The sequence below is a fragment of the Anser anser genome, assembly GCF_964211835.1.
Source record: "Anser anser genome assembly, chromosome: 1".
Lineage (NCBI taxonomy): Eukaryota > Metazoa > Chordata > Aves > Anseriformes > Anatidae > Anser > Anser anser.
The window spans coordinates 170,524,339-170,781,409 of NC_139720.1; the positions used below are offsets into that span (position 1 = coordinate 170,524,339).

At 38.0% G+C, this 257,071-nt stretch overlaps 1 long non-coding RNA gene and 1 pseudogene across 2 annotated transcripts; one reads left to right on the forward strand and one right to left on the reverse strand.

Annotated features, from left to right (window-relative positions):
* Positions 1-40,236: 40,236 nt before the first annotated feature.
* On the forward strand, positions 40,237-44,729 carry LOC310893155. Its single transcript, XR_014578765.1, has 4 exons — positions 40,237-40,750; positions 41,096-41,221; positions 41,665-41,744; positions 43,444-44,729. It is a non-coding gene; the product is annotated as an uncharacterized lncRNA (long non-coding RNA).
* A 21,632-nt stretch (positions 44,730-66,361) lies between these two features.
* On the reverse strand, positions 66,362-243,123 carry LOC310904578 (2-hydroxyacyl-CoA lyase 1-like; annotated as a pseudogene). Its single transcript has 3 exons — positions 242,982-243,123; positions 68,074-68,893; positions 66,362-66,766 (listed from the first exon to the last, which is right to left on the reverse strand). The product of its transcript is annotated as a 2-hydroxyacyl-CoA lyase 1-like (transcript).
* Positions 243,124-257,071: the final 13,948 nt, after the last annotated feature.

Sequence of the window (257,071 nt, forward strand, 5' to 3'; positions counted from 1 at the left end):
TTACTGCCTTAAATATATGATATTCAATAATCTATCCTATACATAATTGTTAATGTTCATGTGGACATAACATCAATCCACAGAATCTACCTGATGTGTAGAAAGTTAATTTGGGGTTGAGAAGGAGGAAAATGGAAGTCAATATTCATTTCTTCTGATAGATTAAGCCAGCTGTGCTACTTGAATTGTATTTTGTATCTAAGGAGGCCATTCCATGGTACTCATGAAACTTCTATGGCTCAGCACTTTCAAAAGTCTCTTTAGAGCTGAAAGGAGTCCTTAAGCTTTACAATCCTGTTAAAGCCTTCATTTTCCACTCAGATTAACCTTTATACTCTGAATCATTATAGTATTCATCCTCACTTGAAAGCAGAGTTTGAAAGCTCTGGAAAGTTAGAGACAGGAGTTCATCGTTTTGAGGTTTGGCTGTTTTTTTTTTTTTCTTTTTTTTTTTTTCGCATGAGGGGGACGAATAAACTTCTCTTTTTGAGCCCTACAAATAAAAATGCCTCATTCTAAGGAAGAAACATAAACTATCAAATGTAATGAAATGTTTTTGTTAAATAATAAGCAACGGAAGCATAAAGGAATAAATATTTTCATAGTGGTAAAATATATACAACTATAAACTCATAAATATACTGGAGAATTATAATATGAATTTGTAAATTGTATGCAAATAGCTTGAAACCAGATCTACAAAGACATAAATAAAGCAACAAGACTGAAAGGTTTATATGTTGGCTTGTTTATAGAGTAGCACAAACATTTTTCTTTTTTAATTGGCAATTAATTTTCGGCAGCCATCTAGGTACTTTCATGTCAAATTACTTTCCCTGTACTAAACAAGATTAGGCATCCAAGCAGCAAAGCACTTATGTGAAAAGTGAGAAACTGACTGTCAAGTAGATATTTTCCACATATAACCAATTAAAATGTTTCTTTTGTGATGAATGGATGTTGTAATTCTACATCTCATATTTCTACTTTTGTCTGCATACCTGCATAACTTCCTCGTTCTTAATTCCAAGGAATTAAATAAAGGCAATACAGAGTTCTTTTGCTGCTTCTCTTGCTCTTTAACTGCAAGACAAATGTAGTGTACAAACATCTGTTATTGAGGTTTGAGTTATAAATAATATATCCGACATGTAATGCTGCCCATACATATTTTAGTTCAGATTAATACCCACAATACGATGGATGAATGCAAGCTTTTTAGCAGGTCATTGCTTTGATCACTTTTTTCTTTTGCACCGCTTCAATATTTTTTTCAAGCTGTCTCTACATTTAGAATTAAGGCCACTGACACATAAGGTATAAAGTAATGTATTATTGATACTCTTCAAATGAATAACATAAAAAGAAAAATATTGATTTTTAAGAAGATGTCTCATTTTTCTGATTTCACAGAAGACTGATGCAGGTTCATGTAGCTATCAATATTATTTGAATTAATGCATATTCCTTACTATTGATTGTTTTAACAATGATTGTCATAACTGATTTATGAGCACTTACGCATGTTAAATTTTTAAAAAGGCAAATATCAGATTTGTATATATAGATGGATTGACTTGAACAAACAAGATAGCTAAATGTTAATGATGGAGTGCTTGACAGAATTTACATTATAATACATTATGTTCAATACTTTGTTTTTAAAGTGATAGTGAAAACCTGAAAGATTTCTTGGACAAATTCCATTGAAGGACAGATTCTGCCACTCTTGTTCATGGTATCTTGTTCAATAGTTTATACCTTTGATTTCAGCAGAACTAATCATAAATAAATAAAATAGAGAAGAAAAGTCAGACTGTAAAAGTCAAAGCTATGCTGACTTCAGCAGGCTCTGGATCAGACCCAAGGATTGTAGAATCACAGAATCATCTAGATTGAAAAAGACCTTTAAGATCATCAACCTGACCTACCAAGACCCATCACTAAACCATGACCCTTAGTGCTGCACCCACACGTCTCTTAAATACCTCCAGGGATGGTGACTCTAACACTTCCCTGGAAAGCCCTTTCCAATGCCTGTCCACCCTCTTTGTGAATAAATTCTTCTTAATGCCCAATCTAAACCACCCCTTGTGCAACTTGTAACCATTTCTTCATGTCCCATCACTTGTCACTGGAGAAAAAACCTGACACCCTCCTCTCTACAACCTCATTTCAGGCAGTTGTACAGAGCAATGAGGTCTCCCCTCAGCTTCTGTTTTTTTTTTTTTTTTCCAGACTAAAAAATACCAGTTCCCTCAGCTGTTCTTCATAACTCTTGTTTCTACTCTCTTCAACAGCTTCATTGCTCTTCTCTGCACAATCTTGAGCTCATATTCCATTGACCTTCTTGGCCACCTTGGCACACTGCTGGCTCACATTCAGCCAGTTGTACACCAGCACCCCAGGTCCTTTTCTGCTGTGCAACTTTCCAGCCACTCTTCTGCAAGCTTGTACTACTGTATTGGGTGGTTTTGACTCAGGTGCAGGACTGAGCACTTACTTGAGTATGTCATGTCATGTGATTGGATGCAGCCCATCAATGTAGCCTATTCAGATCGCTCTGCAAAACTTTCCTAACCTCAAGCATATGGACAATCCTGCCTAACTCGGTATCATCTACACTTACTAAGGGTGCACTCAGTCCCCTCATCTAGACCATCGATAAACAAAACCGGCCACAATACTGAGCCCTCAGGAATGTCACTGGTGACTTGCCATCAACTGAATTGAACTCCATTCGCTGTGACACTTTGATCCTGGCCATCCACACAGTTCTTCATCCAGTGAAGTGTATACCTGTCCAAGCCATAAGCAGCCAATTTTTCTAGGAGAATACTGCTGGAAACAGTGCCACAAGCCAGGTAAACAACATCCAAAGCATTTCCCACATCCACTAAGTAGTTCATCTTGTCATAGATGGAGGTCGGGTTAGTAAGGCAGGACCTGCCTATCATAAATGGTGCTGGCTGCTTCTGATCACTTCATTGTTCTCTATGTGCTTTGTGATGGCACGTAAGCTGACCTTCTCTGTGACCTTTCCTGGCACCTAAGTCAGTCCTGTAATTCCACAGATCCTCCTTCCTACTCTTTTTGTAGGTGGGCTTCACATTCACCAATCTCCAGTCAACTGAGACCTCCCTGGTTAGCCAGGACTGCTGATAAATTATTGAAAGTGGCTTGGTAATTACTTCTTCCACCCCCTTCAGTATCCTTGGGTGGATCCTTTCCAGACCTATAGACTTACGGACATTCAAATGGTGTAATAGGTCACCTACAGTTTACCATTGAGTTATAGAAGCTTCACCTCTTTCTCTGTCACCATAATCCAACTTAGGCTGCTGGGCACCCTAAAAACAACTGACCTTTTTAATAAAGACTGAGGCAAAAAAGGCATTAGTATTTCAGCCTTTTCCTCATCTCTTGTCGCTATGTTTCCCCTCATGTCTAATAAAGGATACAGATTCTCCTTAATCCTCCTTCTTCTGTTGATGTATTTATAAAAACATATTTTATTGTCTTTTACTGCACTATCCAAATTGAGTTCCAGTTGGGCATTGTTCCTTCTTATTTTGTTCCTGCACAGCTTGGCAAGAGCGCTATAGTCCTCCAGAGTTGCCTGCCCCTTCCTCCAGAGTCATAAGCTCTCTTTTTCTTTCTGAGTTCCAGAAGAAGCTCTATGTACAGCCAGGATGGTCTTCTGTCCCACCAGCTTGACTTTTGGTGCACTGAGACAGGCTACTCCTGTGCCTTTAATATTTCATTCTTGATGAATGTCCAGCCTCCCTGGACTCAACTCTTTAATCACCATTGGCCAGACCCATGCAGTCAAGCCATTTCCTAAAATAGAGGGCTACTCCACTTACTCTTCTTCCCTTCCTATCTCTCTCCCAAAGCTCCTGTAACCATCTGTTGTGGTTTAACTCGGCTGGCAGCTAAACACCACACAATCTGCCAGGCCTCTCCATATTTATATTTCAGCCATTGTCCTCCATACCAAAGAGGCTTTGACTGTTTGGCTTGCTTGATTGCAGCACATGTTTCACAGTCATGAATAACCTGTGCTATAGTGTCCATGGTCAGGTCCACCCCTCGATCATGAGCCCATCTGTATGTTGCATCTCTACCTTGATGGCCTGAGGTGTCATGGGCCCATCGGGCTATAAATAATTCACCTTTATGTTGCCAGTCCAGGTCCACCTGAGCCACTTCAATCTTAGCAGCCTGATCCACCTGCTGGTTGTTTTGATGTTTTTCAGTAGGCCGATTCTTGGGCACATGAGCATCTACATGGCGTACCTTTACAACCAGGTTCCCTACCCTGGCAGCAATATCTTGCCACAATGCAGCAGCCCAGATGGGTTTGCCCCTGAGCTCCCAGTTGTTCTGCTTCCATTGCTGTAACCACCCCCACAGGACATTTGCTACCATCCATGAATCAGTATAGAGATAGAGAACTGGCCACTTTTCTCGTTCAGCAATATCGAAAGCCAGCTGAATGGCTTTCACTTTTGCAAACTGACTCGATTCACCTTCTCCCTCAGCAGCTTCTGCAACTCGTCGTGTAGGACTCCATACAGCAGCTTTCCATATCCAATGCTTTCCCACAATACGACAGGACCCATCAGTGAACAGGGCATATTTCTTCTCATTTTCTGGTAGCTTGTTGTACAGTGGGGCTTCTTCAGCATGGACTACCTCCTCCTCTGATGATATCCCAAAGTATTTGCATTCTGGCCAGTCCATAATCACTTCCAAAATTCCTGGGCGACTGGGGTTTCCTATTCGAGCCCGCTGAGTAATCAGTGCAACCCACTTGCTCCATGTAGCATCAGTTGCATGATGTGTAGAGGGGACCCTTCCTTTGAACATCCAGCCTAGTACCGGCAGTCGGGGTGCCAGGAGGAGCTGCGCTTCAGTACCGACCACTTCCGAAGCAGATCGAACTCCTTCATATGCTGCCAATATCTCCTTTTTGGTTGGAGTGTAGCGGGCCTCAGATCCTCTGTATCCCCAACTCCAAAACCCCAGGGGTCGACCTCGAGTCTCCCCAGGTTCTTTCTGCCAGAGGCTCCAGGTGGGACCATTCTCCCCGGCTGCGGTGTAGAGCACATTCTTTACATCTGGTCCTGTTTGGACTGGCCCGAGGGCTACTGCATGAACTATTTCCTGCTTAATTTGTTCAAAGTCTTGTCGTTGCTCAGGGCCCCATTCAAAAGCATTCTTCTTACGGGTTACTTGGTAGAGCGGGTTTACAATCAGACTGTAATTTGGAATATGCATTCTCCAAAACCCCACGACACCTAGGAAAGTTTGTGTTTCTTTTTTGCTAGTTGGTGGAGACATAGCTGTTATTTTGTTGATCACATCCTTTGGGATTTGATGACGTCCATCTTGCCATTTTGTTCCTAAAAACTGGATCTCTCGTGCAGGTCCTTTGACTTTGTTTTATGGCAAAACCGGCCTTCAGAAGGATTTGGACTATTTTCTTCCCTTTCTCAAAAACTTCCTCTGCAGTGTCACCCCACACAATGATGTCATCGATGTACTGCAGGTGTTCAGGAGCTTCCCCCTGCTCCAGCGCAGACTGGATCAGTCCATGGCAAATGGTAGGGCTGTGTTTCCAACCCTGGGGCAGCCGATTCCAAGTATATTGGACTCCCCTCCAAGTGAAAGCAAACTGTGGCCTGCACTGTGCTGCTAGAGGGATGGAGAAAAATGCATTAGCGATATCAGTTGTGGCATACCACTTGGCTGCCTTTGATTCCAGTTCATACTGGAGTTCTAGCATGTCCGGCACTGCCGCACTCAGTGGTGGCGTGGCTTCGTTCAGGCCACGATAGTCCACTGTTAGTCTCCTCTCACCATTAGACTTTCGCACTGGCCATATGGGACTATTAAAAGGTGAATGAGTCTTGCTGATCACTCCTTGGCTCTCCAGTTGACGAATTAGCTTATGGATGGGACTCAGGGAGTCTCGGTTGGTGCGATATTGCCGCCGGTGCACAGTTGTGGTAGCGATTGGCACTTGCTGTTCTTCAACCCTCAGCAACCCCACAACAGAAGGGTCCTCTGAGAGACCAGGCAAGGTAGACAACTGTTTAATGTCCTCTGTCTCTAAGGCAGCTATGCCAAAAGCCCACCAGAATCCTTTTGGGTCCTTGAAATATCCTCTTCTAAGATGCTCTTCTAAGTCTATGCCAAGGATGCACGGAGCATCTGGGCCAGTCACAATACGGTGCTTTTGCCACTCATTACCGGTTAGACTCACTTCAGCCTCCAATACAGTTAACTGCTGGGATCCCCCCGTCACACCATAAATACAGATGGGTTCTGGCCCTTTATAGCTTGATGGCATTAGAGTACATTGTGGACCGGTGTCTACCAAAGCCTTATACTTCTGTGCGTCTGACGTGCCAGGCCATCGAATCCACACAGTCCAATAAACTCTATTGTCCCTTTCCTCCCCCTGGCTGGAGGCAGGGCCCCTCTAGTCCTGGTCAGAATCTTCGTTTCTGTGTTTAAAGGACTGCCTGCTGGAAGTTGGAGCAGCAAACTTTTCAGAGAACCCCTTTTTCCCGATTGTTTTCTTTTGCAACTCACGTACCCGTGCCTCTAGGGTTGCGGTAGATTTTCCATCCCATTTTCTCATGTCCTCTCCATGGTCACGTAGGTAAAAACACAGGGTGGCGCGGGGTGTGTACCCACCATATTGTCTTCCTTGCACGGATGAACGCTTACCCCTAATAGCTGAGACACTGGTTTGTACAGGTGGGGAGGAAAATAAACTCTCTTTAAGTTGGTGGAACTCTTCAGAGAGTTTCTCCACAGCCGAGACACAGGCCTGTAGGGAAGAGGAGAGACTTTCTTCATACTGCCAGAGTTGTTTAGCCACTTCATCCACTGTGGGTTCCTCATCCACTTTCCAGGCCATTATTGCCAATGAGCTGGCATATGATGATGGTGCACTCCGTACAAACTTCCACCACATGGGTCGTGTACACTGGACTTCATCTGGATCTGTGGATACTTGTGTGTCATCTAGGTCCTTATAAATTACCTCCTGTATGGCTAATTCCCTCAGGTATTGAATTCTCTTCTCCATGGTGGTCCACTTGCCTGGTAGACATACAAGTTCTTCCTTGAAGGGATACCTTTCCTGCACAGCTGACAGGAGACGCCTCCAGAGGCTGTGAGATCGTGCTCCATCTCCAATTGCTTTGTCAATGCCTGCGCCTCTAGCAAGGGATCCCTGCCTGGCTTCCCTGCCCTCTAATTCCATACAATTGGCTCCGGTGTCCCAGCACCGGAGCAGCCAGGTGACAAGCTGCTTACCTATGCAGCGACCAAAATCTTTTCGCACATCTCGTAGCTCACGCTGGTATAGAGTCCGGGTAGTTACTGTTGATTTTTCGACATCCTCATCCTCATCTTCATCCTGCACATTTGATGGCCCAGCCTCGTCTTCTCTATACGTAGACCTAGCAGAAGACTGTCTGCGTTCTAAACGACCTGAGTCTCTATACCATTTTTTCACCTTGTCTACAGGGGCAACTTGCACTGCTACAGCTCGTTTCTCTGACCCAGCCACAGGGTCTGCCACACGGGTTGGAATACCCTCTGCAGGGGCAACTTGCACTGCTACAGCTCGTTTCTCTGACCCAGCCACAGGGTCTGCCACACGGGTTGGAATACCCTCTGCAGGGGCAACTTGCACTGCTACAGCTCGTTTCTCTGACTGTCCTGGTTCCAGTTAGGACAGAGTTAATTTTTCCTCATAGTAGCTGGTAGGGTGCTATGTTTTGGATTAGGATGAGAAGAGCGCTGATAACATGCTGATGTTTTAATTGTTGCAGAGCAGTGTTTACACCAGGACAAGGACTTTTCGGCTTCTCGCTCTGTCCCGCCAGCGAGCAGGCTGGGGGTGCAGCAGGAGCTGGGAGGGGACAGACCCAGGACAGCTGACCCAAACTGGCCAAAGGGGTATTCCATACCATCTGACGTCATGCTAAACAATATATAGGGGTGGCTGGCTGGGGTGGGGGGGCTGGCTGCTCGGGGATAGGCTGGGCATCGGTCAATGGGTGGTGAGCAATTGCATTGTGCATCACTTGTTTTCTTACACATTATTATTATTAATACTATTATCATTATCACTATTATTATTATTATTATTATTGTTATTATTATATTCCTGTCTTAATAAACTGTCTTTATCTCAACTCACCGGCTTCACTTTCCCGTTTCTCTCCCCCATCCCAGAGAGGGAGGGGGGAGGGTGAGCGAACGGCTGTGTGGTGTTTAGCTGCCAGCCGGGTTAAACCACAACACTGACCCAGCCACAGGAGTGGGAGCGGCTGCAGGAGCTGGAGCGGCTGCAGGAGCTGGAGCGGCTGCAGCGTCTGTCACTAGGTTGATAGTAGCATCAATTGCTGCTCAATAGGCACAAGCCAGACCCCAGCACGCTACAGTGATTTGTGTCACTTTGGAACTGCCAGAGTCATGACACCTTTTTTTCAAGCATTCTACCAGTTTTTTAGGATTTTGCAGTTGTTCAGGGGTGAACGTCCAAAACACTGGAGGTGCCCACTGCTCTAGAAACCTGCCCATATCCTCCCACACTCCCTGCCACTCGCAGCTATCCCGCCTCAAGACAGATCTCCGGATGAGATTCCTAAGTAGTTGTTTAACCTTAAACAAAACCTGAAGCGCATTCAGGAGACATAACAACAAGAACATGCTGGTCTGAGTATCCCAAGGATATTCAACATCTTGGAGAACTACCGTAACTAGCTCGGGGGATAAGAGGATGGTGAATGAGAAAGGGAGAGTGAACAGGTAGGAAAAAATATCTTCCCCTGTCCCCTCCACAGATTGGCTCCCTAACGAAAACAGGCAATAGGTGTAATTGCTAATAGTTTCTGAGATATGGTTTCCAAAGTATAGAGTCGACGACAGTGCTGAGTACAAATACCAGGTTAGAGTCATGACCAGAAATCTCATCATTTCATAAGCCATCGTTACACCGCACAGTACCATAACAATCTTAAACCAGGGCCCGGAAAGGATAAACAGCGCGACAGGGAGCACATACAGAAAGTAATATGCTATAAAACTCAATTCGGAAAACAGGCACAGCAGACTTGAGATTAAGGCAATCAACATTGTGACTAGCAACTATTAAGCAGGTCCAATACTGATACCAATTTTAGTTTAACACACTCTGGTCAAATCTGTCGTTATCTCAACCCTTCGTGCCCCACAATGGGCGCCAAAAGGACTGTTGTGGTTTAACCCGGCCGGCAGCTAAACACCACACAGCCGTTCGCTCACCCTCCCCCCTCCCTCTCTGGGATGGGGGAGAGAAACGGGAAAGTGAAGCCTGTGAGTTGAGATAAAGACAGTTTATTAAGACAGGAAAATAACAATAACAATAATAATAATAATGATAATAGTATTAATAATAATAATGTGTAAGAAACAAGTGATGCACAATGCAATTGCTCACCACCCGTTGACCGATGCCCAGCCTATCCCCGAGCAGCCAGCCCCCCCACCCCGGCTAGCCACCCCTATATATTGTTTAGCATGACGTCAGATGGTATGGAATATCACTTTGGCCAGTTTGGGTCAGCTGTCCTGGGTCTGTCCCCTCCCAGCTCCTGCTGCACCCCTAGCCTGCTCGCTGGCAGGACAGAGCGAGAAGCTGAAAAGTCCTTGGCTTGGTGCAAGCACTGCTCTGCAACAATTAAAACATCAACATGTTATCAGCGCTCTTCTCATCCTAATCCAAAACATAGCACCCTACCAGCTACTATGAGGAAAATTAACTCTGTCCTAACTGAAACCAGCACACCATCTATCACTATAGTCATCCCATGATGTCTCACAGAGGTCAAAGATATCATAGCCCTGAGATTTAAATAAAACTTTCAGTTCTCCTTATTTCACATGCTGCTTGCATTTGGGTAGAGGCATTTAAGATGGGCCCCTATTTAAGCTATTTTGGATTAAGTGGATGGAATTAATTTGCGCTGCTTTTCAGTTGACCTCTGTTCCCTTTTCTGGCTCTGGGCATCTATTGCTGAGACTGGTATTGAACTGATAGAGAGCTGACTGGACTAAGTTTCCCCACTTCTGGCAACTTTAGCTAAAGATCACTTCACCATCCTAACAAGCCTTTAACCGAAGATAGGTCCCCCCTCCTCAGACGGATGGACCCCATCTGACCCCAGTAGACCAGGTTTATCAAAGAGAGTCCAACATGCTAAAAAAACAAATCCCTTGCTATAACAGTCTCAAAACCATGCATTGATCTGCTGAACTTGACTAGTCATTTCAAAGCCCTTTTCTTTAACTGATAGGATTGAAAAGAAGACCACTTGTGTTCCAGAGCCTCTTACAGCTTGTCTAAGGGCTCTGTAGTCCTTTATGAACTGAGCCTTGAATTGCTCTTGGCAGTGTCATTGCTTCCCATGTGAAATAAAAGCAGTGTATAGTAGTCTGCAGGCTGTACAAGTCTCAGTAGTCTCTTGGCAATGTTCCTAATATGATAACCTGGTAGACAACAAAGCTCTCTTGAGAGTAGCTCATGTTGGTAAATGGGTGCTTATATTGCCCACAAAAGAGAGTCCTTTACTGCTATTACCCGTCACTGTTTCTTGGCTTGACTGGCTGTTATACAGGGAACAGGATGAGCTAGCTTAGTCAATATCTACATCTTCCCTGATGTGACAGGTCCTTCCTCTGCTGTCCCCAGAGCAGTGAAGTGGTTCTACAAGGGCACCTCATGCAATGGATTATGGTACCTCCTTGCTGTAACAAGCTTCCATTCTGTGGTTTTGGTATCACTACCTTCTGTGTGGTCTTGAGTTTCTGTACAGACAGCACATGGAACCACCTGTTTAACTCCTCCTCAGCTTTTCTGTAACTGCACTGCCTTCTCACTGCCTCCCATAGCTCCCACCTGCTGCAGGAAGTCCTCTACCTGGGCGCACCCCTTGCAAGCAGGATTGCCACCTGTACCTGCCACGAGGTAAAGGTCTACGCACTTTCTGCTGTCTGAGGTCTGCACTGCAACCTCTCCCATCAGCAGCTGTGTCTGGTTGGAAGTGTTGGACAGTTTTGGGGTCGGTGGAGGAGACACTTCAGCTGAAGCTGCAGCCTTTACTCTAAGACAAGTGCCCACCACCCTATCTAGCAACTATTAGTGGATCTTGCAGGGCCAATGAGCAGGGTGCACGGCCCTTCCCATGTACCCTTCCAGGCAAACTGCTGCACAAACTGCCACGTTCTCTTGATTGCTAGTGGTGTCTAGGGCTGCCTTTTATAGGGCTGGGGTTGGCTGCCATGTTCTCACAAGACCTGCCAACTCCTGGCAGACCTCTCTACTAACCTGGGGTTTCCCTGGCTCAGAAACACCCCATACACTGTGACCAACTGTTCAGTTGCCAGACTGACAAGCTATGGAGCAGTGTGCCTTGACTGCCTTGATGTGATGGTTATTTACAGTTTCACTATGTTTAACTACCATGTGTCTGGTCCTTTGACCTTGCAATGCAACGGTTCCTAGTCAATCTGAAAATAAACAGGAAAAAATGTGTGGGAGGGAGGGAAATCAAAAGTTTTCAAGGGAGGTGACTGTCTTTAACAGGGAAACAAGTCAGAAGAATTGACTGGAACAATGAGCTCAGCACAAGGAATCTAAGATACATAAAAAAGAAATTCTGTATTTCAAAAGAATGTATTTGGATTACAGAGGAGAATCCTGGACAGCACACTTCAGTTGTTTTGAACTAAACAAGTGCTCTGGCATAGTGAAGAAACCAGCTGCCTAAACACCTAGAAGCAAGACATCATGAATTTGTTTTGCTGTGTGTACTTCTAAAAGACCAGCACTGGCTGGAGAAGTTTGGCAGCAGCACCTCAGCTCTAGGGCAAATGTGCTAGAGAGAAAAGTTGGGATTCATTTCACATTATCAGTACCTTCAACATAGCTGCTACCTTTCTAAGTTTAATGTAGTCCCATACGTATGGGAAAAAGCATGCAAAGAACATCTCATCTTTAAATGGGTTTGCAAAGTATGTGAAGTGAAACATACTGCTGAACTGCTTATTTCTTTCCACTGTCTGGAACGGTAACCAAGATGGCTACTTTAGCCTTAGTAGACTATGCATTAGATGTTTCACATTAGGTGAAATGAATCCCACTTATTCAGAAAGTGCTTTTAAACAACCAAGTGAAACTGCCTGGATTCTGTTAGGACTCAGGGAAATTAAGGATGATTGGGGTCTAAGTTAGAAGTCAACACAGAAGCCTGCTGTGTATCGCCATAGGCATTTTCACCATGAAAGTTACCACATTTGTTTGACAGTAATTAACAAATCTCTTTCAGAAGAAATCTTGACCTAAGCAAAATAAGATTTAAAGAATGTTCTGTACCATTCAAACCCTAAGAAAACTGCTTTTGAGTTTATCTGTAAGCATGTTAGTACTCCTTCTGACTTAATTGTATCACTTTGTTGTTAAAGATAAGTATGCGTTTAGTGTTGCTATGTTTTGTTTGTTTGTTTTTAAAAAGCCATGCAGAACACTTTGATCCTGGGCAACAAGCATGTAATTTTTCAACCATGCATTATTAAAATGATAGTCCCTTATCCCTTAAAGCTTGAGGGGCAATTATTCCAAATTAACATGTGATTTAATTATTAAAAAAATAAATAAAAAAATACTATCACATAAGATGTCCAGACTCTGCTAAAAAAAAAAAAAAAAAAAACAAAAATATTTGGACTTCTTTATTGTTGCCGTCTCAATTACAATTACAATAATTTTAATATGTAATGACTTCATATTGAGAGCATATTCAATTGGCTCCAGCTCTTACTATAGTTCAGACAAAGCAGCTGATATCTGATAATCCTTGAGGTGCTTTGAGCTCTGTCATTCTTTCATGTCACAGATGTAGATTGGATAGATTGTGAACAGTTATATAATTATTTTTGGTTGACAACTTATTTATTATGTAATTGCATAGTATATACAAGTACAAATTACATGCTTGTTTATCACATTTTAAAAAAAGATATTCTGCAGCTATTGCAATTAGAATCATATGATAGTTATAGTATAAATGCTAAAATATTTATCATATATTTAAAAGAAAAGTAAGTAATGTAGGTTTGTTTAGTAGCAAAACAGACTCCCAAAGACTGTCAACTTCGCCTTGAAACTTTCACAGAACTTTATGCTATGATTAAGAAAATTATATCTTCCTTTTTATACACATACAGGTACTTCTCACACACAACAGATAAATTAGTCTGTGCAATACATTCAGAGTCGACACCTGTAAGAACATGATAGCTGCTTGCAAAAAATATGTTCAGAAGACAAGCTTGAAAGATGGTGGTGTGATTCAGACAAGTAATTCTTTTCCCTAAGCAACATAGTTTCATTGCTGTCTTTTTTTTTTTTTTTTTTTTTTTTTTTTTGTGGGGGGGGTTGGTGAGGGGGGCTACCTCTATGTTAAGGAACTTGAAAGTGTTTCTTGCATCCCATGACTACATTTAGGCTGCATCCTAAACCTAGGTGTGTTGCACTGTTTCTTTTGTTGTTGCTGTCGTTTGTCTGTTTAGTGTTTTTAACCAGGTTCCACAAAGAATAAATTGATAAGATAGTATCCATGTCCTACACACAAAAAAAAAAAAAAATATCTCCCAACAGTGAGAATGAAACACTAAGTGTAAGAATGAGTCTAGGTATAATCTGTGTGACCTCAGTAACATTATGGATTAACTTTATGTTTGTGAAATAGACAAAGTATCTTTGTCCTTTTCACACAATAAGGACTAGTTGCAAGACTGCTGTATTCCTACTAGCTGTACTTATTCACAGATTAGAAGTATACAGAGCCTGTGCTATTGATATAGCAAGGTCCAAAATGGCTACAATAAAAGAAAACAGGTGAGTCTCAGGGACGCCTTCAGTATATGAATTGAAACAATCTAGTTCTTACACATTAAATACTCTTATTGCTATCATGTATCATATAAAAATTACAAATATATTTGTATATATTTGCCAGCATTTCTCTCATGGTACAGAGTATGCTACAGATTACCAGGCTTATACTTCCTCTCCGGAGCACCTTTTGTCCCGTCAGTGATTTTGAAGAATTTCCATTACAGAAAAAGATCATAAAGTCTCATGGGGAATGTAGTTTTACCATAGAGAATGACTTATGAGGAAGGATGGATATATTAGCTCTTCAAACACAAATGTTAATCACAAAATAGGGAAATGGAATTTAAGATTGCTGTTAACTAGTGCAAACATGAAATAAAAATGACTAGGACCTTTCCCTGAGACTCTCCCACATCTCTTCTAAAATTGGCTATACCAAAATCATCACAAGCATATCAAAAATATTGGCTCCCTCTTCCTAGTGTGACTATATCAGCAAAGCCTTCATACTTTCATGTGTCAGAGTAGCTTCAAGTAGAAACAAGGAAATGAGATTTATTGAGCTATCATTAGTCACTGATAAAGTGATACTGCGTACTACATTCTTAGCTTTGATGGTGATTTAAGCTGTACTTGGCTTCACTCTGAAATAGGTTAAGAGTATCCATTGGATCAGTTCCTATACTTCAGACCAAAGGGTGATGGCTAGATTCTGAGGAATGAAAATTTCTTAGATCACATGAGTTCATTCCTGATAGAAAACTTTTGATTCTCTAATTACCCCATAAGACATCCTGAACATATTTGATATAAACCTGGAAAACTGCAACAGTTTGTCTTACAGAGTGTAAATACATAATCAAAAACTCATTAAAGACATTTTCTGATCAACAGTTCATCAATAGGTTTGACGATAGTAAGGTACGTTAAGCTTGCAGTGTCTGTCTTGAATGATGACATTCATACTGTTCTATTGCTGCTGATGCTTTGCCTCGTACACCCTAGAATCTAACCCATTTGCCTTTTCCCATAGCTACACTATGCTGATGGCTCATAGTTATGCTTACTTTGGTACCATTCTATAGAGGGTTTCATTGTATAAACAAATTCTGGTTGGGGCTGGCATCCATAATTGTTTTCAAGCCTGTAAATGCATTATGCTTTGCCAGTCCAACTGAATCTTTCTCAGCCATCCTCTACCAAATAATGCATGACCTCCTTGTTTCACAACATAAGGATTTAACATATGTTGTTTACTGTTATATGTTACCTTTGCCATTACAGCACTCAGGGGAGTGAGGATTTTCCTAGTATATGTTTTAGAAACACTGAAGTTTTCTGCAATTTCACCTTCCTTAAGTAGCCTCTGACAAGCCCGCTGTGAGATTACAGAAGTAGAGGACCCTGGATCAAGCTTCATTTTATATTATATTGCTTTCAATTACAAAGGAACTCCAATAATAACTTCTAAATTAAACAGCTGTAGAGATGTTAAGGAGATCTCTATGGACTCTGTGCTGTCATCTGCAAGCTGATGATTCTGGAATTCTCAGGTATTGCCCCCATGAGATACTTTTTGCACTGACCTTTACATCTTTTCTCTGTGTGTCCCAGTTTCTTTGCACAGTTTGCCCTTGAACCAACAATAATTGGCATTTTGAGACTTTGTTTCATAATAAAAAATATAGTCTGTAAGTGTTCCCTATGCTGTTCTTCCTGCTTTTCTCATGGTGTCTTTTACTGGTAAAAATATTTTCTGATGCTGTTGTGACTTCTTGGCATCTTCATTAACAATCCACATTAAAACAGTAATATCTAACAAATATTTTGTGGTAAAAACAACAACAGTCAATAGCTGATTTTTGTTGTCTTGATTTTGCTTGCTACACAGTACGTCTCTTTAGAATTAATAATTGTCCCTCAACTCTTCATTGAAATAATTTATTCACTGGCAATACATTTCCTTAATTTAGCCACTTACTCAGGTTAATTTTTTTGTTTTTGGTTTGGTTTGGTTTGGTTTGGTTTGGTTTGGTTTGGTTTGCTTTGCTTTGCTTTGCTTTGCTTTGCTTTGCTTTGCTTTGCTTTGCTTTGCTTTGCTTTTTTTTCTTCAACCAGTGTGTAAACACTCTAGAATCACCAATAACTTTTGAAGTAAGGTTAGTTTCTAGAATTTCTACAATGTCAGCATTTGTTTAATAATGTGGTTTTGTGGAACAGGAGAAGACATGCAGCAATTAACAGGTTTAGTCCCTACTGCACTAAGTAAAACTGACACTTTTTTCTCATTACTAATATCATTAATGACTATATACAGTTCCAGTCTCTCAATATAGGCACTTCAGTCTTCTACTGAGCTGTTAAATGAGAATGCTTTCCCCAGGCAAAGATTTTAAGTTCCCTTTCCTTCTGTATCAACATGTACAGAACCAGTACTGCAGGATGTGACTTTAGCTTTACTTTCTATCTCCAGATAATTTTTTTATTTTGGTGTATATTTGGAGTAGAGTCTTGTGTTTGTCAGTAATTACTGTGTATTGCTGCTTGATTGTAGCACAGAATCTCAAATGATCATATGTATTACCTGTGAACCAGTGTACATTGTGCTTCTCTCTCAGGGTTGCGGTTTCTACGGCAGATATGACAGGCAGATAATTCCATAGCTGGTGCTTTGAAAAGAAGATGTTATGACTATATTGATTTTACAAAACGAACTTGTATTATTGAAAGGAGAACATCAGAGAAGTGTACCAGATGGTAAATGTTAACAAATATCCAACATTCTATTCCATCTAACTTACAGAAGAAAGCATAGACTTCATTTTGTCTTTATTATAGACAACCTATTAGGTATTTCATTTGTAACAAGAGAGACTCTAGCTATTCTGAGGACAAGCTACGAGGATGAAGCTAAACAGCAAAATAAATGCCTAGGTTCTATGGATTGTATTATATAGGAAGAAATAAGAAATTACCTGGTGGTATATTCTGCATTTATTTCTTAATTCTGAGACAATATGTATGAAGCCTCATGTGTCCTGGCTTTTACGCTTTTGTTTCTGAGTGTAAAGGATGTTTGTCTTTAGATAATTGTCTTTGAATTTTCAGTAACAATCTGGTTTTATGGAATTGCTCCATTACAAAGGATGTGTTAGCATGTCAGGATTCTGAAAGAGGGGAGCCTGCAGATAATTCCTCACACATTTAAGCACTGAGTACCTGCTTAAAGAAAAATCTGTTCTTCACTTCTCACAAAGTTGGCTTCTTTAAGACCAGCACTTAGCTGGAAAACTAAGAGGTCTAAATGGACATTGCCATCACCTAACAAGGCTACTGTTCTGTGTACTACTATAAAGCATATTTGGATTTTGGCTTTAAACAAAAAAGGTTAAATGTGAAGAGATTTTTTTTCCATAGTCTCTGTAGAATATATATGAGTCTAATGAACACTAGCTGTACAGTATTTCATAAGCTTGATTCACATAAAATAAAAGAAAGAAGGGGAGAGAAGGAAATATAAAATCTTTCTCTCTCTTTAATTTTTCTAGTATGTTTTTCCAGTCCAAGCCTTCATTTCCAGTTCTCTTGTTCTGATACTGAGTCAGAAGGACATATGATTTTCTCCCTGATAGAATAATAGAACCAAATTTGAAATATTTTATGTTCAGTTAGATAGAAGGAAGACTAGAAACTTTGTATGTCTGATGCTACTTTACTCCGTAATTAACCATCCTTATCTGTAAGATCATACAGAATTTTATCCCAGGATGGGGGAGGAGTACAATATAACCTAGGCCTGGAGAAAGTGCCTATAAAGAATGGGTGAAGAACTCATAGTATGCCCATGTCTTTGTATGTGTAAATGACTTAGCTTAGTACACATGGCAAGGCTGGAATGACAAGTTAAGAAAGAACGAGATAGTCTGAGCATGCGCAAGAACTGGGTTCAAGTAGTGAACATAGTGAGAAAGGCTACTGACGACCACCAGAGACTCCCAAAAGACCACCAGTTGTGCATGCATCAGGGACATTTACATATTTTAATGAGTTATGGGAAATAGTATGAATATGTGGATTATTTCTCAGAAATCTAATGAATATGTATGTTTTGATTGTATATAACCCCTGTAGCTTGGACAATTTGGCATGCACACTAGGTGGAGGGATCCCCTGTGTGTCTGGTGCCGCAATTAAAGAATGCCTGCTTTCTAAAACTCCAAATTGAGTCTTAGTTTCTTTGACTGACTTTTACAGTAACAGTTCGTGTGTTTTTATTTATAAATACAGTTTACACATTACTTGGGCAAACAGTTTAGATATAGATAATTGAAAAGAGGTTAGTGACCTATTTATTCCTTTTTCTACTATCAAGTATATACAGTTTATAACTTAAATATAATTTTGGAGAGGGACTCTTAATCAGAGAGTGTATTGATAGGACAAGGAGTAATGGTTTTAAACTACAAAAGGGTAGATTTAGATTAGATAGGAAGAAATTCTGAACTCTGAGGGTGGTGAGGCACTGGAACAGGTTACCCAAAGAAGTTGTGGATGCCCCATCCCTGGAGGTGTTTAAGGCCAGGTTGGATGGGGCTTTGGATCTACCTGGTCTAGTGGGAATTGTCCCTGCCCATGCCATGGAAGTTGGAACTAGATGATCTTTAAGGTCCTTTCCAACCCAAACCGTTCTATGATTCTATCATTCTGTGAAAAGGGAACTTTTTCAGGCTTGTCAAATACTTTATGTTCATGTTTGAGATTTATCATGTCAATCCAAACCTTCCCCAGCTGGGCACTGAAAAACCAACTACCAAAAAAAAATGAAGAGGAAACATTTAATATTTTCAGTAGTTTCAGAGGAAGAAGCCTAATTTTTAACAATGAATGTAGCACAGAAAATAATTGTTAGATAATATTCTCATATTTTTTTCTAAGAATCTAAGGACAACCTGGGTAAAGTACTTTTTTTTTTTCTTTCTTTTTTTTTTTTTTCCTGTGGGAAGAAGCTACAAATGTCTTTAGCCATTGTGTATCTAAGAACTCATTTCCTAAGAACTCATTTCCTTCTTTAATCCCATTAGGTAGCTAGAGTGGAGTAGAGTGGAGTAGAGTGGAGTAGAGTGGAGTAGAGTGGAGTAGAGTGGAGTAGAGTGGAGTAGAGTGGAGTAGAATAGAATAGAATAGAATAGAATAGAATAGAATAGAATAGAATAGAATAGAATAGAATAGAATAGAATAGAATAGAATAGAATAGAATAGAATAGAATAGAATAGTTCAATTGGAAGATCATCCAAAGATGATCTACAAAGATCATTGAGTCCAATTGCCTAAACAAAAGTTAAAGCATATTATTAAAGGCTTTGTTTAAATGTCTCATGAACCCTGACAGGGATAGGCCATCAACCCATTGGGTTGTTGTAGGAAGCTGGTTCTAGTGTTTGACCATCTTTGTGGCATTTTTTTTTCCCTACAATATCTAGTCATGACCTAGTGTGAACCATGGCACACCTTTGTGCCATTGCCACACATCCTGTCATTGGTTACCAGGGAGAAGAGATTGGCACCTTCTGCTCCATTTCCCCTCCTCCAGAAGTTGTAGAGAGCAACGAGGTTGCCTCTTATCCTCCTTTTCTGTAAACTAGACAACCTAGACAACTAGAGGCCTCAGCCTCTCCTCATAGGCCACACCTTTCAGCCCTTTTACCAGCTTTGTTGCCCTCTGAATGTTTTCAAGAATCTTAATGTCCTTTTTATTTTGTGGAGCCCAGAACTGTACACAATATTTAAGACAACATCCAATGGCAAATGCAGTAGAAGAATCACCTCTTTTGACTGGCTGGGTATGCTGTTTGCCCTCTTGGCTGCCAGGGCACACTGCTAACTCATGTTGAGCCTGCTGTTGACCAGCACTCCCACACTCCTTTCTGCTGAGCTGCTCTCCGGCCACTTGTCTTCCAGGCTGTACCTGTCTACCATCTGAGGTGCAGAACCTGGCATTTTCTTTTGCTGAACTTTAATTACTGAACTGAATCTACGTAGGTCCCTCTGCAAGGCCTCTCATCCCTCCAGAGAGCCAACAACACCTCCCAGTTATGTATCATCAGTACATACCTAGCTATGTATGTATACAGCTTTTATTCCTCTTCTTCAATGCATGTTCCTTGTTACTACAGCACGAGCACACTCTATCCTAGTGTTGTCTCCTAAGAATGACAGATTCCTCTTTCACTTGTAATCCTTTCTACTCTAAACACATCGACCTATGACTTTCTTTACACACTTTTTTATTTTGACCATCTTCATTTTAATAAATCTTCCACTTAAAAATGTTCTCCCTGTAGTTTGATGTGTATGAGAGAATTACAGACTTGAGAGAAAATATTATTTAAATCTGTATACCATAGCACCCTAATATTAGTGATATAAGGACTAGCAGTCTGGGGATCTGGGTTTCTTTTCAGAATATTCCAGAGAAGGATATGGACATTCAGTATAATTTCTATGTTGTTCATTTCCTCTTCCTATAAATTAGTCTTAGTTAATCTTCTGGAATTACTCTATAATCATAGGGAGGAATGCGATCCTCCGCAGCACAAGTTTGCTTTTAAAATAGATAAGAAAAAAGACTCTCCATTGTCTACAGAGGAAGCCAGAAAAACTAGTTCAGGTTTTGCACTTAAATTTCAGATGACATAATTTAGGTGAGATTAATCTCTTCCTCTGAGAAAGATATTTCTTAATGACTCTTTTTATATATGAAAAAATAATTTATTTCTATGCCAGAGATACTAATGGGCCAAATTACAATTATTCAAGTTATTTTCATCTTATCTAGAAGATACTGTCAAAATGCAAACCTCACCTAAAATGTCACCAAGACAATATTATAGTTTGTTAGACAAATATATATTATCAAATAAGTTACTAATACATGCATAAGGTCAAAATTGTGTATTGTAAGGTTTATTCTCTTTCAAGAAATGGCTGGATACCTGGTAGTTAATAGTGAACTAGAAAGCTTAATAGCAACCTATATCTATGTCAACATTTTTATGACTGGATTTATTCCTCTTCTATTGCTTTGAATATATAATAGCCTATATTAATCAGAGCATTTTTTTTTCCATTAAAAATCCATATGTGGCTGGTAGATATGACACAGTACCTGCAGAGGACCCATACCCTTCCAAATGGCAGCTAAAATTCAGTTAGGACACTCTTAGGGAACTGAATCATGAGTTGTGGTTTAACCCAGCAGGCAGATAAGCACCACATAGCCACTTGCTCACTCTGCTCAGGTAGGGTGGGGGAGAAAACCAGAAAGGTAAAAGTGCAAGAAATCATGAGTTGAGATAAAGATATTTTACTAAGTAAAGCAAAAGTAAGGGTGACAGAGCATTGGAACAGGTTGACCAGAGAGGCTGTGGAGTCTCCTTCTCTGGAGATATTCAAAACCCTCCTGGATGTGATCCTCTGTAACATACTCTAGGTATAGCAGGGGAGTTGGACTAGATGATCTCCAGAGGTTCCTTCCAACTTCTACCATTCTATGATTCTGTGAAAAGCCAGGAGTGCAAGCAAACCAAAACAGGGAATTAACTCACTATTTCCCATTGCAGTCAGCTGTTATGCCATTTCCAGGACAGCAAAGCACATCACGGTTTCTTGGTAACTGTTTCTTGGGAAGACAAATTACATCATCCTGAACATCCCCATTTCCTCCTTCTTTACCACAGCTTTTATTGCTGAGCATGATGTCATATGGTATGGAATATCCCTTTGGCCAGTCTGGGTCAGCTGTCCTGGCTGTGTCTCCTCCCAGCTTCTTGTGTACCCCCAGCTTCCTTGTTGGCATGGCAGCAAGAGAAGTAGAAAAGTCCGTGGCTCTGTGTAGGCAACTGCTCTGCAACAATTAAAAATATTGGTGTGCTATCCCCACTGTTTTCCTCAAAAGTCCAAAACAGCATCATACAAGCCTCTACAAAGAAAATTAACTCTGTGTCAGCCAAAACCATAATATCAAGCTATTATATACAGCCACATGACTAATTTTTTGGAGATCATAGATTTTTTTAGGATAAATTTGTTGGTCTATGCCACACTGAGATATTTATGACCGTGGTCACATTCAGACTCAGAGCACTCAGACTCAACAAGGAAAACAAACAAGAGAATCCTATATGTCACTGCAAAGAAAACAACAATGAAATGTATCAATAGTTGCTCCCTTGCCCTCATTCTTCAGTGGAGGTGTGAGAGTGAGAGTGAGAGATCCACAGAGCTGCCAGTGTTGAGAAATATAAAGCGACTTCCTGCAAAATGGTATGGGAGAGAATGAGGCTTACCTGAAGAGACACACAAATGGTGCTGCTGGTTCCAGTCCTGATTGCTTAATGAACGGTTTTTCATTGCAAAATACAGAATAGAATATTTACAGTACATTCTCTTAGGTTTTGTCAAGTCACATTCTACCTTATTTACAATATTGTCCTGAGAAAATGATTTTATATACTGACATCTACAATGAAATATGCAGCAACATGATCTAACCATTAGACAGGAGCTACACTCAGTCTTCTTATAAACTCTTATATGTTGAAACACTGGCACAGCTGACATGTTGCTTAATTGCTGTCTAAGTCCTAATAACCTCAAAGAGAATAAGAGCAGCTACTAGCAATTTAACAGCACTAACATCATAAGATGAATCTAGGTAATGGATATAACATGCGAGGGACCAGTGGGCTAATTTACTTAAAACAAAATGTGATTAAATGATCTGAATACAAAATACCTTCTGCAGGTCAGATACATCCATACCATGTGATGAACTGCTGGATGGATGCCCAAACTAACTCTGGAAAGCTAGTATTTCTATACTGTCAGTTCCGAAATCAAATGTATTATAGCCTGTAGCAAACTTTGCATGTTCTGAGGCAAAGGTGAGTTGGGAGTACTGCATTAAAAATGCTGCTATAAAACACTTAAGGAATGTGATAAAAATAAGTTTTAAATTGAAAGAAATAGGAAATACTGAAGTACAGTTTGTTTGATATATTTAGATGTCTAAACGTGCCCTAGAGTGCCTATTTATGTCCTTGGAGCATAGGTGAGTTCATAGAAAGATTTATCTGGCCTGATTCATTTGCATGCAGGAAAGATTCTTATGCTTTTTGAGATCGTCTAGAGTATGTGAGACAGTAGCACGAAGTCTACAGATGTGACACACAACCAGGAAGAGGCATTTGCCTTCTGCCAGGCTAGACAGAAGATCTAGAAGAGCTCAGCTACTATTATTAGCCTCTGTTGTAAAAGAGAATAGAGTCCCACAGTGTAATTTGGAAAAAAATGAAACCTCAGGATTGTAGACACCCAGTGTAGACACTTCTGAGTATGAATGCCCAACTGAGAACGGTTTTTCTGAGCTCTCATTATAGTCTACTACCCTGTAAAGATGCAATTTTATTGTCTAAGCATAGGCATTTAGTGCCATTTTTATCCTGGATATTTCAGTTGCTCCTGAATTGTACTCATACTCATTTGATAGAGTCAGGAGAGATACTTAACTAGTACTGTTCTTTCCTCCAGGATGAACTCTGCAAACTGCATTGATTGCACTGACTGTATTTCCTTTGACTAGGTCTCCATTGACTGTACTAAGACTGTATTCGACACATAGTCACTACCACTCAGATAGTTATACGTTACTGTTTGCAGTTTGGAAAGAAGTCCTACTCCACAATCTAGAGTTAAATCATGTAAATGAAGTACCTTTTGTTGAGTTCCTGTTGACTCCTACATCCTGCAGACATGTAGTGCCTGGAAATTAACTTCAGCACAGTTTGAGTTTAACACAGAGAGATAGCTCAGGCTTGGAACTATGTGAAAATTAGTATACTTGTGGTACCTGGAAGGCCAAGGAAGAGAAAACTACCCTCTAACTAGCCTTAGTACATACAATTTAGGATTGATTTTATCAATTTTGTGCTAGATTTCGCCTGACATGTTGAATGTCTCTACAGTGTATTTTTGAATACTTTGATGGGATTATATGTTAGATTGGCACAATGTTAGTATTGAGTTATAAGCTTTCTCAACTAAATAAAATGCTCAGAATTTACATGTATGGGAACAGTTGTGTAAACAATGGCTCAGATCAGGTCTGGCATATGCAGAACTAATAAAACATATTAGGTAGGTGTAGAAATCTGTGTTGCCTTTTCATTGAGTTCTTATTTCTAGAAACATGGCACAGATGTTGGAAAGCAGCACAAGGAGATAAGCTGCAAAACACAACTGTATATTTTATCAGTCCTACAATACTGAAGAACTTTCTCCTTACTGAGACTAAATGATTTTCCAAATCATAGACAATCACCAGCAGAGCTAGAAAATTTTTATTTCTAAGTTCTGATTTAATTCCATATGAAAACAGCTATATGCATATATAGTGACAATAAGATGGTCAGGTGTCCTAGCCCTGTGCTAGCAAATTTGTACTTTGTGAGTTGATTTCGCTTCTGTTCTCTGTACAATTTGAACAATAGTCAATTCTCTTCTAAAGGAAAAGAAATTGGAGATGAATATTAAATCTTATTTTTGTGTGTTTGTTTGTGTTTGTTTTTGGTTTTTATTCAGCTAAAACAAACAGAAAATCTTTCTATGTTTAAAGGACTTTCAATTGAATAAAAATGTATGTGCTTTTCCAAATATTAGCAAACAACGAGGAAAACTAAAACAAAAAAAAAAAAAAAAAAAGCATGCCAGTGTTCTTTGAGTCATAGAATCATAGAATCATTTTAGGTTGGAAAAGACCTGTAAGGTAAAGTCCAACCTAGCACTGTCAGGACGTCAGGACTACCACTAAACTGTGTCCCTACACACCACATCACATCTTTTGAATACCTAAAGGGATGGTGACTCAACCACCTCCCTGGGCAACCTGTTCCAATGAATCACAACCCTTTCAGTGAACAAATTTTTACTAATATCCAGCCTAAATCTCCCCTGGCACAACTTGAGGCCATTTCCTCTTGTCCTATTGTTTGCTGCTTAGAATCATAGATTCATGGAATAGCCTGAGTTGGAAGGGACACACAAGGATCATGAAGTCCAACTCCTGGTTCTACATAAGACCACCCAAAAATCAGTCCATATTTCCGAGAGTGTTGTGCAAATGCGTCTTGAACTTCAGCAGGCTTGGTACCACGACCAGTTCCCTTGAGAGCTTGTTCCAGTGCCTGACCACCTGCTTGGTGAAAACCTTTTCCTAATATTCAATCTGAACCTCCCCTGTTGCAGCTTCATGCTGTTTCCTTGGGTGTTATCGCTAATCAACAGAGAGATTAGCACCTGCCCCTCTGCTCCCTCTTGTGAGGAAGCTGTAGGTCACCATGAGGCCTCCCCTCAGTCTCCTTTTCTCCTGACCAAACCAAGTGACTTCAGACACTCTTCATACATCTTGCCCTCTAGACCCTCCATCACCTTTGTAGTCCTCCTTTGGATGGTCTCTAAGAGTTTTATGTCCTTTTAATAGCGTGTGCTCAAAACTGCACACAGTACTCAAGGTGAGTCTGCACTAGCACACAGTAGAGCCAGACAAACCCTTGAATGGCTTGCAATGCTGTGCTTGATGCACCGCAGGATATGGTTGGCCCCCTCGTCTGCCGGGGCATTCTGTTGACCCATAATCAACTTACCATTGTCCAGAACCCCCAGATGTCTTTGTGTGGGGTTTCTCTTCAGCCTCTCATCCCCCAGTCTGTACATATAGCCAGGGATGATCCATCCAAGGTGCAGAATCTGGCACTTGCTCTTGTTGAACTTCATGAGGTTGGTGATCGCCCAGTCCTTATTTGGACACGCTCCATCATGTCAATGACTTTCTTGTAGTGAGGGACCCAAATCTGAACACTGTATTTGAGGTGTGGCCTCACCAGAGCCAAGTAAAGGGGGACAATCACTTCCTTAATCCTGCTGGCAACACGATTTCTGACACAAACCAGGATGCTGTTGGACTTCTTGGCCACCTGAACACACAGCTGGCTCATATTCACCCAGCTATCAACCAGTACCCCCAGGTCCCTTTCCACCAGGCAACTTTCCAGCCGCTCTTCCCCCAGCCTGTAGCATTGCATGGGTTTTTGTGACCCAAGGGCAGGACCTGGTAGGTTTTGTTGAACCTCTTCTATTCAACCTGTCTAGAGCCCTTTGTAGAGTCTTCCTATCTTCAAGCAGATCAATACCCACCTAACTTGGTGTCATCTGCAAACTTTCTGAACGTGTACTTGATCCCCTCGTGTAGATCACTGATAAAGATATTAAAGAGTACTGGCCTGTACTGAACCCTGGGTGACACCACTTTTGACAGGCTGACAACTGGATTTAATTCCATTCCCCACAACTCTTTGGATTTGGCCACCCAGCCAGTTTTTTACCCAACGAAGCATATACCCATCCAAGCCACGATCAGACAGTTTCTCAAAGAGAATGTTGTGGTAAACAGTGTCAAAAACGTTACTAAAGTTTAGGTAGACAACATCCACAGCCTTTCCCTCATTCACTAAGTGGGTCACCTTGTCACAGAAGGAGTTCTGGTTAGTCAAGCAGGACCTGTTTTCATAAATGCATGCTGATCACCTGGTTGTCCTGTACGTACCAGGTGATGGCACTCAAGATTATCTACTCCATAACTTTCCCTGGCACTGAGGTCAGACTAATAGGCCTGTAATTCCTCCTTTGAGCCCTTCTTATACATGGGCATCACATTTGCTAGCCTCCAGTCAACTGGGACCTCCCCTAATAGCCAGGACCTTTGATAAATAATGGAAAGTGGGTTGGTGAGCACTTCCACCAGCTCCCTCAATACCCTTGGGTGGATCTCATCTGGCCTCATAGACTTGTGTGGATCTAAGCAGTGTGGCAGGTTGCTACACATTTCCTCTTGGATTATAGGGGCTTTATTCAGCTCCCCATCCCTATCTTCCAGCTCAGGGGGCTGGGTACCCAATTCATCTTACTGCTAAAGACTGAGGCAAAGAAGGCATTAAGTACCTCAGCCTTTTCCTAATCCTTCATCACTGTTTCCCGGGCATCCAATAAAAGATGGAGATTCTCCTTAGTCCTCCTTTTTGTGTTGATGTATTTATAAGAACATTTTTTTATTGTCTTTAATGGCAGTAGCCAGAATAAGTTCCAGTCAGGCTTTGGCACTTCTAATTTTTCCCTTTCATAGCCTCATGACATCTTTGTAGTCCTCCTGCCCCTTCTTCCAAATGTCCTATAAGCACCCTTTTTCTTCCCGAGTTCTAGATAAAGCTCTCTGTTCTTGAGATAAAGATTCCATCAGCAGTCCTTCCATCTAGGAGTGAAGTGCAATCATCATTTTTTTTACAGTCAATGTTGATTGCATGTTCACAATGGAACATTTCAACTTCCTTGCATTTTAATTGTCATGTGAGAACACTGTTCAGGATTTTATTAGATGTCTTATGCTGCTTGAGATCTACTGTGTGTTGCCAACATTTTCTTAATTTACTAAGTCTTATAAAATAAGACATTGTTAGGTTGGCATGATTTCTCTGCAACTACTGTATGGTGCCTAGTTTTTATCACCTTGCTTTCCTCAAGGTGCTTACACACTGACTGCTTTAATAAATGTTCTAGCAATTTACTAGGTATTGAATTTAAACTTGCTGTTCTGTAATTTCCTAGATTGATTCCTCTGCTATTTTAGTGGAAGCTATCCAAAATTTTAGAAAACCCATTCTTCCCAAAAAGGAAAACATAATACTCTTTGAATGCTTTTCCACAACATCTTTTCTATCTTTCATGATCCTCTAGTGTCAGTTTTACAACAGGATAAATGCCCGTGCCTGGTGTGAACCTTTTCTGTAGCTCTTAGTCCTTAGTCCAGTTAGAGTTAGATTTTAACCCAGTCAAATTCCAGCAAAAATTGTTTAGTCAGCCTGAATTGCCTAAATGCCTAAGAAGAAAAAGAAGACTCAGAAATTCTGGATATTGAATTCTCAGTTCAGCTAAATGAGTGTAATCATGAAACTTTGGCATCTCACAGTATTTATTACTTTTTTTTTTTTTTTCACTACTTGCTTAATTTGCTTCCACACAGCATAGAATAGTGATTTTTCTTTTATCATGTTTCACAAAAGATTAATTTTATTCATGGATGCAGTATTTCTTTAAAAATAATATCCGAGATAAAAAGTTGTGGTTCAGGGAAATGCATTCCAGGTGACCTCCTGTTCTGAATCTCCACTCAAGGGAATACAGGATTATACCAGCTGCTGAGTAAGAGAAGGTGAGAGAAGGCGACCAATAAAATACTTGTGTAATGACATAGCCTTAAAAAAGAAACAAACAAGAAAATCTAGACCTTTTAGCTACCTAATTATTTCAATACTCCATAAGAGGTGTCAGCTACTGTTTAATACTGTTTAATAAGCCTGCTAAGCTTTCTCATGTTTTCACACACAGTAAACACCTACTGGTTCTATGGGTTAATCACAGTAGGCGGCTCAGCACCGCACAGCTATTTGCTCACTCCCCCCACAGTGGGATATGGGAGAGAGTTGCAAGGGTAAAAGTGAAAAAAAACTCATAGGTTGAGATAAAGTCAGTTTAATAAATATGTAATGCAAAGCTACACATGCCAGCAAAGCAAAACAAGGAATTTATTCGCTATTTCCCCTCAGCAGGCAGATGTTCAGACATTTCCAGAAAAGCTAGGCTTATCACACATAACAATTACTTGGGAAGACAAATGCTATCACTAGTCAGTGTGAGAAACAGAAAAAAGCCTTGACATTGTGCAAGCTTAGTACCACCTAAAACAGTGGCATATTATCGACATTGTTTTGAAGACAAATCTGAAACATTGCACCATAACAGCTACTGTGATGAACATATCCCAGCCAAAACCAGTAGAACTATGAACTTCCCTGAAATGTTTCCTTAGAAGCAACTAGTTCTTTGTACCTTAGTCTGGTTTACAGGACTAACATTTCACAGAATCACAGAGTTGTAGGGTTTGGAAGGGACCTCAAGAGATCATTGGGTCCAACCCCCCTGCCAAAGCAGGTTGCCTAGAGCAGGTTGCACAGGTAGGTGTCCAGACAGGTCTTGAATATCTCCAGAGAAGGAGACTCCACAACCTCCCTGGGCAGCCTGTTCCAGTACTCCATCAACCTTACCATGAAGAAGTTCTTTCGCATGTTGGTGCAGAACTTCCTGTGCTCCATTTTGTGGCCATTGCCCCTTTTCTTATCCCCACAAACCACTGGAAAGAGGTTGGCCAAAAAACTGAAAAGAGGTTGGCCATTTGGCTGTGCTTGGAAGGGGCTTCAAATTTCCAACAGATAACAGTAACCAAAACCACTCAGTGTAAGAAGAGCTTCCTTCAGAAAAAAAAAAAATAAAAATAAAATAATAAAATAATAATAATAATATAATAATTGTTTGCATAAAAGCCTTCTTCAAATTGTCAACAAAATTCAAAAAGTTCAATAAGGAACATGAAAGAACCTTCAAAAAATAACAAATCATTTTGATTTTGCGATATTATTCCTTATGCTGTATGTACTTTTCCAACTTTGTTCACTAATATATTGAAACATGTGCATGTGAATACAACAGAAAATCTTATTAAAATGTATTGTTTCTAGGACACATATCATTAGCCTGACCTATCTTACATGATTATTGTATTTTAGGGGTATTTTTACTGCTGTAAAAATGCACAAAGCTAAAGATACATGTGAAGTATTTAGGGACTGAAATTTGTGCAAGTATTAAGGTAATTTATTACCTGTTCGTTCTATTACAATTAGCTTCTCAGAATATGCTTTTGGCCTGCTTACATCTTCAGTGCTTTGATGCATGCTTGTAATGCTTATATCTGTTATGTAAGAAATTGGAGGAGGGAAGGAAAATAAGATTAAGTTTAGAACTGTCTCATAAGTCACTGAAAAGCTTCCTTAAGAGAAACAGATAAAATATTTTTTTCTCTGGATAGCCTCTGCATGAGAAATTTTTGCAGGTGCTCAGACTGGAAACATATGTGAGGTCTGAATAATGATGATACTTAATGATATCTAATTCGAAAATAAGAAAACCCCAGAGCTGATAGCATTAATTTGCTAAGAAATATACACATGGAGGCTTTGTTTTCCAGAGTTATATAGATATACAATTTGCATTCAGAAAAGTTATAATTACAAGAGAAAAATAAGGATGTAATGACTGAAAGATTCTGTACTTTTTTTTTTTTTTTTTAATTCACATGTTCATTTCTGCTTGGTTTTAATGAAGAGTGTTTGTGGTAAGTGAAAAAGGGTGAGATAGAAGGATGGAAGTAACAAATTGTTTTGTCAATGGAATTTGGAAGTACATATTGTATTATAGTTAAAAAAAAAAAAAGTGAAAGAGGAAATTACCTGGCTAAAACATGATCAGAAGAGTGACTAAAAATGCAAAATTCTCTAGTATATTCTTTGTTTTATTTAAAGACATGACATGGATGGACCGGTTCCGGGGCAGACATGTTCTGCAGCGGAGCGGGGGATCTAGGCGGGCAAGGCTTTTTTGCAGCATCAAGGCCACTTGAAGCAGCCAAGGGAGCCGCCAGGACCTGGCAGCCCTTGCAAGGGAGGCTGACGAGGCGTAGGCGGAGCCAGCAGCGCCCCCTCCCCTGACACTTAAAAGCAGCCCCTGGGGAGCACAAGCGACCAGGACGGGAAAACAGGGTGTGGCATAGTAGTAGGGCGAGGTGCGGCAGTTTGCATGGTAGTGTGCGCAGGCAGGACAGAGCATTCCGCCCTGCTCACAAGAACAACTCATCTACCGGCTGCCTACCTGTAGGTAAACCGCCATTGTCAACACTAGGCAGAAAGCTCTTTCTAGAAAATCTGTGGTCACCCAGACTGAGTGCCCGCTCAAACATGCTGCAGGTCAGGTCTCTGGATGCAGGGAGTGCCTGAGCCTGTTGCTGCCCTCTGAGGGCAGCAGAGATACCATGTGTGTGAGGTGTGAGCAGGTGGATGACCTGCTCAGCCTGGTGGCAGAGCTCAAGGAGGAGGTGGAGAGGTTGAGGGCCATCAGAGAGTGTGAGCGGGAGATAGACTGGTGGAGCAACTCACTGCAAGGCCTAAAGAAAAGGCACCGGGGTGACACACCCCAAACAGTGGTGGACCCCCTGTTCTGTCAAGCAGAGGTCCTCAGTATCACAGGCAACCGCCCTCCCTACCGGCTCTGCCTTCCCAGGTGACCTTATGCAACAGGTTTGAGACCCTGGAGCCTGAGAGACTGGTGGGTGAGGTTGAGGTGAAAAGACTACCCAGGAGGATGCCTAGGGCGAGGAAGTCGACTCCACACCTCAGGACTGCCTCCACTAAGAAAGAAAGAAGGGTGATCGTTGTAGGCGACTCCCTTCTCAGGGGAACAGAGGGCCCTATTTGTCAACCTGACCCTACCAGTAGGGAAGTCTGCCGCCTCCCTGGGGCCCGGGTCAGGGACACTGCCAGAAAGCTTCCTAACCTGGTTCACCCCTCTGACTACTATCCTCTTTTGATAATCCAGGCTGGCAGAGATTATATTGAAGAGAAAAGCCTGAAGGCTATCAAACAGAACTTTAGGGGACTGGGACGATTAGTAGATGGAGTGGGAGTACAGACTGTGCTTTTCCTCCATCCCTACAGTGGCAGGGAGGGGTACAGAGAGGACCCAGAAAGCCCACCTGATAAACAGGTGGCTCAGAGGCTGGTGCCAACACAGACTTTTTTTTTTTTTTTTTTTTTTTTTTTGACCACGGGGTGCTTTACTTGGCACCCATCCTGATAACAGCAGATGGGTCCCACCTGTCTCTAAGGGGAAAACAGATCCTAGACCAGGAGCTGGCAGGGCTCATTGAGAGGGCTTTAAACTAGGTAGGAAGGGGGATAAGGATGGAATAAGGCTCATTAGAGGTGTGCCAGGGGGAACAATGTCAAGGTCTAGGGAGCAGGCAATGGCCCAGCTGAAGTGCATCTACACTAATGCATGCAGCATGGGCAACAAGCAGGAGGAGCTGGAAGCCATCATGCAGCAGGCTAGCTATGACTTGGTTGCCATCACTGAAACGTGGTGGGACCACTCCCATGACTGGAGTGCTGCAATGTCTGGCTATAGGCTCTTCAGAAGGGACAGGCAGCACAAAAGGGGTGGTGGTGTGGCTCTCTATATTAGAGAGTGTTTTGATGCTGTGGAACTCGAGGCTGAGACTGGGAATGATAAGGTTGAGTCCCTGTGGGTTAGGATCAACAGGAAGACCAACAAGGCAAGCATCCTGGTGGGGGTCTGTTATAGACCGCCAAACCAGGATGAGAAGATGGATGGGGAATTCTACAAGCAGCTGGCAAAAGTTGCAAAATCGTCAGCTTTTGTCCTCCTGGGGGACATCAGCTTCCCAGACGTATCCTGGAAATGCAATACAGCTCAGAGAAATCAGTCTAGGAGGTTTCTGGAGAGCGTGGAAGATAGCTTCCTGACGCAGCTGGTTAGTGAGCCTATTAGGGAAGGTGCCCTGCTTGACCTTCTGCTCACAAACAGAGAAGGAGTGGTGGGAGATGTGGTAGTTAGGAGCTGTCTTGGGCAGAGTGACCATGAAATGGTAGAATTCTCTCCTCTTGGTGAAGTCAGGAAGGGGATCAGTAAAATTGCTATATTGGACTTACAGAAGGCAGACTTTGAGCTGTTCAGGACATTGGTTGGCAGAGTCCCTTGGGAGGCAGCTCTGAAGGGCAGAGGAGTCCAGGAAGGCTGGACTTCAAGAAGGATTTCCTTCTTGAATGCTTCAGGAAGGAAATCTTAAAGGCTTAGGGGCAGTCTGTCCCCACGTGCCCAAAGACAAGCCAGCGTGGAAGAAGACCAGCCTGGCTGAACAGAGAGCTGTGGTTAGAGCTTAGGGAAAAAAAAAATAAAAAATAAAAAAAAATGGAGGGTTTATGATCTTTGGAAAAGAGGGTGGGCCACTCAGAAGGATTATAAGGATGTTGTAAGGCTGTGCAGGGACAAAATTAGAAAGTCCAAAGCTCATCTGGAGCTCAATCTGGCTACTGCTGTTAAAGATAAGAGAAAATGTTTTTATAAATACATTAACATGAAAAGGAGGACTAAGGAGAATCTCCATCCTTTACTGGATGCAGGGGGAAGCCTAGTGACAAGAGATGAGGAAAAGGCTGAGGTGCTTAATGCCTTCTTTGCCTCACCCTTTAGCGGCAAGACCAGTTTTTCTCTAGACACCCAGTACCCTGAGCTGGTGGAAGGGGATGGGGAGCAGAATTTGGCCCTCGTAATCCACGAGGAAATGGTTGGCAACCTGCTACACCACTTGGATGTACGCAAGTCGATGGGGCCACATGGGATCCACCCGAGGGTACTGAGAGAACTGGCGGAAGAGCTGGCCAAGCCGCTTTCCATCATTTATCAGCAGTCCTGGCTATCGGGGGAGGTCCCAGTTGACTGGCGGCTAGCAAATGTGATGCCCATCTACAAGAAGGGCCGGAGGGTGAAGCCAGGAAACTATAGGCCTGTTAGTTTGACTTCAGTGCCAGGGAAGCTTGTGGAGGAGATTATCTTGAGTGTCATCACGCGGCACTTGCAGGGCAACCAGGCAATCAGGCCCAGTCAGCATGGGTTTGTGAAAGGCAGGTCCTGCTTGACGAACCTGATCTTCTATGACAAAGTGACGGGCTTGGTGGATGAGGGAAAGGCTGTGGATGTGGTCTACCTTGACTTCAGTAAGGCTTTTGACACCGTTTCCCACAGCATTCTCCTCAAGAAACTGGCTGCTCTTGGCTTGGACTGACATACGCTTCGTTGGGTTAGAAACTGGCTGGGTAGCCAGGCCCAAAGAGTCATGGTGAATGGAGTTAAATCCAGTTGGAGGCCGGTCACTAGTGGAGTCCCCCAGGGCTCAGTACCAGGGCCAGTTCTCTTTAATATCTTTATCAATGGTCTGGATGAGAGGATCGAGTGCACCCTCAGTAAGTCTGCAGATGACACCAAGTTAGGTGCGTGTGTCGATCTGCTCGAGGGTAGGAAGGCTCTGCAGGAGGATTTGCATAGGCTGGACCGATGGGCTGAGGCCAACTGTATGAAGTTCAACAGGGCCAAGTGCTGCATCCTGCACCTGGGGCACAACAACCCCAAGCAGAGCTACAGGCTGGGAGATGAGTGGTTAGAAAGATGCCTGGTAGAGAAGGACCTGGGAGTATTGGTTGACAGTCAGCTGAATATGAGCCAGCAGTGTGCTCAGGTGGCCCAGAAGGGCAACAGCATCCTAGTTTGTATAAGAAGCAGTGTGGCCAGCAGGGCTAGGGAAGTGATTGTCCCCCTGTACTCGGCTCTGGTGAGGCCGCACCTTGAGTACTGCGTTCAGTTTTGGGCCCCTCACTACAAGAAGGACATCGAGGTGCTCGAGAGTGTCCAGAGAAGGGCAACGAAGCTGGTGAGGGGTCTAGAGAACAAGTCTTATGAGGAGCGGCTGAGGGAGATGGGATTGTTCAGCCTGGAGAAGAGGAGGCTCAGGAGCAACCTTATCGCTCTCTACAGTTACCTTAAAGAAGGCTGTAGAAAGGTGGGGCTTGGTCTGTTCTCATGTGCCTGGTGAGAGAATGAGGAGGAATGGGCTAAAGATGCACCAGGGGAGGTTTATGTCATATATTAGGAAAAACTTCTTTACTGAAAGGGTTGTTAGGCATTGGAATAGGCTGCCCAGGGAAGTGGTTGAGTCACCAGCCCTGGAGATCTTCAAGAGACATTTAGCTGTAGAGCTTAGTGATATGGTTTAGTGGAGGACTTGTTAGTGTTAGGTCAGAGGTTGGACTAGGTGATCATGGAGGTCTCTTCCAACCTAGATGATTCTGTGATTCTCCTGAAACCAGGCACAAGAGCAGAATGGGCTCTGTTCCTTTTCGGACCATCTTTTTAGGAAGGGATTGAAATATTTTGAGCAGCTCTTCCTTCCTGCCTTGGTCTGCAGCAAACTCAAGCATACTGTTCAAGTGAGAGGGATAAATGACACATTTAGGCTGGGACTGTGGAACTGAAACATTTTCTTTTGCATTTGTAATAACAGGACAAACAGAAAAAACACACACACAAGAAAAAAAAAAGAAAGAAAAAAAAAGGGGGAGGGGAGGGGAGAGGAGAGAGAGATCAAGGAATCAGGGGTTTGTAACTCTTAGCTGTGTGCCATTTCCAAAAGATACAGCAGCATCTCTCTGAACTTGTCTGTTTTTGCTATGCTTGCCAAGTTCACTGGGGTAATGTCCATTATAATAATTGCAAAGAACAGCAGTGCAGGGTTGCTGCTGACTGCCAAAACAAGACAGCAAATCTTTAGAACAGTATGACATGCGTCCAGGTTCTTCCACAACCAACCAGCTGACATTCCTTCTCACACACACACACACAACTACTATCCAGAAAAATAAAGGTGTCCAAACCTTTTTTTGTTTTGTTCTGGTTTGTTGGTTTGCTTGTTTTTTCCTTTCCTTTCCTTTCCTTTCCTTTCCTTTCCTTTCCTTTCCTTTCCTTTCCTTTCCTTTCCTTTCCTCTCCTCTCCTCTCCTCTCCTCTCCTCTCCTCTCCTCTCCTCTCCTCTCCTCTCCTCTCCTCTCCTCTCCTCTCCTCTCCTCTCCTCTCCTCTCCTCTCCTCTCCTCTCCTCTCCTCTCCTCTCCTCTCCTCTCCTCTCCTCTCCTCTCCTCTCCTCTCCTCTCCTCTCCTCTCCTCTCCTCTCCTCTCCTCTCCTCTCCTCTCCTCTCCTCTCCTCTCCTCTCCTCTCCTCTCCTCTCCTCTCCTCTCCTCTCCTCTCCTCTCCTCTCCTCTCCTCTCCTCTCCTCTCCTCTCCTCTCCTCTCCTCTCCTCTCCTCTCCTCTCCTCTCCTTTCCTTTCCTTTCCTTTCCTTTCCTTTCCTCTCCTTTCCTCTCCTTTCCTTTCCTCTCCTTTCCTTTCCTCTCCTTTCCTTTCCTCTCCTTTCCTCTCCTTTCCTTTCCTCTCCTTTCCTCTCCTTTCCTTTCCTTTCCTTTCCTTTCTTCTTTTATAATGTAACAAATGATGGGTACTTTTGGAGTTCCCAACTATATGTGGGCTGAGATTATAAACTAAAGTAGGATTTGTATTTTGTTTTTCATGAAGTGTGCTTCCTTGTTCAGAAGGCATGTTAATGGCAGTTCTTAGGTAATATCATATGTCAAACACAAAACTAAATCTTAGAGCTCAATGATACTTCCACTTCTATTCTGGCATTTGCAAGAACTTTCAAAATTGCTTATGCACTAGAGAAGATTTCAATATATGCTTGTAACATGCAATTCCTAGCATTTGTGCCTATATAAAAGTTTCATTGTTTTGTCTGGGATAGAATTAATTTCCTTTGTAGAGGCCGGTATGATGCTGTGGGATTTTATTATACTTTTTTGATGAAAATAATGGGGAAAACACACCAATGTTTTTAGTTGTTAGAGAGTAATGCTTACACTAAGACAAGGACTTTTCAGCTGCTCACACCGCCCTGCCAGTGAGGAAGCTGTAGGGTACACAAAAAGCTGGGAGGGGACAGAACCAGGACAACTGTCCAAATGGATTTTCCATACCATACTGTGTCATGCTCAACAATAAAACTGGGGTAAAGAACAAGAGGGGAATATTGGGAGTGATGGTGTCTGTCATTCTAAGAAACCATTCCACATGATGAACCATGCTTTCCTGGAAATGGCTGAACACCTGCCTGCTAATGGGATGCTGTTGAGAAGTAGTGAATGAATTGTTTGTTTAGCTTTGCTTCTGTGCACAGCTTTTGCTTTACCTAGTAAAATGTTTTTATCTCAACCCATGAGTTCTTGCACTTTCTGATTCTCCTCCTTCCCACTTGAGGAGAGTGAGCGAGCAGCTGTGTGGTGCTTAGCTGCCTGCCAGGTTAAACCAGAACTGAAATATTTAACAAAAAGTATAACTCATGTAATGCAAATACAGGAGATAAACATACAGGTCATTTTACTCAAAAAAAAAAAAAAAAGTCAGCATTTTAACATACTCCTAGTGGAATTTAATACAATGTAGATTTAAAAGCTGCACTTAATTTGCTAATTACACCCAGTAATTAAATAAAAAAATTAACTGGCCATCACTGATACCAAAGGACCCTTCACCCTATAGTGAGTTCATGCTTATTCTAAGAAAATGGCATATACCACATATCACAAGCAATATGATTCCATGTAATGTTTTGGACCATGAGACAATAAAGGCCTGGGCTACTAATACATTTCTTCAAATTGCTTTTGGCATACTTCAAAAACAGAAGATCTGAAAGTGGAATTAAGCCTCTAATGAGCAGAAGACATGAGTACAGTGTGATAATGAGGTGGGATTCAGATATAAATTGTAAAGTATAGGGAAGGATTCAGTCACCTGAACAAACATATCTAGTGCCACACACTGCATATTCTACCAAATTCTAATATATCCCATTTCGACTCCACCTAATAGCCTAAAAGGTCTCAGATTTCATTCAGATTCTCTTTTATTTGTGTACTCCATATGTATATCTCAGGTAACACAAATGGAAGTGGATACCTAAATGTAATTCCTAAATAAAAGCAACTTTTTTTTCTGTCACTGCTCTTTTTGAAGTGGAGGAAAGCAAACAAACAAAGTAAAAACCTACTGGTGGTTTTTAAAAGGATTTGTTAAAGAGATGAGCTATAGTTAACGCGATTATATTTCCATCTTCTTCATTATTAAGTCCTACCATACTGAATGCTAGAAGAGTCAAATGATAGTAGATAATGCTCCGTTCACAGCTCCAAATGTCTTTAAATCATCTTTTTACCAAAACCTTCCTGATACTCATTCTTCTAGGGTCATACTGTCCATTCTGCCATGTTAATCATTTCATCCTATATTTTTGTCAGACTCCTGGAGTCTTTCCATGGTTTCATAGTCTGAGAATAAGACAAAGAGTCAGTCAGTCACTAACCTGTAAGGAGGCATGCTTTCATCTTTATCTTTTTTTTTTTTTTCTCCCCCCTCATGATACATTTTGCATTAAATGGTAATTCAATAAAAACTAGAACTAGTGAGTTCTGGATCTCAGATCAGTTATCTTCAGGCTGAATCCAGGACTGACACTCCTGAGTTCACAGAGATGCAGTGTTGGATAAAGCATTTAATTTCAGGGGTATTGTAAATAGTAAGTCATAGATGGTTACCTAGGGATAATAGATCTCATAATGACTTAGAGCCTGGGAAATGTTTTAGATTTAAGTCTTTGCTGTCTAAGCTCTCAGAATACTATATTTTATTAAATCTACTGTAGGTTTCATTTTTAAATCTATTTGTCATATTGTGCTTAGAATTTTATTAGGAAATCTTGGATCTTTGATATGCAACTAAATAAATGAATGGGTTTTATGAATGGTTTTGAGACTACAGACTCCAGATTATATTATATTACATAGGTTCAGCTGCTGGTTAAGACATTGTTCATTATTTAATGGAACTTGAAGAAAACGTGTTTGTTGATAACTAGAATTCAACTATCATTCCAGTTAAAGGTAAAGCCAAAGAAGTCATCACTTCTAATATGGTCAACATTTAGACTTCCTATTATTAAATAGATTTATTTCTCTTAATCATGTGATGTTTTTTGCATTTACAGATATAATTTAAATCCGCATGTGAAAATCAAACATAGATGCAAGGTTAAAAACATGTAACAAATTACCTTGTTGTTCAAACCAAAAAACGTAATTTTTCCTTTTCCTCAGCATGAGTTTCTCACTGTTGTGGATTTAGGTTTATAAAAGTGTAATGTAACAGCAATTCAGGATTTATTATTTTACTCTATATCAAATAACAAAGATATGATTTTAACAGCACTTGATCACTCTCAACATATTAGTCAATTGACATAGCAATCTAAAGAACTTGTTAGAAACTGCAACTTAGTTAAATATTTGAGAATGGCAAGGTTCACTGGAAATTTATTGTAGTGTCTTAGAGGTTTCTAAATCCAGTAGGGTGCTTCAAAAATGCCCCTAGAGTGAATTACTCACTGTACTTCCTTGTCAGCATTTGTCTGTGAACAAACTTGCTCCTAAAGGAGTACAGCCCTGAGATGAGTCTCAATAGGCCCTCACTCAGGGAGAAATCAAGGGTGTAGCCCACTACAATCCCTGGAGAGCTCAAAGAGTTCTTGCTTAGGATTGCTATTTATAGGGTTGCAAAGCCATTGTCTTTTGGTCAGTAACCTTCCAAGATTCAGGTCTTTTGCCAATTCACAATCCACATTGAGCAATCACAATTCCCTTCGCACCCCACCCCACCCCCAGCACATAATTGTGTCCTTGTGCGGCTTGATATAATCAGAGGGAAGGCCTGATCATCTGGGAGCTTGCATCACATAAACAACAGGTGTCAAGGGGAGCAAAGCAGCATCAGGATTCACTGCACTCTGTAGATAACAGAGGAATAGTGTCAAGATGGCTTTTCATTTGATTATTAAGAAGAAAGAGATGAGGCACCATTTTTATTCGGTAGATTGATTTGTAGTCAAGCTCAGATTCCTTTTCAGATTGTTTTCTTTGGACCCTGATGTGCTTTGTTATTTCCCATGAGAGATTTCACAGTAACGAGCTCTGCCTGGGGCCCCATTGTTAACAAGCTGTCCAGTTCAAGGAGCAATCACATTGAGGCCTACTGTGGCTCAGAAGCCTGAGCAAGACTTACGCCAAGTACAGGAGCAGGGTGTACCTGCCACGCTCACATCTGTTAAAAACAAGTAAAAGAAGTTATCAAATCACATAGGTATTATCTGAAGTCATCTTGTCTTTACTTCGCATACATGAAAATATACATCATCAGGTGAAAAAACAAATGAACAAACAAACAAAACCCAACAACTATAAATTAAAAAAGAGCATGCACACATAAAATAAGCACCCTGCTGTAACTGTTGATGGGTATTTTTTTATTTCCATCTTTAATTTGAAAGCATCTTAAAATACAGCTTACAAAGCTAGAATTCCTACATATTATAGATATAATAATATCTTTATAATTACTGAATTCATTGTTATACTGCATAATCAGCTTGTTGAAGACAGGCATTATTGTAAAAAAAAAAAAAGAAAGACTACTCAAGAGTAACATAGCTCTCCCATTAAAGTCTTGATTAACTTTATAACAATAATGCAATATCACTATGTTTCCATAAATTAGAAGACAAATTGGATATATATCAAGTAATACCCTTGTATTTTTACAAAAGAAATGCATGTTTAATTTAAAGAAAAATAATTCCAACTACATAAATTTCTTAAGGACAGGGGTGATCTATAAACTCAATTCAAAAATGTAAAACAAATATTTAATCATCTCAACAGTATTATCTTAAAGGTTTTAGAGACAGCTGTGCAGCTCCTAGCCACTAAATGAAGTACAGTAACATCAAATGCAACTGATGTGTGCAGTGACGATTGAGATTATCTATTACAGATGGGCTGACCCATTTAGGTTCAGTCCCACTGCTCCTGTTTGGTCAGCAGGCACCTTTTACCATCTGCTTCATTTGCATTTGCTCTATCTTTTCTGTTATTATATAATAGAGACATAGCTAGATGGCAAGTTAGATCAGAAGCACAGTCTGAGAACTACAGAATTTTCAATTTGCTGGTTTTTTTTTTTTTTTCAGCTTTTGAAAAAAGCTTCATTCGTAAAAACAAAAGGTAAACGTAAGTCTATCATAGTCTAAAAGAATACAGTACGGATGTCTAAACCTGTATTTTGTGTGCATATTTATAAACAAGAAAGCAAGAAATGATTTCCATAAGCCAGGATTTTGTATATAATGTCAAAATAACTGAATGAAATATTCAAGGAGTAAATGGGACCTAGGGGAAAGGTTCCTAAAGATTTTTGCTATTTCAAGATATATCAGAGATGTACATGGAGATTTTGGGGGTATTCTGTGTTCCTAGCTGTTTCCATGATATGCTTAGATAACTGGGTTAATAATGACAATGGGATTCTAGCGAATAAGATATCACATCAATATCCTGATCATTTCACAGTCAAAAGACAACAGTGAAGCCAAGAAGACAGCAAATAGACACTGCCAATGACCCAAATGCTACAGTCAGAAAATAAATTTCTATGGCTTAACGTCTGGGCACCGAGAATATTTTTCAGAAATGAAGGCAAGAACTGTGCCATACTTAGTTACAGAGAGCACTTATTAAGATACATATTGCTAACAGATACATGTTACTTTTCTTTTTAAAATGCTATTAGAAGATATTTACATGTAGCCGAATGTGTTTAAAATGAGGAAAAATATATTCTAGATGATACTTTTTATTTTCTAAAACCGTTCTTATGATGATTTAGCATTATCAGGAAATCTTGGAGTCTTAAAATCAACATAGCAGTTAACATGTGGAGATCACTTTGAGTCTATGTGATTTAAAAAAAAAGGTTTTTTTTGCAAGGATGGTTATATTTGCGATGTTACGCAGTTTCTACAGCTCATCTGGTGTTCATTGTTTCCTAGCAGTCCTGTTGGATATAAGCTTTATCTGTGCAAAGGTGTTGAATAAAACAGTGTTCAAATGGATGCTGCATATGCTAATTTTGATTTCAGCTTTCTCCAAGGGCTATAACTTAAAGGTTTTCCCCTGTGAAGGTGTGGGAAGAGGAAAAAATGAGATTGTATGAATAAAGGTGGATGGTCCATTGCATTACTTATCTTCTTCAGCACAAAGAACAAGATGAAATAAATGTGAATAAACTAGGATGATACTAAATATGGCTTAATGTCTTATGTTGTCATTTCAGAATCATAATTTTCATATTGAATAGGGAAGAAGTAGCAGGAGTGGTCATAGTTTGTGCAAATAATGATGGGGAAGGCCTGTGCAATAATATATCACCTAATTTCTGAAATGTGCCCATTAATAGAATAGAAAAGATATCTGTCCAGGAATACTATCAGTAAAATATCCTGTCAAGTCTAGACAAGTGAGAATTTGGTGTAGGGTGTAGATTAGCTCTGCTATGCTCAAAAACTAACCATTAAGTTTGACTGGAACAATGTAAGTCAGAAAAATGGAGGCATTAAGATTATAGACAATTTAGTCAAGGGAAATAGTTAAGCATACCTTTTTTTATCAATCCTTTTTATATTTTATTTTATTATTTCTTTGCTGTAGGAAAATATTTTTTGAAAATATAAACTTTTCAATGTGACTCTTCATGAGAAGGAAATTTGCTGAATTCATATTAAAACCCCTTTTCTTGGAAAATTTCCAATTCTACTTTTATGAGCAAGTATTCTATTTTTTCTTCCACTGAAGTTATCATTGTGTGCAATGTTACCTATCCACCCTCAAGTAGGATGAGAAACATTATCTAAAGTATTGATAATGTTAATGATGAAAAATAATAAAATGTTAATGACAAAAAATGATAATCATATTGTGTATACTCGTTACAGTTCCTCTTACTAAAATAGTAAAATATAGTGACACAGAAAAAACAAAAAACAACAACAAAAACAAACAAGAAAGCCAATTCATTAGGTAAAAAATCTTAAGAAGATGGTTTTTTGTTTGTTTGTTTTGGAGTTTTCTTTGTTAGTTTTTCCCTCCAGTGGGATGCCTGAATACTTGATATTTCTTTTTTATTATTACTATTTATTTATTTATTTATTTATCTATTTATTTTTGCTAAGCATTTTCAAAAGACAGCTCAGGTGAATTGAGATGGGTTTTCCGTTACCATAACATATACTTTGAATGAAACTTCCACTAAAAAAAAATAAAAGAAAAAAAAAAGCTACAATAAAACAAAAACGTAAAATCAAAATGAACCACAAATTTGCCCTGATAAAGACAGAGTTCTAACATAAATTCCATAAGCTAAAGTTCATAGGTAAGTGTCATACTCTCATTGTTTTATGACGTCAACAACATTACCACGATGTCTTAGGATTCACACACTTTGAATCATATTGTTTTATCTCTAGATGATTAGTACTCATGTTCTATATCATTATTTAAAAAAACATTGTCCTTAAAATTATGTTTGTATGTTTTCACATAAAGAGGGTGCCTGATAAAGCAGACACTGTAGCTCTTTTCAAATGAATAGAAATGTATCAAGAGTAAATAATATCTAGTTTCCAAGTAAGAGTTTCATAAAATATTGCTCAGGGAAAAGAAATTTTACCACAGTTCAGGAATAATCCCCCTAGCCTTTATTTTCACATCATAATCACAGTTTCAGATCTCAGTTTCTATTTCTAGTTTTTCTCCTTTGGGTAATGTTTTACAGCTATTGACCTTAAAACCAGTCACTATTTATTTTTCTGCTTTTTTTTTTTTTTTTCCTAGTGTAACACACAATTTCATGTTTCTTGTAGGGTACCTGATAAGCCTAAAAAGAAGTAGAAGAATAAGAAAGTGGTTTCTAAAAGCTGAAAGCTGGATAAGTTTTAAAGCCTGAAACCTTACATTGGATGCAGCAGCTGATGTTCTCAGGAATTTCTCTTTTAGGTCACAGAGTCAAGTAAAACTCTTGTAAGACTATCACTAGATACTCAATAATGGAGAAAAAATGTTGAATAGATTGCAATGCAATGCTACAAAATGATCTTTATTATAAAAATACTTTAGGTCATATGGCCCTGTGAGCTCATTGAATTGTGCTTGGTTGTTGAGATGACAGAATTCAGTCCCATATTTTCTGGTCATGTGAATTTCACTAGGTGAGGAATATAACCCTCTGATATGAGGCAATTGTCTACCAGTCAAATTTTTGATTTAGGCTATGCTTTTAATTCTTTTAATTCAATTACAGATCTTCATTAAAGCCTCTGAGAAGTACTCCATGCTACTTGTGTATATGTGAAAGAAAATGCAATTACTAAGATTTTATAATTTCTATAAGATGTGTTATTGCATGAAACGATTTAATGTACACTGCTTATTACATTTTATTTTCATAATTGATTGCATTCATTTTTAATTGAATTAAATTTTTGTTCATTTACTTCTAAATGCTGCTTCCATTTTCTAGGCTCTGTCATTTGCAACGGCAAAGTAAATATACTTATATGACTTTGAAACTACCCCATTTCTGACTGCAGTTTTGTTACTACTGTGAATGACTTTCACAACAGGAACGCAGGCCAATTTAAAGTCCAGGCACCAAGCAATTTGAGATCCACCAGCTTTATGCAGTAATATAATTATTCCCTCCGAGGCTCTTAATTGTATTCATCACACCATGATTTCTGCACAAATTAAGCATGCATTTACTGCTATATATAACTTGCTTTGCAGTTAACATCCTGGAAACAAATTTCAAGGAGATAGAATCTTGAACTTAGTCATCCCATGAAATCACTATTTCCACTGCTCAGAAAAGTCACTTAGACTGTAAGGTCATTATATTTTTACATCATCAATTCCTATGCAGAGCAGCAGTAAAAAGAGTGGTGAAAAGATCAGCAAACTTTTACACAAACTTTTTTTTTTTTTTCCAGACTGTAATTATTAAATCCCCTAGTAAAGAAAACTTTAGATTTTTGCTTGAAGGACAAAGGAAAATGAATTTTATCAAAAATAAATAGATAAAATAAAATGCAGTTTACAGAAGACAAAATGTCTGAAATTCAAAGATACATTTTTCAGCTATATATAATCACATATATATCATATATACACATAAAAAAAGTCTGATGCTATGCATTATGACAATAACCCCTGGGGCCTAGGCATTCATTTTGTATTTCACCAGAAACTATTTTCTTTCTGTAGAAATTTTTGTATACACTCAGTTGTGGAAAAGTCACATTAGAAAAAGACAAAGAAGAAAGAAGGATATGGAGACTGTGATCCATCTTCACATTTCTGTAGTCATTCTTCTGAGATTTTAAAGTAGAGTGCCATTTGACATGCCTGTAACTTGGTGCATAAATTGTCCAGTATCCCACAGAGTTAAGAATCAATATTTTAGTAAGTTTCAGAGGTGATATGGACAGTACAATCCAGACTTAACAGCTAGAAACAATAAGCAAAAACTGGAAACAAAACAACAACAACAAAAACAAACAAAACAACAACAAAAAACACCTCCATGATTTGAAATGGCATCTACATATTGAAGGTATAACCAGAAAACATCTCAGAAATGTCAGAGACTTGTGAGGGTCAGTGAATGGATACTGGTCTATTCTGATCAAGATGGCAACATTTATATGCATGCAATATTATTTCCTACTCTTTCCATCCTTTACTTTTTTTTTTTCCTTTTTTTTTCCTCTAATTTTCCTTTATCATGTGAAATGTTTACTGAGTCCATAAGCTTTTCCGGTCCATAAGAGTCCATGTTTGCCTCCTATCAGAATTGTTTGTGGTGCTAGTTAAATAATTAAAATATCAGGTGTATTCATAATCAACATACATTTCAGCAAACATTTGGCTTGAGTTATGTGTGTGATTAGATTCAATATAAAAGGTCATAAGAACAATTTCTACTTTGAAGAATAAACCCAAATCTCTGGATGTGAATGAAAAATATCTATTGACTAATAAAATTAGGCTGGATATTACCACATCTATTGTAAGCAGAATTGCACACATATACTGAGATGAGATACTGAGATCTCATCTCACAATGCACATATTGTAATATAAAAATATGTCAGCATTTATTGCATATATGAGGCAGAACCTTTGTAAGAAAACTACTTGGGATAAATCCCTTGGAGATCTATAGGACATTTGCCTTACTAAGGTCCTAAATTTGAAGTTTCAATAGTCCACAGGGAGTACCTCCCTCACAATTAATTTACCTAAGAATTATAACATGAGAACAGCATGGAAGTGACTAAGAATGTTATATCAGATCCAAGGGAGCCTTTAATTTAATGAGCTCTTTTAGTCGCACTTCACATGTGTGAATCCTCTACCCTTCAGTCTGATACAAGCACTTGCTTAGAGCATTGCATAGTGTGAATAAGGAGGCATTATTTACATATAGAAATAATGCCTGCTGGTCTTTCAAAATCCACATAAGATACCTGACATTCTGCCACCAACTAATAAAAAAAATATAATCCCTAATATTAGAGCAAAAATAGCTCTAAATTTTAGTCAGAATATAACAACCAAACATATATTCTTAATTCTCCAAACATCTATTGCCAATGAAAACTGCCAGTCCTTCCAAGTCCCTAAAAGAAGTCTGTTCCTCAACAAGCCTCAACTCTGCATACAACTGTTCAATATGACTAGCATTGCAAAATTCAGAAGGGCAAGACATTTGGATTATTGTTGACCAAGAAAGGAAGGAACTACAGAAACATTATGGAAAATAAAGTTTTAGCCTTCTCTTTTTTCCCTGCTGTGACTACCTAAGCTATTTGTAGCCTTAGATTTCAGGAGCAGTACCCATGAGTTATCCTGGAAAGTGGAGAGAGCCACTTGTAAAAACTAAACCAGTTTCCTTATACTCCCTTAAAAATAATAAATTATTTTTGAACTCTCTCTCTTTCTCTCTCTTCTTCTTTCTTCTTAGAACAATATATTCAAGATTGATTTGGAGCTGATAGTAAAGTACACTACATTAATCCAGTGTAGAAAATCAGAACATGGGCTATCAGATTCTTCAGTGAAGAACAACATTCCCAATTATGACTTTTGTTAGTTTCAAAGAGCTGGGACTATTCCCTGACTCCACAGCAGTAAGATTTGGCAAATGATCATATGTCAAGGGTGTTGCAGGAGTCTGTCTTTTTATGCAGTAAAGGTAAAAAGGTAGTCACACTCAGGTTTTATTCTTAACATGCTGACTTACAACAGTAACACATAGATGCTTCCTATATTACAGACAGAAATAGTAGATTTTCCAATACAAGTATGCCTTACTGACTTGCACCATAAGAGTTTTTAACTGTTCATTTTAATCCAGTTTTTCCAGTTCCAAATGCCATCTTTAATTTCTACATTCCCTGCTGAAAGAGATATTGTCCACAGGTTATTATTAACACAGAAAAAAATGACATTCTAGCACTCATACATATATAAACCTTGGTTTATGACATATATAATTGTTACTTGATTAGTTGGATTCTGAGCTCAGACTCTTCATGGACCATTATTGGTTTGCTTAGGATGCTGCCATAACTCTGGCAAGATCCCCTGATTTGGATAAAGCCTTATGTTTCATTTAGAATAGTTCAAACCTTATTAGAGTCTTTTCACATCACCATGTAATGTATGTCATGTAGGAAAATGAAGACAGGGTTGTAACATGGTCAGTAAATCTGTTTTCTCATTCTAATAACATTTCAGGCATTCTGCCCTAGTCTCAGAATCTACTACTGGCCAAAATACAGGCTCCCTCTTCTATGTATGCTATTATTCAACTTGTTACTATGTGCTAAACCTGTCTGCTAATGCCTCTCTGCATTTCTTTTGTTGCCCTTTTTAATTAGGCAATGCCAGAACACCTTTGTTTTGCTATTTTGACAACTTAACTATATGAGGAAAATCAGAATTCTCTTAGTTTTACACACACTAAGACCCAAAAGCACTCCCAGACTGAAAGGACACTTTGTATTGGATAAAAATACAGTTTAGTTTTAGAATTAGTTTTAGAAGATATATTAAAATCACTTTGGATGACATCTGACAAGCCCAATCTACCAATCACTGAAGCTAGCAGATTTCAGTAGCCACTGAATTATAAAACTGTTGGCTTTTTCATATGTGTTTGTAAGGATAGCTGCACATTTGTTACCTAATTAGCATAGATATTATCTCTGTACACATTTAACACATCTAAAGCCAGTTACCTTTTTACAGAAAGTATGTATTTAAGGTAAAAGTTCTGAGCAATCAGACAAAGCAACACAATTAATGTAATAAAAGTCTTCAACAGGAAGTCTGTTGTGTCTGTTTCCCTCTTAATCAACTGTAAAATTATAAAGGAATTAGAGGCACTACAAAGTCACACTAGAAATAAGTCATAGACATTCTCTTTTTTATTGAATGAAATTATCTATGTATACAGGAAAAATAACCTGAGAAGCTAAGTAATTTTTGCAGGTGCTTCTGAATTTTTCCCTTTCAATTATTTGGGAAGGAAAATCTAACTTTCATTCTGCTGCTTTTCTCATACATGCATTTTGACATTAAAATAATAAAGCCAATGAAGTGCACATAGTTCTAGATTTATGTCACACATATCACTCTGTCAGTTAGTAATTGACATAATGACAAAGTAGCCAGGGAAAATGTAGGTGGAGAAAGGGGATTTGAACAGAAAAAAGATGTGCATAGGAAGCAGTCTGGAGAGTTTGAATATACCTAGCAACATGACTAGATGCATTCCCATTCTATTGCTTAAAAAAAAAAAAATCAAAAAAAAAATAATCTAGGTCTTGTGGGTATGAGGTAAGTCTGATAAACACAAACCTTCTAATTTTCTGCTTCCAAAGAACGGTCTGTCAAGGTTAAAGCTGAAGGTTCCTGAATAATTTTGATTGGCACTGAGCAATAGTTTGAGAAGTATAACTGAAGAAAATGAAACAATAGGCTACTGAAATATCAAGGGAACTGAGATTGTTAGCAGTGTTCATACAGCACAGTACTACCATGGCATCCTGGACATGAATATTCATGTAGCTACAGTTACAGATGCACAAAAGCTTCAAAAAGTTCCCTGAGATATTATCACTCTGTAACTATTAATCCCAGTTCATATGTCCTGAAAAGAATAAGGTCTGGGACAACACAAAAGGAAACTTTTGCTAGCAATACTTGGTTTATATAGGAATCTTCTTTATTTGTACATACTGAGTTTTGAACCTGGCATAAGGACATGAAAGGTATTTGGGCTTATGTCTTAGAGTAGCTAAGGTACAGAAACAGATAGACATATCAAGGATGTAAGCCAGACTTTGACACTCAACCTGTAGGCCAGTGATTGACTACTGCCCCCTTCTATCTCACAGTATAGGTACAGATAGCAAAGGCTGGAGGGTTATACACATGTATGTCATGGTTTTGACTGGGAGAGAGTTAATTTTCTTTGTAGTGTCTCACCCTATACTGCATTTTGGATTTTTGATGAAAATAGTGGGGATAGCACACCGATGTTTTTAGTTACTGCACTGCAGTGCTTACACAGAGACAAGGACTTTTCTACTTCTTGTGCTGCCCTGACAGTGAGGAGTCTGGGGGTGCCTGAGGAGATGGGAGGGGAGAGAACCAGGACAGCTGACCCACACTGTCCAAATGGATTTTCCATACCATACTGTGTCATGTTCAACAATAAAACTGGGGTAAAGAACAAGAAGGGAATATTGGGAGTGATGGTGTCTGTCATTCTAAGAAACCATTCCACATGATGAACCATGCTTTCCTGGAAATGGCTGAACACCTGCCTGCTAATGGGATGCTGATGAGAAGTAGTGAATGAATTGTTTGTTTAGCTTTGCTTGTGTGCACAGCTTTTGCTTTACCTAGTAAAATATTTTTATCTCAACCCATGAGTTCTTGCACTTTTAGCTTTCTGATTCACTCCTATGCATCCCACCTGGGGAGAGTGAGCGAGCAGCTCTGTGGTGCTTAGCTGTCTGACAGGGCTAAACTACAACAGTTCTTCCTGACACCAAATTTGGGGCCTAAAGAGTTTGAAAAGATGACAGTTTTGATTTCAATGTAGAGTGTGCTAGATGAAATTTATAGAAGTTATAGCTGTTTAGCTGCTAATTGGCATGGTCTTGTGCTTGCCATGGGACTTACTTTGCCTTACTGTATGCTAGAATCTGTTGCTTATTAGTGGCTGCTTTTGTTTCTGCTACTTACTCTACTCTTTTTCATCTTGCTTTTCTCTGCCTGGGAACATTTTTGTAGCAACTATGGCCACAAGCCTGGGCTGGCAGACAGCTAGGGCATCACTGCTGTTCCTGTGCTGCTGGACTGGACTGGCTGGAACTTCAAACTTAAATTGAGTCAGAGGGACTTTGAGCGGTGGATGAGTCCATGTGGGAGCATGTACACACCGAAATCTCTCTGGTCACAGATAGATCCACTTTGGAGCAAAGTACACCTCAAATCATCTGTGGTCACAGAGAAGTCCATGCTGCAGCAGATACACCTTGCAGTGTCTGTGTCCATGGATAAGGCCATGCCTTCAAGAATACCTTGAAACATCTGTGTCTGTGGATAAGAACATGACAAAACAGGTGTCTGAAGGGATCTCTGCAGGGACTGTGGCCAAAGAAGAAGGTCCACACCAGAACAGGTAGACCTCGAAGCATCTGTGGTCATGGATTGGTCCATGACACAGTAGGCAGAACTCTGCAGGGACTGTGGCTCATAGATAAGGCCATGTCAGAGCAGGTATAGCTCTAAGAGATTGTGGCCAGAGGACTGGACTGAGTCCAGCCTGGAGCAGGGGTGAGGAGAGTTCATTGCATTGTTAAACTCTATGGCCTGGTCCAAAAGGACAAGGGGTGGAGATAATAATGTATATGACTTTAAAATGTTTTAGGCCATTATTCAAGTTGTGTGTTATAGCAAATACTATAGCAGGAATTCCATGCCACTAGCCAGGCCAGGGGCAAGGGGAGGAGTGCATTGCAATGTTAAAACCTGTAGTCTGGTCTGAAGGTACCAGGGGTGGAAACTGTGATGGATATACCTTTAAATTGTTGTAACCTATGATCTGAGTTACATGTTATAGGAATTCCTATAGCAGGAACCACTCAAACTAATGGAGGACGAACCTGACAAGACACAGTGCAAGTACAGCAGTGACCTGACCTGAGCTGGCTTTGGCATCAAATAACTCCATGCAACACTCTGGCTTTCTTATCCTGGGTGATCACCATAATAGACAAAGACTAAGTAATGGAGAAAAAGAACTTAGTGGATATTTTCTGAACATTTTATGGATATTTCATAGAGATGGTCCTTAGACTGAGGGAAAGATATCTGTGTATTGAAGGGTGGTGATTATTGAGGGACCTGGGCATGATGTAAGTGCAATGAGCTAAGGGGTGAAAATTGTCATGGTTTTGACTGAGAGAGAGTTAATTTTCTTTGTAGACGCTCATGCAATACTGCATTTTGGATTTTTGATGAAAATAGTGGGGATAGCACACCAATATTTTTAGTTACTGCAGAGAAGTGCTTACACAGAGCCAAGGACTTTTCAGCTTCTAGCACTGCCCCACCAGCCAGGAGGCTGAGGGTGCACAGGGAGCTGGGAGGTGACAGAACCCGGGCAGACCAGACTGACCAGAGATATTCCATACCATATGACGTCATAGTTAGCAATAAATCTGGGGTAGAGAAGGAGGAAGGGGCGGACATCCAGAGTGATGGTATTTGTCTTCCCAAGAAATCATTCCACGCGATGAGCTCTGCTTTTCTTTCTCTCCCCACCCCACCTGCGGAGTGTGTGTGTCATGCCTGACAAGCAGATATGTGTCACTTAGTGCTGGGGATAAACCACAGACACGTTTAAGGAAAACATGGTCTCCAGTGGGAAAAGTAGTACAATCTCCAGAAAGTGGAGAACGCTCAGAAACATCCCTGCATTTAGATATGTTATTGGCTATTATTTAGGTGACAACCCACTCAATAATGTGCTTTCTGTTTTTTTTTTTTTTTAAAGACATCTTAATCTCATTGTTGACTATATGAAGTACTTCATTGCTTAATTAATATAATCTAATACTTTTGTTCACAAATGTGTGCCAAAATCACAGTTTGTAATTTATAATTATAAAATATATTACATATATAATTCACTTTACACGTGACAGCCCCATTACAGATCGTTTCCAAATGCCTTGTAAAGATACATGGTATGAAATATAAATCCATATGAACCTATTTTAGCCAGTGCTAAAATAGATCTCATGTAGGTATTTAGGACACTGAAATAAGTCATAAGCAATTACTTAGAAGACAGAAAAGTCTCTAGTTTCATTTTATTTTCTATAGAATACATGGACAAAGAAAAAAAAAAAACAACAAAAAAAAACACCCAAACCCACAAAAAAATGGTGACCCATCTGAATTGATATTCATACAGCATATGTAGCAACCTCAAAAGCTGTGTGTGTGTGGAAATTGACATAATTTATATTTATTTATAGTTAAAGAAACTCAGCAATTATTCATTATGAAATAATGTTCATAATTTTGTTTGCAATAGAATATTGACACAATTTAAAAGACTTTTCTGTAGAAAATAAGATTTAGTTCCAAAGAATAATCCAAGCCCAACAATAAACAGATGCAAAACCCATTATAGTTTTTTCCTACTTGCCTCATTAGGCTCAATGCTTAAAAGAGATCAATGACTCTGAGGTGAATTGAAAAAATATGTATTTTATTCTTACTTGTGCCCTGACTTAGACAGAGAAAAGTTTATATTTATTTTCTGAAGCATTTCTACTTTCATTTCTGTAAGTATTACCACATTCATCTGCTTTCACACTTTTTCTGTTTCACTAGCAATCTGTTAGTGATCTCTTCCTTTCATCTCTCTACATATATATCCTAATGAAATCATTATGGCTGAACGGTAGGTTTTCATCCTCCTCTATTCCTACACTATATAGTGGTAATGATCTCATTTTATTTTGATACACTGACATTACAGCTGTCCTTTTCATCTTCCCAAATCTATTTTATGTTCATTTAAATAAATATATTTAATTATTCAAATCACACAGCTGTATAATCTTACTTGATGTGAAAACATTTGATTATCTGATATGGGATACTGACATGGCTGCTAACATTTGTTTTGTTGTGTAAATTGCAAGTTGTTAAACAATAATACCCTGAACTGCTGTATGATAATAAAGAAAAAAAAAAAAAAAGGTTTGCTGGTGGTTTGAAAAGTTTTTCCACTATTAAACATGAAATGCAGTAATATATATCTCATTTTGTTTGTTAGATTTTAATCCATTGTCATGTCCCACTATCTTTTTTTTTTTTTAAATTAGAGAACAGTAATAATTCTTCCACTATGATTTATTATTATTTTTTTTTAATCTTTAGTCTTAGGACCTAAGTGTAATATGGAAGTCTTACCAGAGTAACGATTGTAAGAACGGGAAAATATTATTTAATACATCACTGTATAAATAGTAGAGCTTCGCTAATTTGTACCTGTTTCTGAGGAGTAGCTTGTGCAATTTCTGGAGCTTGGAAACATGTGGAAACTTTAATCATCTTTTTGACTTTCTGCTGTTCATGAAAATGTCTCCTTATCCGCACAAGTTCTATGTCTGACAGTGTTCATAATGTTGGCCAGCTTTTTCATACTGAACAAGATATTATCAAGACCAAGGAAGAGTTTATTTATTTATTTATTTATTTATTACTGTATTTCCAATATTCTATAAGAGAGCCTACTCTGTAATGGGAAAATGGTGTGGGTTGAAAAGAACTAACCCTTCATTTGTCATTAGCTGGAGACTATTGCTAAGTGATGTGAAGTAGAGTAGCTTAGAGTTTTGATATGAAATGTCTCAGCTCTGAGTCAAATAAAAATCCAGCCAAACAATGTCTCTCTCCAAGAACAGCAATAAAGAAAAGAAATAGGATAAACACTCTTGCTTCTTAATTTATCTTTTCTTACTGTTCTTAGCCATTAAATAGAGAAGAGCTTGCCTCTACTAGGTGCTTCTGTGGCTCAGGGAAAGTTAATGTAACTTCCTGTATTTCCTCTACTAGGTGCTTCTGTGGCTCAGGGAAAGTTAATGTAACTTCCTGTATTTCCTTCCTCCCATCAAAGAGAAAGCAGGGAGTCAGTGATACCTTTCAGCAGACAAGCAATGCTAAACGTCTGCAACACGGAAAGGCCAGGAGCTGCTCACATCATTTCTGGTCATTACCAGAAATGATAGAGCCGTAATGGAGTCTGCTTAGCTGTCCCCAGCAAATCTCCACTCTTAATGTCTCCTGTGAGCAATAAGCATGATTCAAATACTTTAGTCTAAAAGCTCCAGTATGATTGTTGAACAATGGTACTACAAACGCCAAAGCAGTTCCCTTGGAAACTGACATATTAAAACAAACAAATAAACAAATAACAACAACAACAAAGCAATTGGAAATACTTTTCTAAAACATTTTGAAATAGACTATGTTTTCAGGCTTAAGAGGAAAAAAAAAAGAAACTAAATATTAATAAATTTGTCATAAAATAGTAACATTTAGTTGAACTTAGGAAGCCAAAAAATCAGATACATAATGCGAAGTTTATGTTTATGTCCCTGTGTTTGCTAAATAACTCCATTAAGGTCTACCATCTGCATTTGGATACAACTTAAATAGTAAGTTTAAAAAGCTGAATATGGATTTTCATTTTTTATTTAGATGTGAACACAATTCCCATGGAAATGTCTTTTAACAATAATGGATATGCACAGGATCTTCATAGGCGCCATGCTAGAGGCTCACATCCTGTGCATAAGTAAGTAGAGGAATGATAACTGCAAAACAGATATTAAAAAAGATGTTTCAGAGTTCAGGAGGTTTCATGAATTACTATGCCATAAAGCCAAGGTACAGGTTAAGATAAAGAAGTATGTGAGCAGGGACAGGTTCCTAGGGCAGCTGCTCTCATTTCAAACTCAGGTTCCTCCAGATGTTGAGTACTATGGTACATAGCAGAAAGAATTAAATCAGTGTTTGTGGTTCAAAAGTCTGCTTTCTCAGATTCACACTTATGTGGGAAATATCCATTTCAGATCAGGAAAAGGTTCTTGTAAGAATTGTGTCTATGTCTTATTCCGAAAGTGAGAGATTTCATCCATACCTGTGTCTATGCAAGACTTTTACAAAGGAATAAAACTTGTTCACTGACTAGTACACTGTTATCAATGAGATTACTGCCTGAAGAGATTACTATTCCATATAAATAACTGGAATATATCCAGGACTGTTCTTTTACTATCAATCAGAGAAAGAACCCATAAGCTTTGTAGCTTTGAAGTATTGTCATATTTTAATATGAGAAATCTGGAGAAAAGATTACAAAAGAATGAGTTAAAAAAGAAATACAATATGCACTGGAAGGAAGATATGTTTCTGGGTTTGATCTTTACAAACTATTTTATGTGTATGTCAAAAACAAACAAACAAACAAACAAAAACACGCACAGCAACACACCATCCAAAGCATTATTTTTCTCATTTATGCTGTAGGATATACTGGTATATCCAGTACCTAAATTGAGTTCTTTTCCTTTGAGATCAGAGATTTAAACCCAATAAACATATGAATTATCCATCTACATTATAAATATTATTCAAATATATATATAGGCTAACATAGATATATAGATGATAGTTGTAGTGCAGCATATACTATTATTTTACTTCTGGTTTAGCTATTGTTCTGTGCCAACACCAAAACAGGAAGTACTGTATTATCTGAGCTCTGGGAATGACATGATAAGAGCAGTGTTGGTCAGCACAAAACAATCTGTATTCTCACTAAAGTGTGTGAATCTCTCAGCAGTTTAATTTATACAGAGTTTCCTTCAGATATGTTCCTCCTAGATAAATATTCCCTCTCAATATTTCTTGGTTTTATGCTTTCCAATTCAATTTTTAATTTGTCATTTTACTGATATCTATAGAACCTGTGGAGTAGATCCCTTTTCCACAGCAAAAATTAACTAAATCACAGAATCACAGAATCATCTAGGTTGGAAGAGACCTCCATGATCACCTAGTCCAACCTCTGACCTAACACTAACAAGTCCTTCACTAAACCATATCACTAAGCTCTACATCTAAACGTCTCTTAAAGACCTCCAGGGGTGGTGACTCAACCGCTACCCTTGGCATCCTATTCCAATGCCTAACAACCCTTTCAGTAAAGAAGTTCTTCCTAATATCCAACCTAAACCTCCCCTGGCACAACTTTAGCCCATTCCTCCTCATTCTCTCACCAGGCACATGGGAGAATAGACCAACCCCCACCCCTCTACAGCCACCTATAAGGTACCTGTAGAGTGCATGAGAAGAGGTTACTGTTTGAATAAATGCCTGCTTAAATGAGTGGATTAGAAATGATTTTTAAAAGTGACTTAAAATAAATAATTTTCTTGATCTCCTTTCTACCATTATTATTTCATATTACATATTATTTTTGATTCACATTTGCATTTTCTGCACATTTATAATGTGCAAAAATTTGGGAATTTCTTATGCTCAGTGACAATGAGTTCATACTATTAAAGTCCTCTTACTTTGAAAATTACACACCCACATATTTCATTGTTTTTCAATTCCAAAAGTAAATATTTTAAAAAAGAGATGAGTCTTTCTCAGGACTGGACCAGCTGATGGGATTTCTTGCACTTTCACAGGAATGATGAATTTAAGAATCAAGACATGCTATCTATAGCTGTGCAAACATTTTTATTTCTGGAAACTGCTAAAGATTTTAGAAGTTCTACCCGAGTCCTGCTTAATGTGCTTTGACTCTCAAAACTAATGAATAGCATTTTGTTGTTGTTGTTGTTTTTTTGTTTCCTTTATATGAAACTCTCTTCTCTCATGATCATTAATTTGTTCTTTCCTGATTCAGACATACTGTTTGCATTAAGTTCAATTTTATTTTCTGGGTGAGTCTTTTAATCTGGCAGATGTTCAAACTTCTGTTACTAACAAGGCTCATAATTCTTTAAACCAGCAAGTTCTAAATTACTTGCAATCAATAGTATAAAGTGATGAGCCCGGTGCTCTTTGCTCAATGGATTTCCTGATACTTTTGCAAGGGTACGGAACTCGTAAATGCAGTGATTATGGTACCTTCACCTTGGATTTGAAGTATGCAACCTTCAGATCTTATCTGTTTTACAACAGTGTTACTGCTGTAATTTGATTGGTTTCAGATGAGGTAATCCAAAGGAAATTCTAGAAATGCTTGGGGAAAAAAAATGCAAGCAAACAAACAACAACACAACAAAAAAAAACGCATGCTTCCACTGATGAGCAATTCTTGATGAACTCCAGCAAACTCCAGCTGCTAATGACCTGACTTAAGTCCCTCTCAACCTATTTAATCTGGAATAACTTCAAAGTACCAGCTTTCTTACATGTCAGTTTTGACATAACCTTTTTCTCTTTCTCTTTCTCCTTTTTTCTTTCCCATTCAATTGGAATTATACTAATTCATTTAGCCTGACTTAAAGTCTCTCACTGAGTCAAGAAACAGGTTTTAATTTCTTTTCATTTAACTAAGTTTTTGTATTTCCTCTTTTAATGTGTATTCCAGACATATTTTTTGTCAGACACCAAAGAAAAGTAAGCTGATTTTCATTCCTGCATCATCCTGTTGTATTTTAAAACTAGAACAACATTAATATCTCCCTAATACATGGAAATGATTTAGGATACACAAAAGTTAATCAATTAAACTAAATTAGTAATAATTTCATTTATTTAAATTGGCTTAATCCTGTTTTATATCTGATAGATTCTATTTCTAAAACAAAGTATTAAATGAAATTTATATCTTTGTTATCAGTTTGATGGCTTTATATTTCTTCAGATTTTTTTTATATTATAACCACTGCCCACAATGAATATTTCAATGTTCAAGTATAGAACGTTTTGACACGCCAATCGCTTTCTGTACTGAGCTTTTAACACCTGAAATATATTCACAGAAAGTGCATATATATGTAACATTATTGTAAAGGAAAACATACAGAGAAAAATGGTTCAGCCCTCTTCTACTCCAATTCCTGCCTTTTGCTTCAGTAATTTGCTACACAACTGGTTTCCTACAGAACTTTGACTTTCAAAGCTCTTTTATTTTTCTTTTCTTGCCCCCACAAATGTCTATTTTATATTGAAAACAAACAAAAAAACAAACAAAAACACTTGCCTATGACTGGTTGGTACAGTTTTGAAATAGACTTCATAGATTTGAATTCCTTCTCCTTTGATGTCAGGGCATTGATAAGCTTCTTCACATTTTGTAACCCTTTACTAAAGTGTACTGTATAAACTAAATCCACTTCAAAGATGACAATAGCTATATGTTACTTAATATTAAATCAAAATAGTTTTGTGTTTGTGTGTGTAAAATTCACTGTTTAGAAAATTAATTATTTACATAAGCTGCAAAATTTATCTTCTTTTAAGTCTTGTTCCATTTGGCTATTAGACCAACTACTATGCAGATATGTGATGCAAACCATACCTTTGTTTTCTGTTGAGTGTACCATAATGGTCTTCATAGAAAAAGTAGTCTAAACTTGGAAACTGATTTCCTTTTCCAGTTAATGCCACCCTCACTGGCAGAATTTTGGTAAGATCCTTAGAGGACAAGTCAAAGGGTAGGATCTGGAGTTGATTTTCATTCTGGGTCATGCTCATAGAAATTACAGAAATTGCTACTTGGTAATAATATGAAATGATTTCCTACACTTTCATTGGGAAATTTCATAAGGAATGGCAGTCTTAGAACTGTTAGCTGAACCATATGGGAAAGCAAGGAGAACAAGAGAGGTGTGGTGTTTTGTTTTGCTATACTTTTTCCTCTTATTTAATGATTGTTAAAAGTTGGTTTTGGCCTTTAATCTGAATGTCAGAAAAAGAAAAGTCTTTGCAAACTAGACTCTTATGGGAACTGAGTCTTATTAAATTTTCTCTCAAAGTATAATGGATTTGGGTCTTCTTTTTTCTATGTTAGTGACCTGAGCCAAAAGTACAATTTCCATTTTCTCTCAGTAATAAAAGTCCATGCCATAAGAAGATTATGTACATGGTCTTTCCTTAAAAGTTATTATGAAGATCAAAGCTAATAGAAAAGATCCAATGGGAAAGCTTCATGTTTGTGGCAGGACCTGTGGCTTACTCTATGTTCAGTGCATTTCTAGTCTGGTGGTCTTTTCAAGGCAAACATGCAAGAGATCAAAATCTTATGTGCAAATTTTAAATAAGTAAGTCCAGACAGAAATATTTGAAAACAACAAAAACCAAAAATAAACAATCAAACAAAAACCGTCACACTCTGTTACCCTTGATATGATATCATAGTTTTCTTTCCAATATGGCAATCACATTACAACCAAATTTTTGTGTCTCCTGTGATTTTTGCTCAGTTCTGATTCATAAAATTAATTTCTGTCCTTAATATACTCTAGGCAAAGTGTATTACCCACCTAAGCTGTAGGCCCTTTATGTTATTTGTGAAATTATTCATATGTCTTCAAAGCTTTAGTAATCAGTTATTGCTATGTAAGCTATGGTCTCTAGAGATGGGGTAAATATCTTATCTGTGAGTCTTCTCTCTACCCTTTTAATTTCTCTGTGTCCCTAGCAGAAGGTCTAGTTCTGGACTCACAACTTCCCTTGTTTTAAACCCTGATCATACAATTCTTTTAGTCGTTAAGTTCAATCCCCTCCCTCCCCACCCATCCCCCACTCTCCCCCTAAAGGAGGAAGATATAGTATTGCATTAATTATTTTTACTTGAATTAGGAAAAATTTAATTAAATGAGCTATTGATTACCTGATTACTTTGCATTGTTAAAACTACTAAGTTCTTTTTAAGGTCTTTAACTTTTGCTGAGTGCATTGCTGAGATGATAGGTCTCCTGATGTTTGCTTTAAGATATAGGCTAAAAGACCACAATAAGAATATAATACTGGTAAAAGCCAAATGCAGTTTATTGAAAACAAAATACAAAATCCTCCCCCGCCCCCCCCCCCCAAAAAAAAAAAAGCACTTCTAATATAATATATGAATACACAGCTCTTAAGGGAATAGCAAAACATAAAAACATAACAAAAGCCTTCTTTCATAGAAACATACATCATTTCTCTATAGAAGACTTTTTCATAAACAGTTTCAGAAGAGGATCATAGAACAACTAGCTTTTAAACTAATACTATTTAATGTCATTGGTACAAAGAATCTTTCATCTTATAATTAGTTTAAAGTAGGACAGATTAATTTTATTTGATTTCAATTCAGTGATTTAAATGAACAATTTTAATCATTATTTAAATCAGTGAGACGGAAAACTTGATTTAAAAATGACTTTTTTTTTCACTATTTAGCAATTTTTTTCTGAAGAAAGACTGAGTCATTGATTTCTATAATTTGCTGTTTTTAAATTGCTTTTTAGGATACGCAATATCTACATACATTTAAAAATAACTAAGGTATCAAGCAAAGAGACAGTTATCTTAGTCACACTGCTAAGAGATTGCTTCAGGTCATTGTGTCCTGGAAGAACTTAAAACTAATGTACCTTAGTTTCTCACATATTGTTTTATGTTAATACAGTGGAAAAATCTGCTGGCTTTCTCAATCTGAACACATATATTTATGTTTAAATAAACTAGTTACTGAATAAAACTTGTCAAAAAAATCAAACAAAATGTTCTGTGCTGTTATGTTGCACCAAAGATGATAGTTGTCAAAAGTTGTCTTGAGATATAATGAAACTATGCTACTGGTGATGAAGTCACATTTATATACTTACTGTCTATTCTTCATTATAAAAAAGATTTGGAAATTATATTTTTGCATGTTCATGTAGGCAAACATGTTTATTATTATGCCTGCAATTTATTTATTTACCTGTGGACTTTGAGAAATTAATTCTGTGACTGAGTAATGAGCCTTGGATTCTGCTACCTGGCACACGCCATGAGTACTAAACTAATTGAAAAGGAAAATTCTTAGAGCATCTATAGAGGCATAAAAGCTGGTGTTACAGGGTGTTGAATCAAGCAGTAGACTTTATGAATAGATACTGTAGTGTTTTACAATAATGATCAAAACCACTATAGCTTATAACACTATTACAGGACTTTTTATGCATAAGAAGAATTACTCTACTAAGATTTTTCATAGTTCTCTATCAACCAGGTTTTGTTGTAAGTGATCCTCAGAAAAAGATTTTAAGTTAATATCAGTATTTTATCTGCACTACCTTTGTTGTGAGACTAATTTCTCCATTCACTTCTGTTTATTATATTTCTGCAGATGGAACTGTAGGGCCAGATCCAAGAAAAAGGAGTTCAGTGGGCTTAAGTTATTATGCTGGAAATCATGATCTGGAAAAGCGCCTTTGAGATTTTCTTTAAAGAATTTGTTGTCCAAATTTGTTAGGTGTCATTTCAGTAAGTTCCCTTGCAGTTCACTAAAGTTTTTTAGCTATGGACTTAAACCAGTTACTTGTTAAAAAAAACAAAACGTATTTATAGATGCTTCATGAGTGATCAGTATTTGTTCTATAGATATTCCTGGCAAAAGTTGGAAGGGACCAACAAGAACCATTGAGTCCAACACCTGGCTCTACTCAAGACCACATAAAAATCAAACCATATGTCTGAAAGTGTTGTCCGAATGCTTCTTGAACTCCAGCAGGCCTGGTACCATAATCATTTCTCTGGAGAATCTGTTTCGGTGCCCGACCACCCTTTCAGTGTAGAACCTTTTCCTAATATTCAGTCTGAACCCCCCCCGTCACAGTTTCATGCCATACCCTTGGGTCTTATCGCTGGTCACCAGACAGAAGAGATTAACATCTGCCCCTCTGCTTCCCCTTGTGAGGAGGCTGTAGGCTACCATGAGGCTTCCCCTCAATGTCCTCTTCACTAGTCTGAACAAACCAAGTGTCTTCAGCCACTCTTCATACGTCTTGCCCTCTAGACCCTCCATCACCTTTGTAGTCCTCCTTTGGATGGTCTCTAAGAATTTTATGTCCTTTTAATAATGTGGTGCTCAAAACTGCACACAGTACTCAAGGTGAGTCTGCACTAGCACACAGTAGAGCCAGACAATCCCTTGACTGGCTTGCAATGTTGTGCTTGATGCACCGCAGGATATGGTTGGCCCCCTCATCTGCCAGGGCATTCTGTTGACTCATAATCAACTTACCATTGTCCAGAACCCCTAGTTGCCTTTGTGTGGGGTTTCTCTTCAGCCTCTGATCCCCTAGTCAGTACATATAGCCATGGTTGCTCCATCCAACATGCTGAATCTGAACTTGAACTTCATGTGGTTGGTGATTGCACAGCCCTCCAGCCTGTCAAAATCTCTCTGAGACACCTCTCTACCATCAAGGGAGTCAACAGCTCCTCCCAGTTTAGTGCCATCTGCAGACTAAGTGTCATCCACAGACTTACTTAGTATACTTTCAAGTCCTGCATCCAGATCAATTTTAAAAATGCTTAAGAGAACTAGCCATAAAATGGATGTCTGCAGAACCCTTGTAGTGACTGGCCACCAGCCTGATATAACACCTTTTACTATAACACCCTGAGCCCAACCCACCAGCCAGTTATTGACCCACCCTTTCATACAGCCAGTTATCTATCTCTATGCTGGATGTTCTGTCCAGAAATATACTGTGATAAACAATATTGAAATCTTTGCTGAAATATAAAAATTTACACTGGTTTCCCTTGGTCAGCTATGTTGGTAACCTTATCATAAAATTGCCTCCAGGAGGATACGTTCCATGATCTTCCCAGGCACAGAGGTGAGGCTTACCAGTCTGTAGTTCACTGCATCCTCCTTTTGACTCTTTTTAAAAATGGGAGTGATGTTTCCCTTTTTCCAGTCACCAGGGACTTCACTTGGCAACTCAATCAGCCAATTACTTCGGGACCCTGGGATGCGTGTCACCAGGCCTCATAGACTTGTTAAGTTTCATCAGGTGGTCTCCAACATGCTCATCAATTACAGTGGGTGGGACTTTGCTCCCCCAGCCTCCATCTATAGGTTCAGGGAAATGCAAGACTTGGGATGCCTGACTGGCAGTGAAGACTGAGGCAAAGAAGTTGTTAAGTACCTTGGCCTTCTCCACATCTGTCATTACCAGTTCTCCATCTTCATTTGTCAGAAGTGGTACATTCTCCTTAGTCTTTATTTTGCAGCCAATTTACCTGTAGAACCCCTTCTCATTATTCTTTGCATCCCTTACCAAGCTCAGTTCCATCTGTGCCTTGGCATTCCTGATCCTACCCCTGCACATCTGGACAGCATACTCTTGCCTAGGCACATGGACATGTTTCCACTCTCCATGCATTTTCTTCTTTTGCCTAACTTTGACCACCCAGTCCTTGTACAGCCACACTGGTTGCTTACCTTCTCTGTTTGATTTATTACATATGAGAATAGAGAGCTCTTGCTCTCTAAGAAAAATATCTTTAAAGGGTTGACTTGCCGAGGTGATCAGCTGCGGGGTGGATGTGTTCTGCATTGGAGTGGGAGATCATGGTGTGCAGGGTTTCCCTTCACTGAGGCCCCTTCAAGGCAGTCGAGGGAGCAACCAGGACCTGGCAGCCCTTGTGAGGGCAGCTGATGAGGCTCAGGCAGAGCCAGAAGCTCCCACCCCCCTCCCCCAGTCGTACAAAGGCAGCCCCTGGAGAGAGCGAGTGATGAGCACAGAGAACAGAGTGGGCAAACAGGATGTGGCACAGCAGTTTGTGCAGCAGTGTGTGCAGGCAGGGTGAGTAGGGAGGGTCATTTTGTGTTCTGGGATCAGCAGAGGAAGGGCCTTCCACTGCAGCAGAAATGGTGTCCACCCGTCAAGCCTCCCGATCTGAGGTTGAAACCCAGACAAGGCGGGCACAATCTCCCTGGGCAGATGCCTCCACCCAAACACCTCCCGAGGATCGAAAGAGCGGTCCAGACCCTCAGTTCCAGGTAACTCGAGTCTCTGGAGGTCCCCCTAGGGCCTGAAGGCAGAGGTGGGTGTCATGAATGCAAGAGTGCCCAGCTGGATAAGTTTTTCAAACAGGTGCCTCTATTGCAAGAGGAGCTCACCAGACAGCATAGTAGTATTCAGGAATCTGAGCAAGAGATTGACAAATGGTATTATACATTGACATGGTCCGAGCAGTAGCCCTGCCTTAAGTCCAGGCAAGGGGTAGGTAAAGAAGCCCACAGCCCAGAACAAGCACATTTGGAAGACTCACAGGACAAGGGAGAGTGGACCCTTGTCTCTGCTCGGAGCCAAAGGAGGAATCTCTCCCTTACCCCTGAAGTGTCCCTGTGCAAGAGATATGATGTTCTAGGGCAGGAGAGAGGAGACACCGGGAGAATAAGTAAAGATCAGAAAGGCCAGCCACAGGGAACTCACAAAGGCCAACCACATAAAGTGGTTTCAGTCTCCCACCTACATCAGAACCAGTGCCACAAAGAAGGCAGGAAGGGTGTTAGTCATTGGAGACTGCTCTGAGAGGCAGCGAGTCTCCCATTTGCCATCCAATCTCTCCAGAGAGGTTTGCTTTCTGCCTGGGGCCCATATTCATGATATTACAAAGAGCCTACTGAGTATGATGGGTTCCAAAGACTACCACCCCTTCCTACTCTTTCAAGTAGGATCAAACAGTGCTGTGACAAGGAAACTCCAAAATATCAAAAAGGATTGCATATCCCTTGGAAAGATGTTGAAGGGATCGGGAGCACAAGTAATGTTCTCCTCTGTCCTCCCAGTTGGTGACTGGGACCCAGGAAAAAGGAGAAGAACAGACCATGCGAATAATTGGCTGCAAGGCTGCTGGCAGGCCCAAGGGTTTTGGGTTCTATGACCTTGGACGCACTTTTGAGAGACTGGGCATGCTGATGCTGCATGGGGCACAGCTGACCAGGTGGTGCAAGAGTGTTCTGGGCAGTAAACTGGTTGGGCTTATCAGGAGGTCTTTAAACTTGATGCAGTGGGGGAAGGGGATGTACCTCTGAGTGAAGGAAGCGTACCTGAAAACATTATCACTCTAAGTAACAGCAGAGACATATTTCTGAACTGTCCCAATGCAAACAGGAAGGGTTCTGGAAACGTGATGTGACTAATAGCCCAGCTGTAGTCCCTCTACACCAATGCACACAGCATGGGAAACAAGCAGGAGGAGTTGGAAACCATGGCAGTTAGACAAATATGATCTGGTTGCTAACAGAGAAATGTGGTGGCATGGATCACATAACTGGAACACTGGAATAGAGGGCTACAAACTCTTCAAAAGGGGGTGTTGCCCTCTACATTAGGGAAGGGATTGATTGTGAAGAGATGCCTTTGAGAAACAGCCACGGACAGGTTGAGAACTTGTGCGTGAGAGTTAAAGACCACATCAATAAATGACAACTCGTGGTTGGAGTTTATTGCAGGGAGTTTATTAAGGGGAGCCTGTGGTGAGGCATTCTTACTCCAACTACAAGAAGCATCGTGCTCACACGCTCTCATTTTGATGGGGGACTTCAGCCACCCAGATGTCTGCTAGGAAAACTACACAGCAGGTTGTAAGCAATCCAGAAGATTCCTAGAGTACGTTGAGGATAACTTCCTGGTCCAGGTATTAGACAAACCAACCAGACAAGAGTTACTTGACCTGGTGCTCACCAACACGGAAGAGCTCATTAAAGAGGTCAGGATTGGAGGCAGTCTGGGCTGCAGTGACCATGCCCTGGATGAGTTTTTGATTTCAAGGAATACTGGCCTAGAAACGAGCAAAGTCAGGACCCTGAAATTCCTAAGAGAGAATTTCAAGTTATTTAAAGGTGTAGTAGTAGCTGAGGTCCCCTGGAACACTGTCCTTAGGTACAAAGGAGCTGAGCAGAGCTGGCAATTCTTTAAGGATGTTTTCCTTAGAGCACAAGAACTCTTCATCCCCCTGCATAAAAAAGTGGGAAGAGAGGGCACACAGCTGGGATGGCTGAGCAAGGACCTGCTGGTCAGTCTGAGGCTCAAGAAGGAAATGCACAGGCAGTGGAAGCAGGGACACATGGCCCGGGAAGAGTACAGGGATGCAGTCTGGATGTTCAGGGACGGGATCATGAAAGCCAAGACACAGATGGAATTGAGCTTGGCAAGAAGAATAACAGAAAGGGATTCTTTAGGTGCATTGCTCAAAAAGGAAAGGCCAAGGAGAGCATACCCCCTATGATGGATGAGAAGGGTGAACTGGTAACAACAGACAGTGAGAAGGCTGAGGTACTTAACAACTTCTTTGCCTCAATCAGTCAGGCATCCCAAGTCTTTCATTTCCCTGAACCTATAGATGGAGGCTGGGTGAGCAAAGTCTCACCCACTGTAATTGATGAGCGTGTTGGAGACCACCTGATGAAACTTAACAAGTCTATGAGGCCTGGTGACACGCATCCCAGGGTCCTGAAGGAATTGGCTGATTGAGTTGCCAAGCCTCTTTCCATCATATTTGAAAAGTCCTGGCACTCAGTTAAGTTCCTGGTGACTGGAAAAAGGGAAACATCACTCCCATTTTTAAAAAGAGTCAAAAGGAGGACGCAGGGAACTACAGACTGGTGAGCCTCACCTTTGTGCCTGGAAAGATCATGGAAAAGATCCCCCTGGAAGAAATATCGAGGCACATGCAAGACAAAGAGGTGATATGAGACAGCCAGCATGGCTTCACCAAGGGCAAATCATGCCTGACCAATCTGGCAGCTTTCTATAATGGAGTGACTGCATCAGATGACAAGGGAAGACCAACCAATGTCTTTCTTCAATGTTCTTTATTTTCTCTCTTAGTTTCTTCCACCACTCTAAATTGGAAGGATATTTCAATAGTCTTTTGCTGAATTCTTGTGAAAGCTGCTTAGTCACGGCATTTATGTCACCTAATAAAATTGCAACTGGTCTCACATTATTCCCCAACTCTTCTGCACAAATATCAGTCTGAATAACCTTTACATCTTGATGGAACAACTTACCCTTGGCATCGTCTTTAGTCATATCAGGGATAAGAGAGTCATTAGGGGCAGTCAACATGGCTTCACCAAGGGGAAGTCGTGCTTGACCAACCTGATAGCCTTTTATGAAGACATAACCAGGTGGATAGATGATGGAAAGGCAATGGACATGGTGTATCTTGATTTCAGTAAAGTCTTTGACACCGTCTCCAACAGCATCCTCACAGCTGAACTGAGGAAGTGTGGTCTGGACAACTGGGTGGTGAGGTGGACTGTGAACTGGCTGAGGGGAAGAAGCCAGAGGTTTGTGGTTAATGTGACTGAGTCGAGTTGGAGTCCTGTATGTAGTGGAGTCCCTCAAGGATCAGTACTGGGACCAGTGTTGTTCAATATATTCATCAGTGACTTGGATGAGGGAATGGAGTGTGCCATCAGCAAGTTTGCTGATGACACTAAACTGGGAGGAGTGGCTGACACGCTGGAAGGCTGTGCTGCCATCCAGTGGGACCTCGACAGGTTGGAGAATTGGGGGGGGAGAAATGTAATGAAATATAATGAGGGCAAGTGTAGAGTCCTGCATCTGGGCAAGAACAACCCCAGATACCAGTATAGGTTGGGGACTGCCCTGCTGGAGAGACCCACCTGGGGGTCCTGGTGGACAGTGGGATTGCCATGAGCCATCACTGTGCCCTTGTGGCCAAGAAGGCCAATGGCATCCTGGGGTGTATTAGCAGGGGTGTGGTTAGTAGGCCGAGAGAGGTTCTCCTTCCCCTCTACTCTGCCCTGGTGAGACCACATCTAGAATATTGCATACAGTTCTGGGCCTCTCAGTTCAAGAAGGACAGGGAACTGCTTGAGAGAGTCCGGCGCAGAGCCATGAGGATGATTATGGGAGTGGAGCATCTCCCTCATGAGGAAAGGCTGAGGGAGCTGGGTCTCTGTAGCCTGGAGAAGAGGAGAGTGAGGGGTGACCTTATTAATGTTTATAAATATGTAAAGGGTGAGTCTCAGGAGGATGGAGCCAGGCTCTTCTCAGTGACATCCAATGATAGGACAAGGGACAATGAGTGCAAGCTGGAACATCGGTGGTTCCGCTTAAATATGAGACAAAACTCTTTATGGTGAAGTTGACAGAACACTGGAACAGGCTGCCCAGGGGGGTTGTGGAGTCTCCTTCTCTGGAGACATTCAAAACCCTCCTGGACATGTTCCTGTGTGATGTGATCTAGGTGTTCCTGCTCCAGCAGGGGGATTGGACTAGATGAACTTTCAAGGTCCCTTCCACTCCCTAACATTCTGTGATTCTGTGATTCTGTGAAACCTTGGTGGAAGACCAAAATGCAAAATCCAGTTCAACCTTGCACCAAGCAAGATGACTACATCAGCATGCTGTAATGCTGTGGATCTTGCTGCAGCTACACAAGTTGGATGGTTATCAGGAACTACTCCTTTTGCCATTGGTGCAGGCAAAAAAGACAGTCCACAAAGGTCCACCAACTTTCTGATGTTGTTTCCATCATTTGAATAAGCAGCACCTTTGCCAATGATTAACAGAGGCTGCTTGGCATGAGCAATGATAGATGCTGCCTTGGATACAGCAAAGTGTTCAGCCATGCTGATTGGAGGTGGTGGGCAGCATTCTACATAGTTGACAGAGCTCTTGTTCACCTCAAGACACCTCATCACAAAATCCCCAGGTATGTCAATATAGTAGGAAACTGGACAACCATACATGCTGGTTCTTACAGCCTTTTCAATAACAGAAGGAATAACTTCTAGACTGTGTGGGCGGACAGAGAGTTTGTTGCACAGCCTACCAGATTCAACCTGTGGAAATTCTTGGAAAGCTCCCATGGTTTCCTTATTTCTGTCAAAAGACCTTCTAATAACAATCAAAGTCCAACAGTTCATCCCAGCAAGTGAGTGTAAAAAACCTGAACCAGACACTACCAGACATATTCCTGGCCTGCCAGTCAAATATCCAACAGCAGATGCAGCATTACAGGCAGCTCGTTAATTTCTCATTCCTATGTATTTAATTCCAACTGCTTGGGCTGCAACTGTGATTTCAGTGATTGGAATACCAACAATGCCAAATTGGAATACCAACAATGCCAAACATGTATTCAACGTTGTGAGCTCTGAGGGCCTTGGCCACTAGCTGGGTCCTGCTCAATGCCTCCCCTGCTGCCATGACAGTGCCTCCACGCAGTCATCTACCTGGACTTCTGTAAGACTTTTGACATGATCTCACATGATATCCTAATATCAAAACTGGAAAACTATAGATTTGAAGGGTGGACCATACGGTGGATAAGGAATTGGCTCGATGGCCACACCCAGAGAGTAGTGGTCAATGGTTCTACATCCAGGTGGAAGCTGGTGACGAGTGGTGTCCCTCAAGGGTCTTGGGACTGGTGCTTTTAAATAGTTTCAGCAATGACATAGACAGTGGAATTGAGTGCACCCTCAGCAAGTTTTCATATGACATCAAGCTGAGTGGTGCAGATGATACAATAGGGGGAAGGGATGCCATACAAAGGGACCTGGAAATGCTTGAGAATTGGGCCCACGTGAACCTAATGAGGTTCAACAAGTCAAAGTGCAAGGTGCTGCACCTGGGCCAGGGCAATCCCAGACATGAGTACAGACTTGGAGAAGAACCCATTGAGAGCAGCCCTGCAGAGAGAGACTTGGGGGTTCTGGTGGATGAAAGGCTCAGTATGAGCCAGCAGTGTATGCTTGCAGCCCAGAAGGCCAACTGCATCCTGGGCTGCATCAAAAGAGGAGTAGCCAGAAGGATGAGGGAGGTGATTGTTGCCCTTTACTCTGTCCCTGTGTGGTGGTTTTACCGTGCTAGGCAGCTGAACACCACAACCGCTCTCTCACTCCCCCTCCTTAGATGAGGAGGGGAAGAAGTAAAGGAAAGAACAACTCATGGGTTGAGATAAGGATGATTTAATTACAGGGAAGAAAAAAAATAATTATTAAGGAAAGATTATTATTAATTAAACAATTTAACTAAACAATTTAACTAAACAATTAACAACTTAACTAAACGGGAAAAAAGGAAAGGGGAAAAGGGAGGGGGAAAGGGAAAACTAAACAAAACAAGTAAAGGCTGTGTGGAAGTGCAGAGGAAAGAAATTACTCTCTACTTGCCACAAATGAGCGATGCTTGACCACGTCCTTGAAGCAGGGCCTCAACGCACGTAGCCGGTGTTCGGGAGGAGGACAGACGTTTTCACAACGAGAGCCCACCCCTCCCCTCTTCCTCCTTTTTCCACCTTTTATTGCTGAGTGTGACATCATATGGTATGGAATATCCCTTTGGTTGGTTGAAGTCAGCTGCCCTGGTGATGTTTCTTTTCTCACATCTTTGCCCACCCCTAGGGGGGTTAGAGAGAGTCCTGATGCTGTGCCAGCACTGCTCAGCAGCAGACACAACACTGGTGTGATACCATTGCTGTTTTAGCTACGAGTGCAGAGCACAGCACTGTATGGGCTGCTGCAGGGAAAGTTAACACCCCAGCTTGACCCAGTACACCTTGTGAGGCCCCATTTGGAGTAACTTGTCCAGGTCTGGAGCCCCCAGTCCAAGAAGGATTTTCATGTTAGAATGGGTCCAGAGGAGGGCCACAAAGCTTACTCAGAAGGCTGGAGCACCTCTTCTATGAAGACAGGCTGAGAAAGCTTGGGATGTTCTGCCTGAAGAAGAGAAGGCTCTGGGGAGACATCACTGTGGCCTTTCAGTACTTAAAGGGGGCTTATAAAGAGGATGGAGAGGGACTCTATACTCGGGTAGATAATGATAGGACAAGGGAGAGTGGTTTTAAACTAAAAAATGATAGAATTAGATTATATATTGGGAAGAAATTCTTCACTGTGAGTGTAGTGAGATGCTGGAACACGTTACCAAGAGAAGTTGTGGATGCCCCATCCCTGGAGGTGTTCAAGGCCAGGTTAGATGAGACCCTGAGCAACCTGATCTAGTGGATGGTGTCCTTGCCTATGGAACTAGATGATCTTTAAGGTCCCTTCCAACCCAAGCCATTCTATAATTCTATGATTCTTACTCCCTGCTACTGAAAAAAATAGAGGAAAATATTGCTGATCTTTTAACCAATTGCACCAAGGCACTGAATTCTCCTTTGATTACCTTTGGACTTCTTTTTGCTACTTCATCACTGCCAACATGAAAAATCAATGGATAATAATCAGAGTGCTGTACCAGGATAGAAAGTTTTCTAGTACTGTCTTTTACCCAAGCCCCTGTGAGGCAGCAGAATTCGCTAGGGGTTGGGACAAGCTGGTCTATTGTGCCCTCTGTTCCCCTCAGAAGAGAGTCACCTATGACAGCAACCCTTCTTTTTTTCTTGGTGGAGGTGGTCACAATACTTGGGATAGGCTGGCTTGCCCTAGGCAAACCCTCCAACCTGGATGGACCTTCATCCACATCATTGTTTGTCCATCAAATTCCAGAGCCTGTTGTATAATTGCACCTAGGTAGTGAGGTAGGTAGGAAGGATATTTGCCTGCTTCCCCAAGGAAAAATCTGCTTTCAATTCCCCCTGTCTCTTAGGTCCCCTGCTTTTGCCTGTTGGCAAGAAGGTAGGGAATTCTTCATTTCTTGTGTTGTGGCTGGCTGATGCACGCGTCTAAGGGAAGGTTTCAAGAAAGAAGTCTATTTATGGGTTCACATTCACGTCATAGTGCTTTCTTTAACTGATGCTTCCGTGTCGGTTGTATTACCACTAGGAAGTTCTGCTGAATCATGTACAGACTCATTTATGGTAACAGGATTAACAAAATTATATGTAATTTGGAGCCAATGAATAGATGGGTGATAATGTCTCATCTCCCTCATCATTTACCATTTTTTCAATTAACAACCTTGCTGCTTATTTATATTCTAAAAACAAACAAACAAACAAACCAAACAAAAACAAACAAAAAATAAAATATAAAGTATAACACAATAAAGACTTTGTGAGCTCACTTTATAAATTCCTTACAGTCATTGTGTTCATACTGTAATGTAATATGCATTTTCTATGCTTTCTGTGCCATGAAATATGAATGGTATACCAGCTTAAAACATTTTAACATTGTTTTGAAAACACCTTTTTTTTGGTCTTCTTAGATGTAAGTCAGTCTGTTTCATGTGTGTGGACTCTTAAAAATATTATAAAAATGTATTAAGTGAAATAGTACAAATTAATTTCACTAAATATACTGATTTTCACTGATGTTAACACACTTTTTAAATTTGTATTTTCATTTTGTTAAGAAATGCTGCAAAATTTGTCTAAAATCATGCCTTCCTAAGTGACTTCAATACTGGGGAATACTCATGATAATGCAGTTTTCTACATCCATTAAGACACTGCAGTAACTTTCAGTTGGCAAGCCCATAAGGTATAAATCACACTGTTCTCTGACATTAGAGGACTGATAGCAGACAGAATGAGATACGAAATGCCAGATCTCTTTATCCAGTTCACGCTAGTTTGAAGTGCAAAAAGCTTGGGATACTGATTTCAGTATTGCTTGTAAATCTTGATAGTTGATGTTAGTAATACAGAAAATGTATCTGGGATTTCCAGAGTAATCGACACAAAGTTTCTATCAGTTAGCTTTTTCTGTTTGTAAAATACTCCTTTTCAGATACATTAGATAGATAGATTAGATAGATAGATAGATTAGATTCATTTTGCCAAGAACCCTGAAAATAAAATGGAATGGTGACAGTGATTCTGTTGCACAAAACTGAACTTAGTAAAACTCAGTGTGTCTTAAAATTACAGCTTTATACAGATGTTTCATATTTCCATCCTGTAGAAGCATCCTAGAACCTCATGTACTGCCCACAGATGAGGCTCATTTGAACAACTGATCTGGAAAATGTTTCTCTCAACCTGTTTTTGAGTCATGAATCTTCATGAAAATGTCTGTGACAATATTTTTATCTTGGAAAGACATTACAGCAGCATCTTAGCATGATCAAACTAAGAAAGGTTCTTCACTAATTTCTTCTTATGGTCAGACCAGATGATCTTGAAGGTCTTTTCCAACCTTAATGATTCTATGATTCTTTTGCTGTAGATAAGCACTTCCACTACCTCTATTTAAACAGAATTATCTCATGATATCTTGTGGCATACATTTTATACTGTTGTGACAGAAAAGGTAGATATTAAAAAAAAGCAAACTTAGCAACAACTAAACATCAAAAAAAACCAACAACCATACTGTTATATCAAAGTTAATTTAGTCAGCTGGTGAAAATAATATACAGATATGAGACATAACTTGCTTAACAAATCCTTCTTTTTCCTTTTATTTTTAATTCAATTTCATCTCTAAAACTTCAGGAGTCATACTCACTCCATTTCTTAAATGATCAAGTTTTACAGAATCACAGAATAATCTAGGTTGGAAGAGACCGCCAAGATCACCTAGTCCAACCTCTGACCTAACACTAACAAGTCCTCCACTAAACCATATCACTAAGCTCTACATCTAAACGTCTCTTAAAGACCTCCAGGGGTGGTGACTCAACCACTACCCTTGGCATCCTATTCCAATGCCTAACAACCCTTTCAGTAAAGAAGTTCTTCCTAATATCCAACCTAAACCTCCCCTGGCGCAACTTTAGCCCATTCCCCCTCGTCCTGTCACCAGGCACGTGACAAGACAGAAATATACCACAATATAAAAACAATATAAAATTATATCTCTAAGGAAGAAACATACTGTAAAATACAGCATATTCTAAAAGTTTTCATTTTCAAGAATACTGCCTCTCTTTTGTTGATGCTTTTCAGTCTCAGACATGTCTCTTCTATAGCACCTTCTATTCACAGCAGAGGAAAAAAAAAGTTGAATGTTCGTTTTACAGTTACAAAATGAAAAAAAAAGACTAATGCCACAAAAATAAATATATTTACAAAAGACTTCTTTATAGTTGAGCCTTTCTAGTCATGTAGTCTTTTTTTTTTCTTTTTTTTTTTTTTCTTTACTACATCTAGTAAAGTGATCTACATTACTACTAAGTAAAGTGCAGCTTTTGCAAAAGACATCTTTACTCACAGTAATGCCAGTGGCAGTTATGGCAGTTAGGCAAGGAAAACTATGACATTAAAAACACAACCAACCAATAAAAACACATTTAAATATTTTCTTATGCACATAACACCGTAGGATTTGCAAAGTTGCTTTGTACACCATTTAACATTAGATTTTTAACTTTGTAGGCTATGTTATAGGACTCAATTTCCTACATGAACAATGAAACTTGAAAGGAAAATTCATAGTACTTAGACTAGGAGCTGACTTGTCCCATTGACTGGAATCTAATGCTTTAACCTGGTGCTTGTATACAGGGAGTATATAACCCCTGTATGAGGCAGCTTCCATTTTGCTTCTACAGGAAAGACCTGCAGTAAAAACATTTTCTGGAACTGTCAGAAAAGAAACAAGATCTGGCTGTAACAAATGACAAGTCATTAATGGGAATCTTTTTGCTAGACTACATGAGAACACCTAGTACAATGGTTAGTGTAAAGTAATAGAATAAAAGGTATTAGGACATTTGACTTCTGACTGGCTATGGAAGCTTGAAAAGGGATTGCACAGTACTATGATGGAAAAGAAGTATATTGGCAAGACAAATTAGAGTGTTAATATAAAATATGTTCAAAAGCAGGAAGTGTGTTGGGGTTGAAACAGAACAACAACAACTGGAGCTGCAAGAGACAAACAAGATTCTAAGCATCTATGGTGTAATATAAGCTCTTTGTCTTATATCCAAGGAGACCCAACCATACATCTGCAGAGGTTTCAGTGGTTGATTATACACAGGTGGGACAGCTTGAGAAATAAATTGTTATACCCTTCACCCTGTTCTGAAGTCCTTCACTAACTTGTTAATGTTAGCTAAGATAACAGGTCTTATATAGCAGCAACTGGAACTTCTGAATTTGCTCTTGATTTGTATTAGAGAAATAGCTGTTTCCACCATCAGCTTCTCACCCCACCTGCTATAATTTCCAAGGCAACCAGCCACAGCTGGTTGGGCCAAAGTGGGAAAATTATAATTAATTGGCCCTTAGTGGCTTAACCATGATGTGCGAAGTAAATATGCAATGACATACATACATGCAGCTTAAACTGATTGATATATTTTTTCATATCTGTCAAAATCTAGACCATATGATCACACCAAATAAACTATCTCTATGGTTTGAATAGTATTTCAACATGTTGGGAGTTGTCTGGGTACATTTTTTTTGACACTAGGGGGTGTTTGATCTGCTGAAGTATGACAAAGTATAATATTCAGAGTTTTGTAAAGTATTTATCTTGAACAATGAGAGCTGCTGATAAAGATGAAGGCCATATTCCAGGCAGAACTGGTTTCCAATTAATTCTGAAGGGAAATCAAAAGCCTGAATGCTTGCAGTGTGTGACTTGTGTATGTGTGAGAAAAAAACAATTGAAAGAACAACAACAAAAAAAAAATGAAAATAAACAAGGAAATCATAGAGATATCCATTTAAACAGAAGTTATTCTGGAACTGAATAATCTGGAATGGTAGACCAGATCCTGTATCCTTCATTCTTATTTGTTGTTTTTGTCTAGCCTTTGGAGGAACTTGCATTAAACTTGTAGGTAATATTAATAGGAGTTTGAAGAAAACTGCTTTTAAGTAGATAATGAATAAGAAGTTTAGGTGCCTAAGCATAGTGTATTTACAATCACTGAAAAATTTCTAGGGATAACTGAGCTCTTCATTTAGGGTTGGCCAATGTGCTGTCCTGGAAGAACAGTTGAGGGTGAGGAATAATATCCCAGGACATCTCAGATAAGGATATTAATCTGCAGGGGGTGTTGTTTGTATTGGTGCAGTGGGAAAAAAATAATAGGAAGATGTAAAAGCAAAAGGGCTAAATATGAAACTACAAAAATGATCATTATCATTCAGGCAAAAACAGAAAGAAAATGAACAATAAGACCTGTTCTACAACATCCACTGGTCTGACAAAACCCTCTGAAAGAGGTAAGGTAAGGTAAGGAGAAATTCCTAAGGGAATAATTCTTAAAATTTCTGACACATGTCCTTTTCAAAATCAGAGTAGGATGATGATACAAATGAGGTACTCAAGGAAATGAGTAACATGTTAGAGTACACAGCAATAACATAGTCCAGAACCAGGAAATGGTTATTAGGTGGCTGATGATTTTCCAAAGTAAATAGGGCTAACAACCTGCAGCCTAGATGTACAGCATTATGATTGAAAGTGCTAATGAATGGACACCTATGCTTATAATTATTGCACCCTGTTTCTTATTGTTGGTGCCTTGTAAATTTAATGGAAGTTATTTTGCACCATCATGTTCACATATTTAAGAATGTCATTACTTATTATTAGCTGTATTGATTATATGTAGCCACCTGCATTCAGATCTTTAACTTCTACTATGTTTTCTACTATTTACCCATTAGCAAGTGCAAGTAGGACTCCTCCCCTGCCTTCAGCAGCCTGAACTTTACTAGGTCAGAGCCCCAGGGCTTTGTGAGGAAACAGTCTGGGAGTTTTATAAGCTGAATAACTTCAAGCTGTTCAATAAAATGTTTAAAATGTAAGTACTGTACCACTGGTGTAATTAGGACCTCAAACGTGCAGCACTGTGGCTATCTTATTTCTAATACAATTTGAAATTAGAGATGTTTCTACATAATATTGATTTATGAGACATAGCAATAAAATAACATATGCAGATGGTTTCTAGAATGCACTTGAAGCACTTCAGAAGGATTTTCAGTGACACCTTTGCATAGTGGGATAAACTCTAGAGACAAGTGTGCTACATTAGTATCAGTGTCAAGCTGACATTTCAGGGTCAGTGAACAAATATCCTAAAGCCCAAGTGTTTATTTTAGAGAAATTTCATATATAATGACCTTGATTTTATATTGTTCTTTTTTTTTTTTTTTTTTTTTTTAGGTATGCATATGACCTCTATCCAAATAAGTGTTTGTTGTGATTTACTCCAGGAATATTTTATTAAAATGAATTAATCAAAGCTCGATACAGTGCATTTTCTTTCCTGTTTGTGCTTTTATTCTTTCTCATATGTTGATGAAATAAAGACTTTAAATTATTAAAACACATGCACCCAGACATACACACACACATATATATTCATGCATATATAGGATTTATTTCTGCAGTCTTTAATTTGTGACTGCATGAAACATTAAAAAAAAAAAATCAAAATAAGGAAGATCTAATTCACTATCAAGCCAGCTGGTAATTTTTCATGTGGGCTTCACAAGGTAATTGTCCTGCTTACTCTTCAGGGTGAAAGCAGCTATACAAAGAAATTATTACATAATTTTCCCTAGAAGAGTTGCCAAAAAATACAAGTTTGGGCAGAGGAGACACAGAGAGTTAGTCACTGAACCCTACAGATACACAGATTATTAACTCTTTTGCCTTTATCTTTGCAAGGAAAGCTTTCCACTAGATTACTGAAATCAGAACCCTGTTCTTCAGTGACTGGTTCATTCATTTTTCTTCAGTGACTAGTTCATTCATTGGAATGTTGTAGTATAAAAGAACTCATTAAAATAAAAGTTTTCAGTGTGAAATGTGGTAACTAAAATTTACGAGCAGCTGTTACTAAGAACAGATACATGCATGGGACATGCAACCGTAGTAGCTGTGTACCCTACTTATTATTAAAAAACATCCTTAAAAGATGTGTTTCCCTGATGATTGATGTAGAAGCTTAGTGAAAGGGCAGTAGGGAGGACTGGTAAATGATGACTATTAAATATTCACAGACATCTGGTTGTTACTTATTCCATCTATGTCTTGCGATCAAGAAAGTGGACTTCCAACACACCTAGCATTCTTTGTGTTTCTAAAAATACTGTTGTTAATACTGATGTTGACTGGTATCACAGAAAACATACTGGTGACCATGAAAAGATGACAGACCAATCTTGCTATATGATGAATATCCTCATTTCTTCATTGAACAGACTGCATTGTATAAAACAGTAGCAGTTTAAGATATTACATATTGCCTGCCCATGATAGGCATAGTCAGACCTGTTTATAAAGAACCTGTATATCATGGATGAAATCTCATTGAATCATAGACACAGATCCAGATCTATGCCCTCTGTTGCTTTTTCATCATAATTTGTGTTTTAAAGCTGCCCTGTGTAGTCTTTCCACACAGCTATCTGTATAGAAACTGTATAATCTGTAATCTGTATAGAACAGAAGGCAGACTGGATGGACTTTGCATCCGTCATCTTCTAACTCCTCTGAAAGGCTACTGCAAACAAGACAAGTGGGAGAAGCCCCAGTGAAGCTGGAAGATATCCTGGAATCATTTGGGTAAATGACTCAATGGACTGATTCCATAAGAAATATATGCAAGAGAGAATGCAGCCTCTGTGGTACACGCAGCAGCCTTGGGTCCAGTACTGATGGAAGTATAGTGGTGTTACTGCAGTGTCAGCCAAGGATAGAAAACTGTTTCTCTGTAGATTTACAGAGAATGATGGTTTCTGTACTATGTTCTGTACTGTGCCATATACAGCCATTTTTTGTGCTTCATCATAAATTAACTTGCAGATTTAACCTTTAGGATAGAACATGGTGCTTTAAAAAATCATTGGTTGCTCAGGATTTTGGCAGATCTTGGATTTCATTTTGATATCTATTTTTGATATCTACCTGTATGTTTCATGGGCAGTTCTGCTTTTCTTTTCCTAGACTCATGATGTATGGATTATTATTATTATTATTATTATTATTATTATTTGAGTTAGAATATAATACATTTTAAGGATTCTGCTATCTATATTTTTTCTTAATGCTTCCAATGGACATTTTGAAAAAGTGATTTTTCTAATTACAACCTGCATTTTAACTCATTACATGGTAGAAATTTGAGTTCTGCATGACTGATAAAGATTGAAGAATTTTAAAGAAGAGGTACACATATTATGCATACCTTCTCTTTTTCACTTCTGTCTTACATATGTACAGCGATAAAAACTCTCTAAGAATCTCTCAAAGAAGTGTATCAGTTCTCCTTAGCTGTCACTGATTAGTTTCAGCATTTCAGTCCAATATAGGATAAAGCTTTTCCAGTTTCAGTGCTGGTGAATTGGCTTGCATTCTTTTAAGCATTTGTAAATAGTTACTTCGCAAAACCTCTCTTATTTATCCATCTTTTCAGATGGGAAAACACTTTTCTCAGAATTGATGACTACTTATTTTTCAGCTAAAGTAAATACAGGTCTATATCTCTTTTCATTTGTGCAAGAAGCTGACACATTCTGTCACAACATAGCATGAGTAAATGGGAAAGTGACAGCTTCCTGGCAAAAATTTTAAGAGATAAACATCTTTTTGTTTTGTTTTGTTTTGTTTTGTTTAAACAGATACTGAAAAAAATCAAATAGAATATTGCCAAGCTGAAAGGCTGTGGAATATACGAATGTAGCAAATTGGCAAATGAATGAATAAGCAAGATCCTGATGCTTATTGCCATCCCTACTATTTTATCTGTATTTGTCCATTACTTAATATGAAAGGTTTAAATAACGTACTAGCATTATTGGTGTAAATATGCGAAATGTTATAACTAGCACTCCTTTTTATTATATTTTTGAAACAATAATCAGATTAAAATATTCTTTTAAGCAATAATGCATTTTAACATAGTTACATTCTTACAGAGATCTCATAGATTCTTACCCCAACGGATTTAAAATAATTTAGTTATTAGATTGCTTTGGCTCAAAATTAACAAGATGAGGAAATATCAGAAGTTTTCAACTCAGTTCATAATAAGTAAGGAGAAAAAAAAAAGAAATAAAAAGTCTCATAAGAAACAGATTTGTTTACAGTAGGATGTAGTAGTTTAATGCAGGAGTGAGTTTGGATAAGTCATATGGCAGCTGGAAAAAGGTCAGAGAAAGGACTGAAAATATATACAAATTCTATGAAAGGAAAGCAGGAAACATTTTGCAAGGAAAAAAAAGAAAACTGAAAATGAACGTTCACAGATAAGAGAAAATTGAAGAGAGAGTGAAAGGCTGGGAGTGGGGAAAAAGACTGTAAAATCAGAAGAGTGAAGGTGAAAGAGCTGGATAAAGGTGGAAAAATCATTGGACAGTCTAGGTAAAGATACCAGAGATAAGAAGTGTTGTGAGAAAACAGTGAGATAAAGGCAGTTGTTTGTTTGTTTGCTTTCATTTTTACCCAATAAAAATGAGATTCTTAGGCTGGTAAAGAGAGAACATTTACAAGTATTGTTGTCCAGGACCCATGTGAATTTTCCTTATTTTTGAACACCAACACTAGGTACCTCTCAGGAAGGTACACATTCCATTGCTGTTTACCTAACAGCCAACACTTCTGGCTGCGAAAGTGGTTTTATTAGCTCAGTTTTCAAGTGGGGAAAATGAGGTAAGGACTAATTTTCATTTATTTTTTTCTTTTTTTTGGGGGGGGATGGTGAGTGGGGAATGTGTGGTTCAACACATGTAGTTAGAATGATAAAGCCAGAATAACTATCTTGTGTGGAAATTTCTGGCTCAGGCTGCCATCATGCCTCATGTGATGTTGAAATATATCATATTTACACTTGTTGAGAAGAGTAGAGCTTGGATTTAAATGCAGTATATTTTCAATTTCCGTCATTTTTTTCTCACTTAACACTAACAGACAACTCTTCTGCAAACATCTGCAGTGTCAGTAATTCCATTAACAAAGAAGCCACTGTATTATCAACATACTTTAACTTCATTTTAATGTGTCATTTGCACTTCAAAGTCACATAATTTTTATTATGGTAAATCAATTAAAACTATTTCTCATGATAATTTATCTTCTACAGAGTTTATCATCTCAGAGAATGCAATATTTCCCAATTTCACTTCCAAGACAAAAGTGATGTAATTTGAATGCTTTTTACTAAGCTTATTAAGGATAAAGATCACAGAAATTTCAAACCCTGAAAGATAACTGTTTCATCTATGTGATAAAATGGAAGTCAAAATTTTGTAGCTTACTGGAGGTAGTAGGAGACGGTATGCTAATTAGTAATATAACCTCATTTACTCATTTGGTATGTCTCTTGTTTTAAATGACAGTCTGTCTAGAATAGATATCCAGTTTGATGCAAATCTGAAAAGGAAATCAAGTGAAGCTACTGTATATTCAATAAAGCTTTATGTAGCATTCACACGGTTATACTTTTCTTTCTGTTTATAATCTAAAAATTACCTTGAACAAACATTTTCAAAGATCTTGCAGTGAAGAATAGGGGTTCGTATAGAAACATTCCCTTTCGGAATGGAGAGATGGGTCAGATCCTCAATTAACACGAATTGTCACAACTCCAGGGAAATCAGGAGAAAAATGTCAATGTACAGGATTTGAAAATCTGATAATGTGCATCTGTTAATAATAATAATTATAAAAATAACCTGTGTACAGTAACAACACCCTTGAAATCTAAAAGCACTAATATGAAATGAAAAGAGCATCTATATCTTTAGTGCATATATTTGAGTGTGACTGATGGTTTCTTTAGTGGCAGAAGGCTTAATTATTAAATGTTTACTTTCAAGTATGGTTAGGGGCACCTGTCCCTAGGCTTTTACTGTGGTTTGTGCTCCTGGCTATTCAAAGTGCTTTGAAAATGATTCCAGTCTGTAGTTCCTGCCTCTTCTTCATGTAGAAGTGCTGGGTTCACACATTACGTTATAATGAGGGTGAAACTAACAAGTAAGAAGTTAATAACCCTCCACTCTTAAAACTACACCAGACAAGCATATGCAGAGAGGCAGTAAAATAGTCCCAACATCCATTCCAACCTCTGGCCCCCTTTCTTTGCAACTGCACTATCACTAAATCACGGAATCACAGAATGTTAGGGAGTGGAAGGGACCTTGAAAGTTCATCTAGTCCAATCCCCCTGCTGGAGCAGGAACACCTAGATCACGTCACACAGGAACATGTCCAGGAGGGTTTTGAATGTCTCCAGAGAAGGAGACTCTACAACCCCCCTGGGCAGCCTGTTCCAGTGTTCTGTCAACTTCACCATAAAGAGTTTTGTCTCATATTTAAGCGGAACCACCGATGTTCCAGCTTGCACTCATTGTCCCTTGTCCTATCATTGGATGTCACTGAGAAGATCCTGGCTCCATCCTCCTGAGACTCACCCTTTACATATTTATAAACATTAATAAGGTCACCCCTCACTCTCCTCTTCTCCAGGCTACAGAGACCCAGCTCCCTCAGCCTTTCCTCATGAGGGAGATGCTCCACTCCCATAATCATCCTCATGGCTCTGCGCCGGACTCTCTCAAGCAGTTCCCTGTCCTTCTTGAACTGAGGGGCCCAGAACTGTATGCAATATTCTAGATGTGGTCTCACCAGGGCAGAGTAGAGGGGAAGGAGAACCTCTCTCGGCCTACTAACCACACCCCTGCTAATACACCCCAGGATGCCATTGGCATGTTAAATGTATAGAGTTCTCACATACATTTAAAATCCTTGGCTTAGCCTCTTTTTGATTGCTGTTTCCGAGCATGTAGTATAATAAGGTGCTTCTCCTGTAGGTGGACTTTATGCTTGTATTTCACATGGTGAGGATACTTCTCTGGAATTAACACTTTGCACACTGGAAGACAAAGAGTTAAAAGCACACTTTGTCTTGCTTGCTTTACAGTACTTATGCTTGTAACCAATTTAGTTCTGTGTCTTTGCATGCAATCATGCTCATAAAAGTACAGTAGTACTTTATCACTTCACCCTTTTGGTTGTAACACTTTTCGTGCATTGTCGAAGGTTATTACCAAGTGACAGAAAAAGCATTGACAAAAAGGCTTTGTGAAGCTGTATGGAGATAAAACTACATAGAAGAGCTACTGTCTATATGTATGTATGTGTATATAAATATATATATATATACATATGAGGAAATTTAGGCTGAAAAGCGGCCTTAATGGTGTGATTTATTGGACTATATTACAGTGTCCCAAGGGATGTGGTAGAAGCCACATTAAATAATGGAAAAACTCACATCTCCTGAGGACCAGGACATATGGGAACTAAGCATAGGAAAACTGAACAGATTTTATCTAGGCAAGAATTAGCCAGTTTCTCCTGCCATTAAAATATTCCCAAAGGACCAGAACAGATATAGAGCATTTTCCCATCATTTGTATCTGTATGGCATATGCAGTAAGAAGTATGTTCCAAAATAATTTCCCTTGATGATTATTATTTGTCACTATGCAAAGTAACCAGTTTAACAGTAGGAATATTGTCCATAAATTAATCACTTCATATTTAGGACATTCATGGAAGCAGAGAATGAACCATTCTTTTGTATAATTAGCCTGGCAAATGCTCATTTAAGTATTATACGTTTAGGACATGCTTTTGGACAAGTAAGTGGGAGTTTTGCTATTACCTTCAATGGGAATAGTTAAAGAGACAGTTTCTCAGGAAAATTTGAGTCCTTTTTGAAATCAATAGTATTTGACTTTACTCAGTATGGAAAAGAAAATGCTCAGTATCTCATAAAGGAGACTCATTTGTTCTGGACCTACTCCCTGTTGAAGTCTTTAACATTTTGAACAGAATTTTTAAACCATGAAGGACCTGAATATCCCTTGTTTTGTACTTTATTTATTCCTCTGTGCTTTTCAGAATAAAATATCACTCTATAACTGCTTTAGTGTTTACCATGCAATTGGTCTTCACTCTGATAAAAGGGCAGGCTCATCACCATTCCATACTTCAGCTGATGGAGAAGTAAAGACCCACTTATGCAAGGTTACTTATATGAATTCTTTTTTCATATGCTAGAATTATGCATCAAGACATTTGGACTATAATGCAAAAAGCTGCCTACTATGTCACCACCTGAACATGTTATTAAAATGTTACTGGAGTGCTGCAATTTGACGGTTTCATGCAGTCAGAATCCAACAAACAGCATTTTAGAATCCCATCTTTGCATTACTATTTTTAAGGGTATTGATTTTTTTTTTCTAATCGCCTTTCTGAATTGTTTCTTGGGTTCAATGAGATTTCTTTATTCCCTAATTACAGAAAGCTTACTGAAGATAATACTGTTTTGAAATATTTTTTTTTTTGTATAGTTTTGGTTTGATATGCTGACATTTATGTAAATAAAGGCCTGTTTACTCAGTTTCAATATATAGTAGTCTTAAATCAGAGAAAGCTCATAATGAATATGAAAATAAAACATTCCTTTTTGTAAACACATCTGCAAGCCTGACTGCATCTCACTAAGCTTTTTATAGGTTCATTACACTACTTGGCTCACATTGAAGTCACCTCAAATTTTGTTTATATTTTTTCTAACCATCATACGAATAAATGTTGGCTTCTGTTTAGATGAGTGACTGGAAAATATCCAGTATCTTCTTATAATCTACAGATTCAGGAAAACATAATGGCTATTACCGGTAGTATGCATTTCTTTCCACTTGTATGTCACATACTAAACTTTGGGAGCGGTCAAAAGAGGTGTCACTTACTAGAACTGCATGGGCTATTTTATGCAGAGACCTGAAGCTAAAAACAATTGCCTTTCATTTGTGTAATTGTGAAACATTTGCAGCAAAGTTAGCTGACATGTATAAGCATATAACCAATGATAATGAGGGGTTTCTAAACATTCTGTTGTTACAGTTTGACCAAGAGCCCTGGTACCAATTACCTTCCTATTTAATTTTTGTTTGTTTGTTTTCTTTTCCCTCCATTTACAGCTCAGATTCTTTTGGAAATCCTCATTATAAGATGGCTAAGTATTAGCTTTAGAAGCACTTTAGACCTACCTCAGCTCTGAATTCCCCTGCCTGTGCTGATGTGATTGCACTCTGTTGCAGGCCACTGGACCAGCTTCCCATTTGGTGCTCTTGCCATTAAGATTCTTACCACTCGACAGTATATTCCTACAGTCTACTCAAAGAGTATAAGGTTAGGTCTTAGTTGAGAAGAGCTATTTCAGTATTCCCAGGAAACTCACCATTATCAATTATAAAACCCTATAAACTGTAGAAGGACAAAGTTATATACATATGCAATCATGGCTTCAGCATGTACAGTATTTACATTATATAGACTATGTTAAGGCATTTTGAGAATGCATTAGCATTCTGAGAGATATGCACTATATAGCATGGGATAACAGATTTAAATAACATACTTTTCTTTCAACAAGGTATATTGGGTTTATGTGGAAAACTTTTTGTAGTGTGTGTGTGGCGGGGGAAGCACAGGGGTGGCCTTTGTGGGAACTGGTCCATCTAGAAACCGGTCCATGTCAGGTAAGAGCCAGCTTCAGCCAACTTCAATACGGACCCACTGCTGGCCTAAGCTGAGCCAATGCTGGTTGTACTTCTGTGACAGCAGATTTCAGAAAGGGTAAAAAGTGCTCTGCAATAGCAGCTGGGAGAGAGGAGTGAGGAAAATGTAGAAAGAAACAGCCCTGCAGACACCCAGGTTAGTGAAAGAGGGGGAGGAGGTTCTCCAGGCATCAGAGCAGAAATTCCCTGCCAGACAGTGGAGAGGACCATGGTGGAGCCAGCTGTCCCCCTGCAGCCCAAGGAGGACAATGTTGGCTTATATATGCATGCTCCAGCCTGTGGATGAACCCATTGTGGAGCAAGTGGATATGAACTGAAGGAGGCTGTGGCCCCTGGAGAGCCCCCACAGGAGCAGGCCCTGCGCCGGAGCTGCAGCCTGTGGAGATGATCATGTGGTGGAGCAGGAGGTCTGTCAGGGCCTGTTGCCCATGGAGGACTCATGCTGGTGCAGGCTGTTCCAGAAAGACGGCATCCCATGGTATGCACCCATGTTAGAACAGTTCTTGAAGAACTTCAGTCTGTGTGAAGTCAATGTACGATCAGTATGGGAAAGACTGTGTGGGATAGATCCCATGCTGATAGATCCCATGCAGAGAGTGACCATGAAGGAGCAGCAGAAACAAAGCACTATGGACTGACCGCAGCCCCCATTCCCCGTTCCCCCATGCCACTCAGCAGAAGGAGGTAGAAAAATGTGGATGAGATGAAGGTGGTTTTAGTTTGCATTTAGTTCTCACCGCTCTAGTTTGCTAGTAGTTGGCAATAAATTACATTAATCTCCCTATGCTCAGTCTGTTCTGTACCTGTGAAAGTAATTGGTGAGTGATATTCCTGTCCTTACATCAACCCATAAGCTTTTTTTCTTTATTTCAATTGTATTTTCTCCCCGTCCTTCTGAGGAGGGGGAGTGTGAGAGCAGTGTGGTGATTCTTAGCTACCTATCTGTGTAAAACTATCACACAGGATGCTCTATTTATTTTGCAAACCCATTGACTTCAGTATAAGCAAGCTCACCATTTGCAACAGTGGCAATACTTGTAGCTCACAAGATTCTTTCATGCATAACAAATGATTAACTACTTATCAACATAAACAAAATGTTACTTGCGTTAATTAAATGTTGTTATTGATAGTTCTTATAAGTTTTTATCTGCAACCAGCCAACATATTAGCAATTTCTGGAGTACAGTGTTATAAGAATTGTATTTTCCAAAACTAATGTTGAAATTCAGTTACTTGGTCAGCTGGGTTGGAAAATTTTAATTCACCAGTGTGAATAGTGTTGTAAAATGTCGATATGGTTAAGATCAATCATGTCCTTCCTATTGTATGGCTGCATGTAGAATTGTCTAAATCCTTGAAAAAAGATATACAAATAATTTACTTAATCTTGGCACTGCTCATAAATCTTCAGGTAATAATTATTTATTAAATGTTTACTTGAGGTGAAAATTAGACTTCAACAATTCAAAGCAGATTCAAAGATGCTTGGATCTGTAAGGGTTTTCTTCTTTAAATTTAAACTTTAAACCAGTCTCTCGAGATCCATCTTGTTTCTGCAAGCCCTAGGGAATAGCAGGAAATTCATGCATATTTAATATTAGTCAAATCAACCTATGCAGTAACCATGCTAAAAGAACAATTATGCATACTATTTATGTAAATATGGAATAAAAATTACATGTTTTTATTTAGAACATTAGTAAGACTTGTATATTATTTAATTTAAAAAGACATGCTTTGTAGTGATTTTGAGCCATTCATTTACAATATATATCATAGCAAAATACTGTAATTTATTTGTATTTTTATATTCATCTTTACTATAACTAGGTTAAGACTAGTATAAACTTCAGAGAAGAGCACTGTTTTGTATTACATGGAAAATACATGCAAATGTTTATTTGTGCCAGAGATAATTAAACACTTTATTTAAACTTTTCTAAACTTATAAGATGTCGCAGAATTAATTAACTCTACATTTTCGTAATTATAGTAGTATTTTTCATCTGTATAATAGCTTTCAAATTCTGCAAATATGATTTATATTTTCCTGATGTGATCTAATTATGGAGAATGCTGCATACTTTAATCAGCCTGGAAACCAGTCTCCAGTTATCTTTTGTCTCCTAGGATAGAAATGCTTCTAGAGGAACAGAAGAAGGTCTTCACAGAAACCATGACTTCACCCTTTCAGAAACTACTGACTTAGTTTATATCAAACATCATCTTTATGTTTCTATTCTTTATATTTTTATATATATATATTTTTTTATTTATTTTCACTATTCTTTAACGTTTTCATAAATGACTTGGATGCAGGACTTGAATATGTACTAAGTAAGTCTGCAGATGACTGGACAAGATTAAATGCAGGGTGCTGCACCTGGGCCAGGGCAATCCCAGACATGAGTACAGACTTGGAGAACTTATTGAGAGCAGCCCTACAGAGAAGGACTTGGGGCTTCTGATGGATGAAAAGCTCAACATGAGTCAGCAGTGCATGCTTGCAGCCCAGAAGGCCAACTGCATCCTGGGCTGCATCAAAAGAGGAGTGGCCAGCAGGTCAAGGGAGGTGATCCTCCCCCTCTACTCTGCCCTGGTGAGGCCCCACTTGGAGTACTGCATCCAGGTCTGGAGCCCCCAGCACAAGAAGGATATAGAGATGTTAGAACGGGTCCAGAGGAGGGATACAAAGATGATCAAGGGGCTGTCGCACCTCTCCTATGAAGACAGGCTGAGAGAGCTGGGGCTGTTGAGCCTAAAGAAGAGAAGGCTCTGGGGTGACCCCATTGCAACGTTTCAGTACTTGAAAGGGGCTTATAAAAAAGATGGAGAGCAACTCTTTGCTCAATCAGATATTGACAGGATGAGGGGGAATGGTTTTAAACTAAAAGAGGGGAGATTTAGATTAGAGGTTAAGAGGAAGTTCTTCACTCGGAGGGTGGTGAGGCACTAGAACAGGTTGCCAAGAGAGGTCGTGGATGCCCCACCCCTGGAAACGTTGAACACCAAGTTAGATGAGGCCCTGAGCAACCTCATCTAGTAGGTAGTGTCCTTGCCTATGTCAGGGTGTTTGGAACTAGATGATCTTTAAGGTCCCTTCCAACCCAAGCCATTCTATGATTGTATGGTAAGACATTAAACTGAGAAGTCAGTGATTCCCTCGAGGGTAAAGAGGCCTTTCAGAGAGATTTGGTTTTAAACTAAAAGAGTGGAGATTTAGACTAGAGGTCAGGAGGAAAATCTTCACTCAGGGTGGTGAGACACTGGAACAGGTTGCCCAGAGTTGTTGTGGATGCCCTGTCCCTGGAAGTGTTCAAGGCCAGGTTGGATGAGGCCCTATGCCACCTGATCTAGTGGGTGGTGTTCCTACTCATGGTAGAGGCGTTGGAACTAGATGATCTTTGAGGGTCTAGAGGGCAAGACATATGAGGAGCAGCTGAAGTTACTTGGTTCGTTTGGCCTAGAGGAAGGGAGACCTCATGGTAGCATACAGCTTCCTCACAAGGGGGAGCAGAAGTGCAGGTGCTAAACTTGTCTCTCTCGTGACCAGCGATAAGACCCAAGGGTACAGCATGAAGCTCCAACAGGGGAGGTTCAGACTGAGTATTAGGAAAAGGTTCCTCACTGAGAGGGTGGTCAGGCACTGGAACAAGTTCTCCAGAGAAGTGGTTATGGTACCAGGCCTATTGGAGTTCAAGAAGCATTTGGACAACACTTTCAGACATATGGTTTGATTTTTGGGTGGTCCTATGAGTAGCTGGGAGTTGGAATTTATAATCCTTGTCACTCACTTAGAAATCACTGTCATGAGCAAAACAGACTTGACTGGGAAAAAAAAAAAATATTGCCAATTTATGAAAAATGGAGTTGGACAGTGAAAAGCAAAGACAAAAATAAAAATATATTGCCCTCCACCCCCTCTTTTCCAAACTGAACTTTATTCCTTCATTCCTGGCTCCCCCACCTCCTCTTCTCCATCCTAAGAAACACAGGGGTGGTGGGGGACAGTGGACTGTAGTAATTTCAAAATATTTCCTCCCTGCTGCTCCGTCTTCCTCATGCTTTCCCCCTGCTTGGACTCTTCCATGGGCAACGTACTCCACTGTGGTCTTCTCCACAGGCTGCAGGTGAATCTGTGCTCTACCTCCTGTAGTACTTCTCACCTCTGCTTCTCTGACCTTGATGTTCACACAGCTGTACCTCACACTTTCTTTATCTCATTCCTTTTTGTGTTGTGCAGCATTTTGTTCTTTCTTAGATATGTTTTCAGAGTGGTGCCACTAGTGTGGCTGCTAAGCTCAGATGTGCTCTGTGGTGGGTCTGTTGAAGACAGTTGAAATCAATTGTGTCTTGGGTGGGGCTGCCCCTGGCCTCTCCTCTCAGAGGTCACCCTTGCAGCCCCCTGCTACCAAGCACCTACATGCAAAACAATACACATATATAAAATATATATCCAATATATAGAACTTTCCAGAATTTTTCCATTTGTAAACCAATACCAGGCTCCACAGCAGGGTATCAGTAGAAACAAAACACAACCAAAAAAGCCAATCTCCTTCTGTCATACCTATAGTGCTAATACTGGTTCAGTCAGTGCTGAAAGACCAATGTCCAAAGTAATTAAAAACTAATGATCCAGATAACTGCATCATCTTGCTTTTACACTAGATATCTATATTGTATCCTGAATGACTAGACCACAAGCATATAATACGCAATTGTTATTGGCAGATTGAGTTCCTTTCCTTCAAGTGGAAGAAACCTCATATTGAAGGTTTCAGGTTCAATCTCTACAAGTGATCTCTGGTTAGGTATATTACATGTGAGAGTAATAGAAAGGAACAAAAGGTGATAAAAAGAATTTTATTAAAAATGCTTTTGCATTTTTATGCAATGTGAATACAGTTTTTTTTTTTTAAATGTATATACATGTTCATTGTATTGTAACAGAATAAGAAGCTAATTCTGCAAACAATAGGGCTATTGAATCATAAATGTTATGCTGATGAGCAGAATTTGTGACATCAGACTTTTAATCATGTGTCTTGTATCAGTATGGCTATATTTTTAAATTAGGTTATTTATTAGCTTTATTAGCCTGTCTATGACAAAACACAGTAATTTTTTGCTTTAAAGACAAAGTACAAAAAGATTAGCAGCCTTCACTGCATATGTAAGTTATCAGAAGACGGTTTCAAAAGTTCTTTTTAACTTTTGAAACTATATATGTTTATATATTAAGCTTTTGCAGTGGAAATAAAAAGGAAAATTAGAACTCAGCTGAAGGTTAGCAATGGCACAAGACCCCTACCTGCAGATTTTCCAAAAAGGTCTAAATGATGATTGAATCAATTTAAAGATCTAAAAGTTGCTGCTGAGCTATGGTTTAAATGACCAGAACACAGCAGAGATGGCAGTAACAGATTTATCACAGAATGGTCATCAAAACTGTGTGTAATTGATAGCCAAATTGATAGCCAATACCCCCTGACTACTGAAACTTTCTGAAATGTTTTGTTTTCTGTTGATTATCAAGTTGTTTTATATGAGCATTTATCATTGGAAAGAATATCTAGCTCTCTTTATTTTCAGTAAAATTGACTCCAGTATAGTAGTGTGGGGCAACAACTTTTAAGTTGCCAAATGGTCAAATGTTTCCATAACCAGTGTTAGTCTTGCAAATGACCTAATCTGTGTTTTACACACAAAAAAAATGAAGTATTAGATTTTGGAATACAGTATAGAATAGTTCAGCAGCGTGGGTTTTGTTTGCTTTTTTGTTTTTGTTTAAGCAAGTTTGGTTTAGACTGATAATTGTCAATGTATAGATACCTAAAGTCAAACTGAATTTCTTCTAGCCATGTGCTTTGGATGCATGAAACGAGAGAGCCATAAATTACCTAGTGCAAGAATGTGTGCCATCAAGTTTGAACGTTTTCATACATTTACATTTCTAGACTGCTTTCCTCAGATAATTCTAAAACATGTACTAGTTTATATTGCAGATATGCAGTCACATCCCAGCAAACTGTATAACGGTGACATCTCTATACAGTACAGAATACTGGTTAATGGTGAGAATGAGGACATAACAGCTAAAAGTATGTGGATGCTGCAAGTACAAAAAGTGCATGGCAAAAGGATCAGATCACAGAATTTATAATAGCCCTCATCACTTTTTCACTAAGATTTAAAAATAACAGCTATTTGAGTAATAAATAAAACCAGAGGTGTGTGTATTCATGTTTCCAAATTTTTCCAGTCTCTACAGCCAGACATCTACATAAAGAAATTAACAGAAATCCTACACGAAAGACTAAAATGAAGAACTGGCTGAGACCACCTTCCTTCTTATTTCTGTGGCTCCTCAGAGAACTTTGAATTTTTTATCATTGTGTTTTAAAGATAATGTCAGATAATGTTGATTTCTTCTCCCTTTTTGGTAAAAAAAAAAAAAAAAAAAAGTCCAGAGGCATGCAAAATTGGAAGCTTAGTGGTTTTTTGTTGTTGTTGTTGGTTTTTTTTTGTCCCTCCCATACACAAAGGTCATCAAGGGGATGATAAAATTCTTAATTAAATTTTAGATAATTACTGAAATTTGATGATTGGATAATATAAAATGAGGATTGAAGCAGTCATTATAGCATGCGAATTTTGAATGGTAAATAGGACAGACTGATTAGAATTATAGAATCATAGAATCATAAAGGCTGGAAAAGATGTCCAAGATCATTTAGTAGAATCATCCCCCTAGCACCAGTATCGCCCACTAAACTAAGTACCCTAATCTAAGTACCCCATCCAAACTTTACTTAAACACCCCCAGGGACAGTGACTTCACCACCTCCCTGGGCAATGTGTTCCAATGATTAACCACTCTTTCTGAGAATTCTATGGAAATAGAACGTAACAGAATTCCATGGGAATATTTTTTCCTATGCTTGTTTACTCAGGATCCAGTTACCCTCTTGCTGGTATAAAATGTATCTTCTTCCCTTCATTCCCTGAAATCATTCCTGAGTTAAGATCCCTTGGAAAAATACAGCCATTTTTTTTTAATATATTAGTAAATTCATATTCTGAAAAATAATTAGAAAAAAAGTCTTTAAAGTAATAATTAATTAAAAATAAAAGGATGCAAAACTTTAATTTGAAGTTAAGATTTGAGTTTATCCCTATCTCAGCGTGAAAAAAAAAAAAAAAAAAAAAAGGATAAGGTAATTTCAAGGTGCTTTATGAAGTTTCAGAAACCCAGCTGCTGAAATATCAAAGTAGCTGCTGCAATATCAAAGTGAATGGAACTAGTAAAATAGTCTTGGAAAATTTATCCACGAACAGACAATTAATCATTGATATTATGTTATAGTATGGGGAAGCAGTGATAAATTGCCTGGTAAATTACACTATATTACAGAGTATACAGTAAACACACATATTCATAAGAAGTAATTATATATTTTAAAATAGATAAAGCAAAACTTCTATTTGTAAATGGCAATTCCTATATCATATATATGATTCGAAGAGCTATTTATCAAGTTCACATATGTCTTTTAAATTAATTTTCACAGATATTAGTGGCATTATACAGATATATTTGGCCTAATATGTGGGGTTTTAAGAATAACCCTCAGTGGAAGCTTTGATTGATGGAAATTTCCACACCCAGGATTAACCTTTTTTTTTTTTTTTTTAATGTATTCCACTAAAGTGTGTTTTGTACTTTCTGTAGTTCTATCTACATATTTATCTATATGCTACTGGGTGAACACACTAAGAAACAATTTACAAGATCTGTCTATCTGTTTATAGTTTGCTCATGCTTATAACATCTCAGTGCCTGAAAATAAAAATAATTCGAAACTGTCAGGTAAGAAAAGTGTATCTGACTAGTCTCCTTTATAATCCAAGCCTAAACCAACACAAGGTATAAATGTGCTGTAAAGTAGGGCCAAAACTTCTGGCCTATTTAACAATGAGTAGTTGGAGATTTCAGTCCTCTTCTGCTAGGAAAAATGTCTGAGAATTGAATACACCACACATGGACAAAATGAGAAAATTAGAGAATATTTTTGCTTTATCTTTTTTTTTTTAATTATCTTTACATTTATTTATTTATTGTCAATGTGCCGAGCTAAGACTAAAAAGAATAGATACTTATTATATCATTATTGTAGGTAGTGCTAACTATGAAAGTAGGGTTTCTGGCTATTGTGATTTAACTGTAGTTTGAGAGTTAAATAACACTTTGACCCAGTAGAATGAATAACATTTTTATCTATCTCACAAAAGGGATGGAGCTGCTCAGTTCTAAGAGATGTATCTCCAATGATATGGAAATAATATTTAGCAGATGTAGCAAGACAAAGAACTTGTTGTTTGAAAGCATGAAGTCTTTTAGATGAGAAATCTGAAACAAATTACTTGCAAGAAACTAAAAGCTATACCTTTCAGGAAAAAAAGAAAGATAGAGGATCTTTAGAAAAGTAGGCTGCAAGTTAGCTACGAAAAATCTAGTAGAAAGAATATCAAGGTAACATTATGTAAACTTACACTTCAATAAGGCGTGAGAGTCTCAGCTTTTGTACTACCTCCTTTCTCTCCACCTGTTACATTCTATTGAAGGTAATATTCTATGTTTTGATAAGCTTTTAGTCACAGTATGTCTACGCTGGTTCACAGAAACACAGAATCACAAAACAGTTAAGGTTGGAAGGAGCCTCTGGAGATCATCTATTACAACCCCCCTGCTCAAGCAGGATCACCTAGAGTACACTGCACAGGATCGCATCCAGGCGGGTTTTGAATATCTCCAGAGAAGGAGGCTCCACGGCCTCTGTGGGCAACCTGTGCCAGTGCTCTGTCACCCTCACAGTAAAGATGTGTTTCCTCATATTCAGACGGAAATTCCGATGTCTCAGTTTGTGCCTGTTGCTTTTTGTCCTATTGCTGGGCACTACTGAAAAGAGTTTAGAACCAACATCTTGACACCCTCCCTTAAGATACTTATATACATTGATAAAAGATCCCTTCTCAGTCTTATCTTCTCCAGGCCAGCTCTCTTCATAGTCCTCCTCTGGACTTTGTTCAGGAGCTCCATATCTGTCTTGTACTGGAGAGCCCAGAACTGTACACAGTACTCTGGGTGAGGCCTCACCAGGGCTGAGTAGCGGGGGAGGATCACCTCCCTTAACCTTCTGGAAACACTCTCTGGAATGCACTCCAGGATACCATTGGCCTTCAGGGCCACAAGGGCACATTGCTGGCTCCTGATTAACCTGCTGCCCACCAGGACTCCCAGGTCCCTCTCTGCAGAACTGTTTTCCAACAGGTCAGTCCCCAGCTTTTACTGGTGTATGAGGTTATTCCTCCCTAGGTGCAGGACCCTGCACTTGCCTTTGTTGAACTTCATGAGGTTCCTCTCCACCCAGCTCTCCAGACTGTCCAGGTGTCTCTGAATAGCAGCACAGCCTTCTGGTGTATCAGCCACTCCTTGCAGTTTTGTGTCATCAGCAGACTTGCTGAGGGTGCACTCTATTCCATCATCCAGGTCATTGATGAATAATTTGAACAGGACTGGATCCAGTACTGACCCCCGGGGGTCACCACTAGCTACAGGCCTCTAAGTAGACTGCCCCACTGAGCACAACCCTCTGAGCTCTTCCATCCAGACATTCTCAATCCACCTCACCATCCACTCATCTAACCTGCACTTCCTGAGTCTACCTATAAGGATGTTGTGGGAGACAGTGTCAAAAGCCTTGCTAAAGTTAAGGTAGACAATATCCACTGCTCTCCCCTCAGCTACCCAGCCAGTCATTCCATCACAAAAGGCTATCAGATTGATTAAGTAGGATTTCCTTCTGGTGAATGCATTCTGACTACCACTGATCACTTTCTTTTCCTCCATATGCTTAGAGATGACACCCAGGTTGAATTGTTCCGTCACCTTCCAGGGATGGAGGTGAAGCTGACTGTCCTGTAGTTCCAAATTTAGCATAACAGTGTATAAGATAAATGGGAGATTTAGGCCTCCAGAATCACTATGTTGATAATTGAGGGTACCAGTTACAGTCCATTTTCCACAAATAGTCATGCAGCTGCATGTGTGTGACTTGAGCTACTACATGTATGGTTTGCTAGTATACTAAAGGGAAAAATAAATAAATAAATAAATAAAAAGGATGAATTCTGCCTGCTGTTAGGCAAATAATATAAAGAATATTAAAATAATATGGACCTACCATAGTCACAGGCATGATCTTCTCCTGCTCATACCTCAATAAGCCTGTGTCCGTACTTCCTTGCTTCATATTTCCTTGCTGTGGTGGTTTTACTAGGGTGGGTGGCCGAGTTCCACCACAACCGCTCTTTCACTCCCCCTCCTGAAAGAGGTACGGGGAGAAAATATGATGAAAATGGCTCAAAGGTAGAGATAAGGATGAGGAGATCGCACAGTAATTATTGTGACAGGCAAAACAGACTCAGCATAGGGAGATAGTAAGATTTATTGCCTATTAGTAACAAGCTAGAGAAGTGAGAAACAAAGGAAAGAAACCAAAAGCACCTTCCCCCCCATCCACCCTCTTCCACCTCCTCCCCCCGAGCAGCGCAGGGGAACAGGGGAATGTGAGTTATGGTCAGTCTATAGTGCTTCTTCTCTGCCGCTCCTTCTCGGTCACTCTCGTCCCCTGTGCTGTGGGGTCCCTCCCACGGGATGCAGTCCTTGCTGAATTGATCCTGCATGGGCTGCCCACAGGCAGCAGCTCTTCAAGAACTGTTCCAGATATGGGTCCGTACCATGGGGTCCATCCCTCAGGAGCAAACTGCTCCAACCTGGGTCCCCCACGGGCAGCAGCTCCTGCCAGGTCACCTGCTCCTGCCTGGTCTCCCCTCCACAGGCTACAAGTCCGGCCCAGAATCTGCTCCAGCGGGGGTCTTCCACAGGCCGCAGCCTCCGTCGGTGCAGGTCCACCTGCTCCACCGTGGTCTCCTCCACGGGCTGCAGCGTGGAACCCTGCTCCACCGTGGTACTCCATGGGCTGCCGGGGGACAGCCTGCTTCACGATGGTCCTCACCACAGGCTGCAGGGGACTTCTGCTCCGGCACCCGGAGCACCTCTCCCCCTCCTTCTTCACTAACCTTGGCGCCTGCAAGGCTGTTTCTCACTCCTTTCACTCTCCCAGCTGCTGTGTGGCACAGCATTTTTTTTTTCCTTGTCTTAAATATACTCTCACAGAAGTGCAAAACAACATCACTTATTGGCTCAGCTCTGGTCAGCAGTGGGACCCTTATCTAACATGGGGCAGCTTCTAGATCCTTCTCACAGAAGCCACGCCAACGGCCCCCTGCTACCAAAACCTTTCTACGTAAAACCACTACACTTGCTTTTTCCCTTCAGTTCTGTTGCAGTGGCTTTACTCCCAAGTCACTACTTATCATCTCTCCTTTACTGAAATGTGATATCTTTCTCCTTCCTATCACACTTCTGTAATGTTAGAGGGTGCCAAGTTGGTGGCTGAAAAAAATAATCATTAAATAGATGGTTTATATCATGTTTTTCTTATAATTTCAAAGGGTACCAAAGAACATATATATATATATATATATATGTATATGGCACTATAGGCACTATAATGACAAACACGACAAACATATTGTTCAGTTGAATGTGTGTCTAAATAGTTAGTTAAAACGTAGGAAGACTAGTCTTGGTTTATAAAGTGGTCAAGAAACGTTTTCAGTAATGATTTTAGGAAGCCAATTTCAAATCTAATATCACATTTGCAGTTGTTTGGCTAGCAACCTGAAAAAGCATACTTTATAGATATTTATGTTTTATACGTTTATTTTTGTATACTTTATAAATATACCAACCATAAATGCACTTTTATATTATTCTTAGGTCATTTTATCATTCTATAGAAAAATATTAGTTTGCAGGAATTTGTAAATCTTTTATTTATTATTATTATTATTGTTATTATTATTATTATTATTATTTTATTTTAATTTGGTTCTTTAGTACAAGTATACGGTGTATGGAACAGCAACATAGAATGAAGCTATTGACATCTGCTACTCTAACTTAATAACATTACAAACCACTTGATCTTTACTTTCATGCTTTCCATGATGTGTGCTGACCTCCTTGAAAAGAGTGTCTCTTGAAAGGGAAGCTGTTTTTACCTTCCAACTCCAGTTATTAATCAATGCAAAATTCTTAGTTAAAGCTGAAACTTCTTATCATGATGTAATAAATTTGCTCTTGAAATGTAGTTTTCATTTTAACATATTGATTACAGAAACTAGATAAGAAACTTTAGTTTGCCTTCCAGCATTAGAAAATGTCTTGCACTGCTAATCAATTTTCTCTTTGCTTTTTAAAACTTTTGTTTGGGAATAATAAGATTCTGTATATGAATATAGAATGTGTCTTGTGTACACACATGTATGTGTACAGATGAGTGCTTACTCTGTCTTTTTTTTTTTTTTTTTTTTTGTGGCAGAGTTTAAAATATCTTTCTGTTCTCAATGAAAAGTGATACCTTTCCTCTCTTATACAAAATAAGGTGAAATCTTTACAAATGCTGATGCCAGTATAGGTTTCACAACTGAACCAGGATTTCAGGCTGATAGTTAGCATATTTTGTTTTAATATTGATTTTACATGCTACATTAAAATTCATATATAATTAACCAATGTGAAGTCTGTTCACACATTCAAATGTCATTTTAATATGTCATGTAATATTTGGACAGTTTATTTTTTCATTATGGTAGGTAAGACAAAACAGTTGCAAATTGGTCTTTTTTTTTTGTATCAAGAATTGAAATTATGTAAACAAATGTTTCTAATAGTATCTGTTTTTCTTTTACAAATGAGACTTCTTCCTAATGAAAAAAATAAAATAAAAATAAAAATTATACCAGTTGTGGGATTATGGCCAAATTTCTCAATAGAGATTTCTCAGACATTAAATAGAAACCAAAGGCATTTAGTCTATGGTTGGTGCAGGTCTGCTCTATGTCCATTCACTCTCCCATGGCAGTTAAAAAAAAAAAAAAAAAAAAAAAAAAGAAGCCTATGAAATAATCATAATTTCCTCTTTTTCATAAGGAATGTAAATTTTTCAAAAGCAATATAACTTTTTCAAAAAATATTTACTGGAATATTTCTTCCTTAGTATGTGTATGAGTAGGGGCTACGGGAAATCAAGAAGGGGAAAAGCGCCACCTATTGATCTCAGCTTGCAATCTTATTCGCTGTTGCTTTGTACCTCTTGTAGTCGTATTCAACGACCACAGCCGGCATTTTATATGCACATCTCTTAAAAGTTTAGATATTTTCAGGGTTTATGCTCAAGTATTTAAAGTATATATTAAAATATAACTAAAATCAAATGAATATTTTACACCACAGTAATTCTGCAATGTAGGTTCCAAAAATGGAGTGCAAAAATATTTTCTTTTTCTTTCTTTCTTTCTTTTCCTTCCTTTCTTTCTTTCTTTCTTTCTTTCTTTCTTTCTTTCTTTCTTTCTTTCTTTCTTTCTTTCTTTCTTTCTTTCTTTCTTTCTTTCTTTCTTTCTTTCTTTCTTTCTCTCTCTCTCTCTTTCTTTCTTTCTTTCTTTCTTTCTTTCTTTCTTTCTTTCTTTCCTTCCTTCCTTCCTTCCTTCCTTCCTTCCTTCCTTCCTTCCTTCCTTCCTTCCTTCCTTCCCTTCCTTCCTCCCTCCCTCCCTCCTTCCTTCCTTCCTTCCTTCCTTCCTTCCTTCCTTCCTTCCCTCCTTCCTTCCCTCCTTCCTTCCCTTCCTTCCCTTCCTTCCTTCCTTTCTCCCTCTTTCTCCCTTTCTCTTTCACTCTATTTCTTTCTCTGTTTAGTTCTCTTTCAATTTATTTATTTCTTTTTCCTTCTTTCCTCTTCCTCTTTCTCTTCCTGTTTTCTCACTTTTTTTTTCCTTCTCTTTTTTCTTTTTACTTTTTTCTTTACAAGGAGCTTTCTTTTGTGAGGTACAGTACAGAGGACTTACGAAACAGTTTTAATATAAACCCCATTACATAAGGAACGTAGAACATAAGTATATACAAAATGCAATGCCTTCAGACCTAGTAGTGAATTTTGCATTCTGAATAGGCAAAGTCATATGTCTTCTAGAAGTAAAGGGGGTAAACAGTTTACTTCCCCTTTGAGGAGAGAGCGGTTTGCTGCTGATACCAAAAAGAAGGCAACAAAGCAATTCTGATTGTATGTGTCAAAAATTATTGTGTGGATATTGTAATATGTTTTTAGTATATTTCAAACCTTATCAAGTTTTCTGGAATTTGACTTTTTATTTTTATTTTTTTCTTAAATGGACATTAATGATGCACATATTGTGACTTTTAAATCACTGAATTCAATAATGAATAGTTCATTGACTGCTGGTTCATTGAATTGTGTGGAAATTCATGGACCATGCCAGCAAAGAGAAAAGGTAACTGTTATTATTTCAAATGAAGATTTTATGTCTTAGTGGCATTGTGAAAGATTGACCTTCACATGAGATATTGCTGTTCTTGCATTACCACCCTGATATCAATAGAAAACTGCTTTTAATCTACACAAAGGGTCCTGTTAGCCTCTCAATGCATGGGGGATTATCATGCTTAACTCTCCAGAACATCCAGAGTCAAAAAGACCCCACAGTCTCTATTGCTGTGAAGCAATTTCTTGAACATATTTAACATGCTTTTAAATGATGGCTTTCAAAAATTTTTTTTTTTAGTTGACTTTTTTTTTTTTGTAAACTTATACAAGAACATTATATTTGATACGTAGTAAGGATTTACCGAGTTCTCAGTATTAATAATTAGATTAAAATATTCATGATTGTCTCAGTTAATCATAGGATCTCTTCTCAATAATGCTTATTGTAGAAGATAACTAATTTCTTTTGTAATGGAATGGTAAATGTGATATTTATATAGGAACCTGGCAGAGGGCACATCTCATTTGCAAGGAAAAGCATGTAATAATGATAATATATTTCTTTATCAGTGTTTATTTTCATAATCTGCAACTGTGATGGCACTTTTTTTGTGCTAAAATTACATTGCATATCTGTTGTTTGCTTTTCCAGATCAATGTTGCCATTTTACATAGATATATAAATATACATATATATATATATATATATATGGGAGTATGTGTGTACTGTCTGTGGAGTGAAAACTTTTAAATATTAAAAAGAAGTATTGCATCCCATATTTCATCTATTCTTACAAGACAAGAATGACAGTATTAAGATGCACATTCGGGATAGCACTCTTTCTACTTTGAACGCTGTCAAGAACAAAGTGCTTTACAGGCTTAAAATAAATCTAGGTACTAATCCATTGAATTTCTGACAACAGGAGCCCAAGGTTTCCATGCACTTAGCTGAGTACTGCATAAGAGCTTGTGCATTATTTATGTCCACTAATGGTGTTGCAATGCTCTTTGTGTGAAGCAGTGACAGTGCAATCTATGAAGATAGCTGCTGCTGTGGACAAAGCCATACATTTTCCTGGGCTTGAATTTTTGACAGAATACTCTATTAATGCCAATTCTGCTTAAGTAAATGCTGAACAGGGGTCAGTTCCTCCCCCCTATTCCCCTTATTATTTAAGAAAACCGTGCCATGAAACTGAAAATGATGTTCTGGGCTTTGCTGAATTTTGCAACACAATAGTAGCTGATAAAGGTCAGTCTGCTTTTTTGTCTACTTTTATGATTTTGTGTGATGGTCCACAGACTAAATAGGAAAGCTCTTAGCATTGGAAAAGGGAGGTGCTATTAATTCCAGTTTCATTGCCATTATACTCTTCAGTGGATCAATAGAATTAAATGAGCTGAGATATTAGGAAAATATTGTGAAGGGAAATATGGTGGCATTATTTGACCAAGGTTAGGATGAATAGAAAATAAAGAACCATTTATACTGGATGTCAATAAATCATAGAAGCCATATATAAAATGGAATGGGGCATAACAATTATAAGCCAAATGACCATTATATCTTTCCTTTTTAAATGTGTGAATATTTGGCCAGCAATTTAAAGTGCCACTCTAAACAAATTTTTTTTTTTGAGTGGATGAATTTTTTAAAAAATAATAACAAATATGTTATACAACAGGCCCTGTTTAGAATAATTAATCAATTAATAAGTTTTTAATAATGATTTCAAAATATCGGTCTTCTTTGCTTACTTCTCTAACCATGTAATAACTGGAAGTTCTGATGGGGACATGGTTGAGCCCTGGGTATGTTTTCCCCTGTGCTTTCCTGTTTGCACTGCCTTCTGCCTCTGTAATTTCCATTTCAGCCTTGCAGTTGCTGCTTCTAGCAAGTGCTTTTCTGGAGAGCTTGTAAAACACTACTCACATCAAATAAATCTGCAGAAATGACTAACTCAAAGGACATGAAGTAGCTCTTTTTGGAGTTAACTTACACAGATGCATGTGGGAGATAGACAAAGGACTTTCAGGTATTTGAGGAGGAGGAAAAATGGAACAAAGGAGATTAGCACGTTTGTCTTTATTCTCTCTCACATTCCACAATATTAACAGCAACAGTTCTCACCATTTGAAGAGCAGTGACTGCAAAGAAAGCTTTTTTCATTGTTTCCCTTGTACACATAGAAAAACTAAGATTACAGGAAGGCAAAGTTCTCCTAAAGTTATAAACCTAGAGGCAGAGGTGTAACTTTATTATAAGCTTAATAGTTAATTGTAAGTAATGCATCTCACACAGAAATGAATTTTTATGTATTTACTAATTAAAACAACAACAATAACAACAACAAACCAGATTAACCAGTATAAAGAGTTTGGGATGAAACTGGCAAATTGTAAATCTAAAGTTGTTGTTTAGTACCAGAAAGATTCTATTTACGGTTCGTGAGTCTGGTCAGATAAAATCAACAACTTTTATAAGTGTTGAAATTGAAGAAAATCTCATTTTCTTCATGCCCAAACCTATTTTTAGCTCACAGTCTTCAGTTAATCTCTTACTCTTTTCTGCCTGTTCTGTCTCTTTCTCATAACATAAGCGTGCTTCATGTTTTTCCATGTTACATACATCTCTCTCTCTCTCTCTCTCTTTCTCTCTCTCTCGACCATTATTAGAATCACAAAATCTTGTACATAGGAAGGACCTCTGAAGGTCTCTTGTCCCAGTCCCACTCAAAATACATTCAGGTGGAGAAATTGCTCAGGGCTCCATCTCACTGAATGTCCCCAAGGATGGAGATCTCTGTCTGGGCAGCCTGCATCAGCATGTAACTACCCTCACAGTATATATATATATATAAATATATAAATATAGTTCTATATATATACTTCTATATATATACTTCTGTATATATATGTATCTTTTGGGGTCAGAATTTCCTGTGTTCCAACCTGCTTTGTGACTTTGTTCTGTGCAGTTTTGAATCTTTTTCTGTCTTCTTCCTATCCTTCCATTAGGTAGATGCTGATGGCAGTGGGATCCTCTACCAACTCTCTTTTGTTAAAGCTGATCAGATCCAACTATTAGCTTCTCTTTTTGGCTTATTCTCCAAATTATAGAACTTGTGCTGTAAATTGGTTTTGTTTCATTCATCAACAACCTTCTTCATTCAGATTTCAGAAAGAAATCTAAAATTTACATGTTCTGTCTTCCATTGGCTTTCTTCCTGCCTACAGTCATTACTTCAGAACTTTGTTCAGGGATACACACTTAACACTATTACATTTGTTGTTGTTGTTGTTGGATTTCTACAGAAATATGTTTCAATCCTGTTCTTCTCTTGAAGAGCACTGGAACACTGGAACAGGCTGCCTAATCCTGTTCTTTTGAAGAACACTGGAACAGGCTGCCCAGAGGAGTTTTGGAGTCTCCTTCCCTGGAGACATTCAAAACCCTCCTGGACATGTTCCTGTGTGACCTGATTTAGGTATTCCTGCTCTGGCAGGTGGATTGGACTAGATGATCTTTTAAGGTCCCTGCCAATCCCTAACATTCTGTGATTCTTTTCACTTTTAATACTTGGTGAAGTTAAATTTAGACACCTTTAAATTTAGACCACCTTTAGACATCTACAGTGTGGAGTTTTTCACCTGAGTTCATTGTCTATGCTACCTTCATTGACATAAGTGTGATTAATCTACTTTAATGTCTGGCTGCAGTATCTGGGATGAATTCCTCCCCTTCACCCACTGACTACCATAAGGAAGCACTGTGACTACATCTTAGGCTTTATGTGAGACTGACATTACCTCCAGAGAGCATTTTAGTATTTTGGCTATGCTTTCTCCCCTGTATGGACTATATGTTTGTCTCTCTCTCCCCCTCTCTCCTCTTATCTTTCTCTTTCACATCTCCAAGCTACAGTCCATATGAGAAAATATTGAAATTGAGGCAGAAAAACTGTCTTTCTAATACCTCATTTTTTTCCCTCACAGTCTTCTTCCACCTCTGCCATTATGGGCCACTTCACTGTCCTGACTGTGAGTTGGATAATATTCTTAATTAACTTCGAGTATGTATTTAAGTTTGCAGGTTCTTCTTGCATACCAGAAATTTTTAGAAGAACTTTCGGAATCTTGCCATTTTTATCAACATTTTTTATTAAGGACCCTCTCTTGATGTTCCTTTTCAAGATCATTTTTAAGCTACCTCTGATGTATATTCACTTCACATTAAACACTGCTTTAAACATTAACCTTTGGCTTCTATCATCCTTGTCCTTTTGTCATTTTTTTCAATCATAAATCTTTTCAATGTCTACCATATTACCCCACTTCTATCGGCTCCTTAGAAATGTACATAAGCTTACCTGTTGTCTTCCTTCAGTTCTCTCTCTTAAAACTCTGAAGTGATTTCTTAGGGGGGAAAAAAGAAAAAGAAAAAAAAAAAAAAAGAGGCAGAACAGAACAAACACTTTTGACAGCACTTATATGGAATATATATTTAATACCCTTCTCTACCCTACTCATCACTTCTCTGTTCTTAGCTTTTTGTATCTAACACTTACAATTGCCTTATACAGAGATTAGGCATTGTTTGGTCTTTCTGTGAAATCAGGACTATCAACAACTACTGGACTATCAATTCTGGAGGCTTATAGTTGAATTCACCTCACTTAAGACTGGCAATGGAAATATCTATACCCAAACTAATCAGTTCAAAAAACCTGTAATGAATGAACAAAATAAGAATTACTTATCTGATCTATTTTTATATCTTCATTTTGATGGAACGCATCATACTACAATTATTTATTTTTCAAGTGGTCTATGTTACAATTCCTTGTCATCTGTTTGATCCAGTGGAGAAAATGTTGAGTTAGAGTCCTGAAGCAGATAATTTCAATGGCAACAAGTAGTGGCAAAAAGTGTAGACAAGTCCCACAAAGTACTCAAATAACAGAGAAGCAGGTCATGCTTCCTGTGAAAGATTAAGTTGAAAGGTCACTCTTGAGTTACAAATATCAAATGACTTCTCTATTTAATCTCTTACATAATTTAGTTTGCCATCTATATTCTGAGCTATAGCACTGAAAATGTGAAGTAGTTGAAGAGCCTGGCAAGGAATTTAAATAGTGTTTAGTCTGTATGACTAAACTTATTCTCATGGATATATGCTTGTCAGTCCTGATGCAAAATTCTATAGCTTTTCTTGACTTCAGTGACCAATTTGCATGTGCTGAGAAGCTGATCTTCTGTCTAGAATAGAAGAAAATAAAATCAAGCTTATTCAGTGTTATTATACAACAGCTTCTCTTTGCCAATCTGACATAAATCCTGATTTTCGGTGTTTTATCTCAGACATGAAAAAAGCCCAAACACTTCAGTTTAAAGTTGGGTGCACCAGGTCTCTCCTTGAAGCAATTTCTTTTTTGTAAATTCTGAAAAGTTAGTTATTAAAGTTATAAGTGTCAAGAGAAATTGCTAGTGTTTTTAGATGTTCTCTCAGAGATAAACTACTTCAAACCTTTAAGAGCTCCATTCACAGAATCACAAAATCACAGAATAGTTAAGATTGGAAAGGACCTCTTGAGGTCATCTAGTACAATTGTCCTGCTCAATCAGGGACACCTAGAGAAGGTTGCCCAGGACCATGTCCAGCTGGCTTTTGAAGATCTCTAAGGAGGAAATCTCCACAACCTCTCTGGGTAACCTGTTCCAGTGTTCAGTCACCCACACAGTAAAGAGGTGCTTCCTGATGTTTAGAGGGTATCTCTTGTGTTCCAGTTTGTGCCCACTGCCTCTTGTCCTGGCACTGAGCACCACTGAAAAGAATATGCCTCTGTCTTCTTTGCACCTTCCCTGTGGATATTTATATATTGATAAGATGCCCCCTGAGCCTCCACTTCTCCAGGCCAAACAGGCCCAGTTCTCTCAGTGTCTTCTCATAGGAGAGGTTCTCTAATCCTGTGATCATCATGGGAGCTCTCCATTGGATTCTTTCCAGTATGCCTAAGTCTCTCTTGTACTGGTGGGCCCAGAATTGGATACAGTACTCCAGGTGCAGCTTCATTAATACTGAGTAGAGCAGAAGGATCACCTCTTAACCTGCTGGCAATACTTTGCCTAATTCAACCAAAAATATTAACCTTGTTAGTGGAAAGAGCACAATGCTGACTCCTACTCAGCTTAGTGTCCACCAGGCTTCAAAGGTCCTCCTCTGCAGAGCTGCTTTCCAGCTCAGTAGCCTCTAGCACATACTAGTTCCTGGGGCTGTTCCTGCCCAGGTGCATGACTTCATACTTTTCCTGGTTGAACTTCATGAGGTTCTTCTCAGACCACCATTCCAGTTTATCAAAGTCCATCTAAATGTCCACGCAAGACAAAGAGGTGATACGAGACAGCCAGCATGGCTTCACCAAGGGCAAATCGTGGCTGACCAGTCTGGTGTCTTTTTAGGGTGGAGTGACTGTATCAGTTGACAGGGGAAGGCCAACCAATGTCATCTACCTGGATAACATTGACATTTTGACACGGTCCCACATGACATCCTGGTCTCCGACTTGAAGACATATGGATCTGAAGGGTAGATTGTTCAGTGTATGAGTTGGCTTGAAGGTCGCACCCAGAGAGTGGTGATCAATAGATCAATTGGATGTCCAAGTGGAGGCCGGTGACAAATGGTGTACCTCAGGGTTCTGTCCTTGGACCGGTGTTATTTAATACCTTCATAAATGACATAGACAGTGGGATCAAGTGCTCCCTCAGCAAGTTTCAGGTGACAGCAAGTTGAGTGGCGAAGCTGATAAAACAGAAGGAAGGGATGCCATCCAAAAGAACCTGGAAAAGCTTGAGAAGTGGGCCCACGTGAACGTAATGAGGTTCAACCAAGTCTAAGTGCAAGGTGCTGCACCTAGGCCAGGGCAATCCCAGACATGAGTACAGACTTAGAGAAGAACTTACTGAGAGCAGCCCTGCAGAGGAGGTCTTGGGGCTTCTGGTGGATGAAAAAGTGGTGGATGAAAAGCTCAACATGAGTGGCCTGTACCCACTACCCCTCTCATAGACAATGTTCCTGTCACTTTTATTTAGTAATGTAAACGTAGTCTGAGCACCACTCCAATGAATACTGGTTCCTACCTTACATAATGCAAAAGATATAAAGACCTTTAATGATCTGGATAAAGGAACAACATTTAAGCCGCTTGGGTGAGAAGAACCATAAACAACAAGCCTATGCTTTTTAAAATCCTCTCTTTCAAAATTTAGGCAGAAAATCTCACCCCCAGAGCAATTGTTTTAAGAAGTATCTTAGAAAATATCTTTATTTGGGTTTTGAATGACAGTGCCAAAGATCACTCATTTATCTTGTTTCATAATCCAGGTGCTATTATAATTTCACAGTGATTCTAAATAGTTAAGAGCTAAATTTGTCAAGAAAATGGCCTGTGATACATTCTGAATTATTTTTTAAAATTTCAGGGGAAAATGAATGAAATTAGATAGTGCGGCATACAGCAAGTGGTCAGTGTGTTTGATTGAAAAATATTGTGTTCTGCCTATATGGCTATGTTTATAGTAGTTAAACTAGGACTATTTTCTTAGATTGAGGTCAACTAGCAAGAGAAATAACTTATGTCCTTGTCTAAAAATAAAATATGTCTTTGTCTCTAAGCAGGGTAACCATAACCAGTTGATGGGAATATCTCCCAGCCCAGGCTTATTCCTGAAATGTGTTCAGAATTGCACTAGCTGCATTTCATTTTAAAAAATTTATTTATATACATGTGAGAATATATGATCCTGAAATCACTTTCTGCAGTGATGTACATTTGGCATAGCTGAGTGGATCACAGAATCACAGAATGGTTGAGGTTGGAAGGGACCTCTGGAGATCATCTAGTCAACCCCCTCCCACCTAGAACACATTGCACAGGATCACATCCAGGCAGGTTTTGAATATCTTCAGAGAAGGAGACTCCACAGCCTCTCTGGGCAATCTGTGCCAGTGCTCTGTCACCCTCATAGTAAAAATAAATAAATAAATAAAATAAAATAAAATAAAATAAAATAAAATAAAATAAAATAAAATAAAATAAAATAAAATAAAATAAAATAAAATATTCTTATATTTTGCTGGAACTTCATGTGTTTCAGTCTGTGCCTCTTGACACTTTTCTGTCACTGGGCACCACTGAAAAGAGTTTGGCCCCATCATCTTGACACCCTCCCTTCAGATAGTTATACACGTTGATAACATCCCCTCTCAGTCTTCTCTTCTCCAGGGTAAACAGGCCCAGATCTCTCAGCCTCTCCTTGTATGGCAGATGCTCCAGTCCCCTCATCATTTTAGTAGCCCTCTGCTGGACTTGCTCTTGTAGCTCTTGCTCTAGTCGCTCTTGCTCCATGTCCCTCTTCTACTGGGGAGCCCAGAACTGTACACAGTACTCTGGGTGAGGCCTCACCAGGGCTGAGTGGAGGGGGAGGATCACCTCCCTTAACCTTCTGGAAACACTCTCTGGAATGCACTCCAGGATACCATTGGCCTTCAGGGTCACAAGGGCACATTGCCGGCTCCTGATTAACCTGCTGCCCACCAGGACTCCCAGGTCCCTCTCTGCAGAGCTGTTTTCCAACAGGTCAGTCCCCAGCTTGTACTGGTGTATGAGGTTATTCATCCCCAGGTGAAGGATCCTGAACTTGCCTTTGTCTTGCACTTGCCACTTAGGCTTACTAAAAAAGGTTGTGAACTAGGTACTCATTCATACTTAAAGATTTAATAAGAATGATTGCAAAGAATTTGAGGAGTGTAGGATGTGGTTTAGGTTTTTCTTAATTCCCAGAGATGTGCCCATATGATCAAGCTATTGGGTGCATTTTTGATTCATCCCGCTGAAGAAATAAACAACCACAAATGCAAGCATTTTGGAGCCAGAAGGAGAGAAAGGGAAAGAAAACATGACTTTGCTGACTCTGGAATGGTTAAGAAAATGAGGTGAGAGTAGGAATAGCAAGGGCAGAACACGTGATTAATTTATATATATGGTGTGACTGCCGGAGTGAAGAAACAGTTATGAAACTGTAGTTCATATTTTCTTTAGGAAATTACAGTTTAATTTCTTATATGTAAGAGTTAATAGTGCTAAAAAGAAAGATGAGATCTGGCCTTATCCAGAGCTAGTCCAGTTGTAGTCTGATCAAGAGCTAGTCCAGTTACCGATCTAGTCCAGTCTAGTCAATCTAGCAGACTACAGTGTGTCTAATTGAAGATGCTGTTTAGGGACAGTATATTAGCCTCAGCTCTTTCAGCAATCTTTCCTTACAGCAGCCACATTTTTTTATATTAAAGGTTTGAGAAGATACCTCCCTGCTTCGACCAACATACTGGATCAAATATTGCTCATTTCTAAATACCCACTGTTTTACAACATAAAATAGTCAGTACTGACTGGTTTGGATAAGTGACTCTGTTAGATCAGTAGATGGTTAGCAAGATGATAAGAAGAAGCAGTGCTGGGAACAACCATACAGAAAGTAAAAGGACTGAAGAGATGTCTGCATATAATGTGACTTTTTTTTATATTGATGTCTCTGCATGTCTTCCACACTCTTCTTTCACTATGTTACTGTTGCTGAATAATCAGTCTGCAATCAGATGTCTTGCTTCTGTTACTGAATATTAACTGCACTAGTGGACTCGTTAGTTTAAGATTCCAGACACGGAAACCCAAAACAAGAAAGCTGTTGAATATCCCTTTTGAGCTGTATAAATTCAGAATTTTACATTATTTTAAAATTTCTGGCAGAAATCAACACTGCCTGTAAATATATAACAGATGCACCAATATGCCTTGAGAATACATTATGGACAAAAAATCTTACTTTTCCATCACAATAACAGTATGTTTTGATCACCTGCTCTTTCTGGTTGCACCTGCATCTTGTTCATTTAGTTGGAACATGGAAAAAAAAGCCAAGATCAATACAAACTGTGAATTCTTGCTCCCTACTGTGAATGTTTCTTTTAGTTACTCCTCTTTTTTTTTTTCTTTCCTTGTTTTTTTTTTCTTTTTTTTTTTTTCCTACAGTCTTTAGGTGTAATAATAATAATAATAATAATAATAATAATAATAATAAAATAATGAAAGGCATTAATGTTAATCCTTGAGAAATGAGGCAGTTCAAACCCAGATAATTCCAAACTCCAGAGTAATTCCTAAACTTTACCTCACTTGTACCTTTCAAAACTGGTGATTAACTCAATTTTCTTTGAAACAAAAAGCAGTTGAACAGTATTTACAATATACTTTATAGTAGGAGAAGCATATAAATACATTGATATTGTGTAGTTGCAAAATCAGTATCTTTCAATTTCTTAAACAATCTGAATATGTCTCCCATATGGCTTCTACCTGTACATCATTTCACATTTTTTGCTACATATACATGTAACCTGTACATTATAGCCATTATTTGGAAAGAGTTGCTCTCTCCCCTGAAAAAAAGTTCTATTGACTCATTTAGTATGCTGAAGAAGAAATATATATGAATAAATATTATATTGTTTGATGGACTCCCATGATAAGGATGGGCATCTTTGTGTTTTCCCTTTCAGAGAATTATGCAAAGTTTAAGCTGTGTTCTTTGTGTTCAAGACAGATCCATCCTACCTAAAAAGCATACCAGTCGGAAGTGCTTAACATAGGAGCATCATCAGCTGATATTTAGGTAAGGATGGTATAAAATAATGGGCACTTTCTCAGGATGAAGTACCTTTGGAAGGACCTGTTTGTTCAGTATATTGGAAGCCTTCATTGGCTATATTTTAGGTTGGAATTGCTTTATAGTAAAGTTACACTTGGAAAGTGATTTCCAGATGTTTAAATATTTTAATAAAGAAATAATAAAAAAATAAATAAATAAAAGTCATGCTTGCAAAGTGATTTTCAGATGTTTAAATGGTGAAATCTAATGCTTTCAGATATTTAAAAGCTTTAAAATTATTTTAAACTTAAAGAATGTAACTTGAGTGCTTTAAGTGTTGGAAATATTCAGTGGATTGAGGAACTTATGAAAATGGTTGCTATGTAATGATGTCTGGGCTCATAACACCATTAAGCGTGAATCAAGATGTTTCTGAAAATGTTACCAGTTCAGGTGAAGTACCACGATAATGGGCATTTTATTCCATCTTTATGTCAGAGCTTTATTCCCAACTTTATGCCAGAGCTGATTCAGATTTGTGCAAGTGAGGGTTCAGCCAGATGCACAAAGTATACACCCTTCTATGAAACATACACTAAAGAGTGTTACACCAGTATTTTCAAACAGGAGACTATCAAAACACATGCCGCTCTGAGCCCATTTCTTATTTATAAGATATCATTCTTCTAAAACAGGGGAACACAATTCTTATTGATTAGAATAGACAGAATGCCTGAAATGGAAGCTGAATCACTGGACCTATTTTCATGTAGTATTCCTGAACAATAGAACATTGTCCCCTGTTCTGTAAAATGCATGGATTTGTGCACATTAAAGATATCTGCTACCAGAAAGCTCTTCAAGAGATAAGTGTACTTTCCTGTGTTGATATACTTCAATGTCTGAATAAATAGTGAAAGGGATAACGGTCCTTGTGATTTCCTTTTGGCATGCTACCAAACTTTATTGTTAACAGAAAGAGTTATAAGACTGCACTGATGACATACAATTCATTAATTAGGATTGCTATTATGATAGTGTAAACTCATAAAAAGTGTTCGAGTTTCATAAAAACTATTTACACTAGTGATGTGATATACTCTGATTATGGACATACAGTATATTCTCCTGTTATAATAATCTCTTAGGGAGAGAGTAGTGGTCAATGGCTCTCTGTCCAGGTGGAGGACAGCGACAAGTGGTGTACCTCAGGGATCTGTCCTCGGACCGGTGTTATTTAATACCTTCATAAATGCCATAGACAGTGGGATCAAGTGCTCCCTCAGCAAGTTTTCAGGTGACTGCAAGCTGAGTGGTGAAGCTGATAAAACAGAAGGAAGGGATGCCATCCAAAAGAACCTGGAAAAGCTTGAGAAGTGGGCCCACGTGAACGTAATGAGGTTCAACCAAGTCTAAGTGCAAGGTGCTGCACTTGGGCCAGGGCAATCCCAGACATGAGTACAGACTTAGAGAAGAACTTACTGAGAGCAGCCCTGCAGAGAAGGTCTTGGGGCTTCTGATGGATGAAAAGCTCAACATGAGTCAGCAGTGCATGCTTGCAGCCCAGAAGGCCAACTGCATCCTGGGCTGCATCAAAAGAGGAGTGGCCAGCAGGTCAAGGGAGGTGATCCTCCCCCTCTACTCTGCCCTGGTGAGGCCCCACTTAGAGTACTGTATCCAGGTCTGGAGCACCCAGCCCAAGAAGGATGTGAAGATGTTAGAACAGGTCCTGAGGAAGGCCACAAAGATGATCAAGGGGTTGGAGCACCTCTCTTACGAAGAAAGGATGAGAGAGCTGGGGCTGTTCAGCCTGAAGAAGAGAAGGCTCTGGGGTGACTTCATTGCAGCTTTTCAGTACCTAAAGGAAGGCTTAAAAACCAGATGGAGAGTGACTCTGCTCAATCAGGAGGAACGGGAATGGTTTTAAACTAAAAGGGAAAATTTAGATTAGAGGTTAGGAGGAAGTTCTTCACTCGGAGGGTGGTGAGATACAGGAACAGGTTGTCCAGAGAACTTGTAGATATCCCATCCTTGGAGGTGGGATGAGGCTCTGAGCAACCTGATTTATTGGGGGGCGGGGTTGTGACTAGATGATCTTTCAGGCCCCTTCCAACTTGAGCCATCCTATGATTCTATGATTCTATGATTCTATGATTCTATGATTCTATGATTCTATGATTTACTAGTAACTGGAACTTTTCTCCAGATATATCACCATTTTCTCAAAAATTGCATCTCACTGTTTTTCAGCAAATTTTTTCAATATAAGCTTTTCATTCACATTCAAAGACAACAACATTCCAGCCCAAAAAGAAACATGCTTTTACACATCTTCTATATTACATCTTTCAGTTGATTTCCAAATACATCAACCTCAGTCAAAAACAACAGCATCAACGGCAAAAGTCTAGCCATAACTTAAGACTGGAAGATAGAATAGATAAAAACAGAGATAAACTTGAGATGGACAAACACATAGCTAAAAATTAATAACTTTAAATTAACTAGAAAATGCATTTACAGTTTCTTTATATTGTCTGGTAAGTTAAATTATTTTTAAAATACAAAATCCTCTTTTATTTATTTATTTATTTATTTTTAAATAATAAAAAAAAGGAATCATTTTTTTTTTCTCATTTTTTCCCACAGGACACCAGCTCATAATTTCTGATTTTGTCATTCAAATTCAAATGTGAGACTATATGAAATCCTAAAGATGAGAAAGAAGTTGGCAAAATAGAGAAGAGTAGAAAATAAGGATTAATTAATTTTCTGGCATTTTTTTCTGATATTCCTGCGTTCATTCACAAACAATTTCTTAGATTAGTGTACAAGATTTGTTAATCATGCAACATAATCCAAAATTTCATTGCTTTTTAGTGGCAGAAAAAGCTTATGTTTTACTGGATTTTTGTCGAGTAGAGTTCTCTTAATTAACCTAGTACTTGGAGTGTAGAGTCAGTTCTAGACCTACTGAACCTTGCTTTAATTGTCTGTTGGTATTCAAGAGGCATTTTAGATAATGCCCTTAATAATACACTTTAACTTTTGTTTAGTCTTGAAGTGTTCAGGTTGTCAGACTCAACGATAGTTGTTAAGTCCCTTCTGAACAACCTATTCTATTCTATTCTGTTCTGTTCTGTTCTGTTCTGTTCTGTTCCATATTATGAGTTACTGAATAACTTTCTTTTTTTTGGGGGGTGGGATTGTGTTTTTTATGTTTATTATCTTTCTCCTATTGCTATACATGTTTCTTCTCCATATATCTTTTTCTGTTGGCTAAGAAGACTTTAAAAATATGCTTTTTACACACAAAACAAACAAACAAACTGAATTTTAGCTTACAATGAGACAGAAGATACTGTTACAGAAAATCCTCTGCTTCAGATTGTTAGTTGATAATACAACAAAGGGGGAATGCATTTAAATAATCTGTTTATATCATCAGATATATTACATTCTAAAGAGTAGCATGTCAGATGGGTCATCCAGTTAAACTATTCTGTAGTTACTTTAAGAAAATACCATACATTGTAGTCAACTTCATATTTACTAGAATATTCTGTCTTCTATAGTAAAGAGTCCAATAATTCCCACAAGTATAGTATTTAATGCTGCTTATGATGCCTTGCACATAACTTTATATAATACACATTGATAGAGTTATTTTGGCAGACAACTATGTTAGAAGTGGTTATGTATTTACTTCATTGCATGAGGTTTCCTGAAGAGTTATAAACTTGACTGACTCACAACCATTAGAATTTTATTGATATAATAAAAGACAGATTCTTATTTACTCATTTCTCTTACTTTTGTTGAGTAAGAAACTTTTAAAAATAGTGGAAAAGCAATTCATACAGTATAATATGATAAATACCATTTATGATAAATACCATTTTAAAGTCCTCATTTCTCTTTTTTTCCTTTTATTCAGTCAGCTCATTGTTGAATGATATATTTGAGTTATACAGATGGGTTATTGGACTCCAAATTGAAGTATTAATTTAATAATTATGACAGCAATAGGTACATCAGATAATCACATTGGGAAGCTTCCTCCTAATTCCTGAAAGAATTCATAGCTATACAAAGTAAATAAACTTCATGGGAAATTACTACTTTTTAGCTGTTGATTTTTTCAGTTTTTGTTCATTGCAGGCAAGCATGAAAGACATACAGAAGAGTTTTTGTCTCCTTCTCCTTCTTCTTCTTTTTAAATAACTTTTTTTTTTCTTTTTCTCTCTCTTTTTTTTTTTTTCTCCACAGGTTCATATTGAAAATACTTATCAGAGGAATATTTTTTATAACTCGTGATGAAAAATTAAAGAGAAACATTATAATATACAAAGAGACAACACTGATTTATCCTTAATATTTTAAGACAGCAGCAGTATCACCACTGTCTGATCACTGCATTTCTATTGTATACCAAGCAGTTGGCATGTTTGACATATTCTACTTTTTTTTTTTTTTTAATTAATATATTGATGGATGCTCTTATAGCCAGTGGTAGGATAGACTACATAGCTATTAGACACCTGACAAGTGATCACTTTCAGTGATATGCGTTAGCTAATTGATTGCTGGTTAGTAGTTAACCTACACTACAGAAAGGCCTGATCTTTAATATTTAACAATAAAATTCTGACATATAGGAAAGTGGGAAGTTAACTTCAGTGTTAGGCCTGATTTATAGTATCTCCTCCTTCTCTGTGTACTTTCCATTGTGTTTTGTTTTTGATATCACTATTTCACAATTGCATTCAGAAACAATGGATGTTAATCTTGCCTTAAGACACTGAAATATAGGTTTATATGTTTCTTTGCATTCAGAAATTTGAGTATAATTACTAGTGCCTTGAATTAAACAAACAAACAAACAAACAAAGACTTCAAAGAGAAGCGTTTCTATCTCATGAAACAGCCTTCCATTATAATTTTACTTGAAGCAAGCTCAGGTAAGGTATCTGAGTACAGTTGGTTCTCCAGACTCCACTGCCTATATCGAGTAAATGCTTGATGAAGTTCCCAACACAGAGCACTTAGTGTCGTTTAAAAATGTTTAAAGATACTTCGCATTGCCAAGCAGTTTAAAAAAACTTTCATAAGAATAAGTGTTTATTTTCCTGTTGATACAAATACAGAAAATAATGAGTGACTTATTTCCTAAGGGTACAGTCTTCCTACTTTCAAGTTTTAGTATGAGCTGATTGTAGCATATTTGACAACACTGTCAAATATTGGAAGAATTCATAAAATCCAGGCATGTTGAGATTGGAAGAAATATATGCACATTATGTTTACCATAAATAATAGACTACTTCCATTGCCTAATAAAGCTAAACTGTTGGCCAATTGTTACCCACTGGAATTAGACGTCCAAGTTATATGAAGGACAAAAGAGGATCTGGAGTTCAAATGCCCTAGCAAAATCTCTTTGCAAGTTTTATCTTCTGTACTCTACACGCACAGTCAAAAATCAATGAACAAGGTTGAAATTATTATCTTGTAAATATAAAATACAAGCTCCAAAGTTATAAAAGGGAAAGTGCTCCAACCTAAATATTCATGTTTGATACTTTTAGTCTTAGCAATACACAGCTGCAGCCAGGAGAAAAACAAAAAAACAAAAAAACAAAATCAACCAAACACCTTACAAGACAATATGATATAAAATATAATACATAAGAGCTTCTTATCTATGCAGAACCCAAGTTAATACCTATAGCAGCTGTCCTGATGTCTGTGGTTTAAGCTTTTAACTAACTTTAATTAAATAGAATCTTTGGTGCACCAGGGTACATGTGACTGGGACATGAATAAAAGAAATAAACAGCAGAGACTGGCATATGGTTGAAGGCATATGTGTCATATAATTTTTTGTAATACTATTTTTTAATCTATTTAAACATTCATGAGCAGTAAAACAGAAATAGAATTGTCTCACTGGATTTGGAACTCTGACTGTTAGTGAAGATTTTCTATTATTGTTTGTTTTTTTTTTCTTCTTCCTATTGCAGAAAGTATATTAAAAACAACAACAACAACAACAAAAAAAAACTATCACTATAGGTCTTAATTGTCATATGTGCAATCTGCAGTGTATAAATGGACCCTGTGGATTTTAGTCCAAAACCAAAACAATCAGTTACAAGTTATTTTTCTTTTCTGTTAGATGTTCTCCTGCAATATTTACATAAATGTAACCATGCTGCCTGTCTTTTAACTTTCACTCAATTAATTATACTCCCAGCCCCCTGCTGATGGACAAAAATGAGACTTCATCTGCAAATAGCTTCAGCAGTTTACAGCTTATTAAATGCCAAAATCTAGTTAAAACAGTTTGAGAATTCTCATGTCAGGCTTTTTAACATGCCAGTTTTAACACAAAATTCTTATTAACAGGAAAAAATGTGAGCCTGTTACCCCAAGACATGGGAATAAAATGCAGTAGAATAAAGGTAATAGACAGATAAAAAATTTCTACAAATTATGTACTTAGCATATGTGGCACAGTCTAAGTATGTTTTAATTGGTTCCCCTAATAATGGAAAACATTGGAAAAGACTACCGGTTGACAACAAAATGGTCCTTGCAAATTGCAAACAGCTTTAGTCTACAGTATCACCTTTTATAATTTATGTAACAGAAATCTCGAATAAAGCAGATTATATACTAAAACTTTGTTGAAAAGGTAACTCTTATATGACTCTTTTTGACAGGTTTTACATTTTACATCAAGCATCTGGTGCTTTCATTTTTCAGTACATAGTGTTCTGGTATACTTTATACCATGCTGTGTTTATTCTTGATTTAAAACAGAAATAGATAAGCAGCATGGTATACAGGGAAACTAAAGTGTGTCATGCTCCAAAATAAATTCAATACACAGGCTAACACTATAACCTTGACTGGATCACTAAACTGCTTAAACTTTAAACAGTCTCTCTTCAAAACTGGATATAGTCAAGATCTCATTGAGAAATAAATGCTATGCCTGCCTGTCTGTATAGCATCTTGAATGAATTTTGAAAAGAAGACTAAATAAATTTCAATACTAAAAGCTACATTTAATTGTGTGCCCCCCCCCTTTTGTTGCTTGTGAAATATGTATAAACATTCGATTCAAAGCAAGCAAAACCAAACCAAACCAAACCAACCAACCAAACAAACAAACAAACAAAAAATTAAAATGTATTATTTCAGTTGCAGCTGTGAAGAATTTAATTTCATTTATTTTCCTTTTTGGGGGGAGGGAAGAAGAATGTCCAGACCGAAAGATTTTTTTTATTATTATTTTTTGCCCTAAAAATTTCTGACATATCATCTGGGTTATTGTGACATACTGTGTCATGTTTGTTGTATCACATTATGAACTAATGTGACTGAGCTGAACATGACATGACAATTCATGACAGAAATGTCAGAAATTAAGAGAAAGAAACACAACTCATGTCCAGTCATATAGCAATTACAAGTTCTCTTACAAAGTGCTTAGATTTTTTGTATTTAATGAAATGGAAACAACAAACAAACAAACAAAATCAACACAGTGTATAATATTGTATCAGTTTCTCAATGTATCACTAATGGTTGTATTACCCATGCATTAATACCATCTTTAATTTCTGAAAATATGTTCCAAATTAATATAGACTAATGACCTCACCATGTAGAAGTATAGTGAATTTTTGTGATCTATACTAAGAGATATATGCCACTACAAGAAGATCCAACACTCAGGCTATTCCACCCGAAATACCCGTTGAGCATCTTCTGCCTATAGTCCGAATTCCCACTGGCAGTAGTGAGAAAGTATCAGCCTCCGCCTTTGTATACATAAGTGCATCTTTAAGCAAACTCTTATAGTCAAAATAGAGGGAACACATGAAATAAGTTTCTGTTTTGTATGATGTTGTCATTCTTAAAATTCTATTTTTTTTCATTGTCTTTAGTGATGTATTCAGCAGTTTTTGTGTGTCCTGTCCAACAGGGATTAAAATCTAAGGAAAAACAAACAAACAAACAAACAAACAAACAAAATGAATAAATGAAAAGGCAGAGAGAAAAATCTTCCTTTATGTTCTATTACCTTTATTATGTCTCTCAAAGTTGTTTGTTGTTAGCTAGCTTCTTGCAGGTATAGAAGTAGAAGCAGGTACAGAAGATATGGTAATAGCCTGAAAACCAATCTGCAGAAGGGCCATTGATCATCACTGATTCTAAACATTGTAGAAGAAAGTACAGAATAATTGCAGGAGATTTGGATAAAAGAGTTTGAGTCTAACATGATTGGTAGAGTATCTTCAGGCAAAAAAAAAAAAAAATAAAGAGAAGACCAGGCTCTGGATGTAATCAAAAGTGACAGAAAGAGAGTGGGGGTGGTGGCATTGTTACAGGGGATTCCAGAGGAAATATAAAGTGATCATTTTCCTGACATCTGTGTTAACTCACAAGTGGCATGTAGAGGAAAATTGTATTTTTCCATTTTTAAATTTCCTGTTTTAGCATCCTGACAGATAGTTCACCCTGGAGACCAAAGTCTTGTCCTCCACCCCTGTATAGTGACAGTCAGTTTTGCTGCATGCGTTCTACCTCTTCCCCTTCAAAATTGACATTGAAGGACCACTTCTAGGCATGACTTGGTAGGTTACACTCTGCCAATCGGTGTGCCAATTAGTGCCAATTACAGAGATATGTTTTGTGACATTAATATTCCTAAGCCTTTGAATGTTGGTAAGTACTGGAGGGCAGCACTGGAAATATTAGCGAGTTTGGCAAAGAGTAAAAGTTAGGATTATTTTGGATGCATGTTAACCTGTTTTAAAAAAGATTTTCAAGGAAATGATTTCTGATTAAATTTCTGTAGGTTTTGAACAAATTTTCAATCAGAATAATGGTTGTGAATTAGATTCACTAAAGTCCATGATGAAAAATTAATATTGAAATATTAAAAATTGTTTTATGTTGCCAAATATTGATGCACAATAATTACTTATGTCAGATAAAGTGGACTAGATTCATCCTATCAAAAATAAAAGTTAATATGCTTGAGATGGGTTTGAGGTAATCCTCAGGTTGTGGAAGTAGGAGGGACAATATGAAATAACTAGCAAAGTTATTTTTTACAAAAAATTCCAAAGGAAAATTGGGAGCATATTAAAATTTTATTTTTATATAATCAAACTTCATTTATGGGATTATAAGATGTAGATAAAAAACCTTGTCTCAAACTGGAAAGAGGTTGGCCAAATCCCTCTGTCTCCCACACTTAAGATGTTTGTAAACATTAACAAGATCCCCTCTCAGTCTTCTCTTCTCAAGGCTGAACAGACCCAGGTCTCTCAGTCTTTCCTCATAGGGAAGATGCTCCAGGCCCTGTATTGTCTTTGTTGCCCTCTGCTGGACTCTTTCCAGGAGATCCCTGTCTTTTTTGTACCGGGGAGCCCAGAACTGGACACAGTACTCCATTGTGAGGCCTGACCAGGGCAGAGTAGAGGGGGAGGATCACCTCCCTTGACCTGCTGGCCACGGTCCTTTTAATGCACACCAGGATCCCATTGGCCTTCTTGGCCACCAGGGCACACTGCTGGCTCATGGCTTCTGTATGGAGCCAATTGGAGTTCAAGAAGCATTTGGACAACTGTGTGGAGCCAAAAGCTGGACTTGATGATCCTTGCAGGACCCTTGCACTCAGGGTATTTTATGATCCTATGATTATACTCCCTGCAACTTTATATTGGTCCTATCAGATACATTTCAAAAGAACCAGAAAACACACACACACATACACAAACACACAATCACCAACAAAGTTTTTTCCTGAAATATTTGATCTGAGAGATTTTGAAGTATTTGCCCAAGATGAAAATATTGGTTGATAAAAAAATACAAAGAGGTCTTGATTTTGTGGAAAATATCAGGCATAATCCAATGTCCAGGTCAGGAGTTTCTGGTATATGACTTATGATATGTTAATGATAATAGAGTGGGAAGGAGTTAGTCAGAAATTAAATTAAAAAAAAATATATAAAAATCTTTTGACCTGCTCCTTGTCTTCTGGGAGAGTGATATCTGCAGATGGATATTGCACATCCATAAAACTAATACAGGACCATTTAATGAAGGCATCGTAGAGATGCAAAAACATAAACTGTATTTTTCTACAGGTATATTTTCAAATGACTAAAAGCATTACATCTGCAAACTCATATCTGAGGAAATCTTAGGTAAATATGCACATGAAGAACATTTTTAGAACCTCAGTACAGGGCTCAGCTTAACAAGGTAACAGGTCTGAATTTAAAAAAAAATAAAAATAAATTAAAAAATGTTTACAAAATCAAGTTGAAAATTCTCCATAAAAAAAAAAAAAAACACCTCCTTTGTTGATGCAGAAGGTCATCATAAGGCATAATGCAGGGCAACTGGTATATTCTTCTATAAATTTTTATCAAACAACCTCATCTAAAAAAGAACATGTAAGAAATGCTTACTTCACTACATTGTTTAAAATTAAGGTAGGTGAATCCTAGCTTCAAAGTATTACAGCATTTTGTCCAGATCTTCTATACACTTTCCTAAACAGCTATTTGCCAAAAACTTTTCCCACTCTCTTCTCCATAGTTCATCTTTCTCCTTCATGCCTTCTTTTCCCTAAGTTCTACCAACTACTTTTCTATGATCCTTCTCTCTGTTCCCTTGCCTTCTTCTTCACCTTTGCTTTTGCTTTCCTCCTCCACTTTGCTGCTTTTCAATCCGTTACTTCTCCATTGCATGCTCCTAAGGATTGAACCAATAATATATCTCTATTTGTACATTCCTTTGTAAATTGGGCCTCCTCTTTTTTAGTCTTTCATTACAGTAATAAATACTAGTAAAAACTATTAATAGGAGTTGTACTGTGAGAAATTATGTTGGCTGTCCAGATTTCTAGAGAGTTTAGTTAGCCATTCTGAATGCTAATGGAGTAAGTTGCTGTAAAGACTGTCATTCAGTGCCTAAAAAATCTGTTCTTCCCATTTCCACCCTAAGAAAGGCAGAATCAAAATGTTTTATTCTATCAACAATTAGAAGGTGAGTTTATAATGATTTATAAAAGGAATCGGTCATTTTTGAAAACTTGTTGCATAGTAAATGTCTGAACAGTTTTAGTTCCTCATAGTTAATCAGTTAGAATATTTAAACATTTTTGCCATTTGAAATACCAAATTAGCACTGTTTATAATATATTGTTAGGATGTCCAACATGCTTGTGAAAATTGAACATTTTCAAGTAAGCACATGCACATCTTTCCACCAGGTTTTTACATAAAGAGTAACACATATTTATATTTAAAAGTTGTATGTGTATCCTTATTGTGGTTTGTGTTCGTGTTTGAACATATATATCTGATTACTGTTTTTCATTCCTTTACACATTCTTGTACTTTATGATTTATTTTTTCTTTCTGGCTACAAAGCAGCAAATGTCAACACCTTTGCAACTAATGAGGCATATATCTCTGCTTTGAATATATTATAGCAGTAAACAAAGGGCATTTGAGGAACTTTTAATAACAATACAGCATGTGTTGCTCTCCTAATATGTTTTAACTTTGCTGCTTCTGTAATAACAATCAAGTTTGCTATATTCATGCTACAGGTGAGATCATTGTTCTAGTTTATATAATTCTACAATACCGTAACTTATTGAAATACAGGGGGAAAAAATCTTTTAAATTGATAAATAAAAACAAAAAATGCACAGTTCCTATATTCTGGGGCTTATATGATCCTCAAAATAATGGAATATACAGGAGGGAAAAAAAAAAAAGTTAATATGGAATAAGTCCTAATGTCTTTTCTCCCTAATGAAAGATTTGATTTGATCATATTCCTTCTAGTGATATATATGTTTTCTCTACAGAAGAAAAACTGTCAAGGATGAAAAGAAATTCACATATTTTGTTCTTGTTGTAGCAACCTATACAGAAAAGAATACAAAGACACGTACAAAGATACTTGGAATAGTTGATTCCTTGTGTGAAGTTAAAAAACAAAAACAAACAAAAAAAAAACATTCTAAGGAAAAGGGACAATTCGTATAGACTTGGATTGCCAGAATGTCATGATTTTAGCTGCGATAAAGTTAATTCTCTTCATAGAGGTTCATATGATGTTGTGTTTTGTATTTTTGCTGAAAATAGTGTTGATAACACACTGAGGTTTTAGTTGTTGCAGAGCAATGCTTACACATAGTTAAGGACTTTGCTTCTCACACTGCCCTGCCACTGAGCAGGCTGAGGGTGCACAAGAAAATGGGAGGGAACACAGCCAGGACAGCTGACCAAGAGTGACCAAAGCGATATTTAGTGTCCACCCACAGCAGGTACGCCAATGATACAAAGCTGGGAGGAGTGGCCGACACTCCAGAAGGCTGAGCTGCCATTCAGCAAGACCTGGACAGGGTGGAGAGCTGGGAAGACACCAAAGGAGGTTTAACAAGAGCCAGTGTAGAGTCCTGCACCTGGGAAGGAAAAACTGCACATATCAGTACAGGCTGGGGAATGACCTGCTGGAGAGGAGCTCTGAGGAGAAGGACCTGGGGGTCCTGGTAGACGACAGGTTGACCATGAGCCAGCAGTGTGCCCTGGTGGCCAAGAAGACCAATGGGATCCTGGTGTGCATTAAAAGGACCGTGGCCAACAGGTCAAGGGAGGTGATCCTCCCCCTCTACTCTGCCCTGGTCAGGCCTCACCTGGAGTACTGTGTCCAGTTCTGGGCTCCCCGGTACAAAAAAGACAGGGATCTCCTGGAAAGAGTCCAGCAGAGGGCAACAAAGACAATACAGGGCCTGGAGCATCTTCCCTATGAGGAAAGACTGAGAGACCTGGGTCTATTCAGCCTTGAGAAGAGAAGACTGAGAGGGGATCTTATCAATGTTTACAAATATCTTAAGTGTGGGAGACAGAGGGACTTGGCCAACCTCTTTTCAGTGGTTTGTGGCAATGGCCACAAAATGGAGCACAGGAAGTTCCGCGCCAACATGCGAAAGAACTTCTTCACAGTGAGGGTGACGGAGCACTGGAACAGGCTGCCCAGGGAGGCTGTGCAGTCTCCTTCTCTGGAGATATTCAAGGCCTGTCTGGAGGCATACCTGGGCAGCCTGCTCTAGGGAACCTGTTTTGGCAGGGATGGACCCAATGATCTCTCAAGGTCCCTTCCAACCCCTACAATTCTGTGATTCTGTGATTCTGTGATACTGTGAGAGCTTCCCCGAGAACCTCTTGGTAAACCTCTCGGAAGAACCTTCTCCTAATACTCAGTCTGAACTTCCCCTGTTGCAACATTATGCTATTCCCTCATGTCTTGTCGTTGATCACTAGAGAGCAGAGATCAGCACCTGCCCCTTCGCTCCTTCTTGTGAGGAAGCTGTAGACTGCTATGAGGTCTTCTCTGTCTTCTCTTCTCCAGGCTGAACAAACCAAGTGTCTTCAGCTGCTCCTCATACATCTTGCTCTCTAGACCCTCCGTCACCTTTGTAGCCCTTCTTTGGATGTTCTCTAAGAGTTTTATGTCCTTTTAATAATGTGGTGCCACAAACTGCACACAGTACTCGAGGTGAGGCCATACCAGCTCAGAGAAGAGTCGAGGATACAGTTGGCCCTCCTGACTGCCAGGGCATAGCGCTGACTCATAATCGACTTGCCATTGAACAGAACACCTAAATGCCTTTGTGTGGGGTTTCCCTCCAGCCTCTCATCCCCCAGTCTGTACGTATAAGCTGGGTTGCTCCATGCCAGGTGTAAAACCTGGCTCTTGCTCTTGTTGAAGTTCACGTGGCTGATGATTGCCCAGCCCTCCAATCTGTCAAGATCTCTCTGCAAGGCCTGTCTACCCTCGAGGGAGTCGTTGGCTCCTCCCAATTTAGTGTCATCTTCAGACTTAGTATACATTCAAGTCCTTCATCCAAGTCATTATATCCAAGTTAAAGAGAACTGGCCCTAAAATGGAGGCCTGTTATATACTGATTTAATCTTTGAAAGAGACATGCAATTTGCATTTTGTATTGAACACACATAAACTGTTACAGCCATACCGCAGTATGGCTAAAGCTGCCATATAAGGCATTAGAGTTCTGCATATATGGTGCTATGCAGAAATCACTTGAAGGAATGATATTTATGTAAAACAGAAAGCAGGGGACAGCTTTTCCCGCAAATTTTATTTGTGTGGCTGTTGTCCTTCTCCATAAATGCTGTTTGCTCATATATGAAAATGCCTTCAGTGCTGTAGGATTTTCAGTGCTGCAGGATCTTCAGTGCTGCAGGAGCTTGTTTAATTCTTCTTGTGTTCACAGCAACATCAAAAGGTTTTTTTCAGGGAGATTTTTAATTCTGATTTTTCTAACTGTTTGTTTGCCTGTTGGTTAAGAGATGTTAAATGTAAAATTACTACATTTTAATTAGTAAAAAAGTAATATCTCTGTGCTGGAGACACAGGATGCCCTTATTCTGCATACTTTCATCAAAAATTGTAGTTATTCAAGAACACATAATTAGCTTGTTTTAATCTTATCATTTTCAGAGGCATACTACAGTAATTGGCTTTCTTCCCTCTCCTTTTTAGTTGGAAGTTTGCTAAAGGATCAATGGAGAATACATTTTTCTATTCTGCAGCATCAATTACGGTGACCCTGGGTGTAAATTTATTGATTTTTCTTATTAGTACATTATCACCAGTTATTCACAGCATGGTGTTTATTAATTAGTAAGGAAAATAAAGATTCATTTGTGAAAAATCTTCCTTTTAAGTTCTTTACCTAACACATTCATAGCTATATGAGATCTCCTAATTGTATTCTGCCTTTATGGACTACCATACAGTATTTCATACTCTATTCTGGTTGTTTTTCTTATCATCCTGAAAGGAATTAGAATTATGTCAACTACGTGTCTGAGGTAACAGAAGTTGTCCATTTTGACCATTGACTTGCAGAAGCTATATAAGTCTTCTGCATGTTATACTTATGATAGCCTCTTTATTCTGAGAGGAAAACAATGGGATGGAATGGAATGCTAAATCAAGAACATATTCCACCAGGAGCAAAAGGAGGGGGAGGAGGAGATGGAGCAGAGCTTATTGTGTTGTTTCCTAGACAGAGCTAACCTTTTCAGTTTCATCTCTGACAAAAAAGATACCGTGTATAGATTCATAGAATCACAGAATATCCCGAGTTGGAAGGGACCCATAAGGATCATCAAGTCCAACTCCTGGCACCGCACAGGTCTGCCCAAAAGTTTAGACCATGTGACTAAGTGCACAGTCCAATCGCTTCTTAAATTCAGACAGGCTTGGTGCAGTGACTACTTCACTGGGGAGCCTGTTCCAGTGTGCAACCACACTCTCGGTGAAGAACCTCTTCTTGATGTCCAGCCTAAACTTCCCCTGCCTCAGCTTCACACCGTTCCCACGGGTCCTCTCACTGGTGATAATGGAGAATAGGTCACCTGCCTCTCCACTCCCCCTCGTGAGGAAGTTGTAGACTGCGATGAGGTCCCCCCTCAGCCTCCTCTTCTCCAGGCTGAACAGGCCCAGTGACCTCAGCTGCTCATGTCTTCCCCTCTAGGCCCTTCACCATCTTCGTCGCCCTCCTCTGGACACTCTCCAACAGTTTAATGTCCTTTTTGTACTGTGGTGCCCAGAACTGCACATGGTACTCAAGGTGAGTGCAGAGTAGAGGGGGACAATCACTTCCCTCGACCGACTAGTGATGCCGCGCTTGACGCACCCCAGGATACGGTTGGCCCTCTTGGCTGCCAGGGCACACTGCTGGCTCATATTCAACTTGCTGTCAACCACAACCCCCAGATCCCCCTCTGTGGGGCTACTCTCCAGCGTCTCGTCGCCCAGTCTGTACGTATAGCCAGGGTTGCCCCGTCCCAGGTGCAGGACCCGGCACTTGCTTTTTTTAAACTTCATGTGGTTGGTGATCGCCCAGCTCTCCAGTCTGTCCTGATCTCTCTGCAAGGCCTTTCCACCCTCATCTGAGTCCACAACTTCTCCAAGTTTGGTGTCGTCGGCAAATTTGCTCAAAACACCTTCTAGTCCTGCATCCAAATCATTTATAAAAACATTGAAGAGGACTGGCCCTAAAATGGAGCCTTGAGGGACCCCACTAGTGACCATAGATAGACAGTATAGATACTGGGAAACCAGTTTTTAATATAACTGTCTTGCTAAGAAGGTTTTTACAGTTCAGGGTGAGGACAGAGGAAAAAATCAGTAGATTATGATCCCTCTTTCCCCCTCCCCTGAGTCTTTTTCCATGAATGTGGAACTTCCCTGGTATTTCACAGTTTTTGAACTGAAATAAGTAGCTATTCCAGGTAACACCTGTATTCTGTCTTTTGGTGGGAGCTTGGCACCTCAATCCATGACATATTAGTTAATGGGTGGATGGAAGAAGATGAAATATTTAAATTAACATTTTTTTTCGTGTAAAGTACATGATTAATAACACATTTAAGATGAGCGAATAACATTTGTATTAAAGTTTAATACCACAGTTACAGGGTCATTTTAAATTATAACAATTTTACAAGACAGAATGTGTACTTCAGGGTAGTTATCAGTTTATAGCAATTGTAGCAAAGAAATTATTGTTGGATTCAAGACATCAGATTATAGAGCACACAAATCTATTCTTAGTACTCAGTCCCTCTATTTCTATTTATGAATAGCAGAATGGCAATCATTTTGTAAAAGAAGAAATGAGTAACATTTTGAATACGATAAAAACAAGATATCCAAGAATTTTTCAACAGTTATATTTTTTTTTCAGGGGGTGGGGGGGTGGGGTGTGGAGAATGGGTTTAAAATCTATCAAAATTAATTTGTAAAGGCTTTAGCTAGGTTTTCTTTGCAATGCAAATTTTGAAAATAATACAAACCCTGATCATACTGCTTTGTTTGAAGAGGAGTAATTCTTTTCATTAAAAAATGCTGTTGAGCTACTACAAAAATTCTTCATTACAATCTGCCTGGACAAGCAGATTGCAAAATACGATTCTATTCCTCTGTTATGAAAGCCATACTAGTTTGCATGAAGCCTCACTTTAGTATCAGATAGACATAAGATCTTTAGAGGGGTATCTTTCTGAGGACTATAAACATGTACGTATCTGGTAGAAAGAGATACACTGAGTGCCCTGAATGGAAATCCCTTAATATCCAGAACATGAAATAACATCAAATTGATATACAAAATGCCCTATTAGCTTCAGATTACAAAATGGGTCTGTTTTAATTGGAAAATTAGTTGTTTGTAAAAAGAAAAAAGAACCAGAAAACAACAAAACCAAATACAGTAAAATAAAGCTGTTATTTGATGTCTCTTACATAATAAAAGTTGCATTCATAATAATTTGAATAAAATAATTTCAGTTTCAATTGTTCAGCCTTTTCAGAAAACATACAATGATACCTTTCTGCAGTTTTGCTCAAATAAAAATCTGATGTAAAGCACAGGTTAAATCATATTTACTATGTAATAACAAATTGATCTTCAGCTGAATAATTGCGTGTGAAACCCAGTTGATTTTTTTTTTTTCTGAGTTGTGATATAATGAAGGAAAAATCGAGCTTCACTTAGAAATATATGATCTTATATTCAACAACAACAGGGGACACATTTGTCCCCTGGAATCATCATTCCTTTTATCAAGTACTGATATTATAATTCAGTTCTGGAGACAGTTTATGATATTAGCAGAACCCTCTGATGGAATCAAGTTGCATGTATTATTGGACATGCTAACATTAGGGTTACTATTGTCTATATATTTTCCACATTAGGTTTTGTTCGGTTTACTAATCAGAATGAGTTCCTTGTGCAGAGCTCTGAGGGTCAAAGCTAGCCATATTCTATTACAACCACCATTACTGACATTATTGATTTTTGAAGTGTATTTTCACTTTTCTTTACTATTTAAATACATTATTATTATTGATGATTATGAGAAAGGCAAAAAGTAGATGTTGATTTCCCAACTTGCTTTATTCATGCGATGTAGTCAGTAGAGTTAACATTAAAATCTCCATTAACCTCAGCAGTATTACTATCGATGATTTCATAGAATATAGTGGCAATGGTGATTCACAAGGTACAAGTTTATTTATAAAAAAAAAAAGAAAAAGATGAAAGCATTATTATATTAAAAGTTCAGTACCTTATAAGTAAGCATATTTCTTTACATTCTTAAACGCTAATACCCTCAAATGTTAAGGCTGGTTAAGCACAAGAACAGGCCAATTAGAAATAGTGATACCTCATTTATTGGAGGAATAGATATTCTTGCTTCAGTTAAGAAAAATGAATTTGATGACTTTATGAAAGTTGAAGACATTCCAATCCTGCAATACTAGAAGTGGGAGTACCTCTTGGAAAAATCAGTTGCTAAATCCTTGTTAATTTGATAGTGTTAATCCATTCCTCTGTCTCCATTTAGAAATAACCTAGAGCTTTAAAATTCCAACTCTTAGTCTAGTAAATAACATATTCAAAATGAATTGCAAAGTGTTTCTGGAAAGTGCTCTAACTGCAAATGTTACATCAAGATGAACAGGTAACTTTTTATATATGTATTTATTAGGAAAAAAAAAAAAGATATAAAAATTCTGCTTTCCAATCTGGGGATGAAAAAAAAAAAAAGTTTTGTAAATCATAACTAGAATCTCAGACTTCAATAACTGTATGGACTACGCGTTTAAAATTTATGCTATAATCAATGCTTTATTTCAATAAAGACACTAAACATAAAGAGGTCTTGAAGGTACTGTAAATGTACCAGTCTTCTGAAGAGATTTCTCACTGATTTCAATGTTGGGATGAGTGGATGAGTGGGTCTTCAGTGTTCCTGTCTTCAAAGACACTGAAAAGTGAAGAACTTTTAAAATGTATTTATTTTTTTTTATTTATTATTTTTAGCAGAAAGCCTTATATTCTTACTCTTGTATAAAAATAAAAACTTCACTAAAATTAAGATGGTGATTAATTTTATTATTATTTTTTTTTCCCCGTATGAAGATGGATACTGCAATAGCTAAACATTCAGTAGAATATACTTTGGTGACAAGGAATACTTTTATTCATGATTACCAGTTTTAGAGCAGTTTGGTAGCTTTATCACACATACTGTGATAATTACTGGATTCAAAAAAATACCAAGTGCCTAAGAATATTTGAAATTTGGAGAGGGACACTTTTTCAGGGATTGTAGTGATAGGACAAGGAGTATTGGTTTTAAACTAAAAGAGGGAAGATTTAGATATTAGGAAGAAATTCTTTACTCAGAGGGTGGAGAGAGGAGCAGGTTGCCCAGAGACGTTGTGGATGCCCCATCCCTGGAAGTGTTCAAGGCCAGGTTGGATGGGGCTTTGAGCAATGTGGTCTAGTGGGAGGTGTCCCTCCCACTGGAAATAGATAAATAGATGATCTTCAAGGTCCCGTCCAAACCAAACCATTCTATGATTCTATAGTAAGAACACATATAGAAGAAAATGCAGTCATTACTATTATTTCTTTACAAATGAAATAAAGATCAGTTTGTAAGGCAGGAAAACATCCAAACTGTGAAACAGAAAGAGAGTTAAGAGAAGATGCTCTGCTTGATCACTTCCCTTCGAAATATAGATGCATTATTTTATTGTTTCATGTTCAGTAAGTGATTACAATTAATGCTTTCCTAAAGATGAGCACAGTGTAGATTACAGTTACACACATACAGAACTTCTCATCACCTTTACCTAGATGGAAATCAGGAAGCTCATAAAATCAATGACCATAAACTAAAAATACTGATAGTCTTCAGAAAGATGCAATAAAATCACAAAGAAAGTCTATAAAATTTGGTGGTCTTGAATAGCGTATTCTTAAAAAATAAATAAATAAAATCAGTTAGAACATTGAAATATAGCATTCTTTTCTCCTTTCAAATTGCAGTTCTATAAGTTAAACCCAGTGAATGTAGAAAGGTCACACATACTATGAAAGACAAATAAACCTGTGATCAATCATTTTGTGGACAAACAGAATTCATTTATATAGTTATGGTGGTTTTAATTTATTAAGAAAACCTCACCTCCAGTTGAGGATGACAGATCACTACCAAACTAATTTAAAAAATTGTCAAATGTACATAGGCACTTAATTCATTCTTGTCAGATACAGTAAGGGGCTTAAATATAAGAATCTGCGCTCGAGTGGTATGTTCCTATCAGATCTAGAAAAAAAAAACTCTGAAACTTAATTCTTTTGTCATTGTTTGTACTGTTTTTTTTTTTGTTGTTTTTTGTTTTTTTTGGTTGTGTCCTGGTTCCAGTTAGGACAGAGTTAAGTTTTCCTCCTAGTAGCTGGTAGGGTGCTATGTTTTGGATTAGGATGAGAAGAGCGCTGATAACATGCTGATGTTTTAATTGTTGCAGAGCAGTGTTTACACCAGGCCAAGGACTTTTCGGCTTCTCGCTCTGTCCTGCCAGCGAGCAGGCTGGGGGTGCAGCAGGAGCTGGGAGGGGACAGACCCAGGACAGCTGACCCAAACTGGCCAAAGGGGTATTCCATACCATCTGACGTCATGCTAAACAATATATAGGGGTGGCTGGCCGGGGTGGGGGGCCGGCTGCTCGGGGATAGGCTGGGCATCGGTCAGCGAGTGGTGAGCAATTGCATTGTGCATCACTTGTTTCTTACACATTATTATTATTAATACTATTATCATTATCACTATTATTATTATTATTGTTATTATTATTTTCCTGTCTTAATAAACTGTCTTTATCTCAACTCACAGGCTTCACTTTCCCGTTTCTCTCCCCCATCCCAGAGAGGGAGGGGGGAGGGTGAGCGAACGGCTGTGTGGTGTTTAGCTGCCAGCTGGGTTAAACCACAACAGCCCTTTTGGCGCCCAACGTGGGGCTCGAAGGGTTGAGATATCGACAAATTTGACCAGAGTGTGTTAAACTAAAATTGGTATCAGTATTGGACCTGCTTAATAGTTGCTAGTCACAATGTTGATTGCCTTAATCTCAAGTCTGCTGTGCCTGTTTTCCAAATTGAGTTTTATAGCGCGTTACTTTCTGTATGTGTTCCCTGTTGCACTGTTTATCCTTTCCGGGCCCTGGTTTAAGATTGTTATGGTACTGTGCGGTGTAACAACGGCTATGAAATGATGAAATATCTGGTCACGACTCTAACCTGGTATTTGTACTCAGCACTGACGTCGACTCTATACTTTGGAAACCATATCTCGGAAACTATTAGCAATTACACCTATTGCCTGTTTTCGTTAGGGAGCCAATCTGTGGAGGGGACAGGGGAAGACATGTTTCCCTACCTGTTCACTCTCCCTTTCTCCTTCACCACCCTCTTATCCCCCGAGCTAGTTACGGTGGTTCTCCGAGATGTTGAATATCCTTGGGATACTCAGACCAGCCTGCTCTTGTTGTTATGTCTCCTGAATGCGCTTCAGGTTTTGTTGAGGGTTAAACAACTACTTAGGAATCTCATCCGGAGATCTGTCTTGAGGCGGGATAGCTGCGAGTGGCAGGGAGTGTGGGAGGATATGGGCAGGTTTCTAGAGCAGTGGTCCCCTCCAGTGTTTTGGACATTCACCCCTGAACAACTGCAAAATCCTAAAAAGCTGGCAGAATGCTTGAAAAAAAGGTGTCATGACTCTGGCAGTTCCAAAGTGACACAAATCACTGTAGTGTGCTGGGGTCTGGCTTGTGCCTATCGAGCTGCAATTGATGCTACTATCAACCTAGCTCCAGCTCCTGCAGCCGCTCCAGCTCCTGCAGCCGCTCCAGCTCCTGCCGCCGCTAATTCGTCAACTGGAGAGCCAAGGAGTGATCAGCAAGACTCATTCACCTTTTAATAGTCCCATATGGCCAGTGCGAAAGTCTCATGGTGAGTGGAGACTAACAGTGGACTATTGTGGCCTGAACGAAGTCAGCCACCACTGAGTGCTGCAGTGCCGGACATGCTAGAACTCCAGTATGAACTGGAATCAAAGGCAGCCAAGTGGTATGCCACAATTGATATCGCTAATGCATTTTTCTCCATCCCTCTAGCAGTACAGTGCAGGCCACAGTTTGCTTTCACTTGGAGGGGAGTCCAATATACTTGGAATCGGCTGCCCCAGGGGTGGAAACATAGCCCCACCATTTGCCATGGACTGATCCAGTCTGCGCTGGAGCAGGGGGAAGCTCCTGAACACCTGCAGTACATCGATGACATCATTGTGTGGGTTGACACTGCAGAAGAAGTTTTCGAGTAAGGGAAGAAAATAGTCCAAATCCTTCTGAAGGCCGGTTTTGCCATAAAACAGAATAAAGTTAAAGGACCTGCACGAGAGATCCAGTTTTTAGGAATAAAATGGCAAGATGGACGTCGTCAAATCCCAATGGATGTGATCAACAAAATAACAGCTATGTCTCCACCAACTAGCAAAAAAGAAACACAAACTTTCCTAGGTGTCGTGGGGTTTTGGAGAATGCATATTCCAAATTACAGTCTGATTGTAAACCCGCTCTACCAAGTAAGCCGTAAGAAGAATGCTTTTGAATGGGGCCCTGAGCAACGACAAGCCTTTGAACAAGTTAAGCAGGAAATAGTTCATGCAGTAGCCCTTGGGCCAGTCCGAACAGGACCAGATGTAAAGAATGTGCTCTACACCGCAGCCGGGGAGAATGGTCCCACCTGGAGCCTCTGGCAGAAAGAAGCTGGGGAAACTCGAGGTCGACCCCTGGGGTTTTGGAGTCGGGGATACAGAGGATCTGAGGCCCGCTACACTCCAACTGAAAAGGAGATATTGGCAGCATATGAAGGAGTTCGATCTGCTTCGGAAGTGGTCGGTACTAAAGCGCAGCTCCTCCTGGCACCCCGACTGCCAGTACTAGGCTGGATGTTCAAAGGAAGGGTCCCCTCTACACATCATGCAACTGATGCTACATGGAGCAAGTGGGTTGCACTGATTACTCAGCGGGCTCGAATAGGAAAACCCAGTCACCCAGGAATCTTGGAGGTGATTATGGACTGGCCAGAAGGCAAATACTTTGGGATATCATCAGAGGAGGAGGTGGTCCGTGCTGAAGAAGCCCCACTGTACAACAAGCTACCGGAAAATGAGAAGAAATATGCCTTGTTCACTGACGGGTCCTGTCGTATTGTGGGAAAGCATCAGAGATGGAAAGCTGCTGTATGGAGTCCTACAAGACGAGTTGCAGAAGCTGCTGAGGGAGAAGGTGAATCGAGTCAGTTTGCAGAAGTGAAAGCCATTCAGCTGGCTTTAGATATTGCTGAACGAGAAAAGTGGCCAGTTCTCTATCTCTATACTGATTCATGGATGGTAGCAAATGCCCTGTGGGGGTGGTTACAGCAATGGAAGCAGAACAACTGGCAGCGCAGGGGCAAGCCCATCTGGGCTGCGGCATTGTGGCAAGATATTGCTGCCCGGGTAGAGAACCTGGTTGTAAAGGTACGCCATGTAGATGCTCATGTGCCCAAGAATCGGGCTACTGAAGAACATCAAAACAACCAGCAGGTGGATCAGGCTGCTAAGATTGAAGTGGCTCAGGTGGACCTGGACTGGCAACATAAAGGTGAATTATTTATAGCCCGATGGGCCCATGACACCTCAGGCCATCAAGGTAGAGATGCAACCTACAGATGGGCTCGTGACCGAGGGGTGGACCTGACCATGGACACTATAGCACAGGTTATTCATGATTGTGAAACATGTGCTGCAATCAAGCAAGCCAAACGGTCAAAGCCTCTTTGGTATGGAGGACGATGGCTGAAATATAAATATGGAGAGGCCTGGCAGATTGATTACATCACACTCCCTCAAACCCGCAACGGCAAGTGCCACGTACTTACAATGGTGGAAGCAACCACCGGATGGCTGGAAACATATCCTGTGCCCCATGCCATCGCCCGGAACACTATCCTGGGCCTTGAAAAGCAAGTCCTATGGCTACATGGCACCCCAGAGAGAATTGAGTCAGACAACGGGACTCATTTCCGAAACAACCTTATAGACACTTGGGCCAAAGAACATGGTATTGAGTGGGTGTATCACATCCCCTATCATGCACCAGCCTCTGGAAAAGTTGAACGATGCAATGGACTGTTGAAGACTACACTGAAAGCAATGGGTACTGGGACATTCAAAAATTGGGATACACATTTGGCAAAGGCCACCTGGTTAGTCAATACTAGGGGATCTGCCAACCGACCTGGACCTGCCCAATCAAACCTGTTACGCACTGTAGAAGGGGATAAAGTTCCTGTAGTGCACGCAAGAAACATGCTGGGTAAAACAGTCTGGGCTACTCCTGCCTCAGGAAAAGGCAAACCCACTCGTGGAATTGCTTTTGCTCAGGGACCTGGATGCACTTGGTGGGTAATGCAAAAGAATGGGGAGGTCCGGTGTGTACCTCAAGGGGATTTGATACTGGTTCTAGTTAGGACAGAGTTAAGTTTTCCTCCTAGTAGCTGGTAGGGTGCTATGTTTTGGATTAGGATGAGAAGAGCGCTGATAACATGCTGATGTTTTAATTGTTGCAGAGCAGTGTTTACACCAGGCCAAGGACTTTTCAGCTTCTCGCTCTGTCCTGCCAGCGAGCAGGCTAGGGGTGCAGCAGGAGCTGGGAGGGGACAGACCCAGGACAGCTGACCCAAACTGGCCAAAGGGGCATTCCATACCATCTGACGTCATGCTAAACAATATATAGGGGTGGCTGGCCGGGGTGGGGGGCCGGCTGCTCGGGGATAGGCTGGGCATCAGTCAGCGGGTGGTGAGCAATTGCATTGTGCATCACTTGTTTCTTACACATTATTATTATTAATACTATTATCATTATCACTATTATTATTATTATTGTTATTATTATATTCCTGTCTTAATAAACTGTCTTTATCTCAACTCACTGGCTTCACTTTCCCGTTTCTCTCCCCCATCCCAGAGAGGGAGGGGGGAGGGTGAGCGAACGGCTGTGTGGTGTTTAGCTGCCAGCCAGGTTAAACCACAACAGGTTGGTAGCTTTATTAATTACTACTACTACTACTACTATTATTATTATTATTATTATCATCCCCCCTCCCCAAGAATAGCTGATCTGTTACTCATCTGATGACATTTTCTAACCTCTCTTAAACGTGCTTTCTCCAAGCCTCCACCATCTTGGCTGCTGTGCCCCTCTGTGCCCTGTGGTGGGGCTGTTGGAGCTGGCTGGGATCAGCTTTATCCAATATGGGCAGACTCAACCTCTCCTCACAGACGCCACCCTGCAGACCCCCACTGCCAACACTGCCATGGACATATAGTGCAGAAAAAAAAGGCTACATGTAATAGTATCTTTGTTGGTGACATGGACAGTGGGACTGAGTGTACCCTCAACAAGTTTGTGGATGACACCAAACTGAGTGGTGTGGTCAGCACATTGGAGGGAAGGGATACCATCCAGAGGGACCTTGACGGATTTAAGAGGTAGGCCCATGCAAACCTCCTGACGTTCAACAAGGCCAAGTGCAAGGGGTAACCCCAAACATCAGTACAGGCTGGGCAATGAGTGGATTGAGAGCAGCCCTGCAGAGAATGACTTGGGGGTACTGGTGGATAAAAAAATGAACATGAACTGTGCACTTGCAGCGTAGAAAGCCAATCATATCCTGGGCTGCATCAAAAGAAGCATGGCTGGCAGGTTAAGGGAGGTAATTCTCCTCCTCTATTCTTTTCTCATGAGATCCCATCTGGAGTTCTGCATTCAGCTCTGGGACTCCCAACATAAGAAAGACTGGTTAGAGAAGGTCCAGAGGACCATGAAGGTGATCAGAGCACTGGAGCACCTCTCCTGTGAAGAGAAGCTGAGGAAGTTGGGGTTGTTCAGCCTAGAGAAGAAATGAATCCAAGGAGACCTTATAATGGCTTTCCAATACTTAAAGGGGACTACAAGAAAGCTGGAGAGGGACTCTTTGTCAGGGAGCGTAGTGATAGGATGAGGAGTAGCAGCTTTAAATTAAAAGAGGGTATGTTTAGGCTAGGCATTAGGAAGAAATTTTTTCCTCTTAGGGTGGCAAGTCACTGGAGCAGGTTGCCCAGAGAAGCTGTGGATGCTCCATCCCTGGAAGTGTTCAAGGCCAGGTTGGATGGGGCTTTGAGCAACATGGTCTAGTGGAAGATGTCCCTGACCACGGCAGAGGGCTTGGAACTAGATGATCTTTAATGTCCCTTAAACCATTTTGATTCTATGATAGCATATTAAACAGTCTTGGGGAACTTTCTCAGGCACCAGAATTTGTTTTTGAACTCAAGTTTTTAGCATAAGGTCAAGGTCTTGGATTATGCCTAATAGCAAACTATGAAACCATTCCTGTGTGTGGCTGATAGACACACAGAATCATAGAAATATTTCATTCAAGGGATTTGTAGTCCAGCCTCATGATTAAAGCAGGAACATCACCAATACTGCATCAGGTCACACCTTTGTCTGTCTCCAAGGGTGGAGATGCCACAAATGCTGTAGGAAACCTTCTGCATTATATTCTATGAGAAGCTCTTTGCTCAGCCATCTGGGACTTCTGTCAAAATTCCCAGTCTTCCTGCACAGTGGGGTAGTTTGCCCCTGAATTCCCAATATATTTTATTTCAAAATCAATTACTTCTCCTCATTGCTTTTCTCCTACCTCCTGGCAGTTTCCCCAAGGATTTCCTATCACTTGCTTAAATAGTGTCTGTTCTTACTGAGTACAGAGACCTATCTCTGGTGCTTATCTTCCCACCCTTCCTATGAGGAAGATCATTTAACAGCCAGTGCAGACTAGGTAGCTGTATCTGAGCATATTTGTCACAACATCTCCCCTGTTTGTGCGCAGAGGTCAGGAGAAGCATTATACCTGTTTGGCCCCTCTAGTAATTGCATTGTGAAGCTGTCACCCACACTGTCTGGAGACTTCCAAGACTACTGACATAACTGTGTGCTCTTTGAGAGCTAGAACAAATCAGGAACCATTCTGAAAAGACACTTTGGACATTCAGCTGCTTTGGTTTAGTACATAAGATAGCTTAATAGTGAGGATGTCAGCCACATCAAACAACTGACCTCATAGCCAAAAAATAAATGCTTCTGGACACATCTCTTAATTAGAACAGACTACTAAGACTAGTACATTAGCTTTTAAAGGAATTAATGTTAATTTTAGAATAATAGTAATAGTATTAAAGATTTTTCAAAATTTTGTTTTCTTCCTCTAAAGCTGCCTAATGAAAGGTTGATACTACATATGCTGTCTCTGAAGAATTAATTTATACTTAGATAATAAAAGTCTTTTAAACTAGACTGAATTCCTGGAAAAGCAATTTGATTCAAAAGTAGATACTAATTTTGCTTCTGCCATATAATTCTGTGAAATGGTAAAGGCCAATGTTTTCACCACTGTACTTAGTGATATTTTTCTACTGGCAAAATCAGATCCGATTTTCTGGTCCAGAAAATACACTAGATTTGTATTTCTATAAATTCTATTATAGCTTGAATTAAAAAATAATAAAAGTATTTGAATACCATATTTAAGCCTAGCACTTTCAAATAAATAAACAAGTAAATAAATAAATAAAATTCAAGAGCACGTCCTCCCAGGGAAAATATCATTCCTGGACTGCTGCCAAGGTCAATTCCTGTTTATATTATCTACTGTGTATGTCTCTGTAATTCAGTGTATCCTCATGCAGTGGTTATTTTAACATGCGTGTTGGTCTGATCAGAAAATGACGATTGCTCTTGAAACAATGTTCTTTCTTTCACAGTTCATTTATGCATTGCCAAGTTGTGTACCTAACAGGGATCAATTTTCTGATTGAAAATTATTATCTGTTGAATTTTTCATGAGGTAATAATTACATTTATGTAGAAATAATTATTTTAGATGTACTGTCTCTGTAGGTATGTGGAAAACTGGGATCAAAGTAAGAAGATGATTTTAGTTTTTAGTTCTCACTATCCTATTCTGTTATTAATTGGCAATAAATTAAATAAATCTTCCCCAAGTCTTTTTTTTTTTTTTCTTTTTTCCCTGTGACAGTAACTGGTGAGTGATCTCCCTGTTCCTATCTAGATATATAAGTGGATTTGATCATATTTTCTCCCCTGTCTTTCTGAGGAGAGGAAGAGAGAGAGTGGATTGGTGTGTACCTGTTGACCAGCCAAGGTTAACCTACCACAGATATCTAGTTAGTAAAGACCATGAATCTTGGATGTGGGAGCATGGCCATGGGGGTCGACAAGCCCCATGGTTGGTGATAACATCATGCTCTTAACGATGAGGCCATCAGGAATGTAAAGAGTTTAGAGGGAACAAAGAAGGGTGAATCAGGAGACGCCTTGCCGTCTTGGGTTTCTTGTTCTCCAGCCATTAAGGAGTAGAAGTTGCTGGGTGTTTGCGGTTGCCGGGCAAAGTTGTTGACCAATGAATAGTTAGTGGAAAAGGACTGCTGTGGGGCAAATAGTATAAGAAGGGAGCCTGTCCTCAAGACGGGGATACAACAAGGAGAATGAAGTTGTGCCCTCAATATGAGAGATGAAGCTAGGCCCTCAGTAAGAGAGATAGTGAAGTTATGTCATCAATAAAGAAGTAGCAGTTACTGATCCTAAAAGAACCCTGGTTTCCGTGTGGTCATTATGCCACACTTGAAGACACAGACATATTTGGATTCCTACACTGACCCCAAGGCAAACCAGACACATCTGCCCCAACAAGTGTATCACTGGCACTCTGTCTTCACCACAGGGTGAAGATACCTGCCATCATATCTCCATCCTGGGTTCATGAGCACTCAAGTGAAGTACATACACTTTCTGAACAGATAGCTAGGGATGACGCCAAGAAACAGTCCAGAAATTTGATCTGTTAATCTGGGAACTATCTAAGGCCAGTCAATAGGAAATGAGGCATTGCAGTATTTCTGAAATTGAATCACTTGGAAAATAGCTACTTTAAAATTATATTGCTCTATTTTTAATTCATATTGCTGAGATTTCTTCTGAAGCTATGCATATAAGAAATCAGGGCTTCTTTTTCAAAATATCCTCATGTCAGATCACTTTACTAGGAAGTAAAACAGGCCTTCTAGACCCTACTTACGCACAGAGCACATATGACCAAGGAAGTATAAATAGTAACTACAATGGAGTCTGTCTGCAGACCACAGTACGCGTGAAGACTTTTGCTCATAGACTTCGGGCAACATTCAAGTTTAAGAATTATTTTTGTGCCAATTAATGTTTTGAGAAAGATTTTAAGTATCTGTTGTCACTCTGAAGTCTGCTGATTTCAGTCACAGCTGCATTCTCAAGTTAGCACAAAGCTAATATGTTAGTGATTAATCATTAATTTACAGAATCCCTCTTTTCTCCCTCTGGAAACATCTATACCATCTTCAGTCTATGCAAGGTCAAATCTCATAATCCTATTTTTGGACATCTGCTGGAAGGGGGCTTGCCAGTCAGGTTGCAAGTTATGAACTTTCTAAGCAGCAGCATTTAGATGCAGATAGTTCCAGCCATTCCTTAAGACGTTATCTTGCATAAGCCTACACCACAGTGTACATGACAGTATTTTATATTTGATTTGATTCAATTTGAGTTAGCCTTTGGCTGCAATTTTAAGGCAGCTACAGAGCTTCCAGAGCCCAGCTTTAATTTGCCTGATGATGCTCTGTACTGAGTCTAAGCATCACTAATGCCAACATTCCTATGTGACACTACAGTGGCAAACTGTAGACATAAGCAACTTGTGAAACATGGACCCTTGGACTTAGCAAATGATCTACATTTTCAATGGAAAATAAATTGACATAGAAATTTGGATGTATAAGCTCTATGTATATATACTGTAAGCATAACTGTAAGTATATTGACATGAAGAACAAAGTAGTAGACCTTAAAATGTAACTGATGATTTTGAAGAAAGCAAAATTACACGGTGTGAAATATCAAAAAGGGTGTTCCATTTCAAGTATCTATCTTTATTCCTTAATAATTAATGAATATCTATTTGCATTTTGGAGTTTACACTGATAAAGTTCCTGTTCTGTCTATCTTCTAAAAGTATAATTATCTTTTCAAAAGATTGGGAGTGAGGTAAACCATACATATAAAATATTTTAGTAATAACTTTTACTAAGTTAATGAGTTTAGGGAAGTAGTTCGTGACTTACTTTCCTTTTTGTCTGTTTATTGTAGTTGTATCAACAATAAAACAGCAATTGTAATTCTAGGGAAGAAATTGTTCTGTTCAAAAATATTGCTGTGTTAAATGCCTACTCTTTTGACAAGACGAATGCCCTCAGCTAGCAAGGATAGTGATGGTGAAAAAAGAAAGATGGTGAAAAATGATTGCTTTACTCTGGAGGAAGTGGTGAATCTTTTCTTATTTTCATGATAGAAATGCATGTAAGACTCTTCATATTGATGTCCTTCAGGTGCATGCCAATCTTACATAAATGGACAAAAAATAGTTAAATTAATGTAATAAATAATCTGAAGGTAATCACTGAATAATTGAGGTAGTTGCAAATTAATTATCTCAGTGGAGTAAGTCCATTTAAACCTGATTTGAATTTAGTCCATTTTGTTTAAAGACATTTTTGAAATAAATTGAATCCAAACCAAACAAACAAAGAAACAAACAAAAGAAAAAAATAATAAAAAAAAAACTTTAAATGTAAGAATACATAAATTGAGTAACTTTGATGATAATAGGTATTTATGGTGAGGCCACATGTTACCTTAATGATTACCTTTTTGGTCTTAATGTTCGAGTATACTCAAATTAGTAATTTTTCTTTTAACAGTCTTCTTTATTTTCACTCCATGCACTATCATTTTCAGAATTAATCTGCTTGGATTGATCCAAGATGTTTTTGAACTTAGTTAAAGCATTTGCTTGAAAAACAGGAGAGTAAAACTTCATTTTACCCACTCAAAGGGTTTCTTTGCCTTTTAACAAGCCAAAGCAAATGTTTAAAGTAGGATCTCTGCATTCCCTTGAGGGAAGCAACAGAAAAAAGAACTACAGAAACTGAGGCACAAAGGAGAAAAACAATATATGAATACATGCAAGAGCTTTTCCTTCTCCAAGTAAATTTCACAATATTTAAATGTGCCTTTCAGCATTAGCACTAGACTAATGCTATTATCATAATTTATTAACCAGATCTTTTGTTCTATGTAGTAATACACTATGTTTCTGTGCTGTGTATTTTTTATCCTGTGACCTGATTTGCGTAAAAGGAAACTCTTATAACTCCCTTGTTGTAATGAATAAAATGTTAATGAAGAACTACAGAGAAATCCCCTCTGCATTAGTTCCTCATTCCCAGGAACATCATCATAAATTTGTTTGCCTGGTTCTGACAATGGTAGTGATGTTCAAGCTGTAGAAAAGCAATAGTAACACTAAATGGTTCTGATGGAAAAGTTAAAGATATTCAAGACACTGTCATCAGGGACGGACTATGGGAAGTTATCTTTTAGAAGAGAAACCTGATGGATTTGGCCACAATCCAATTTTTTTTTATTTTTTATTTTTTACATTTATTATCTGCATTGATAAATACACTATGTGATGACTTTTCAGAAAATGGAAAATAAAGTTTAAAAAAAAAAAAGTTGCAAAGAAACTTTTTTTTTTTTTCCTTCTTCAGGCATGGGAAACTGTAGATTAGTGCACCACTTCACTGCATGTTGGTTATATTACTCATTAACTTTTGTCAGTGACATCATGGTAGAAGTATTAAATTTAAAGAATATAAATCATTACATGTTTGCACCGATTATAGATTACTTGTTAGTATCTGTTTCATATTTACTTCATTAGAAATAACCAGGTATTGTTAGCCTTTAAACCAGGGAACAATGGTAACAATCACCATTGTTATTCTTTAGAAACTTTAAGAACAGATGGAATGTTAAATCAATCATATGATGATGATATTCCATTTAAATAATTCACCTTTCACTACAAAATAATGTATACACCAGTTATTAATTGTATCCTGACTAGTTTGTCAATATTTGTACAGAACTGAAAATATGAATGTTCATTATAAATTATAATAATTTATGGCCTCACTGTCTGACAAATCTTCAGGATTTGCTTTAGACAGCTCTACGGAACTGAGGCATATACCAGTCCTGAGGCACTCATATCAGAGAATTTGTCATTTCCTCTTCTCTGTAGATTAACAAACTCATTCTAGCACCAAAGAGTTCTTTGTTTAGAATGATCATGTCACTTCCATTTCTGATATAATCATAAAAATACATTGCCAATATTTTAGCTGATTTAAAGCCTGTTTAATTGGTAAACAATTCTTCCTTCTATATTTCCAAGAGGGAGAGTTATGGTCATTAAGATCAACGGTTTAAGCAGACTAAAAAGAATGCATATAGGAGGAAAAGCGTGTACAGACCTCCTATCAGTTGTTGTAAGGTAGCATTTCATGTTACTGGTCTTGGTCTGTAGTACATGAGTAGTACTTCAAGAGTCATGAGCAAACCAAGTCACAAGATGGATCAGCTGTTTGCCTGGTCCTGTTCTAGCAGTACAACATGACTACAGTGGGTAATGAGTTTGCCTATTCAGCACAACTAACTGAACAGTCCTGTTCTAAAATAGCTGGGCTGACTGTCTCTCTTCAGGAAAAGTAGCTGTAAATTTCAGCTTTTACACTGTATACTCTTTTGCGCAAGGATCTGTATTTTCTATATGTCTGAATCAATGAATAAGTGCATGTCACATAAGATTTTTAAAATATAAATACACGTAAAACATAGTAAATTAAGTATTAAAATAAGCATTTTATTGTCATGTTGTCATGAACATTTCCTCTAATTGCATATGGTTATAGAAATAAATGATATTCCATATTTTCTCCTGATTTTCTTACAAATCATTTCCTCAGAGTGGAATTGTATTAAGTCTAAAATACATAAAAATGCGTAACAAAGAATTATCTTTGTCCAGTTCTGTTAGCAATCCTGTATGTGTTTAAAAACATTTTTTCAGGTGAAGAAAAGGTATTCATCATGCCAGCAAAGATATCACAGCACAGACATATATCCAAAAGCTCTTTGTGAATTCATATCATTGCTCCTGTAGCTCCTCAGATATCCCCTTATTAAAGTGCTTAGATTATGTGGACCAATATGTTAAAATAAATGAATACATAAATAAATTCAGATTCCTAGCTAGGAATTTTTTATATTGAAATCAGTAAAAACTGTAGAACAGAAGTCCAAATGCTAATGTGTATTGAAGCTTCATTTCAGCATATTTTAATATTTCAGTCCTATGGCATTTTCATCATCTTAAATACTCCAGCACTTCGAAAGTCACTTCAGAAGTCTCCTGGGTTTCCTGTCATGCTTCAGTTTATTCCCTGTTGATATTGAGACCTCAACAAATGTAAGTTTGGCTTCAATTTCTACACTCTTTATGATATAGCATAAGAGAGGAAAGTCCACAGTTCATCAGTAGTTTTGTAGAGGAACGTTCACTTGTATCTTATGAGTTATAGGAGAAATTCACTTCTATATTTGAGGGATTCAGACCTTTATCTTGTGCCTACTCAGAGACTGACCTGTGTCCAAGCTATTGTGCAATACCTGACAGTTTCCCCATGAAGTAAAAATGAAAGATTAATTTTGATTATATATAAGATGTAGAGCAATCTGAGGTATAGGAAGGGTAGTTTTGGTGCTGTGGTCCATTTTTCAGCATCTGCAACACATCAGAGATGGATAATTTATGGTGGTTTAAACACACACACATTTAATCCTATAGGCTTTTACTGTCCATATTAAACCTTTTTTTTTTTTTTTTTTTTTTTAAAGAAAGCAAAGAACTTTCAGATGTCTATAACTTCTTGAATTATGATCTTGCTACGCTCAGCTGTGCCAGAACTATCTGGAAAAAGTAATACTGAATTTATAGAATTGTACTTGATATAATGTTATTGCTGTGAAACATCTGAGGTGATAACATAGAATAAATCAGTAGTATTTTATTTTTTAAAAGGAAAAATTGTCCATTAGCTATTTTTTTGTGAGTTGAGTTAGCTCGAGTTAAACTCACTATAATCTGGGACTTCACCTCATCTTTTGCTGATGTGAATGCTGCCTGCATACCTTACGGGGATAGAGAAACCTCAAGGATACATAAGTATTTAAAAACATGCAAACAAACATATTACACAGGCATGAATTTATTACTGATTATCTGCTATGAAAATGCAGATAATCAGAGAAATTTTGTGTACAAAAATGCAAATTGTGTAGCATGCCAATAGCTTTTATCTATTCTCAATTGACAACAAAATGCCATCATATTTGATAATATGTACTTGCACATGTACTTAACAATGGAAGAGGAAATTTTGATTAATAAGCAGTTATGAAATTGCATGGAAGACATAGCAAAGGATTTGAAGTGACCTTGCAGTTACTGAGCCCTTCTTTTGGTGTTATAGGCATCACATCACATAAGCTGATTTTATAAATTGATGCAATGTTTTCTCAAAATCAATCGGTGCTTTGCTTCCCACTGCCACTATTGGAAGACTATCAATTCTGATCACTGAAAATCTTTTCCTAACTCTCAAGTTAGCCTTGTTTAAAATTAATACATAGTCACTGATTCATGGAAACAACAGTCTTTATCTTACACAACAATTTTTCCCACCATTTTTGTGTCCCATTCTATTAGCTTGCTTATACAGAATTAACACATTTTTTTCTTTATTTATTTTATTAGACTACTGTATTTTCTTGTAATATGCTGTCAACCCGATAATAGTTCGGCTTGATTTAAGAAATTGAGCAGTTAGATACAATATTCCAGTATAACCCTCACTAGTATCATATATAAATAAATGACTCTATTCACTGTGAAGAGCTTTTCCTGATGCATCCTAAGCTTATTTAATACACCAAGGTACCCATGGCTATGTCTGCAGCATTATAAGCATTTTCTTCAAGAAGTAAATGCTTATGTCCAGTTGAATCCATTCAAGACTGTATTTCATATGTTGAACACTCCTTCTGGTCTCACTGTGGATGTGAAGAATAATCCTTTTTTTTTGAGGGGAAGAGAGGTGAAGGAGGAGATAAAATTTTTTCAGCCCAAAGCCCATGGGAATTAGGGTTATGTCATAGTAAACAAGATTAATGTTTTTAAAATGTAATATTGAAGTCTTGTTAAATTCTTGCCTACCTGATGTGAAGGCATATAGAGCTCTTGACAGTGCTGCTGTGACAGCACATATAACATGAGGTAAGCACAATTTGGTAGTCTTATTCTGTAACAATTCAAAAGAATAGCCTCCGGAGTGAGCTGAAAATAACTTCACTGTCCAGGCTCTTATCCATTTTTGGTACAAGCTAAGTATTTTTCTCCAAGACATAAGCAGGATATTTTGAAAGGCAGGTGAGCTTTATCGGCTAATGAACTTACTGCTTATAGCAGTCACTCTTACTATGTACTTTGAACTCTTCCATTTCATTTTTCTTACTCCAATCTGATTTGTCATTTTTTCCTGCTATATCATATTCTGATCGTATATTGGCAATATTTCCCAGCTTTATGCCATTGGCACATTTCATTAGGAAGTTCTTAGTTTTTATTCCAATGAAATGTATATCAATGTGTATGTCACACTATCTACATTCCAGTGCTTTAAAATCTCATTCCATCTCATCACAGGAAGGATGTTCTGTTTCACTGTCAGTTTTTGAATGTCATGCCTATTCCGGTAGTATTTCTGGTTTGAAAGTGTGAGGGAGCCTCATGGGGACATTCATTGTGCTGGAATGTGTCCAGATAGATCTGGCACAGTTACATACCCATCTTCAACATCATCAGTTAATCATTTAACTCCACATTGAACATCACTGCACTTTCTGTAAGCTGAGGTAACGTATTTGCCTTTGTACCATGCTTAACTTGAAGATATAACTCATCTCTGCAAAGTGACCACACATTTTTCATTGATATGTTTTATTATACAATATAATTTATTTTTCTCAAAGGTTTAACTCGGTTTGCCATTTGTAAATTCTTTTTACCCTTTTATATCTTGATCTCTGAAAAGTCCATTTCTTTGTTATCTTCTTGTTAGAGATGGCTTATCACTTGGTTATATAAAAAGCCTTCACATCAAACTTTTTTTCATGGCATGGAGCCATCTTCACCTTAAAGAAATTTGACTGGCTGATTTATACTCCTTTAAGTTTCTCTATTATTCATCTTTGGAATTAGAATATTAATTACAAATTTGCATTCATTTATCCTTGTAATTTAAACCAAACAAGGCTGACTGAGTGTGAATACAAAATTTTATGGCTGCTTCCTCTCTATAGCCTTCCTTATTGTAAAAACAAACAAACAAACAAACAAAACTTTAAAATAGCAACAGTATCTGTTGGTTTAGTGATTATTTACTGAAGAAATGTCAGTTGTCATCTCCAGATTATCTGAACCCCCACTGTTGTTAATAGCATGTGTTTTAGTTCTCTCTTCATATTTTTCAGTTTATTAGACTATTGATGTACACAACTACCCCAAGACCTCTACTTTTTCTGCCCTCTGATATGGACAGAAAAGATTTTTGATAGCTGTGTTCTAGTTCTGCCTAATATTTCACAAAATGTTTGGTTTCACTATAGCCAAGATTATTTTGTAGCCTTCATTTTGCAGCAATAATTTGAAAGTAATGAATATAGGAGAGATAGGGAATTGGATATGAGCAGTAAGTCTGATATTTATTATATTTAGTGTTTATAAAAGGTACCTGCAAATAGTCCTGTAGTTGTCTTCTTCATTTTACATTACTATGCCATTCCTTTTCTATATCTGAAAATAAAAAGAAAATATGCTTCCTCCTCATTAAAGCTTTTCAAATACTAGAAACTTCACTGAGCAGTTAAGGATTTTCTTTCTTTTTAATTGAAGCTTTACTTTTAAAACCATCTATGTGTTAGTTTAACCTTGATACATATGCTTAGCTAGAGGCTAAGAAAAGAAAGGTTCAGTATTAAATGACTCATTAATCAGGTTTAAATCTGATGAATAATACTTTACAACCTCTTTGACATATGGTAGGGTCTGCAGCAAGTTTGGCATAATAGTTTCACTTAATAAACACCTGATTAGCATTGTTTAACAGGTTTGGATTGCATGAAAACAGAAAAATGGCCACATACTGTCTAGTTAATTCCTCATTAGCAGCCTTATATTCACTGTGTTTGACAGACTATACCAGCTTTGACACAAGGTGACCTCTTGCATGGGCCTGTTCATCACCTTCACTCTGTCATAAATGGAGTCAGTATAAATGTCAAAATGAATGTGCCATTAACAGAGATTTTTAAGAATTAGAATCCATCTGGTATCATAAAGGTTATTTTTTCAACCTTATCATTACAGACATGATGAAATTATATGGAGTAACCGGTAAAAATGTAAGGAGATAAAGCTGTAGTAAAATGTCTGGGTGTAGACTTTTATTTAACAGATATTGTAAAAGCTTAAAGTTTGCAGTATACGATTCATTTGAGCAATTACAGAAAAATAATGATAGTTTCTAAATGCATTGTTCTTGAATATTAAACAAATATGAACATATTTATTCAGTTAAAAACTGTGGGGAATTCTTTACCAGTATAATTTGGAAAAATACTTTTCTAAAATATTATCCTTTTTGTCTTCGAACAGTGATTAGAGCTTTGCAGCTTACTCATTCTACTTCCTCCCAGTGGGGGTTATCCAGGAATTAATCACATCGATTCCTGGTATGGGTACAAGAGGACAATTTTAACTTAAATGAGTGGAGAATCTGGCATAGTACAGCTGTTCTCCAGTATGAGCTCATCCTAACTTCTCAGATGTGTCCTCCATCTGACAAAGCATAGTGTGATATCAGGCAGTGCAGTGATCATGGATTACAGTCACCACCAAGTGGCAAGCATTACATTAAAGTAGGAAATATCCACTGAAGATCTTCAACTGATTGAAAATCTGAAGAATTTGTCAAAACACAAATTCTTACCCCAGTAGTAGAGGTTTCATCATGAAAACTCTGATTAAAAATTGTCATATTTGATAAGTTATCTCTGAACTAAATATAGCTGTTACTGGAAATATGATGATAGAATATATATTTGCCTCTTTGTGATAGTGGAACCTTTTTTTTTTTTCTCAAAAGGTGATATTATAGTTAAATAAATTTAAAAATATTATGTCATTACCCTAAGGTTTCTAAGTATTGTTATACGGGTAGGTAAAACAAAATATAGAGAACAATGGTATTTGCCTACAGTCTCAGAACAAATTTGGAATGATGGTTATAAATCTTCAACTCAGAATTTGGGTGAACTTTCATAAAGGAGGACAATCCATAAAACATAAGCTGTGGTAAAGTTTAGGCATGGTAAAGATACCTGGGGAGAAATATCATTCAGGACTTTTGTTTCAAAGTTGACATACATCTTCTCCATGACTGGGATCTTTTATGTCTTTAACATTACTGGATACATCCACTCCCAGTTTTAGAAAATTCTGATAACGGGCCAGCTAGTTGTTTTCAATGTTTGTGCTCCTGTTACAAATGAAAAGTACAAATATAAGCAAAAGTCCTTTGGATTACCAAAACACTTTATTTAAAAAGACAAACTAAACCTCAATATATCTTAGTGTCCCTGGAAATAACCATTCCATTGACATATGTTTGATAAACTAAATAGACACTTAACTGTTCTTTTAAAATAAAGCACTAATATGGGCTCAAGCAGTATAATTTATAAGTCACAAAGGCTCACTCCCCATCAATTCAGATGGCAAAGATGAGAATTATTCTATGCTTGAATTTCTCTTTGAAGTTTTGAATTCAGTATCATAAAAATAATTGATTCAGCACACAGTAAGATTGAAGACACTACTGATAGTTTTTTTCACTGAATTACCCGTTAATAGAAGGAATGAATAGATCAAGCTCCACAGAGCTTTTTTTTTTTTTTTTTTTGTGAAGCTTTCTAATTCTCTAGGTGAAACTTAGAGTCTCCATCTATTATGATCCTAATATTGTTTTAAGAACTAAAAAACATCTAGCAACAAGAAAATAGTTATTCTTGAATGATATTTCCACTGTGATATTTAATTTTTATCATGAAGTGTCATGGACAAATTTACAGGCAAAATGCATTGATGCATTGTAAAGATCAATTTCAAACCCTACAAACTTTCAAACTTATTCAAAAGTGCTAGCAGGTTTTCCTCCAGGTTCCATATTTTGTGAAGTGCTCTGGTGCTCTTGACTCCCATATCTATCCTTTTGTACAATCTTGTGTCACTTCTGATATGCACGTCTGAGTTTTCTTCCTGCAGACAAAAAAGGTGAAGGTTCACACTGTCATGTACTCATTCTCCCAGTCTGACAAGAGAAAATGGTCAGTATACCTGGTCTCAGGCATTCAGATGTGCTACTACATACATTAAGTGAGACAAAGTCTGCACAGAGCAATTCTATTCTCCAGCAATTCACTTATAGAGTTTGATGTTGTTACAGGAGTAGTAAAGAGCATGTGACAGCAACTTAGTCACCTCTAGAACAAAGGGTCAGTACAACAGATCTTGTGTTTGAAGCACCTCTAGAAGTATTTCAGCTTTGGGCTGCAATCAGTGCACACCTCTGGTTTTCTCAGCTGTACTCTGCCAAAATAATGGAATCTTTGCAAAACTTAAATAATCTTTACTTCTTTCATGTCTGTATTATTTGGCTATAGCAAGAAAGTATCACAAATAACTTTTTAGCTTTCTCAATGAATTCATCATATCTCCAATTACAAGAGTATCTTTTCAGTAACTTCCCAAATCAGAAATATTCCAGACATCTACTTCATTGCTAAGTGATATAAATTCTATTCCAGAATCCAGGCAGCTAAGAAGGAAGAAATATCTCATTAATGTTAACAACAAGAGCTGCCATCAGTTTCCAAAAAATGCTAACTGACAGGTAATGAGGCAAACGTATCTTTTATTTTAGGATGTATATTTCATATCCGTATCTAATAGAGATGTAAAAGTTGCCTTGGAATCACTGCAAACAATCCCATCCACATATATTTAAATATCAGACAATAAAACAAATTTTATTTTGCTAGTTAGCAATACATATTTTTCCTGCATTTATAGATTTACTGAACATTTCTTCTACAATTCTTCTACAAAACTTATACAGGAAATAGGAGAAGAACATCTTTTCAGTAAGTAACCATTCCCACCAGCAACATAGCCTTTCCTTTTGAATGTTGAGATTCTATTATTGTCTTGAGAAATAGCTGATGTTTGGTCAGAGCGTCAGATATATACATACACATATATAAGTACATATAGAGAGAGCTCCAAATAAGAAGGCTGTTTTTTTAAATCTAGTCATTCAATATGTTGTCAGTCCAGCTGAACCTCTTTTCTAACAAATAATGTATCATCTATAGTTTCATTACAAAGAGTTTAATATACTTTAACAACACTCAAGAAGCCAAGGATTTATTTTCATTCTATTTTAAGTAGGAGCATTTTCTGAAAAAATTCTGCAACTCTTTAAATTATACAATCGTACCGTGAAAACACAGGAACAGTAAGCTGAGCAATGAATTTCATTTTCAGTTATTCTTTCATTTGTAATAGCAAACTAGTGACTCAAAATACTTGTTTGAGAAGTCTTTTAAATTAAATATTAAGAAAAACCTGCATTTGCTTGGATCACTTGCATCATTTAATACACTGGTGGTGAAATGCTTGTTGTGGTCTCTGTATTGTTTTGTATGCTTTCTGTGTAAGTCCATATATTTATACACTATGTATATTATCTCATGATATCCTTGGTCGTTGAAATGTTTCTTATTATACAGTAATTCCTCATGCACATTTTATGGATAAATTAGCCTCTGACAAAACTTGTTGTGAAATGTGTCACACATTAATTGGTCTAACTATTAGTTAATCAAGCTTATGTTATATTGTCAATTATGTCCTTAATTCAGTACTATAACTATTTTTTGTTTCATTTTTATTCAAATTATAAACAAAAATGTTCTAGATTTAGCATTTGTTGTTGTTGTTGGTTTTGTATTTTTCACTTGGTGGACCTTCGAGAATGTCTAAACATTATTGGTCTTTGTAGTTGACACAAATACCTTTATGCTTATAACTATTATAATTTAAAATATTTTATTATTATCAAATATATACTATATACTATATTATTATATAGTATTTATTATTATTACTGTTATATGTCACTTTTTTAATGGTAGACATGGAATTCTGCCATTTAGCTCAGCATGATTAAATTCATGCTTAGTTGGAGTTTTGATGTCAAAGAGAATGTTCTCATATATCACCTAAGCCTTGGAGTTTTACTGAAGTAAAAAACCTCCTTAGGCATGAAAGGGCAGCTTTATAACGCCTTAAAATCTGTCTTTTCTTTAACTTCTAACAATATTGAAGGACCACTATTCCTTAAGTATGTGGAAAGACTTGCTCTGAATACTCACAAAGTACATTCAGCCCATTCTGCCTGCAGTGCAAAGCACACCACTTTGAGTCACGTCTGTCCTGGTTTTCACCGGAAGAGTTAATTTTCTTTCTGATATCTGGAATAGGGATGTATTTTGGGTTTAGGATGAGAATGATGTTGATAATACACTGATGTTTTGCTTACAGCAAGTCAAGGACTAGTCAGCTTCTTGTACTGCCCTGCCAGTGAGGACATTGGGAGTGCACAAGAAGCTGGTAGGGGACAGAACCTGGACTGCTGACCCAAACTGGCCAAATGGATATACCATATGGTGTCATGCAATAAAACTGTGGGGAGTTGGCTGGGTGGGCTGCTATTCCTCAGGGACTGGTCGGGCATTTTTTCGCTGGTAGTGAGCAATTGCATGGTGAATCACTGCATGACTTGCTTTTATTTTTTCCTTTCCTTCCTTCCTTTCCTTCCTTCCTTCCTTCCTTCCTTCCTTCCTTTCCTTCCTTCCTTCCTTCCTTTCCTTCCTTCCTTCCTTCCTTTCCTTCCTTTCTTCCTTCCTTTCCTTCCTTCCTTCCTTTCCTTCCTTCCTTCCTTTCCTTCCTTCCTTCCTTCCTTTCCTTCCTTCCTTCCTTCCTTTCCTTCCTTCCTTCCTTCCTTTCCTTCCTTCCTTCCTTCCTTTCCTTCCTTCCTTCCTTTCCTTCCTTCCTTCCTTCCTTTCCTTCCTTCCTTCCTTCCTTTCCTTCCTTCCTTCCTTTCCTTCCTTCCTTCCTTCCTTTCCTTCCTTCCTTCCTTCCTTTCCTTCCTTCCTTCCTTCAACTGTCTTTATCTCAACCTACAAGTTCCTGCACTTTTCTGTTTTCTCCCCCACTGCATTGAGGGGCAGGTAGGGGGTGAGTAAGTGAATGGCTGTGTGGTATTCAGCTGTCTGATGGATTAGATGACAACAACTTCATACAAAAAGTATGGTCAACTGGTAAGCTGGAAAAGAGAAAACAGTCATCAGAAAAATCTGATACTAAAAACATTCACACAAGAAGAAAAAGAATGGGTTCTGAGCTCTCCTTGGCCACTAAGACTTGTTCCCAAAGGAAACCCACACCTTTCTTCCTTCAGCTATCCACTCCACTGCCCCTCTGAAACAAGAGGAGAAACCAAAGAGAGAGGGAGAGAAAAGAAAAAGGAAAGTTCGTATGTAAAATAGGGTGATCAAAGAGAGTCCTCTCAGAAGTGAAAAAAAAAAAAAATAAAAAAAATGCATAAATACAGTCTAAAAGCTTAAATTAACATTTACTTTCTCAAATCTTCAGTTCTGAAATCCTTATTGTCACTCCTCCATGAGATGTTGTAAGACCTGTATTCAATAAAGTACATAAATATATACTACTGTCTAATCTTACATTTCTGTGTAGAAATTTAGAACACCCAAACATAAACCAAATAGGGAAAAAAAAAAAACAAACAAAAACACTCCAGTGCAGGAAGTCAGTATGAGCTCCATATTATCTTATGGGGATTTCCTTGTGGTCTCTAATAAGGTTCTGTGTGCTCCAGAAAAACGCTTGGAGATTCAGCACCTAAGATCACGTTGTCCAAACAGTATATACAATTTTAATTCACACCAGTGATAGTTTCAGCCCCGAGGAGCCTCAGTATCATCAATAATCTTCAGGAATTCAGCCTAACTCAGAGAGACAATGTCAAGAATGGTCACTAGATCCTGCTTATCTTTGTCCACCTGATTATTTTAATTAACTTGATTGAGATTAATTGTCTTAGTAGGGCGGATATCATGGCCCAATACATATGCCAAGTCTGCACAGCTTTTTGCTTTCAAATCCATATTATTTCTTTGTTTTGACTATCCATACCCATCCAGAATTGCTGATTTCCTACCTATAGGTCTAATATTAGAGTTAATATGTACTAGTAGAAAAGATGGAACTCTTACAAAAGATTTTGAGACAACAGTTACCGAAGAATAACCACTGGCAGAATGTACAAAATACGATAACGCCAAATTGAATCTGTGATACAATTTTAATTATGGGATATAGTCTTGGATGCCTGTTTTTTAATGCCACTTTAATTCCCCAATAAAGAGCCACAATTAAAGGAAAAGAAAGGAAGCCCATTTAGACTGAATGCAATGAATTTCACACTGCTAACCCTTCAATTTAGTAGTTATGCTTGTAGGATGTATGTTCAATTAATGTAATTATTCAATTAATGTGGAATTATTTACATGCACAAATATAAGCTCCTACAGAACACTTTACAAAATTTAGAACAAAATAAGATGGTGTATCGAGGAATGTATGCTTTGTTTCTGACAGGTCATGGTAAAACAGAAGAGTCACTTGACACATTTAGTCATGTCCAGTTTATATATATCAGACATGAAGCTGACTTACAAAAAAAAAAACAAACGTATTTTCAATGGGGCTTTGCTGATTTCCATTAACTGAGGACTGAACCTCTGATTTTGAAAGGTGGTTTGTGATCAAGTTTAGAAATGACAAAGGTTAACTCACACATGCAATTTTAAGGGCAGATAGTTGATCTGAATATATATATATATATATATATACATGAGATACACTTTATCAAAATTACTTTATTGTCTGTGACAATCAGTGGAACCCAAGGTCCTTTTAAGTACACCATCATACCTACAGCAAAGAAGCAAGATCACAGTGGACTGTTTCACTCATTGTTTAGATACAGGGAGATAGAACAATAGAAACTTGTTTATTATACTAACTGTGCCGTTGGTTATTTCATGTTCATTGTCCAGAATTTAAATTTACCTGAAACCTCAAAATTAGATTTATGGAATTACTATGCATTTTTAAAAGTTTCCAGGGTAAATTTTCATTATTCCAAGAATTCTGATAAAAAGCAATCAAATGAAGTTTCCACAAATACCACTCAGAAATTTTAATATAGTTAAATTATAAATGTATTAAAACATTATCATTATAAATTAAAATTTTTAATATTAGTATTTCTGTTTTTCACGTTTCTATTTCTTCTAGCTGTAGGATGGTGGATAAGCCTAACTAAAAAAAAAAGCAAAACAGAACAAAGTAAATATTCAGTTAAGATTCCGGACGATATATAAAAAGTTTACAATTTTCTAATGTTTTGTTACAAAAAAAAAAAAAAGAAAATTATGTTTTATTTTCATTCTTTCATACCTTACATTTTACATGTTCTGCTCATCACTATGAGAAACCACTATCGCATTATTATATGTGCAAATAATTTGCATTCACAAGTAACTAGAAATGATATTTGCATATCTGATTAAATTATATGTATCTGCACTAATAAATCACACAATTAATTATCAGAATTTTCCAATTTACACTAACACTGAATTGTACAGTTGGATATGGAGCTGTTTTTTTGATACTGGAGGCTACTTAAATATCTCCCTATTATATGCATGATAATGTTAAAACCACCTGCTAAAGGGAAATAATATATATTTTTATATATATATGGTCTAAAACTTGCACCAGTGACTGTTATTTTAAGAGGCAGAAGAATTGAATTAAACTCTTTGTACTTTTTAATGATTTTCCCACAGAACATAAAGACATATTTTTGCAATTAACAATATTCAATATTTAAATAATATTTTATCCTGTGCATGTGTATTTAAATAGGAATTAAATATATATTTTATTACTCTCAGTTTTCTACTAATCATCCAAGATAGAGATGTATAACACAATGTGTAGAAAAATGTTTTGTTTAACGAGTCAGATATATTTAACATTTAAATTCATATTTGTCATACATTTTGGATTCTTGGAGATGCAGTTGCTGTGTGCAAAAAGATTTGTAAAAATGGAAATCTCAACAGTCCACTGCTTCTTCAATCAAGCATGTATAGAATGTATAGAAATTATTAACAGATACGGATATGAACAAGAACTACCTGTTCTATTTCATAAAATAAAGAAGCATAAACAATCTTCACATAAACTTATTTTTTTTTCTATCCTGACATTTGTTTATATCAACTATTTTCCTGTCATTAGCATATATAGTTCAACTTCTCTCTTATTGTCAAGGTAAAAGTCTATTGTACAAGTCTAGGTCTGTCATTCTTTCTTCTTTTACATATCCAAAAGGTCTTCTTTTATGTGCCCTCCAACACCCACACTCTGGCCTTGATCATTTCAGGTTCTTTCAGGTTCTTCCTCTAGAAAACTTTTATTTTAAATGTTCTTGTGTTAACCACATTCTTTAAAGGTGGCATCTTACTAAACATTCAGAAGATTTGCTGTTCCAGCACCCATCGAGTACAATTTTTAAAGCATTTTTATTTCTTAATTATTATTTTTGCTTATGCCTCAATGTTCTGTAGAAGTGCAAGAAGTAAAATAGATTGTAATATGCACAGTATTTTAAGTAAAAGGTAATTGTTCTGATGTTAAACTTCAAAAACAGAATAATACCCATCAATCTAGTGCTTAGAGAAAATATGGATAGCCAGTTTTACAAAATTTGTGTTGTCATTTTTTTAAGTACCAGCAGTAGCTTACAAAGCAGAAATTAGTTGTGTGAAACTTTTTTATACTATTTTTTCCATACAGTTTATTTACCATTATTTTTTCTATAACTTCTTGAATAAAACATAAATATAATCAACATTTAATAAAAATAGAATTCAAGTTCTTACTGATATCTTTTTTTACATGAAGTCTCTACTCATCCATCTTGAACCCAAAGCATGTAGGAAGACATAGGTAGAAGTATATTAAATCTGACAAATGACCTCCCATGTGCAAAGGAGGAAATAAAGATTCATTCTCCGTGTTTGTGAGATCATTTTGATGAAAGGAAGGCTAATTGAGGATGACATATATTCTAAATCTAATTCAAATCAGCATTTTTACATGAAGACTCATCACATTTCTAATGGTACACTCTACCATGAAACAGCTTAGTAAAGACATTCTGAGTTTGACTCTGGATTTTTTTTTAAATGCTTCATCAGAACTGACATTTTTAGCAGTAATGAGTTTTCAATCTTATTACAAACAAGATATCTGTGGTATTTTCTATCTAAGAAGAAGCATTTCTTCTTAACACCATTAAGTCTCATGTTTTAGGGAAAATTGCAGCTAATATGTGATTACGTTTAGAAAACATGGGGAAAAACTGCAATCACAGAATTTCTTACCATAAAAGCAAATAATCTTCACATCATTGGATTGTTAAATTATAGACTTTTTCTCTGGTGTTCACAAAGTAATTATATTTAAGAACAACTAGTATTACTTCTGCTTTAAAACAAGAAAGAGTATTAAGTGCTACTTCTCAACTTAAATGGTACATATTCTTTGAGATCATTGCCATCTTATTAACCGAAACTTAATAGCTCAGCTCTGTCAGAAGACTTATGTCATCTTACACTATTAGTTTTGCTTTGTTAATACCACAGATTACAGCCTGTGGATGTAATACATACTATGAAAAATCATGACCTTTCATATTTCTCAGAAAGATGAAACTGCATTTTCAAGGTACTTATGAAAGTATAGTATAAAACTCAGTGTGTAATTTTGGGCAGTCGGTGAACAGGACAGAACAGTTATGAGATTTGCTACCTTAATGAATGGTAATATTTCTCAACCATTTTAATTAAATTTTCATGCAAAGATTTTTATGCAAGGAAGGATAGCATAAATATAGTTGATAATAAGATATTTTTATTTATTAATACTTAGTTTTCACCTACATGATGATCCTCCGTTGTGATTAAAAAAAATAAAAATAAAAATATTTCTACCATAGCACTACTTTAGAGGTAGCAGAGTACTGAAATGTGGAAATTTTGTCATACTAGTTGTGGAATTGATTGCCTTGAAAATTCTAGCACTTTATTTTATTTCTAGCACTGTCATTAAATTTGGCAAATTTACAATCCATTGGTAAATTGCCACTAAAGTAGACAATAATATTCAGAAGCACTGACCTACTGTTTTATGCATTATCTGAAGATCTCAGATGCAAGCTTAAGGTTTTGGTGCTGCAACCAGTGTCACTTTCTTCATCTCCTCATCATCCTTGTTTGAGGTCATCCCTTACTGAGAGATCCACTTAAGATATATAAAAAAAAAAAAAAAAAGAACAAAAAAATAGAACAAAAACAATAGAAGTTGCTGAAAAATTATGTTACTTCACACTTGGATCTCATCCTGTCTTAGTCGAGGATTGTATAATCCAATAATGTTGAACAAATTAATATCCATCATTTTGTGGATATTTAGCAATGGAAAGACATTGCAAATTGCACCAAGGTAGTTTACTTCTGTACATACTTTCTGTGTAATCTTTTGCTTTTCTCAACTTCCCAATCCACTAATAACAACTTTGGATAAAATGAGAGTGAAAGGGCCACTATAGTATCTAACTCAGGCTCTACTGCTTGTAATGATTGTTTTCTTCCTTTAAGACTTCATTTATTCTTGACAGAAAAAATTATGTGGAATAATTATATCAAAAGGTCTGTGGTATGCTGTGTTCAGTTTGGAAAGTAAAGAACATTGCTTAACTATTACCTAGAACATCCCTGGTATTGAAAATGTTCATATATTCAGGCATCAATAATTTATTGTAATTTATTATTTAATTCAGATATAGAAAACACGACTTGACTAACCAATACTAAGAAATAATGCAAGTATAACTCCAAAGCTGGGAGACAATTTAGAACTAGATTATTATCTACATAAATGAAGATATTCCCAGGCATTTCCAGTAAGGTTAATTGTATCTGTATAGGACTCCAATATCATGAATGAAATAAAAAAGAACACAGATATATAAAGTAGCTGATCTCATATTCCAGATTTTCCATAGAAACACTGAAAACAGAGAAAAAACATTGCATTATTTTACCTGTGAAAAACTGAATTAATACCCCGAAAATCAGCAGCTGTGCATACAAGTATGTTAGAGAAGTGGTTTATTACTTAAAAAAAAAAAAAAAAAAAAAAAAGATAATCTCGTCACCCACCTTATTTTCATCCAATGTTATTTCATATTTTTTCATGTGCTTCATTTATAAGAATGGTAGGTGGAATCACTGAAGTGTTAGAACAAACAATCTTTCCAAAAGAAATGATAGTGGTAAGTAATTTGCCGTTTTGGAAATATGCAAAGAACCTAAATGAAGAAAGGCCTGCTTACATTCACCTGAACAAAGTATTAGCAATCAAATTCTTAATGTAAGCAAAAAACATTCTATTTAGTCTGACTTCATGGAAGTCATGGCAGTACAAGAAATAATTTCCTGTCTCTTATACATTGGGACTGAAGGTATAGAAAAGAGGCAGGAAATATTAACCACTTTTAAAGTTCCATCTGCAAAGCAGAAAAATGTAACTCATTTATGAAATTGAATTTTCTTCCTTAAAAACATTCCAATAAATTTGCATATTACATATAAATTCCTAGCAAAATGTTGAGTCCTATGGGGAAAGAAAATAAAAAATTAAAAGGAAATAGATTTTTAAAATACCAAATAAAAATGTATGGCTTTACTAGAGCTATCTGTGAAATCATAATAATTAATGTCTATTTCTTGCTAATGTCTCAGTTTGAAAGATAATGATTTCTTGCTATTCAGGTTGTCTGTTTACCAAAGCACTGCTCTCTGGGTTGGAAAGCACAATCTTTAAGTTACATTTTTTCTCACTACAGAACATCTGTTTCCTTTATAAAAAGAAAAAAAAAAGTTCTGACACTTCCTAGTAAAGACCCTTCCACTATGAATGTTTCCTCTGCTAAAATCCTTTTTTTGACATGTCATCATTAATCATTAGTTATTAACTAACTTCTGCTTTCCTATCTCACAACAAGAAAAGAACATCAGAAAGGAATATTGTCTATTAATCTACACAGCCATATTTTTAATTCTGCACAAGCGTTTTAAAAGCTAAGTGGGAAAAGTAGATGGGTGACATTCTTCTATGGGGCAAAACTTGATGAAAACAGAATCTGGTGGAAGCTGGATTTACAGCTTTGACTCTTGAAGCTATCACAGTGAGAACTGGTAACAGCTCATAGCTGCATGAGGAATTAAACACTTTATAGGAACCTGTCTGTTCTTAGCATGAAGGAATTTCAGGCAAATTTCAGTATGAATTCTCATTTCACCTTCAATGAAATCTTAGAAGAATTATTTAGAAGTTAGCTACGTCTAGCCATTTTTTTGACATCACTCTTAGTCTCTTCCTTTACCTTCCAATATTTTTAACTTCTTGTTTCCTTAATATTTTGTGGCAGGTTTTTCTCATCATCACTGCGTATGGAAATATAGCAGATTATTTGAAAGGTCTTATTTTTAAGACCTAAATGTACATAGTACTTATAATTATTTTTCTACCATTTTCCCAAAAACTTATTTTTAATAATACAGGTGTATTCAATGCTTCTTATAGATTTGCATGGCAAATACGAGCATTGAAGGATGTTAAAGCGATCTTGCACAGTCATTTTTGACATCAATTAGTTACTTAAGCATAAGTAAATCTGATGCCATATACTTTAAACATTTTGCCTGTTGGTTACAGTCCACTGTAGCTAGATCTAAAATAATTAAAGTGGCTTACACTCTGACATCTTAGTGAATTACATAAATTTCTTTCATGTCCTTTATTAGAGAAAACAAACAAAAACTACCATCCAAAAGCACTGGACACGTTTTGCACAACCAAGTTACTAAGATCAAGTTATCAAGTTACTCTACATGTCTTTATAATAATAATTTTATACATGCGTATTAGGTTTACATGGCAAAGTTTTGGTAGTGGGGAGCTGCAGGGGTGGCGTCTGTAAGAAGAATCAAGAAACTGCCCCATACTAGATAAGGGCCAGTTTCAACTGGCTCCAAAGAGACCTGCTGCTGCCCAGAGCCGAGCCAATAAGCAATGTTGTTTGTGCATCTGTGAGAGCAGATTTAAGAAAGGAAAACAAACAAACAAAAAAAAAACACCCACCAACTTGCGGTAAAACAGCAGCTGGGAGATCAAGGAGTGAAAAACAGCCCTGCAGACACCAAGGTCAGTGAAGAAGGACAGGAGAGGTGCTCCAGGCACCGGAGCAGAAGTTCCCCTGTAGCCCCTGGAGAGGCCCCTGATGGAGCAGGCTGTCCCCCTGCAGCCCATGGGTCCCACGGCAGAGCAGATCTCCACGCTGCAGCCCATGGAGGAGCCCCTGCAGGAGCAGGCCCCGGGCCAGACCTGTGGCCCATGGAGAGGAGCCCTTACAGAACAGGCAACCTGGCAGGAGCTGCCTTCTATGGGGGACCTATGTTGGAGCAGTTTGTTCCTGTGGATGGACCCCGTGGTATGGAGCCATGTGGGAGCAGTTCTTGAAGAGCTGCTGCCTGTGGGAAGCCCACGCAGGATCAGTTCAGGAAGCACGGCATCCTGTGGGAGGGACCCCACGTGGAGCAGGGGCAGAGAGTGACCATGAAGGAGCGGCAGAGACAAAGCATTAGGGAGTGACCACAGCCCCCATTCCCCTGCACTGCTCGGGGGGGAGGAGGTGGAAGAGGGCAAATATGGGGGGGGGATTTTTTTTTTTTTTTGTAGTTGTTTCTCACTGCTCTAGCTTGTTCGTAATAGGTAATATATTTTATTAATCTCCCTATGCTGAGTCTGTTTTGCCCATGAGGATAAATTGCTGAGTGATCCCCGTCCTTATCTCAACCCTTGAGCCCTTTTCATTGTATTTTCTCCCCCTTTCCCTTTGAGGAGGGGGAGTGAGAGAGCAGTTGTGGTGGAGTTCAGCTGCCCAGCTGAGTAAAAACACCACATTCATTGACTATATATATTGTGAATTATCTCTAGATACACCTAGACAGTCAGTTTTGAAGAAGAGAAGGAAGAAATTGATTTATTCTGATCAGTATAACTACCAGAAAAAATGGATAGAGGAGAGGACCTGGAATGTTTTATGAGTTCAACTGAAACTTTCAAATATTTATGGTTTCGAATAGACATTCCTAAGGAAAACATTTGTTTAGAGGAAGAGGAAGGGAAAGAAGGAGAAGAAGGAGGAGAAGAAGAAGGAGGAGGAGAAGGAAGGTGGAGGAGAAGAAGGAAAGTGAAATACAAAGGATATTTATTGTCCGATAGGGAGTATTACGGATAGGAGGGGTGCACAAGAAAAGTTAAGAATTAATTATATTTGTGCAAGTCTCATCCATTGTTACCTTTTTTTTTTTTTTTTTGAGAAATCTGTTCTTTCAAGTCTTTAGAACTAGATTCAAAGATGTTAATAGTAAAGATTACAGAACATAGGAAAAAGAATTAATAACAGTGTTTGGCCAGAAGTACAGTCCCTTTATGTCACCTGCAATCTAACAGAGCTGTTTTGAATCAAAAATGAATGTTGTTCTTACTTTAGATAGCCCTTTTTTTTTTTTCCCTAGAGTTTCCTCTCCCATATTCTCTACCTACCTACACGTCTCTTAGTCTGCTCCAAGCAACATTAAACCATAGGTCTTTTTTTTGAAGCTGAACTCACAAACACATAATTGTATTTTAATGCAATGCCTCACACAACATAAAAAAGGTTATAACTAGGTCCTCCCATGCAGACTGAAATGATACGAAGGAAATGTTTTGCAGCAGTATGCAAGTGTTATTACAGTTCAGATGTATGTGTTTCCAGCATTAACTACGCACAGTTGACATAAAGTCAAAGCGTTTAATGTTTCTCATCACTTTCTCACAGCTTTTGGTTTCATTACTCTCTCTTCACTTCTGTTTGGTCATTTTCCCATTAAGCATTTCAGTGGTAAGGTTTGTTACACGTTTTACCTAGTCTTCCCTCTCTGGCTTTTTATTAACTTTTCAGGAAAGTGTACCAAAGAACATCAACAAAAAAAAATAGACTATATTAAGTATAAATAATACTAATTAAGTATAAGTAAGTATAAATAATACTAATTAAGTATAAATAATACTAGCATTTTGCAGAGGTAATTTAAATCACAGAAATAGTATTACAGAATGAATACTTTTTTTTTTTTTTTTCTGGGTGAGATTACTGGAGGCTTGTGTCTACTTGATATCTTCTTACAAGAAATAATTGTACTGTTTGAAAAGCTTAGAATATATTAAGAAGGCTTGCAATATTATGTATAAAATAACTTAGTTTCACATATTAATTGCAGAATATTTCATATAAGTAAATTGGACTGATTGTTGCAGTTTAACACTAATGAGCAGCCAAGTGCCGCACAGCCACTCTCTTAACTCCTTCTTCTCAGCAGAACACAAAATATGATAAAATAAATAAATAAAAAAGTCTCATTGGTTAGGATTAGGACAGGGAGATCACTCACCAGTTACTGTCACAGGTAATAGGGACTCAGCTTGGTCTCTGTCATGGACTGTAGGGGAAATTCTGCTCCAGCACCTGGAGCACCTCCTCCCCCTCTTTCTTCACTGACCTTGGTGTCTGCAGGACTGTTTCTGTCTGTGTTTTCCTCAGTTCTCTCTGCCAGCTGTTGCACAGCAGTTTTTACCCTTTCTTAAATCTGCTCTCACAGAGGTGCAACTAGCATTGCTCGCTGGCTCAGTTTTGGCCAGTAGTGGGTGCCTATTGGAAGCACCAATGTGGCAGCTTCCGGAGTCTTCTTACAGAGGCCATCACTGCAGCACCCCCATCTGCCCTACTAAATGTTAAACACAATACTCCGCATGACACTTTTGACCATATCTGATTTTCCAAAAATATTTTATTTGTACATTCCATTAAATAGTTTCCTGAATAGCAAAACATATTATATTACGCTACAACATTATAGACCTGCTAAACTACAGAGACATTATACCCATCATGTTTTGAACAAGACTGATCTTTTTTTAACCTATCGCTTTTATAACTATGATTTCAATGTATCTATTTATATTGTAGTGGCATTTAAATTGTGGTAGTCACTGTGTAAATAATTAAATATTTACTTTATATTTAATAATGTATTCTGCCATCATTACATGCATAGATCAGATCAATGGCAGTATGCAGTTTCATAGTGCTGTGGGGAATTATGCTACAGCATGCAAAGTGCTAATTTCCTAATATTGTAATTAAAGTTTCTGAGTGACAAACTTTCAAAATTAGACATAAGTCTCTAGTGTTTAAGAATGTCTGAATCATTTGCCATCATGCTTGAGTACCTTTTTGCCTCAAAGTATTCACTAAACTGACTAGGGGTGGGGTGGGGAAATTATGTTTGTATTTCCTGATTTGCCTTTGGTGACTTAGAATTACGTACATCACGTCTCAAAGGCAGCAAATTTGCTGCTGTCTCATGTGAATGCTATTGAAAGTACATCTATATGTATTTTAAAGATAGAAGGTACTGGGGAGGATAACTATGAGAACAGGAGTTTTTCTGAAACTTTTTCCTCAGGTGTTTTCATGTAAGTCCTGTCAGCTACATTATTCCTAAGATTTTTAAAGCTCTGGAAATTTAAGGTTGAATCAGAAGTGTCCTGAAAATTAATTTACCTATTTGGCTCAAACAGTTTTCAGTTTGGTGAAAATTAAAGATTTCATCATTTATGTATTATTTTTATTCATTTCAGTCTCTTAAGAAGCAATAAGTCATTTGAAACCAGAATATTTATTCTTACTCATAACAGGTTTTGAGCATCATGACAAGTTTATCAAAACTGTATTCTCAATGGATAATTTAAATAATGTTTAAAGGCTCCCTATATAAAATAGTGAGTGCCAGAAAAACATTACCTGTGTTTCAACCAGGTCAGTTTTCTGAGACATCCAGTGTGCCACCTAAGAAAGGAAATACTTTGTATGAATAATTTTCCTTCATGAAGGGAGTAAATTATGTTTACACACATCTGTTGTCAGAGACATCAACAAACATTCACATCCTGAAATGAAAATACAGCCTATAATACTAGTATGACGAGCAAGAATTATTATTATATTACAGAGTTATTCTATGTGCTAAAAGGAGGTCAGAATCTATAATATATTTACAGATATAAAAGTTTAGATCAGATATGTAATGATATATAAGGGTTAGAGGAGGAAGCTTCACAGCTGAGCCCCTACATGGTGAGCCTGGCCAGGGCCCTGATACCTATGAGGTTATGCCATCTCTTTTGTAAAGCCCTTGCATTTCTGAAACTTACTTCCGTTTAAACAGTGTCTTAGACTTCATGATATGAAATATATGTAGCAGTAAAATATTCTCTTAGGGAACTAAATTATGAAAGAAAGTCATATTTATCCTCCAGAAACACAGAAGATTGCTTGGAACTCATGATACCAAGTTTCAGATTTTCAGATCGGCTTCTGTAAAGCAGAAACTTGAATTTCAAAAAAAAAAAGCATTGTAGGAACGTTAAGAAAAATTACAATGGTCATATTAATTAAATCCAAAATCTGTCTATCTAGCTTAGTGTCTGGCTGTTAGGAGTGCCCAGAAAACTAGGGAGAAGTAAAGCTGACAAACATATTAAAACTCTAGCACTTCATACGTCAACTTTATACTTTTCTTCCTGAGGAATAAACCAGCACATATCCAGTCTCCCATTTTATTCACCTGAGTTTTTAGGAGAAAATGAAGCCCAAATATTTTAAGAATTAGCTAACTTCAGTGGCATGAATATAATTTACCTATTTTTCTTTTTTCTTCCTTTTTTTTTTTCTTTTTGTTTTGGTCACCAATATACAAAATTTAGATTTGAGCCATCATAAAGTTTTAGGAATATTTGGATTCTACTGACAAATTGAAATCCTTAGGAATTTCATGAAATTGTAGGGAAAATATGCTAGGCATTTATAACCTTTTTTTTTCCTATTAAAGTTCTAGAACAACCTCTTAAAAGTTTTAAAAATGAAACAAAAGAAACTCATGTTGAGGAATAAAATCAATTAATAAAGTAATTAAGTAAAAAACAAATATATCTCAATTAATTAATAAACACGCAAAATATATTTTTCATAATTTTCTCACTATATTTTTCCAAATCCACTATCACTTTCAACTGCTGTTATTTCAGGACTTGTTTTGACTCTTTTCAATTCATCCTCTAGATGGATTTCTTTAATTCTTGAAGAAGAGTAACCCAAGGAAAACAAACAAATAACTAAAAACCACCAGCCAACCAACCAACACAATTAAACTTGTCCTTTCATGGAAAATAATGTCAGCTTGCTCCATTTTTTAACGCATTGGCAAAGCATTTTTGATTATTTTTTATAGTGGTCCACATCTAGAATGTCAAACAGTTTGCTGTGATCTTTCTGTCATTCAATACCTTGCTGCTGCAGCAGCTGCACTTCAGAGACAGATTTTTTTACTAGTTTTTATTTGTCTTAAGTTTAAAAATCTCCAGTTAGGTATGATCACGTGAGCTTCTAGCTTATAGTTAACGTGTGTTTACTTTCCCATGTGGAGAAATGGAAGAAGTTCATCTTTTTCCTAGGATAGATGTTTAAAATAGGAACAGATGAGAAAAGACCCTACCACTCAATGCAGGCAGTGTATGAAAAGAGGACAGTTCAGTCATACATAAATGTTTAAAGTTAGGTGAAATTAATTCCATTCTCGATTCGTTGGTGGAAAGGCCAATATAAAAAAAAGCCAAATAAAGGCTGCCTGAAATGAATAATTTTGATTTGGTTAGTAATGGCATAGTTTCCTGAACAAAATGGTCCAGATAGCTGAAGGAGTGCAACACCTATTTAAAGATAAAGGTTTTTATCTAAAGTTCTGATTGGTCTGCTTTGTATGTTATATTAAACGAACATGTAAAAAACATTTACAATAGCTCAGAGCTGAATGTAGGACTAAGCCAGCAACGAACACACAGTGAAATAATAAAGACAAGTTATTTGCATTGGGAAGAAAAGTAAGATCAATGACACACTCTATTGAAGAGAATAACAATTAAGATAAATCATATGCTATGCTATTTAGCATATTTTCAACGAAATATATTGTACACAAACTTACATACATTTTTCTTCTTTTTGACAGTTTGCTACTGAGTGCTTTGTGAAGCCATGAACACTGTTGACATAGATTCTCTGGACCTCCCCTGGGTTATTGTGTTATTCTTTTTTTTTTTTTTTTTTTTTTTTGTCACATTACTACTAAAACACTCTAAGTGCTGAATATGTAACTTGTTTCTAATTAGATACCCTCTGTTTGCAAAATCTGCAACCAAAAAAAAAAAAAAAAGAAAAAAGTGTTTTTCTAAGTCTAATCTGGATAAAGGCAACTCATTATGAATAGCATGTGATATGTCTAAAGGTTCTATCAAACAAAAGGAGGTGTTTTCATGCATTCCCCTGGAGCCCTGCTATCCTGATGGTAATTTTAAATTTGAAATATATTATCATTTAAAGAGCGTGAAAGATGTAAAGAATTAATTCTCTCTACTAAAGTCAACAAATAATTACGAGTGCAGGATTAGATTGATAGATTAGTGGCATGGTAAATTAAAAGTAATACAGGAAAGGATATATTAAAGCAATCTGGCTACTTTGAAATTCTTTATTATTACTCTATTTGGGAGTTTTAAAAGGCTAATATTCATGACAAAGCTACAGTGTCTGTGGGGATCTAAAGAGGTTTAAAAATATAGCTTTTTTTTTTTCTTTATATTTGTTCATTCTAGCCTTATGAATACTGTGGCATTCAGTTTACTAGGTTTTTGGGTTGGAAAAGAACCACACTTCTGAATCTTACACTTACAGCTCTAGTTCAAACCACAATAATGTCTTCGTTTTGGATGAATGTAAATCAAGAGATATTTCCACTAGAAAGGAACCTAACATGATACAAATACAAATGGGACTATACTAGAGAAAACTGGAAGTAAAAACTTCTCAGTGTGGGTGCCAGCTCCTCAGCACAGACTGTTTTGCTTAGAGATACATTCTCGTTGTGCTGTGTGGCTGGCTAATTAGACATAGGCTATGTTCCTGGCACAACTGGGGACCTCAGGGAAGAAACGATGAATCCAGTCTCCCCAGCTCTTGGGTGCTGATGATCCCTGTTCTCCTTGTGACTAAAACAGTACTTCAACCAAGGTCATTTTCTGCACATCCTATTTTAACATTTAAGCATTACATAGCATATCAGAAGCAAAATTATGTGTTATGGAGCCATGACTGGCATTGCTGATCACGATTTCATAGAGATTCACTGACCTCTAGTTCTCTTTGCATGTTGCTGCATCTAACTTGCCTCTCTTCATGTCATGACTGAAATAATGAACAAAAGAAAATAAACATTTTGACTTTGGCTCCATGTTTCTTGTGGTGTTCATGAGTTGTGAACCTGTGCAAGAATCAAAACTGAATCCATAACTTTGAAATTTAGGCTACTAGTTTTTTTATACTTTTTTTTTTTTTTTTAACAACATGAATGAGATGTAGAACTTAACACAGCAATGTCTCCTTTTACTCAGTCAAATGGAATCCTTATGCACTCCTATGACATGCTGTTGGCATCTGCCAAGAGACATTATCACTTTGCCCTTTTAGTAGTTTGAAGTGAACAGGAACTAGGATATGGGATGAAATACAGCACTGCTCAACAAAGGGCTTTTAAGAAAAATCTTGGATGTTAGAAAAGACTGTGACAAAGAGAAGGTGTGCCTGAAAGGGTTGCTGAATGCTTGAGTGGCAGCTCTCTGTATGACAAGTCTTGAGGGATTGGATACTTAAATCTTAATTACAAAAAACAATCATCATCAGGTATTAAAAACCTATAGGGAAATTGAAGGACTCAGAGAAGAGAATCCCAGTAGTGGAGATCTGCTCTATGCAAATTTAATTGACTCATATTATACAAATAAACCTGGTAAATTAAAAAAAAAAAAAAAAAGTGTCTGCAAGAATATTGAGTGATTCTCCTATAGAGCAAATGCTATGAAAAAGACAGAGGGTGAGATTTTCAACCTGAAGAAATTCAGTTACTGCTTAATGATAAGCCAAATGCCACAGCTGACCAACTTTTTAGCACAATCTGTAATGCAGCTGAAAGCAGAAAATCTTTTTGGTCACTAAATGCCAAGCATTTGAAAAACATACAATGATACAATAACATATAATTTAGTGTTTTTCATGTTTTTATGATATAAACCTATAATTAAAAAAAAATGGAGAAACCACATTGGTAGAAATTAAAGTATTTTTAAGTAACAAAAATGTGTTTCATTTCAGAGGTCTAATAAATATAGGTTTTACTATAATTCCTTGAAACTGAAGAAGAGTAGTCACTCTCACTGATGGATTTTGTAGTAGTGCTGAGCAGGAATGCAAAGTAGGAGTCGTAGGAGTCAGTTCGGAGGAAATGATTTTCTAGCTAAATAGTGGCCAATTTTAGGTCTTTCAGAAACAATAAGATAGTTCTGTCACACTCAATTCAGAGTATAATTAACAATGACATTTTTTTTTCTTTCATACCTACTAAGCACTTCTGTTAATGTACATTACTGACCTAGCAGAAGAGATAAAGTTTATAGATTATTGACATCAAAAGTTCTGCTTAACCTATACTACATTTATTCTGTACTTTATTAACCCTACTGACAACAGCAACAGTCATAGTGACAAAAAGATAGTTGCCAATGTCTAATAGTCTAATAGTCTTTGAAGAGAAAAATTTTCTTAGGTTGAAATTCCTTTCTCCCCTCCCCCTCTGTTTTTTCTTTTTTTTTTCTTTCCTCCGCAAGAGTGATAGCTGCAAGATGAGAGGAACTGAGCCTAATGTATCTATTCCTCTTCATTCACATTAAGGAAATTTAGGATGACAAGGTTATGTGAAGTCATCTACTTTGTGATACATATATATGGTCAGATAAGCCACAACTTCAAGGTTTTTAGAAATGATCTAAAATGTAAGATACGTGCAGTTCCAAAGAGGATGCAAAATTAGCATTCAGGATATCGGCCTACTCAATAAATAAATAAATAAATAAATAAATAAATAAATAAATAAATAAATAAATGATTGAAGATAATGGCCCTTTTCAATGATTTTATCTTTGTCATATAAATTATTGAACACATTCATGTTGGGCAACTAAACCCTACATTTGGTTTATTTTCACAGTTCCTTTAAAATTTCAATTACACTATTTCTGTAATTTATTTTTGTTCTATGTTTTTCAGTTTAAGTTACATACCTTTGTACTGTGTCTGGCTGTGATGGAGCAAATTTTCTTCATCACAGCCAGTATGGTGCTGTGTTTTACAGTGTTGACCAAAACTAATATTAGTGTTTTAGCTGTTGATGAACAGTGCTTGTATAGTTTAAAAACTTTTTAGTTTCTCACTCTGCCAATACAATGAGTAAGCTGAGGCGGACAACAGACTGCGAGCAGACACAGCTGTGAGATATTCCGTGCTGTATAATGTCATGCTCAGCAATAAAACTAGGGAAGAGTGTTTTTTGAAACAGGCTGTTGCTCAGAGACTGGCTGGGCATCCATCTGCTGGTTAGTGATTGCATTTACATCACTGTTTTGATCTTTCCTTCACTTATTAAACCATCTTTATCTTGGCTGAAGAAGGTGTTTTGTTTTGTTTTGTTTTGTTTGTTTGTTTTGTATATATAGCTTTTGCTCATCCAATTCTAAACCCTATCCTGCTGTGGTGTGGGGAGTGAGAGAGCAGCTGGCAGGTGCTCAGCTGCTAACAAGGGTCAACCCACCAGAACTACCCTCCGCTCACCTCTATCCTTCCTGCTGACATCAGCATGCTTCACATGTATCAAGTTACGGTTCATTTCTATGAACTATGAAAAAGGAAGTTTAAGAGATTCCCCCGATTTCAGGGATTGTCCCAGCATTTCTACCAGGATTCACAACTTCAGCCATGCTAAACTGTTTGTCTGAGCATGATGTAAACTGGACTAGGATGATGAAAGTTCAGAAAAAAAGCAAACATTCCCTGGGACTCATCTAACGAACACTTAATTGAGCACAGTTCTGAAGTGCTGTGTGAAATGAGGAACAAGCAAGGGCATGCGATAATAGTAAACTCATAGTTCAGCTTTGAAATTAGAAAAATAATATACCATGAAACTACGCTCTTGGTCTTTGCTATCATATTAACTTCTCTAAAGTTCTAATTTTAGAATTACATTATAATGATTTTAGAATGACAACTATTATTTGGATGGTTGGACCAGATGATCCTGGAGGTGTTTTCCAACCTTAATGATTCTAGAATGGATTGAATCTGTCTCTGGAGATTTTTATTTTTATTTACCTTTTTCCCCAAATAGAAGAAATTTAGATTAGAAGCTTAGACTATATTGCTAACATTTGGACATGTAGAGGCCAGAGAGATGGATGACTAACACATGAATTTTGAAATACTCAGTGTTTAATGTGTGCCATGTTTCCTTTAGGATATTGTCTGCTGTTATCTTCCCAGCTTTTTATGTAGATCACAGGCTTTGGGAACGTGTGACTTCAGTTGCAGACTCTGTATATAGAATTCCTATTAAACTCAGTGGGAACTCAAATTTTGGAATCTGTCAAATCAAATCCTATCTTTTCTGGAAACTGAGAAGATAAGGCATGACTGAATATCGGATAAAGTACTATATTATCAGTCCAACAGGATTTCTGTTCTTATCTCTAACATTCAACTTGTTCAAAATGTTATGCATAAATTCTATTATAATATTAAAAAAACAACACTGCTTGTCTAAAGCAAAATAAATATTTTTACAAACTAATAATTAATAAATAGCAATATACAATAATATCAATAAATAATATCAATATATTGAAAAACAATATATCAAAATATATAAATATCAATAGCATTGATAATATTAACATTAATATATAATACATTAATATTATGTTAATATAGTTGTAATATGTCAATATTATTATATTATTATGCTATATTATTATTATTACAATGTATTGATATTATATAAAAACATAGTATAGAATACTATATATAAATAATATCAGCACATCAAAATAAATAAAATTTACAAGCTAATACATAATAAATAGTATCAATATATAATATCAATAATAAATGATATCAATATCACAGTTATTACAAGCTAAAAATAAATAAATTTTACAAGCTAATGTGTAAAACTGTAGATTTGTCTATCTCCAGATACCTCAAAAAAAAACCAAAAAAAAACACAGAAAACCACAAACTTTTTAAAAAATATTACAGTATTTATTAAATTTCATAAATGAAGTTTCTGGTGTTAGATGCTGGGAAACAAACTACACAGTCAATAGAATGCCATCCACTGACACTAATTCTATATATATATATTTGGAATCATACTCTTTGGGACATCTGCAAGAGCATACTGTTTATTGAGAAAAGAGAATCATAGAATCATTAAGGTTGGAAAAGACCTCCAAGATCATCTGGTCCAACCATCCCCCTACCACCAATATCGCCCACTACACCATGTCCCTAAGCACCACATCCAACCTTTCCTTAAACACCCCAAGGAACGGTGACTCCACCAGTTCCCTGGGCAACCCATCCAAATGCCTAACTACTCCTTCTGAGAAGGCCACTGGCCTTCTTGGACACCTGGGCACACTGCTGGCTCATGTTCAGGCAAGCATCAACCAACACCCCCAGATTCTTTTCCTCTACACAACTTTCCAGCCACTCTGCCCCAAGCCTGTAGAGTTGCATGGGGTTGTGACCAAAGTGAAGGACCCAGCACTTAGCCATGGTGAACCTCGTCCCATTGTCCCCTGCCTATTGATCCAACCTGCCCAGGTCTCTCTGCAGAACCTTCCTACCCTCCAGCAGATCGACACTTCCCCCCAACTTCATGTCTTCTACAGACTTACTGAGGGTGCACTTAATTCCCTCATCAATAAAGATATTAAAGAGAATGGGCCCCAAGACTGACCCCTGGGGAGCACCACAGGTGACCAGTCGCCAGCTGGATTTCATTCCATTCACCACCACTCTCTGGGCCTGGCCACCCAGCCAATTTTTAATCCAACAAAGAGTGTGCTTATCCAAGCCATGGGAAAGGCTTTGCTGAAAAATATAATGAACATATAATCTATTGTGAAGTACAGCAGGCCAAACTTTGTGAACAATTGAATAAATTCTGAAGAACGAGTAAAAAAACAAAGTCCCAATCTTTATTTGGTGCACTTTAATCTCTTCTTAAAAAAAAAAAAAAAAAAAAAGGAGAGAGAGAGAGAGAGAGAGAAAAGTAGTAATAATGCAGAAGTAATTCTTGTTTTGATGTAATTTATCCATGCTTTTTTTCATAGTATGACGTTTCTTCAAATATATTTACATGAAATTCTTGGAAACATCACATAGATTTTTGTTAATTAAATCATTGTATTTTTCCTTATAAAATTATTAAAGATTGATAGCGACTTTGGACATATCAGTGAGCTATTTTCTGCAAACTGTCCCATCAGCTTTTAACAATAACCAATATATGTACTTAACTGTCACCTGTGTTTTCCATTCATGCAAAGACAGCTTTGTGATATTACTAGATAAAAGCTATGCAGCATTACAATTAATTAATTAAAAATTACTTCATTTAAGGAAATTCTTCGCCATTGTGATTCATATAAGAAATGGAAAATCATAATTTTGATCTTGCTGAGTTAGATCTTTCTATGTCCACAAACATTAACGTTACTCAGAAAAGCGCATACTAGAAAAGTGTGTCTGTTACCCTATTGCTATCTTTTTAGATAGCAATCTAAACCTGCTAATGTCATGAACCTGCTAATAGAAGAATATGTTAGAAAAGTCCATAGCTCTTTCTTAGTGTTAGCCAACCTCTACCTGACACTTTCAACGTAATAATAAAAAGCCCTGCTAAGTGCTTGATTGACCTCGTAGTGCTGCCTCCTTGCTAGCTGTGCTTGACAACATTTTTGTTGGAAGCCTTCCATTAAGAGGCCTTAAAGAATCTGCAGGGGGTCATGTAATTAATTTAGAGGAATTTTTGAAAAGCAAAGTCAAAATACGATGCTTTGATCATGCCAAAATGCTTCATTTTGACTGTTCCATTTTTATTTATTTCATAATGATGATGTATGTATACATTATGTTTGAAATTATGTTCCTCAAATCTAATACTGGTTGTACTACTATGATGTTAGAACTTCAGTTCAAATAAATAAAATAAAATGAATAAAATTAAATGCATAAAACAAAATGAAATTGAAAATAAATGCCCAATTGACTCAAACTAAAACAGAAATCTTGAGGTTCACTTGAGAAAAAAAAAAAATGTTTCTCACCTAAAGTGGAAGAAAATTCAAATAAAAATGTTCCAATGTTGAAATTTTGCACAGCCTGGGAAAGAGAAGACTGAGGGGAGACCTCATCAATACGCATAAGTATCTGAGGTGAGGTTGTTCAGAGGATGGAGCCAGTCTCTTTTCAGTTGTGCCTGGTGAGAAGATAAGAGGCAATGGGCACAAACTGAGGCACAGGAGGTTCTGGCTGAGTATGGGAGGACACTCTACTGTGGGGGCGACAGAGCATAGGAACAGGTTGCCCAGAGAGTTTGTGGAGTTTCCTTCTCTGGAGATATTCAAAACCTGCCTGGATCCCATCCTGCACAACGTGCTCTAGGTGATCCTGCTCAGCAGGTGGGTTGGACAAGATGATCTTCAGAGGTCCCTTCCAACCTTGTCCATTCTATGATTCTGTGATTCCTGCTGATCTTGATTACACCAGAATATTTCAGTACTTTGCTCAAACACATTCTAGCTTAATTGAGAAACTAAATAGCAAAAGCCTCCACCACCGTTATGGTGGTAGAGCAATTCAAGAGAAGACAGATGACAGATTTACAAAGAGTGTTTGAATATGCAGAAAGGGGGAATGTTGAAAAATCTGGAGAAAAGCAAAGATGGAAATACTGACACGGAGAACACTAATATTACATGAAAAGTAATCTTACAACCAATTGCAAAACTTCATTTCCTTTTTATTTAGGATGGACAACATTACTCTTTAACATTATTTCCACTCTGAATTTAGCCAGGAGGAAAAATGCCATTTACTGAACCACCATTAATGTAGTATACAGCTGATTCTAATTCAAGCATGGTTTTCAGCTTTGTAAAGAACTGATAAAATTCTCCAAAGTGACTTTGAAAGAAAAACAGAGACTTATTTTGTCATTGGATTTATTCTTTTATAGATTACTACCTTAAAGCCTTTTTAGCAATGAGAGCAATGAGGGTTCTGTTCCATGCATTATTATTACACTATGTGTTTTGTTACCTCTCTACAACTTTTTTTTTTTTTCTTGTGGGGAACCAGTTTAAAAAAAAAACAAAAACTGTTTGCACTCATAATTAAAAAATTGTTAAATCTGCTGTCAATTAACTTAATTGATTTAAAAAGTTGATGGGCACCTGGAATGGAAGTATTTTGCCTGCAGCTGATCTGAACACAAGAGCAATTTATTTTAATAATGAATGGTGGAGGAAAAATTGAGCAGAAATACTTTAATTTGGGTTAAAATAAACACGTACAATGAATGGTGCTAATGGTTTTGATAGTGAACTGAGGTTTATTAAACTCTTTACCATTAGCACAGTAGAAATAGTTTTAAAATAATTGGATAAATATATTTTGGAGTAAAAGGCATCATCTTCCTTGGAACTGTTGGAGTCAAACTTAGTGGTGAAATAGAGAATGGCACCTGACACAATATCAGTTGATCAATAAAATACTATTTAATGTTGAAGAATAACCAGACACAGATATGTTATTCTGAAAGTATGCCAATTCTACACCAAATATAATTCACTTGTATTGATACTAGGTGGCTGTTGACAAGTCAGTTCTTCCAGTTCCTGTATTTTAAACAAATGATCTAAGATAAATAGTGTTTTGAGTATCTGGGGGTTCATATTTCATGTAACTGTGACCAGAACATTGTTATTGTTATTTGAAGGTAAACTAAAAGGATTATGTTTCTACAGATTGTTCCAAAATGTTTTAAATTTTGAATTAATGTGAATTGGATCTTTTTTTTTTTTTCTGTCTATTTCATTGAGTAGCCTTTTTATATCCGGTATCCGCCCCCCCCCCCCCCCCCCCCCCCCAAAGGAATATACTACTTGAAGAAAAATGATCAGTGTTGGGCTTCAATGTCAGGCTAATATCAGTCATAGAATTATAGAATGGCTTGAGTTGGAAGGGATATTAAAGATCATCTAATTCCAACCCCCCTGTTTTGGGCAAGGGCACATTCCACTAAACCAGGTTGCCCAGGGCTCCATCCAGTCTGGTCTTCAACATTGCCAGGAAGGGAACATTCACAGCTTCTCTGGGCAGCCTCCTCCAGTACCTCACCACCCTCAGAGGAAAGAACTTCTACCAGCTATCTAGTCTAAATCTATCTTCTTTTAGCTTAAAAACATTCTTCCTTGTACTATTATTATACTCTTTGACAAAGAGTTCTTCTCCAGCTTTCTTGTAGGCCTCTTTTAAGTATTAGAAGAATGCTATAAGATCTCTGTGGAGCCTTCTCTTCTACAGGCTGAAGAACCCCAGCTAACTCAGCCCATCTTCATAGGAGAGGTGCTCCAGGCCTCTGATTGTCATCATGACCTCTTTCTGGACTCTTTTGCATAGGTCTGTGTCCTGGAGGCCCCAGAGCTGAACACAGTATTCCAGGTGGGATCTCATGACAATGGAGTAGAGGGGGAGAATCATCTCCTTTGACCTGCTGGACACACTTCTTTTGATGCAGCCTGGGATATAGTTTGCTTTCTGGGCTGCAAGTGCACATTGCTGGGTCATGCTCAATTTTCCATCACAAAGAAAGATATTAAGTATAATAAGTATAATAAGTAAAATAAGTATAGTAAGTATAATACTGGTCCCAGTACTGACACCTGAGGAGCACCACTCATCGCTGTTCTTCACCTGGACATTGAACCATTAAGAAGAATCTTGAATAAGTAGTTCATGAAGGAAGAATTTGAAGTCAAATGGAGAAGACAATATTAGTCTCAAATAAGTTATGATCGAATATGTTCCCTGCTCAAAAGCTCTTCAAAGTCCTTCATAAATGAAAAAGAGACCATGGATCAAGAGTCTGAGCTGATCACTACATGTCTAAAATGCAATAAAGAACGGAAAATGTTGTGGTGGTGTTACATAAGTTCAAGTAATTTAGTGGTGAAGTAAATGCTATAGATATTTATTAACAGAATTCCCATAGATATTGTGAAAGATAAAAGGGTAACCTAAATTAAAAAGAAAAGCATATAACAATACCCCAGATGGACACAATCACTTTCTTTCTCTGTTCCAATACAAAGGAGAGTACTTGTGGTTTTATATGTATGTTATTGTCTGCACGACTCTACTTTAGTCAGTTACATCCTAGTATACTATAAATATAGATTAATATGTTCAGAGGAAGACATTTAAGAAACAAAATGTTGTGCATTCAGCACTTTTGAGATATATTAGTTCATTATATTCAGTTTAAGTGCTTTCTATTGTCAAGATATTAGGAAGTCTTCAATGCAGATTTCACTTTGTTCTTTGTGAATTTGATGGTAATACAGAAATAAAAGCACATAACAGGTAGTAACTATTAAAAAAAAAAAAACCAACAAAAGCAGCAGTAAATGGTTTTAAATATTTTGGATATTGCTTTACATTTTCTATGTGAATTACCCTTTGAGGTTTTAGAATCATAAAGGAGGAGTACCTTGCTATGTCAAACAATGACTTTTTACAATTCATTCCTATTCATTATTAGATATATTCATCCTAATCAAAATCCAGTGAGACATTCTGACTCCAAAGCTGTAATCAGCTTTGTACAAAGCTGCAATGATTTCAACAGCAAAAATAAACAAATTCATGTTTAAGAAATTGAATGATATTACTAAGGCAATATGTCTTTCCAGTATGTAAAAGCAATGTTTTGAATCTTTTAACAACACCAGATAGGCCCATTGTGAAGGGTAGTTTAGTCAAACTATATGATGCAAAATGCACTGAAAGAGGGGAGCATTACCAGGCCAAATGGATTGGCTTAAACATTTTCGACACATGCCACAAGTTCGCATAGTCAGCCTGAGGCAGTAGGAAACATAAAAGCTAGTCTGATAGTGTTTCTTACAAATATTCTTTGAATTTTATTACTTGTCTCCCACATGAGGCGTAATAGTTTCAATGTTCTAATTAGTACTTGTGTATATTGCTATTACTTTGTCTCTTTAATCACATTATTAAGTCTGTTATGGAGATTCCTTATAGAATCACACTTTATAATAGTGTTTCTAATTTCAATATGTCCTTTTTTATGTTGTCTGAATCTGAAACATCATAAACTCTTTTTATGGGCCCTTTGATAGTAGTCACTTTCCTGTTTTATGCTTGATTAGAACATACAGTACTAAGTAATAAAGAAACTTCCTGAAGCTTTGGAGTTTTAGTACCAGAAAACATTTCAACTTCCTCAGACTTTTTTTCTTCTCTGACACTAGGTCAAGTAAATATATCTGTTCATCCATTTTAAAGTATTAAGCAGGAAATATGTCAAAAAGAAAGGGTTTTTGTTATATTGTAATAGATTTATACACTATCCAAGACTGTTTTTCAGGAAGGAGACTGTTTTTCAATTAAGGAATTTTGATAATTTTCCCAAGTTGTAAATATAGATGTATATAATTACAAAAAAATAATTTATTCTGAACAAATATGTTTAAATGACAGTGAAAAATAAGAAATAACACAGCTATATCTCTCCCATGCTCTCTGTCTCTGTCTTTCTCTCTCTTTCCTTTTCTGAAGAAATAAACATGCCATCAAATTCAAGGAAAAATTGTACAATTTTAAGGGACTTCGTTGTAATATCTCTCCTTAGCCCAGTAATCAATTAATTGGGATTTTATAAAAAATATAGAAATTAACACCTTTTGTAAAACATAAAAAAAATTGAACAAATCAGAAATTGTAAAAGGTATGCACAAATGATTAAAATTATCTAAAAAACTTCATATGAGTTAACTATATTTGAAATAAGGTTTACATAACAAGAAGTAACAGAGCTTAAGTAAGTAATAGTCCCATCTGGTGTCATCATTGAAAGTCTCTGAAGTTATAGTGAAACTGTTTCTGCCTGCAGTGAGGTTTAGATCAGAAATTAATTGTCAGCAGACTTCACAAGAGCTTTACCATAAACTCTCATGAGCTTCCTTTGGCTGGAAAACGTAAAGAAATTGGTGTAATTCAAAGAACAGCATACGTAATGAAGCATTTATCAGTGGAGATTAAAACATTAAAACATATATTCTGAACAAATGAAAACAAGAATTTAATGATGAAGGCAAGAATTTAATGATGGATGCAAGATTTTATAGTTGCTATCAAAATGCAAGATGCAAAATGATGGATGCAAGAATTTATAGTTGCTATCAATTGCCTGAAAATTAGCAAGTGAGTATTAGCTTAATTCAAAACTAAAATCTGAGAATCAAAATTAAAATCAAAGAAAAATAATAAGAAATAATCCCTTCCATCAGGTCTTCATTCTACAATTTCTTTCTCAAGTGAAGGAGAAGCTGTCTGCTCATTACAAATACTTTGCAAATGTGAAAAAAAAAATAAAAATCCAATGTTTCCAATATTTATATTTCCAAATATAAACAATTATTCCTGGTTATTATTATATTATTATTTACATGGAAATTTAAATGGCCAGAAGTATTTTAATGTCAAAATTATGCATCCGAAGCTCCATGCTTTAATTTAATTTAATTTAATTTAATTTTTTTTAGAAAACCATAATTATAATTTCATTGTCTGGTAACATAATATAGTGGCTTTCTCTCTTTTTGTTGTTGTTGTTGTTTTGTTAGCATGTTGTGTCTTTCTCTCTATTACTAACAATAGTATTACACTAAAAGTAAGTTAAGTGTCAGCAATTGCTTTCTCCCAGAATTCAAACTTGGCATAAAGCTCACTATTTCCACCTCATCCTCTCCCAATGTTTCCAATGTTTTTTTTTTTTTTTTTTTTTTTTTTTCCTGACAGGACAAAAAATGAAAGGGCAATCCATCTTTAACAGTGCTTAGGAAATGTTGGCATTTTCAAGCATTCTTTTGGGATTTTCTCAGCTTTTTAAAAATAGAAAAGTTTGGAAAACAAAAGAGGGTAAAACAGAGGAAGAACTGTTCTGAGGTTTCCCCTCTCTGCTTTTTGAATGGTTTCTGAGAAAAACACATGAATTAAAATGAGACACTACTGTTCTGGGACTTTCTTCCTATTTTCTCACTTTATGGGAAACTTGCAGTTTCTGCTGGAGTATTTCAGATCAGCAGTCTTTTTAGAGTGAATTCTCCACTAGAATATACATATGTCTGCTTATCTGTGTCAAAAAAGTGTTAGTTTTAATTGTTTTTACTGTTTACAGTTTTTACTGTCATTGCATGTAGAATTATCCCATTCGCAAGTGCAACTGCAATAATTCTTTGAACAAATCATATAATTATCCAAAGTTCTTTCACTGTGCTACCACAATAAGGCATTTTATGAAGTTACTTTGAAAAAAAAAAAAAGTTATGGAAGTGGGACAGAGCTCTTGAGTTTAGAAAGCTTCTCTTATTCTGCACATTTCATGTTGAATAAAAATATACTTGTTAGTTTCACATCGTTTTAGTATCTTTCATTCTTACTGTGATTGTAGAAGATGAAAAATCTTTATAAATTGTGAAGCCACTAGCATCTATTATAATTCAATAGCAGAAGTAGAAAGAGTAGCATATGCATAAATAAACTGAAGTAAGCACACACTACACATAATAAGAAAATCATATACTTTTCAGTCTGTCCATAGGGGGGAAAAAAAAAAAAAAAGATGTATGTGTGGAAGTGTTAACATATTTTCTTTAATTTGTGGCAGAAAATAGAAAGGCTTCTTCCAAGACAAACTGACTATTTTGTGGGGGGGAAAAAAAAAATTAATTAAAAAAAAAAAAAAAGTACAAGCATTGAAATAGACACAGAAATAATGGATTATATTTTGCTGTATTAAAGGTATGTTTGCTTTCTTACTGCAAATTCTGATTAACTCAGTAGAAAGTAACTTTATGTACAGAACTGAAAGGGAAATCATAATCAGATTCATATATTGTAAGACATGATAAAACAAAGAGGAATATTCTCAACAGTAGTACATATTCTGGCTTCAGTAAGTGGTGGCTTAAAGCAAGTGTGAAAAGACAAATTTATCTGAGTAGCTATTGGGATTAAAATTTTGGAGAGTAAATTCTAGCCACCATCCAGCTTCAAAGTATAAACATCTAAGTTTAGGTGGCAACAAGTGAAGTAGGTGTCTAAGCTCCCATTATAGAAAGTGAAGATCTAGTTATCTAGTTTTTTATTTGCAAATTTAAACACAGGCATCCAGTGACAGGTGAGATGTCCAAGATATTGACGATGTTTACACATGACCCAGGACAGTATATTTAACTTTATATTAAGGTATTGTCTTGGCTTCAATTAGGCAGATAACATGCTGACTGGAAGATAGCCAATGTTATAACCATCTACCAAAAGGGCGTGAGAGAAGACCCAGGAAACTACAGACCTGTCAGTCCCTGGAAAAGTTATTGAAAAGGTTGTCCTAGGGTATACTGAAAGGCATTTAAAGAACAAAGTCAGGCAGGCATAGTTAACATGGGTACATGAAGGGAAAGTCCTGCCTTAGTAATTTGATCTCCTTCTATGATAAGGTCATGCACTTGGTGGATGAAGAGAAGGTGGTGGAAGCAATCTTTCCGGATTTTAGTAAGGCCTTTGATATTGTGTCCGTCATGGCATCCTTCTGTATAAATTGTCCAACTACGAGTTAAACAGGTTCACAATACTCTGGGTGATTAACATGTTTAATGGTAGGGCCCAGAGAGTTATACTGAATAGAGCTACATCTGTCTGGTGGACAGTCTCTGGCAGTGTTCCCCAGGACTCAGTTCTAGGGCCAGTCCTATTCAACATTTTTTATCAATGAACTGGATGCATCCTCAACAAGTTTGCTGGTGACACTAAACTGGGAGGTGCTATTGACTCCCTGGAGGTACTAGAGGCCTTGTAGAGGGATCTGGATAGGTTGGAGCATTGGGAGGTCAGCAGTAGCATGAAGTTCAACAAAGGAAAACACCAGGATCTGCACCTGGGACAGACTAGTGCCCATACACAGCTACAGACTGGGAGGTGGGTGGCTGGAGAGCAACTCAGCAGAGGGAGATCTGTGGGTTCTGGTTGACAACAGGCTCAACATGAATCAGCAGTGTGACCTGGCAGCAAAGAGGTGCATTAAACACAGCACGGTCAACTAGTCAAAGGAAGTGATTCTTCCAATCATATTTAGCAGTGGTGCAGCCTCACCTTTTACGAGGTGCAGTTCTGGTCTCTGCAGTATAGAAAGGTTGTTAAGGTATTTGAAAGTGTCCAGAGGAGGGCAACAAAGGGCTGAAAGGCATGTCCTCTGAGGAGTGGTTGAGGACAATGGAGTTATCTAGTCTGGAGGAAAGAAGGCTGAGGCAACCTCATGGCTCTCTATAACTTCCCGAGAGGGGTAAATATGGAGAGGGAGGTGCAGATCTCTTCTCCCTTGCAGCCAATGACAGGACGTGATGGAATGGTACAAAGCTGCACCAGAGAATGTTCAGACTAGACATTAGGAAAAATGTCCTTACTGTGAGGGCAGTCAAACACTGGTACAGGTTTCCTAGAGATGTGGTTGATGTTGCATGCCTATCAGTGTTCAAGAAGCATTTGGATAATGCCCTCATTAATATGCTTTAAATTTGTTTAGCCCTGTTTTTGCTACTAATCAAGTTTTCAGACTAGCAGATCAGTTTGTTGACATACCCTTAGAAGGAAAGGGTGGCTGCTCCAAACATACCACAGTATTAAAAGTTACTTCATTCATATATATACATATATAGATAGATAGATATAGATATAGATATAGATATCTTATGTTTGTATATACAAACACTTTAGGTGGGTAGCAGATGGCAATATCTTTGACTATGCTCTAAAATATACAGGATTTATCCAAGCCACAAAATAGCATGTATAGCATGTATAGAATAAATAAGTAAATAAGCTTAATGATTAAGCTTTATCCTGTATTTCAGTGGTAGAGAGAGGAGATTAATCCCACTTTACTTTAAAATTTATCTCGTAGCTAATCAGATAAATAGTACGTATTACTTTTAAAGCTAGTGATCAAAAATAGTTGCTACCAAGGAAGAGTTCTTGACACGGATAGTCAAAACAGGTTACATGAGTTGTATTCTAGAGGTGCTTCTGGGTTTTCTATGGAGTAGCTCCATAAAAAAATTAATCGCCCTAGAATGGGAATACAGGAAGTTACTGTTTTACCAAACCCATTTTTAATTAAAATTTTAATTTTAATTTCTTCCTCAATTTGTTAGACAGAAAAAATACTTTGTAAAACTGACTTCAAAATACCTCTTCTAATTCTCTGCATATAATTAGTATTTCTCCATATTTTCTTCATTGAACAGAAATTGCAACCAAATGCCTGACAGTGTTTGACATTGGTACTGAATTAAAAATATAAATAATGAAAGGTATTCAGTGCTTCTCACATAATCAGCATTAATTCTAAATTCCATATCACCTTATCTATCATGGTTCCCATAAAAATTTACTTTCAAGTCCCAGATTCATCATGGCTGGGGAATAGATCTGTTGTCTTACATCTAACAAATTAAATATATTTAATTTTAATAAAGTAAGCAAAATATCCAAAATTATTGTAGAGTTGATTTTTAACTGTAGCAGAGAAGGACTGAAAAGACAACTCAGGAGAACAGTGGCTGTAGGATAGCACATTTAGTGGAAATTTTCATAGTCTGAGATGAATTCAGCCGATACTCCTCCTCTGACTGAAGAAACAGAATTCAGTATTGGTTGTCCTGTTGCCTATAACTCTGCTTAGGAATGGATAGTGGTGAGGAATGACTGTCATACTGAATAATCCTGTTAATGACAGTTGAGCTGTATCTCCTGTGTACTCTTTATTCTCTCTGGCAACTGAGATATCTGTGAATAACCTAGTCAGCAGAAGGGGTGAAGATACAGTTTCTCTGTACTCAGATACACTGCCTTCCAAATATATTTAGGAGACATGCTTACCTCTTGAAATAGTGGTTTTAACATGTCCCGGTGTAAATGTGAACTTCACTATAAGGCAACTGGCACAGGACTCAATCAGCACTTACAGTTAATGCAGTTATCTGGGATTTATCTAAAGTTTAGGCTTCACATTGGCTCTTTAACTAGGGATAAGTCACCCAAAAAGCCAAATTACAGCTGGCCAATGCATGGGCCAGACCTTTGCAGATTCTAGAAGAAATGGCTCTTTTAAAACTCTTTCTTCATTACAGCATCCGTGATTTGGCCATGAGGATTTATTTGTATAGTTTTTGTTTCGCTTTATTTGTGTTCACTTTATTGAACATGTAAAACATGGGATTAATCCATAACAGGGCTAAATTATTAGAACATGAGCTAGCCACAGAGGTTAATGAAAATATAATTAGTACTGCTTGTGCTACATGCAGTTGAAAAGAGGATCATAAATCCTATTAGTCCTTCTCAGTTCGGGAATTATTGACCTGAAAGACCATAATGGGTATGGTCTATAGTGTCAGTGAAGTTGAAGTGCAACCAGATGATACATTATGTCTTCATTCATTTGATTCATTTTGAATATGGGAAGGGGGAAACTGAAGTAGTTTTGCATCATCATGATGAAGTATAACCAGAGGAAATGGTGAACAACAAATGTTTAGTGTTCATTGACACACATGTGATTCATAGATTGTACAGTTCTTAGAACTGTAGATAAATGTCACACATATTATTCAGAGACAGGCACATAGTTAAGACATTTTATGTTTTTAGTGTAATGCAAAATTGATAATACCCCATCCAAGTGGAAAACAAAACAAAACAAAACAAAACACACACACACACACACAAAAAAACCACTAAACCACAACACAACATTCCATCTTGTGAGAAATAAGTATGCTAGATATATCTGAAGACATTTGCCATAACAAGTTATTGAAATAAAAATGGAAAAAAAAATTATATCAGAGAGAAGCCTAAAGACTATCAAAAGGGACTTCTGGAGACTGGGACGGTTACTGGATGGAGTGGGTGCACAGGTGGTATTTTCTTCTATCCCTTCAGTGGTAGGGAGGGATATTGAGTGGACCTAGAAGGCCCAGCTGATCAATACATGGCTGAGAGGCTGGTGCTGTCACAGGAGTTTGTTTGTTTGGTTGGTTTTTGATCATGGTGATGTTTACTCAGTGCCTGGCCTGATGGCCTCCGATGGGACCCACCTGTCTCAAAGCGGGAAATGGACTCCAGCCTGGGAGCTAGCAAGGCTCATTGAGAAGGCTTTAAATTAGGTGTAAAGGGGAATGGGGGGGAAATAAGACTTGAAAGAGGTGAGCCTGGGGAAGCAGTCCCAGGGTTGAGGGTGCAACTCAAGTGCATCTACACCAATGCATGCAGCATGTGCAACAAGCAGGAGGAGTTGGAAGCCATTGTGTGGCAAGCAAACTATGACCTAGTCACCATCACTGTAATGTGGTGGAACCACAACCATGCCCAGAGTGCTGCAATGGATGGCTACAAGCTCTTCAGAAGGGACAAGAAGCTAAGTAGCGGTGGTGGCGTGGCTCTCTATATTAGAGAGCATTTTGATGCTGTTGAGCTTGGGTTTTGGAATTAAAAGGTAGAGTCCTTGTGGATAGGGATCAGGGGGTTGGCCAACAAGGTGGACATACTGGTGGGGTCCTGTTATAGACTGCCAAACCAGGATGAAGAAACAGATGAGGCATTCTATAAGCAGCTGGCAGAAGTCACTCAGTCACCAGCTCTTGTCCTCGTGGACATGTGCTGGAAATACAATACAGCCCTGAGGAAGCAGTCTAGGAGGTTCCTGGAGTGCGGGGAAGACAGCTTCCTGAGTCAGCTGGTTCAGGAGCCTACTAGACGGGGTGCCCCGCTAGACCTGCTCTTCAAGAACAGAGAAAGACTGGTGGGAGATGTGGTGGTAGAGAGTTGTCTTGGGCAGAGTGACCATGACATGGCAGAGTTATCTATCCTTGGTGAAGTCAGGAGGGGGGGGGTCAGTAAAACTGCTCTACCTTGGACTTCCGGAGAGCAGACTTTGAATTGTTCAGGACACTGGTAGGGAGGGTCCCTTAAGAGTCAGTCCTGAAGTGCAGAGGGGTCCAGGAAGTTGTAAAGGCGCAGGAGCAGGCTGTCCCCATGTGCTGTAAGATGAATGAGCGGGGAAGAATACTGGTGTGGCTGAACAGGGAACTTCTGCTGTGTATTTGGGAGAAAAAGAGAGTTCTGTCCAGTGGAAGAAGGGGCAGGCAACTCAGGGAGAGTACAAGGAAGTTGACAGCATACGCAGAGAAAAAATCACGAAGGCTAAAGCCCGGCACAAGCTCAATCTGGCCACTATGGTCGAGGATAAAAAAAAAAAAAATGTATGTTTTTATAAATATATTAATGGCAAGAGGAGGGCCAAAGAGAATCTCCATTCTTCACTGGACACAGGGGGGTACATGACTACTAAGGATAAGGAAAAGGCTGAGGTTCTTAATGCCACCTTTGCATCTCATCTGTCTAACCAGACCACTTATCCTCAGGGTACTCAGCCTCACGACCTGGAAGTCTGGGATGAGGAGCAGAAGAACCCTCCCCACGGTTCAGGTGGAAACAGTTAGAGACCTGCTGCTCCACCTGGACTCTCACAAGTTCATGGGGCCAGATGGGATCCACCCAAGGGTGATGAGGGAGTTGGCTGATGTGATTGCTGGGCTGCTTTCCATCATCTATCAGCTTTCATGGTCATCCAGAGAGGTCCTGGATGACTGGAGACTTGCTAATGTGATGCTTACCTATAAGAAGGTTTATAAGGAGGAACTGGGGAACTACAGGCCTGTCAGCCTGAGCTCGGTGCCAGGAAAGGTAATGCAACAGGTCACGTTGAATGCAATCACACAATGTGTGTGGGACCACTGGGGAATCAGGCCCAGTCAGCATGAGTTTATGAAAGGCAAGTCCTGCCTAACCAACCTCATCTCCTTCTGTGACCGGGTGACCTGCCTGGTGGATGTGGGAAAGGCTGTTGATGTAGTCTTCTTAGACTTCAGCAAGGCCTTTGAAATGATCTCCCATAGTATTCACCTGGAGAAGCTGGCAGCCCATGGCTTGGACAGGTACACTCTTTGCTGGGTTAAAAACTGGCTGGATGGCCGGGCCCAGAGATTGGTGGTGACCAGACTGAAATCCATCTGGCAAATGGTCACCAGTGGTGTTCCCCAGGGGTCGGTGTTGGGGCCAATCCTTTTTAAAATTTTTATTGGTGATCTGGATGAGGGAATTGAGTGCACCCTCAGTAAGTTTCCAGATGACATGAAGTTGGGGGGTAGCATCAATCTGCCTGAGGGTAGGGAGGCCCTGCAGAGGGACCTGGACAGGTTGGATCAATGGGCCAATGAGATGAGGTCCACCATGGCTAAGTGCCGGGTCCTGCACTTTGGCCAAAACAACCCCATGCAACTCTACAGGCTTGGAGCAGAGTGGCTGGAAAGCTGTGCAGAGGAAAAGGATCTGGGGGTATTGGTTGTTGCTCACCTGAACATGAGCCAGCAGTTTGCCCAGGTGGCCAAGAAGGCCAACGGCATCCTGGCTTGTATCAGGAATAATGTAGCCAGCAGGACCAGGGAGGTGATCATTCCCCTGTACTCAGATCTGGTGAGTCCGCACCTCGAGTACTGTGTTCAGCTTTGGGCCCCTCAGTACAAGAAGGACATTGAGGCTCTAGAACTTGTCCAGAGAAGGGCTACGAAGCTGGTGAAGGGTCTGGAACACAAGTCCTATGGGGAGCGGCTGAGGGAACTGGGGTTGTCTAGTCTGGAGAAGAGGAGGCTCAGGGGAGACCTTATTGCTCTCTACAACTACCTGAAAGGAAGTTGTGGGGAGCTGGGGGTCTGCCTCTTCTCAGAGGATGATAGTGACAGGACTAGAGGTAATGGCCTCAAGTAGTGCTGGGGAGGTTTAAGTTAGAAATTATGAGACATTTCTTCTCAGAAAGAAGTCAGGCATTGGAACAGGTTGCCCAGGGAGGTGGTGGAATCACCATCCCTGGGGGTGTTTAAGGAAAGGTTGGACCTGGTGCTTAGGGATATGGTTTAGTGGGTGACATTGGTGGTTGGGTGATGGTTGGACCAGGGAATCTTGAAGGTCTTTTCCAACTCTAATGATTCTATGTTTCTAATACTTACCAAAAAAAAAAAAATCATATAAAAAGAAAAGTTGCAAATTAAAAAAGCAAACAAAATGAAACAACATAGGTCTGTCTGTAATTAAACCTAATTAATACCTAACTATAATATATTCATGTTTGTGGGCTTCCTGCATGCCTAATCCAGAGCCTTTCTTTAGATTTCTGCTGACTACTTGCACCTTTCTTTCTTTTCGATTATTCATTAGGAATTGTCTCTTGTAGAGTTCTTTACCAATTAATCTGAGAAAGCTAATGCCTTGTAATGGCTAATCTACATGTTATACTAGTATTTGTTAAGAATAATTTTAGAAATAAGTAGGTGAGACTGAATATAGATTTTTCTGAGTTCACACTTCTTACAAGTGTTAACTACTTAGAAGGAGGCAGTGATATTCTTTAGTATATTCCCAAACACAAGAAAAAAATTGCTGACATAAAGCAATGTCCTCCTTCAGAATTTCGTGTGTGTTTTAGAGGCTATCAAATTTGCTTGTGTAAAGTGTTCTAGTTATTTTATGCAATTTATGAAACCTTGCACCATTCACAAAAATAGAGGATTCTCATATAATTCCCTAAAAGCATCAGCTAGGTTTTTAAGAAAGATATAAAATTTCATGAATTCATTAATGAAATCATAGGATTTACGTTAAGAAATACATTAGATAACACATTCAAATAACACCCTTGAAATACTAGCATAGATTGGATTTGTGTATTTAAATGTATTTGCTTGTTGTGGTCAAACCAAGGGAGGAATAAATAGTTACTGAAGAAAATCATCCCTATGAAATGTAATAAAAGTTAAATATATCCCCAGATAGCAAAGTGTTAAGTTAAAAAGTTAATGCCTTTCTGTATTACTGCTCAGTAGGACAAGAGCAGTATTATGACAATGCAAATTGCAGCAAGGCAGAACACTGTATGCATTAGAAACCACTCCTTTTTTCCAGACCCATATTCTTTAATGTTTTGTTTGGAACCAGAAATGGCATAATAGCTTAAATCATTATTTTTCCCATGCAGATTGCTCTGAAAGTGATATGATGAATAAGACAAAAGCATCCATTCTTTCTCAAACCTGCAACCTTAATACAGATGAGAATTTTCAGGAGTGTACATTCTAGCAAGTCACAGAAATTTGACTATGTAATTTACTATCAAACTTATAAAATACCTACCATTATAAAGTATGTGTTTCATCCTCTTTTAACAATAGGCAAATTTTATTTTTACCAAGCATTGTGCAGAGTCTTGGTTGACTGGAATTGTAACAGAAACTTTGTACAAAGAGTTGTAGAGGAATGGACAAGTCTACTGAGGAAAACTGGATGCTCTGAATTCGAATAAATAAATAAATAAATAAATAAATAAATAAATAAATAAACGGTGCTTTGATTCTTGACCCTTAAATAAAAATTATGCTCAATAATATTTGAAAGCTGGACTCTTTCAGCCAACAATTGTGATCTACTACTGGTCACTTAAAAAAGAAACAAAGTTAATGTGTCTTTCAAGTTACTAAAAATAAACTCATCAGTAGAAAAAATAAATTAATATGGGGAAGGTTGAGTACAGAATATTAAAAAACATCTTGAGAGAAAACTTAGACCATTATCTTGCAACTTTGCATGGACTCTACTTGTCTTGGTAGAGGCCTAAGGGAGCAGAGGACATGCACATGTGAATGTAGCCACAGGACTGAATCTTTCTGCTGGGAATTTTGTCATTATTCATGCTGTGTAAGAAATTCTGGAATCATAGATTCAAGGAATAAAGTGGGGACAGCATTCTCCTTGCTTAACCTAAGAGGTGGGATTCGGGTGAAGATTCATATACCTAGATATAAGAATAACTTGGATTCTTACAGTATTTAAGTTGAAGGATTTCATTCAGTTGCATAGACATAAATGTCTTGTATAATTTGAAATGACCTGGCCACCAGTGTGGGACTGGTAGGCATGACACAACTAGGAGTGTGATTCATGCCCCTTTCTGAGTGGTGTCTAGTGTCAGAAACATACCTTTACTGTCAAAAGGCAAAGAAACTGAACTCATCTAGGTTGCAATAGAAGCTTAGGCATCTGGTTCGTATATTGAAACCTGCACATGAACAAGAAGGGTGTCTAAACAAGACAACTAATTCCATGGGAGAAGCCCTCAGGTAGATGATATATGCTGATAGGTTTGACACACATGACACAAGAGCTATGAAAGGGTGATTGTGACATGTTCTCTGTAATCACAATATTTATTACATCATCTCTGTATTGCAGAAAGAGATAGACCATAGCAGAGAGCTGAGGGAAAGTATTAATGTTCTTGTTAAAATTAAGATTTCAGAGGCTGCTAAACAGGACACCAAGTTGCAACCTAAACAAATTTGGTTCCTAGTCTGTACTAAATGCCTAAGCACACCATTTTGTGTGTATATAGTTTTCTAAGTAGTGTTAGATTAAAGTTTACCCAGCCTCTATGGAAACCTCAAAAGATCAGCAGATTCTGCAGTCACTTCTTTCTCAGTATATTAAGCAAAGTTTTTGAAAGGAGATTTGTTTCTTCCCAAACAGCAATGAGACGTTTGTTTCATTAAAACAAGTTAAAGAATTACTGAAGCAGCATTTTGTAGGCAAAGTTTGATTTTTTTTTTCATGCTATTCATAATTAGACTAATGTCTAACAAAACTTCTTGGTTCTGAAACTTTCCTCACCTTCTTAGTTATGATTTTTCTCATCTCTTTCAAAATCCATAGAAATAATAAAACTCACAGAAATGAAAAAACTCATAGAAATGTCACCTAAATGGAGTCATTTCCAGAAACTGGAAATGAAGTTAAACTATGCTCTGAACATATGAAAAAGAAGTCTGAGCCCTAAACATATTCAACTTTTCAGGTTTAACTCCAGGTGCTACTATAAAATATAGGTCTATGTTCAGTCCACATCATTCAGAATAGAAAGAGAATATTTATAGTCACCCATTCTTAAAATATTCCATCCAATTGCCTCCCCCCCCCCCCCCCCCCCCCCCCCCGCGGTCTTATATTGTGTGTTTATTTAGCTATCCAAACTATTCTACTCATTGCTACTGGGAAGCATATGTTCTGTTTAGACCTTCCAAATTAAATCCTTAAAACTAAATATATGCCATGAGCTGATGCTAAAGGCTGATTGAACCCAGGGTTTCAAGGAAAGCACAACAGAGGTAGATACTACCAAGAATCCTCTGATCCTCCTCATTTCCAATCACTTTAATACATCACTGTTTGGGCTCACCAGAGAGAATAGATTGTAATGTTTTGGTGAGAGGAACAGATTTAATTTGAACCATAGTCTATACGTTGTGGAAGATCAAGGCTTAGCGATCTTGCTGCGATCCAACAGGTTGCTTCTAATTTTTATGAGAAATTGCATCCCAAATTTGTTAGTACAAAAATGCTCAAGTTTGCCATACTATCTTATTTATCACAGAATCACAGAATTACAGAATAGTTGAGATTGGAGGGAACCTCTGGAGATCACCTAGTCTAACCCTCCTGCTCAAGCAGGGTCACTTAGAGCATGTTGAATAAGATCACATAGGTAGCTTCTCAGGGTAACCTGTACCAGTGCTCTGTCACCCTCACAGTAAAGTTTTTCCTCAGATTTAGATGGAACTTCCTGTGTTTCATTTTGTGCCTGTTGCTTCTCATCCTATTCTTGCGCACCGCTGAAAACAGTCTGGCTACGTGCTCTTGATACACTTCCTTAAGATATTTGTATACATTGATAATATACTAATAGGGCTTTAAACTATATTCAAAGGGAAAAGAGAGAAAACTGGGCCTGCCAGTGATAAGCTACGGGACTACACGCCAAAAATTGAGGGACTGCGTGCTAGAAAGACCCTTCAGTCTGACCCACAAGGGGCTGGGTTTAATGAAGCACATCTGAAATGTTTCTACACAAATGCACACAGCAAGAGAAATGAGCAAGAGGAGCTAGAAGCCTTGGCCCAGTCCCACAGATGCAACATCTTTGGCATAAGCAAAACTTGGTGGGAAGAGACCTGTGACTGTTGTGTTAGGATGGACAGTTACAGGCAATTCAGAAGGGATAGGCACGGCAGGTGTGGCGGTAGGGTGGTGCTCTGCGTAATAGAGGCACTGGGCTGTATGGAACTTGCAGTTGGCGACAATCCAATTGAGAGCCTCTGGGTAAGGATTAAGGGACAAGTAAATCAGGGGGATGTCACTGTGAGAGTTTACTATAAACCACCCAGTACTGTAAACAACACCGATGAATTATTCTTTAGGGAACTTAGAGAGACTTCTAGATCAGCTGCCCTTGTCCTTATGGGGGACTTCAGCCTGCCATATGCCAACTGGGAATATCACATAGCTGAGACAAACAGGTCCAGGAAATTCCTTAAGCAACTTGATCATAACTTCTTGGTGCAGGTACTAGGAGAGCTGACTAGGAAAGGTTCCCTCCTATACCTGTTGCTTGTGAACAACAGGGGTCTTGTGGGTGAAGTGGCCTTGGCCATAGTGATCATGAAGTAGTCAAGTTAAAAATCTTTGGCGATAGGAGGAAAACTGCCACCAAAACTTCAACCCTGAACTGGGGAAGAGCAGACTTCAGACTGCTCAGGGAACAAGTTAGTGAGGTACTCTGGGAAATTTCTTTTAAAGACATTGCGGTCCATCAGTGCCTGTTGGTTTTTAAGTACCACCTCCTAAGAGTACAGGAACAGGCAATTCAAAAATGTTGGAAGTCAAGAAGAAGGGGCAGAAGGCCATCTTGGATGAACAGCCATCTTTCTCAAGAGCTAAGGCAGAAAAAGAAAGCATATGGCTTCTAGAAGAAAGGTCGACTGACATGGGAGGACTACAGGGATGCTACTCTCTTTTGTAGGGAGAGAATTTGTGAGGCCAAGGCTCAATTAGAGTTGAAGCTGGCCAGCAGTATGGGGGACAATAAAGAAGGCTTTTTCAAGCATGTTAACAGGAAAAGGAGGACCAGAGCAAACATTGGTCTGATACTTCATGAGGATGGTCAACTCACAAACAAGGACATAGGTAAAGCGGATAAGTTTAATGCATTTTTCACCTCTGTCTTCAACACCCGTGATGGGCTCTGGGATTCCAGCAGCCCTGAGTTGGAGGACCGTGACTTTGGGAATGATAAACGCCCATCTAACCCTGAACTTCTGCAGGATTTGCTGCTCTACCTGCATGCATAGAAGTCCATGGGGCCTTGTGGGATTCAGCCCAGGGTACTCAGACAGCTGGCTGATGTCATCACAGGACCTCTCTCCATTCTTTTTCAATGGCTTTGGAAATCTGGAGATTCTGGAGATCTGGAGAGTCCCAGCTGACTGGAAGCTGGACACGTGGTCCCAATATTCAAGAAGGGCAAGAAGGAAGATCCTGGCAATTACATGCCTGTCAGTCTTGCTTCAGTGCCTGGTAAAATTATGGAGAAGATTATTCTGGGAGTTATTGAAAAACACTGGAAGGACAATGCAGACAGTGGTCAGAGCCAGCATGGGTTCACTAGGGGAAGGTCATGTGTAACAAACTTAATTTCTTTCTATGACAAGATCACCCATCTAGTTGACCAAAGGAAACCAATTGATGTAATCTTTTTAGATTCCAATAAAGCTTTCAATACTGTCTCTCACAGTATCCTTCTGGAAAAAATGGTCAGAATACAATTAGATAAAAGCAAATAAGATGGGTGACGGGCCATGCCCAGAAGGTTCTTGTAAATGGGATTACATTGGGATGGCAACCTGTCACTAGTGGGATTCCCCAGGGCTCCATTTTAGAACCAGTCCTCTTCAGTGTTTTCATAAAGGATTTTTGACTTGAGGGTTTTTTTTGAGCAAGTTCATGGATGATACCAAATTGAGTGGAGCTGTTGACTCTGTTGAGAATGGTGAGGCCACAGAGAAATCTGGACAGTTGCCAACAATATGAAGTTTAACAAGAGCATGTGTCAGATTCTGCACCTGTTAAGGGGCAACCCTGGCTATACGTACAGACTGGGCGATGAGATGCTGGAGAGCAGCCCCACAGAAAGGGATCTGGGGGTTTTGATCGGCAGCAAGCTGAACACAAGCCAGCAGTGTGCCTTGGTAACCAGGAGGGCCAACTGTGCCTTTGGGTACATAAGCACGGCATTGCTAGCCAGTTGATGGAAGTGATTATCCTGTTCTACTCTGCACTGGTGTGGCCTCACCTTGAGAACTGTGTGCAGTTTTGGGCACCACAGTATAAGAAGGATAAAAAAGTGTTAGAGAGTGTCCAAAGGAGGGCAACAAAGATGGTGAAGGGTCTGGAGGGCAAGATGTATGAGGAGCAGCTGAAGCCACTTGAATCGTTCAGCCTGAAGAAGAGAAGACTGAGGGGAGACCTCATCATGGTCTACAGCTTCCTTATGAGGGGAGGAGAGGGGCAGGCACTGATCTCTTCTCTCTCATGACCAGCAATAGGACCTAAGGGAATGGGTTGAAGCTGCGTCAGGGGTGGTTCAGGCTGGATATCAGGAAGAGGTTCTTCAATGACAGGGTGGTTGGGCACTGGAACAGGCTCCCCTGGGAAGTGGTTACAGCACCAAGCCTTCCAGAGTTCAAGAAGTGTTTGGACAACTCGCTCAGAAATATGTTTTCTTTTCTTTTTTTTTTTTTTTTGGATGGTCCTTTTGGGGAGGACTAAGTTGAACCTTCATCCTTTATTGGATGTGGGGAGAAACAGTGGCAAGAGATAAGAAAAAGACTGAGGTATTTAACGCACTCTTTGCCTCAGTCTTTTGCAGCAAGTTGTTGCCCAGGTACTCAACCCCCTGAGCTGGTAGGGACAGGGAACAGAATGAAGCCCTCATAATCAACAAGGAAATGATTAGCGACCTGCTACTCCACTAAGATGTATGCAAGTCTATGGGGTGAGATGGCATCCACCCGAGGGTTCTGAGGGAGCTGGTGGAAGTGTTCACCAAACCGCTTTCCATCATTTATCAGTAGTCCTGGCTATTAGGGGAGGTCCTAGTTGCGTGACAACTAGCAAATGTGACACCCATCTATAAGAAGGGCTGAAACTTAGATCTGGGGAACTGCTGCACCCTCAATCTGACCTCAGTATCAGGAAAGCTCATGGAGCAGATTATCTTGAGTACGATCATGTAACACTTACAGGACAACAAGGTGATCAGGCCCAGTCAGCATGGGTTTATCAAAGGCAGGTCCTGCTTGATGAATCTGATCTTCTACATCAAGGTGGTGCATTCAGTAGATGAAGGCTGTGAATGTTGTTTGCCTAGACTTCATTTAAACTTTTGACACTGTTACCCACAACCTTCTCCTGAAGAAGCTGTCTGCTCATGGCTTGGTTGGGTGTATCCCTCACTGCGTTAAAAACTGGGTGGTCAGGCCCAAAGATTCATTGTGAAAGGAGTTAAATCCAGTTGGAGGCCACTCACTACTGGTATCCCCCAGGGTTCAGTATTGGGTCCAGTTCTCTTCATTATCTTCATCAATGGTCTTGACGAGGAGGTCGAGTGCATCCTCCGTAAATTTGCAGACAACAACAAATTACGTGCGAGTGTTGATCTTCTTGAGGGTAGGAAGGCTCTGCAGAAGGATATGGATAGGCCGGACCAATGGGCTGAGGCCAACTGTATAAAGTTCAACAAGGCCAAGTGCCGTGTCCTGAACTTGGGGTGCAACAACCCCAAGTAATGCTACAGGCTGGGGGAAGAGTGGCTGGAAAGCTGCCCAGCGGAAAGGGACCCGGTGGACAGTCAGATGAATAATAAGCTAGCAGTGTGCTCAGTTGGCCAAGAATACCAACAGCATCCTGGCTTGTATCAGGAATATTTTGGCCAGCAGGACCAGTGATTGTCCCTCCATACTCAATCCTGTTGAGGTCACACCTTGAGATTTTCGTTCAGATCTTGCACCCCCTTCTTATAAGAAGGACAAGAAAGTATTAGAATTAGTCCAGAGGAGGGCCACAAAGATGATCAAGGGACTGAAGCACCTCTCCTATGAAGAAAGGCTGAGGGAGCTGCGTTTGTTCAACCTGGAGAAGTCTCCAGGGAAATGTTATAGTGGCTTTCTAATACCTAAAGGGGACCTACAGGAAAGCGGCAGAGGGACTCTTCATCAAAGACTGCAGTGATAGGAATAGGGGTAATGGTTTTAAACTGGAAGAGGGTAGATTTAGATTAGACATTAGAAAGAAGCTCTTCACACAGAGTGTGGTGAGGCACTGGAATTGGTTGCCCAGGGAATTTGTGGATGCCGTGTTCTTGGAGGTTTTCAAGACCAGGTTGGATGGGGCTTTGAGCAACCTGGTCTAGTGGAAGGTGTCCCAGCTCATGACAAGGGGATTGGAATTATATGACCTTTAAGGTCCTTTCCAACCCAAAATATTCTGCAATTCTGTGATTTGTGACTTCTCAGACATGATGGAGGGTGGCTTAGCAAATACTTTTGCAAAAACATTTGCCAGTTCCATCAGGAACTGTGCATATATCTTGTCAGGTCCCATGGACTTGTGCACCTTCAGGTTCCTTAGATGGTCTGGAACCTGACCTTCTCCTGCAGTGGGCAGTTCATCATTCTCCCAGTCCCTGCTTTTGCCTTCTGGGGCTTGGGCCATGTGGCTGGAGCTTTTGTCACTGAAGACTGAGGCAAAAAAATCATAAAGTATTCAGCCTTCTCTGTATCCCTGGTGCCCAGGTTTATGGTGGAAGAATGAGTGACAAAAACAGTGGAACAGAAGCCACCACACTGCTCAATATCGAGTGATAGAAAGGACTATGTAAGAGAAAAGATAAACAAAATATCATCTCCAACAAAAAATTAGCTTCCTCCTTCTCCCCCACTCTCCCATTGTCACCCCCCCCCCAAAAAAAAAAAAAACAGCTTCAAAGGGTAATGAGAGAGCTTGACATAAGATGTCATTATCAGCTATTTGAGATAAAGCTATGCAAATAGTGTCTTCCATGAACAAGATGTATAACTATCTTCTTTGACTGTCACTGTTTTAGACACACTTTTAGCTTCCTTTCCTTCATCTTGTGAATTCAGTATTCCTACCCTTTCACCCTGGTCCAGATGGAAAGGAATCTAAGAACAAGTTTCACCTACTACTGAAGAAATAAGAGATTTTTTTCTTAAATTTCTGGACAATCAAAAATGTTAAGAAAAAATTGTTCAGGTTTCAGGATGCTCTAGTTATTCAAGCTTGGGAGCTTGAGGAACAAATTTCTTCTGTGGGAAAGTTACAAATATTATTACCAGAGAAGTATATGTGTTTTCAAAAAACAATGGTTTTTGTTTTTTTCTTGAATTGAAATGTCCAGCAAAGGAATGAATGTGAATTTTTGAATGTGAATTTTTGCATTTTTGTCTTCTTTGGAGATAAAGTGCAAAACAGATTTTTATTTTTTTATTATTTTTCTCCTAAAAAGATAATAAATTTTCCAGTATGGAAATGAAATAAACCTGTTCCTTTAATAATGGAATATACATGGTGGAAACAAGCAAAATAACTACTAGCTTAACATATAATAACCTAATTTGTGGGGAAGGGGAAATGAAACAATAATTACTGAGGTGTTTCTGAGGCACTGTTAAAGATATTAATTTAAATCTCTCAAAAAATCAGTAGCTCTACCAAGACCTATGGGCCATTCTGATGAGCAGATGGAGTGATGTTCAGCATAGGCATTCTAATCTCAATGGTTTTTAGGCACAAATACCATATGGAAGGACCATATTGTGCTTAATCTCCTGAGTGTGATAGTAGGTAAAACCTTCACCCTATTACACAGTCTAATGTAACCAGACAGAGGAGAATCAAAACATATGCCAAGATTCTGAAAGTGTTTCAGAAATGCCTTTCTCTGAAGTTTCTGGTGATCATATTCTTTTTCAATTAAAAAGAAAGAAAAAATAAAGATAAAAAAATGGAACTATTTTCACAACTGATATAAGCAATTTAGGGAACATTATGAGTGACCCTTCACTTGCTGTACTGGCTTGTTTTTTGTCTAATCAGATAATATGCACTTCACACCATAGGAGGCTATAAAGTTACAAAATACATGTTTTAGTTCAATCACAAATTTGAAACACAGATGTAGTTTTTCAATATGTTGTCAGGTGCTTTTTATAACTTCTGATCAAAATGAGTGTATTCATAGCAATGTTTTCCTTACAGCTGTCTGTAACCTGTATATATACAAAAATAACTACCAAAAAAAAAAAAAAAAGTTTAAGAAATGAAAGCATTAAGAAGGAGATCTGTAATATCATAAGCATACACAGAGTAGACCACACAAACCTAAATTCTGGAACATGCACTCAGGTGAGTAGCCAATCATAAACATAGCCTGCTACCTGTTTAAGGTATCTTTTTATTCATCTGTAATCTCTTTAAAAAAAAAAAAAAAAAAAAAAAAAAGGTAAGTTTACCCAATAAGCATCATATGTATTTATGCAAATGGTTTGCATTTAGGTCTAGCCTGAATAGCCCAGCAAAGTTGTATGTTTGTTGGGTCAGGTTTTGGATTTTGGATTACAACTTTATTGGAAGGTTAAAAAATTGAGGAGAAAATAAAGGAAGAGGTCTTATATTTTTCATGTCCAGTACAGCAAAGTGAGGATGTCTCAGTTTATTTCCTTCAATTATTAAAGCTGTTTTGCTGACATTCACAGAATAATCATTGGTTATGAAGAACACTTTTTTCGACTACACACTGGCTCTTACTTCAGCATACTCCAAAGTCTGGACTATATAAACTATATAAAAAAGTACATTGATCCTACAGTCTTTGCACCAAGTAAATCTCTTCAGAAACCACTGTAGTACATATTTGTCCCTTGGACAATAGCCAGAGGAAGAAACGGTAAGGACAAGAATCTCATCCTCAAAGTTTTAGACCTCTTGACAGAGACTTGGTAGAGGTTGGAAAAAAAAAATAAAAAAATGAAAAATAAAGCTATAGGCCTACAAGGTATTTTCTTATCAGGAGTAAGTGAAAGAAAAATGCACAGACTGACAGAAAATGGAGAAAGTGAAGGAAGTGACACAAACAGACAAAATGAAACTTGCTTTTATCAAGCTTTTGAATATGAATGGTAATTTTCTTACTGCTTTCCAGGGAAAAAAAATGAAAGAAAGAAATATGTATTCTATATATAACATGTCTTTACACAATTGTTTTTAAAAACTTGTGCATATATAGTTTTGAGATGTCATAACTTTTTTTTTTTTACTTTTTTTTTTTTTTTCCTGCTCAGTCAGCATGGAATCAGGTTGACTGCTTTTGTTTCTCCCTGAATAGCCTTCAGTCATAGGGCAGTATTCAGAGAGCATTATCCCATTCATAGGGCAGTATCCCAGAATGTGTTGGATAATGTCTTCCCTGATCTCTTTGGCTCAGTTATCTCAGGAACTTCTAGCCTGAAGGAGTTCATTTTCACTAGTATATTGTATGTCATATGCTGTATCTGCTATCCAAAGTTTGATGGAATTATTAGTATTATGGTATTGTAAATTTTATTTGACGTTTCTTTCTTTCTTCTTTTTTTTTTTCATAACTGTCTCTTTCTTTTTTTTCTACTTTCCATCTGTAATTTCCCAGTTTGCCAAGTTGAATAACTGCCAAAAAATTGAGGATTTGTCTCTTGTTTAACTTCTTTTCCTATCCTGTTTGAAAGATTTTACTATTCTGTTTCTGTTACTGGGCAGCCAGCCAGCCACTGCACTGCTTTGCTCTGGCTTGACAACACCTAGTAATTATGTGAAATATTCAACACTACAAGCCCACAAATGGGAAAGAAGAAGTTTCAGTAGCAGAGAATGCTAAAGCAGTACAGAGAAAGTTAACTGGTCAATCATAAATGAAAATATGTCAGTTAACTCATGTTGTGCAGTTGAGAATTATGAATTATGGAAATACGTCACTGCTTGTTGGTTTTATTTTGATTATATGAGATGTTCATGTGTGTTTTTCACCTGTTCCAGAGATTATTATTTTTTTTTTTTCCTTTCCCAATGTTTGTGTCTGTGCTTTAATTCTCTTGAGGAGTCTATTTCCTTTTTATCTTGTTTCTACTTTCCTGATCTGTCTCTACTGTCCACCATAGATTTTGTCACTATATACTTTAGTTAAAATTTTCTCAAGAATGTGCACAAAACACATTTATAATGTATGTGGCAGTGTTTTTGTAGTGGGCATTGAGAGCTATTTCTTTACAGATAGCTAGAACATAGAAGGTAGACATTTTAGACAAAATTTGCATGATTTTTTATCTTCAATAACACCAAACAATCAAACGTCTGGAGACTGTAGATATCTGACTTTATGTGTGTGCATATGCACGTATGTATGAAGAACTGTGATGTGTGGCTATAGGTGAAAAAACAGCTGCAATTCTTATGTAGTATTGAACAGGAAACTGAAGAAGAAACTCTGAAGTTTACCATTATATTCTGAAAACAGGAATGAAAATATACCAACTAATTTATTTTTTTTACCACTTTCTCAGATTGTTGGCTTTTTTCAATTAATATTCATATATATTCATCTTTTTTGACTTGCAGCAATATTACCTTGTCTTTTGATCTTGTCATGTCTTAAACTCTGTGCAAGGTTGACTTGTGTCAATATTTAAAATTGGAAACTTTCTACGATATTCCACATTATGATTCCAGTGAATCAGTACTGTTTCATCTGCATCAGAACTGACTCAGCACAGAGTGTCTGCTTAACTTGTATACTGTTTAATTCCTCTTCCTGTCTTACTGTTTTCTGTCATGCTGATTCTACAGCTGGGCAGCCAGCCAAGTCAAACCAATGGTGAAAAACAAAAAACAACAAACCAAAAAACCCACCACAACTTCAGTGACTTGTTTCAGATATAATGTCAGGGGAAAATGCTGATAAAGGTGCTTCCTTGTCAAAGAACTCATTAATTCAAGGTCCGCTATTTATAGACATCAAGGATTTGCAAAGATTTTTGATTTAGGAAACATTTCCCCGTTATTATCAGTATTTGTCCTCATGTTGAAGTAATAATGAAATACAGAACTTGATTGCACAGTAAGCACTTTTTTATTTCTCTTCTATTTCAAGGGTACACTGATCCTGTATTTTCAATTATTATGATTTTCTAAATGGAAATTACAGCTTTCATACAACATACATTGCCTGATCACATATATTGTTTTATAAGTTTTCATTTATAGAGGTTTAATGTTTTATCACTATTTCTGTATGTATAAAAGTATAACACATCAACAGGTTGCTAAGTTTTTGATATTTATTTTTATCATCTACTACTGGGTTCCTCAGCTCCTGCATCTATTAAAAGCAATCATTTATATATATATATACATATCTATATATGATGAAATCTAATGCTCTGTTTTTCTTCACAAAGTCTTTTGAAAATACATAATAAACTAGAAGGTGTGGTATGGTATCATGCATATGTACCAATGCATTTTACAGCTTGTCTGAGAATCTGAGGTTCACGTACCAGCCACACTGTTGTGGAATAAATTTTTCCCTAACCATATTAATTGTGTGAAAACTACTATCGGAAATCTTCTCCAGTTCAATTTTCTGTTTCTTGGAGGTCATTCATGTAACAGAAGACTCCAATTTTGTACCTGAAACTTACTGTGTTAGACATAATAATAACAAGCTGTCTTCTAGTCAGTCGGGTAGACATAAGAGAATACTGTCTAAGCCAATAATAGTGTTTTGTTTGTTTGTTTGTTTGTTTCCCTATGGTTAATTATTTCTGTTTGTAGAAATATTCTCATGAAAAATAAGCAAGAACATTAATTTATCTTCAAAATAATTCTATTTTTTGTTTACTTCCACAATGCAGGTAGAACAAAAAAAATTGTTCAATTGTAAGAATGTATGTGAACAATGTCACCTACTGGCCCCCATTTATTCACTAAATCTGTAAATTAACATAACATAAAACTTTGAATACGTACCCAAAAAGGATTCTAAATAAATAAATAAATCATAAAAGTTGTCTTAATTCCTACAACAGACTCTGTTCTCTTTTGGATTTTGCCCTGGGTTGTGTAAATATTGTGTAATCATTTGATGGAAAGGAAGATTTACATCCTCCAATTGGACTGATTCCCAGTAATTTATATCAGGACAATTTTATGCAATCTGTTTAGGAACTGATTTGCAAAAACTGTAGTTCTACCATAGTACAAGAAAACACATTCCTGAGCCCTCACAGGAAGATAATACAATTACCTGAGAATATGATTTCTTTACAAATAGCATGCAAAAATTATCATTTTAGACATACTGGATTTTAGCCATCTGTCTTATTCAAGCGTTGGTTCAGTCACTTTTGACCTCAGACAAATAAGTGAAAGGTCACATTATTAATCCACAGTCTCTCCACATTCACGCTGTTCACCTTTCTTTTTTGCTTCAGTTGAATGCAATATTACTTTAAATGAAGTTATCAATATGTTTTGAAATTAGATTTTGGAACAAAAAAAAAGTTGCATTTGTAATGTGTATCTGAGTATACTTATCAATACACTGTGATAGATTTGATTTTGCAGGTGAAAGAAAAAAGTGCTTTATGAATCTTTCTATCACACAGCTTTTAATGAAGATTGATTTCAAGAATCAGCTTTACATAAACATTTCTTTCTTCAGAAAAGAGATTAGAACATCAATAAGCATCTCAAAAACTATCTTAAAAGTACCACAAGCATCTCTGATTGTTGTTTACTCATTACGTTTGTCATGAAGCTTCACCTGAAAATTCTGCCAACAATAAAAATATCAGCTATTGAAGTGCAGAAATGGATGAAAGTATGAGACAAAGCAGGATTACTAAAATATCTCTTCTCTTTTATTTTTTTTATTTTGTTCACATTTTTTCTTGTCAAACTAAATCTGTATCAACTTCTTTTTACTCAACAAGTTAATGAAGTCAGTAAGGTTTTAAATTACACAACGATATTCTGGTTATGATGTTTTTGAAATCTCCCCTAATTCTGAAAAGGGTTTTGAAGCTCTCAGAAATTATGTTGTTCTGTATATTTGGTTTAATTAAGAATCACATGTAAAGCCATCAGACTGGCTTTATAAATTAAAGACTCACCAATTTGCCCAAAATGTTTAAGGTAACCTTCAGAACCGTGAAAAATTCTCCTTACTTGGATTTAAAAATTAAATCATAGGAAGCATGGTTGATGAAAGCTTGTTAAAGTTTCTGAAGATTTTTAAGCAAATTCAGATTTATATTTTAATATGAAATCTGTTTTTTAAAATTGCATTTTTGCATTCTTCCATGTCCACATAAAAAAAAAAAAAGAGTATTTTTACTCTATTATTAGCACATATTGGCCTGAAATATCAATAACATTTAGTCAAAAAATAAAGGAATTAGTACTAGATATTTGTTTAAATAAGATAAATATATGTGTATATATAATACATAAAATATTTTAATTCCTATTATACATATGCATATAAATATATAAGTAAATAATATTAACTTATTTAGAAATAAATGAGTAAAATATCTCTTAGGTGAATTGTTTAGAATTGCAAGGCCATTTTGTTAAGGAATAAACCAGATTTTTTTTCTGTCTTTCCCATGAAAGTTACAGGGTCTTCAAACATCCTTTCATTGTTTTGCCCCCCCCCCCCCCCCCCTTTTTATATATATATATATATAATTTTTGCACAAAAGAAAACAAACAAACAAACTCATTGCACTGGGCTTTCAAGTACTACCATCAAAATTAGATCTAACTAATAGAAAAGTAATATTTTTTCTTCTGGATTTGTTCTGAAGATATTTAATTAGCTCCTTTTTTTTCTGTTTGTTTTCTTGCTTTTTCATTTGTTTTTGTTTTATTAAACAGGTGATAGATGTTAAGTGTTATGTAATATTTGTGGAATATCTCTTTCAGATCTTGTAGCATTTAGATGGTTGTACACAGGACAGTTATAAATTCTTATGATTACTTTGTCAGAAAATATCCATATAACTGGAAGACAAGACTTGAAAACTACTGCCAGTCTTACAACTTTACCACATAACATCAACTGATTCATAATGCAACATCAGTGTTTAATTTCCTAATATCGTATTCTTAGAACATAAAATAGGAGGGGGGAAGAAAAGAGACATAGTGATAGAGAAGCAGATAATGTGATGCCCTGGCAAGCAGAATCAACATCCTTCTGAGGATGAATGAAAAGAACATGCTGCAGATGTTGATGTACTTTCACTTCTGACATGCTTAGTGATAAGCAGTATGTAATATCACCATGAAAAGATATAAAATAAAAGAAGTATTCACTGAGCGTGACTCCCTCTGCACCTGAGCAGCAATTAGATTTGCTTTCTGGGAAATAATTAAAAAAAAATTAAAGATCGCGTCATTTTACATTATTAACAAATGAGAGCTGTGTAAATTTATATGAATGTTTGTATTTTTAAAAGTTTTTGGTTAATTTATTGGTTGGTAGGTTTTGTTTATTTGTTTATTTTAGGGTTGTTTCCTATTAATTTAAATATATACTTATGCATAAGGAATGTATAGAATAATATAGGATAAACTCTTTTGGAACACAGAAGCCCAGAAGGTCAAAAACTGAAGTTCATACTTAAGGCAGAATAAAATTCAAAAATTCAAAAAATTCAAATGTTTTTTGATCCCACCTATCAGGCCTCAGTAATAATTTGTATTTCTTTTCTTTTTAGGTTCATACTTATTTGATTTCCAGATTATGACATCCTTCTTTTGTCTTGGTGATATGTGGCCTAGAAATGGTCGAGCCAAGCAATTTCATGCCACTATTCATAAAATCATACAATCATGGAATTTCTTGGGTTGGAAGTGACCTTAAATATCATCTAGTTCCAACACCCCTGTCATGGGCAGGGGTGCCACCCACTAGATCAGGTTGCCCGGGGCCTCATCTAACCTGGTTTTGAACACCTCGAGGGCTGGGGCATCCACAACTTCTCTGGGCAACCTGTTCCAGTGCCTCAACACCCTCTGAGAGAATAATTTCCTCCTAATCTCTAATTTAAATCTCCCCTCTTTTAGCTTAAAACCATTCCTCCTTGTCCTGTCATAATCTGATTGAACAAAGAGTTGCTCTCCATCTTTTTTATGTCCTGTGGTGGTTTTTTTTGGGTGGGCGGCTGAGCTCCACCTCAGCCACTTTCTCACTCACCCTCTTCAAAGGGAAAGGTGGAGAAAATGTGATGCAAAGAGGCTCAATGGTTGAGATAAGGATGGGGAGATCACTCAACAATTATCGTGATAGGCAAAACAGACTCAAAGTAAGGAGATAGTAAGATTTATTGCCTATTACTAACAAGCTAGAGAAGCGAGAAACAAAGGAAAGAAACCAAAAATGCCTTCCTTCCATCTGCCCTCTTCCACCTCCTCCCCCTCAGCGGCAGAGGAGAATGGGGGAATAGCGGTTGTGGTCAGTCCCTAATGCTTCGTCTCTGCCACTCCTTCACGGTCACTCTGCCCCTGCTGCACATGGGGTCCCTCCCACAGGATGCTGTCCTTCCTGAACTGATCCTGCATGGGCTGCCCACAGGCAGCAGCTCTTCAAGAACTGCTCCAGATATGGGTCCATACCACGGGGTCCATCCCTCAGGAGCAAACTGCTCCAACCTTGGTCCCCCACGGGCAGCAGCTCCTGTCAGGTCAACTGCTCCTGCATGGGCTCCACTCCATGGGCCACAGGTCCGGCCCATAATATGCTCAGGTGGGGGTCCTCCACAGGCCGCAGCCTCCATCAGTCCAGGTCCACCTGCTTCACCAGGGGCTCCTCCACGGGCTGCAACATGGAAACCTGCTCCACTGTGGTACTCCATGGGCTGCAGGGGAACAGCCTGCTTCACGATGGTCCTCACCACAGGCCGCAGGGGACTTCTGCTCCAGCTCCTGGAGCACCTCTCCCCCTCCTTCTTCACTGACCTTGGCGCCTGAAGACTGTTTCTCACTCCTCTCACTCTCCCAGCTGCTGTGAGGCGCAGCGTTGGTGTTTTTTTTTGTTTTGTTTTGTTTTTTTCTTAAATATGCTCTCACAGAGGCACAAAAAACATCGCTTATTGACTCAGCTCTGGCCAGCAGTGGGGCTATTATCTAACATGGGGCAGCTTCTGGATTCTTCTCACAGAAACCACCCCTATGACCCCCTGTTACCAAAACCTTGGAATGTAAATCCACTACAGTCCTCTTTAGCTATTGAAAAACTGCAATGAGGTCACCCCGGAGCCTTCTCTTCTTTAGGCTGAACAGCTTAATTTCTCTCAGCCTTTCTTCATAGGAGAGGTGCTCCATCCCCTTAATCATCTTTGTGGCCTTCCTCTGGACCCATTCTAACATCTCCACATCCTTCTTGGGCTGGGGGCTCCAGATCTGGACACAGTACTCCAAGTGGGGCCTCACAAGGGCAGAGTAGAGAGGGACAATCACCTCCCCCGACTTGCTGGCCATACCTCTTTTGATGCAGCCTAGGATGAAGTTGGCTTTCACTGATCATCTGTCTTAGATGAGGAAGACAACTAAAGCAAAATTCCACCTACTCATACTAAAAGATCACATAGAATTTCAAGTATCAGTATCTCCAAACCATAGAATCCATGCTTTTGCGTCGTTGCATGAAGATTGCTGAGTAGTGCAATAACTCCCTATGGGGAAAACAATTCTCAGGATTATTCTTTATTTAATATATTACTATTTTGTCATTTTTATACCTCCTTCCAAACTTTTATTAATTGTCCTGATATTATTTATAGTGCCTAGAACACAAGGAGTGTTTTTTTGTTGTTGTTGTTTGGTTTTGTTTGTTTGTTTGTTTTGTTTTGTTTTGTTTTTTTCTTTCTCCTAAGGAAAATCTCAGTCTGATCATCAGAGAATCACAGAATGGTTTGGGTTGGAAGGGACCTAAAAGATCACCTATTTCCAACCCCCCTGCCTGGTTGGGGACACCTTTGACTAGACCAGGTTGCTGAAAGCCCCATCCAACTTGGCCTTGAACACCTCTAGGGAGGGGGGATCCAAAACATCTCTGAAGCAGCCTGCTTCAGTACCTCACCACCCGCAGAGGAGAGAATTTCGTCCTAACGTCTAATTTAAACCTGCCCCCCTTTAAAGCCATTACTCCCTGTCCTATTACTACATTCCTAGATCCAGTACCTCTCCAGCTTCCTAGTAGGCCCCCTTCAGGTACAAGAAGGCCACTGTAAGATCTCTTCAAAGCACTCTATTACTGGGGCTAAAAAAGCTCATCTCTCTCTGTCCTTGCAGGAGAGGTGCTCCAGCCCCTTGATCATCTTTGTGGCCCTCCTCTGGACGTGCTCCAACAGGTTCATGTCCTTATGATGGGGGCCCCAGAGATGAATGCAATACTACAGGTAGGGTGTCACAGGGGTGGAGTACAGGCAAAGAATCACATCCCTCGACGTGCTGGCCATGCTTCTTTCTTTGATGCAGCACAGTATACAGTTGGTTTTCTGGGCTGAAAGCATACGTTGTTGGCGCAGGTTTCTCATCCTTCAATAACCCCAAGTCCTTCTCCTCAGGGCTACTCTCAATCCATTCTCTTCCAAGCCTGTATTGGTGCTTGTAACTGACCTGACCAGATGCAGGACCATGCACTTGGCCTTGTTTAACCTCATGAGGTTTGCACCAGCCCACCTCTCAAGTCTATCCAGGCATTCTTTTTTTCCATCATGTTGACCACACGACACAGCTTGGTGTCATTAACAAACTTGCTGAGGCTGCACTCAGTCCTGCTATCCATGTCACCGACAAAGATGTTAAACAGTGCCAGTCCCAAGACTGACCCCTGTAGAACACCACTTATCACTGGTCTCCACCTGGACATTGAGCCATTGACTGCAACTCTTTGAGTGTGACCATCCAGCCTACTCCTTATTCACTGAGTACTCCATCTGGCCAAATCATGTCTTTCCAATTTAGAAACAATGATATCATGGGGAATAGTGTTAAATGCTTTGCACAAGTCCCGGTAGATGACGACTGCTGTTCTTCCCTTATTCATGAACACTGTAACCCAATTGTAGGAGACCACCAAATTTGTCAGGTATTACATGCCCTTAACTATTTTGGCTGTCACTAATCACCTGTTTGTTCTCCATGTGCCTTAGCACAGTTTCAGGGGGAAATGCTCCATGATCTTGCGAGGCCCAGAGGGGAGACTAACTGCCCAGTAGCTCCTTTCTTCCCTTTTTAAAAATGGGCATTACATTTCTTCTTTTCTAGTCAGCAGGAACTTCACTGGATTGCCACAGCTTCTCAGATATGATGGATAATGGCTTAGCAACTACATTTGCCAGTTCCATCAGGACCCGTGGATGTATCTCATCAGATCCCATGGACTTGTGCACCTTCAGGTTCTTTAGATGGTTTCCAACCTGATCTTCTCCTGCAGTGGGCGGTTCATCATTCTTCCAGTCCCTGCCTTTGCATTTTGGGACTTGGGCTATGTGGCTAGAGAACTTGTTAGTGAAGACTGAGGCAAAAAAGTCATAAAGTACGCAGCTTTCTCTCTATCCCAGGTAACTAATTCTCCTGTTTCCTTCCAGAGAGGGCCCACAGTTTCCCTAGTCTTCCTTTTATCACCGATGTACCTATAAAAGCCTTCCTTTTACCCTTGATGTCGCTGACCAGATTCAATTCTATCAGCGCTTATCAGCTTTCCTAACCTGAACCCTGGCTGCTCAGAAAATTTCTCTGTATTCCTCTCAGGTTACCAGTCCTTGCTTCCACCCTCAATAATGTCCTTTCTGGATTGGTCATTCCCTGCTGTGCTCTCTCTCTGATATTGGGGTGATTGAAGTTCCCCGTGAGGATGTGGGTTTGTGAATGTGAGGCTGCTTTTATTTATCTATAGAGGGCTTTATCTACTCAGTCTTCCTGGTCAGGTGTCCTGTAGCAGACCCTCACTATAATGTCACCTGTCCTTGCCCTCCCTTTAATCCTGGCTAATAAGCTCTCAGTTGGCTCCTTATCCATCCCCAGGTGGAGCTTTATGCACTCCAGATGGTCGTTGCCATAGACGGTGACAGATAGTCATTGACATACATGGTGACACTCTGTCCTTGTCTCCCCTGCCTGACACTCCTAAAGAGCCTGTATCCTTCCACTCCGACTGTATAGTCATAAGCACCATCCCACCATGTTTCCATAATGCCAATAAGATCACAGTCCTGCAGGCATCTGCATGTTTCTAACTCCTTTTGTTTATTGCCCATGCTATGTGTATTTGCACAGAGGTATTTAAGTTAGGCCCGTGATGAAGCTGAGTTACTGGCTGGAGTGGCTGGAATTCTTTTGTGCTATTCTTCAGGTGCTCTCCCAGTTACCTGTGCCTGTGATCCTTCTCCAGGCTCTGGGCATTTATTGCTGGCACTGGCATCAAACTGATAGGAATGGTTCCTCTTCCCCATGTAACTTCCATTTAAAGTTCTCTTCACCAGTTTGGCCAGCCTGTGATCAAAGATGATTTTGCCCTTCTCTGGCAGATGGACCCCATCAGTACCCAGTAGACCAGGTTTCTCCAAGAGAGTCTCATGTTCTCATAGTTTTCTTTGATTTCAGTGTAGTGGGTTTATGTGGCAAGGTTTTGGTAGCAGGGGGCAATAGGTGTGGCTTCTGTGAGAAGAATCCAGAAGCTGCCCCTTGTTAGATAATAGCCCCACTGCTGACTAAAGCCGAGCCAATAAGTGATGTTTTTTTGTGCCTCTGTGAGAGCATATTTAAGAAAAAACAAAAAACAAACAAACAAACAAACAAAAAAAATCCAACAACAACGCTGCGCCTCACAGCAGCTGGGAGAGTGAGAGGAGTGAGAAACAGCCTTCAGGCGCCAAGGTCAGTGAAGAAGGAGGGGGAGAGGTGCTCCAGGAGCTGGAGCAGAAGTCCCCTGCGGCCTGTGGTGAGGACCATCGTGAAGCAGGCTGTCCCCCTGCAGCCCATGGAGTACCACAGTGGAGCAGGTTTCCATGTTGCAGCCCGTGGAGGAGCCCCTGGTGAAGCAGGTGGACCTGGACTGATGGAGGCTGCGGCCTGTGGAGGACCCCCACCTGAGCATATTATGGGCCGGACCTGTGGCCCATGGAGTGGAGCCCATGCAGGAGCAGTTGACCTGACAGGAGCTGCTGCCCGTGGGGGACCCAGGTTGAAGCAGTTTGCTCCTGAGGGATGGACCCCGTGGTATGGACCCATATCTGGAGCAGTTCTTGAAGAGCTGCTGCCTGTGGGCAGCCCATGCAGGATCAGTTCAGGAAGGACAGCATCCCGTGGGAGGGACCCCACAGCACAGGGGATAAGAGTGACCGAGAAGGAGCGGTGGAGAAGAAGCGCTATAGACTGACCATAACCCCCGTTCCCCTGCGCCGCTTGGGAGGAGGAGGTGGAAGAGGGTGGATGAGGGGGAAGGTGTTTTTGGTTTCTTTCCTTTGTTTCTCGCTTCTCTAGTTTGTTAGTAATAGGCAATAAATCTTACTATCTCCCTATGCTGAGTCTGTTTTGCCCGACACGATAATTACTGCGCAATCTCCCTGTCCTGATCTCAACCCTTGAGCCCTTTTCATCATATTTTCTCTGTGTTCCTCTTTCAGGAGGGGGAGTGAGAGAGCAGCTGTAGTGGAGCTCAGCTGCCCACCTGAGTAAAACCATCACAGTCCTTCCAGTGAAACCACTGAAATCCAGTTTGACTTGGATAAGATTTCACTTAGGTGCTTGTTAAAGATTTCTTCTATATGCTGCTAGTTCTGTCTGCCTTCACACTCCAGAAGTTGTATAGATTCATGGTTAAATACTCTAAGTCTATTTTACACCACTTCAAATTTCCACCATCATTTAAATATTTAGAAATTAATTCATAATTTTTAAACAAACAGGTTGATTGATTGGTTAAATAAGAGTTCCAACAAACAAGTGGAGAGTGATAGAAAGAGAGAGAGAAAGAAAGAGAGAAAGAAAGAGAAAGAAAGAGATAAAGAGTAAGAGTAAGAGTAAGAAAGAGAAAGGGAAAGAGAAAGGGAAAGAGAAAGGGAAAGAGAAAGGGAAAGAGAAAGAGAAAGAGAAAGAGAAAGAGAAAGAGAAAGAGAAAGAGAAAGAGAAAGAGAAAGAGAAAGAGAAAGAGAAAGAGAAAGAGAAAGAGAAAGAGAAAGAGAAAGAAAGAGAAAGAGAAAGAGAAAGAGAAAGAGAAAGAGAAAGAGAAAGAGAAAGAGAAAAGAGAAAGAGAAAGAGAAAGAGAAAGAGAAAGAGAAAGAGAGAGAAAGAGAAAGAGAAAGAGAAAGAGAAAGAGAAAGAGAAAGAGAAAGAGAAAGAGAAAGAGAAAGAGAAAGAAAAGAAAGAGAAAGAAAGAGAAAGAGAAAGAAAGAGAAAGAGAAAGAGAAAGAGAAAGAGAAAGAGAAAGAGAAAGAGAAAGAGAAAGAGAAAGAGAAAGAGAAAGAGAAAGAGAAAGAGAAAGAGAAAGAGAAAGAAAGAGAAAGAGAAAGAGAAAGAGAAAGAGAAAGAGAAAGAGAAAGAGATCTGTATGTACATGCACACATACATATACTACATATTTTTAAGGTATGTAACATTAGACATGTCAGTGTTAGTAGGATTTGCAAAATGATTCCAAATTTCTTCTGATTTTGTATGTGGAGTACAATTATCTGATACCTTACGTATTTTCAAAGATCCCTCTGCAAGCATTTGCAAGATTGAGGCCCTAAATATTCATCAAAACAGAATCAGATTCCGATGTAACTGTTTCTGTTGCAAAAACCGTTAATGGATACAGCTTTGAATGTTTAAAAGAAAAATAAAAACTCTTTAAAGAAGTAATCCTCTTAAATACTTGAGTCTTTGCCAGCTTTTAACTAACAAGCTCAGTTGCGAACAGCAGCAGTCCTAAAACACTCAATGATTATTGTCTAGGCCTGTTGACAATGCTCTCATAGTGACCAGTTCGCAAAGTGAAATCTCTTTTGTATTTCACAGTCAAATCAATGTTTAAAATTGCATGAAGCATGATAACTTGCCTTTTATATCAATCTTGCATATTTTAAATAAACAGAATTGTATCATTCTTTTCATCTGTGATTAAAGGTTATGATTATTAACCAGTGTAAGTTACCTGGTGGCATTTTTTAACTTGTGATTTGATCAGATATACTTGAAAAGCATAACAGTCAGAGTTTCCGACAAGTATACAGATTTGCCTTAATTATTTATTCATTTCATTGAAACCATCATCATCTGCTTTAAATTTCTAAGTCTATTTAAATAAAGAGAATTTGAATGTTGATTTTACATTTGAAAATCCTGAAAATGTCTGTATTCACAAAGTGCAGGTATGTGTCTTGGGTGCAATGTCTCTTTTAAAATCAGAGAAAATTCCACAGAAATTTTTCTTTAAAGAGATTCTTTGGAATAGTCTTAATTTTAAAACTTAATTGGTGTAATTTAAAAATTTATGTCTATGGTTAACGGTGCAAGGACACTAAGGCACCTGACTACTGGTCTACAATCTCTGTCACATGCTGTCTAACCCTGGAACCAGTGGAATCCCCCAGTCAATTGCATTTCTTTACACTTGAAAAATAAATAAGTAAATAAATAAAATCACTACAGTGTATTCATCTATTCTTCCAGTTATGTTTACCTTTTGATTTCTGATATCATCAAGCTATTTTGAACAGACTGAACAAGATTCTGAAAACATCTGTTGTGAAAGTCCTTAGTGATCAAATGGTCCTGCATATATAGCCATCTCTTAAGTCTTCAAAATATAGTTATTGGGTCAGCCATTGTATGAAAGAACTTCAGCAAAAGAGCTTGTTATCCTTTACAAAATGACATGAATCACTTCCTAGGTAGGATCTATATCCTTTTTGTGTCTGATTTGAAGAAAAAAATGGAATTTGGATTGCCGTCCTGAAAGCTGAGTGACAAAATTAATGGTCTTTCAAAAGAAATATTGCTGTTTTCCTTGTTCTTCTATTTTGAAATAAATATTCATATATTAACAGAGTCAGGAAGAGTGAATTTCTTGTTGGAGGATAGTGTACTTGCTAGTTATTTTTCTAAAAGAATACAAAATGGAATAAAAGTTACTTAAACAGAATTATTGCCTATCACTTTCAGATTTCCATTAACCATACAGATGAACAAGATGTTAAGCAAATAATTATTGAAACCCATCACTAGCATTAATTAATATACACAAAGTAACAAGATATCCCTCAGTCCTTTCAAAGCAAGTGTATAATTTTGAAACTGCAAAGAATTTTCACTGGGTTGGCAAAACATAGATTTATGCTTTTTTTCTTCTGGTACAGGGAGCATGAGAGACCTTTCTAAGCCAGAAGAGCATGCAGTTAAAATATTTTCTTCTGGCCAGAAAGCTAGACAAGCTGTGATGTGATATAGGTGCAAAGAGTGTCAAGAAGAGTAACAGTATCCTCTTACTGAAGTGATTGAGCATGAATCAATGCTATTGTTAATTTTAAAATGCAAAAACCTCTTCTGATGAAAGAATAATTCAATTGATAATCTTTATTTTAAGAACTATTAAGATGTTCCAACCTTAGTGGTTTAAAGCAAAACATTGCATTAAAGAAACATATGTTATATGTTATTGTACTGATCTATCTGTGCAAAGAATTTTGGAAAGTGAAGAAAGAAAACAAGCAGATAAGATATACGGCAGATTATAGTAGGATGCAGTTAGATACTGGCTTGAAAACAAACAATAAAAAACTGTGATACTACTTTTGTATATTTGTATGGAAAAAGCAAGAATTCCACATGGACGACAAAAGCCCAGATCGATGTCTCTGATATTTTTTTCTATGCTGGCATAGTTTATAGAGAAGAGGCTTTGTTCTTTGCTTCACAGATGGTAAGAGAAAGAGAACTGAAAGCTCTGCAAGACATTTCACAGAGACAAGTCTGACAGGTGATCAAATCATTGAACACTTCTCCCTAAAAAACAATGTTCAGATGTAGTCTAAGCATACGCCCTGTGACAGCAGGAACATACTTTCTTCTGTGTTGACATTCATTTTAATAATAGAAAATGCAAGCAGAATTTCTGGGAATGACAACAACAACAAAAGTATATGTCTTCATATTTCCGATGCAGAACTCTCATCAATTAATGTATTTCTTTACTTGGGGATGACTCTTTCAATAGGAAACTCTGAACTCATGAAAGCATAAAAAAAAAAAAAAGTATGTGGAAACACTGTACTGTCTGTTTTAAAAGTAAATACTTTTATTCATTATAGGAATATAAATGTTGGTGAAAATGCTATTAATGGTGTTAACATGATGGCTTTCTACTAAATCGTGTCCTTGATATTTGGAGTTAAACACATAAAAAACATTTCAAGGCTCCTGTCACTCAGAAGCACATTTCTGCAAAATATAAGCATATCTGTCACCCTGATATGTATAGAGAATTAGAAAAATAAAAATAAAAAATAAAACAAGAATCAACAAAGTAAAACAAAAAAAAAACCCTTCATATTTAGCTCTACATTTTCCTAAAATGACCCAAAGAGCCTTCAATATTTCATGAAAATTGTAATATTAATCTTTTAGCTCAAAGAAATAGATTACCAGATAATATTTTCTTCTAACTTTCAAGGCCTAGGTTTGTTGCCTACCTAAATTTCATGTTCAGTATGAAACATCACAAGTGTTGCATAACCTATCTGATAGGTTATAACCTATTCTGAGTACATCTACTATAAACTTGAAGACGCTATTAGTGACAAAACTATTAATGTGAACAATTAGTCACTACTGAATTTTATACTGTATTGACAAATCTACAGAATGAATTCTGAGTATTTGCTTTCTTTGTCTAATGACACAAAACATTTTTCACCTTTTAAAACAGAATGAAGCAGAAAATTTTTTTGGGAATAGGAGTACAAGAATATAGGACTACCAAAACCACACTAATAAAATAAATCTATACAAGACAAGCTGTATGTTTGCAAAACTGTATATTTTATTTTAAATTAATGTTCATTGCAAGTAAATGAATGTATACCAACTGAGAATTTGATTTTCATGTACTCTCCAAAATCTTTCCACATGTACACTACTTCCATAAAAAAACGACAGTAAGAACCTACTTTGTGAAGATATCCTGTACATCCATGATGAGACAAGAACTCAGTTGTCTGGCTTACCTCTAGTGCAAATCAAGTGATTTGTACTAAAACTACTAGTTTTATTATTATATTTCATGATCTTTGGAATAGGATTTTGCATTACATGCTGTGTTTTTTTTTTTTTTAATTTAATTTAATTTAATTTTATTTTTAAGTATGAGAAATAGAATCATAGAATCACGGAATCATTAAGGTTGGAAAAGACCTTCAAGATCATCTGGTCCAACTCTGCTACCAATGTCACCCACAACATGGTACTTTGTTCACTACATTGCCATGTTAGTCAAGCTATGGAACCAGAGTATTACATTTCGGAAACTTCTCATGGCTTGAAGGCAATATTTAAGAAATTGAGAAGACAACTCAAGTGAACATTATAAAAAGAGAAATGATCTACAGAACAGCTCAATATTGTAATACACATCAGTATTGTTGAAAGCTCAGATTTTATTATTTCTCATAAGAATATAGTTCATATAATAGATCAAAATAAGTATCCACTCACCCCAATATCTTTTTCCAAGCTTTGGCATTTACCAACTTTTAGGGCTTTATCAACAGTTGAAGGACTAAGAGGAAATACAGAGAACCAAGGAACGATACTTCCTAACTTTCCTTCATAGTTTTCTTTATTCCTTTTTGCTTCTGATGAATAGAAGAGAATATTTCAAGGAGTAACATTCCTGCCTGACTAATCTGATCTCCTTCTATGACAAGATGACTTGCTTAGGAGATAACGGAAAGGCTGTGGATGTTGTTTACCTTGATCTTAGTAAAGCATTTGACACTGTCTCCCACAGTATTCTGGAGAAACTGGCTGCTCATGGCTGTGACAGGTGTACAGTTCACTGTGTGGAGAACTGGCTGGATGGCCAAGTTCCAAGAGTCACAATGAATGGAGTTCAATCCAGTTGGTGGCCAGTCACTATTGGCATTCCCCAGGGCTCAGTCTTGGAGCCAGTTTTGTTTAATGTTTTTATCAATGATCTGGATGAGAGCATTGAGTGCACCCTTAGTAGGTTTACTGATGATACTAAGTTAGGTGGGAGTATTGATCTGCTTGAGGCTAGGAAGGTTTTGCAGAGGCTTCTGGGTATCCTAGATTGATATGTTGTGTCCAATAGCATGATATTCAACAAAGATAATTGTCAGGTCCTGAACTTGGGTCATAACGATCACCAGATGTACAGGCTTTGGGAAGAGTGGCTGGGAAGTTGCCCAACAGAAAAGGACTTAGTGTGCTGATAGACAAATGGCTAAACATGAGCCAGTGGTGTGCCCAGGTGGCCAAGAAGACCAATGCCATACTGGCCTGCATCAGAAATAGCATGACCAGCAGGACTAGGGAAGTCATTGTCCACTGGTATGCAATGCTGGTCAGACCACACCTTGAGTGTTGTGTTCAGTTTTGGGGCCCTCACTGTAAGAAGGTTATTGAGTTGCTCAAGTGTGTGCAGAGAAGTGCATGAAGCTGGTGAAGGGATAAGAAACAAGCATTACAAGGCTGAGGGAACTGGAGCTGTTCAGTCTGGAGAAGATGAGGCTCACCAGTCTCAAGCTGTCCACTCAAGCTGTCCGTATATGTTTCTCAGAGGCATCTCTTCACAATCAAACCCTTCCCTAATGTAGAGGGCAACACCCTCTCCCCTCCTTCCCTGCCTATCTCTTCTGAAGAGTTTGTAGCTCTCTATTCCAGTGTTCCAGTTATGTGATCCATGCCACCACATTTCCATGATAGCAATCAGGTCATATTTGTCTAATTGCACCATGGTTTCCAACTCCTTCTGCTTGTTTCCCATACTGCGTGCATTGTTGTAGAGGCCCTTAAGGCTTTTCCAATCTGGCCTATGTATTCATCCCTCTACTGAGGCAGACTGAACTCTTTATCTCATATTTTCTCTACCTAGATGTAATCACTTTCATGACTGGATTTCAGTAGTGCTGAAAAAATGCTGGAAAAAGAGCTTGAGGCAGTCATTACTTATTACATGCCTGTTGGCGTTCAAAAAGTGTTTGGAAAATGCTTTCAAACATATGGTTTGATTTTTGGGTGTTCCTGCATGGAGCCAGGGCTTGTTGGTTCTTATTGGTCCCTTCCTACTCCCAGTATTCTATGTTTCTATGAGTTTCTATAGTACATACTATACATATATACATAGTCATCCCAAGAAAATTATTTTACCCAACAATACATTTTTTCCCATTAAAAAGAAATGCAGTAATACTAAAGATCAACAAATGAATCTGCAGAATATTCAATATTATTTTAATTAATGTATTTAATTCAGTTTAAAGACAGACATCCATATCTATTTTATTACAACCAAAGACTTTTTTAATAGTACAGTATTGATATTGTGAAGTTGAACAATTAAAAATCAAGGAATGCCAACAATAAGGGTCTAATATATCTTTAATCTTTTATTTTTTCTCTCATATATGTAACCTACAACAGACACTAGTTATATGAGCATTTGTTACATTTTCAATTTGTCCTTTCCACTTTTAATGCAGTTAACAGAAGCATTCATTTATTAGCATCTACTCAACATTTTGTTTCTCTACATCTTTCAAAGTGTGGTCTAAGGCCCTAGAATTTACTGCATATTTTGCTCTGAAGACAGAATTATAATTTTCAGATACAATTTTTGGTGAGGCAATGATGGCATTTCCAAAAAAAAAAAAAAAAAAAAAAAAAGAAAAGAAACCAAACAACCAAAAAAAAAACTGTTTGCTTTTACAGCACCATGTGGTTTAAAACTGAAGAAAAGAGAAAAAGTTTTAAATATTTTTTTCTGACTTTTTTTTTCTGAATTTCTCATCTTCAAAGTCAGGTCTTAAACATCAGTTAGGGCATTATACGTTTACAGTGCATTTCCTATAAGCTCCGTCACTATTTTAAGTAGTCTCAACTTCTATAAAGAAGACAAGCCCAAACTCAGAAGTCAAGTAATCCAGAAAGGATGATTACATAATTAGTGGTAATAAAAAACTAAAATATTGATATAAAATACTTCACTTTATCACTCAGGACATTTGAAGTGAAAGAGCAAAAGTATCTACTTCTCCAGATTAGTATTTTGTTATTTGGACTCTGATGTTATCTGTCTGTTTCTTAAGGTAATCTATAGTGATAAAATTAAGAAGTGATCAGGTAAGCAGAAATACAAATTTTGAATATGCATGTCCAAGATCTTGTTTCTTTTTCCCCCTATGACTTTTAATCTAATAAAAAATATCAATAAGAACAGCATTTAAGCTGCACCACGTAGTAAGAAACATTGTGCAGTATGTCTGTAAGAAGGCAACTGTGATGAATTAGACAGCATATTATTTATGGCATTTCCTTATATTTTACTGTTCAGCTTTGCAAATGTATTAATGTTCCTTTAACACAGCTGGGTCTGTGTATTATTTTCTTAGTTAAAAGCAAACTTTGTGTTTGAAATTCTAGCTATGATAATGAAGTCGTACAGATTTCATTTGCTTTGCTAGAAAGGCTGAAACTTTTGCATAGCTTGTCCACCTCTCTGCAGTAACCTTGCTCTTTTCTTAGTTCCATTTCCTAGGCACTCCCTGCCTTAACCATTCCATGACAGCTTCTTATCTGCTCTATATCTCCTGAAGTTTCTTTTTACTTGACTTTTTTTTCCCCATCAAGTCTCAGCTTTGTTATTTCTTCAAGTAGCTTTTGATTCAAATTTATTATTATACTTTCCAGAACTTTGTTTTTCCTATCACATTCCTAATTTTGGTTTCAGTTTTTCTACTAAATTATTTCCAATTCACACTGAAATTCTCTGTGTAGTTCGTCCCTACCTTTAAGCATCTACCCCAATTTTCCATAACAGTTTTTAATTTGATGTTGCAAGCACTATTGTGTGGGACTCAGTCTCTGCGGGACCTCCAAAAATATAAAGTCTTTGCCCTGAAAAACTTATAATCAAAGTATTAGAGTTCAATTATCTCTCCTGAACTATTGATTTTTCACAGCTCTTGTTGAATTTTTTTTCTTGATGCCCCCATAAAAATTACTGCTTTCTAGCATCTAAGATATAAATCAGTTGCATAAGTCTTCAGTTATGGGATATAGGTGCACTGAAAAGACTTTACAACATGAAATTTGAGACAAATCTCTAAGTAGTGTTATAAATGGTAGCACATGCTGAAACTTTAAAATTACTTTAGTTGATAAATAACGGAACATCTTGTTTCCAGACTAAAAAAGTAACACCAGAAAGACCTCAACTTTTGTTTTGTAACAGTTATGCCATTTGCCAGATGACAAATTTAGTTTGTATGTTTGAATTTTCCTGGCATTCAAAATTATTCCAGTCTAAGAATGGCTGTGTTATATTATATTATATTATATTATATTATATTATATTATATTATATTATATTTTTATTATAATTTATTTTATTTTATTTTTATAGATTCTAAGTCTATTTAGAGATTTAAGTACATGATTCAAGAAGTTTGGGGAAGGAATTCAGTTTCTTAAACACAAGTTACTTAATTCTGTTTTTTAGGTCATTCTGTTTCATGTTAGACAGCACCTTGTGGTGAATCATACAAATCTAAGATATCTCACATGGCACTATGTTTAGGCTGCTTAAATCCATCCTTAGGAAGAAATTCATCTCATATAAATGTAGATAGCTTCAACACAGACTTATACTTGGCTAGTCATTACAGGGTCATTTTCTAGTCAATGGAGATTAATAAGTAATTTAAGGGTCTAATTTGTCTGACTGAATGTATATGTCTACTCTAGGATAAAATGGACCATGCCCTAAAGGAGTCTGTTAAATATAAAGGTATCTAACATGATTAGCTGAGATTTGGACATCTATGTTGTAGACACATTTGCTCACATGAATAGGACTCATATCAGTAGATGTGAAGGAATTTCCTGGCAAAATGAATTTACCAAACAATGATGATTCCTAAAATTGAAATACGTAATTCTTTCTCTGTGTTTGACATATTAGCTTTTCAGTATTCTGGTGTTTCAAAATCCATGGGTTAGATTCCCTACTGACTACCTTGCAATTCCAAGCTCATGAGTGAGATGACAGCTCAGACAACTAAATTTTCCCAAACTAAGAATGCAGATGCATTGCAGTGAAGCACATTGAAGGATCACTCAAGACTTGAGACATCTTCCTCTCAATATGACAGTATCTTAGAAGGATTGCTCTTTAGCCCTGGTTACTGAAATTAATTGCTGACGGAAATCAATACTGTTCTTGTTAACTTCATAGCTGTTCACTGAATTCAAGAATATGTGACTCAACATAGAAAAAAATAACCCAGGATCTGAGTGACACATGCAATATCATAGGAGTTAAGTGGAGGTACACGAGATACATCAATGTCTTCCATTGGGAAGATGGAATGTATTCTCTTCTTATTGCACAGCCTTGAACATCAAATAGATGAATTTATATGTATTTTATTTATTAAACATATTATTCTGGACAATTTTTATTTGCCATTATTCTATTGGATGTATCTAAACTGAAGTACAGAAAAGTAAATCTGAGCAGAAATGTATTCTCCAGAACCCAGTCTACTCCATAGCCTTTGAAAAAAAGGCTGAATAATACAGCTCCTCTGCTCTATGTGAATTCATGACAAAGCTGTTCATCCAGAGGAAACAGCAAAAACAGCAGGCAGAAAGATTATTTCAAAGCTGACCTTCTAGGTGGTGCTCCAATTATGTCCCTTATTCCCTACATTCCCTTATGTCCCTACATTCCACTACTGTAGTACAGTTATTAAAATGTAATAATAAAAACAAATTCTTGTTTTCTTGTGTCTAGTAGAGTTGACTATAATGAAATGGCTGCCTTTTTTAATGGTCAATTAAACACTTATGATTACAGAGCCAAAGAATCACAGCATTCCTTACAGAAGATACTTAAGGTTAGCATGACATATAAATCAGCAAACGTATTTTAAAATCAGCAAATGACTAGACACTAGTAACAAGCAGACTGAAAATATCATGAAAGCAATTAAAAATATTTATAGACTATGTTTCAAGAAACTAAAATAATACTCATTTTTTCAGGAGATGACTATTTACTGTAAATAATACAGTTAATGGCATACATTCATCATATCTTGCATTAATTAGACTTTTCCTTCTGTAAGGATCTATGAAACAGTTTTAAGTACCAATGTCAACAACAGTTAACATGATTAAAACTGCATTCCTAATAAGAATTTTATCCCAAGTTGTATTAATGTTTATTTTAAAATGCTTCTGTGCTTTGGAGCCATCTGTTTCTTGCTAGTTATAGTACCTAAGTTCTACATTCATAGGACCCAAGGGAGATTTTCACCTATTTTTTCTTTATAGTCTAGCAGGTATTCACCAGTTCATTCAGAAGAAATATTTCAACTGAAGTTAGGAAGTTGTAGTCAACAGGAAGATGTTTCCAAATTTTTAACACTGAAACCTCTTGATAGTGCTCTAATAGTATCCTTGCTGGATGTGAATTTCAAATTGCCAGTTTTAAAGAAAGGAATGGACACTAGCAGTCAAAACCAAGCATGTTTCTGTATCTTATTTTACTTTTTTGCTAAAAAAAATATATATATATACTGCCTTTGTAAAGAAGTTTCTTTAGTTTCCTTTAAACTTATGAATTTCAAATCACCTTTTGAAGAATATTAAAATCAATTAATAAGTAATTTTTCATTAAAAAAAAAGAAAAAAAGAAATCAACCAGCTGTCACTTTTCATTGATTATTCTGGAATAGAGCAGTGTTAATCTATTAATTTATTGCACAGTCTTCAACTACTATAAAAACACCATGTGAATTAGGTACGACGTCTCATAACAAATGGACAAAGAATTACTTTCCCTTTTAAGTCTTGGCAGAATATGATCATCTGTTCTTGATTTGGTAGCTCATTCCTGGTAAGCACAAAGATATATTAAAGATTCTAATAAAGGTCAGATTTTTAAGTAATATGAGCTACAAAATATCACATGGTAAAAAAAAAAAAAAAAGTATATATGATATATATGGTATATAGAGTTAAGGTCATGTTTTACAGGTTTTGCCAAAGGGGATTTTGCGTGGAAAGGTAAATTAGGCTAGAGTGATATTACAACACAGTAAAATATACAACTTTAATCAGGTTTAGATAGAATAGGGATACATACAGTAAAGCATATATATATATGTATATAACACCGGGAATTTTGTCTGGATTGGGGAAAATATTAAATTCTCTGTATTCAGTAGTTTATAAGATCATGAACATTCATGAGGATCTTAGTAAGAACCAAGTGTGGCTCAGTGTTTTGGGCAAAATAACTACTGAAGTCTGGAAGAAAGGAAAAATGGAAACCAGGTGTATTAAATGCACATGATTTCTACACTACAAATGCAGTCAATTTTCAGGGTATGGAAGAATCACAGGGTACATAGAATTTAAAATAGGCTTCTACTAAGAGATATATTATCACATACACATTATATGTGATTTTGATACCTATGTGGCAAATTAAAGAGCTCAATGACAACTTGCTTTTATCATAGTGTGGTGGTTTTACCCCGCTACACAACTGAACTCTACCAAAACCGCACTCTCACTCCCCCACCCCTCAAAGGAAAAGGGGGTGAAAATATGATGGAAAGGGCTCAGAGACTGAAATAAGGACAAGGAGATTACTCACCAGTTATCATCACAGGCAAAACAAAATCAGCATAGGGAGATTAATGTAATTTATTATCTATAAATAGTGGACTAGAAAAGTGAGAAACTAAAAGCAAACAAAGAACACCTTCTCCCTCATCCACCCTCTTCTACCTCCTCCCTCTGAGAAGTACGGGGGAAATGGAAATAGGGGCTGTGTTCAGTCCCTAACACTTCATCTCCAACACTCCTTCATGGTCACTCCCTGCCCCGGCTCCAGGATGGGGTCCTTCCCACAGGAAGCAGTCTTTCTCAAACTGATCCTGTGTGAGCTTCCCACAGGCAGCAGCTCTTCAAGAACTGCTCCAATATGGGTCTGTACCATGGGGTCCATCTTTCAGGATCAAACTGCTCCAGCATGGGTCCCCCATGGGTAGCAGCTCCTGCCAAATCACCTGCTCCTGCGTGGGCTCCTCTCAATGGGCTGCAGCTCTTGCCCAGAGTCTTCTCTGGTGGGGGCTCTCCATAGACTGCAACATCCTTCAGGCCAGACCCACCTGCTCCACCATGGGCTCCTCTATAGGCTGCCATGTGGAGATCTGCTCTGCCGTGGTATCCATGGGCTGCAGGGGGACAGCCTGCTCCACCAGGGGCCTCTCCACAGGCCACAGGGGAACTTCTCTGGCACCTGGAGCACATCTTCCCTTTCCTTCTTCACTGACCTTGGTGTCTGCAGGACTGTATCTCACTCCTCTCTCTCAGCTGTTATTGTGCAGCAGTTTTTTTCCTTTTCTTAAATCTGCTCTCACAGAGGCACAACCAACATCGCTTAGTGGATTGCTCTAGCCAGCAGCAGGTCCCTTATAAAGTCATCTTGAACTGGGTCTTAACTAACATGGAGCAACTTCTGGGATCTTCTCACAGAGGCCATCTCTGCAGCCCCCCTGTTACCAAACCCTTGCCATGAAAACCCAAGGCACATGGCCTTTAGATCTTCTCACTTCCATCCTCTCTACTAATTAATTGCCACTGGGACTACTTTAACTACTTTTAGATGCAAATGGTTGAAGTCAGACAATGGCCATGCTTAGCCTGAATTGCACAGCTGCAACAGAAAACATTCCTCACTTGTTGGGCAGCTGGTTCTACGTGACTGGTAGAGAGGAAAAACAGGGTTTGCTGTTCGCAGCTAGCCTGTATATAGGTCTGGGATATTTTAGAGCACTGTCTCCTAGGCTGTGTTTGGGATTACCCTGGTTAGAAAACTGCTAAATTTAAAACAGATTGGAGCCCAGATTTTCAGCAATGTGTGAACAGTGGCTGCATGAAGGCTAGATCCAGTGTTAACCAGATGCCTCAATCATGCAAAAGCATAATACAATCACTCATCAAAATATTAAATACTATAAAATAAAGGGTACTGTTCAGTAGCACAAGCATAGAAGAGTAAAATTCATCTCTCAAGTGAAGAGGTCTGTGACAAATTCATTTAAAAATGAAAGCACAGATAAGAGCAGCATAGGTCGGAGAAAGTTCTTGAGCAATCTGACCTAAACATGAATTTGATCTAGCTTGGAGACCTCCAGAGTTCTCACCCAACTTAGACTAAAGTGATGCTCTAGAAGTAATGAGTAATATTTTCCACAGATAAAAGCCAGCATCATTCTCTTTTCTTGAGAGGCTTCTGATTCCACTTCTCTTAGGTTTCAGAAACCAAACACTTCAGGTGTCATTTACCTATATGTTCCTTTCTGTAACGAAAAAATAAAAATTAAATGCATCATAATATAGTAGGGAAATCTTGCGATGCCTACAGTCTTTTGAGAAAAAAGAAAGTTGTCATATTTCTCTTAATCTCAGAGCTCCCTTTCCCTGTCAGGCCTCCAAGATCTTCCTTATTTTATGCAGTCTTTGGGGTAAAAAGTAGGATGCCAGTTGCTGATTAAAGTCTCTGTTGGTTGTTGTGCTGGCTGGCAGATTAGCTACTCCCCTCGCCCCCTTTCTTTTTCCTACTGGGTGTTTTATATACTTTACGGTCAGCCCACAGGGGTCTGCTAAATGCTGACACTCCTTTCACCCTATTTTGGATGTGTGTAGGCGTATGAATGGTGCAGTATCACAAACTGAGAAATCTGGAATACTTTTCTGGGAAGGTTTGCATAAGAGCTTCTGTGCAAAGTTCAATTCTAAAGCTGTCTTTTCAGATATATTGCCTGTTGCTAGAACTAAGGAGAATCAGTATAACCAAATTGTATTTTTCTAATACTTGTAAAAATATTCAGCATTTTAACAACATTCAGACACAGGAAGGGAAAGAAATTAAATATTGGTATCTATATGGTAAAGGTCACAAGAAAGTTGGTAGTATTAATGTGTCATTGGAGACTGGTTAAGAGTGTTTATACAATACTATATCTGCCTTCAGATAATCTCACCTCTGTTAGGATGTTAATTACAACAGTAAATTACTAGTTTGTATAATCCTCAGCAACCAATTAAGACTAGCACAGGCAGAGAGACACTTACGATTTCACCTTTGTCATATCACCAAACACTCCCAGTTCAAACCGCAGAGGGAGCAGAGTTCTTACTTAAGGAGTTCAGCCATTTTGTAGGAAAAAAAAAAAAGTTTCAATTAGTCAGAGCAGAAGGGTTTACGTTCCATGATTTCACCAAATGAGTGCAGTGTTCAGATCAGAGTCTTACTGTTGCCAAATGTGGTTCCAATAGAAATTAGGCTGAAAAAAAATATTGTTTCTTTTTATTAGTGCCTCCTGCAGACACAGGAGTGCTGTTGTCCTGCTGTGTGCTTTCTAACTGTGCAGCTTGTTTTGGCTTTGAGTCCTGACTGTGTCCTGTCTCTTAGGATGAGTTTAGGGCATGTGAGAGTATGATTCACAATTAAGACAAATTATTCCATTATTTTGGGCATATTTGTGTTATTGTGGTGCAGGACTACCTGAACAAGTGCAAGAATAATTGATAAAGATGACTGCATTCCCTAAAGTTTTACGAACTCTAATAAAAATCTATGCTATAAATCTAAAACAACCTGCAAAATTCAATGGAAAAACAAACATGATCGCTTCACAGTTATTCTAACAGAGACAATATAATTTTTGAACTTCATGACAGGTCTATTGCTTTTTGTGCCATGATTTGGCAGTGTGTTATGGGTACCTTCATCCAGAAATGCTCTTTCATCCAGGACTGCAAAGTCAAGACTTTTCTTGTCATCCTTTTATGATATTGTAACTTGAAAAACTAAATACAGTAGATGGATAGAACGAACCAGAAATCAGGTTTATCTGAAGCATTTCTAATTCAGAGCAACTGAGTAACAGATTAGTCAATGGCAATGGCAACATTTCCGTATATATTTCTTTTCATGGAAATAATTATTAACAGACAGCATTTTACATAATTTTAAGAAATATTTCATATTAAAAATAGCACAAATTTATTTGAGAGATCTCTCAGGTTACAGAAAATATGATGTATAAAATTATGAAAAGAAGGAAGACAGTGAAGTTTTTTGCAATGTTATGTTTGGGATTCATCATACCTGACATATATGTATCTGAAATGTACATCTAAGCTAGCTACCATTGTCTGCTTTTATAGGTAGTGGAGAGAAATAGTGCATTCAGAACGTATCATCTGATCCTTCCTCTCTTATAAGGTGCCTATCTCTTTCCATGGAGTATACAGAATGAGGTAACTAGCCTATATTTATATATCCGTGTCTTGGTTATTTATCACAAATAAATCCACCCGTATCCCTTAAGTACACCCATAATACAAACATGATGCAGGAAGACAGGTTCTACCCTAAGGAAACTGAAACCTCAAAATTGGATAAAGGATTACTGAAATATTAAAATAATAGTAATAATAACAGCAAAAAAAAAAAAGAAGAAATGTCATCCTCAGTTGTGGTCTTACTGATGCTTTTTGTAGACTAGTGGTGTAGCATTATAGATGTTTATAGCAAAAGTATTAATGCAAGTATTAAGAAAGTTTATCTGAACATTTAACAAATGAATTCAGACATGGTTGTATGAAAAAGGTCTCAGACCTTTTGGTCTGAGATGCGGAAAAAGTACAGGTAGGCCAAATATGAGATTTCAGAAGGAGGTTCAGATCAAAGACAATACTCAATTTCTGGACCCGAAACATTTTGGTGGCTAAAATAGAGCAGAATAGTAATATGGAAGGAAAGAATAAGACCTTTGTTTCAGATACGTTGAACCTGAGCTGCTGATTATGTAGCCACGAGGACATGCCTGAATTCAAAAACAAAACTCACAGAATGGTCCAAGATCAATAAATCAATGAAAATCCTGATGAAATCACAGTTTCATAGTGCAGTTTAATCATTGGTTATTTAAAGAAATGATAGTAAGGAAACTTGGTTATTGATGTTTTTATGCTTGTCTAGATTAAGAAATGTAAAACAATTAAAATTTACGTCACATGGTAGATTATTTATGAAATCTTTAAAATGTTTTGGCTTTATTAAGTTGAAAAAAAAAAGAAAGACAGATAACAAGCATGATATATATTTTATTTTTTAACAAGCTTGTACAGAAAAAAAATAATTGTAGTTGTGAAGTATGACTGTATTGACTCTACTCAGTCATAGTAAATATTACTCTTTCAAAGTCGGAATTTCTTCTATAGAACTCTTAGAAAAGTAATGTGATGAATTGGGTCTATAAGATACAGCTTTAGTCATATTCTAAGGAAAAATACAGGCTGTGTTATATACATTTTCACACAGAGAAAAGAAACTGTAGTCTATCCAACCAGTGCTGGATAGTGTACCCACAAAAAGTAAGCCTGGCAAAAGGAGTTAATGCACATTTATGGTAAGCATTTTATATGTTTTGTTTAGAAAGTATACTATGCAGAACAATTAACTTAAAAGGATCAAGTACATGTGGGAAGGAAGATTATCAGAGGAGACTGCAACTAAGGAAATGTTTTGCAGATGTACTGCATTTAAATTAATAAAGTCTCATTAGGTTTTATGTTTGCCAATAACGGCTGGAAAAGTTACCATACATTGTAGGAACAATTACCCAAATCTTCACTGTCTCATTAGGTTTGTCATACTGTTTTCATTATAATACATTAGAACTTGCAAGTGAGCCTTAGTAATGACATATTGTTCCAATTCTCCTTTCAGCAGGCTCTAAGATATTTTAGTATTTGTGTTATAAGCCAGCAGGTGTCTTCACTTTTTTTTTTTTTTCCTAAACCAGTTTTATACACAGACCTCCAGACATAGAATGGAATGTAAAAAACCTTTCAACAACCACATAAAAATGAGTCTGATTAGAGTGAAGCATTACACACTATTTTTATGCTTTTATAATAATTCCAGGTACTAAGAATGTGCATCTTTAGAGTACACATCTATTCCTCTAAATCCTGTTAGTGAAATTTGTATTAATGAAGATAAATCATTTGATATATAAAGTTTAAAAATTTGCATAACAAATAGAAAACATAAAAATGATTTGAATATCTAAGGCTTTATAAACAACCAACATTGTATGAGCTTGTAAGGCACTTGCATTCAGATGAATAAGATTTTAAAACGATATGATTTTTAAAACAAGTTTCCCAATTCAGGTCTTAAGAAGCTCAAAGTTAAAATAAATACTGGATATATGCTAGGCAGAGAAAATATTTAGAAACATTTTGAAATAGAAATTACCTACATATGTTTATTACCATACATATGTTTATGTAAATTTCACATGACTATCAAAAAATGAGAGGTTGTCGTGTGTACTGTCCATGAGAAAATGAAAGACCATGACACCCTGAAAATCTGACAGGAATATTATACTTTATCACAATAGCTGGATTTTCAATTGCTTCAATGGTCTTTTCATCTTTTTTTTTTCCCCCATTTCTTTAAAGTTCCATTTTTAATACTTCCAATTTCCTTCTCTTTAAAATTTTCTGTTTATTCCTAGAAATGGAGAAAAGTGAAAAGATAATCAGAAGACAAAATAAGGAAAAATTTAAAAAGTAAATGGAAAAAGTCCCAGAACATACCATAAGTGGTATTGAGGGACATTTCCTATCTTCCGTAATACTGTGTCCTTCATGGGAGAAGGTGAAGAAAAGAAGCAAGTGACACGTTAACATTTTTACATTAACCATCCCAATAATTTTAACTTGATACAGAGCTAGTTGTTTAAAATCAAACATTATTAGAAGTCCCGCAATTAAAACTGAATTATTGTCCTGATTTGATAAATAATAACTGTTTCAGGTATTTTCTGAAAATTTAGACAATATATGAAATCATAGCTGTCTCTGTGTGTAAACAAAGCAGTTGTCAGGGCAGGTAATTAATAGAGGTTACTGAGTGGTCTCTGATCCACTGCCCATTTTACCTTTACCACAGTCTTGTTGCAGCTGCTCTCACCACAAAGCAGAACAACTGCATGGGTGATAAAAATTGTTAATATTAACTTCTTTAAACACCAAATTTTCATCAGTTTTCCATTATCATGAAACAGCAAGAGATTCCACTCAATGAGCATCAGACAGTGTAAACATCTCTAATGAACTACCTATTAAGACATAAATATATATACACAAAAATTGAATGAACCAATCTCTAGAAGTGTCCATTTTTTTCTCTAGAGGAAAACTATCATGATTATCATTGCATTCTATCCACAGTTATGGATCAATATATTCAGATCATGATGTCATCAACCAGAACAGGGGGGAGGAAAGAATAGAAGAAAAAAAAAAAAATTTGTAAGAAATGTTAGGGTATATGGAAAATAGACATCAGACCACTTTTTTTTGCAAAGACCAAAGCATCCTGAAAAAACATATTATCTTCCTGAAAAGTCAGTCTCATGAATACTAAAATAACTCAGACTATCAAAATCTGTTTTCTTTCCTTCAACAAAGTACTCTTTATTTCTGTTACAAGAAGTATGTACCTTGACTTTTTTTTATTAAGCAGATCTGAAAACTTAAGAAAAGGCATACGAGAACATAGAATTATAGCATTGCTGTGAGAAAAATAAACAAAAATCAATCTGGTATCAAACAGGTGATACTTTCATGGGATCTTTCTTTGACGTAGGCAAAAGATATCCTTTCCCAGACAGCTGAGTTGGAGGTCTTCAGTGGTAATCTTGAGACACAGAGTAACAGACTTTACACCTGGACAGCTTGTTCTATACCCCATATTACTCCATTTTATCTTCTGGTTGATGGTCACCCCTCGTGTTACTTATTACTGTACCGATACCTTTGGGTCTACTCTTTTTAAGATACAAGTTTTCTTCTTTAATGTAGTTCTTGATGTTCTATTTTTTCCTCACTTTTAATTTGTCCATGAACTTTAATTAAGCTCCTTTATCATTGCTCACAGGTTTGGCAAGCTTATATACATATATATATATCTGCTCACTCAGCAAGATGACACAAATTTCCTAACTCTTTAAAATTCTATTACTTCAGTTCATGTTTTGTTTAAACAGTTACTGTTAACAGTTAACATTGTCACAAGGGTAACAATAATATTATTTTTTTTTTAAAAAAAAAGGATAAATAAATTGACTTTTTTTTTTTTTAGCATAGAAAGTTAAATATTTCTCTTTTTTATTATTTTTTAAATGCATTTATACCGTGTATAAATATAAATTCCATGAAAACTAACTCTTGCATATTCTGTGTTTTTGTTGCTTTTTTTTTTAATATTTATTGGAAACAAAGGAGTTTTAATTCAGTTCTGAATGTGTGGTGAACAGTAGAAAGGGAAACTGCTTGGTGTCACATGCACTTATGTTATGATTCTTTGATATAGTAGAATTTTTTCACATACCTATCCACGTAAATAGAAATCCTTTGAAATGGCCCCGTGTGTTATTTTCACACTGAAGGCTAGATAAATTCCACCACACCACTCTCTCACTCTCACTTCTCAACAGAACAGCAGGAGAAAATATGATGAAAAAAAAAAAAAAATGGCTCAAGGGTTGAGGTAACGAGAGAAAGATCACTCACCAGTTACCATCATGGGCAAACCAGACTCTGCACAGGGAGATTAATGTAATTTATTGACTATTACTAAGAGAATAGAACAGTTAGAACTAAAAGGAAACAAACCCCCCTCCACCCCCCCCCCCCCCGCCCCCCCCCCCCCCACACACTTCTACCTCTCTGAGCCAGGAATGGATATTGCAGTCAGTCCATAACACTCCATCATCTGCTGCTCCTTCATCTTCACTCTCTTCCTCCTTTCCCCTGCTCCAGCATGGGGTCCCTTACATGGGATGCCATCCTTCCTGAACTGATAAAACATTCACAGGCTTCACAGGCTTCAGTTCAAGAATGGCTCCAGCATGGGTATCTACCAGAGGATGCAGTCCTTCAGGAATAGCCTGCTCCAGCATAGGTCCTGCAAGGGCAGCAGCTCCTGCCAGACCTCTTGCTTCACCAGGGGTTCCTCTCCACAGGCTTCAGTTCCAGCCTGGAGTCTGTCCTGTGTGGGCTCTCCATGGGCTGCAGCCTCCTTCAAGCCACCTGCTCCACTGGGGGCTCTTCTAGGGACTGAAGTGTGGAAAACTGCTCTGCCATGGCACCCCATGGGCTGCAACGGGAAAGCCTGCTCCACTATGGGCCTGTCCATTGGCTGCCAGGGAATTTCTGCTCCAGCAACTGGATCATCTCCTGCCCCTTCTTCTTCACTGACCTTGGTGTCTTCAGGATTATTTTTTGCTACATTTTCTCACTCCTCTCTTAGCTGCTGTTGCACAGCATATTTTCCCTTTCTTAAATATGCTTGCAGAGAGGTGTCACCAGCATTGCTCCTTAGCTCAGCTTTGGCCAGCTGTGGGTCCCTACTGGAGCTGGCTGGAACTGACTCTTACCTAACATGGGACAGCTTCTGAACTCTTCTTACAGAGACCTCTACTGCAGCCCCATTACTACCAAAACCTTTGCATATAAGACTAGTATAGCCAGAATCATTGTATTATGATCAAAAAAGCATGTCTGATTGGGGCTATAAATCCTTACTTTCAGAATCTTAAGGATTTCACTTTTACCTGATGCATGTAATTCCTGGCTTATTAACAAATCTAGCTATGAACTATATGCATGCACTGTATTTTCTTATCTCACTCACTTTAGATTACTTAACACAAAATTTGCAGAGGATCTTGGGGAAATGTTCTTACTGATGCCAAAAATTTGCACCAGTGCTACTATGAGAGAGCTAATACTATGTACTAAGCTAGTATATCTATTAACTTTAGAGAGCTGCATACTAAATCATTTTCCAGTTAGTGATATTACTGATTTTTTTTACCTTTATAATCTTTTTCTGAAATTTCCTACTTCCCTAAGATGTTACAAAAACTAATAATACAACCCAAATCTTCAGTAGAGTAAACCAAGCTTCAGAACCTTGTTACCTTTTTTTTTCTGTGTAAAAATTTGCTAGAACGATGTGTTCTGAAGAACGAGTCTTAAGAAAAAAGAGCAATTTAAAGGATTCTTTTGAGCTAAGAGCACACAATAACCCCAATTTATCCCTTATTGTTTCTCCACTTACATTTGTGGTCAGACATATGAGAGATAACACACCGCTTATTTGAAACCTCTCTTTCTCCATCAGAGAAAGCATTCATTCCTATGTGGAAAATTTGATCTCCTTATCATTCCCATTTCTATTGGCTTGGAGTTGATCATGCAAAAGAGTATGCAACTGAGGAAACTATCACTGAAATTCCCACATGTCTTCTGGAGACAAGATGGCAGGCTGGATAGAAATGGCCCATACTTAGTACCTACTTCATAAAGTTGTATTCATTACTGCTGTTTGGACTACCTGTGAATGGTACCCACCATTTTGACATGAAGGCAACTACTTTTGTCCTTAGTCATCATCTGGTTTAGTTCAAGGAGTTTGTGCTGAAGTTCTAGGTGGTTAAGGTTCACACCTTTGTCTCTAATTGAGCATTTTTAGAATTATGTGACAAAACACCAATGTGTTGCTCTTTTTTTTTTTTCCCTGCTAAAAATCCCACTGAAATTACATTAAGAAAATATATTTTAAAATTTCAAAGTCAAGCTTTGCAAGGCATCCTAAGAATTAGGACTGATCAATCAATCTGAAATCTACCTCATGAGTGCATACATTATGAGAGCTTCTATTGGTATGATTCCAATGAAAGACTACACCATAATGAATATTCCCTATGTGACACATTAAAGGTTGAAGCAGCCACCCAAATTCCATCCTGTTTTACTTATGCCTGAAGATTCCTTACAAATAATCTTACTTTAACCTTGCCAGATTGCCTCTGAACACTCAGGAAGGCACCCTACAAAGTAACAGCCCTATGTCTGAGATACACATTACCTTGTCTAGGTCACCTATTCCTTCCAACAAAGAGCTTAAATGTAACTTCTTTATTCTTGTGTCAATACTTTTTTATCAAAACATGTAAATCCTTTCAAATGTACTTTTTAATAGTGCCAGAAACCAATAATAAGCTCATGCCCTTTGAAATGTAGGACAAATGACCACAACCAGAGATATAATAAAAAAGTGAAGGGAAGGAAATTTCAAATATAACATTTTTTTTTTTTAAGTGCTAGAGAGGTTTTTTACAGCTTTATTTATATTAATTGGCACATGTAATCTCTCTACATTACATTAATGAACTGGAAAAAAAATACAGCAAAGGATAGCTAGGAAACAGGAACTAAACTATGCCATTCAAAATAGCACTCTAATAGACTCTTCACTACCACAATACAACAACAGTGACAATAACTACCTGTGTAATTCCATGTAATCTTTGGATTTATTTTTCAATATACTGGAGTATATATAACTGTTTGGTGGTTTCACACCAATAGGTAGCTCAGCTCCACCACACTGCTCTCTCACTTCGAATCTCCCCTTCGCCCCTTCCCCCCAAAAAAGGTTCATGGGTTGAGATAAGGACAGTGAGATCAATCAACCAATTACCATCATAGGCAAAACAGACTCAGCATAGGGAGATTAATGTAATTTATTTTTTATTATTAACAGTGAACTGAGAACTAAAAGCAAACTAAAAACACCTTCCTCCCATCCACTATTTTCTACTTTCTTCCTTTGAGCAGTGAAGGGGAATGGGGGTTGTGATCAGTCCATAACACTTCATAATCTGCTGCTCCTTCATGGTCACTCTCTGCCCCTGCTCCAGGATGAGGTCCTTCCCACAGGATGCCATCCTTCCCAAACTGGTCCTGCATGGGCTGCTGCTGCACAGGCAGCAGCTCTTCAAGAACTGCTCCAATATGGGTCTGTACCATGGGGTCAATCCTTCAAGAGCAAACTGCTTCAGCACAGGACCCCCACGGACAGCAGCTTCCCCCAGACTCCCTGCTCCTGTGTGGACTCCTCTTCATGGGCTGCAGCTCTGGCCTGGGGCCTGCTCTAGGAGGGGATTTCCAGAGGCGGCAGCCTCCTTCAGGCCAGATCTGTCTGCTTCACTGTGGGCTCCTCCATGGGCTGCTGCATGGGAATTTGCTCTGCTGTGGGACCCATGGGCTGCAGAAGGCCAGCCTGCTCCACCAGGGGCCTCTCCACAGACCACAGGGGAACTTCTCCTCTGGAGCCTGGAGCACCTCCTGCCCTCCTTCTGCACTGACCTTGGGGCCTGCAGGGCTCGTTCTCACTGCTCTCTCTCAGCTGCTGTTGCCCAGCAGCTCTTTTCCCTTTCTTCAATTTGATTTCACAGAGGGACACCCAACGTTGTTCACTGGCTTGGTTCTGGCCAGCGGCTGGTCCCTGTCTCTTTCTAACATGGGGCAGTTTCTGGGCTCTTCTCACAGAAACCAGCCTGCAGCCCGCTTACCACTAAAACCTTCCCAGTTAAGTGCAACAGAGTTTGGTGAGAAGAAATTCTGGTTACTTGTATAGTATCTTAGAGAAGCTGAAATTACAGGTCATAATTGTTTGTCATTTTCTTTCTTTGTAAATAATGAATTATTCTACTGAGCTTATTCACTGGCAATTAGTTGATGTAGCTAAATAAATACAGTAGCATTCAATGACTTCTAATGAAAACAGTCAGCCCAGCTTCCTTGTAAGTATTCTAAAACCAGATTTCACTGTATTTAAAGGTACAGTATCATCTCTAGATAATAATTTTCATAATATGCCAGTCTGTTGCACAGCCTTCATATGTTGCCTTCTAAAGATTATAGTTGTTGTAATAATAATAAATAATAATAATAATAATAATAATAATAATAATAATAATAATTAAGCCCACTCTGAGTGATGGTACACTGAGATCAAATAACTGTAGATTGCAAAGTTTCTGGATCATAAGTTAACGATGTTTAAAGAACCAAGAAAATTTCTTAGCTGCAGACTCCTCTCCAGGGCTTTTGAAAGCCACTGAGAATCAGTTAAATACTTTGCATCTTGAAAACCTTACAGTTTTAAGAATAGATCTTGTAAAGTTCTGCAGTTTCTTAGTCCTTTATGAAAAGAAATTGAAGACAAGGAGAAGTACTTTCTTGGCTATGCAGAGAATAGTAGGTTAGAGAGATTGCATTAGCCTCACGTTCTTGTATTCATTTCTAGTTTTCATGTATCACTGGGGAAGTGTAAGAAAAAATTGCAAATCGGGATACAAATCAGTAAGATTGAAAAAATGTGCTGAATTAATTATAGTTCTTATGGTTTTTAGTGAGTTACAAGCTTTGGAGGCTAGACAAGAGAAGTGTGACATAACTCATCGTGGCTTCTGGTACTAATAAGTTATGAGGCACTCACATGTTTGAGATAAACCCCATAAGTTACTGGAGTCTATATCATCTCTCCATTATAACTACAGACATATGAAAGAGACAAAATGCATCCCAAACCCCTGAAGCTGCAACATAATACTGAATAGATCAACACCTCTATTGATTCTTCAGTTTTTTTTTTTTTTGGGGGGGGGGTTGTTTTCTTTTCTTATTCTTGTTTTCCTTGAACTTCTCTCATCTTTTAACATTAAAAAACAACAACAACAACAACACTAATTATTTGCTTTACTTCATTTGTAGTTATGTAAATAAATATTACGATAAACTTCCTCCACTGTTTACAATGATCACACTATTCATATAGGTTCTTGGATTTCCTATTACTATCAGCAAAATTTATTAAAGCAGTCCAAAGGCAAAACATCTAAACCAGATTAAAATCTCTACACAGGGTGAGACTGAGCTTTTAGACTTAGTCGTGTTAGGAGAAGCCCAGGGACACACAGTCACAATTCTTTTCTTGCTTTCCTTTTGCTTTAGGGGAAATCATTTTGTTGCATCCTTTTATAATACATGGCTTATCTTTCCCCTTGTGAATTGTTCTATTTGGCGTATTATAGGAGGCAGACTTAAGGTTCCGTATCCTCATCCTCATACATATCTTTTCAGTTCCTCCTAGAATTGTCCACCCCAGGGGAGAATGTTTGCCACTCTTGGTTCTTCTCCTTGTAAGGTTCATTATACTAGCATGAAAAGATAGGTGGTATATGGTTCATTCCTGTAGCTTCAGTTAAGGTCAGTCACAGTTTTACCTGTAACATAACATTACGAGACAGAAAACAAATAATTACAATGTAATTCAAGATGTTTTCATAACATAATAAGAGATAAGATCCTAAAAAAAAAAAAAATCATAATAGATGAACACTATTTGAAGGCAAAGATCAGAGCTATAAATAACGTTGAAATAAAATACTGTGTTGTAATCTCATGACAATTTTCTGTTAGAAAACTGAAAGGGATAACATTAGAGATGTTTTGTCAAGATAGGTAAAAATACAACTAGATGTATGTCCATGACAGTCTGTGTTTTGAAAAAAAAAAAAAAAAAAAAGAGAGAGAAAGAGAATATTCTTCTGCTAAAGAATAATTAGGATGTGAAAAACTCTCAGGCATAAGCATCCCTCTGAGCAGATAACAGTGGGAAATATGCTTTGCAGTAGGCTTCATAGGGTTGCAAAGATTCATACAAGCTAAGAATCTGTCCATGCAGTTCTGAGGAGGGAAGGATAAAGGCACAGAAAATGGAAAAACAATGCCTCCCTTTTCTCTCCATCTGTGTAAGATTTAAACATAATGTATCCAAACATTCAGCTGGAAACATTTTGAGAACAGAGACATACCTATCAAGTGGGAGGAGGACAGACTTGTTTAACATTTCAGTCTCTGTGTATGAGTTTTTTGTTTCAATGATTGGTTGTCATTCTGGGTCACTGCTGATAAAGATCCCACTAGAAGGGAGTAAAAGATTTACCCTAGATTAGGCAGTGTCTATGTCATTACAAATTCTGCTCTCAGATTCATGCAGGTGGCATGAACATTTATAGGCAGCATACACTAGTGCCTAAATAAAATATAATTTTTGTTTGGCATTTTATCAGACTTCATAATGTAACATTATGTCACATAATGTACAATATATAGAGCACATTTTTGGAAAATGTTTACAATCTTTAACAGATACTGAAATAGCTTATCTAATTGAATCTCTGGTGCCTGCAAAATGTCAGTTCATATAGCATAAAACATTACTGCTGACTTATCTAAAATAGCCTTGCTCTAATTTTTCAGATTTGTAACACAGTAAGATCAACTGTAATAGAAAATTATTGATATTTTAATATATACATAAAACTCTCCACTGAGAGGTTTTTGCTCAAAAAAGTCTTAAGAAGCAATGGTCTTTCTAGGCACATGGTCCTGTTGTTGATTTCTCAGTCTCTCATTTTCTCTTATCCAAGAAAATACAACACCAATAAACCCATGGAGGCCACAGAAGTTTGGATTCTCATCTCTATCAACTTGTGCTTCTCTTTTGCTTGATAAATTCTTTTAATTATTTTTTTTAAATTTGTTTCTATGTGGTAATGAAAAGAAAATAAAAACAAAACTATTCTACTTACAAGTAATGAGCTATATGAGCTCATCTCTAGTCAATTCTTTATGGCCTGAGCTGCTCCTACGTAGAGGAAGGTACTGGTGACATTCTGATAAGATTTATTTTAAATTTTAGATGTCTTACTCTAATTTTTATGTTAGATTTATGCAAACATTATCTGATATCTTTTTTCTGACTTACCATAAAAAAGGAAATGGATGAACTTGTAGAGTTATTAATCTTTGCAAATAGAATCTTATCTCTTGGCTATGTTTAGAATTATGGCACAGTTCTTTCTGTAATCTGAAATTTTGACCAACCTGATCTACTAAAATAGCAGATTCAATAGACCAAGTCCTCTTATTGTAGATTTCAAAGAACTGAGACAGCTTATCATGTGTCTCTCACTGTTAAAACACTCATTATCACAGTCATTGGGGCAATATCTAAGCAGGTTAAGCACCCAACTCTAATTAAAAATAACATTTTCCATATAAATCAGGCAATTATTCTGTTTCAGTGTTCCTCTAAATGTTATTTGGGTGCTCCTCTATGTACCTTTCAAATCCCAGTTTTGAGCTTATAGAGGACGCTGAAACAAACATTTAAAATGAAAAAGATAATGTTAAAAACCTGTTTTAATTTGAGAAGAAAAACTTCATGCAATGTTTTGATCTGTAAGCAAGAACTAAAAAAAAAAAAGTCTAAGGAAACATTTTCAGAGTATATATATAAAAAAATAATCTTACAATAATTTGACTAATGCTCAAGGATTATAGTTAATTGTTGTAAAACAGTACGATTATTTTGTGAAATTCATGCAAAATATAAAGTTTATGTATACAATACTACCAGTTAAAAAAAAAACTCTTTATCGTTTTCAAGTTAAAACAACAACAACAACAACAACAAAAAGTACTAATAAGTAATCTTATTATTTCAGACTTTTAGATATTGTGTTGAAAGGAAGTGATATTTTTCTTTCACCTATAGGTGGAAACCTCAACATGAACAGGGGTTCATTGTCACAATAAAAGCTCTTTAGGACATGGCAGTTCTTTTATTTTCTAAATGCTGCTATCTAAATTCTACTATAATATTATTGAAAACATGGCAAAAGCCTAAATTTATTTTTTTAACTCCATTCCTGGGATGACTAGATGTAACTTTAGCCTGTAGTTATCTCAAAAGAATGAACTAGTTTTGTGGCCAGTACTTGTTCTGGAGGTGAAGAAATTTTTTTCTTTTATTTGTTACCTATGATATAAAATGTATTCCTTTTCCCTTTTTCTTTTTTTCCTATAGCCAGAAAGTGCTTAGAATTTTACTGGAACCTATATTTTTCTACTTTTAATGGAATCTTAAAAGAAAAAAATATTTAATTTGGTGTGACTCTCATTTTACATTTTTTTTCTTCTTTCTGGGTCACAGGGGAAAAAAAAAAAAAAAAAGTTTTGTCTCTAAACTTTGATTTGATGACCCTCATGAACACAGAAACATTTTAGATTTTTTTAAAATATCGTTATCAAGTTTTAAAAATATTGCTGCCATAAGTATAAATCAAGACACACAAAAACTACTGAGTATGAGAAATGAGCACTAAGAGTACATATCTCAGCACTTCTTAAAACTTGCACCCACAAGTGTAATGGCCTGATTGCACCTTCAAACAGAGGTCATGCTTCCCACTCTTGTGTTAAAGGGTAAGGAAGTTTTGTAGGACCTAACCCCCCTTGTGTTTCAGCTTGTCCTCAGATATCAGAGGGGCTGGGGGCAGCTGAGCATAGACTCTGAGTGCTGCCCAATTTGGTAAGGTTGCATTCAATGTATATTGAATTACCATGATCACAGATGAACAAATAGTACAATCAGCTCTATAAGTCCAGTCGCATTAATCATGATCTCCGATTCACAAATAGAGCAATACACTTTCAGTCTAGTAAATGACTGATGTAGTTTATTGAAGCAACAGGTGTACGAGTTTTTTTGGATTGCTGGTGATAAATACACTGTCTACAACATGTGCAAATACCAAGAATATGACTAACACAACCAACTACATGTGTGCTAACTTATGAAACAACTCTATAGAGAATGTTAGGTTTCCCGGGGAAGCACTCAGTATAACTGAGAGTTTGAATCTCACCCAATAGTTGTCTCTATAGGAGGTGAAGAGAGGTTCAGCCCGTCGACTGATCCCAGAAGTCAGTGGTGTCCTTCCAACTTGTCTGAGATGGTGTCTTCCCTCTATTTTCCCTTCTCTTGGGCCATCTTATACTATTTTCTTACTTTTAGGTGGAGCTTGAGTGACTCTAGTCATATGTGTCTTCGTTGTGATTGGTATAAATTTATCTCACCTTGGTTTAAAGGTAAAAGCTCAGAGAAATTCAGAGTGCATGCTCAGTGAGGTGTGGTCGCACCTTGGAGGCTGGTAGCCTTTGGGATGGAGGTGTGTTTTGGCATTATAATGGGATTATAATGTGGTTATCAGTTAAAGTCAGGGCTAGCTATGCAGTCTATCAGTTTCTCAATACCATCCAGTTCCCCATCACTTCAGTGATAGCACTGAGCCCCTCATGTATCTGGGCTAAGGTTTAGTAACTGAGGCAGAGGTGAAATCTTCTTTAAGTAGATATTGGTAGATCTGAGTCCCATTCAATAGGGGCAGATGCTCATAAGTGGCTCTCATAGAATCATAGAATGGTCTGGGTTGGAAGCGACCTTAAAGATCACCTAATTCCAAGCTCCTCTCCTGCCATGAGCAGAGACACCTTCCACTAAACCAGGTTGCCTAGGGCCCCGTCCTATCTGGTCTTCAACACTGCCAGGGAGGGGACATTCACAGCTTCTCTGGGCAGCCTCCTCCAGTGCCTCACCACCCTCAGAGGAAAGAATTTCTTCCCACTATCTAGTCTAAATCTACCTTCTTTTAGTTTAAAAACATTACTCCTTATCCTATCACTACACACCCTCATAAAGAATCCCTCTCCAGATTTCTTGTAGGCCCACTCTAAGTATTGGAAGGTCACTATAAAGTCTCCCTGAAGCCTTCTCTTCTCCAGGGTGAACAACCCCAGCTCTCTCAGCCTGTCTTTGTAGGAGAGATGCTCCAGCACCTTGATCAACTTTGTGGTCCTCCTCTGGACTCATTCTAATACTTCCATGTCCTTCTTGTTCTGGGGACCCCACAGCTGAACACCATACTCCAGGTGGGGTCTCACAGGAGCAGAGTAGAAGGGGAGAATCACTTCACTCGACCTGCTAGCCTCTTGTTTTGATACAGACTGGGATACAGTTGGCTTTCTGGGCTGCAAGCACACATTGCCAGCTCATGTTGAGTTTCTCATCAACCGACACCCCCCCGGTACTTCTCCTCAGAGCTGCTTTCAATTCATTCTCTGCCCAGCATGTATTTGTGCTTGGGACTGCTGTGACCCAGGTGTAAGACCTTGCATGTGGCCTTGTTGAACTTCACGAGGTTCTTGTTGACCCCTCTCAAGCCTGTCTAGGTTCCTTTGAATGGTACACCTTCCCTCCAGCGATGTACAGATCTTGGCTGTACTCATTCTTGTCTGCTGTACTATCACCAAGTAATTTCAGGAAGTGATTTGCAATCTAGTTCTAAACAAAGTGATTGATTAAAAATAAGTCTGTCCATTCAGAAGGGAACCCAGAGGAAGTTTTGGCACTTGACAATGACAGTATGATCAAATAGAATCCATATTGTTAATGTACAGAACTTCCATATGAATTCAAAAGGGAATGTCAACGTCCTATATGCCTAAGAAGATTTTATTTAGATGTTATGTATGTGGAGATTGCTGAAATATTTGAGTTTCACTGGTGCTCTGCTTTCTAAATTTTACATGGACTTTGGACATCTATGGTGATTTTACCCTGCTACATAGTTGGACTCTACCTTAGCCACTCTCTCACTTCCTCGCCTTAAAAGGAAGGGGGGAGAAAAATGATGGAAAGGACTCAGGGGTTGAGCTAAGGATAGGGAGATCACTCAACAATTATCATCATGAGCAAAACAGCACAGGAAGGTTAATGTAATTTATTGCCTATTTCTAACAGAATACAGCAGTGAAAAACAAAAAGCAAACTAAAAACACCTTCCTCCCATCCACTATTTTCTACTTTCTTCCTGTGAGCAGTGAAGGGGAATGGGGGTTGTGATCAGTCCATAACACTTCATAATCTGCTGCTCTTTCATGGTCACTCTCTGCCCCTGCTCCAGGATGAGGTCCTTCCCACAGGATGCCATCCTTCCCAAACTGGTCCTGCATGGGCTGCTGCTGCACAGGCAGCAGCTCTTCAAGAACTGCTCCAATATGGGTCTGTACCATGGGGTCAATCCTTCAAGAGCAAACTGCTTCAGCACAGGACCCCCACGGACAGCAGCTTCCCCCAGACTCCCTGCTCCTGTGTGGACTCCTCTTCATGGGCTGCAGCTCTGGCCTGGGGCCTGCTCTAGGAGGGGATTTCCAGAGGCAGCAGCCTCCTTCAGGCCAGATCTGTCTGCTTCACTGTGGGCTCCTCCATGGGCTGCTGATGGGAATTTGCTCTGCTGTGGGACCCATGGGCTGCAGAAGGCCAGCCTGCTCCACCTCTGTGGAGCACAGACCACAGGGGAACTTCTCCTCTGGAGCCTGGAGCACCTCCTGCCCTCCTTCTGCACTGACCTTGGGGCCTGCAGGGCTCGTTCTCACTGCTCTCTCTCAGCTGCTGTTGCCCAGCAGCTCTTTTCCCTTTCTTCAATTTGATTTCACAGAGGGACACCCAACGTTGCTCACTGGCTTGGTTCTGGCCAGTGGCTGGTCCCATCTGGAGCCATCTGGAAATGGCTTATCTAACATGGGGCAGCTTCTAGAGTTTTCTCACAGAGGTCGCCCCCGCAGCCCTCCTGCTACTAAACCCTTGCGACATAAACCCTGTCCTTGGTGTTCAAGGGATATTGCCTTCAATTTTACATTCTTTGATATCAGATATGTTATATTCCACTAGCAAATAGAAAACATAGGAGTAAAACACTTTTTTACTGACTCCTTATACATACTAGATGTGACAGAAGAAAGCGAGGGGGAAAGGGAGAAATGGAGTGAAGAAAAGTCAAAAACTCAGTTGTCTAAAGTATATGTTTCGATTTTAAGAGGATTTAAAAAATAAACGAGAAACTTAATATAGTGAATTTTTAATTCACTGGGAAACTTTTTATAGGATAGAGTCTTCAGTGTGAAATTCTCAGAAACAAGTTCAAAGATTAAATTCTTCTCATAATGTCTATATTAATATGATGAACTAATTTGTCCAATCACAAATGTCAGTGTTTTAATAGTGTTACGTGGGTACCTGAGCAAAATAAGAAGGTAAGATATGATATATACATTCTTTTCTTACATCATAAGAGTTACACAGTTTCAAATGTTAGTTCCATTTGAAAAATCATTTACTTTCATTTGTCTTCAAGTTCTGCTAGTGTAAGCTACGATTAAATGGTAATTTCCATCTTTTACACTTATTCATCATGCATACGTAGCCTACTAGTAAGTTTATTCCCATGTTCAATGCATACTAATTTCTTATAATTCTGTAAATATTCGGTTTTCCTTATATTTAAAGTGGGCAATTTTTATGGAACTGTTATATCTCTTTTAATAGGAATTTTCTGTTGTGATCAGTATGGGTTTTTGTTTGTTTGTTTATGAAGTGTTCTGTATGAAGTAATGCACAGACTTTGGCTTGATAGACTAGGTGAGGATATCACATCATATGCTGTTATGTTACTTTATTACTCTTGCAGAAAAACAAACAAATGTAGTCATGAGAATTTATGTATGTTTCCTTATCTATGTCCTCAATATTTGGAATCTAGTATTAAAAACAGAGCATGAGATAGCTTAATTTGGTTTTCTGAAGCTTTTCTCTTTTTTATGAATACGAATATTTATTCATACTTTTTCTGTAAATTTATGGTTCAACCACCACAGTGTAGCACTCTGTCAGATTGCCACAGGTAGAGGGGAATTGTTGTCTGCACTATCCTCCCCACGCTAATTGGAAAACCCACTGCCGCCTTTAACAGTCAACCACCTGGGAGTTCATGACAGGTTCAACTTTTCTTTGGACATTGCCACTGAAGATAGTGCTTGCTCCACACAAATGTTTATGTCTTCCATATTGTGTGCATCATTACTAAGTTTGATATTTGCTTTTCTGAACTTTAGTTTCATTTATTCTATTAAAAAGCGATTTAAACTGCACTCTCCTTACCTGTTTGTTCATCATCCACTAAGTAGGGATTGTATGATGTTTTTACCTGCACATTGTGAGGTGTGCTTGAAAAACTTTTCCAATTTCCAGTGCATTTCTCTTTAGTGTATTTCCTGGGTGAATGGTTTTGGCACAACAAGCTGTTTACTACATTTTGCCCTTCATACCTAAAGAGTGAAACTATCTGTTACCCTTCTATTCTGTAGCTTCACTTTCACCTTTCTTTTCTAGTTTCTTAAACCCCTGTTGGTATTTGGTATTTTAAGTACAATCTCTCAGAGCTGTTGATACTCTTGTCATTCCTCTTTTTTTTATTATTATTTTTTATTTTTTTTTCTCCCTCTGCCTTATGAATTCCTTAAAATTGTGGGGAGTAAATAAACTGCACCGTTTCAGTTTTACCTGTGAATATTGTTTCTCACTTCTTACCTCTTCATATTTTAACTTATAGGATATATCTGCCTATATTGCTTCCTAGTACAGAAACTCTTATGTAACATCGAGAAATGGAATGGAAATACACGTTTAATCATGATATCAGAAAGCTGATGTGTTCCATCTAATCACTCACAGCCTTTGAATCTTATAACATAAACTGCAACCTGGTTCCGCTTGGCTGCTTTCAGTAGTTACCCAAAAGAGAGAACTGTCATGCCTTATTCAGAGATATACAATATCTCTAACTTGTTTTTTTGCAACATTAAACATAATTTTCTTGCTTTATTTTAAGCCAAAGGAAAGGATTCTTAGTCGGTCTTCACAAGGGAAGAATTCATAAAATTAGTACAAAAGAAAAAGACCACCTTTTACTGAAATTGGCTAAAGTTTACAAACTGCCTACATCTGTGAAATGTTTAAAGAACTGCACATTAGAAAATATATTTGATTCTTTGTAAAGTTCTGAAAACATAGAAATTCCCTATCACATTATAAATAGATGTCTAAACCAAAGTTTAAATTCCCTGAATCCATTTTTGTTCCTGAATTTCACTCCTTTTACTTTCTCTTTGTTTAGCATTATAAATAAAACAAGCAGCAAATCAGTAGGAGCTATGAGGCAGCCTGAATAGAAACTAATCAGATGAGTCCTAACATAATGTATATGATTGCCTACCAAACCATAAACATTGAAAGCAAATGTAAACAAAAATTGGGAGAGGCCACTAAACAATTTGGAAATGATAAAGTACCTAAACCTAATGGCAGCTACAGCATGTGCTTGAATATAGTCCAATTATATTAAGAATGATTTTGAAATACTGCTTTTCATCATGTTTCTTCCATTCTTCAGAGTCTGCAGTGCTGACCAATATCAGCTACTATTAAAGAGTCTTTATGCATGTAAAATAATATGATTTCACAATGATTACATATTCACTCTACAGCTGGCTGAGTTTTTACATCTCCATTTGTCATTGACTATTGTGTCCAATTAAATGATTAGCTTTTAAAAACTGCTGCACATTATGAGAGTGAACTTGTGTTCCATTGCACTGAGTGATGCAGAAACAAACTCATTACAGCATGTAATTCACCCATATTAAATAACAAACAGATGGCTGCTGTAAATGAGAGCTGCTTTTTCTCTTCAAAAGTGCCAGGAAAAAGGTGTTTTTATTTATCTTTGTTTCCAGCTTCTTTCTGTTTTCTTGACAAGTGGGCAGCTGGTTGCTGAGGTTTTCAATTGGTGCAGAAGAATGAAAAGCCTGTTTCCATTAATTTCCCCATAAAATAAGTCTTTGAATCATTCCTGTTATAAATGCATGTGCAGTAGCAAGCTGCTGCTTGATTAATTCACTTATTATGAAGATTTCATCTTTTATAAGAGGGCCTGCAGGTAATTTATCTTGTTTAGTAAGATTAGAAAAATGTAATTATCTTGATACCTTTGGACCCCTCTCATTTTAATTGTGTTCCCATAAATTTCAAACATAAAGATGGGATTTTTTTTCACACAAATGTTCCAACATGTGGTAGAAAAATATGTTGTAAGATTTGCATAAAAATTTATCAAGTAAAATACATTTGGGTTATATTATTGAAAGAATGCATACAAATAAAACTAGCATCTGATTGTGGAATCATATACAAATATCTGCTTTTCTGGTTCCCTGGTTGAAGGCTTTTAACATCTGGAGATGGGATTTATGGTGTTTTGTTGTTGTTGATGTTGTTTTTTGTTTGTTTGATTTTCCCTATATATATACATATATAGGGAATATTAGTAATTATATTATCGATAATGCATTTCCACTAATGAAATTAAAAATGTTTGTCTTCATACATACCATTAACAGTGAGAAAAAAGGGGAAATTCGGAAGTTCAGTTACAAAATCAGTTCCTTGGAACCCCTCCAGATACTATAGATTTGTTATCCCTCTTCTATCTTTTACCTTCTCTTTGAGTGCAAATCAAGATCCAGAATTCATCCCTTTTGATAAATTTTCTTCTCTAGCCAGCAGGTTTTTTTTTTTTTTCGCTTTGGTTTGGTTTCTGTTCTAGAAGGAACAAGCTTCTAAGAACCTTTATTCTTTTCCCCACCCACAAAATGTTGACTAACAACTTTGCATGTGTTTCTTTTTCCTATTAGTTTTAATTCAGAGTAGTTGTGATGATCGATTTCCATAAATTAGGTGTATAAGAACACTGTAAGCAGACAACGACTGCACCAATCATGGGTCACTTAGCGCAGAATTAGGTTTTTGATCAAGAGCAGAGTATATATTTTCTCAGTTTTGAGTATCTGCAGCTGAAGCATATAGAAATTCATAAATCATTAGATTTTCCAGATTTTTTTTTCAGTAATAGATGTATTATTATCACAAATTGCAAACAGATCTATTGAAATTTGCTGAGTGTCATAAGCTTTTTAACATTTAAACGGGGAAAAATATATCTTTTCAGTTTGTTTAGAGATGAGTGATTTCAAGATTTTGCTTCTATAACTTCTCAGCATTTGAGGGTTTCTACAGCAGCTGCTTGGATGCTAGTGAACTGAACAGAGGCAGTGAAGGCACCAAAAATAGTAACATGTTTGGAAAGAAGTTTTGCAAAGTGAAAGTTTAGGCACCAAATAGGCTTACAAGAATATGTTAACTGTACAAGGTTGAAACCATGAAACTGAGAAATCTGTACAGATGGTCGAAGCATTTCAAATCAGGTGAGACTAACAATTGTGACAAACCATGATCTGTGAGACTTGTGTCAGCAACAGTACACGTAAATGCTGAAAAGTCTGAGCAGCTCATTAGGGAAGATTGACAAATAACTCTTAATGACCTTGCAACTGCTCTAAATTACAGTTCTGCAACAGCTCATTGAATCATCCATTGGTCTTCTCCAAACTTTGTTCTTGCCAGACCCTATGAAAACTCATATGCACATAAGAATTCATAAGAATATGCACAAACCTGTGACTATACTCTTCAAATACCAATAAATTAAAGGCTAACTTAGAAGAGAGATAACTAATGCTAACAGAACTTAGACTTAACTTTTTTAGTACCTTGTTCTTTGTTAGCGGTCATATATGATGATTTAGAGAAATATTTTATATTATGTATATGAATAATATATAATCATTGATTCTAATTGAAAAAAAAAACTGATTAAGGCAGTATTGTAATTAAAACAAAACAAAACAAAACAAAAAATCACTCTGAGAAATTCACCTGCATTCCATAAAGGTATAAACCCACTGCAAATGCACCAAGGTTCCCCTAAGTCAAGTGAAGGTGTTAGTTAAAAGCTGTTATGTTTCTCTAAATTCCCAACTGCACATACATACTGTACTTCTTTTACCAAAATGTAATACAAACTGCTATAGATTCTAGAAGTTTAGAAATTACTTTTTGTCTACCTTATTTATTTATCATAGTTTTATTTAATGTGATATCTTGTTTATGGTAGTGTGTGATTGTGGTACTTTCTAGTTGGTGATTTCAGAAAAGATGAAGGTTTGCTTACAATTAAAAGTAAGTGTTCTTTCTTATCTTTGGAGCTAGAATATAAAAGCCTGTCGATATGATTATTTAACAATGAACAGATAAATAATCTAGAGTGTAGATCAATAAGCCAGAAATGTGCCTTTGTGGCAAGGACGGCTAATGGTATTCTGGGGTGCATTAGGAAGAATATTGTCGACAGGTCTGGAGAGGTTATCCTCTGTCTCTACTCAGCTCTGGTGAAACCATGTCTGGAGTACTGTGTCCAGTTCTGGGACCTCCAGTACAAAAGAGATATGGAACTCCTGAAGAGAGTCCAGAGGAGGCCTATGAAGGGGGACTGGAGCCTCTTAGGAGGAAAATGTGAGAGAGAAGGCTGAGAGGGGATTTCATAGAATCACAGAATCACAGAATATCCTGAGTTAGATGGGACAAACAAGGATCATTGAGTCCAACTCCTGGGTCCCCAAAGGACCATCCAAAAAAAAAAAAAAAAGAAAAGAAAACATATTTCTGAGCGAGTTGTCCAAACACTTCTTGAACTCTGGAAGGCTTGGTGCTGTAACCACTTCCCAGGGGAGCCTGTTCCAGTGCCCAACCACCCTGTCATTGAAGAACCTCTTCCTGATATCCAGCCTGAACCACCCCTGACGCAGCTTCAACCCATTCCCTTAGGTCCTATTGCTGGTCATGAGAGAGAAGAGATCAGTGCCTGCCCCTCTCCTCCCCTCATAAGGAAGCTGTAGACCATGATGAGGTCTCCCCTCAGTCTTCTCTTCTTCAGGCTGAACGATTCAAGTGGCTTCAGCTGCTCCTCATACATCTTGCCCTCCAGACCCTTCACCATCTTTGTTGCCCTCCTTTGGACACTCTCTAACACTTTTTTATCCTTCTTATACTGTGGTGCCCAAAACTGCACACAGTTCTCAAGGTGAGGCCACACCAGTGCAGAGTAGAACAGGATAATCACTTCCATCAACTGGCTAGCAATGCCGTGCTTATGTACCCAAAGGCACAGTTGGCCCTCCTGGTTACCAAGGCACACTGCTGGCTTGTGTTCAGCTTGCTGCCGATCAAAACCCCCAGATCCCTTTCTGTGGGGCTGCTCTCCAGCATCTCATCGCCCAGTCTGTACGTATAGCCAGGGTTGCCCCTTAACAGGTGCAGAATCTGACACATGCTCTTGTTAAACTTCATATTGTTGGCAACTGTCCAGATTTCTCTGTGGCCTCACCATTCTCAACAGAGTCAACAGCTCCACTCAATTTGGTATCATCCATGAACTTGCTCAAAAAAAACCCTCAAGTCAAAAATCCTTTATGAAAACACTGAAGAGGACTGGTTCTAAAATGGAGCCCTGGGGAATCCCACTAGTGACAGGTTGCCATCCCAATGTAATCCCATTTACAAGAACCTTCTGGGCATGGCCCGTCACCCATCTTATTTGCTTTTATCTAATTGTATTCTGACCATTTTTTCCAGAAGGATACTGTGAGAGACAGTATTGAAAGCTTTATTGGAATCTAAAAAGATTACATCAATTGGTTTCCTTTGGTCAACTAGATGGGTGATCTTGTCATAGAAAGAAATTAAGTTTGTTACACATGACCTTCCCCTAGTGAACCCATGCTGGCTCTGACCACTGTCTGCATTGTCCTTCCAGTGTTTTTCAATAACTCCCAGAATAATCTTCTCCATAATTTTACCAGGCACTGAAGCAAGACTGACAGGCATGTAATTGCCAGGATCTTCCTTCTTGCCCTTCTTGAATATTGGGACCACGTGTCCAGCTTCCAGTCAGCTGGGACTCTCCAGATCTCCAGAATCTCCAGATTTCCAAAGCCATTGAAAAAGAATGGAGAGAGGTCCTGTGATGACATCAGCCAGCTGTCTGAGTACCCTGGGCTGAATCCCACAAGGCCCCATGGACTTCTATGCATGCAGGTAGAGCAGCAAATCCTGCAGAAGTTCAGGGTTAGATGGGCGTTTATCATTCCCAAAGTCACGGTCCTCCAACTCAGGGCTGCTGGAATCCCAGAGCCCATCACGGGTGTTGAAGACAGAGGTGAAAAATGCATTAAACTTATCCGCTTTACCTATGTCCTTGTTTGTGAGTTGACCATCCTCATGAAGTATCAGACCAATGTTTGCTCTGGTCCTCCTTTTCCTGTTAACATGCTTGAAAAAGCCTTCTTTATTGTCCCCCATACTGCTGGCCAGCTTCAACTCTAATTGAGCCTTGGCCTCACAAATTCTCTCCCTACAAAAGAGAGTAGCATCCCTGTAGTCCTCCCATGTCAGTCGACCTTTCTTCTAGAAGCCATATGCTTTCTTTTTCTGCCTTAGCTCTTGAGAAAGATGGCTGTTCATCCAAGATGGCCTTCTGCCCCTTCTTCTTGACTTCCAACATTTTTGAATTGCCTGTTCCTGTACTCTTAGGAGGTGGTACTTAAAAACCAACAGGCACTGATGGACCGCAATGTCTTTAAAAGAAATTTCCCAGAGTACCTCACTAACTTGTTCCCTGAGCAGTCTGAAGTCTGCTCTTCCCCAGTTCAGGGTTGAAGTTTTGGTGGCAGTTTTCCTCCTATCGCCAAAGATTTTTAACTTGACTACTTCATGATCACTATGGCCAAGGCCACTTCACCCACAAGACCCCTGTTGTTCACAAGCAACAGGTATAGGAGGGAACCTTTCCTAGTCAGCTCTCCTAGTACCTGCACCAAGAAGTTATGATCAAGTTGCTTAAGGAATTTCCTGGACCTGTTTGTCTCAGCTATGTGATATTCCCAGTTGGCATATGGCAGGCTGAAGTCCCCCATAAGGACAAGGGCAGCTGATCTAGAAGTCTCTCTAAGTTCCCTAAAGAATAATTCATCGGTGTTGTTTACAGTACTGGGTGGTTTATAGTAAACTCTCACAGTGACATCCCCCTGATTTACTTGTCCCTTAATCCTTACCCAGAGGCTCTCAATTGGATTGTCGCCAACTGCAAGTTCCATACAGCCCAGTGCCTCTATTACGCAGAGCACCACCCTACCGCCACACCTGCCGTGCCTATCCCTTCTGAATTGCCTGTAACTGTCCATCCTAACACAACAGTCACAGGTCTCTTCCCACCAAGTTTTGCTTATGCCAAAGATGTTGCATCTGTGGGACTGGGCCAAGGCTTCTAGCTCCTCTTGCTCATTTCTCTTGCTGTGTGCATTTGTGTAGAAACATTTCAGATGTGCTTCATTAAACCCAGCCCCTTGTGGGTCAGACTGAAGGGTCTTTCTAGCACGCAGTCCCTCAATTTTTGGCGTGTAGTCCCGTAGCTTATCACTGGCAGGCCCAGTTTTCTCTCTTTTCCCTTTGAATATAGTTTAAAGCCCTATTAGTATATTATCAATGTATACAAATATCTTAAGGAAGTGTATCAAGAGCACGTAGCCAGACTGTTTTCAGCGGTGCGCAAGAATAGGATGAGAAGCAACAGGCACAAAATGAAACACAGGAAGTTCCATCTAAATCTGAGGAAAAACTTTACTGTGAGGGTGACAGAGCACTGGTACAGGTTACCCTGAGAAGCTACCTATGTGATCTTATTCAACATGCTCTAAGTGACCCTGCTTGAGCAGGAGGGTTAGACTAGGTGATCTCCAGAGGTTCCCTCCAATCTCAACTATTCTGTAATTCTGTGATTCTGTGATAAATAAGATAGTATGGCAAACTTGAGCATTTTTGTACTAACAAATTTGGGATGCAATTTCTCATAAAAATTAGAAGCAACCTGTTGGATCGCAGCAAGATCGCTAAGCCTTGATCTTCCACAACGTATAGACTATGGTTCAAATTAAATCTGTTCCTCTCACCAAAACATTACAATCTATTCTCTCTGGTGAGCCCAAACAGTGATGTATTAAAGTGATTGGAAATGAGGAGGATCAGAGGATTCTTGGTAGTATCTACCTCTGTTGTGCTTTCCTTGAAACCCTGGGTTCAATCAGCCTTTAGCATCAGCTCATGGCATATATTTAGTTTTAAGGATTTAATTTGGAAGGTCTAAACAGAACATATGCTTCCCAGTAGCAATGAGTAGAATAGTTTGGATAGCTAAATAAACACACAATATAAGACCGCGGGGGGGGGGGGGGGGGGGGGGAGGCAATTGGATGGAATATTTTAAGAATGGGTGACTATAAATATTCTCTTTCTATTCTGAATGATGTGGACTGAACATAGACCTATATTTTATAGTAGCACCTGGAGTTAAAGCTGAAAAGTTGAATATGTTTAGGGCTCAGACTTCTTTTTCATATGTTCAGAGCATAGTTTAACTTCATTTCCAGTTTCTGGAAATGACTCCATTTAGGTGACATTTCTATGAGTTTTTTCATTTCTGTGAGTTTTATTATTTCTATGGATTTTGAAAGAGATGAGAAAAATCATAACTAAGAAGGTGAGGAAAGTTTCAGAACCAAGAAGTTTTGTTAGACATTAGTCTAATTATGAATAGCATGAAAAAAAAAAAATCAAACTTTGCCTACAAAATGCTGCTTCAGTAATTCTTTAACTTGTTTTAATGAAACAAACGTCTCATTGCTGTTTGGGAAGAAACAAATCTCCTTTCAAAAACTTTGCTTAATATACTGAGAAAGAAGTGACTGCAGAATCTGCTGATCTTTTGAGGTTTCCATAGAGGCTGGGTAAACTTTAATCTAACACTACTTAGAAAACTATATACACACAAAATGGTGTGCTTAGGCATTTAGTACAGACTAGGAACCAAATTTGTTTAGGTTGCAACTTGGTGTCCTGTTTAGCAGCCTCTGAAATCTTAATTTTAACAAGAACATTAATACTTTCCCTCAGCTCTCTGCTATGGTCTATCTCTTTCTGCAATACAGAGATGATGTAATAAATATTGTGATTACAGAGAACATGTCACAATCACCCTTTCATAGCTCTTGTGTCATGTGTGTCAAACCTATCAGCATATATCATCTACCTGAGGGCTTCTCCCATGGAATTAGTTGTCTTGTTTAGACACCCTTCTTGTTCATGTGCAGGTTTCAATATACGAACCAGATGCCTAAGCTTCTATTGCAACCTAGATGAGTTCAGTTTCTTTGCCTTTTGACAGTAAAGGTATGTTTCTGACACTAGATACCACTCAGAAAGGGGCATGAATCACACTCCTAGTTGTGTCATGCCTACCAGTCCCACACTGGTGGCCAGGTCATTTCAAATTATACAAGACATTTATGTCTATGCAACTGAATGAAATCCTTCAACTTAAATACTGTAAGAATCCAAGTTATTCTTATATCTAGGTATATGAATCTTCACCCGAATCCCACCTCTTAGGTTAAGCAAGGAGAATGCTGTCCCCACTTTATTCCTTGAATCTATGATTCCAGAATTTCTTACACAGCATGAATAATGACAAAATTCCCAGCAGAAAGATTCAGTCCTGTGGCTACATTCACATGTGCATGTCCTCTGCTCCCTTAGGCCTCTACCAAGACAAGTAGAGTCCATGCAAAGTTGCAAGATAATGGTCTAAGTTTTCTCTCAAGATGTTTTTTAATATTCTGTACTCAACCTTCCCCATATTAATTTGAAGCTCTTGAAGCTCTTGAAGAAGATACTTGCTCACCCAAGCTGGCCTTTTGCCCCTCCTCCTTGACTTCTGAGTTTTGTCCCTGCACAGCCTCACAATATTTTTCTAGTTCTCCTGAGTGGCCTGCCCCTTCTTCCAAAGGTCATAAACCCTCTTTTTCTTCATAAGCTCTAGCCTCAGCTCCCTGTTCAGGCAGGACAGTCTTCTTCCATGCCGGCTCATCTTTTGGCATGTGGGGACCACCTGATCTTGTAGCTTTAACATTTCTTTCTTGAAGAGTGTCCAGCCTTCTGGACTCCTTTGCCCTCCAGAACTGCCTCCCAAGTGACTCTGTCAACCAGTCTCCTTAATAAACCAAAGTTTGCTTTCCTAAATCCAGGGTAGCGAGCCTGCATTGCTTCCTCTTCACTGCCCTCTGTATCCAAAACTGCACCATTTCATGAACCCTGCAAGCAAGGTTGCCCTTGAGTTTCACATTCCCCACCATCTCCTCCTTGGTGGTGAGAATGAGATCCAGCACAGCACCTCTCCTCATTGGTTCCTCTGTCATTTGGAGAAGGAAGTTGTCATCAATACATTGCAGGAACAACCTGTATTGCATTTGTCCTGATGTGTTGTCCCTCCAACAGGTATAAGGGTGGTTGAAGTTCCCCAGAAGAACCAGGGTTTGCAAATGTGACGCTGCTTCTCTCTACAGAGGACTAGGTCTTTTTGATCAGGTGGTCTGTAGTACATGCCCACTAAAATGTCACCTGTCCCTCCCCTCCTTTTTGTCCTAATCTTTAAGCTCTCTCTCATTTCCTCATCCATTCTCAGGCAGAGATCCATGCACTCCAGCTGCTCATTGACACAGAAGGTGATACCCCCTCCTTGTCTCCCCTACCTGTCCTTCCCAAAGAGCCTGTATCCTTCCATCGTAACACTCCAGTGTGGTGGTTTTACCTTGCTAGGCAGCTGAACTCCACCACAACGGTTCTCTCAATCCCCCTCCTCAAAAGAGGAGGGGAAGAAGAAAAGGAAAAAAAACAATTCACAGGTTGAGATAAGGATAATTTAATTAAAGGAAAAATAATTATTAAGGAACAAATATTATTAATTAAACAATTTAACTAAAGGGAAAAAAGGGAAAGGGGAAAAGGGAGGGGAACAATAAAACAACAAGTAAAGGCTGTGTGGAAGTGCAGAGGAAAGAAATTACTCTCTACTTCCCACAAATGAGCAATGCTTGACCACGTCCTTGAAGTAGGGCCCCAACGCACGTAGCCGGTGTTCAGTAGGACAGATGCTTTCACAATGAGAGCCCACCCCTCCCCTCTTCTTCCTTTTTCCACCTTTTATTGCTGAGTGTGAACATCATATGGTATGGAATATCCCTTTGGTTGGTTTAGGTCAGCTGCCCTGGTGATGTTCCTTTCTCACTTTTTGCCCATCCCTAGCCTACTGATTCTGGAAGGGTTAGAGAGAGTCCTGATGCTGTGCCAGCACTGCTCAGCAGCAGACACAACACTGGTGTGATACCACTGCTGTTCTAGCTACAAGTGTAGAGCACAGCACTCTATGGGCTGCTGCAAGGAAAGTTAACACCCCAGCCAGACCCAGTATATCCAGTCATGGGAGCCATTCCACCTCGTATCTGTAATGACAATAAGGTCAGCAGGCATGCATACATCTCTAACGCCTCTTGTTTATTTCCCATGCTACGTGCATTGGTATAGAGACATTTAAGTTGTCCCTCTGATGAAGCTGACTTACTGGCTGGAGCAGCTGGACTTCCTTTGTGCTGCTCTTCAGGTTCTTTTCTGTTGACCCATGACTGTTCTCCAGGCTTTAGGCATCTATCACTGACACTGGCATCAGAATGGGAGTTTGGGTGGATTAAGGTTCCCCTCCACTGGCAACTCTAGTTTAAAGCCCTCTTCATCAACCTGGAGGGCCTATGGCTGAAGATACTCTTCCCCTTCTCTGACAGTGGACCTCATCAGCCCCCAGCAGACCAGGTTTCTCAAAGTGACTCCCATGATCTAAGAAACCAAACCCCTGTCTGTTGCACCAGATTTGAAACCGCCTGTTGATTTGCCAGATACAACTGTCCCTTTCAATCCACTCCTCTTTGACTGTCGGGACTGATGAAAAAAATATGTGCACTCCTAAGTCCTTTACTGCTGCTCCCATCATTTTGTGTCAGTCAGTGGTGAAGTTCCTGCTGACTGGAAACATAACCACCATTTTTAAAAAGGGAAAAGAGGAAGACCAAAGGAAAAAGAGGGAAGTCAGCCTCCCCTCTGTGCCTGACAAGATAATGGAGCAGATCTTCCTGGAAACTATGCTAAGGCACATGGAAAATAAGGTGATTCATGACAGCCGATATGGCTTCATTAAAGGCAGATCATGCCTGACAAATCTGGTGGTTTTCTGAGATGGAGTTAGCAAAGTATTTGACACTATCCCCCCATGATATCCTTTTCTCTAAATTGGACAGACATGGATTTGATGGATGCACTACTCGGTGGGTAAGGAATTGGCTAGATGGTTGCACTCAATGAGTTGCTGTCAATGGCTCAATGTTCAGGTGGAGATCAGTAACGAGTGGTGTTCCTCAGCGGAAAGCTACTGGGACCAGTGCTGGTTAACATCTTTGTCAGTGACATGGACAATGAAATTGAGCGCACCCTCAGCAAGTTTGCTGATGACACCAAGCTGTGTGGTACTATCAACATACTGGAGGGAAAAGATGCCATCCACAGGAATCTGGACAGGCTTGAGAGATGGGTGTGTACAAACCTCATGAGGTTCAACAAGGCCAAGTGCAAGGTTCTGCATCTGGGTGGGAGAAATCCCAAGCACAAATACAGGCTTGGCAGAGAATGGTTTGAAAGCAGCCCTGATGAGAAGGACCTGGGGGTGTTGGTTGATAAGAAACTCAGCATGAACTGGCTACGTGGGCTTGCAGCC